Here is a 288,358-nt window from a genome sequence, read left to right as displayed (position 1 = left end):
ACTCTCGAGCTGCAGGTGTTTACACAGGTTCCTAACGCAGGAGGCTCCCGGGAAAGCCGAGACTGAAGGCCCTTAGAGAAGGAAGCCTGCCCCAAAATATTTACGCTAGATCACGCTATTAGGGATCAGCACTTGGGATTATTAAAGAATTGTCTGCCCTAGAGGAATTAAAATGAGAAGACTTTCAGGTGCTCAGTGATTCATTTAAATGGCCTTGATGACACTCATTTTGAGTAACAAATACAACGGCTGCTTCTGTCTACGGAAGACGTCCTCGGTGCTGAGCACGGCCGAGCTGTGCCATGGCCCATCTTATTCTCATTGGTCCCTCCTCTAGCTCACACGCGCACACCCCAAAGAGCTCGCGTTACCTGCCCAGGGGTGCAGACGGTTAGTGCTGAAGCCAAGAGAAGAGATGCCAGAACCCAGTTTCCTAAAGGCCACCCAGTTCTGCCTCCTGCTGGTGGCCCAAAGGGGCTGTGACACAAAGCTGGCCCTCAGGGAAGAGCAGAGGCCAGGGAAGGCAGCACCGCCAGCTGGGCAGCAGAGGGCCCAGGACAAAGCTCGTTTTATTTAGCAATATGGTTCAGAGCAGAGCAGCTTGGAGCCAGGCCGTCTAGGTTCAAATTCCAGCTGAAATCGTGGACTGCTCCAGCATGAAGTCCCACAGCATGGTAACCATTTGTAAAAATCTATATTACTAATCTGATCAGTGTTTGAAAGAGTCTCAACTAGAGACAAAAAGAGACAGAAAGACTGAGGACAAAGATGTGTATGTGTGATCCAGGCAACGAGGCAAAGTGCTTCCTCACACTGTTCCTCAGTTTCCTTATCTGTACAATGAAAATAATAATCCGCCCTGGCCGGTTTGGCTCAGTGGTAAGTGCTGACCTGAGGACCTAAGGGTCGCGGTTTTGATTCCCAGTCGGGGTCGCGCGGGAGGCAACCAATCAATGTGTCTCTCTCACATTGATGTTTCCCCCTGCCCCTCCTTCCACTCTACTTAAATAATAATAATAATAATAATAATAATGGAAAAAGATACTTGGGTGAGGATTAACAAAATAAAAATTTAAATTATAATAATCTTAATTAGATGAGCTAATACAGCCAAAAGATTTGGAAAAGTGCTTGACACATGGTAAACACTAAGCAAGTGTTAAGTATATTAGTATATTTTATTTTTATTATTTAACAATTCTGGCTCTAATACTCAATCTGAAAAAAATAAAAACAAGGATGTACAACAGACAGGAGTATGTATGTCTACCAGAAAATGTGTACGACTGTGCATAGCAGCCTAACGCGTAACAGACAAAACCTAGATAAACCGAACGTCCATGCCGAAGCGGGTAAGTGTCCTGTCGGTACAATGAAATGACGCACAGCAACGAAGAACTGCTGTGCCCAACAGCTGACACGGTGCTGACCCAGCCCACATGGGAAGCATGCAAACTGCACGTTTCCACTTACATGAAGGTGTAAAGGGAGAAACTCCAGCTCTGCTGCAGGAGCTGGATTCATGGTCATCTGAGGAAGGTGCTAAGATGAGGAGGGCGTCCAAGGGACCCACCTGGATGCTGGAAAGTCTGCAATCTGCACAGTGGTTTCATGCATGTGTACATATGTGCAAAGTGATTAAGCTCTAATGGTTAATTTGGGTACTGATAAGGTAGATCTCAAATTTTAAAAATTTACAAAAGGTATTGACTCAGTATGGTTCATTCTATGATTTTATGTACAAAGTTATTTTTTTAATTTAGTAATTAAGAGTTTTAAAGGTTAAGTACTGATGCATTTAGTCTATATTTTACTATTCAGAACATTACATTTACTATTTCAAACATATTGTTTAAGATGAGACTAGCCCGCCCTGGCCGGTTTGGCTCAGCGGTTAGAGCGTCGGCCTGCGGTCCTGAGAGACCCGGGTTCGGTTCCCGCTAAGGGCGCGTACTTCGGTTGCAGTTTGTCTCCGGCCCTGGTCAGTTGTGTGGGTGGCAGCCACTCGATGTGTCCCTTTCACATCGATGTTTCTCTCTCTCTATCTGTTCCTCTCTCTCCCTCCCACTCTACCTGAACAAAAAATGGAAAAATGTCCTCGGGTGAGGATAAAATAAATAAATAAAAAAAAGATGAGACTAGCCCTGGCCGATTTGGCTCAGAGGTTAGAGCGTCGGCCTGCTGTCCAGAGAAACCCGGGTTCGGTTCCCGCTAAGGGTACATACCTCAGTTACAGTTTGTCCCCGGTCCTGGTTGGTCGTGCGGGTGGCAGCCACTCAATGTGTCCCTTTCACGTCGATGTTTCTCTCTCTCTCTCTTCCTCTCTCCCTCCCACTCTACCTGAACAAAAAATGGAAAAATGTCCTCGGGTGAGGATAAAAAAAAGAAGAAAAAAAAAAGATGAGACTGAATATAGATTTCAATATAAATACACTTTCATATAAATATGTAGTAAATGGAAAACATAAAGGCAGTGAGTGTGGGGATGAGTGTGGGAATCACCAGCCTGTGGAGCAGCCTCTGCCTCAGCTGTGAGGGGCTCAACGGGCTTTATGTCAGTCCGTGGTGGATAAACCACACCCAGGGACCAAATCCAGCCACTGCCTGTTTTGGTACAACCTATAACCTAAGAATGGGTTTCACTTTTTAAACAGTTGGGGGAAATCAAGAGAATAATATTTCTTGATGCATGAAAATTATACGAAATTCAAATTTCAATGTTCACAAATCACACATCATTGGAACATAGCCCCGTTCAATCCTTTAAGCATCGTCTAGCTCTTTTCCCACGGCCAAGGCAGAGCTGTGTCACTCTACCTGAGAGCATGTAGCCCACAAAGCCTACAGTATTCACCACACAGCCATTTACAGGAAGAGGATAAATTATGTATTGTTATAAAATCACCTTACTCTTCTAATCCTTTCTCACTGAGAGGCTATTCTCAAATACCCACCATAACTAGCTCCTTGGCTGCAAATTCTGACTTTACAAAGTATATGTCCAAGCTCTGTGTCCTGACCCAGAGGAATGTGGCCTGACCAGAAGGTCTTGCCACAAAAGACAATACAATCAGGAAACATCATAAGCGAGCATCATGAGTTAGTTCCTTGTATCATATTGTGAAATTGTCCACTTTTTCCTGTAATGTTTATTCTGCCCTCAGGTTAGGTCTTGCTTAAAAGTCATCCAATTGTAGAATCCTCTTTCGTTTTCAAGCCACTGTTACCACAGACAGTCAGGGAGCTGCAGTGTCTCCCCCATTGGCCAAGATGGTGCCAGGGAGGTTCTTACACTGAGTGGCCAAAAGCTAAAAAGATGAATGGACAGGAACCCTACACGCCAAAAGCTAGCAAGACAATTGGATAGGGAAAAAAGCCCTTGTCCCCCTATGCCTATGAGAACTGCAGGCTTGAGTAGGAAGAGAGATGATCTTTGAGAGAGGAGTCCAACATTCTCCCAGGTCATGTGGCTTCTGAATGAACCTCTTTCCTTTTGCACCAGCACCTGCCTCACAAGTTTGGCTTTTATTGTAGCCAGCAATCCAACCTCCATTTTATTGTTGTTGTTTGATTACACCACTAGTGCGTCTTTAAAGTATAAACACTTAAGGCTATTGTTGGAAATGTACCAGTAGAAAATAATTGAGGTGCTAGTTGGCTGATAAGAAAGTTTAATTGTCAAGTGAGGATGAAAGATGAATTTCCCCACCTCTAAACTTTCAATAGGCTTATTTCTTCAACATGTAATATCTTTCCTCCTCTACCCATTGTAGCTGAATCTCCCTTAATAGACAGAACACTCACTGAATATGAAATCCATATTAGAATCAAGAATTGTACCCAGCCCAACACCTTATGCAAAATAGGGACTTGAGAAATATATGGAGGGAGGAAGAAACTTACAAGAGAAAGTTCTATCCTCATTCAATAAATATTATATTGACCAAGATATACTGAATTTATCTATTCATCTCCTTAGATTTTAAGTAACTATTTCTCTATCTTCAAAAGCAATAACTATTTTTGACAGACAAGTTCAAAACCTACCAGGGAAAATGTGTGCTTTTGGAAATAGGGTAATATGTTGCAATTGTAAGAAATTCTTTCTTGTGGAAGACTGCTTAAGAACAGCTGAGAGATTTTTATTGGCTCTGTCTAATGTTAATCGTTTATGAAATACTGTGGTTCAGAGCTCAGCAATTGGGGTCATTTCAGGCAGTAAATATACATTTCCTGTCAAAACATATCCAACAAATGAGACTTCAATTTATTTGAGAATAAGTTGTAACTAACTTCAATATTGGCAATTTAAAGAGTTCTCTGATGGCTTTTACTAACCTTGGCAATTTTCTTCACTTCTTGCCCCTGAACCAGAGTACCTCTGTTTGAGCCTCCCCAGGAATGGCTCTCAGTATCTATCTGTGCAATATTCAGACCCCCAATTCCAAATCTATTGTATCTATTGTGGAGTTTGCTTCCCATCGGTCAGATTTTCCAGAACTGAAGCTATGTCTACATATGACTCAAAACAGCATTCTGGATTGACAGACTATAAATCCCTCTACTGTGTTGTGAACTCATCGAGGATAGGGTCCTAACCTCATTTGTCACTGCATCCCACTTGTATCATTTATCTCACTGCATGTAACATGTAACAATGACCTACAAAATAAAGTGTCAGCACAAACTGACCTGCTCTTTTACAAAAATTAAGTCTAGTGGTGGGCGGGCCAAGGAAGGTACTTCACTCCACACAATCACCGGGTCCTCGGCTGCTTCCATCTTTCTGCTCTGCCTTCTTCCCATCCACCATTCATCCTCAGGGATACCTCACAATCCAATATGGCTGCTAAAGCACCAACTATTGCATCACATTCCAGGACTTGGGAGGTCCAGGAAGGGCTCCACCCTCAACTTTAGGGCACTCCTACAGACATCTCACATGGCCACCCTAGGGCCAGAGAGGCTGCAACACACAGTCGTAATTTTGTGCAGCACGTACTTGTCTGGAAATCAAGTTTCCATCACAAAGGAAGGGGTAAGAACAGAGAATGGAGGTAACTAGCATCTCTTCCACAACCCTGTACTGTATAGATCCATTTTGTACAGATGGACCATTAAAGATTAAATAAATGACAGAAACATAAGATTCTCTAACGTGATGCCTTCCATCACCCCAGGAAACCTCCCAGGAGATTCACTTAAGCATCCTGGAAGGTAACATTCACCACCAAACGTATGTCTTCCGATTGAACACTTGTTCTCCTCATCTCATGAACATAACAACAGATTCAGATGTAAACAATACCTCAACAGCACTCATTATGAGACGGAGGTGTTCTGGCATTTGAGTTTTTAGGTGTTTTCTGTGAAATTTAATTATAAAATAATGGGTGTTCCTATCATCCAAACCCACGAGCAGAGTCAGAGCTTTCCACCCGTGCGTCGGGAGGAGCCTGGAAGCTCAGGGAAACGACAGCACTTTCCCTGGGTCACACGATAAGGCAGAAAAGCCCAGACTCTGAGTCCCACACCTGTGTTTCACACCAACGCCCAGCCTCGAAGGTCACTACACACTGGCAGAAGGCGGCACAGCCCCGGCGAGACCGCAGGGAGGACAGTACACATGTACACACTGAGCTGCAGTCTCAAAGCATTTCCAGAGTCAGCAACTGGAAACTCCCACAGGTGCTCACAGGAGGCCAGACCTGCTGCCTGAGTACGTATGGAACATATATACTCAAAATAACGTTGGAGACTGTAGGATGAGGAGGAGGAAACCAAAAGAAAAAAACCTGAGGACCCATGCTCCAAGGAATGAACATCAAGTCCACAGCCACTGGCGAAGGGATGGGTTTGGTCCAGGAAACCAGAGGTGGCCGGGGGCGAGGCCTCGGACGACAGCAGGAGAAGGTCCAGCACCAGAAGCCCTGCTCTAACTCCCCTGCCGCTGCTCCTACCACCACTGCCTTTTCCGGGATTCTTGCCTGTTTTCTGCCTGCCTCCACGACCCGCACTCAAACCACTTCTAAAACTGCCTTTCAAGAAGAGAAAGAGAAGGTAATATTTTAATGGCAAGGTACATCATTTTAAAATATAAACAAAATTCCCGAATTATAAAACACTATTTTCTTTAAAAGCAGGTTTTCCACAAACTTCTTTTAATCGGCGCTTTCAAATTACAACTCCATTTGTGTATTCTTTAAAACAACGTGTACCTACAAGCACACAGGGTCCTGACTCAGGAGACCCTCAACTTCACTGGCTCCTTTGGCCTGTAACTTGGAAGGTCCACTGCTTCGACCAGTTAGAGGAAAAGAAAAAAGTATTTTAATATCTTGGCATCCATCAACCGCATTTTCAAGGGCAAAAGAATTGCAGCGCCCACGGAGCTGTCTGAGGTGCTGAGGTTAATGGCTGGATTTCCATGGCCATCAATTCCCTTTACAACGATGGGCCTGGGTACTGTGGGTCCCTTCAGGCAGCCCAGCCAGGGCAGAAACAGTCTCTGATCAATCTTTAAGCATGTTGTCTTGTTCTCTTTAGAGTCTTTCTCTATTTTCAGTTACAGACTCTTGGGTCTCTCACTGAACAAAACAGGTACACTGCCAACTTTCCATGCATCACTGTCTGGAACACTTTGGGACTAAAGTTAGACAGTAGCTGTGCGTCCTGTGATGTGTCTGCCTTCCTCTTGCACGGTGGGTCATGGCAGCACTACACACGTGGCTATCTACATGTAAGGCTAAATTAATTAAATGAAGTAACAGCCACACTTCAATTGCTCAACAGGCACAGGTGCAGTAGCCACCACAGTGGACAGTACACGTTCTAGAACATTCCCCATCACAGAAAGTTCTGTTGGGACTCGTGAGATGGTTTCTAATGCTCAGGCCTGACCTGTTCTGGAGTTTATACCTCCTAATTAGAAGAGAACAGGACGATGAGAGGCTTTCCACAGCCCCCCATTTTCTGGATGCAATGCCAAGTGACCTGACCCTCTAAGACACACCTCTGACCTGAAGACACTTCTCCAAAGAGGACGTACAGATGGCCAGCAGACGTGAGAAAAGATGCTCAATGTCACTAATTATCAGAGTTGCAAATTAAAACCACAATGAGATATCACCTCACAACTATCAAAATGGCTCTTATCAATAAATCAATACACAACAAGTGTTGGTGGGATGTGGGGAAAGGGGCCCTCGTGCACTGCGAGGGGGACTGCAGACTGGTGCAGCCCCCGTGGAAAGCAGCATAGAGTTTCCTCAAAAATTAAAAATGGAGCTGCCTCATGACCCAGCGATTCCACTTCTGGGCCTATATCTGAGGAATCCCAAAACACTAATTTGAAAAGACATATGCACTCCTATTTTCATTGCAGTGTTATTTACAGTAGCCAAGATTTGGAAGCAGCCCAAGTGTCCATTAGCAGATGAGTGAATTTAAAAAGTTGTGATACATTTACACAATGGAATACTAGTTGGCCACAAAAAAATAATAAAAGCTTGCCATCTGTGGCAGCATGGATGGACCTATGTATGAATTTGTTCAAGAATGTTCTTCTAATACTCCATAATAGGGAAAAATAGAAAAAAATCCTAATGTCCCTCTGTCGGGGATCAGCTAAATAGAATGTAGCAGGTTCATAATGCGCCAACTAGTGGCAGCTGAGGAAACGCACAGGCGCTGCGCATACCCTGACCTGACAGATCTGGAAGGCACGAGGAAGTGAACAATGCATTTTATAGAACCTGAGGTACAGCATGACACTATGTAAGTGAAAAAATTCACACACAATAATACACACTTATTAAACATATATAATTTAAATAACAAACAGAAAAGTTTAATATATTTTTATGTTTCTACCTTATACCTTTAAATAAAGGTAAACGCCACATAGGCGCCCGACTTCTGTTGATTGGTCAGCACTGACGGTCAACTTCAAGTGGCTCGAGAGCGTCCACCAGACACCAGCAGTCCATTCTTTCCTGCGTGAATTTCTTCGAGACATGTGTCTATTAACTATTTTAAATATGTGCAGAAGGATATTAGCCAAACTCTTAATAGTATCTGGGGAGGGAGGGTTAGAAATGGGTTGGAAGGATAATCAAAGGGGATCTTTTTTATAACTAGTTTTACTATTACTTTTTACACCTTGCACAGTACCAGCAGGGCTTCCACAAAACTGCGGTGATCCTGTCCTGCGACTGGTGGCACCTCCGTCCCTACGATACAGTGCTGGAGGCCATAATGACACTGACCAGCCATCCCCAGCTGAGAGAACACCATCCACACACACCAGGCTCCACTCCAAGTCAAATGTCATGTGGTTGTTTTTAACGTGAATATTTGGCCCTGGCCGGTTTGACTCAGCAGTTAGAGCATCGGCCCGAGGACCAGAGAGTCCCAGGTTCGGTTCCCCCTAAGGGCATGTACCTCGGTTGCAGTTTCTCCCCAGCCCCAGTTGGGGTTGTGTGGGTGGCAACCACTCAATGTATCTCTCTCACATCAATGTTTCTCTCTCTCTCTTCCTCTTTCTCTCCCTCCCAATCTATCTGAAGATAAATGCAAAACTGTCCTTGGGTGAGGATAAAAAAATAAAGTGAATATTTGCTCTTTAGAAAAAATTAGGGCAGCCCTGACCAGTGTAGCATTTTAAAGATTTTTAAAAATCAAGCTTTTTTAAAAATTTGTTTGTTACAAATGTTTCTCCTTTCCCCCCACTGATTATCCCCTCCCCCACCCTCCCCACCCTGTCCCCAGCCTCTGTAGTGGAGGGTCTCAGGTTCCATTCCTGGTCGGGGCACATAGTTGGGTTGCAGGTTCCATCCCCAGCTAGGTCAGGCTAATGCAGGAGACAACCAATAAATGTTTGCTTCTTTCTTTCTCTCTCTCTCTCCCTCCCTCCCTTCCACTCTTTAAAAATCAGTGGAGCCCTGGCTGGCCTGGTTCAGCAGTTAGAGCATCCACTGGCCGACTGAAGGGCACATACCTGGGTTGCGGGTTCAATCCTTGGCTCTGGTCAGGGCCATGTGGAAGGCAATCAATTGATGTTTCTCTCTCTTCCTCCCTCTCTTCCACTCTGTAAAAATCAATGGAAAAAATATCCTTGGGTGAGGATTAACAAAAAATAAATAATTTAGGGCAGTCTCACTGGTTAGATGCTTCTGTTTAGTCCTCCACATAGCTGTCATCCCACCCACCTGACACTTAGCGGAGGCCCCACCTTCTAACTGTCTGGAGTTGAGTGCTGGGGGGACAAAGGGCCAAATGGCAGACCACCAGAGGACAACTGCAGCGTCTCGATAGTTGGGCAGAGATAATCAAAGTGAGAACCTAACTAAAAGGACAGCAGAGACAGATACGTCCCAAGATGTTAGCCATGTAATTCACACACAGCCCTGGAGACAGCAGAGATTTGTGACCCCAACCGTCCATCGCTCTTCTGGGCAGCTGCCAATTGTAACCTTCCTGCCAACACCCACACATTTCTATAAGTCAGACCATCTCTAGAAAATCTTGCAAACCTCAATTTTTAAAAATGACTAAAGATTTTTAAAAATCAAGCTTTTTTAAAAATTTGTTTGTTACAAATGTTTCTCGTTTTCCCCCCACTGATTATCCCCTCCCCCACCCTCCCCGCCCTGTCCCCAGCTTTGTTGTCCATGCCCATTGTTCATGCATACATGCATATTTCTGGGGTTCATCTCTCCCCCACCAGGCCCTCTTCTGGGGATTGTCAGTCTGTACCCCACTTCCACATCTCTGGGACTACCCCATTCCTCAGACTGTTATGTTCATTATATTCCACAAATAAGTGAGGTCATGTGATATCTGTCTTTCTCTGCTTGGCTTGTTTCACTTAGGATAATACTCTCCAGGTCCCTCCAGGTCGTCTCAAAGGATAAGAGATCTTTCTTTCTTACAGCTGCATAGTACTCCATTGTGTATATGTACCACAGCTTTTTTAGCCATTCGCCTACTGATGGACATTTGGGCTGTTTCCAGATCTTAGCTATTGTAAATAGTGATGCTATGAACATGGGGGCACATATATTCTTTCTGATTGGTGTTTCATGCTTCTTAGGGTATATTCCTAGAAGTGGGATCACTGGGTCAAATGGAAGTTCAATTTTTAATTTTTTGAGGTATCACCATATTGTTTTCCATAGTAGCTGCACTAAAATCAAGCTCTTTACATTTGTTTTCATTCAGAAGAGATTTCAGTTTGCAAACTTTACATATTTTTTAATAGTGCAAGACAAACGAATATCCACCAAAAGCTTTTCATTTACGCAAACACAGAAGATAATTTATTCCTCCAACTGGCAGGAGAAGGCAACAAGCCAGGCATCTATGTAAAAACTTACCATACCCCCCTAGTCCTGTAATTCTATCTACAACTCCATCTTCTGGTCCTGACTAAATCTTCAGTTATTCCCAGAACGGATGAAACCTTAAATTCACATCAGCTTTTAACATCTGCTAAGTCTTAACTATACAGGAAAACAGAATTCCTATATGTCACCTGCCAATCGGATTCAAATTTACATCAGTCTCAAAAGTACGTGGACATAGAAGCTTCATTTTTTCCTCGTCAATACAGACATGCGGCAGGCGAGAGGCAGGCAGTGCTGGTTCTGCACTACATGCAGCAACACTGTCTCCACGTCCAACTCATCAGCTGTACGATTCTTATGTTAAATGTCCTCAACAACAGAAAAATGCACCTTCTGCTCTAAAAGAAACTCAGGGACATTTTCTTTCTTTCTTTTTTTTTTTTTTTTCCTTTATTGATTTTAGAGAGAGAGGAAGAGAGAGGGAGAGAGGAATATCGATGAGAGAGTACATCTATTGGCCGCCTCCTGCATTCCCCGCACTGAAGATCGAGTCCACAACCTGGGCATGTGCTCTGACCGGGAATCCAACCAGTGACCTCTTGGTGCATGGGTCGACGCTCAACCACTGAGCCACACTGTCTGGACAGAAACTTAGGGACATTTTCAAAATCAGTTTCTCATACATAACACTGAAGAAACCAATATCTAATTTGTATTTTTGGCTCAGTAATTGAAATTTATCTTCAGAACTTGCCCTGGCCAGTTTGGCTCAGCAGTTAGAGCATCAGCCCATGGACCAACGAGTCACAGGTACGATTCCAGTCAAGGGCACATACCTAGATTGCGGTTTGTCCCCAGCACTGGTCAGGTCGTGCAGGGGGCAACCAGTCGATGTGCTTCTATCACATCGATGTTTCTCTTGGTCTGTCTCTCTCTCTCTCTCTCTCTCTCTCTCTCTCCCCCTCCCACTCAATCTAATGATAATTAGAAAAATATCCTCAGTTGAGGAATAAAAAAATAATAATAAAATAAATTTATCTTCGGAATCGTAGCATTTAGACAAGCACTCAGTGTATTACAAAATGAGAAACTCACAAACTACTCAAAACAATATTGTTTTATGAAAATTTCCATATTAAATTTTTTCACTCTGAACGATGAACTACAGTTATACAAAGCGTGGTCCCAGGCCGGCAGCAGCGGCGCTGGGCAGAAACCGCAGGAAATGCCAATCCTCAGGCTCCGTCCCGGACCTCCGACTCAGGCGCTCCGGAGGGAGGCCTGCAGGTAATTCTTGTGACTGGTCTAAGTGACAATATGAAGAACTGCAATCACAGTGGAACTGGGGAACAAGCACACCAAACAAGACTGGTAATATGAAATAGATTTAAAGACCCAGAATATGCAGAGAAGAAAAAAAATTGCAATCAGTATAAACCCTGTATCCATCTAAGTAAATAAGGACTGTGAAATGTATATATGGATATAGTCAATGCTTGTAAGTTCATGTCTAGCTACACTATGGTTCAGAAATATTTGCACATCAAACTGGAATCTGAGTTTTCACTTGGGACCCTTCACATTTTGTAAATGTGAAGAGTAAATTCAGAATCAAATGTCTTGAAGAAGCAGAGTTTTCTAGGAATCTTGCCAGTCCTTTTTTTCAGGGTGACCTTAACTTTGACTTGAGGAATACTTTCCTTCCTGATTAATACTTCTGTAGGATGATTAATGTACTTTGTTCGTTTATAGATCAAGACAAGCCAACGTTTCCCTGCTATGAAGAACACCACTGGGAAAAAAAGAAAAAGAAAAGAAAAATATTAAAACACACACACGCAAAAGAAAAGAAAAAAGGAACACCATCATAAAAGGGTGACCGATATGCTAGGCTAGTATCAATGGTGAGCTTAACTACATTCTCTGCTCCCCCTTCTCACCCACAAGGAACATAGGCTGGTATGTTCCAAACATTGGCCATTTTCCTCTAAATAAAACAGAAGGCTTGCAAATGAACTGCACACATCCTACAGACAGGATTCCAGGCTTCTTTCTAGGCCTTTACAATCAAATTAGAATATCCCATCAGACACCTATTTGTGCGAACGTTAATATCTAGTGTGTTTAAGTGCCTTCACATCTTGCTTTTGCTCATCACATCCAGCAAAGCTTCTTCCACTGTGTAATCATAGTAATTAACAAACATAGGGTGATTATAAAGGACTCAGGCACCACATAAGTGATAAATTGTTAATTCTATCAAGTGACTAAACCTGTCATCCTCTGCAATAACTCCATCACCCGGAGTTTTTGGTGGGAAAGATGCCCACTGTTTCTGTAAAGTAAAAATGCAATCATCACCCTGACCAATTTGCTCAGTGGTTAGAGCGTCAGCCCACAGACCAAAGGGTCATGGGTTCGATTCCCAGTCAAGGGCATATACCTGGATTGCAGGTTCAATCCCTGGCCCCAGTAGGGGTCAAGCGGGAGGCAACCAATTTATGGGTCTCTCTCACATTGATGTTTCTCTATCTCCCTCACTCCCTTCCACTCTCTCAAAAAAAAAAAAAAAAATCAATGGAAAAATATCCTCAGGTGAGGATTAACAACAACAACAAAAAAACACAATCATGACTCAAATCCTACCTAAGGCTTATCTTGATCTCAAATCTCGATTATTTCCTTGAACTGTCTCAACCCCCTCAACTCCAATGAGAAGCAAAAATTAGCATGGCACTGTAAAAACCTTGGGCTAGAGTTATTAATTACAGAAGATTTGAAACAGAACTGATATCAGCAACCAAAATAACCAGAGTGTATATTTATTGGTGTCTTACTGTTTCGAGAAAATACCAATTTCACAATGAGTGTTTGACTCATGGGAACTCCAAGTCTCAATCAAATTCCTCAGTGTGCCAAGATGAGGACCTTCAGAGCTTCTCCTTGGGATAAACATGTTCCTTGTTTATTTCTTATCCCCCACTTACCGGGGCCACGTGTGTGAGGAGCTAAGTCATATTTTCTGAATTGCGAGAATGAATGATCTAGTATGAGCTCTGGCTCTGGACACACTGCCTGGGTTCAAATCGGGCTCTGCCACAGTTCCCTGTGCATCTTCATCCTGGTGTGCCTGACTGTCCTGTGCACAGGACAGCGTGACTGTGTCTACCCTGCAGGGTGGGGAGTGGGGGTACATTAGATAGTACAGAAAAATACTGAGTGCAGCCTGGCTGGTGTGGCTCAGTGGATTGAGCACTGTCCCAGGGACTGAGAGGTCCCGGTTCGATTCCTGGTCAGGGCACATGCCAGCTCGATCCCCAGTAGGGGGCATGCAGGAGGCAGCCAATCGATGTTTTGCTCTCCCATCGATGTTTCTATCTCTCTCTCCCTTGCTCTTTCTCTAAAAAAGTTAGTAAAAACATTTTAAAAAATACTTAGTGCAGTAAAATAATACAGTCACTACAGAAAGCAGCGTGGTGGTTCCTAAAAAAATTAATAATAGAATTACCATGTGATCCAGAAATTCCACTTATATACCCAAAAGAATTCAAAGCAGAGACTCAAACAGGTATCTGCACACCCATGTGCATAGCCACATTACTCACAATCACTGAGCAGTAAAAGCAACCCATGTGTCCATTGACGGGTGAATGAATAAACAAAGTGTGACAAATACACACATGGAATATGATCCAGCCTTAGAAAGGAAGGAAATTCTGACACCACTACCGCATGGATGAGTCCTGAAGACAATGTGCCCAGGGAAATAAGCCAGGCGTGAAAGGACAAATGCTGTGTGATTTCACCGACAGGAGGGACTTGGAGCAATTCAACTTGTCGAGACCGAAAGTAGAATGGTGGCTGCCAGGGGCTGGAGGGAGGGGGAGTGGGGGACTGCTGCCTAATGGGAACAGAATTTTGGTTTTGCAAGATGAAAAGAGTGTGTGGCGGGATGTGGTGATGGGTGCACAGCAATGTGAATGAATGTACAGAATGCCGCTGAGCTGTGCACTTGACCGTGGCTAAGTGGCTACATTTTATGTTACTTGTGTTTCACCACAGTTTCCTAAAAATGTTTATTAGTGCAGTACCCAACAATATCCTTATTCAACAGATGAGAGCTATTGGTGCTACTATAATTTTTTGCAAGGTCAACAAAGCAAATATTTAACGTATATTTCCTAATGTAAAAATAGCAAATACCCACAGGAAACTCTAGTGAAACAGACATTTGCTATAGAAGATGCAATTCCATTTCAGTGTCTCCTTGCCCACCCACCCCTTCCCCCAACCCTGCCCCACTGGTACTCCTTGGCCCCACTGGGGATATTAACCAACCTGTTTCCCAAACCTCAGCTGCATATCAGCCCTGGGCTCTGAGGTGGGTGGGGATTCGGCACACGAGGGCGACGCTGGTACAGGGCGCTGTCTCACAGCCACACCCAGCTTGTCAACGAGGAGCCATGCTCCTGGCAGACCCACGGGCACGAAGAGCAGGACAGCACTGAACAAAATTCCAGTTTGATCCAGGGAGCACTGGGCCATGATAGCCAGCTTCATGGCTCTCCTGGGCTGGGTGAGTAGGTGAGTGGGCGTGCGTGCGTGTGTGCGTGCGTGCGCGTGTGTGTGTGTGTGTGTGTGAGAGGAAGGAATTAATCCAAAATACAGATGAAGAAAGCTGTGTGTCTCAGATGTGACGCCGAGTCACATAATCAGTTCTGAAAGCAGAGGAGCGGTAACAGATGTTTACATTACACTCTGGCTGCTTCGGGAAGGGCTGCCAGGGGACTCCAGTCACAGGGGACTGCAGTGATTTGTTGCCCCAATACATGCAGAGAATGCACCTCAATAACATTTTCTTTGGATGGCCCTCATTCAATGTCCCACTGTACAAAATATCTATGACTTTCAAACTACTTAAAATTTAACTGCACACCAGTGAAAAGGAGGAACTGAAGGACTTGCTGCATGATGTACTGACATCGTGACACCTGCTGTCTTTGGTCAAGACTCAAGAGGAATGCATCAAAAAGGAACTCAAAACCCCCTTTACCTTTGGGGTGTTTTATGACTGATTTTAAGACAAGTCGTTAACTAGAATCACACACAGCCATGGACAAGCAGGGCATATAGCCCTTTTTACTAATTCATCATCCTTCCCAGAACGGCTCCAGGGCAGATCGAAGTCTCCTAAACGCATGGGAACGGTCACCACGCACAGGACGTCCTCACAATCAAGGGATCTCACCGGACCACACAATGGTGGCCTTCTTCCCCGCCATGGCTTCACCACCTGTGCCCGCCTGTCGGCCTTTACCAAGTAAACAGAGGGGACACAGACTGCATGAGGTATGACCCCAATTTCAGAAGCGATTAGGTCTACATGTCTGTATGCAGACAGCAGCAGGAGGAGGGAACTGAATACATACTTACCAAAATAAGAAAAGAAATTGTCCCAGTGACAGAATTGGGTTTGTTTTTACTTCCCTCTTCATACTCTTCCAGTGTTTGAATTTTCTACCCAAAGTGTATATTATCTTTATAAATTAAAAAAAGAAAGAAAGATATATTCAAAACAGAAGCCTTGCCTGATTAAAGAATCTGGGCTAATGCATTCAGAGGCCTGGATTCCGCGCCAGAAATAAAAAGCTGGAGACGCTGGAATAGCTACTTCACTCTGGGACTAAAATGTTGCACTGAGGAGTTTCTCCACCACAGCTCTCGTGACACTGTGGGTCAGAGAATCCTTGGTTGTGGGGGCTGCGCTGTGCATTCTAGGCTGTTCAGCAGCATCTCTGGCCTCCACCCACCAGAGACCCACCCAGTGTCTCCCAAAGCATCCTGTGGAGAGCAAACTGCCCCACTGAGAACCCTGCTGCAGATGGTTGGTAAGTCTCTTCCTTGCTGGAAACCCTCGGATTATTTTAGAAGCTGTATCTACGCCTCAGGTTTTAGACCCAAAGGTACCTGTGCATGCGAAGGACTCATCAATGTTTTCCTGATTCATTAAGCACAGAATGGTATGAAAATGAAGAAAATAAAAAAAAAAATGGAAGCATGAGTTTTCAGAGAAAACTTGAGGACATGTGGCACAGATGTGAAGTGAGCGAATTCAAGCACTCACAGTGGACATTAGAAACCAGCAATAATAATAATGCCAGCTTTTGACAGTTTCACTTTCCGTTAAGACAATGCAGATGCTGCAGAGATGTTCCAGTGCTTTCTAGTCTGGAATGAATCACAGCATCAACAGAGCCAACACATTGTTTTGTATGCAATGCCACCTTTCTACTGGGGGGAAAGGCCTGTTTTCTCTTTATAAGAAATACATGGCTATCTTAATAGCTGCTAAATGGGATACTTTATTCTTCTGCATTAATAATATTACAAACAATCTCATAAAAGGAGACACATTATCCACATCTTTACTATCTTTCTAAATACAGCATATTTTTATTTACCATTTTATTAACAAGAACTCCCTAATATCTGACTCTAGCATACTTCTGAATTAAAATTACTTATGCTCATGATTATGACTTGTTACTATAAGATCCTGACATCTTTTGAATTAAAAAGAGTGATTTAAAAGGATTCAATGTGGTTTTACCATTTTCTTTCTTTCTTTCTTTCTTTCTTTCTTTCTTTCTTTCTTTCTTTCTTTCTTTCTTTCTTTCTTTCTTTCTCCTCACCCAAGGACACTTTTGCATCTATTTTCAGATAGTGTGTGTTGGGGGTGGGGGGGGATAGAGAGAGAGAAACATCGATGTGAGAGAGACACATCGACTGCTTGCCACCTACACGACCCCAACCAGGGCCGAGGACAAACTGCAACCAAGGTACATGCCCTTAGCAGGAACCGAACCCAGGTCTCTCTGGTCCACGGGCCGATGCTCTAACCGCTGAGCCAAACCGGTCAGGGCAGGATTCAATGTCATTTTAGATTCATGGCTGAAAATCAGTATCTCATCCAGGTAGACAGAGCCATCCAGTAACAAGGACGTTTCATTAACACCGACACCCTACACCTGGCACACACGAAGTGTTAAATACAGAGTAGCATTACTATTTATTATTCACAGCCATGTAGCAAATAAGATTTTATTCCAAATTATTACTTTGTTTTAAAAGCAATGAGAAAGCACCAAGTATGAAAGAGGAGACTATCTATCACACAATAAGTTAATATTCTGAGTTCTCTTTCACAAGTCAAATCATTACCTAAAACTGCCTCCCCATTGTTTTAACAGCTGTGTCTTTCCATGTGTTCAAAAAGGTCAAACTGAGTCACTCCAGCCAATCCTCTTCCACAGCCACCTCCCCTCCAATGTCTCCTCTGTAACTGCCAAGGAGACGGCGACTGGGAAGTGGCTCAAGCTGCTGGTGCATACTGTTGTCAAGTTCCTGAGCTGGGCTCAGCCGAGCCTGGAGAGGGGAAGAAGATGTCCTGTCCTCTGCAGACACCTGAAATGAGGGTCCCGCCTATTGCAACAGTCATTCTCTACAGGTCTCTACGGGAAAGGGGGCTGGGCGAGAAGTCAGGACCCCAGGGTTCTAATCCCAGCGCATTTAAAACCAACTGGATTCAAGTCACACCTCCTACCCTGCACCTTCCAGAAAACTGAACTATAAGGTACTTTCCAGATTTAAAATTCTGAAAGTCTTTTTTTTTTATCCTTATCCGAGGACATTTTTCCATTTTTTTGTTCAGATAGAGTGGGGGAGAGAGAGAGAAACCTCGACAAAAAAGGGACATATCGAGTGGCTGCCACCTGCACAACCCAACCAGGGCCAGGGACAAACTGCAACCGAGGTATGTGCCCTTAGCGGGAACCGAACCCAGGCCTCTCTGGACCACAGGCCAACGCTCTAACCACTGAGCAACCGGACAGGGCTAAAATTCTGTGAGTCTTTGAGTCTTCCTTTGAAACCAGATTATGCAATCAAATTCATGTTTAAAAAAATAATAATAAAATAAAATAAAACACAAAAGAAGCCCTGGCCGGGTAGCTCAGTTGGTTAGAGCATCATCCCCATATAGTAAGGGAACCCTGCTCAGGGCACATACAAGAAATGACCAATTAATGCATAAATAAGTGGAACAACATCTCTCTCTCTCTCTCTCTCTCTCTCTCTGTTTGTCTAGCTCTCCCCTCTCTAAAATCAATCAATAAAAAAAATGTTTAAAGCTTTTTGAAAATTTTAATTAAAAAATACAAAAGGGGCCCTGGCCAGTTTGGCTCAGCGGTTAGAGCGTCAGCCTGCGGTCCGGAGAGACCCGGGTTCGGTTCCCGCTAAGGGCACGTACCTCGGTTGCAGTTTGTCCCCGGCTCTGGTTGGTCGTGCGGGTGGCAGCCACTCGATGTGTCCCTTCACGTTGATGTTTCTCTCTCTCTCTCTCCCTTCCTCTCTCTCCCTCCCACTCTATCTGTACAAAAAAATGAAAAAATATCCTCGGGTGAGGATTAAAAAAAATACAAAAGGGTCCTTTTAACTGACTTAAGGGAGGAAAATGAATTTAACTTGCAAGGCAACTGTAAAACAGGTAGAGTTACTTTTTTGTTGTTGTTACTGTGCCCCTAGCGGGAACCGAACCAGGGACTCTCTGGTCTGCAGGCCGACGCTCCAACCGCTGTGCCAAACTGGCCAGGGCAGGAAGAGTTACTTTTATTTTTTTCCACAAATATCACATAGATGGGAAGCCAAAGTTAATTATCTTGTGAGAGGTGGGTTGCTGCGTGTGAGGGAGCGTTACAAAGCACAGCTCCAGAGGGCAGCCAAGCCTACTGACTGACTGGGACAGATCTAGCTTCTTAATAACATTTTCAAAACAAAAAATTATAAATGAATTAATATGGCCAAGATCACTTCACCAATTCCTTTGTGGGCACCTTTTTCCTGTTGCCTGTCCTCCACCCTTCATCTTGAATCTTCTCAACATAAGATAAAGTACCCTGTATGACTGCCTAATCATTTTATGATTAGCTTCAGGAGTTGAAGTCATTTTGCCAGTCCTAGCGGATTTATATCCAGCACCTGATGAAACCGACACATGCTCACAAACAAATTAGTCCATCACCTCCTTGTTCCAGCTATTGTTCCATCTACTGAGGGAAAAAAAAAAAAATCAAAAGGCTAGTCTGTGTACTATGATAGCTCCCCGTATATGTAAGAAATAGAGCCAGAATGCAGTGTGAAGACTCTCGATGAGAAAGAAGGCACGAGAGGGAAAATGTGCTAATGTAAATTCTAAATAGATCTATTAAACCACAATCTGATAATTGTATTACTTAGCTAAGCTCTTGGTATAGAAATCCCAAAACTCTCCAACTGGACACCTAATTGAGAACTAGGAGGAGCCGAAAAGACTTTCCCCTCTTCTTTCCATTCATCACAGGCAATATAGAAACCCTTGCTCAATGTGACAATGTGACTTTTGTCAATTCACTTCAAATCAGACAGAGGATTGGCTGGTGATGATGTCATATCCCTGGGAAAATCCCCAGTGAATGTAGTTTTAATATCATATGCATCAACACATCATTTACATAACAAAGTATATTAAGTGTAAGTGAATGAGATGTGCAAATAAAAGCAGATATTAGAGACAGGCTATGTGGCCCTGGAAAGGTAGTAATGGGATAAAGCAAAGACTCTTTTGTGTGACTAAATATAACTAGGTCATCAAACAATACACATCTCTACAAAGAGCAAAAAATGAATACTGAAATTCAAGTGACCTAGAACATTCTAGTACTAGAAATATGGAGAGGTTACCTCCAATGAGAAATATGTAATAAAGTAAAAATGTTTGTAGGTTTTTTTATATGTTGAGGGAGACATTAAAAAATAAAGTGACAAAAGAAAAGGTGAATTGGCAGCCACTGCTTTTTTGGGAAGGGTAAACTTTCTTACCTTTAACATTAGATAAAACTAGCCAAGCTAAATCGTGACTTACAACCTCAATAAATTTTAAAGCGTCAAAGGGTAGTGAGGATGGTCTAGAGGGAAGACCAATGTCGGGCAATGCAGAACAATGAAACAGAACTGAGGACAGAAATGAAATACAACTTTCAACTACGAAAATACTGATCAAGAAATGTCCACACAAATGAAAAGACCTTTTTTTGCACAAATGAGCAATGCCAACTCACATGGTCAGTTTGGGAGGATATAAGTCATCAGTAGCCACAACCACTCTGAAAACAGCTCTCCTGCTGCCTTGTTAAGATCTGTATTTCCAACCCGAAGGAAGTGTTCGGCTTATACACTGATTTATGACCACAAACTTAGCAGAAATGCTTCTCACGGTAAAACCCACAGCGAGCTGTTGAAGAATTGTTCTAGTCACACATACACCTGTTCTCAGATGACCTAGTGAAAGTGCTAATTATAGTGTGACATGTGTGTTCCTAAATTGTTTCAGCGGTTTTTTTCTACTCTAGTCCCTGCCTGAACAGGGCTCAGACACAGAGACAAATTGCCCTCACCTTGTCACCACTCCGCAAGTGGTCTGGAGGGGGCCAGTGTGCTCAGAAAGTTAAGCCAGCAACGTATGCAAGTTTGGGTGTCTCAGTCTGCAGGTGTGGTCTTCCGGTTGTTGTGTACAATCCCTGTACCGAGGATATTAGACAAAGAACCAGACCAAGACTTTGAGCATGTCCATACCCACACTCCACGATCGCGTGTCACGTCACATCAACTTTGCTGGTCTTGGAGAGATAGCCGTTGAAAAGTTAAGGGGAAAAAGATTTCAGGAATACAGGCGCTTCACCGGTGGGAGCGGGGGTTCCTGAAATCCTGGTAAGGGGGTGTGCAGGCATATGGGTAGGTCTCAGCAAGAGTGAACCCGTGCTTGTACATCTTGCTGGGGCGTTGATTCACTGCTTGGCTAAGGTTCTCAGAGGGGTCCATGGTGCCCCCAAACGTTAAATGATACTGACTCAAGAGAATAACCCACCAGTAGCAACTTGTCTGGCTTGGGCTGCCTCCCTGGGGGCTGGTATGGGCTTTCCGCTTCCCATCCTGGTGAAAGATGCCCTCCCTTTCAGAAGCGGATAGACAGGGCAAATGAAGCAAGAATAGGTTTTAAAAAAAGGTAATAAATATAGACACGCCCATTTGGCGGGCAAATCCGGAAAGGTACCACTTTCCGACCCGCTCCAGCTCTCCACTCGCGCGGGAAGCACTGCGCTCCCAGCGGGGAGAGGCGTCCGCGGCGCACGCAGCGCCTTCCAGCCAGAGCTCGACAACCAGGGGTTCATCCGGAGGCTGACCTGCTGACCCCCGCAGGCCCCTGCACAGAGCTAAGGCTGAAGCCCCGAGGGAGTTCGCCCTCCCTCTCCTCTTACCAGTCCGTCAGGTGGCCTCTCCTGCACCCACCGAGCAACCCTGGGTCTCCGAAAGGCAGGCAGGACCCCGAAGTAGGAAGCGGCTGCTGCCCCTCCCCAGCCCCACCTCCTCACTTCCGAGCTCCGCTCCAACTTCGGGGCGCACGCCAACTACCGCACAGCTCACCGCAACCAGAGCACCGGGAGGACGGGGTCTGCCCTGAGCCGAGCCCCGTCGGTATCAGTCCGAAAGGCAGCTGCTGCCCGAGGGACAGAAATTGATCACAGGGTTCGAAGCCACCCCAACACCTTCCTCCCGCCCCCCTTCCCCTGCAAGCCTTCTTACTCGCTAGAGCAGGCCGCCAAGTGCGCACACCGGCGAGGCACCAGAGGACGCTCGGGGTGCCTACGCTCCAGGCGCCGCCTCCCCGCGGAGCACCCGGGGATGGCCCATCACCTCCGCAGGCTCGCTGTACGGAAAGTCCGCGTCTCTCCAAACCCAAGTCCGAAACTGCTGCGGGAGAAGCAGCGTCTCCGGAAGAGGCGGCTACCACTGCACGCCTGGAGTCCGCAGGCAGCCCGCGCGGCTCCGGGCGCCCCGTCCAGGGCGCCGTGCGTCGAGCTGTGCGCAGCGGAGCCCCGAGCGCGCTCGCCAGGAGGCCGTCTGCCGCCGCAGGCCACGCTGATTGGCCAGGCCGGCCGGCTGCCCCTGCCCACGCCCGGCCGGGTGGTCCACGGGGGCCGGCCCTCTCCCCGCCGCGTGCCCTAGCTCAGTCGCCGCCCTCCACCCCTTGGCTCCCGGCGCCTCTCCCGAGCGCCTCTCTGTGGCCACCACTCCGCAGGTGCTGGGGACATCATTTCTGAGCTGCCCTGAGCCCTCGGGAGGCGAGTTTAGGCTTCCACTGGCAATGGAAAGCAGTCCCGTGCATCTTGTCTCCAGCCGAGGACGCAAAGCGGTTTGCAAACAGGCTTCCTTACCCGCCCTGCGCATAGCACATGTATGACTAATCTGGCTTCTTATGTAATTTGTTTGCATGGGAGAGGAGGAAAATCCGCACACATGTCAATACTGAAGATTTTCATCTTTTAAAAATTGTAAAAATACAGATAAAACTTTTTTGACTTGCACCGTATACAAAACCCTAGTTCCTTCTCCCTTCCCCAAGTGAAGTAACGCTAATAATCAGTGACACTTAAATAATATTCACTTTGCAGAGAATACCTCATCTGATCTCCATTTCATAGATAAGAAAGGCGAGGAGCAGAGAGGTAACATAATTTACTGATGATCACAGTGAATTAGTGGTAACTGTGTTATTTGAACCCAGGAAGCATTCCTGGTAGAATCCCCTGAGAACCTATTAGGAATGCAGACTTTCAGACCTCACCTGGAATCAGAATCTTCACTGTAACAAGATCCCCCTGTGATTAGTAAACGCTTCAAAGTTTGAGAAATACTGCCCTATACCACCCTGCTGTGCACTGTCATTGGTTTGCCTTATAATCTTTTGCATTGACATAAAATTGGGCATCATCTGCCCCAGTTGCACTCCAAAGTCCACTTGCCTTTCTCTGAGCTTACTGCTTGAACTAACCTATGGAAGGCTTCCCATCTCTGTTCTGTTCTCCCTATGCGCGCAAGCACGCGCGCGCGCACACACACACACACACACACACACACTCCATATTGTTTTGTTTATCGTTTCACAGTTTCAATTCTTTCCTTATTTATTATCAAAATTAGAGCTCTGCAGCCAAACACAATCGTATTACCAAGCTGTCATCAATCTAAGAGGGAATTCAAACATCAGAGACAGGAACTTGATCTTTGAGACATCCCTCAGTGGATTCTATGAATAACGGGGCAGATCCAAGGCAGACATAACACTATATGCCAGGAGATGCCAGAGCTCTCCTGGACATCATTCATTCATTCACTCAGTGAGACCGAGGACCTGCTACTCTGTGGCAGGCACTGCAACAGATGCTGGTATATACAGAGGTAAACGAAACAGGAAAAAATTTCTGCTCCCATGTTGCTTACCTTCTAGCGGAGAAGTACACGATGGTCAGCATGTCACAGGGAGAAATAAAGTACAGAAAGCGAGGTGAGTGCAGGGAGGCTATGTTTTTAAACATGGTGTACAGGCTAGTTCTCACTGAGAAGGTAACGTGAACAAAGACTGGGAAGAGCTAAGGGAGCAAGTCATTCAGAAGAACTCCACTAAATACTCCAAGTATTTAGTGATCCAACCCTGTGACTCAGGCATGGTTCTGGCCTGGGTCTTTGTGTTTACTCGAGCCTGCTTAAGTTTTTTATCTCTAAGTTTTCCTGGACTGAAAGGTTCTTGTCCTGATTGGGGGGGGGGGGGGATGTATGTAATTTTGTGTGGCTCAACCTAATGTTATATTTTCCCATCCTGGATGTTTAGTATTGTTAGGAGTTTAGTATGTCCCCCAAAATCTATATTTGACATCCTAACACCCAGTATCTTAGAATATGATTTTTAAAATATGTTTTTTATTGATTTTTAGAGACAGAGGAGGGAGGGAGAGATAGAAACATCAATGTGAGAAACATCAATCAGCTGCCTCCTGCACGCCCCCCACTGGAGATCAAGCCCGCAACCCGGGCATGTGCCCTGACCGGGAATTGAACCCAGATCTCTCAGTCCATGGGACTCTGCTCATACTGGCTGGGCAGAACATGATTTTACTTGGAAAGGTGGTCTTTAAGGAGATAATTAAGTTACAATGAGCTCATTAGTGAGGGCCCTCATCCAATGTGACTAGTGTCCTCATAAAAAGGAGAAATTTGGAGCCGGGCACAGACACAGGGAGAACACCATGTGAAGGTTAAGGCAGAGATCAGGGAGATGCTTCTGCAGACCAGGACTGCCCAAGATTGTGGGCAAAGCACAAGAAGAGGAAAAAGGCATGAGGTAGATCTTCTCACTCAGCCCCCGGAAGGAACCAACACTGCCCACACTTTGATCTTGGACTTCTAGCCTCCAGAATTGTGAGACAATACATCTTGTGTTACCTAGTTACAGCAGCCCAAGCAGACTAACTCGAGCATGTTTCTCAGTGAGATGGTACAGGTAAGTGACTCATCTACAAATTTCCAATGATCTGATGAATTGAGATGTACTAACAAAATTCATAATAAAAAACAAAATTTTAAAAACCTAATGAGCCCCAGTTATTCAGTTATTCCTTTATCAACTGTTTATCAAAACCTGCTGTGTGCCAGACTCCAGGAAGTGATGACAGTCCAGGCAGGTGTGGTCCCTGCTTGCATGTGACATGACTGCATCAATATGAACAAGATGATTTCAGAGAGAATATGTGCTTGATAGAAAATAAAATAAGGCTGGAGGATTAAAAGGTTGGGAGGTGGGTTTAATTCAGATTGGCTGCCCAGGGAAGGTCTCATCAGATGGTGACATTTGAGCCAAGACAAAACGCTATCCAAGCAAAGATCTGGCAAAAAAAAAAAAAAATTGTTCCAGGCAGGATAACAATATCTTGTAAGATGATATTCCTGCCATTCATTCCATAACATCCTTTCTTTCTCTCTATGCCACCCATTTACATCCTTGGAGGTTGTGCAAAATCAATCAATGTCTTTTTCATAAAAATGGGGTCAAATTATTTATCTTCTGATGTAAGAACCTGTGAAGGTCGTGCCAACAGGATTTTTCATACACACATTCATAAAACACTCCTTGATGTGCCTCTGTACTTGTAGGTAGTGACACCACGTGACTTGGACATTGTGTTTGTTTTCCTTATTTGTGTAACATCCAGAACACCACTGGGCATGTCCTGGTGCTTAATCAATACACTAATGACTGACTGTGCCAGCCAAGGAGCATTCCAACTCTCCTAGGCCCATTTATGAAATAGCAAGGGAAGCTTCGGTTTTAAAATCTTGCAATGCTCATGTACTTACTTTGAGTGTAATTTTTACCTAAGAGACTATTAAGAATAATAGCTAACATTAGTTGGGAGCACTATACTAAGTGCTTCACATGGACTATTATCCTTATAACCACACAAAGTAAATTCTCTTATTACAATCTTCAGTTTACAGATGAAAAACCTGGATCTCAAAAGACTTTAAATAATATGCCCACGGCTAGAACCACAACCCAACGTTACGACTATGCCATGAGCCCATCTCTTTAACTCCAAGGCTTGGGGTAGGGTGGGCGGGCAGAAAGCAGAAAGCATTGGTCTATTCCTGTGCCTTTGTCTTTGAAATTTTCAAAGCACTGTTTGCTAACTTTTCTTTTACCCCAGCCCTCTAGCTTTCAAGTTCACTTTTCTACCCAGATATTCACTTGGTTTTCCCTTGCTTCAAACTGAGAACTGGGAGAAATTTGATACCCGAAACAACTGATATATTTTTTGTTTTTCAGTCTTTCTGTTTTATTAGCAGCCTCTGAGGCAACGTGAGCCCAGCTTCTCAGAGCTCAGGCGCTTTGACACGCATCCAGGACTCACACACTGACAGCGCCCCCAGCACAAGGGAGTCTCCCCTCCCTCGGACAGTAGGGAACACGCACCCCTGCCAGGCTAAGGGCTGTGGGCCAGCGCTGGCCCTGTTTGCACACATCCTCACGGAGCCTCCTGCCTGAGACTGAGCACGCAGACATGGCTTCAGCTCGTCTCTGTGAATCACTGTCCGTTCTGCTGGCTTCCCTACAGTGCTGGTCAGGGAGGTAGCCCGGGAGCTCCCGAGGGCGAAAAGACGGGAGGTCTCTCATGCGTCCTGGGTCCCCCCACCTGCTGAGGACGTGGGCAGCCATTTTAGCTACTAAGTGACTCCCTGCCTGGAATGGCTTGGTCAGGCTTGCTTTAAACTTCTAGAACTCAGACAAGGCATCTGGCAATTCTTGGAAGGCTCAGGTGGGTTCCACTATCCTTCCCTTTGCTGACCACAGCTGCCTCAGTAATGTGTGCCCTGGAAAAGAACAGCAAACCAGGCACATGAGCATAAGAAGGATGTGTGAAGCCCAGTGGGAGAGCAGTCTGAGATCTCACAGGGCTGGTCCGTGCTGCAGTACAAGGCAGCCTGGGGTCGGTCCATCAGAGACAGAACGCTCCTCTTCCCATCCCCTCCTTCCCATCCCTTCCGCCCCCATCTCCCAATACGGTCATATTCCCCAGCGACATAGAAGACTGCTTTGGTCATTTATTAATTCATTATGTTATTGATTATATTATTAACTCATTGAAAATTTTGTCAAACAGATATTTGTACATATATGCATAGCAGCATTACACACAAAAGGTGGAAGAAACTCGTATCCACTGAGCAATAAGTAGATAAACAAAATGTGGTGTGTGCATACAATGGAATAGTATTAGAACGGAAAGGAAGTCCTGTCATGTGCTACACTGTGGATGAACCTGGAAGACATTATGCTAAGTGAAATTAGCCAGTCACAAACACAAAAAATACTGTATAATTCTTCTTACATGAGATACTGAGAGGAGCCCAATTCCTAAAGAAATATATAGAATGGTGGTTGCCAAAGGATGTGGGAAGGGGTAGGGGAAGGATGGGTGGTTACTGTTTAATGGGGACAAAGTTTCAGTTTTTCCGGGTGAAGCAACTGGACGATGGCTGCACAATACTATGAGTTTATGCAAAGCCCCTGAACTGTGCAGTTAAAACAGCTAAGCCAGTAAATTCTCTGTGTATTTTACCACAATTTAAAATTGTCAAACAACAGAAGTTCCAAATCAATCTAAAATGGCAACATTTTAAAGCTTAAAATGTGAGCTGTGATTCAATTTGTACACAAATGACCAGACTTAGACTTCACATTTTTGTATAGATAATTTTTTTTACATTTTGTCTATGTGTGCTAAGCACTTGAGGTGCAGTTTTTAAAGACATTCATAATCCCTTATGATGACCTGGATGGGATCTTTATTCAGCTCATACTTTCTTTCTCCAATAAATACCTACTGAGTGTGTTCTATGTGCCAGGCTCTCTGAGACCTGCTAGAATTCACTGAACAAGATAGACACAGACCCAACCCTCACAGGGCTGCCAGTCTAGCAGGGGAGAAAGAAAACAAACAAGGAATTATTTTTTTCTTAACCCCTGTGAGCCATCAAAACTTCTTGGTTCTTACCTTCTGGACTCTGACACATGATGCTTTTGAAGTCTGCTAATAATACCCGGATATAAAGCTATCGTACTTGTAACACATTTGTGCAGCAACACAAGAAAGAATGTATTAACCCAATATTTTCCAAAATGTGCTTTGCATCCCACAAATTGTCTGCAAGATGATTTTAGCTGAAACACAGAAGAATTTTCTTAATAGCTATAATTTATTTTAATGTATACTGGGGGAAAAGTGAAAGAAGAACATCAAGCCAGTGATTTCATGGATTCCAATTAAAGAAAAGTATAATGGTAATCGTAATAATTTAGGTAATAATCAGGACGGTGAGGCACAACAAAGTCAAGTGAAAATAGAAGTGACTCTATTGGCAGAAGTTCTTGCCCAGCGCTAGGTTGATGAGAATGCTATTCTGAGAAACACAGGGTTTGCAGTCACTTTCATATCCCACAGTGGGCCTAGCCTTGCTACATTGTTAATGTTGTCTTCCCTTCTAACTCTGCACCTCTCAGGGGCGGTGCCTCACATCACACTGAGTGATGATGTACTGAGACTCTCTTCCTTCCCTATTCACCAACTCAGCTTCCCCTGAAAAAGACTCAACCTGGAGGAAGATGGTAGTGAAGAGAAGGAGATAGATAGTCAGCTACCTTTGGACTTGGGTTCTGAATATGCTAAGTTTGTATCATGCAGGTTGATATTGTGGCGAACTAATGATGGAGAAAGTAACCATGCTTTCTCCTGACCTGTCCCAGTTTCTCCCCTAGACCTCTAGTGCAGAATTCTAGACAACACAGAAAAATAGTATTGGTTTTATTCCAACATTTTTTCCATCTGTCCTATTTTAATATAGGCCACGAAAACCATATGCCATTTGACTTTTATTTTTGGACTTGAATTTTTTGCTTCTACCTTGGAACAACTTTATTTAGTAAAAGGTCATAAATGCTAAAGTAGGATTTAAGAGGCTTCACTTGGACATCTGATATTTGGAATACCCTTGATCAGAGACTTACCCACTTGGGAAGCCAAATCTATCAGCAGACCTCCAACCCCATGTATTTCACAAAAGGTACAGTACAAGACATTTGCCTCTCTGCAAACATCCCCTTTGAGAAAGTGTGCTAGCCGGAATCCTTGATTGCAAGTAATAGAGACTCTACACAAACTGACAGGCTATCTGTTCATATGACTGAGATGTTCCAGAGGTGTAACTGGGTACTGGTACTCAGGGGCGGGCATGAGTGTGTATGTATGCCTTCCCCATCTCTTAGCTTTTGTTTTTGTTTGTGTTTTTGTTTTTTGTGTGATTGGCCTCATTCCCTTTTACCAAGAGGAGTATTCTTCCATAAGGCAGGGAAAATGCCCTTCAAAATCTCTAAGCCATATCCTCTGGCCATGTGACACTAAATGCAACAAGAATTATCCTTTTGCTCCCAATTAAAGAAACCTGTCCCAGTTTCTTTCACAAGCCATCTGCATGCCCAGGTTAGGCAGAGGAAGGTGAACAGCGGTCCCACCACAAGCACGGGGCTATGAATTCCTATCGTACATGGCAGGAGTCTCCCCCTGTTGCCTGATGGGACAATCCACACGACAATGGCTACTTAGAGTCGTTTGGGCTCCTAAGCCAAGAATTGTCCATGTATACAATCCCTCTGACTACGGCCTGACTGGAAATATGGCCTGGGCCACTCAGACTTTCCCTATGGGAATGGAAAATGGGAGCCCCAGGGACTGAGCCATTCACTTGGGGCAGCTGAACTGTACGACATGACAGACAATTGTGGGCAATGTGCAGCTGACATGATGAAGAACCGACTACAGAAACTGGAGCTCGGAGCAGAAAGAAGCCCAGCTCTGAGATCGCGTCGCCTCTGACAGATGGGCTCAGTGAGCTGCTGCCCGCTCTCCTGGGAGTTCCAGGCCCAGAAGTGCTGCAGTGTCGCAGGGCATCCAGGTAAGAAAGGGCTCACGCATGCGTGCTTTTACCTACGTCATCTCATTTTCTCATTGTTGCTGAACTCTATTACTCTGTCTTCATTCGCTCCATTTTACAGATGAAAACCCGAGGTTCAGAGAACTTACCTGATCTTTCTCAATGTGATATTTCAAGCTAGAAAGCCTCTAAGTTGAGAACACATCATCTCCAACTCTAAGTTACCTCGAACTTTGAGTATCAGAGAAAGATCTATGCTGGAGACATGGATTTGAACATCTACTTACAGTCGGAGGAATATTCATTGAAGCAATGGCTGGGAATGAGACTGCCAAGTGAAGGGCTACAGCGCTGCACACTACGTGCTCCATCAACAGAAGAGAAACTGAGGTAGAATGTGTGCATATAACAGTGGTCATGCTTCTAGGTGCCATAAGATGAAAGCGATTTCAAATAGTTTGTTGTCTACGACTTGGTAATTTTCCTGCCATGTTTCCATTGCATAATCCTCACATTGGGTTCAGGCTGAAAAATAAAGATTAAAATAATAAACATAATCATAATAATTTCAAGAGTATCATTTTTTTATTTTGATTATTTGTTTTAATTTTAATTAATTAATTTATTTTGTTACAGACGTTTCTCCTTTTTCCCCCATTGATTCCTCCCTCCCCCTCATTCCCCACCCAGTCCCCAACTTTGTTGTCCATGTCCATTGTTCATGCACACATGCATATAAGTTCTGTGGTTTATCTCTCCCCCACCACCCGGTCCTTCTGGGGATTATCAGTCTGTACCCCACTTCCACATCTCTGGGACTACAACATTCCTCAGACTGTTATGTTCATTATATTCCACAAATAAGTGAGATCATGTGATACCTGTCTTTATCTGTTTGGCTTGTTTCGCTTAAGATAACGCTTTCCAGGTCCCTCCGTGTCGTCTCAAAGGATAAGAGATCTTTCTTTCTTATAGCTGCGTAGTACTCCATTGTGTATATGTACCACAGCTTTTTTAGCCATTCATCTACTGATGGACATTTGGGCTGTTTCCAGATCTTAGCTATTGTAAATAGGCCTGCTACAAACATGGGGGTACATATATTCTTTCTGATTGGTGTTTCAGGCTTCTTAGGGTATATTCCTAGAAGTGGGATCACTGGGTCAAATGGAAGTTCAATTTTTAATTTTTTGAGGTAACACCATATTGTTTTCCCTAGTGGCTGCACCAGTCTGCATTCCCACCAGCAGTGTATTAGAGTCCCCTTTTCTCCACACCCTGGCCAACACTTGTTGTTTGATGATTTGTTGATGGCGGCTATTCTGACAGGTGAGAGGTGATGCCTCAAAGAGAGGTTGCATCTCTTTGAGGATTAGTGATGATGAGCATTTCTTCATATGTCTCTTAGTCATTTGTATGTTCTGTTTGGAGAGGTGTCTATTTAGTTCCTCTGCCCATTTTTCAATTGGGTTCTTTGTCTTCCTTTTGTTGAGTTGTATGAGCACTCTATATATATTGGAAATAATCTCTTACCTGATATATTATTGGCTATTATGCTCTCCCCTACAATGGGTTTCCTTTCTATTTTAATGATTGTATCTTTTGCTGTGCAGGAGCTTTTGAGTTTGATGTACTCGCATGTGTTCATTTTCTTTTTGTTTCTGTTGTCTTAGGTGATGTATCAGTGAAAATTCTGCTGTGTATGACGTCTGAAATTTTGTTGCCTACATTTTCTTCTAGGATTTTTATGGATTCATGAGTCACATTTAAGTCTTTTATCCATTTTGAGTCTATTCTTGTGTATGATGTAAGTTGATGGTCTAGTTTCATTTTTTTTTTTTTTTTTTTTTTTTGCATGTAGCTGTCCAATTTTCCCAACACCATTTATTAAAGAGGCTGTCTTTACTCCATTGTATGCTCTTGCCTCCTTTGTCAAATATTAATTGAGCATCTTGCCTTGGGTCCATTTCTGGGTTCTCTGTTCTGTTGCACTGGTCCATATACCTGTTCTTGTGCAAGTACCAGGTTGTTTTGAGTACAGTGGCTTTGTAGTATAACCTGATATCTGGTAATGTGATCCCTCCTACTTTGTTCTTCTTTTTCAAGATTGCTGCAGCTATTCGGGGCCTTTTTTGATTCCATATAAACTTTTGAATTATTTGTTCTAGTTCTGTGAAGTATGTCGTTGGTATTTTGATGGGGATTGCATTGAATCTATAGATTGCTTTGAGTAGTATGGAAATTTTAATGATGTTAATTCTTCCAATCCATGAACAAGGTATGTGCTTCCACTTTTTAATATCTTTCTCTATTTTTTTTTTTTCAATGACCTGTAGTTTTATGCGAATAGGTTCTTTATTTCTTTGGTTAAGTTTATTCCTAGGTATCTTAATTTTTTTGCCGCGATGGTAAATAGGATTGTTTTTTTAGTTTCTCTTTCTTTGAGTTCATCATTGGTGTATAAGAATGCCATCAAGCCCTGACCGGTTTTGCTTAGTGGTTAGAGCATTGGCCTGTGGACCAGAAAGACCCAGGACCAGATCCTGCTAAGGGCACGTACCTCAGTTGCAGTTTGTCCCTGGCCCTGGCTGGGTAGTGTGGGTGGCAACCACTCGTTGTGTTTCTTTCATATTGATGGTTCTTTCTCTCCCTCCCACTTTATCTGAACAAAAAATGGAAAAATGTCCTCTAGTGAGAATATAAAAAAGAAAGAAAGAAAAAAATGTCATCGATTTCTTCACGTTAATTTTGTATCCTGCTACTTTGCCAAATTCATTTATTAAGTCTAGTAGATTTTTGATGGAGTCTTTAGGGTTTTCTATGTATAATATCATGTCATCTGCAAATAATGACAGTTTCACTTCCTCCTTTCCAATTTGGATCCATTTTATTTTTTCTTCATGTCTGATTGCTGTGGCTAAGACTTCCAGTACAATGTTAAATAAGAGTGGTGAAAGTGGACATCCCTGTCTTGTTCCTGTTCTTAATGGAAATGTTTTTAGTTTTTGCCCATTGAGTATGATGTTGGCTGTAGGTCTTTCATATATGGCCTTTATTATGTCGAGATATGATCCCTCTATTCCTACATTGCTGAGCGTTTTTATCAGAAATGGATGCTGGATTTTGTCGAATGCTTTTTCAGCATCTATTGATATGATCATGTGGTTTTTAGTCTTCATTTTGTTTATGTGGTGTATCACGTTTATTGATTTGCAAATATTGTACCAGCCTTGCATCCCTGGAATGAATCCCACTTGGTCATGGTGAGTAATTTTTTTGATGTATTGCTGGATCCGATTTGCTAATATTTTGTTCAGGATTTTGGCGTCTATGTTCATCAGGGATATTGGCCTGTAGTTTTCTTGCTTCGTAGTGTCTTTTTCTGGTTTTGGAATTAGAATTAAGCTGGCCTCATAGAACATGTTTGGAAGTCTTCCTTCTTCTTGAATTTTTTGAAATAGTTTGAGGAGAATGGGTGTTAGTTCTTTTTTGAATGTTCGGTAAAACTCCCCCGTGAAGCCATCCGGGCCTGGGCTTTTGTTTGCTGGGAGAGTCTTGATTACCTCTTCAATTTCCTTAGTTGTTATTGGTCTGTTCAAGTTTTCTATCTCTTCTGGGAATAGTTTTGGGAGACTGTGTGTTTTTAGAAATTTGTGCATTTCGCTTAGATTGTCGAATTTGTTGCCATATAGTTGTTCATAGTAGTTGTTCATGATCTTTTGTATTTCCGTGGTGTTGGTTGTTACTTCCCCTCTTCCATTTCTGATTTTGTGTATTTGGGTTCTCTATCTTTGTTTCTTGGTGAGTCTAGCTAAGGGTCCATCAATCTTGTTTATCTTTTTTTTTTTTTTTTTATCCTCACCAGAGGACATTTTTCCATTTTTTGTACAGACAGAGTGGGAGGGAGAGAGAGGAAGAGAGAGAGGGAAACATCGATGTGAAAGGGACACATCGAGTGGCTGCCACCCGCATGACCAACCAGGGTCGGGGACAAACTGCAACCGAGGTATATGCCCTTAGTGGGAACCGAACCCGGGTCTCTCCGGACTGCAGGTGGAAACTCCGCCCACTGAGCCAAACCGGCCAGGGCCAGTCTTATTTATCTTTTCGAAAAACCAGCTCTTTGTTTCATTGATCTTTTGAATTGTTTTGTTTTTTTGTCTCTATGTCATTTATTTCTGCTCTGATCTTTACTATTTCCTTCCTTCTACTTGCTCTGGGGTTTTCTTTTTGTTTGCTTTCTAATTCTTTAAGTTGTGAGGTTAAACAGTCAATTAGAAATTTTTCTTGTTTTTTGAGGTAGGCCTGTAGTGCTATGAACTTCCCTCTCAGAACTGCTTTCGCTGCATCCCATAGATTTTGTGTTGTTGTGTGTTCATTTTCATTGGTTTCCAGGAAGTTTTTAATTTCTTCCTTGATCTCCTCGGTGACCCATTCATTGTTTAATAACATGCTATTTAGCCTCCATGTGTTGTAATGTCTTTGCATGTTCTTGTTGCAATTGATTTCTAGTTTCAGGCCATTGTGATCTGAGAAGATGCTTGATATGATTTCAATCTTCTTGAACTTGTAGAGATTTAGTTTGTGTCCTATCATGTGGTCTATCTTTGAGAATGTCCCATGTGCACTTGAGAAGAATGTGTATTCTGTAGTTTTGGGGTGTAATTCTCTGTAGATATCTATTAAATCCATTTGGTCTAGTGCTTCATTTAGAGTCTCTGGTTCCTTGCTAATTTTTTGTCTAGAGGATCTATCCAGTGCTGTCAACGGGGTGTTGAAGTCCCCTGCTATGATTATATTGTTGTCGATTTCTCCTTGGAAGTCCTCCAGAAGATATTTAATATATTTTGGTGCTCCTATATTGGGTGCATATATGTTTATCAAGGTTATATCTTCCTGTTGGATAGATCCTTTCAATATTATGTAGTGGCCGTCTTTGTCTCTAGTTATGGTCTTCATTTTGAAATCTACTTTATCAGATATGAGAATTGCTACCCCAGCTTTTTTTTGCTTTCCATTTGCTTGGAAAATTTTTTTCCATCCCTTCACTTTCAACCTATGTGAGTCTCTTTTTGAGAGGTGGGTCTCTTGTAAACAACGTATAGATGAGTCATGCTTTCTTATCCAATCAGCTACTCTGTGTCTTTTTATGGGAGCATTCAATCCATTTACGTTTAAGGTGATTATTGATATGTACTTATTTATTGCCATTTTTGTTTAGTGTGGTTCTATTTTTCTTCCCATTTCTACTGCTAATTACAGCATTCCTTTTAACATTTCTTGCAGTGCTGGTTTGGTGCTAATGTATTCCCTTAGCCTTTTTTTTTTCTGGGAAGCTTTTTATTTGATCTTCTATTTTGAATGATAGCCTTGCTGGGTAGAGTAGTCTTGGATTCAGATTCTTGTTTTTCATGACTTTGATTACTTCATGCCATTCTCTTCTGGCCTGTAGTGTTTCTTGTGAGAAGTCAGCTGAGAGCCTTATGGGGTTCCCTTTGTAGGTAACCTGTTGCTTATCTCTTGCTGCTTTTAGGATTCTCTCTTTGTCTTTAATTACTCTTTGGCATTTTAATTACTATGTGTCTTGGTGTGGGCCTGTTTGGGTTCTTCTTACTTGGGACTCTCTGTGCTTCTTGAACTTGAATACCTTCTTCCTTCACCAAATTAGGGAAGTTTTCTCTCACTATTTTTTTGAATATATTCTCTATCCCTTGCTCATTTTCTTCTTCTTCGGGGACTCCTATGATGCGAATATTATTACGTTTTCAGTTGTCCCATAGTTCTCTTAAGCTGTCTTCCTGTTTTTTAATAATTTTTTCCTTTTGTTTTTCTGATTGGTTGATTTTTTCTACCCTGTCTTCTAATTCACTGATCCGGTCCTCAGCTTCCTCTACTCTGCTTTTTAAACCTTCCAATGTGTTTTTCATTTCTGATATATCATTTTTTATCTCTTCTTGTTGGTTTTTAATTTCCAATTGGCTTATTTTCAGTGTCTCTATGTCCTTACTCATGCTGTTCAGCTTCCTCAAGATCATGGCTCTGAATTCTAGCTCTGTTAACATGCCTAATTGCTCCACATTGATCTCATCTTCGGTGGAGGTCTCTTGCTCTTCCATTTGGCTTCTGTTTCTGTGTTTCACCATTTTGGCTATCACTGTGGGCTTTGGAGCCTGTCAAGTTTTCCCTGTGGGTGTTGGTGTTCTGTCGTTTGTGGCTCCCTCTCCTGTGTTTAGATGAGCAAGGGAGGACCCACGTTGAACACCACTGTCAAGTCTTACTTTCCTGGTTAAAGTTGCCAGCCCAGGAAAGGTACTGTTATCCTCTAGCTTTTTGCCTGGAGGCTAGCAGTCTAGGTTACTTGGTGAGTTTTGGGTTGTCAGTTGATTGAAAAGCTCCCTCAGGTGCTTAGCACAAGGGGATTTCCCGAGGGTGGGGCAGATGCTGGTTGTTAGTGAGCCTCAATTAGCACTTCAGTGGCCCACAGGGTGGGGTTGGATCTCCGAGGGAGGGGCTGCTGCCTCTCTCAGAGTCCTGGGAAGGAGCAATGTGGCCACCGTCCTGAGTGGCTGCACTCAGACAAAGCTCTGAGCGCCCTACAGATCCCAAGTGTCCCGACACAGCTCCAGTCCAGTCCGCCCTCCCTCTGCCGGAGCCCAAGGTGAGTGGCTGTGGCTGTTTCAGCCTCTGTCCCGGCTGCGCTGTGGAGCCGCCTGGGAGTGTGACCCGAGGGCGCTGCTCCCAGCTGAGGCCGCTGCCGAGCTGCCGACCGTGGGCCCCCAGCCCCGTCTCGCGCCTTCGCAAGCCTACCGGGATGGAGTCAGTGTCCCTTGTTATATGGTCCTCGCAGGCTGCTTTTCTGTTGGTTTTTCCCGTCGATTTGTCTGTGTTATTGTTGTAATTCCAGTTTGGTTCTGGGAGACGGTCTGTGTAGCTTCCGTTCACTCTGCCGCCATTTTTTCCTTGTGTGTCCCTGTTTTTTAATTGTTTATTCCTTTTGGTTTTCTGATTGGTTGATTTTTTTCTACCATATTTTCTAATTCACTGATCCGGTCCTCAGCCTTCTCTTCTCTGCCGTATAGTCCTTCCAATGTGTTCTTAATTTCTGCTATGTCATTCTTCATTTCCACTTGGTTGGTTTTCAGTGTTTCTATAACTTTACTCATGGTGCTGATGACCTTACTCACGCTGTTGAGCTTCCTCAAGATCACAGCTCTGAACTCTACCTCTGATAATTTGCTTAGCTGCATTTCATTTATCTCATCTTTATTAAAGTTCTCTTGTTCTTTCATTTGAGATTTGTTTCTGTTTTACAATTTTGGCTGTCTCAGTGGGTTTTGAAGCCTGCCAAATTTTTCTGGTAGGTGTTGGTGTTCTGCTCTTTGTGGCTCCCTCTGCTGGGTTCAGATGTGCCTGGGTGGGCTCACATTAAACACCACTGTCAAGAATTACTTTCCTGGATAGATATGCAAGCCCAGGGAAGGTTCAGTTATCCTCTAGCTTTTTTCCTAGAGGCTGTTAGTCTCAGTTTCTCAGTGCCTTGGGATGTAGCCCTGGTGTTCTTCATAAGAGGATTTCCAGAAGGTGGGATAGATGCTGGTTGTTAATGAGCCTCAATTTGCATTGCTTTGCCTCATGTAGGAAAGGCTGAATCTCTGGGGTGGAGAGGTTGGGGGGCTGCTGCTTTTCCCCACAGCTTAAAGAAGGAGCACACTGGCCACTGTCCTTTGTGGCCACAACTCAGCAAAAACTCTGAGTGCCCTCCAAATCCTAGGTGTCCCCACAGAATTCCAGCCCAGTCTGCCCTCCCTCTGCCATAGTCCCCAGGTGAGTGGCTGTGGCTATTTTAGCGCTCTGTCCCAGCTCTCTGTGCTGTGGAGCAGGCTTTGTCTTTATTCCCCAAGGGTGCTGCTCACAGCTAAGACTGCTGCTGTCCGTGGGCTCCTTGCCCGCCATCCTCTCCCACCTCCGCAGATCCTACGAGTGTCCCTGGTTGTATGGACCTGTCCTGCTGCTTTTCTGTTGCTTTTTTCTGGGGATTTATCTTTACTTTATTTGTAATTGCCGTTTGGTCCTGGGAGATTGTCTGTGTAGCTTCCATTCACTCCACCTCCATTTTCACATCCTCTATGCCTATCTTGTGCTTATGTGGGTCGCACATGCCTTTCTGGTGCGCCGGCACCCTGCTGGTCCCAATGGGTAACTGGATCACACAGTCCCTTTGGGGACCAGGCTCTATGCCTATGTTATGGGCTGCTGGGTCACACAGGCCTCTCTGGTGCTTCAGCATCCTGCAGGTCCCACGGGTAACTGGATGGCATAGGCCCTGCTGGGTCATGCAGGCCTCTCTGGTGCTTCAGCACACTGCAGGTCCCGTGGGTAACTAGATCGCACAGTCCCTGCTGGGTCACACAGGCCTTTCTGGTGCACCACACCCTGCAGTTCCTGTGGGCTGGCAGCTGGATAGCACCAGTCTCTAGGGCTCCGGCTTCCCACTGCACTTGTGGGTTACTGGACCACACAGGCCTCTGTGGAGCCCCAGGTCCCGCTGTTGGTGGCTGGGGAGTGCTGCTGCCCTATGGGGCTCAACTCCTGGTCAGCTTTTGCTATAGTTTTTGGGGATGGGTCTCAGCTGCTGGTCTGTGCTTCTGTTGCCTGGGGATGGATGTCTGCTCCCCAGCCTCTGTTGCTGGGGGTGTATCTCAGCTCTGATTAGGCTGCTACTATGGGGGTGATACTGGCCTCCGGGCGTCTGAGGCTTCTGCAACCAACCAGCACATCAGGAGCTTCACTACTGTACACTGGTCTGTGTTTACACAGAGTGTCAACTGGTTCGATGGTGCCAGGTGCACTGGTAGGCTCAGGTTGCTGGGCCCTAGCTGCTCCCACTGCCTCCTCCCAGGGAAGACCCTGGATCTTCCAAAATGGTGGGACCTCCCCGCGGTGCAGGGAGAAGTGCCCTGAATGGCTGCTTACCACGGTAGCTGGATGCTCCATCCACAACACAGGAACCTTCTGCTCTGCGTCTCTGCACTGCTCAGCTTTGGTTGTCCACCTTCACGTCCACTCACACACTTGTTCCCTCTCTCACACACTCACCCTCCCTTAGGTCCTGCAGCAGCCATCGTCAAGAGTATCATTCTTTTGCATATGAATTTCTAAACAAACCTTGCAAATTAGCACTGGCTTATAGGGCCAGGCTGAAGAGAAAGAGGTGGAGAATATCAAGGAGTGGGTGCCAGGCTGAAAGGGTGACTCCCAAGGCAACACTTCCAACCAGTCATGATAAATAAGATTCCATGTTGAGTTGATGTTGCCACTGGAGAATTAAGAATATTCTAACAAAAGCCCTGGCCGGTTTGGCTCAGCGGTTGGAGCGTCGGCCTGCGGTACAGAAAGAATATTCTAACATTTTATTAAGGCTTTTGAACAACAACAAGTAAAATGTAAAGTGAATTTATTGGACTGGAAGAATCAATGTTGTGAAAATGTCCATATTACTCAAAGCAATCTATAGATTCAATACAATCTCTATCAAAATTCCAATGGCATTTTTAAAAGAAATAGAATGAGTAATCTTAAAATGTGTATGAAAGAAAGCAGAACAACAACAAAAACTCAAATAGCCAAGGAAATCTTGAGAAAGAAAATGATAGCTGGAGGGTACCTGACTTCAAACTATACTACAAAGCTATAGTAATCAAAACAGCATGGCACTGGCATAAAAGCAGACACATAGATCAATGGAACAGAATAGAGAACTAGAAATAAGCCCATGCATATATGGTCAATTATTTTACAACAAAGTGACCAAGAACATAAAATGAGGAAAGGACAGTCTCTTCAATAAATGGTGTTGGGAAAGCTGGACAGACACATGCAAAAAAAGTAAAACTTGACCACTGTATTATACCATACACAAAAATTAACTCAAAATGGATTAATGATTTGAACATAAGATCTGAAACTATATAACTCCTAGAAGAAAACACAGGTGTAAGTTCCTTGATCAAGGTACTGGCAATGGTTGTTAAAATCTGACACCAAAAGCAAAAGCAACAAAAAGAAAAATAACTAGTGTGACTACACTAAACAATAAAGCTTCTGCACAGCAAAGGAAACCAACAAAATTTGTAGTAACGTTCTGAAGGGGAGAACATATTTGTTAATCATATATCTGATAAGGTACTAATATCCAAAAAAATATAAAGAATTTATAAACTCAATAGCAAAAACAAAACAAACAAATATTTTGATTGTTAAAATGGACAGAGGATCTAAATGGACATTTTTCCAAAGAAGACATACAGATGGCCAGAAGGTACATGAAAAGATGCTCCACATCATTAATCATCAGGGAAATACAAATCAAAACCATAATGAGATACCACCTCACACCTATTAGAAAGGCTTTATCAAAAAGATAAGAAATAACAAGTTGACAAGGATATAGAGAAAAGGGACCCCTATGACATAAATGTAAATTGGTATGGCCATTATGAAAAACTGTATAAAGATTCCTCAAAAAATTAAAAATAGAACACTCTATGATCCAGCAATTCTACTTCTGGGTATTTATCTAACAAAAGCAAAAATACTAACTGAAAAAGATATTTGCGCCCCTATGTTCATTGCAGCATTATTTACAATAGCCAAAATATGGAAACAACCTAAGTGTTCAATGAGGCATGAAGAATGAATGGATAATGGAAATGTGTTCTTTTTACAGTGGAATGTTATTCAGCAATAAAAAAGAATGCAATCTTGCTATTTGCAATAACATGGACGGACCTTGAGGCTATTATGCTAGTGGAATAAGTCAGGCAGAGACAGATAAATACCATATAATCTCTCTTATATGTGGAATCTAAAAAAAAAAAAAAAAAAAAAAAAGTTCATAAAGAAGGGGCTAAAAGGTAAAAAGAAACAAAGCAATGGATATTTTGATTTACCACTGTATTTTCAGAACTAAATCATGCTTTTCATATAGGTGAGCAATACAATATTTGCTGAATGAATTAGCTAGTCAACTCTTAGTTTTAAAAAACCCTCTAGCTCTGGCTGGTTTAGCTCAGCAGTTAGAGCATTGGCCTGTGAACCAAAGGGTCACCAGTTCAATTCCCAATCAAGGCATGTACCTGGGTTGCAGGTTCAATCGTTCCCTCACTCCAGTCGGGGTCATGCGGGAGGCAGCCAAAGGATGTGTCTCTCTCCCATTGATGTTTCCTCCTCTCTCCCTGCCACTCTAGCTTAAAAAAAAAATCAATGAAAAAATATCCTCAGTGAGGGTTAAAAAAAAAATAAGATGAAAATAAAAATTAATAAGCCCTCTATTATATACTTTATATTGACTATGGGAAGTAGGAATTGGATGCTGCTAATATAACTGATAAAACCTATTTGTTTCAAAACTAAACAAAATATATAATAAAAAAGTAAAGAATGATTCATTATTAGCATACACTGACATAAATTTTAAGGAACAAAAATATGTGTTGAGATGACTTTTTAAATAGCCCCTTGTATTTACTTTTCCTCCCTTATCCCTTTTTCTATTCTTGCTTTTAACAAATCCAAGCAGCTACACATTATGCTTACAACTCTAGGGGAAAATCTGCCAAAGCAAAACTCAGAAAACAGAGATAAAGCCCTGGCTTATGAGTTTAAAATTAGGCTGCTTAAACCCTAGTCAGACACAGTAGTTTTCAAAACTTTCTGAGCCCCACAAACCCCAATTTTTAATATCAAAAAGTCACAGCATACCTAAAACCACAGATTGGGTAAAAATAGTCTCCTCTCTAGCTTTTGGAGGAAGTACAGATTCCATAGGCTGGATGGGAGAGAAAGTCGTTTGGGGGAAAAGAAAAAATAAAAAGGCAAATTGGCGAATGTCATCGGGAGAGACCACTGTGGACAGCTTTATCCAAACTGTGCAAGACCAACAGCAGAAAGTCTGATCTAGTGTGGAAATACGCAGGACGTCTCAACCTTAGTGTTTTGGTCAGATAACTTTGTGTTGTGGGGGCTGCCCTGTGCACTGTAGGATGTTTAGTAGCATCCCTGGCCTCTACTCCCTATATTCCAGTAGCTCTGCCAAATTGTGACAGCCAAAAAAAAACACTGCATACATTGCCAAGTATCCACTGGGGTGCAGAGAAAGGGGGTGGAGAGAGGACAAAATTGTCACTAGTTGAAAGCCAATGAGATAGAACAATAGATAGAGATATAGGGAGAGAGAAAGATAGAGGGAAAGGAAAATGGAGAGGGGAGATATAGAGGTAGATGTAGAGGTAGAGGTAGAGAGGTAGAGGTACAGGTAGAGGTACAGGTAGAGGTTGAGGTAGAGGTAGATAAGAGACAGAATGAGAGAGAGTGAAATAGATTGAGATTAAACACATATCCTTCTAATAAAAGTTATATGATCTTTATGCAGAAAACTTTAGGAACATATAAATATTTTTCTAAGAAATCATCGAGCCCTGGCCGGTTTGGCTCAGCGGTTAGAGCATCCACCTGCGGTCCAGAGAGACCCGGGTTCGGTTCCCGCTAAGGGCATGTACCTCGGTTGCAGTTTGTCCCCGGCCCTGGTTGGTCGCGCGGGTGGCAGCCACTCGATGTGTCCCTTTCACGTCGATGTTTCCCTCTCTCTCTCTCTTCCTATCTGTCCCTCCCACTCTATCTGAACAAAAAAAAGAAAAAGAAAAAGAAAAACGTCCTCGGGTGAGGAAAAAAATAAAAATAAATAAATTAAAAAAAAAAAAAGAAATCATCGATACTCTACCTACTCTGATATAATCATTGTTAATGTTTTATCTACACACAATTTTTTCAGTGTGTGTATTTTATTTCTGGAATACCAAAAAGTAGGGCCATATAACCATATATTATACCATGTTTTTTCTTTACTATTTTTACATCACAACATGTCATAAATTTTGACAGAGGCATAGCATTCCTTAACATGGCCATACAGAATCTATTTAATCAATCCCCTATTGCTAAATGTTTAGGCTACTCTCAATATTTTACCATCATTGTTAAAGCTCTGTTGCACATTTTCATATACTCCCTGTTTTCTTAGGATAAATTCCTAAGGAATGTTCTCAACATAGAAAAATGATATTTGGAGAGTTCTATCTAAACTATTTACTATCTCACTGGTTTGAGTCATAGTTTGATGACTTTAAATATACCTTCTGGGCCCGGCTGGTGTGTCTCAGTAGTTGAGCATCAGTCCAAGCACCAAGAGGTCGCTGGTTTGATTCCTGGTCAGGGAACATGCCCAGGTTGTGGGCTAAATCCCCGGGGGGGGCGGGGCATGCAGGATGCAGCTACTTGATGTTCTTTCTCATCAATGTTTCTCTCTCTCTCTCTCCCTCTCCCTCTCCCTTCCTCTCTCTCTAGGATCAATAAAGAAAATAAATAAAAACCTTCTGGCCAATGTGGTTCAGTAGTTAGTGCATAGACCCATGCACCAAAGGATCATAGGTTTGATTCCCAATTAAGGGCACGTGCCTGGGTTGCAGATTTGATTCCTGGCCCCAGTCAGGGCACGTGTGGGAGGCAACCAATTGATGTGTCTTTCTCACACCGATGTTTCTCGCTCTCTCTCTCTCTCTCTGACTCTCCCTCCCTCCCTCCCTTCCACTTTCTCTAAAAATATAAGTGGAAAAAATATTGTTTGGTTAAGATTAATGAAAAAATAAATATTAATAATGATAATAATAAACTATTTCCTTAATGCTTTTACTTTTCCACAGTACTTCCCACATTGCCAAGAATGCAGAGCAACTTCCCATAGTCCCTCTTTACTGATGACAAAACTGGTGTTCGTGGAATTTCTATGACTTGCTGATGGAAACACAATTACTTAGCTATAGAGGATTAAAACCCACGTCCTCTAAGACCCAGGCTTTTTGCTATTAGTGCTCACACTGATAGCACACATACTGCCAAAATTAAAATAACTCAGAAAATTAGTATGTCTACTGCTCACGGGTCATGCGCAAGTCAGTGAGCACTAAGGCATTAGGGTGGTCCCTGATGGTGAGCTCTGTCTCTAAGAACAGCTTTGTGCACACCCCAGAGTTTCCAAAACATAGTCAAGGCTGAGACCTTGGTTTAGTGAATCTGCTGCTTCTTATGCAAAATTCCACAACCAATCTCTCTCCTAATGCTGACTTAGAGGGATAATATTTAAAGATGCTAATTCCAACATCTGCTTCGTTCTTATCCCCGAAGCCAAATTAAGTTGGTACAGTTTGTTTTTACTTCTGTTTATGCTCTAACAAATTTATTACCAATTAATTTCTTATCGAGGAAAAACACCCCCATCCTTAGTATTTTGGATAATGACATCTAAGTATTTTATATTGCTTTACGTCTGAACAGTTAGAATAGAGAGCGCAGTTAATGTGCATTACCTCTTAATGCTTGCATTCTTTTTTATGTTTTGATTCACACACATGCTTGGCCATTTTTTTAGGTTTAATGAGATTAAATAAATTCTAAGAGGGAAAAGAGTACAGCTTAATAATATTTTAAATAGTTTGTAGAAACATTTCTTCTACCATGGGCACAATTTTGAACCAAAGCCAACGTCTGCAGCGTTCCTGAAGGCTAATGAGGGCCTTACAGTATGCACAGGGAATCACCGAGGCCACGAGACACAGAACATCCCAGGCCTCTGAAATACAGTTAGGAAACAACTCAGCTGTCCTGAGACAGAACTCATTACAAAGAACTGTCTAATGTCCCAGGGATGCATTTTGTTACCCTTCTCGGCAGCATATGGCAGGTGATTGACACCCACTGATTGGCGGGCTAGACTTAAAGCTCCAGATCAACCTTGGAGCAGTTTCTCTTCGTTCTAATTACACCTAGAAACAGGCAGAGCTACAACAAGAGGCATGAAGCCCTGGTGTGTGCTACACATGAACCTTGAGAACACTGTTTTATTAAATGAAGTAAGCCCGTCACAAAAGACTATTTATGGTATAATTCCATTTATCTAAAATGTCTAGCATGGGCGAAGCCCCTGAGAACGCAGGCTAGTAGCGAAGGGCTGGGGAAGGGGAACGGGGTGGCTGCCCCACGGTCGGTGGGCGTGGGCTTTCTCTTGGGGTGACGAAAGTGTTCTGAAACCCAGCAGTGGGGACGCTGCACGACCTCAGCGCCCTGAGGCCAGGGAACGGCCCGTGCTGTGTGAGTTACAGCTCAGTGACGCTTTTCTCAGAACAAAACAAAACACAGGCAGAGACAGAAAGGACTCAGCAAGAACAAGCCAGGTGACTGAGGTGTACGAGCTCAGTCACTAAAAGGAGTCTCTTTCTTCTTGATCTGTTAACTGTTGAGGTTTCCAGGCAATTCTGATGTAACTAATTGGAAATTTTTAAAAATATGTTTTTATTGATTTTTTTTTTGAGAGACAGAGGAAGGGAGAAAGAGATAGAAGCATCAATGTGAGAGAGAAACATCAGTCGGCTGCCTCCTGCACGCCCCGCACTGGGGATCGAGCCTGCAACCCAGGCATGTGCCCTGAGCAGGAATCGAACAGGGAATCAGTCCATGGGATGTCAATTCACTGAGCCACATGGGCTGGGCTGGAAATTTTTTTAAAAAGCAAGATAAAATCAACACTGGATCTGTGCTCAGATCAGCCAGCTGGATTCAGCAGATATTGCCCGAGCACCTGCTGTGTGTGAGTCACCTAACTGTAAAGAGATGCTGCCCTTTTGGAGTTATGGGATTTTAATTAGAAAATAAAAATTTTTTTAAATAACCAGAGCACAAATATTAAGAATGATTCTCGCCCTGGCTGGGTGGCTCAGTTGGTTGAGACAGCGTCCTGTACACTGAAAGATTGTGGGCTCGGTTCCTGGTCAGGGCACATACCTAGGTTGTGGGTTTGACTCTCGGTTGGGGCACGTACAGGAGGCAACCCATTGATGTTTCTCTCTCATCCCCCCCCTTCCCTGCTCTCTAAAATCAATGTCCTTAGGTGAGGATTAAAAAAGAAAAGAATGATTATTTTACATTAGTGGAATTATGAGTATTTTCTTATTTCCAGGAGTCTAGAATAGAATGACAAATTATAAAGAGAGGGAAATAATTTTTTAAAGTATTAGAGAAAAATATGTGTTCTATTAAAGCTGTGGAAGCCCCGAGGAAATAGGAAGGAGCTGGGCCTGAGGAAGGTCAGAGAAAGTGTGACAGGCAATCGTTTGATAATGGCTCCAGGGGATGAAAGTCCTGGGCTGGGCAAGGTCTGAGGCTGTTCCTTCATTCTTCATTCCTGATTTCAGGGCATAAGAAAAGCTGAATCAAAGGCAGAATCGTTCAGTCTGGAGCTTGTAGAAGCAGCTTCTAGGCTCACCAGCCCCTCCTATCCCATGCCCGCCCTGGCAGAAGCCCTGGTAGGCGCTGGGCTCTGGACATCCATCTGCTCCCCCACCATCTGCCCACCTCCACCCACCACTAGGACCTGCCTTTGTTTCCATAAGGGCAGGAAGAGCTTTAACAGAGAAATCATTAGAAAGGGATTTGGTTCTGGATTTGGACCTTTGGGCCCCACTTGTACTGTTGCCAAAGCACATAACATGGTAAGACCATCACTGTCAGTTTCCACAGAAGTAAACATGAGCTTTGCTACTACCGTACACACAGTGTGTGGCAACAGGTAGAGAAAGGCCTCCATTGGTTCAGTTATTCTGCAGGAGAGATGGCTGCATAGAGTTTATTAATATTTGGGGCTATGTTCACTATCACAGTTCTGACCTCGTCATCTTTTGCATTCTAGCAGTTACCCCAGCCTTGTATGAAACAAGAGGATGGCAAAAACCATACTAGTTCAATTCCATGGTCCATGCACCCCTGCACTCTGAGTACGACAGACAGAGGAAGCCTCTTACTACGTGAAGAGAACATGGTCTTTGGGTTCGAATCCTAGCTCAATCAGCCGTCAGCTAACTGACTGTGGGGAAGTTACTCCAGCTCTCTGGTGCTCATCTCCTCCATAAAGTGGGCATCATATAATACTGCTCTCGCAGGGAGGCTGTGGCACTATTTGGAATGAGATACACACTGTCACTAGCACCACAGGTATTGAACATATTCAGGTCACTTTATTGGCTCCTAATGGAAGACCCTCTGAAGCAGCATCCCCACAAGTTTAGAGAAATTACCTATGCATTCTATCATTTTCCTTGATTTATTTAGCTAACGACTATATATAAATATATGTGATATACATACATGTTTCTACACATACATATCTATAGCATCACTTTGTTGGAACTCTCTTGGTTGCAAGTGGTGGAAATTCACTTTAACTGGTTAAGTAGCCCCCCAAAATTAGGAATATTCAGTGATCCACAGATGTGGAAAATCCAGTGGCAGTTTAGTGTCTTGCACAGCTGCATGCAGACATTCAAATAATCCCATCACAAGCTTGTCTTTCTTTGTGTTTTAATCTTTGCTTTTCTCTGTGTGGTTCAACGAGCCCACGTCCATGAAACACTTAGAACAGTGCTTAGCTCATAATAAGCACTGTGTGAATATTTTTTTATTTAATCTGTTATTTCATTTCATCCTCCCACCATCCTATGAACCATGTGCTACTATTGTCCTACTTTTACAGATAAAGGACCTGAGGCACAGGGAGGTCATGAAGCTATTCAATAACCAGTCTGACTCAAAGGCTTTTCTTGACCAATTCTCTAGCCTGGCCCCTCGTTGGACTAGACTGGGAGCTGAACCCTGATTGTGACAGGAGAGGAAACAGAAATCCTAATGACAGGTGCTTTCAGATAAAGCAAGAAAGGTTCAGTCACTTGCCACCTAATAAGCTCCTATCCTTTCACATCCGGTGTGGTGGTTTCTGGTTTTTCTTTTTCATTTTGAAACAGAAAATAAGTTCTTCCTTCTATAATTTATGTATATATGTGCATAACCAATGGACACAGACAATAGTGTGGGGAAGGCAAAAGAGGGGAGGAAGCAGGGAGGAGGGCGTCAATTGGGGCAAAAATGGGGGACATCTGTAATACATTTAACAATAAAGACGTTTAAAAAATAATTTATGCATAGATCCTTTAATCCTACACAAAGGCAGGAGTTACACGCCCTTGAAAATTCTAGAGGCAGAGAGTGGTTGGAATATGAATCCCAGTACTGGTTGCTCTTTGTTCATGACCCCATCGCCCAGCCCAATCTACTTTTTGCCCTTGTCTACCCTGCCCTGTGCCCCAGGAGTCTGGCCTGTATGGACTGAACCTCCGGGCTCCCTTCCACTCTGACTTCTGGTTGGGTTTGGCCAGCGGTCCCATCCCTTGTACATTCGGGCCCCAAAGTGATGACAGATCTCATGGTCACTGGGCCTTAGGTTCTCCACCACTTCCTAATGGTTTTCTTAACCCAACCACACTTTTGCAAAGAATCCCTTTGCTTCATTCTCTTCAGGTAAAATCTTTGAGTTGCCATCAGTTTCCAAGTTTGCATGATGAGTTTTGAGACTACTATTTTTACCTCTGTGAGTACCTTCCTGCACAAAAAATATTAAAAATTATACATAATGACTATACTGGTATAGAGATGAGTATAACCCAAGCCAGATTGTATACATGTTTTTCTTCTGATTTTAAAAAGAATTAAAACATTTTTGCCCTAGCCGGTGTGGCTCAGATGGCTGTGTGTCCTCCTGAGCACCGATAGGTCACTGGTTTGATTCCTGGTCAGGGCACATGCCCAACTGTGGGCTTGATCCCAAATAGGGACATGCAGGAAGCAGCTGATTAATCAATGTTTTTCTTTCCCTTTTCCTTCTGCTCTCTCTAAAATCAATAAAAACATATGAAGAAAAAAATTTAAACCTTTTCATGGGCCCCTAAATGCAGCATGGGCTCTAGGCACTGAGCCTGTGGCTGTGCATAATGGCATGGCTGGCCCTGGTTGTTTTCCGCCAGTATTCTGACAGAGGCCATCACCTGTTCTACCAGCATTTCTGACAAACAGAAAATGGACAGAGGTGGGCTACTATCAAGGTAAAATCATGATCTTTGGGTCAGATTTTCCAAAGAGTCTGTTTCCATTTCAGTGAGCACAGCATCCTTGTCCTTAAGCAGATCCTATTTCCAAGTCACAGCTAACAGGACTAGATAACAAAAGGGAAACATTAGAGTATCTAGTGTTAAATTAATGCCTGGTTTATTGACTGCTCACCACCTTCCAGTGGCTGAAGGCACAGCAGTCATACACTTCATCACTAACCCCTGCTTTCCTTCATGCAAATGTACCACTTGACAGCTGTGAAGGAGAAAACATGTTTTCTATGTTCTCACAAAGATCTCATCTTGATCCCAATACTGAAAAACAAGGTTGGGATTTGTTTTGTTTTTAAAGGAGAATTTTTAGTGATGAATTCTGCCTTTAATTGCCAATGTGTTAAGTATTGATGATATTCAAAGTTATATTTAGGATTTTATTTGCTCAGAGAGCTCTCGATCTGTGACTGTCCCCAGAAAGGGACCAAGACCAAGGCAGATCTGCCCTGACAAGATCCGGAATGTGTGAGTTCTGACCTAATGTAGGAAAGACTTCACACCTCGGGTCCAGATGATTCTGAGAGGACATTTATTAAAGCTGGGGACAGTGAAACAAAGGAAGGGCTTAAGATAGAAGAGGCAAGATCCCAGCAATAGGAGTGAGCATAGACTGGACTGCCTAGACTCAGGAAAGAAGTCATGCTAACAGAAGTGAGCCATGTTCTCTTTTTTTCCTAATCCCAGATGCTTTGGGAGCCACAGGCTTCAGTGCAGATATGGCTGAGTCCAAGAACCACACTACGCACAACCAGTCCCAAAAATGGCACAGAAATGGCATCAAGAAACCCCAATTGCAGAGATATGAATCTCTTAAGAGACTAGACCCCCAAGTTCCTGAGGAACATGCATTTTGCCAAGAAGCATAACAGGAAGGGCCTGAAGAAGATGCAGGTCGATGCCAAGGCCATGAGCGCCTGTGCTGAAGCTATCAAGGCCCTCATAAAGCCCAAGGAAGTCAAGCCCAAGATCCCAAAGGGCGTCAGCTGCAAGCTCTGTTGAATTGCCTACATCACTCACCCCAAGCTTTGGAAATGTGCTTGTGCCTGCATCAGCAAGGGTCTCAGGCTCTGCCAATCAAGTCCAAGGCCAATGGGCAAACCAAGCCCGAGGCTGCGGCTGTAGCTCCAGCTCAGACTCAGGCTCAGGCTCCAACTCAGGTTCCCAAAGGTGTCCAGGCCCTCATGAAGGCTCCACAGTAAAGGCCTCTGTCTGCCTTTGTGAGGTCGAAAGGATTGGTGTGATTCCTGGGCTGCTGTCTGCATGGAGCTGGTGTCCTCCTGTGCTATTTGTACAATAAACCTGAGGAAGTGAGCCACACTGGGTTGTGTGGATTCAGGAAAGGAAGTTACAGAGGCAAAAGAAGTGAGCCATACTGGGCTGCATGGACTCAGGAATCAAGTTACAGAGGCAAAAGGAGGGTCCTTGAATATGGGTTCAGGGGAATGACCTGCCACTGCCCACAGCTCCCCTGGGTTGGAAGTCTCGTGGGGACCCTTACAGCTTAGGAGAAAGAAAGCAAAAGTACATGTCTGAAGGAAGGAGGTGTCATGGATGTGCTCAAAAAGAGTGTGCACTGGTTGTTGTTTTTTATTGTCTCGAGGGTTCTTATCTATTTCCTAAAGATGGGAATTTTAGGGGAGGTCCCAGGTCAACAGAATACTCAACAGCTTTGCAGGTATGTCCTTTAATATGCTGATGCATCAAAATGAGCACATAGGAGTGTTTGGGATCCTTATCTGGTCAGCTTTACTGCTTGACTTTTATCTTGGATTTGCCTGGTTTTAGTTGTTGTTGTTATTTATTCCCCTGACTTCATATGTTCTAGGGTTTGGCTGGCACTAATGCACCAACTGGATCTCTGTTATCTATTTCCTTGACTAGAGTAATGTAAGCTACTCACTCTCTGGTTGGAAAAGAGAGGCGTAAACCATCTTCTCCTAAGTGTCCTTGGTTAGGGAAGATAAGATATTGCAATTTATTAGCAAGCTGTTAATTGCTTAGTTTTGTTTAACTGTTTTGTCTCAGTTTCCCTCATTTCACTTGCCAAGGAATTTTTCTAGCTTCTCATTATCCTGCCTTATGACCATCTCATAGATCAGGCAGAAAGAAATGGGCACTATAAATTATGCTGGGAAGAAGGCACAGCCAGACAGAAGTATCCTTAATCCTAAAACAAGCCGTTATCGATTTTCTGTTGGAGGTAGACACTTCATACCCTATGCAAATGTGAGACCAATGCCACTCAGATTTTTTTCCCTTTCTTTATTTTTTTTTAATTTCTTTATTAATATTAGAGAGAGAGAGGAAGGAAGAGAGAGATAGAAACATCAATGAGAGAGAACATCGATTGGTCGCCTCCTACATGATCGGGCCCACAACATGGGCACGTGTCCTGACCAGGAATCGAACTGGTGACCTCTTGGTGCATGGGTCAATGCTCAACCACTCAGCCACACCAGCCAGACCCCTTTCTCTAGACTTCAGTTCTAATTTCAGGTTAATGTCAAATTTAAATCTCTAAGCCTCTGGATCTCTCTGCAGTTGGTTGTTTGACAGACTGGAGGAGTGAGGAGGTCTCACAAATGACAGGGGAAGCTAAGAATTTGTCCGCAGCACCCTAAATATCAACCATAAAACTAATGAACTGTGACAACTGAATTGTCTGAGTACATTCCAAATTATGTCTTCATAAAATTCATCTTTGTTTTTAATTATCATCCTAAAATCATAAATGTCAAACATCAGGTACAGCCTCCCAGTTCTCTGAATCTTCTTTGCTTTCTTCTTACTGTTATATCTCTCAGAGGCAGTGGCCCACCTCACTGTCGTACCTCTCAGAGGCAGTGGCCCACCTCACTGTCATACCTCTCAGAGGCAGTGGCCCACCTCACTGTCATACCTCTCAGAGGCAGTGGCCCCTCCTGTCATACCTCTCAGAGGCAGTGGCCCACCTCACTGTCATACCTCTCAGAGGCAGTGGCCCACCTCACTGTCATACCTCTCAGAGGCAGTGGCCCACCTCACTGTCATACCTCTCAGAGGCAGTGGCCCACCTCACTGTCATACCTCTCAGAGGCAGTGGCCCACCTCACTGTCATACCTCTCAGAGGCAATGACCCACCTCACTGTCATACCTCTCAGAGGCAGTGGCCCACCTCACTGTCATACCTCTCAGAGGCAGTGGCCCACCTCACTGTCATACCTCTCAGAGGCAGTGGCCCACCTCACTGTCATACCTCTCAGAGGCATGGCCCACCTCACTGTCATACCTCTCAGAGGCAGTGGCCCACCTCACTGTCATACCTCTCAGAGGCAATGACCCACCTCACTGTCATACCTCTCAGAGGCAGTGGCCCACCTCACTGTCATACCTCTCAGAGGCAGTGGCCCACCTCACTGTCATACCTCTCAGAGGCAATGGCCCACCTCACTGTCATACCTCTCAGAGGCAGTGGCCCACCTCACTGTCATACCTCTCAGAGGCAGTGGCCCACCTCACTGTCATACCTCTCAGAGGCAGTGACCCACCTCACTGTCATACCTCTCAGAGGCAATGACCCACCTCACTGTCATACCTCTCAGATGCAATGGCCCACCTCACTGTCATACCTCTCAGAGGCAGTGGCCCACCTCACTGTCATACCTCTCAGATGCAATGGCCCACCTCACTGTCATACCTCTCAGAGGCAGTGGCCCACCTCACTGTCATACCTCTCAGATGCAATGGCCCACCTCACCAGGTACCTGGGGCAACAGATCTTCTCCTGGGGGGAAAAAATAAAAAATATTTTATTCTTTAAGGAAATAAATCTGAAAAGATTGCCATGATTCAATGGATCTAAATTCTGATGTGTTGTATTCTTAAGTACATTCCCCTTTAACTATTCATAACTCAGTTATAAAGCCATGTTTATTTTATATCTTTTTGTTTCCATCCTCTTATGACTATATAACATTTACCTGACAAGTTTATAAACAATATTGAGGTTGATACTTGCTGGTCTTAGAAGAAATTAATCAAAATCCATCTGTTCCCTTCTCAGCCTGGACAATTTCATTACAACTAAACCAGGGATTATAGGATTCTTACTTTTTTTTTTCCCAACACAGTTCAGTTGATTGAGAAACAATGATTAAAGCTGCTTTACTTTAAGGAGGATTGTTTCCAATCTCTCCTTCTTGCAAGGCAGAGGAAGATGAAAGCATCTTGATCCTGAAATATTTATATCTAAGGCTAGAAGTCTGTATCGTAGACATGATGAAGGATTGAACCAAAGAATTTTTATTTTAAAGTCATATTTTCCATCTTTACACTTACTTTTCCACAAGCTAGAGGAAATAAGCTTTAAATATCAGGTAGATGTTTCTACTTTTATTTAATTGCAAATTTAATTTAGCAAATAAAGAGACTCAAAGATGAAGATTGCCTTTCTGACACTGACTGTAAATATCAGTTATCCGTATGTGGCCTTAGAATGACTGCTTTCAAAGGGATGCAGAATACAAATTAGAGGGAATGAGTTCAAGCCTCCCGCAAGGAAATGCCTTGATCTGGGATTCAAGAGATCTAAAGAATTAGAGGTGATTATAGGGAGTAATTCCAGATTTAACCAGCCTCAGACAGGTGCTGTGATGAACCATTCTGACTTGTTAGAATCTAGTTTCCGTACATTTCCCCTCCAATGCTCAGATCTGAAGCATACAGCTGGACGAGCTTTCACAAACGTATACACTCATAGAATCATCACTCCCGCTAAGAGCTAGAACAGTTCATATGCTTAAGTTTTTCATGTAGCTGTTTAAAAAGAAAAAAATAATTATTACAGCCCTCTGCTACAAGGAATGAACTCCCCTCTAAATTCTAAAAGGAATAAAGTAAAATCTATGGGCTGGTTCCCTGTGGAGCCAAATGCCATTTGAAAACAGTTCACGTCCAAGGCTTTTAACAACATGACACAGAAGGAAACTGACCCTGATGGGCAGGCCGAGGGGCTGGCGTCACGGCCCAAACTCAGATCAGAAACACAGTGACTACCTGGGACCCCGTGCTGAGTCCTGGCTGACTGTGTGGCCTTCCATCTTCTGAGATGGAGAAACTGAATGAGGCGACGCCATTTCTGGGCCAGCCTATTGGATGAGATTGTTCTGTTTTTTATTTATTTATTTTTTAAATATGTTTTTATTTATTTTTTTAGAGAGAGAGGAAGGGAGAGTGAGAGGGACACATCGATGTGAGAGAGAAATATCAATTGACTGCCTCCTGCACGCCCCCTACTGGAGATCAAGCCTGAAACCTGGGCATGAGCCCTGTCTGGGAATCGAACCGGGACCTCTCAGTCCATGGGACGACGCTCAATCCACTGAGCCACACTGGCCGGGTATTGTTTTGGTCTTTTTAAAGGCCCTAACTTCTCCATAGACATTACAACTTCAGTTTCAGCAGACCCAGAAACTGCTCTGTCCTTGCCATTGCTCTCGCACCAGGGCCTGTGCAGCCGCAAGTCAGGCACTGGCCTTTGTTTCCAGCCCGCAGGCCGCGCGCCTCAGCGGGCTGCCAGTGTGGCAGCAGTCCTGCTGCAAGAGAGGAGAATTACACACTCACCTTGGAGATTTTGAAGGGAATATAGACAAAGCTAAAGGAGTGGAAAATTCTCCTCATTCAGTAATTGCTGCTCAGGGACCTAGGTACCAAAACTAAGTGAGGTATCTGAGCTGACTGTAAAGTATAATAAAAGGAGCTGGCCCTGGCAGGTTTGGCTCAGCGGTTAGAGCATCAGCCCATGGACCAAAGAGTCTCGGGTTCGATTCTGGTCAAGAGCATGTTCCTCAGTTGCGGTTCAGTCCACGGCCCTGGTCAGGGTCGTGTGGGAGGCAGTCAATCGATGGTCTCTCTCACGTTGATGGTTCTCTCTCTCTCTCTCTCTCTCTCTCTCTCTCTCTCTCTCTCTCTTCCCCTCCCTCACTCTGTCTGAAGATAAATGGAAAAATATCCTAGGGTGAGGATTAAAAAACAAAGGAGCTGAGCTGTGGCAGACTGGCTCTGTTGGTTGCAGCATCGTCCTGAAGGGTCATAGGTTCAGTTCCTGGTCAGAACACATATATGGGTTGTGGGTTCGATTCAAGTCAGGGAACATACCTAGATTGTGGGTTCAATCCCTGTGGGCTGGAGCACATATGGGAGGCAGCCGATAGATGTTTCTCTCTCACATGTCTCTCTCTCCCTTCTTCTCCCTCTAAAATCAATAAAAACATATCCTCAGGTGAGAATTTTTTAAAAGACATGAATTATGGAGGTTGTTTCTCCTGCTTTGTTTCCATAGCTGTGAGTTTGTACGAACAGATTTCACTGTCACCATGTTGTGGCACCACCGCACAGTCAAGACACCAAACCCAGCCTGAGTTCAAACCCCAGTTCTGCCACATGTCGATGGTGACTTTGAACAAGACTTGCTTCTCTCTACTTCTGATATTGTTGTAATTAGCCAGTTATTAATAATAGAAAAGGAGCAAAGGGAAGGTCAGACATTATAAGCATGTCACCTGGGCAGCTTCACCAGGAAGCTGCAATTCCACATCCCCAGGGAACCACCGGCCCGTTCCCTACATATTACTCGGGGAAGGGATCCAGCAAAGGGAAGATAGACACATGCCCAGTAAAGTTGGGGTGACACAGGGAAGGTACTGCCTGTCAGTCACACCTGGAAACCAAAATCATTGGCCAGAATACACATGGCCACCGCAGCCCACAAAAATGTGGGAATACATAGTCCCCTAAACCAAGAATTCTCACTTGCACTCCCCACTGTGTGCTCTTGTTGCACTTGACTCTTGGCTCGTGGGACCCTTTTGCTCCTGCTTCCTTGTGTTGGCCTTTATGGCCCACAGCCCTGCGGACCCCACACACGGACTGATGGACCGCAGCGGGACACACAAGCTAAGCCTGATGCTGGGCTGGACCCGGCTGCAACATGGAACGGAAACTGGACACTGGCTCGAATTTTAGCCCCAGCGACACTTCTATGACTGACTAAGGGGAACGGGACTTGGAAACCCAGGGTGTAATTCCACAGAAATAAAGCTTTCTACCATATCTCATCCCCCCCCCCCTGGGGGCTCTGGAAATGCTTATTCCAGCCGTACCCCAAGAACCCCACTTCCACGAGCAACCAGGGGAGATGAGGCCCTCTCCTATCCTATGACACTCCCAGCTGCCCCTCTTAGAGGGGAGCAGGAGCAGCTCAGGGGCCAGTGAACATCTTCCCGTAAGAGCCAGACACTACAGACTTGGGCTTCACGGCCACGCACTCTGTCACTGTGGTGTGGAAGCAGTCACAGACGGTGTGTAATGAGTGGGTGTGTCTGTGCCTCCATCAAACTTTATCCATGTACACTGAAATTTCAATCTCATATAATTTTTATAAGACTTTATATATTTAGAGCAGTTTGAGGTTAACAACAAAATAGAAAGTAAGGTAGAGAGATGCCCCATTTACCACCATCTCTCAACACACACAGCCTCCCCCATTGTCACCATCACTCCCCAGAATAGTACATTTTCTTACCAAGGATGGACCTTCATTGACATACCATATCATCCAGAGTCCATAGCTGACTTCAGTTTTCACTCTTGGTGCTGCACATTTTATGGGTTTAGAGAAATGTGTAACGACAAGTGTCACTCCCGAAGCCTCCGCTGTGCGGTTTATCCCGCCCCCATCCCCTGGGAGCCACTGAGCTTTCACTGTCTTCAGTCTCCCTTTTCCAGAGTGTCGTGTGGGTGGGATCATATGGTATGTAGCCTTTCACACTGGCGTCTTCTACCTGGTAACACATGCATTTAAAGTCCCTCCATGTCTTCTCATGGCTCGATAGTTCGCTTCTTGACGCTGAATAATATTCCATTTTCTGTATGTACCACGCTTTATTTAACTATTCACCTACTAAAGAACATCTTGGCTCCAAGTTGTGGCAATTCAGAATAAAGCAACTATAAACATCTTTGTGCAGATTTTTGGATAGACATAAGTTTTCAACTCCTTTGGGTAAATATTAAAAAGCACAGTTGCTGGATCATATGGTAAGAGTGTGTATAGTTTTTTCAGAAACACCCAAAATGTCTTTTAAAGTGGCCACACCATTTTGCATCCCCACAGTGATGTATGAGAGTTCCTGTTGCTCCTATCCTCACCAGCATTCGGTGTGGTCAATATTCCGAATTTTGGCATTTCATTGTTGTTTCAATTTGCATTTCCCTGATGATATAGGAGGTAAAACATCTTTTCTTTCTTTTTTTCTTTTTTGTTTTTTTTTTTTGGTATGTGCCCCTAGCAGGAGCTGAACCCAGGATTCTCTAGTCCACAGGCCGACGCTCCAACAACTGAGCCAAACCGACCAGGGCAGGAGCATCTTTTCATATGCTTATTTGCCTTGTGTATATTATCTTTGGTGAGGTGTTTGTTAAGACCTTTGACCCATTTTTTAATTGGGTTGTTTGTTTCTTATTGTTGAGTTTTAAGAGCTTTATATATTTTGGTTAACAGTCTTGTGTCAGATATGTTTGTTTGTTTGTTTGTTTGTTTTAATCTTCACTGGAGGATATTTTTTCCATTCATCTTCAGATGGAGTGGGAGGGAGGGATGGAGAGAGAGAGAGACATCAATGTAGAGAGACACCAATTGGTTGCCTCACACATGACCCCGACCAGGGCTGGGGACCAAACCACAACAGAGGTACATGCCCTTGACCAGAATTGAACCTGCAGCTTTTTGATCTGCAGGCCGATGCTCTAACCTCTGAGCCAAACCAGCCAAGGCTGTATCAGATATCTTTTGCTGAATCTCATATAATTTTCAGGTGTCAAAAAATATTCTTCTTTTGACTTTTTTTTCCAACCACTTAAAAACTATAAACAACCTTCTTAGCTCACAGGTTGCACACAAATAGGCAGTGGCCAAGTTTGGCCCACGAGCCATGGCTCGCCCACTCCGAGGCAGCTCCCAGGGCTGAGCACTAACGCGCACAGCTCTGAGGCCAGGGCCTGGCGCAGCACAAACACACTTCCCGTCACTATTCATTGTTATTGTCTAGGGGACGTGATGAACACTACACTCTTCAAGTTCTGGTATCAGCAATATTTCCAGAATGCTGGCCCTATGGGCTCTAGTTTTCAGAAAAAGAAAGGAGGTCCTAAGAGAGAAAGTGATCTTAGTGTCTTCCTCCAAAGACACAGTGAACACGGTCTCCAGATATGTTCCCAACATACAAAGTGTGACATTGTGGAGAACCATCATTTAAAACCATTGCTATCTATTTCGTATATTAAATCCCACAAAGAGATTTATTTACAACATTAAATCATTTCCTTGCTGCATGGCTATATTTTTAACTATTAAAATATTCATCACACACTCTAAGAACCTAACACCAAGTGTTTTATGACCTCTCAAAGAATGGCTTCTTTCAAAAAATCACTTTCAAATGGGATGTCCGTTTCCCAGTGGGCCCAATAAAGCGTGTTCCATTGTCAAATATCAAAGGCAGTAAGTAAGAGGTCGCTGCTCCGGAAAGACTGATTGAACACAAATGCACGTGATGAGCAAAACTGCGGGATGAGAAGTGCGGAGGAGTTCGAGGCGACATCCCTTTGTTTCCCTAGAATGAGAAACACGCTCTGTTGTCTAAGACAATGGTTCTCAGCAGCAGGCAATTTAGGGCCCCACTAGGTATGTGGTGATGTCTGCAAACATTGCTGGTTGTCACAACTGAGTTGTGGGGTGGGAGTTGCTATTGACGTCTAGTGGGTAGAGACCAGAGATGCTGCTAAATATCCTACAATGCAAAGCACAGCCCCCCACAACAAGACATTTTCTGAACCCACCTCACATCTGACTTGATTTTGCTTTTACTGTGCATTGGCTGTTACGAGCTTGTCAAACAAGTAAAGACAAATGCTGGGAAGCGTCCCCCACTGTTTCTGTTACCGATCACAATTCAATTTGAACTCTCCATCCACCTACTTTTTCAAAGGCATCATGATGGAAAAATTACAAGATGAGTGTTTGTTTAAATTACACAGATTAATTCAATTACCCTGAAGAAAACTGGTACCGGGTCACCAGACTGCTGAGCAACTGATGCTGATTTGTAATTTAATTTACTGAGAGGAAATGTGACAAATGTTTGAAAACGAGTCATCTAGCACCAAGCCGTCTGAGGAAGTCTGTGCCCCCAGAGCAGTCCGGATCCACCGAAATAGACCTGCTCGATCTCCTTAAGCACATAAGGCCGTTTTTAGACCAATACAAGGTGAAAAAGGAGGTGATAATTAAATTCGATCCGTTTACAAAGAATCAAGGTACTAAATAACCAGAACTGATCAAAAGCTTCCAAATTAGTTTATGGAGCATCAGAGTAATTCAAATGGTTCTTAATATAATTTAAATTGTAGGTATAATAATAACATTGTATATTTAACCCTTTTAAAAAATTGTAATATCAGTTTAAAACTTTTCTACAATAAAATTCTATTAACGCCGTATTTGTAGAATACCTTACAATTCTTTTTAAATTCATCTACATTTGTAGAGTGCTTTATAATTTACGAAGTGCATTCACATAGAATATCTCACTTGAGCCCTAAAATCATTCTGAGAAGAAGGGATGGCAGGTATTATCATCCTCGACTTAAACATGGAAACACAGGTTTAGTGCAGTGCACAAGGCCCTTTGGCTAGCAGAAGACACGGTGCTTCACAAAGTGGGATTAGGAGGGAGTGTGGCACAAACCCTGTTCCAATTCTCTACTGCTGAATAAACAACCCTAAAATGCAGTCACTTGAAACAACAAACATTCCATTATATCTCACAGGTTGCTGGGAGCTCAGCCGAGCTGTTCTGCTCCGTGTGGTGCTGGGTGGGACCACAGGGGTCACCCCACGGTGGTCAGCTGGTGGCTGGTTTGGAGGATGCAAGGCAGCTGCATTCACATGGCCTTGGTGGGACAGCTGGAACGTGGGACCCAGCCAGGTCTTTGTCCTGCTTCCTGCTGCCTCAGGGCCTCTTCCCAGGTCTGCCCAGCAAGGTAGTCAGACTTCTTCCATGGTGGCCCAGAGTGAGCCTCTGAACAGAAACCAGAGCTATCACTGTTTCCATGCCTGGATGTGGTCCCTTCCACCGTGTGGATTGGTCAGGCAGGCACAGAGCCCATCAAGATGTAGGAAGTGAGGGAGCCCAGCCGGTGTGGCTCCGTGGATAGAGCTAGTCCCATGGATTGAGGGGTCCCGGTTTGATTCCCCGTCAGGGACATGCCCAGGTTGTGGGCTCCATCCCCAGTAGGGGGCGTGCGGGAGGCAGCCAATCCACGTCTCTCTCTCATAATGATGTTTCTATCTCTCTCTCCCTTCTTCTCTGTCTGAAAAAAGAATCCACAAAAACATATTTAGACCAAAAACAGAAGTGAGGGGAAGAGAACCCACCCACCTCTGAGTGAGAGGAATCACGAAGACTGTATGGCCATCTTTCATCTGCCACAAATGCACTGAAATGTTGGAATATGGCCCGGTGACTGGCACCTTCCTTGCGGAGTGGTTCTCCTCCCAGACGCCACACAGGCTTACCAGGCAACCTGCACGCTCTACGGCGGGCTGCTGTCGGATCCTAGCAGTTCCCATGGCTTCAGCCACTTCTATGCCAGTGACATCTCTTCCCTCAAGCTCCAAGACTCCTGCACCCACCAGGGACCTTCAGAAGGATACCTCATGAGCACCTTAAACTCAATATATCCAAAACAGAACTCGCTGTCTTTCCTCCAAAACCTGCCTGTCTCCCTGCCTGCGGTACTGCAGGTGATAGGGTCAGCTACCCTGTTTCCAGACCTGCACCCTGAGGGCTATCCTTGACCTCTCCACCTCATCCACTGCATTAAACTGACATCATGGCCTGTAGATTCTAACTCCTAAATCTGCCCCCTCCCTCCATCCTCACTGCCCATCCAGCTCTGGACCCTACACCCCCTCCCACTGCTCCCGCCTCTTGCCTTGCTTCCATACGACCCAGAGTGACTTTTCTAATTCACATATGATTATCTCACTTCATATTTTAGCTGGAAGCACACTGCTGAGGATAAAATCCTAATGCCTTAATATAATTTCGTTCTTGTGTGATTTGATTTTAAGACACCAAATGCCCTCCTGCCCCGACATATCACCCTCACTGGCATTGCCAATAAAATGTCCATGATAGTCATGCCTTCCAGTCAAGGCATCTGTGGTCTCTGCTTTTGTTTTGTTCTTAAGATTTCTTTAAAAATGATTTTTATAGGCAGAGGAAGGAAGAGAGAGAGAGAGAGAGAAACATTGATGTGAGAGTGTAACATGGATCAGCTTCCTCCTGTATGCCCCTCAACAGATATTGAGCCCACAACCCAGGCAGGTGCCCTGACTGGGAATCAAGCCAGCAACCCCCCATCCCACCCTCGCAAGGGACAACACCCAACCAAGTGAGCCACACTGGCCAAGGCTGGAGTCTCTGTTAATTGTAGATGGTATCTAAAAGGATTAGCTCCAAGTAACACTTTATCAGCCATTAGCTCCTTTATTGGAGTTCATTCATCAAAGTATCTGCATGGCTATTTAATCCTTTGGGGAGGGGTCACAGGATAAATAAGTCATAAAAAAAAAAAAAAAAAAAAAAAAAAGCAAGGGTTATCTAAGTTAGTGCCAGGAGCCATCTCCAATGAATAAAAATTAAAATAATTGACTGATGTACATAAAATATTCAAGGAGCTGGAGAGATCCTGTATTGTGAAATTATCTTGTATGCCATTTTTGGATTAATTAGATATTGATTGACATTAGTAAAGAAAGAAAGAAGGTATCCAAAGAATAGAATCATGGATATAGCCACTTTAGATGCAAAATTTCAAAATCATCTGAGAATCATCTAACCATCATTTGATAAGATGAGCATAGCTAGAAAACTAATCAAGCTCCCCAAAATTAAATTTCAAGGAATGACTTACATGCATTGGTCACATAAATTTGCATTATTGATCCTTTCTGGAAATTAGAGAGCCATCAGGCAAGACTTAAAAATTCTTTCTATATATAGTTCAACTTCACTTATTACTATGACATATTTCTGCTGATATTCCTTCCTCCTGTATCTGCCGCTTCTCTCATGTTTTCTGACTTACCTGCCACAATTCCTACTCTTTCACAGCAGCCTCTTATGCCCCACACTTCATCACTCGACTTTCCAAAGCTCCCGTATGCTATTTGCCTATAAAATCTGAATGCCAGGGATGATAATGGAAATGATGATGGGTTAACATTTTCATCGCTTTGATGCTATGTTATCTTGAACTCTTTCTTATTATTGCCACAATACGCTGCAATTTATAATTACCACTAAAATCTCTTTTACACACAACAGTCTAAGGAACAGGGTAGACCCAGAGGCATAGAAGTGGGGTGCAGACTGACAGCACTCAGAAGTTCGGGGAGGGAAGAGATAAACCACAGAACTCATATGCATGTACGCATAACCGATGGACATGGACAACAAATCTGGGGACGGGGTTGGGGGGATGGGAAGGAGGGTGTCAATGGGAAAAAAAGGAAAAACATCTGTAACAAAATAAATTTAAAAAAATAATAATAATATGATCAGTGCTGTAAAGGAAGTATTAGCATAGCACTGAGTGGGAATTCTGAAGACAGTCTGTGACAATGGGTTGGGAGTGGGGTGACAGAGGACATCCACATGAAGAGGGCATTTAATAAAAATAATGACCACGTCTTAAAAAAAAATTTTATTTTACAGAGCAGGTAACTGAGACTCAGAGAGGTCAAATAATTTTGCTGAGGTTGTACAATTAATAAATATTTTACAAAGATATTCTAATAATGCTGAATCTGGAAATTAAATTGATTAGGACCAATCACTCAAAATCCTTTCTATACACTGAAGTAGTTCTGAGTGAAATTATACGATGTCAAAGATTTGCTTCTAAATAATCCAGTACAGGAAGGATGGGGAGTCGCGGGAACCAAGGCAGCGATGAATTGATGCTTGTTGCAAGTGGGTGATGAGGACGTGGATGCGCATTGTACAGCTTGCTCTAGTTTTGTGTATCCTTGAAACTTACCAAATAAAAATGTGGGGGATTTTCATGTAATTTTTTAATACAATTACAAACAACCTAAGCCTACTGATCAGGAGAGCAATTCAGAGTTTGTAGATAATGTCAAAATGTTCCATTAAGCATTCAGGCTTAAGAACACCTAACGACATGGGGAGAACACTCGAGCTTTAGATACAAATGTCTCATCTTTGCTACACAAGTTTGTTTTTTTCTAGACTTCCGGAATAGCATTGCATACTTGTCTAAGGGGAGGAAACCATCACCCAGGCACTGTGTCCAACCCCCACAATGTTCACCTTTTAATGAACCCATGCAGCCTTTTTTGCTTAACCTAGTGTGACAAGTGACAGCCACTTGAGCTGTCTAATTAATGTTTGCCAGTGTTCCTTTACTGGGTCTATTCAATCAAAACAATAGTTCCCAGGGCCTGGTCCAGCACAATCCTTGTCACAAATGTCAGCATCACAGCTGATGTCTTACTAACCACAGTGCAGAATGGATTCGGTGTGTGCAACACAGATCATTCAGTACGTCCTCTTCCTCAGGGTTCCTGTGCAAAAGCTCGACCTTAATGCCCCTCCGCCAACAACATGTCCAGTGTTGTGACCATGTGGGGAAGGTGGATGCTTGCGTGTCTGCAAAAGGCTTAGATGAAAAGGGCCACGTTTCTGGGCGAACATTCACCAGTGTGTCATCAAATCTCTTAAATGTGCACACCCAGGGCTCGGCAGTGCTGTAGCTGGGACACTCTCCTAAGGAAGGAATTGGGCAGGTGCACAAAGAAATATGTGCGAGGATTTTCAAGGCAGTGGGGCTATTTTGAATATAATATCAAGCAGTCAGAAAGAGTCTAACTGCACGACATTGTGAGATTAGCCCAATGAAATGATCTGGAAACACTAACAAGGTTGATGTCAATATCTGTATTTGTAATAGAGCGGTTCCATTAAATCCTGTCAGTAATCAGCAGGTTACTAGAAATACGGTAGTGTATGTAGATATATAGCCTAGCATTTAAAAAGTTCTGTACTGATAAATACTGTCGTTTTCAGGTGCCTTTCCCCCCTAGATGTATTTTCATGTTTTTCTACAATGAACATAAGAAAAAATTTTTAAATGTAACAAATAAAACTGAAGTGTGTTTCAAGTGTTCAGATAAAAGGAAAATGAAATGATCTGGACATGTGAAAGCCCTTTGGGGAGCACTGTTTCAGTAATGAAAAGTCCCTCCGGATTAATCATTGAGTAGAAGTGATGGGGGGGCCGAGAAGGGACAGCAGTGTCACTGCGATCCAACAGCACCCCACTCCAGGCTGGGGGCGCGGAGTGAGGGCTCCAACCAGGGGGACACCCTTGCAGGTGTCCCCTCCCTCTGGGCAGTGGCAGAGGTTTCCGGAACCTGTATGATGTGCCGGGCATTATCCTCCGACCCTTACAGCAATCCCCTGTGCTGTGGTAGGTCTTCCCAGACGCTGGTCCGGGGTTCCAACTCCCCGCCCAAGTGCACATATGGCCAGTGGACCAGAGCCGAGATCAGAACACAAGTGCCCTCCCCACTGTGCCGAAGGGCTCTCGTCACAGAGACGAGGGCGCCGTGGACGCTCAGAGGGAGGCGCCGTCACTGCTCTGCCCAGGACGGAGCCAGGACCGACCGTCTGGGGAGTAGTCCCTGGAGAACGGGTCACGCTGACTCGTGCTGGCAGCCATGAGAGGACTTCTTCAGGGACACAGATGAGCCCTTGTGGCTGTGAATTATTCAGGCTGGATGTTTCCAAGGAGTGGTTTAGCTTCTGGCCAATATTAACTTCCATTCCTGTTACTACCAGATTAATTGTATTTTTTTGCTTTTTCTAAATACACCGCAGATCAGGAAATCTGTAATTCAGCAGCAAGTCATTCAAGTAGCAGGGGTCTGCAACCATGTCATTCAAATCTCATCTAGAAAACAAAACAAAAAAAGCCAGAGTCTATTTTATTGTGTGTGTGATAAATAGAGCATTAATAATAAGTAATTAGGATATAGTTGGGTTTTTTTAATCCTCACCCGAGGACATTTTTACATTTATCTTCAGACAGAGTAGTAGACAGAGAAAGTGAGAGAGAAAGAGAAACATCGATGTGAGAGGAACATCAATTGGTTGCCACGCGCATGTGCCCAACCAGGGCTGGGGACGAACCACAACCAAGGTACATGCCCTTGGCCGAAATCAAACCTGGGACTCTTTGGTCTGCGGGCCGACACTCTAACTGCTGAGCTGCCAAACCATCCAGGGCTCATTTGTTTGTTTTTTAATCCTCACCCGAGGATATTTTTTCCATTTATCTTTATATAGAGTGGAAGGGGGAAAACAGAGAGAAACAGACATGTGAGAGAAACACATCGAGTGGCTGCCTCCCACACAAAACTGCAACCGAGGCATGTGCCCCTGGCCATAATCAAACCAGTGACTCTTTGATCCCCAGGCTGACGCTCTAACCACTGAACCAAACCGGCCAGGGCAGGATATAGTTTTGAAGTTGAAATGTCTAAATTGAAAAATCATTCAGATAACAAAAGAAATCAAGGCAGACAGACAAAAGAGGATTGAATGAACATGGGTAAGTTTGCATTTTACATAATGAATCTATAGAATATTTAGAAAAAAATGATTACAAAAACTGTCATTTCATGATTAAACAAACCATAAAACATATTGATATTGTGTATGCTGGTAAATTCATATACAAAAATAAGACAGACTTAAAGGGACTTAGTATTATCTGACAAATGTCAAATACTAAAGTACGAACAAGTCCTATTTTCTATGCACTTCAGACTACATGTCTATGCATTTGTGTGTTATATGATAGTCTTTCTTCTGCATCATTCCCGAGGGTCTCATGCCTCTACACTCAGCTAATGTCAAGGACTGTTCCACAGCAGATCAATAAAACATGGTTTAAATCAAATGACCAGCGAGTCAATTTTTTAAAATCCCAGCCTCTCTTGTGGATTGCTAACTTCAAAGACTTGCATTAAGATTATTAAGCAAGTAATGATTGATTTATTACATAGCATTAAGAAATGTTTTCTTTGAAGCACAAACTAAGAGGTGGTGGATGCCGACTGTCCTCGGGTTGATATTTGAAATGCAGAATAGATCACTTTGCTGGCCATGAAGGACACACCAAGGGGGCTTGAGGTGATGCTCCCTTCCGGCGATATTCCAATGAAATGCTTCATATTCCGCACTGGAGTAACAAGGTCTCCTCCACTGTCGAACGATGGGCAAACAAGTAAGACCAGTCCTGAGAACAAGCTGGTGTTGCTGTCGCGTGATGGCGTTGGAAGTGACCACTGCTGTGACAAGGGAGCATCGCTGACAGGACGGGAGACAAGCGCTTACAGCCGCAGCCCAGCACCGGCAGTTAAGGGACAATAAATGTATGTGGCAGCTGCTGTGCCAGAATAAGGCTCACATTGTAGGAAGAAACAATCAGACCCGAACAGCTGAAACCTAAACATGCTTCGTGTCATGTTCAGAGGTCACCGAGCACTGCCCATGGGACCAGCGTCCGTGGATGTGGGCAAACACACACACAGGTGAGCTCACGCCTCAGACAAAGGGGTCACGTGGCTCTGAGGGGAGGGGAGTTTGGGGGCTCAATCTAAAGTCTTTTTACAGAATGTCTGTGCTGTTGATCCTGAGGGTGAAGGGGGTCATTCGTTTGCTGAGTGCTTAGGGCTGGGCAGAGACTTACATTGTAAGCAGAAGGAGGAACAACCACATCTGATTTTTGTGAGAAAAGGAATGAATAAATTACTGTTGGGGGAGGGGAGGAGAGCTCTTGGGGCAGGTGTTGTTACTTGCGGTCCTCGCTGGGAGCCTCGTGGGACAGAGCCCACGGCCTGGACAGCAGAGGTTGGTCCAATGGCAGCCCCCGCCTGCCTTGGAAACACGGAAAAGAATGCCCTCGTGTAACTGGAAAGTTCCTCTGGCATTCGGGCCGCTGTGGACGGCGACCTTTGTCAGTAATCACATTTTGTCGATTCAACCCTTAATATTATCAAGGACTCCTGACAGGTTTGCTCTGTGGGTCTTCGGCCTTCAGAAAGCCTCTCCCTGGCCAGAACGGTTTGGATTTAGCCTGCCCGAGAGATACCGGGTTACATGATGCACCCCGGGGCAGAGTGTAGGTTGGGAATACGTCAATGACCTGAGCTAAGAACAGTGCCCCAGTGGCTTGGATCTGGGGATCTTCTTTTTTACATTTTTGATCTCCGAGTCAGAGGACTTGAGTTTCTGGTTGAATACAGTTGTAGCAAATAGCTTTCAAGCAAAAAATACAAAACTTTTCCCAGGCCTGAAAGAAGAATGCTTGCAAGATGGTGCTGTGCCGCAATCAGGTCAGAACGTGGACTCGCGATATTTTTAGTCTGATATGCACCACAATCATGGTTGATCTTCATCCTGCCCTGACCTTCCCCCTCTCCCTCCATGCCCTCCTCCAGCAAGTCCCTGGCCCTAACCTCACCCCCTGGGCTCCCACACTGTGGAAAGAGTAGCAGCGTAACTTCTCTCCCTGCACCGTGCTGCAGAGCCCAAGGGCCGTGTGCAGTGGTGATGTCAGTGCGAACAATTCATTATTCCATCAAGCACTTGGCATGTCAGTCAATGAAAAAATATGTGCTTCAGATTTGACAGCTCAAAATAGTCTTTTCAGGATTGGCATGCCACAATCTTGAGAGTATAATGAATTATTCTTTAAACCTATCATTTCATCACATCAATTTGGCCATGTAGACTTTTCTTATGGGGGGGAGGACCAGGACTGAAATACAGAAGTTACCTAAAATAGCAAAAGACCTCTGCGACCGGGGTGCAGACGGGGGCCGAGAGAAGTAGCAATGAGGGTGCTCCTCCGTGCAGACGTTGCGGTAAACACAATTACAGTTCACAAAATCACAGGAAGAGTTCCCTGGTTTTATACGACTCTGCCATGAAAACTAGTTTATTTTCATTGGTCACCTGTAGAATGACACCAAAATGTCATCCTGCTTTTCCACAACAATGCAGTGTGCAAAGGAGATTACCCAGTGTGTATCTGCAGGCCTGCTGAGCAGTCGAGTCCTGATCACCCGGACACGGGTGGAGGGCCGTCTTGGATTGGACTTTGTGTTTAGTCAGAAGATCAATTTTTCCCGGTTAACTCCCATATGTAAATTGCTTTCCTACACTTGATGTATGGTTTTCTTGTACTCATGGGGGAAATTAAGCCCATTCATTCTCAAGTCTGGCCTCTTCAAAGATTGACACCCACCTTTTCTCCCCTAAGCGTTCCGAAAGCTGGGTGAGAAGTTGCTCAGCTCTCTGGTCCCATGGCCAGTGCTCGGTGACCTCTGAACATGACACGGAGCATGTTTAGGTTTCAGCTGTTCAGGTCTGATTGTTTCTTCCCAAAATGTTAGCTTTATTCACAGACCTAATGACAAGACGGTTTAGTTATTGGTCTAAATTCCGCATCACCAGCCGAGAACACCGAGGCCAGGAGAGGGAGGCCTTTCTGTCGGCAAAATCCCAGCAAACACGAGCGGTGGGGAGCGAAGTTCAAGGCCCACAGCCTGGATGCTCCGCCAGTTCTGTCTGAGCCACCTGGTCTCCCGTGGGTGTCTACCCGAGATTGTCTCCCTCTTAGACGGCGGCCCGTCGCTGAGCGAGCACGCTGGAGTTACAGACCTGGGCAGCCCCGCAGTGGGGCGTGTCACGTTGCGGTTGTCACCTACACAGGCTTCCCCAGTGCCCACAGGCACAGGACCCTGGCGTTTTATGTGTCTGTGAACCCCCGTCCACTGGCTCCTCCCCCTGCTCATCCAGGCCTCGCTGTGTGTGGGTATTGAGTGTGACCTTACAGCTCACTGGGAGTCATCTTGCCCAAACCTTTGCCTAGTCTGGAGCGTTTCCCTTGGGGCAGCGTGGGGTTCTCTCCACAGGCAGCCACAGGACCACAGTCCTTCCAGAATGTTTGCACTGGCTTCCCACAGGGGTGACCTCTGGGACAGGATGAAGTTGACCAGGAACCAACTAGGAAAGACCTTTCTGCAGGCTTCCCACCCATGGGTGCCATGTTCTTCCATCACGAAAGCAGATTTTAAATGCCAATGTTGGAAAGTGGGGGTGGGGGAAGGAATTGTTGTTGCAGGAGGTAAAGGACAAAGAAAAGCAAAATAATCCCCTTTCCCAGTGACGGGCCCTTTCCACTAGTTTCAAAGTGAAGCCATAAGGAATGGGCGCCCCTTCCTGCGTGTCCCCTTTACTCCGCCCTCCAGTCCACAGCTGACGCCAGCAGCAGCCGCTCTACAGCTCTTCTCAACAGAGTGCTATTTGGGTCGCAAAAGCCACACTGTTCAAGAACATGTGACCTCGTAAAGGTGACCATGACAGCAGCACAGAGCAGCGTCGGACAGGCGGTGTGTCTGCAGAGACGCCGGACGGCAGAGCCAGCCCCCATCTCTGCTCCCGTGCGGTGTGGGGACAGCATCGTCCAGGGCCTGTCCTCACATTGTCCTGTTAATTGTGCGGAAGAGCAGATCAGTGACATCCTTCTCACCCGGAGGAGGGAAACTCCAGCCCTGTTTCCAAAAGATTAACCATAAATACTTCGAAACCAATGTGTGTAAATTCTTTTTTAAAAAAGGGGGTGGCCCTAGCCTGTTTGGCTCAGTGGTTAGAGCATCAGCCCCTGGACTGGAGAGACCTGGGTTCGGTTCCCGCTAAGGGCACATACCCTGGTTGCAGTTTGTTCCCGGCCCTGGTTGGTCATGTGGGTGGCAGCCAGTCGATGTGTCCCTTTCACATCGATGTTTCTCTCTCTCTCTTCCTCTCTCCCTCCTGCTCTATCTGAAGATAAATGCAAAAATGTTCTCGGGTGAGGATTTAAAAAAAGGGGGGACTTCCAGTCAAGATGGCGGGTAGGTAAACGGGGTCTCACCTCCTCCCACAACCACATCAAAATGACAACTACAGAACAACCATCATTCAAAGCCGCCTGACACTGAGCTGAATGGAAGTCCTACAACTAAGGAATTAAAGCAGCAGCCACATCCAGACAGGTAGGAGGGCAGAGGGGACGGGCTGGTCCCACACCCACGTGTGGCGGATAAAAATCAGGAGGACACCTCAGCTGGGAAGGTCCTCCCTGAGGACTGAGGGGTCCCTGTCCCACACCAGGCCCCCAGTTCAGGGTCCCAGTGCCAGGAAGAGAGTCCCCATCATTTCTGATTTAAAACCAGTGGGAACTGAGGCTGCGGGAGCCCCAGGCAGCTCCTCTTAAAGGGCCCGCACATAGACTTACTTGGACTCGCTCACTCTGAGCGCAGAGGGGAGGCAGCTTGAGGGGCACCAGAGACATACAGAAAAGAACTAAACTATTTAGCCTCAGGACGGGGGCTGGAGGGGCAGCTTTCTCCTGGACAGACGTACTGGCGGAGGCTGATGTTCCTTTGCTGAGCCCTTCCCTGGGGCCACCATATCTGGGACTCCAGCAACCAGGCTCACACTGTTTGCCCCACCCTGGTGATTCCCTGAGACCACATCTAACTTTCAGGCACACCCAAGCTGTTTCCAGTGGCTTTACCATAGGATTGGCCTGCTTTGATCCTGCTTCAGATTTTCCTAAAATCTCTCAAACAAGCAGCATCTGGTCTTAGTGAGCCCCATACTTCTCATTAAGTGGCCCCAGGCCTGGCACTAGAAGCAGCCAGAATTTGTTCACAACTTGGCTTTTCCTGGGCACCTCCAAGCCCAGCACAAGAAGCAGCCATCTGCAGATCACTTTGTAGCTTATGCCTGGTGGCCCCAGATAGAACATAGGCAGTAGCTGACCTTGCCCCAGAGCCAGCACACCCAGTGGACAGCTTCAGACCACACTGAAACACCACCACCCAACCACCTCCACAAGTGACACACTCAAAGAGTGGACTCAGTGGGTACCAGAGCTGTGTGGTGAGCCCCTACACAGCTGATCCTCCAAGGTAGTCAGAGGCCAGTGGTCAGTGGGCACAGCCAGTCCTTGTAGCTGATCAGCCTGAGTAAATCCCTCCCAATGATGTGCCAACAGCAATCAAGACTCAGTTACAGCATGCCCTGGACGGTTTTTCTCAGTGGTTAGAGCATCGGCCTGCCGTCCAGAGAGACCCAGGTTTGGTTCCCCCTAAGGGCACGTACCTCAGTTGCAATTTGTCCCTGGCCCTGGTTGGGTCGTGTGGGTGGCAACCACTCAATGTGTCCCTTTCACGTCGATGTTTCTCTCTCTCCTTCCCACTCTATCTGAACATAAAATGGAAAAATGTCCTCAGGTGAGAATTAAAAAAAAAAAAAAGACTCAGTTACAACAGAAGGGTGTACAGTCCACAGTAGGGGTGCATCTCAAGAGCCCAGCTGGGGTGATCAGGGAGGCTGTACCACTGGATCCTACAGGACACCTACAACAACAGGTCATCCTACAAAGCCTAGGAGACATAGAAACTCTACCTAATACATAGAAACAATCACAGAGAAGCAGCCAAAAAGAGGAGACAAAGAAACATGTCCCAAATGAAAGAAAAGAACAAAACTCCAGGAAAAGAATTAAACAAAATGGAGATTAGCAATCAATTAGATGCAGAGTTCAAAACACTGGTTATAAGGTTGCTCAAGGAACTTGGTAAGACATTCAAGAAACTTAAGGAGCCCTGGCCAGTTTGGCTCAGCGGTTAGAGCGTCCGCCTGCGGTCCGGAGAGACCCGGGTTCGGTTCCCGCTAAGGGCATGTACCTCGGTTGCAGTTTGTCCCCGGCCCTGGTTGGTTGTGCGGGTGGCGACCACTCGATGTGTCCCTTTCACATCGATGTTTCTCTCTCTCTCTCTTCCTCTCTCTCCCTCCCACTCTGTCTGTACAAAAAATGGAAAAATGTCCTCGGATGAGGATTAAAAAAAAAAAAAAAAAGAAACTTAAGGAGAGACCTCCATGGAACTTAGTGAGAACATCAACAACATAAAAAAGAACCAGTCAAAAATAAAGGATGCATTAACTGAAATAAAAAATAATTTACAGGGAATCAATAGTAGAGTTGGTGAAGCCAAGAAGCAAAAACACCCAATCAGAACAGCAAAAAGAAAAAAGAATAAAAAAACAATCAGGAAGTGGCTGCCACCCGCATGACCAACCAGGGCCGGGGACAAACTGCAACCGAGAATGGCGGCGAAGTGAATGGAGGGACCCAGACCGTCTCCCAAGACCAAACTGGATTTACAACGAAAACAAAGGCAAACCGTCAGGAAAGGGCAGCCGAAGGACACCTTGGAGGACCACATAACCAGAAACACCCACTCAGTCCTGGTAGGCTTGCGAGGACGGGAGAGGGGACCAAGAGCCCAGGGTCCGCAGTGGCCTGGGCAGGGGCCAGGGAACTAGAGGGGAAGTTAATTCCACCGTCTTTCTTCCCACCGTGCACGGCCCTTGAAACTCTGTAGCCGGCTAGACTCTCCACTGAAGCTGCACAGACTCCTGGCCCCCAGGGAACTGGGCGGGACCAGGGAACTCAGAGGGACCGGGGAACTAGGCGGAAAGTTAATTCTACTGCCTCCCCTCCCGCCGTGCAAGGCCCTGGAAACTCTGTAGCCGCTGAAGCCGCACAGACTCGCAGACCCCAGGCAACTCGGTGGGACTGGGGAACGCGGCTGAAAGTTAATTCTACCGCCTCCCTTCCTGCCGTGCATGGCCCTGGAAACTCTGTAGCCAGCTAAACTCTCCGCTGAAGCTGCACAGACTCCTGGCCCCCAGGGAACTCCGTGGGACCGGGGAACTCAGTGGGAAGCTAATCCTACTGTCTCCCTTACCACCCTGCATGGGCCCTGGAAACTCTGTAGCCAGCTAAACTCTCCACTGGAGCCGCACAGACTCGAGGGCCCCAGGGAACTCAGCTGGACGAGGGAACACAGTGGGACCAGGGAACTCCGCGGGACCAGGGAACTCAGCGGGAAATTATTCCCACCGCCTCCCTTGCCACCCTGCATGGGCCCTCGTAACGCTATTGCCTGCTAAACTCTCGGCTGGAGCCACACAGACTCCCGGAGAACAGGGGACTTGGCGGGATTAAAGTGGGTCCTCCCTGGAGCATCCAAACCCAGGAGAGGGAGCCACAAACAGCAAAACACCAACACCCACTGGGAAAACTTGGCAGACTCCAAAGCCCACTGTGATAACGAAAATGGTGAGAAACAGAAACAAAAGCCAAATGAAAGATCAAGAGACCTCTACAGAAGATGAAATAAATGAGGTGCAGTTAAGCAAGTTAACAGAACTAGAATTTAGAGCCATGATGTTGCGGAAGCTCAACAGCATGTGTAAGGACATGAGCAACATGAGTAAAGACATAGAAATGTTGAAAATAAACCATCTGGAAATGAAAAACCAACAGGAAGAAATGAAGAATGACATATCAGAAATGAAAAACACACTGGAAGGTCTAAAAAGCAGAGTAGGGGAAGCTGAGGACCGGATCAGTGAATTAGAAGACAGGCTAGAAGAAATCAACCAATCAGAAAACCAAAAGGAAAAAAAAGATTAAAAAACAAGAAGAGAGCTTAAGAGAATTGTGGGACAACTGGAAATGTAATAATATTCGTATCATAGGAGTCCCTGAAGAAAAAGAAAGTAAAGAAATAGTGACAGAAAACTTCCCTAATTTGGTGAAGGAAGAAGGCATTCAAGTTCAAGAAGCTCAAAGAGCCCCAAGTAAGAAGAACCCAAACATGCCCACACCAAGACACATAGTAATCAAACTGCCAAAAATTCAAGACAAAGAGAGAATCCTAAAAGCAGCAAGAGATAAGCAACAGGTTACCTACAAAGGAACCCCCATAAGGCTCTCAGCTGACTTCTCACAAGAAACATTACAGGCTCGAAGGGAATGGCATGAAGTAATCAAGGTCATGAAAAACAAGGATCTGAATCCAAGACTACTCTACCCAGCAAGGCTATCATTCAAAATAGAAGGTCAAATAAAGAGTTTCCCAGACAAAATAAGGCTAAGGGAGTACATTAGCACCAAACCAGCACTGCAAGAAATGTTAAAAGGACTGCTGTAATTACCAGGAGAAATGGGAAGAAAAATAGAACCACACTAAACAAAAATGGCAATAAATAAGTACATATCAATAACCACCTTAAATGTAAATGGACTGAATGCTCCCATAAAAAGACACAGAGTAGCTGATTGGATAAGAAAGCAAGACTCATCTATATGCTGCTTACAAGAAACCCACCTCACAACAAAAGACTCACATAGATTGAAAGTGAAGGGATGGAAAAAAATCTTTCAAGCAAATGGAAAAGAAAAAAAAGCTGGGGTAGCAATACTGATATCCGATAAAATAGACTTCAGATTGAAGGCCATAACTAGAGACAAAGAAGCCCACTACATAATATTGAAAGGATCTATCCAACAGGAAGATATAACCTTGATAAACATATATGCACCCAATATAGGAGCACCAAAATATATTAAAAATCTTCTGGAGGACTTCAAAGGAGAAATCGATAGCAATACAATCATAACAGGGGACTTCAACACCCCGCTCACATCACTGGATAGATCCTCTAGACAAAAAATTAGCAAGGAAACAGAGACTCTAAATGAAGCACTAGACCAAATGGATTTAATAGATATCTACAGAGAACTACACCCCAAAACTACAGAATTCACATTCTTCTCAAGTGGAACATTCTCAAAGACAGACCACATGTTAGGGCACAAACTAAGTCTCTACAAGTTCAAGAAGATTGAAATTATAACAAGCATCTTCTCAGACCACAATGGTATGAAACTAGAAATCAATTGCAAGAAGAACATACAAAGACATTTTAACACATGGAAGCTAAATAGAATGTTATTAAACGATGAATGGGTCACCGAGGAAATCAAGGAAGAAATCAAAAACTCCTGGAAACCAATGAAAATGAGGACACAACAATACAAAATCTATGGGATGCAGCAAAAGCAGTTCTGAGAGGGAAGTTTATAGCACTACAGGCCTACCTCAAAAAAGAAGAAAAATCTCTAATAGACTACCTAACCTCACAACTTAAAGAAAAAGAGAGTAACAAAAAGAAAACCCCAGAGCAAGTAGAAGAAAAGAAATAGTAAGGATCAGAGCAGAAATAAACGACATAGAGACCAAAAAAACAATCCAGAGGATCAATAAAACAAAGAGCTGGTTTTTCGAAAAGATAAACAAGATTGATGGACCCTTAGCTAGACTCACCAAGAAACAAAGAGAAAGAACCCAAATACATAAAATCAGAAATGAAACAGGAGAGATAACAACTGACCCTACAGAAATACAAAAGATCGTTAACAACTACTATGAAAAATTATACGGCAACAAATTCAAAAATCTAAGCGAAATGGACAAATTTTTAGAAACACATAGTCTCCCAAAATTGGATCAGATAGAGATTGAAAACTTGAACAGACCAATAACAACAGAAGAAATTGAAGATGTAATCAAGACTCTTCCAGCAAACAAAAGCCCAGGCCCGGATGGCTTCACAGGGGAGTTTTACCGAACATTCAAAGAAGAACTAATACCCATTCTCCTCAAACTATTTCAAAAAATTCAAGAAGAAGGAAGACTTCCAAACTCGTTTTATGAAGCCAGCATAACTCTAATTCCAAAACCAGAAAAAGACACAACAAAGAAAGAAAACTACAGGCCAATATCCCTGATGAACATAGATGCCAAAATCCTGAACAAAATACTAGCAAATCAAATCCAGCAATACACCAGAAAAATTATCCACCATGACCAGGTGGGATTCATCCCAGGGATGCAAGGCTGGTACAATATTCGCAAATCCATAAATGTGATACACCACATAAATAAATTGAAGAATAAAAACCACATGATCATATCAATGGATGCTAAAAAAGCCTTTGACAAAATCCAGCATCCATTTCTGATAAAAACACTCAGCAGTGTGGGAATTGAGGGATCATACCTAGACATAATAAAGGCCATATATGAAAGACCTACAGCCAACATCATACTCAATGGGCAAAAACTAAAAGCACTTCCCTTAAGAACAGGAACAAGGCAAGGATGCCCACTTTCGCCACTCCTATTTAACATAGTACTGGAAGTCTTAGCCACAGCAATCAGACAGGAAGAAAAAATAAAAGGGATCCAAATTGGAAAGGAGGAAGTGAAATTGTCATTATTTGCAGATGACATGATACTGTACATAGAAAACCCCAAAGACTCCACCAAAAGCTTACTAGACTTAATAAATGAATTTGGCAAAGTAGCAGGATACAAAATTAACGTCAAGAAATCGATGGCATTCTTATACACCAATGATGAACTCACAGAAAGAGAAACTAAGCAAACAATCCCATTTACCATTGCGGCAAAAAAATTAAGATACCTAGGAATAAACTTAACCAAAGAGATAAAGGACCTATTCGCAGAAAACTACAGGTCTTTGAAAAAAGAAATAGAGCAAGATGTAAAAAAGTGGAAGAACATACCCTGTTCATGGATTGGGAGAATTAACATCATTAAAATGTCCATATTACCCAAAGCAATCTATAGATTCAACGCAATCCCCATCAAAATACCAACGGCATACTTCAAAGAATTAGAACAACTACTTCAAAAGTTCATATGGAACCAAAAAAGGCCTCGAATAGCCACAGCAATCTTGAAAAGGACGAACAAATTTGGAGGGATCACAATACCAGATTTCAGGTTATACTACAAAGCCACCATAATCAAAACAGCCTGGTACTGGCACAAGAACAGGTATATAGACCAGTGGAACAGAATAGAGAACCCAGAAATGGACCCTAGGCAATATGCTCAATTAATATTTGACAAAGGTGGCAAGAGCATACAGTGGAGTAAGGACAGCCTCTTTAATAAATGGTGCTGGGAAAATTGGACAGCTACTTGCCGAAAAATGAAACTAGACCATCAACTTACACCCTACACCAAAATAAACTCAAAATGGATAAAAGACTTAAATGTAACTCATGAATCCATAAAAATCCTACAGGAGACTGTGGGCAACAAAATCTCAGACATCATACGCAGCAGAATTTTTACTGACACATCACCTAAGGCAATAGAAACAAAGGAGAAAATGAACACATGGGACTACATCAAACTCAAAAGCTTCTGCACAGCGAAAGATACAATCATCAAAACGGAAAGGCTACCCACTGTATGGGAGAGCATAATTGCCAATGATATATCAGATAAGGGGTTAATTTCCAATACATATAGAGTGCTCATACAACTCCACAAAAGGAAGACAAAGAATCCAATTAAAAAATGGGCAGAGGAACTAAATAGACACCTCTCCAAACAGGACATACAAATGGCTAAGAGACATATGAAGAAATGTTCATCATCACTAATCATCAGAGAGATGCAAATCAAAACAACAATGAGGTATCACCTCACACCTGTCAGAATGGCCGCCATCAACAAATCATCAAACAACAAGTGTTGGCGAGGGTGTGGAGAAAAGGGGACTCTAGTACACTGTTTGTGGGAATGCAGACTGGTGCAGCCACTATGGAAAACAATATGGTGTCACCTCAAAAAATTAAAAATTGATCTCCCATTTGACCCAGTGATCCCACTTCTAGGAATATACCCTACGAAGCATAAAACACCAATCAGAAAGAATATATGTACCCCCATCTTTGTAGCAGCACTATTTACAATCGCTAAGATCTGGAAACAGCCCAAGTGCCCATCAGTAGACGAATGGATTAAAAAGCTGTGGTACATATACACAATGGAGTACTACGCAGCGGTAAGAAAGAAAGATCTCTTATCCTTTGAGACTACATGGAGGGACCTGGAAAGTATCATCCTAAGTGAAACAAGCCAAACAGAGAAAGACAAATTTCATATGATCTCACTGATTTCTGGAATATAATGAACATAACAGTTTGAGGACAATCCCCTAAGGAGTGGGGAGGTGAGAGAGGGATGAACAACAGAATTTATATGCATGTATGCATGAACAGTGGACATGGACAACAATCGGGGGAAGGGGCAGGGAGGGAAGGGGGAGGGGGAATCAATGGGGGGAAAAAGGAGAATCATTTGTAACAAAAATTAATCAATAAAAAAAATAAATAAATAAATAAATAAAATAAAATAAATAAAATAAAATAAAAAACAGTCAGGACAGTGTAAGGAGCCTCTGGGACAACCTCAAGCATGCCAACATTTGCATCATAGCGGTGCCAGAAGGAGAAGAGAGAGAACAAGAAATTGAAAACCTATTTGAAATAATAATGACAGAAAACTTCCCTTAACTTGGTGAAGGAAACAGACATACAAGTCCAGGAAGCACAGAGAGTCCCAAAGAGGTCCACACCAAGACATATCATCATCAAAATGCCAAAGGTTAAATACAAAGAGAGAATCTTAAAAGTAGTTTGTTAACTACAAAGGAGCTCCCATAAGACTGTCAGCTGATTTCTCAAAAGAAATTTTGCAGGCCAGAAAGGAGTGGCAAGAGATATTCAAGGTAATGAAAAGCAACGACCTACAACCAAGATTACTCTATCTTGCAAAGCTATCATTTAGAATCAATGGACATATCAAGAGTTTCCCAGACAAGAAAAAGCTAAAGGAGTTCATCACCACCAAACCAGTATTATATGAAATGTTGAAGGGTCTTCTTGAAAGAGAAGAAAAAGAAAACTATGAACAATAAAATGGCCATTAATACATATCTATCAACAAGTGAATCTATAAACAAAATGAGCAAGCAGAACAGAAAAAAACTCATAGACACAGACAACTTTTTGTTGCTTGCCAATGGGTGAGGGCTGGGGGGATGGGTGAAAAAGATGAAGGAATTAAGAAGTACAAATTGATGAAGGGTCTTTTTGAAGAAAAAGATAAAATGTATGAACAAACAAAATGGCAATGAATACATATCTATCAACAATGGAATCTACAAACAAAATGAACAGGAAGAACAGGAACATTCTCATAGATACAGAGAACATTTTGTTGGTTGCCAGTTGGGAAGGGGGTTGGGGGAATAGGTGAAAAAGGTGAAGGGATTAAGAAGCACAAACTCATTGCTAGACTGACAAACCTCAAAGGGAAAGGGGTTGGGGGGGTGGGAAGAAATAAACCAAAGAACTTATATGCATAACCAATGGACACAGACAATAGTGTGGGAAAAGGTGGGAGGGGGGCGGGAGGGGGGAGGAGGGGGTCAATGGGGGAAAAATGTGGAACATCTGTAATACATTTTCTATCCAACAATAAAGATTAAAAAATATATAAAAAAATAAAATAAAAAAAAAAGAAGTACAAATTGGTTATTAGACTGATGAACTTCAAAGGCAAGGGGGAGGGAGGGCAGGATGAGATAAATCAAAGAACTTCTATGCATATGTGCATAACCAATGGACACCGATAATAGTGTGGGGAAGGCAGGGGCGGTGCGGGATTGGGGAGGAGGGGGTCAATGGGGAAGAAAAGGGGGACATCTGTAATACATTCAACAATAAAGATGAGTTACAAAATTGGGGGGAAATAAACAAAGTATCTGTAATCTGGAAAAAAAAATGATTTGTAGGCAAACACATTCCTCCTGAGAACTTACGTGTTTCTGTCGGGGTAGAATTGCAGGTGGTGAACCAGTGCCCTCTCTTTCCTCCCCTCCACCGCCTGCAGTGTGGAGGGTTCCGCAGCGCACACGTCTTTCCTCCCATCGGCCGGCCCCTCCCCTTCAGCTGGCCTCCCATGTCCATCCTGGTCTCCCCCTGCCTTGCTTGAGGTCTATGCAGCACGTGTCTGGGACTCCCCTAACTTTACTCCTGCATCGGCCTCATTCTCATGCCCATACCAAGGTCACTGTGGGTTCTCTTCAGGGACTGGCAAAGGGCCCTCCACCTCCGTCTCCTACTTGCTGATTCCTCATCAATTGCCTCATGCCACACTGGTCTGGTTTCTCCGGCGCCTTATTGAACACTGCACAGCTTAGATTTCCGCCTGAGGCAGTGGGCATTTCAACAGAATCGTGTCCTTGCCATTTATGTTCCAGATTTTTCTGGAAACTGCAATTACTTTTTACCTGCCTGCTGATTGGCTGGATGGCATTAAACCTGGGGTAAGGTGATCTGGAGAAAATGATGCCGGGATTGCGGTATGGCTGCCTCAGTTACGTTCTTCCAGGCTGCGAGGAAGAGAGAGGCCAGTCCGTGACCTGAATGTACACGTGTTCTCGTGGGCAACTGAAAAGTGGCTCAGAGGCCTCCTGCAGCAGCGCTGGGATGTGGCGCTCTCCCTGAGTCTCACATCCGTTGTCCCTGCGAGGGATTGGGAGGGGGGCTTTGTTTACCCTTTACCGTGTAGCCTTTTGATTGGATAGACTTTGGCTCAGCTACTGATCCCTGGTCCAATCAACTGTGACCACCTAGCACAGCTGCTCTAACTCACCCACAGCTGCAATGACCTGAGCATCTTCAGGGGAGGCACTGCCTGGTTCCCCTTGCCCCGGGGAGGGGCCGTGGCCCCAGCAATGCTTGTGGGAGCCACCCGGGAAGGTGCTTGCAACATCTCATGCTCCTTGAGAAAAAGGTCCAGTGGTGAAATGAGAGGAAAGGGCACGTAGGACCCCTTCTGTGCAGACTCACCGTGCACACGTGCAGAAGGTGGGAGAGCCTACAGCAAACCTCTGGTAACTTGCCTGAGGCAGCGTCACCAAAAAATGTCTTTCGTGTCACATCTGATTGGCACCCAGTGCAAGAGACTTAGATAGTGCTGACTCAAACCTAAACCAGTGTTCCCCGACTACCCTGTGTCAACCACAGGGGGCATTTAACTAAATAGAGTGGGTGGTCTGTACCCTTAGAGATTCTGATTTGCTGGGTCTGGGCAGAAGCCTAGAGTTCAGAATTTAAATGTTCTCTACATACTACAGTTTTAAATACTAATAGTTCTCTATGTCATAGTATATATGAAATAAAATCATTTCTTGAGTCTGGCCGGTGTGGCTCAGTGGTTGAGCATTGACCAAGAGGTCACCGGTTCGATTCCAATTCCTGGCCAGGTTGTGGGCCCAATCCCCAGTTGGGGGCATGCAGGAGGCAGCCAATCGATGGTCTCTCTCATCGATGTTTCTATCTCTCTCTCCCTCTCCCTTCCTCTGTCTCTAAAATCAATAAAGAAAAAAATTTTTTTAATCATTTCTTGAGAATATCCTAAGTGCTAGGCACTGAGCAAGTGCGACTTTATTTTTTATTTTATCCTTAAATCTATTCTTCCAAATAGACATTACCATCACCAGTTTACAAGTAGGAAAACCAAAGCTCCATGAGGAGCAAAGACAGGTGCGTATTCACATAGCCTGTGTGTTTTGAAGCTGACAGGCCAGGGACTTCTGACTCCTGCATCTGAATTGCTCAGTCCACATGTCTTGCCAGGAATCTTCACCCTTGCTCAAGAGGTGCCTGCTACTGGTGGGCAGTCAACAAACCCTGTGGGATGAACAGATACCACAAATACCTTCAGGTATGTTTCAGCAAAACATTTTAAAATTCTGTAACTTGAGGTTGTGAATACACAATACCACACACATTGAGAGTGGCATTCGGTCATAACCATGGCAAGATTGGCTGTTAGCCTTCCTTTGTTGATGGGGATAAGCACTCCTTGGCTGGTGCGGCACAGTTCTGGGGTGTCAGACCGCCAATGATCTCCTCTGCGTACAGCTGGGCTCTGCTCAAACTAAACGATAACAGTCATCGCATATGCAATAACCTACAAAGCCAATACAAGAAGGAAATTCTCTCCAGAACATAATTGAGGAGCTAATGTGCTGCTTATAGATCTCACAATAGAGCTCCCATCCCAAGAAAATGTCTTTGCACTCCAATGAAGATGCATTCCACTAAGCAGCTGCTGCCACTGAAAATCAACTTCTTTCCAGGGCTCAAACACTCTTTGTACAAGATGATCAGATCTTACACAGAATCCAGATATTGACTGTAGCTAGAAAATATCACACTTAAATGAGAAAATGCATTGTGGTAATTATTCTACTTTCCCTCAAATCAGGAATAAAAGCATCCATCACGTAGAGGAGCAAGGCCTTAATCCTGGTGTTCAGGTCCCTGGAATCTGCAATGGGGATTATTACACCAGGGTTCAGGCCACTACGGCCATTTGGGAGGGCTTGACTGCCATCTACTGGTCACAATATGTATTACCATCCAAAGCAAGGGCCCACACAACCTATGCACTGGAGGAGCCCTGGCTACAGCCCTGGCCTCCCGAACCCCCGACACAGCAGCAGACCAGCTCCGCCATGGACCTCCCTGACCACCATGCGCCCACCCTGACCACCATGCCGCCCATCCTCCCTGACCCTGCACGCCCTCTCTGATCCCACCAGGGGTGCCAACCAATCACACCAACAGATGACCTTGGAGATGTAACCCTGGAGGCTCCTGCCCCTCCTGTTAGTTCTAATTTCAGAACTTCCCGCCTTACCCGCCCTCACAACCAGACCAGCCTCCCCACCCTCTCCTAGACCACCCGGTACCCTTTGCCTTCTCCCAAAGCTCCCCGTACCCCGGTACTCTTTGCTACTCTGCCTTGGAGGGTAATCGCTCTCATGGGACTCAGCAGCCTCCTCTTCCTCCGCATCCACCCAGGGGGCAGGCTGCAGCTTGCTCCCCAGCCGGGCGCCAAGATCGGGCATCGCCTTGGCCCAGCCCCAGCAGGTGCTGGCCCTGGGTGTCCCCCAATCCTCAGGGCCGGTGCCCCGCAGGGCTCCCCCACCAGAAGTTGAAAGCACTCGCTGGAAGGAGGGGGACAGCTCCACCCCCTACCCTGGACAAAGCCCTACAGAACTGGCCCAGCACCAGGGGAGGCCTCCTGCTAGTGGGACACAGGCGTTCTCTCCACACCTGGTGCCCCCACAGGCTCTGCTGCTGGGCCGGCAGGACTGGAAAGGGGCCTGCAGAGGCGGGAGCGGCACCTTTCCCTGGTCAGTGATCTGTGTGCTGTGGCCAAAATCAAAGTGAACAACTTTAAGGTCAAAAACGAAATAAAAGTAACCGACATGTGGGCAGCAAGCTGTGTGGATGATGTGGAGAGGGCCGGACGGATGCGCTGGCCCACGGCGAACTTGGCCACTTTCAGCTCCCAGAACAGAAGGACAGATGGCTCTCTCTCCTCCAGAGGCACATCAGCCTAGACAAGGACAAGGACTGTCTGACGTGCATGCCCCTCGAAATCTTCACCGAGGACACCGGGAACTGTGCCTGGAAAACCGAGACCATAGGAATTCAGACACAGCGAAGGCAGTCATCACCGTGTCGCTGCCAATGCTGCGGGCGGCTGGCTCTGGGAGGCGACCAGCGACGGGTCAGTCCTGGCAAAGAAGAGGCACCATGCCCACTTGGGCATGAATACCCTACGGGATTCAAATGAGCCATCTTTGGTACACTGCCTCCTGACACAGGGACCAGAGGACTCCCCCAGCCCCTCCCTCCTCCCAGGGCCCTTTCTCATGGGGCAGCCGCGGTGCTAGCTCACCTGCAGCCCCGCCGTCTGCCTGCCACCCAGCAGCTCAGTGACGGGTCAGAAGACACCTAAAAGGAGAAGGTCTAGAAAGTGGTCCTTTTGGCAGGGTGCTAGCTCTCACCTGGGTCACTTGCTTATGTCACCAACCTCTTCTGTGTCAGGACAGCTCTTTGGAGTGTCTCTGCCCAGGGTCTGTCAGGGTGACTATCTGCCCAAACCTGTCTGGGACGCGCTTTTCTATCTCGGTGACAAAGGAGCCCTCACACAAGGCACCTCCGACAGTCACCAGCGTGACATCCTGCAGAGAGCTGAGAGAGTTGTGCACTAGACTGGGAGTCGTTTTGTGGTAGCATCAGTGTTAAAGGACTTTCTACGAAATATTCCGGGAAGCATTTTCTCAGCAGATCTCTGTCATCACCGGGCCTCAGTAATGGATCAAGGAGGTGACGCAGAGAAAATAAATACAATTCTAAGGCTGTTGGACCAGCTCCCCAGAGCCAGCGCTGTCCTCCGGAGGTGCCGGTCTAGGGCGTCCCACAACATCGAGCCCACTCGTGCAATCAGGTGACCGCGTGTGATTCAGCCTGTGTGTCGCTCCAAGCACCCTCTGGCTCCTACCTCTTCCAGCCCAGAACTAAAAAACAAATGTTTCAAAAGGCGACTCTGCTGATTCAGTTTCGGATATAGCCGCAAAGTGTTTGGGGAAGAAATCACTTCCCTCTTTGGGGAGGGTTCAGGGAGGAGAGACATCTCTGGCTTACCAGTGACCGGCTTCTGCAGGCCGCCGGGAACGAGCTGGATGTGGATGTGGGTGTCCGTGCAGGGACTTGGCAAAGAACTTGGTCTGGGAGCAGGAGCTGGACTGTCCTAAATCTTAGTGATGATGACCTCACCCCACCTGAGGTGGACGGTCTTTTAACCCGGAGCGATGTTGACTTTGACCACTCTAAATATGAGGACATCCAAATGCCACAGCCTCTGGACTCCAACCAGTGACCATTTCTGTGGCATCTTGCAGTCATGGGTCCACACATGATCACCCCAGGAAACAGCCCTTTGATGCAAATACAAAAAATGGCACCATAGAGTGTCACTCACCAACATCTCTGTGACTCTTCACCCCTGCACTTGGTTGGGAAATGGCTTGGCCAGTCTGCAAAACTGTCCCTCAAGAAGAAAGCGAGTGCATCCAGAGCAGAGAAACAGAAACCAGCTTCTCTGAAAGAACCCTCAGAGCCACCCCCACGATCCTGGTGTCCCAGAAACCAACTCACTGCAGAAGAAACAGAAAGACACCCACCTAAGGGCAACGGAAGGACTCGGGGCTGTGCGGGCAGCCCAGGTGCAGGCAGTGGAAGGACCGGGGGCTGTGCGGGCAGCCCAGGTGCAGGCAGTGGAAGGACCGGGGCTCTGCGGGCAGCCCAGGTGCAGGCAGTGGAAGGACCCGGGGCTGTGCGGGCAGCCCAGGTGCAGGCAGTGGAAGGACCCGGGGCTGTGCGGGCAGCCCAGGTGCAGGCAGTGGAAGGACCCGGGGCTGTGCGGGCAGCCCAGGTGCAGGCAGTGGAAGGACCCGGGGCTGTGCGGGCAGCCCAGGTGCAGGCAGTGGAAGGACAGGGACTGTGCGGGCAGCCCAGGTGCAGGCAGTGGAAGGACCCGGGGCTGTGCGGGCAGCCCAGGTGCAGGCAGTGGAAGGACCGGGGCTGTGCGGGCAGCCCAGGTGCAGGCAGTGGAAGGACCGGGGGCTGTGCGGGCAGCCCAGGTGCAGGCAGTGGAAGGACCGGGACTGTGCGGGCAGCCCAGGTGCAGGCAGTGGAAGGACCGGGGCTGTGCGGGCAGCCCAGGTGCAGGCAGTGGAAGGACCCGGGGCTGTGCGGGCAGCCCAGGTGCAGGCAGTGGAAGGACCGGGGGCTGTGCAGGCAGTGGAAGGACCGGGACTGTGCGGGCAGCCCAGGTGCAGGCAGTGGAAGGACCGGGGCTGTGCGGGCAGCCCAGGTGCAGGCAGTGGAAGGACCGGGGGCTGTGCGGGCAGCCCAGGTGCAGGCAGTGGAAGGACAGGGGCTGTGCGGGCAGCCCAGGTGCAGGCAGTGGAAGGACCGGGGCTGTGCGGGCAGCCCAGGTGCAGGCAGTGGAAGGACCCGGGGCTGTGCGGGCAGCCCAGGTGCAGGCAGTGGAAGGACCGGGGCCTGTGCGGGCAGCCCAGTGCAGGCAGTGGAAGGACCGGGGCTGGCGGGCAGCCCAGGTGCAGGCAGTGGAAGGAACGGGCTGTGCGGGCAGCCCAGGTGCAGGCAGTGGAAGGACCGGGGGCTGTGCGGGCAGCCCAGGTGCAGGCAGTGGAAGGACAGGGGCGGTGCGGGCAGCCCAGGTGCAGGCAGTGGAAGGACAGGGGCGGTGCGGGCAGCCCAGGTGCAGGCAGTGGAAGGACCCGGGGCGGTGCGGGCAGCCCAGGTGCAGGCAGTGGAAGGACCGGGGCTGTGCGGGCAGCCCACGTGCAGGCAGTGGAAGGACAGGGGCTGTGCGGGCAGCCCACGTCAGGCAGGGAAGGACAGGGGCGGTGAGGGCAGCCCAGGTGCAGGCAGTGGAAGGACCCGGGGCTGTGCGGGCAGCCCAGGTGCAGGCAGTGGAAGGACCGGGGCTGTGCGGGCAGCCCACGTGCAGGCAGTGGAAGGACAGGGGCTGTGCGGGCAGCCCACGTGCAGGCAGTGGAAGGACAGGGGCGGTGCGGGCAGCCCAGGTGCAGGCAGTGGAAGGACCGGGGCGGTGCGGGCAGCCCACGTGCAGGCAGTGGAAGGACAGGGACTGTGCGGGCAGCCCAGGTGCAGGCAGTGGAAGGACCGGGGCTGTGCGGGCAGTGGAAGGACCGGGACTGTGCGGGCAGCCCAGGTGCAGGCAGTGGAAGGACCGGGGCTGTGCGGGGCAGCCCAGGTGGGAAGTGGACAGGCACGGGACTGTTGCGGGCAGCCCAGGTGCAGGCAGTGGATAGAACCGGGGCTGTGCGGGCAGCCAGGTTGCAGGCAGTGGAAGGACCCGGGGGCTGGCTGCGCGGCCAGCCAGGTACAGGCTAGTTGGAAGGACCCGGGGCTGTGCGGGCAGCCCAGGTGCAGGCAGTGGAAGGACCGGGCTGTTGCGGGCAGCCCAGGCTGAAGGCAGTGGAAGGACAGGGTCTGTGGGGCACAGCCCAGGTTGCAGGCAGTGGAAGGACGGGGCTGTGCGGCAGCCCAGGTGCAGGCACAGTGGAGGACCGGGGCTGTGCGGACAGCCCAGGTGCAGGCAGTGGAAGGACCGGGGCTGTGCGGGACAGCCCAGGTGCAGGCAGTGGAAGGACCCGGGGCTGTGCGGGCAGCCCAGGTGCAGGCAGTGGAAGGACCCGGGGCGGTGCGGGCAGCCCAGGTGCAGGCAGTGGAAGGACCCGGGGCGGTGCGGGCAGCCCAGGTGCAGGCAGTGGAAGGACCCGGGGCGGTGCGGGCAGCCCAGGTGCAGGCAGTGGAAGGACCGGGGCTGTGCGGACAGCCCAGGTGCAGGCAGTGGAAGGACCGGGGCTGTGCGGACAGCCCAGGTGCAGGCAGTGGAAGGACCGGGGCTGTGCGGACAGCCCAGGTGCAGGCAGTGGAAGGACCGGGGCTGTGCGGACAGCCCAGGTGCAGGCAGTGGAAGGACCGGGGGCTGTGCAGGCAGTGGAAGGACCGGGGGCTGTGCGGGCAGCCCAGGTGCAGGCAGTGGAAGGACCGGGGGCTGTGCGGGCAGCCCAGGTGCAGGCAGTGGAAGGACCCGGGGCTGTGCGGGCAGCCCAGGTGCAGGCAGTGGAAGGACCCGGGGCTGTGCGGGCAGCCCAGGTGCAGGCAGTGGAAGGACCCGGGGCTGTGCGGGCAGCCCAGGTGCAGGCAGTGGAAGGACCGGGGGCTGTGCGGACAGCCCAGGTGCAGGCAGTGGAAGGACCCGGGGCTGTGCGGACAGCCCAGGTGCAGGCAGTGGAAGGACCGGGGCTGTGCGGGCAGCCCAGGTGCAGGCAGTGGAAGGACCGGGGCTGTGCGGGCAGCCCAGGTGCAGGCAGTGGAAGGACCCGGGGCTGTGCGGACAGCCCACGTGCAGGCAGTGGAAGGACAGGGGCTGTGCGGGCAGCCCAGGTGCAGGCAGTGGAAGGACAGGGGCGGTGCGGGCAGCCCAGGTGCAGGCAGTGGAAGGACCCGGGGCTGTGCGGGCAGCCCAGGTGCAGGCAGTGGAAGGACTCGGGGCTGTGCGGGCAGCCCAGGTGCAGGCAGTGGAAGGACCCGGGCGCAGTCCAGGTGCAGGCAGTGGAAGGACCCGGGGCTGTGCGGGCAGCTCAGGTGCAGGCAGTGGAAGGACCCGGGCGCAGCCCAGGTGCAGGCAGTGGAAGGACCCGGGGCTGTGCGGACAGCCCAGGTGCAGGCAGTGGAAGGACCGGGGCTGTGCGGGCAGCCCAGGTGCAGGCAGTGGAAGGACTGGGGCTGTGGGGGCAGCCCAGGTGCAGGAAGTGGAAGGACCCGGGACTGTGCGGGCAGCCCAGGTGCAGGCAGTGGAAGGACCGGGGGCTGTGCGGGCAGCCCAGGTGCAGGCAGTGGAAGGACCTAGGGTTGTGCGGGCAGCCCAGGTGCAGGCAGTGGAAGGACTCGGGGCTGTGGAGGCAGCTCCGATCCCAGCCCAGACTTAGAGGAACACGGCAGCTCTGCATTCAGGGTAGCAGAAGACACATCCGAGCTTTGTGTGAAGTCACAGGGGAAGGAGAGAGTAGTGGGCAGTGCCCCCCCGGAGCCCTGCCTGTTCCAGATCCTCACCCAGCTCTCTGACCGTGGATGACATGTCCAGCCCAGGCTCAGAGCCTACAGCAGTTACTGATGTTGGGGACAAACATTCCTAAAGACATTTAATAGCAAGAACCTGATTTCTACAAGAACAGAGACTGGGCTGATACTGACATCAAAACAATAATTGTTATGACTTTTTGGTATAAAATACCTGGGATAGGAGCGTAAGGAATCGTTTCAAACAGGACACAAAACAATTTTCTTTACCGAGACCAGGTGAGGAAACACTTAGACTGAGACGTGGCATCACCGAAGTGTTTGGGAGGCGTCTTCTTGGCAGAGTGTGGGGTTGGTGCTGCCCTGAGAGGGAGGGACCCTGGCAGAGAGACAGCATCGGGCTGCCTGGCTGCTCCCGGTCACGGGTGTGGATTTCCTCACCTCCAGAAGCTTTTACGTACGTTTGTTCCAAGTGACTCATGGTTACAGATAGTTTGTGCCCCCTAGTTTATTTCCTGTCCGTGGACATGTCTCCTCTCTCATCCTCAAGGTCGCACTGGTACATCCATCCGATTGTCGCCTTGCCCACTGGTAGGAAGGGGTAGAGTCAGGGATGGACATGCATCTTCATTTTAACTTAAAAGAAGATGCTTAGATCCCACTGGGTCTTTAGTCCACCACGTGGACCTTTCTCCCACACCAGCTGATTCTGAATTACTTTTCTGAGCCCCCAGCAAACTTTCATGTCAAAGGTTCTTTCCCTGTTGTGCTACATGTTACAGTTTTAGTGATAGGAAATCAGTAATGTGTTCTGCAAGATATGAGAAGTGTTTTCAGTACTAGTTATCGGTGCTACCTCCCTGTAGGGCACCTGGCCGTTTCTCCTAAGCATTATGATTAGCTTGTAGAACTCTGGACCCAAAGAACTCATGACACTGGCCATCTCAGCCACAGATGGGAAGGGACGTCAACTTGTAACCAACCACTGCTATAGTGTGGAGAGCAGAGTCAGCTTTACCAACTCCATCTTGAGTCTGAGCCGTATCGTCTGAACACATAGAAGTCTGGACCTACCACCAGGCTCTGGGCTGCAGCCAAGGGAGGAGCCACAGGTGCGAACAATCGGGATGACTAGACACCTCCACGGACGTTGCCAAATGTCCTGATTTGGGACTTTGAGGACTCATCTCAGAAACAAGCATATCTAACAAGTGCAGGTGGGGGAGACACGGGCACAAGAAGGATCAAAGTGAAACCAAGAACAGCCCTGGGCGGTTTTGCTCAGCGGTTAGAGCGTCGGCCCTCGAACCACCAAAGAATCCTGGGTTTGATCCAGTCAAGAGCATGTACTTTGGTTGCAGTTTATCCCCTGCCCTGATGGGGTCGTGTGGGAGGCAACCAATTGATGTGTCTCTCTCTCTCCCCCTCTTCCCTTCCTCCCGCTCTACCTGAAAATAAAAGGAAAAATATCTTCCGGTGAGGATTAAAAAAAAAAGTGAAACCAAAAACAGGGACACTTGCTATTCACCCTCCTGGGAATGAGCTGTGCCGACAGTTCGTGTGACTGGTTGGTGGCCGTTGATTATTCCTGGTCCTTGTTGTCTCGAGCTGGTCCAGAGGCCTTCCTAGCGAGATGTGGACCCCTGGATGCAGAGGCTTCAGTGACTGAGAGGAACCAGTGACCACTGCTCTGCAAATGGCTCCCGCCAGAGGACACTTGGGATGCCTGGACTTCGCTTCGTTGACCCCAATACCTGTGTGTGTGTGTGTGTGTGTGTGTGATTTGGATTAAACCTGCCGTAATAGGTATTGGCTGTGTATTGGCTCAAGGCTGTTACTTGGTGTCAGGGACCGAGAGGGCCCAGTGACCACCTAGGGTCCCGGCCTTGATCAGGCTGTCCTGATACTATCTGGGGGTCAGGACTTTGACTGCAGTCACAGCCTGAGTGCTTCAGATGGTTGGCATAGTCTGTGGTTGAAACTCTAAATTCTAAATGAACTTAACCTGACATTTTTAAGTGTAAAAGCCCAACACCAAGGAGCAAAAGGAGCCTGTCCGCCAACGTGCAGCTGCCTGGCAGAACAAATACATGATTTGGCCAAAAGGAAGGAGACAAGCTTGACTGATGGCATTAATGTCTCCTGCTGGTTAAGCGGGGACTTGAATTTACTATTGAGATTGCAACCAAGATAGCTCAAAATTGCTAGCGCCGGGAAAGGGACTTTGAAAAGCAGCCCTGAGAGTGTGTTAGCAGTGGGGACCCCTGGTATGAGACAGGTGCAGGTTCATCAGAAACTGCCGTACCAGCATGAGATGGTGTACAGATGGCCCGCACCTTACCCAGAAATGCAGAACCCTGGTGAGTAGGGCAGATAAACAGAAAGTGTGGGCACCACTGTTCACACCCTACACAGGGGGGTGCAGACGGGGAGGAAAACCTGGCCAGGAGGGTTACACAGAGAAGCAAGTCAGCTGGCATCAACTTCAGAGAAAGAGATGAAGGTATAATATCCAAACCCACACCCCGAGGATCCAGGGGACTGTGATCATCTATTTGATGACAGATAGCAATGCAGACCAGTAGTGACTAGGAAACCTATTCACTGAAACCATGGCCCTGGCCAGCCAGTGGAATCCCTAGAAGGCAGAGGACACAGGAGACAAGAGTTTCAGTGACAGCAGATTTGCAAGGAAATGAGATGCTGATTGCCTGCTGGCAGGAACAGGAATGAGGCGCGTTCAGGCCTGACTCAACGGCACTGGCAAGACCCAGACCTGCTGAGGCTTCCTGCTCAGTATCCAGAACAAGCCTCCCGGTGAAGGCACTGGAGAGCCGGAGCGCGGACGGCGCACCCCCGACAGGAGATGGGACAGCACATGGTCATCCCATAAGATGGACAGGTGAGTAGGCCATGCAGACAGAGGGGAACTGACCGCTTTGTCAGTTGTTCATGGCCGCTCAGGGCTAACCCACCACCCCTGCAGGTTCAGTTGTGCCAGGGTTTAAGAAAGCCCCTTAAGGGAAGAGAACATTGTACATGCATCCATTGCACAGGCATGAACAGGAGAAGACATACTAAATATCTTAAACCTAGAAAATGATCTGAATGGACAACCAAAAGTTACGTTTAATGCTACTTACAGAACAAACAACATCACATAGCAACAAAAAAATCCTTTCTTTAGCAAAGGATGTTCATCAAACCATCAGACACACTGGGTTTCAAACCACACAACCAAAACAAATGTTTTTGACCATTTAAAACAACTAAGCAGGAGGAAACACACTAGAATAGACAGGGTTAGATAATTAACTGAAAAATTTTTCAATACATCAAATAATGGGCATCCTGGAGGCAGAGAAGAAATCGGGGCATGAAAATACGCCATTTATCAAGCTAAAAATACAAGTAGGTAAGGGGATAAAATTACAGAATTTTTAATTGATACATGATCACAGATAACTCTTTTAAAACAAGATGTTAAAACACATAAAATAACATCCTAGTACAGGTAGATGGGCTAGGAGGAAAAGTAACCGGTTGTTGGCCCATAAAATTTCTTGTATATAATTATAACCTAAACCCATAGAATTACAGGGCCCCACATGGCCAGAGGTACAGAATACACCAGGAATGGTAACCTTGCAGAACTCCTAGGAGACTTTATTCCTTGGGGAAAATGAAAAGCATATCAAATAAAATTAGCTGAAGTAAAAAGTAAGCCTATAGAGTTACCTAGTAGTGGTGGGAATGTCCGGCCTCCATGACCAAATATGGCAGGTAATTTTGAAGTTGACAGTTTTGTATGGCCCACGAATGATGTTGCAAATATCCAAAGGGCCCTTGGCAGAAGGCTCCCGCCCTGATGCCGTTCGCTGCGGGTCTGTGAAGCAAGCTCACCTGGCCCTGGTGAGCCTTTATCTCAGGAGGCAGGCTGCGGGCGGAGACGCACACGCCAAAGGCCCTCCCTGCCCTGTGGGCACTGCAGTGGCCACCAGGATCCTCTGTCCCCGATGGCTGGGATGTGGCGCTGACGGCCCACAGCTGAGCTCCTCTGCAGCACTGGCCCTCAGGGGAGGGCTGTCTGCCCGAGGTTACAGCCCTCCCTGGGGATGGCTCTGTTCAAAGATGCATTGATACGGGTATCTCCTGCCTCATTTCGGGACCCTGTGAAGGACCACCCGCTCCACATCCCCCTGCGAGGCCTCCCTGCTACTGCACCGCAGCTCCATCCCTCCCGCGGCCAAAGCCAGGGCCCCGACGAACTCACAGGTGTTGACCATGGGCACCTCCTCCGATAAACCTGCATATAAAACTCCATCCCGGAGATGATTTTCCAGAAACATGACCAAAGACATCCTTCTACAGTTACTCCCAACATAACATCTGGAGTGCCCTGTTCAGAGTGAGTGAGGTTAGCACTCCTTTGTTCAGATGTCTCTAAGGATTCCCGGCTCACCAAAATCAAAACCTCGCCACGGGCACCCTAGACCCACGACCTTTTGGACCTCACCTCCTACTCCTCTGCCCATCCATCCCTCCAGCTGCACTGACTCCTTGCTATTCCTCAAACATGCCAGGCATGCTCCTGCCCCAGGGCCTTTGCTTGTACTCTTCCGTTTTCCTGGAATGCACTTTGCCCAGTTAGCTCCATTGCTTCCTCCCTCACCAGCTTCAAATCTTGTCTCAAATGTTCCCTCCATGAGGACTTACTTCCCTGATCCCCCACCTAAGCCCATCAAACTGCACCTACCCCGCAGCTCCACATCCCACGTTCCTGCTTGAGTTTTCTCCACAGCATGTCTCAGCCTTGCATAGTACATTTTATTTATTTAGGCTCCTTCAGAATGCAAGTTCCATGAGAGCAAGGGCTTCATTCCTGTTCTTTTCCCTGCTGCATCCCCCAAACCTAGACCCGTGACTGGTACACAGTAGCTGCTCAGTCTGTGCTGAGTGAGCACGTGAGTGAATGAAAGGAAACGGGTGGACCCAGACAACCCGTGAGCTTGAGGGAACTCCCTTAAACAGCACCTGCTTTTCTTCTAAAGGAACATGGGAATAATTCTTTTGTCATTTTTGTAAGAATTTGCAATACATTTGTGACAGCATCACCTAAAAAACTGCTAAATAAATGTAAAGTGTAATTTTCATTTAAAACAAATTCTTCATCAGTGAGCGACCTAATTTTTATAATCCAGAGCTGCCAGATTGCCAAAAAGTAATCATATAACAGTCAGACACAGAAAACCTTGAAAATGGTCTGGTGTTGAAATATAAAATAAGATTTATTTCAAAGCCATACCCCAAAAGTACAAACTATGAAAAGCATCTCTTCTAAAGACTTAATAACAAGAGCAGTCTTCGCATTGTAAGTTATAACATTTGAAGGCTTCTTTGCTACCAAAAAGTTTGAGAAAAGTTAATTCCATAACTGTTAAAGGTACTTTGTTATATAAAACATATTCTCTCTTTAAATGCAAAATATTCAAATATAATAGTTTTATCATAAAATTGTTCTCAATTTCTGAAATGCTCATTTGTCTATAACTAGCAAGTAAACAGAATCACATTTCCACACGCTTCTTAAAATGAGGTAAGAACATAATTTTCAGATGTTTGCATCTCTGACTAAAAGTGCACTTCGTGTGAGCTGCTTTCCGGGGGCCCGGGGTTCCGGCACACAACAGTAGCAATTACACTCAGTTAAAAATCCACATTTGTCATTCTTTCTACACAATTTCAAGATCCACATCAAAGCTATCGTACAGCCATTCACTATTTTTTTGCAGATATTTTAATAAATATTCCTAAACTCTAGCAGACTGTTCATAACCCTTTAAAGCCGGGGCAGCAAACTTGTTCTGTAAAGGTCCAGAGAATAAATATGTAAGGTTTCTCAGGTCACTTCTCTGATACACATTATTCTATTTTTTTAAATAGCTTTACAATGTACAAAAATTCTTAGCTCTGCTTAATCTGCTGATTTTTAAAAGTAGACTTTGACAAATAGAAGTCACCAGTCTCTAAATTAGATAAGTTAAGTGTTAATAAAATACAAACATCACATTTTTCAGTAAAATAAATCCATGATTTTTTACTGCAAAATAGAAAGTTGATAAACAGTAAGAAATGAATCTCATTCCAAGAGTGGGCTGCATTTCAGATACGCTTTCCAATCAATGGCACTTTCTTACAGCTTTTTCATTTTCAAATGGATAAAGCTCCCCTCTTTCTATAGGGAGAGACTTCCTGTGGCTACTCTGAGGTGGGCAGAGGCGGCCTGCCTCCTGAAGGGGGCGCACACAGCACTGAGCTGCAGGTGCACACTATGGAGACCAGGACTGACCGCAAGGCCCTCCCAGGTCAGGAGCCAGCGCAAGCCCGCGGGAAGCGACACACAGTACTAATGAAGGTTGTGTTTGTCTGTATCATATACAGTGCATTGTGGGGAAACATGCTTTACATATGAAATGTGTGAATATAAATGAACACAGCAGCATGATTCATTCAGGCTCTTGATGCCTGTGACCTGCAATCGACTGCAAAGATGCAGCAGAGAATTCAGTGCAGTTAGTTCGGACTCTGATAGAGGGAAACTGATCTGTTTATTATAACACTGATCTGTAAGTTGGGCCTAGAGCCTGGTACTGAGAATTGCACCTGTGTGTCTGTGTGTGTGTGTGGGGGGGGTAGATGGGTGTGTGTGTGGTGGGGATGGGTGTGAGTGTGTGTGCGCATATGAGTGTGTGTGTGAGTATGGAGGGGGTATAGGTGTGTAGGGGGTGGTGAGTGGATGAGTGTGTGTGTGTGTGTGTGTGTTTGTGTGTATGGTGCATGTTTTCTTTTCCTACCACAAACAGTGCTATGAATAAATTATGACAAATAAAAGCATTGTCAATTTACTCAATCATAACCAATTGGAAGCCTCTAGAATGAACAATCCCATTGTATTCTACAGAAACATTTACAAATTCTAAAGCTGAGAACGTTGAGTCCTTTGGTATCTCTAAGAAGAAATCTCAATCACTCAGCGAGCCTACGCCCAGTTTTTTAACTACAAAAAGTAAAGTTTTCAGTGCAAAAGGAGTAGCTTGATAAATAGCCATGATGCAAAAACCCGAAACGGTATAAAACCCAAAAGTAATATCCTGAAGACGTGTTTTGACAGAGAACAGATCACTGGGGGCTGAGAAACACCCGCTGTTTACTGACTGCACTGGGAGGGGGTGGTGGAGAGTTCAAACAGCCCCTTTCTGCAGACAGACTCAGCACAGTCACAGCTCATCATGCTGTTTCTTAAGAGGCCACTTTGGGTGTTGCGATACGTGGTCTGCAGCCTGCAGGACAAGGTACATAAATTCTTCCACATCAAAAGAATAGTTGGTGAACTTTGGATGTTCCCCCAGAGTTGGATGGTGGCCCTGCAAAAATAAACCCAAACACACCTCCGTAAGTCACTGAGGACATGATTTTCTAAACAGGAAAAAAATTTCCCTTTTTTTAATTGTTGAAAGTATTACAGATGTCCCCCCTTTTACCCCATTGACCCCCTCCCTCCTGCCCCCACCCCCCTCCTGCCTTCCTCAGCCTAATGTCCGTGTAGATTGGTTGTGCATATATACATATACGTTCTTCGGTTTATCTCCTCCCATCCCTTCCACCCCCATCCCTCTGAGGTTGTCAGCCTGCTCCCTACTTCCATGATTCTGGATCTCGTCTGGTCAACAGCTCATTTTGTTCATCATGTTCCACAAATTAGCGAGATTGTGTGGTACTTGTTTTTCTCTGACTGGCTTATTTCACTTAGCATAACACTCTCCATTCCCTCCATGTCGTCTCAAAGGATAAAAGATCTTTCTTTCTTACAGCTGCATAGTATTCCATTGGGTACATATATTCTTTCTGATTGGTGTTTCAGGCTTCTTAGGGTATATTCCTAGAAGTGGGATCACTGGGTCAAATGGCAGTCCCACTTTTAATTTTTTGAGGAAACACCATATTGTTTTCCATAATGGCTGCACCAGTCTGCATTCCCACCAGCAGTGCACTAGAGTCCCCTTTTCTCCACACCCTCGCCAACACTTGTTTGATGATTTGTTGATGGTGGCCATTCTGACAGGTGTGAGGTGATACCTCAGAGTCATTTTAATTTGCATCTCTCTGATGATTAGTGATGTTGAGCATTTCTTCATATGTCTCTTGGCCATCTGTATTTCCTGTTTGGACAGGTGTCTATTTAGTTCCTCTGCCCATTTTTTAATTGGGTTCATTGTCTTCCTTTCGTTGAGCTGTATGAGTACTCTCTATATTTTGGATATTAACCCCTTATCCGATGTATTGTTGGCAAATATTTTCTCCCAAAGAGTGGGTTCCCTTTTCATTTTGATGCCAGGCTCTTTGCTGTGCAGATGTAGTCTCACGTATTAATTTTTTCCTTTGTTTCTCTTACCCTAGGAGATGTATCAGTGAAAATTCTGCTATGTGTGATCTCTGAGGCTTTTCTGCCTACATTTCCTTCTAGAATTTTTATGGTTTCAGGGGTTACATTTAAGTCTTTTATCCATTTTGAGTTTATTCTTGTGTATGGTATAAGTTGATGGTCTAGTTTCATTTGTTTTGCATGTAGCTGTCCAATTTTCCCAACACCATTTATTAAAGAGGTTGTCTTTACTCCATTGTATGTTCTTGCCATTTTTGTCAAATATTAATTGAGTATAATGTCTTGGATCAATTTCTGGGTTCTCTGTTCTGTTCCACTGATCTATATGCCTGTTCTTGTGCCAGTACCAAGCTGTTTTCATAACAATGGCTTTGTAGTATAACCTGAAATCTGGTATTTGATCCCTTCCACTTTGTTCTTCTTTTTCAGTATTGCTGTGGTTATTTGGGGCCTTTTTTGGTTCCATATAAACTGTTGGGAGTATTTGTTCTAGTTCTGTGAAATATGTCATTGGTATTTTAATGGAGATTGCATTGAATATATAGATTGCTTTGGGTAGTATGGACATTTTAATGATGTTAATTCTTCCAATTCATGAACAAGGTATATGCTTCCACTTTTTTTTTTTATCCTCACTCGAGGACATTTTTCCATTTTTTGTTCAGATAGAGTGGGAGGGAGAGAGAGGAAGAGAGAGAGAGGGAAACATCGATGTGAAAGGGACACATCGAGTGGCTGCCACCCGCATGACCAACCAGGGCCGGGGACAAACTGCAACCGAGGTACATGCCCTTAGCGGGAACCGAACCCGGGTCTCTCTGTACCGCAGGCCGACGCTCTAACCGCTGAGCCAAACCGGCCAGGGCTGCTTCCACTTTTTTATATTTTCTTCTACAGTTCGTCCCTTGCCACTTCACGCTTTGACTTTCACAGCTTCACTCTATTGTGGGTTTTTTCAAATATATTCATTAAAAAGTTGATCGAGATAGTGAAAATGATACAGTGCGCGCTTGGTTGTCTGAGTCAATTATACACCCTGTATTACATTACAATTAAAATCACTGCACGTATGGACTGTAGGCCTCTGTATTCGAGCACCCCACAAATCCTTCAACGCCAGGTGCAACTGCTCGACCACTCCTTGTGTGTGGGCAATAACTTTTTTCCAAAATATCAGGTGTAGTGAAACCAAGCCAATATTCACTGATGGGCTATCCTATCCTCTTCCTATCCTGACCACTGATTGGCTCAGCCTCATGCAAGTTCGTTTCTCTCATATACACTTGTACATGGCTACGCATCAGAAGCATCTTTGCTCTTGTAAGTGTTTTCAATTTCTGAGAACTTTTATCTAAGCCCCACAATGGCTCCTAAACGTGCTGCTGCTTCTAAGCCTTCTGACGATGAAACTAAGCACCGGAGGAAGATGCTTGCCATCCAGGAGAAGGTGAAACTCTTGGATATGACCAAAGATGGCAAGAAAATCATGGAGGTTGCCCGCCATTACGACTTGAATGAGTCTACCGTTCACTCCATCCGTAAAGATGGAAAAAATCCGTGCAATGGCTACTGTCTTTTTCAACAAGGAAGCAAAGCACATAATGACAAGTTGTAATAAGTTCATAGTGAAAACGGAGTCTTCCCTAACCGTTTGGATCAGCGACAGCCACAAGAAAACCATTCCATGGATTCACTGGTCACCAGGAGAAGACGAGGCAGCTCTATCAACACTTTATGGCAGACGAACCTCAACCAGGACACTCTTCTGCAACGTTCATGGATTTCACAGTGAGCAAGGGTTGGTTCGAGAAGTTCCAGAAGAGGTATCATCTGAAGAGTGTTGTTCTCCATGGAGAAGCTGCCTGTGCTGACTATGTGAACAACACGTTCCAGAAGATCCTTGAGGAGGGCAAGTATCATCCAGAACAAATGTTCAATATGGACGAAACAGGGCTGTTCTGGAAAATAATGCCTTCCCAGACGTTCATTTTCAAGGATGAGGCCAAGGCCCATGGTTTTAAGGCATATTAGGATTGTGTGACTATCGTTATGTGTGGAAATGCTGAGGGATTTGTGCTCATGCCTGCCCTTATCTACAAGGCCAAGAACCCAATGGCCTGGAAGAATAAAAACAAGAACCTGCTGGCAGTGCACTGGATGCACAACGACAAGGGCTGGATCACAAAGGAGCTGTCATCGGACTGGGTCCATGAGTGCTTCATCCTCCAAGTCAGCTGTATCTCGCAGAGAAGGGACTCGAGTTTAATGTCCTTCTCCTCATGGACAATGCCAGAGGTCATGTGTGAGACCTATCCTACGACAGTGTGTGGATCAAGATCCTTCCTCCCAACACCACTTCGCTGACCCAGCCCACGGATCAAAGCGTTATTCGCGCGCTCAAGGCCCTCTACACGTGAAACACCCTGCAGCACCTCGTTGAAGGCACGGACCTTGAGGAGAACTTCTTGCTGAAGGAGTACTGGCAGCAGTATACCATTGCGACCTGTCTGAAGAATATCCAGGCTGCGTTGAAGGACGTAAATACAGAGACCATGAAGGCCAGCTGAAAGATGTTGTGGCCTTAAAGTGTCCATGACTACAGAGGATTCACCCCAGCGGATATAAGCAACTCGGCAGTGGATAAGGCAGTTAGGCTAGCCCGGATGCTGGGAGGAGGTTTCATGGATATGACCTGCAATGACATGGATGAGCTGCTGGAGACATATTCAGATCTCTTAACTGACAAGGATCTGGTGGAGATGACTAAGTCTGTGAGTGAGGAGGAGGAAAAGCAGCCAGAAGTTCCTGGGGGTCAGGAGGAGGACGTTGGCCTTACACCTGAGTGTCTCTCGCAAGTCATGAGAACTATTAAGGAAGTACAGGGCATGACTGGTGAATGGGACCCACAAATGATGCGTGCATTGCGGTTCCGGAATGCACTTGATGGAGCAATAGAACCCTACCAAAGCCTCCTCAGGCATATGAAAAGACAGCGCCAGCAACTGCCTATCACAATGTTCTTCAGCCGCGCACCCAGAAACCCACTGCCTACTCCTAGTGCTCCTTCAGCAGAATACGACGATGCACCTGCTGAGGATACTGCACCACCTGAAGACTCTCCTACTGAGGTCGTGCCTGCAGAGCAGCAGTAACTGTGCTCTTCTTTGCGGTGCAGTACATCTCTTCATCTTCATCGCTTCATCATCGAACAAGTTGCACTATTTTCATAGGTTAGTGGTTGTGTGCAAGAATTGTGTGTGTAATTAAATGTACAATAATAATGATATATTTGTAACATCTAATATGTCTTATTTTGTCTACTATATTGAGTAATATGAGGGTAAGGATGACTAAAGGGTGCTATTTCATGTCTAGAGGGCTTTAATAATGTTAGAAAATATATTCAGAATGTCATTAACAAGTTTTCTATGCTCTGTGAAAATTTTTGATTTATAAAGAATCCTACTTCGTGGAAATTCATTTATGGCGGTAGAGACCAGAACTGATTAACTGTGATAAACGAGGGCCTACTGTATTTCTTTTCTCAATGTACTGCAGTTTTCTGCAAATAAATCCTTTATTTCTTTGGTTAAGTTTATTCCTTGGTATCTACAGTTTTTGTTGCAATGATAAATGGGAATGGCTTTTTAGTTTCTCTTTCTGTGAATTCATTATTGGTGCATAAGAATGCTATCGATTTCTTTTTTGTTGTTACAGATGTTTCTTTTTCCCCCATTGACACTCACCTCCCCCTTCCTCCCTGCCCTGTCCCCAGCTTTGTTGTCCATGTCCATTGGTCATGCACACAAGCATATAAGTTCTGTGGTTTATCTCTCCTCCTCAGCCCCTCTTCTGGGGATTGTCAGTCTGTACCCTACTTCCATGTCTCTGGGACTACCCTGTTCTTCAGACTGTTATGTTCATTATATTCTACAAATAAGTGAGATCATATGATACCTGTCTTTCTCTGTTTGGCTTGTTTTGCTTAGGATAATACTTTCCAGGTCCCCCCATGTTGTCTCAAAGGATAAGAGCTCTTTCTTTCTTACAGCTGCATAGTACTCCATTGAGTATATATGTACCACCGCTTTTTTATCCATTCCTCTACTGATAGACATTTGGGCTGTTTCCAGATCTTAGCTATTGTAAATAGTGCTGCTACAAACAGGGGGGTACATATATTCTTCCTGATTGGTGTTTCAGGCTTCTTAGGGTATATTCCTAGAAGTGGGATCACTGGGTCAAATGGCAATTCAATTTTCAATTTTTTGAGGTAACACCATATTGTTTTCCATAGTGGCTGCACCAGTCTGCATTCCCACCAGCAGTGTACTAGAGTCCCCTTTTCTACACACTCTCGTCAACACTTGTAGTTTGATGATTTGTTGATGGAGGCCATTCTGACAGGTGTGAGGTGATACCTCATTGTTGTTTTAATTTGCATCTCTCTGATGATTAGTGATGTTGAGCATTTCTTCATGTCTCTTAACCATTTGTATGTCCTGTTTGGAGAGGTGTCTAGTTAGTTCCTCTGCCCATTTTTTAATTGGGTTCTTTGTCTTCCTTTTGTTGAGCTGTATGAGCACTCTATATATATTGGAAATTAACCCCTTATCTGATGTATCATTGGCAATTATGCTCTCCCATACAGTGGGTTGCCTTTACATTTTGGTGGTTGTTTCTTTTGGTGTGCAGAAGCTTTTGAGTTTGATGTAGTCCCATGTGTTCATTTTTTCCTTTGTTTCTGTTGCCTTAGGTGTTGTATCATGTGAAAATTCTGCTGCATACGATATCCAAAATTTTGTTGCCTACATTTTCTTCTAGGATTTTTGTGGATTCATGAATCACATGTAAGTCTTTTATCCATTTTGAGTTTATTCTTGTTTATGGTGTAAGTTGATGGTCTAGTTTCATTTTTTTATTTTTTTTTTGCATGGAGCTGTCCAGTGTTCCCAACACCATTTATTAAAGAGGCTGTCTTTACTTCATTGTATGTTCTTGCCAACTTTGTCAAATATTGAGTATAATGTTTTAGGTCAATTTCTGGGTTCTCTGTTCTATTCCATTGATCTATCTGCCTGTTCTTGTGCCATTCCCAGGCTGTTTTGATTACAGTAGCTTTGTAGTATAACCTGATATCCAGTATTGTGATCCCACCTACTCTTTCCTTCTTTTTCAAGATTGCTGTCATCATTCGGGTTCTTTTTTTGGTTCCATATGAATTTTTGAAGTATTTGTTCTAGTTCTGTGAAGTATGTCGTTGGTTTCTGATGAGGTATGCATTGAATCTATAGATTGCTTTGGATAGTATGGACATTTTAATGATGTTAATTCTTCCAACCCATGAACAAGGTATATGCTTGTACTTTTTTATATCTTCCTCTATTTCTTTTTTCAATGTCCTGTACTTTACTGTGAATAGGTCCTTTATTTCTTTGATGAAGTTTATTCCTAGGTATCTTAATTTTTTTTTTTTTTTTCTGTGATGGTAAATGGGATTGTTTTTTAGTTTCTCTTTCTGTGAGTTCATCATTGGTGTATAAGAATGCATCGATTTCTTGATGTTAATTTTGTATCCTGCTACCTTGCCTAATTCACTTATTAAGTCTAGTAGATTTTTGATGGACTCTTTGGGGTTTTCTACGTATAATATTATGTCATCTGCGAATAATGATGGTTTCACTTTCTCCTTTCCAATTTGGATCGCTTTTATTTTCTTCATGTCTGATTGCTGTGGCTAAGACTTCCAGTACTATGTTAAATAAGAGTGGCAAAAGTGGGCAACCCTGTCCTGTTCCTGTTCTTAATGGAAATGTTTTTAGTTTTTGTCCATTGAGTATGATGTTGGCTGTAGGTCTTACATATATGGCCTTTATTATGTTGAGATATGATCCCTGTATTCCCACATTGCTGACCGTTTTTATCAGAAACGGGTGCTGGATTTTGTCAAAAGCTTTTCCAGCATCTACTGACATGATCTTACGGTTTTATCTTTCATTGTGTTTATGTGGCGTATCACATTTATTGATTTGCAAATATTGTACCAGCCTTGCATCCCTGGGGTGAAGCCCACTTTGTCATGTTGAATAATTTTTTTAACGTATTGCTGGTCCAATTTGCTAATATTTTGTTTAGGATTTTGGTACCTATGTTCATCAGGTAGATTGGCCTGTAGATTACTTTCTTTGTAGTTTCTTTGTGGTTTAGGAATTAGGATTATGCTGGCCTCATAAAAAGAGCTCAGAAGTCTTCCTTCTTCTTGATTTTTTTTTTTTTTCTGTCCTCACCCAAGGACATTTTTTCATTTTTTGTTCAGGTAGAGTAGGAGGGAGAGAGAGAGAAACATCGACGGGAAAGGAACACATCAAGTGGTTGCCACCGCACGACCCAACCAGGGGCGGGGACAAACTGCAACTGTGGTACGTGGCCATAGTGGGAACTGAACCCGGATCTCTCTGGACCGCAGGCCGCTGCTCTAACCGCTGAGCCAAACAGGCCAGGGCTTGAATTTTTTAAGAATAATTTGAGGAAAATGGGTGTTCATTCTTCTTTGAATGTTTGGCAAAACTCCCCCCGTGAAGCCTTTGGGACCCCGGCTTTTGTTTGCTGGGAGTTCATTGATTACATCTCCAATTTCCTTAGTTGTTATTGGTCTGTTCAAGTTTTATCTCTTCATGGTTCAGTTTTGGAAGACTGTGATTTTAGAAAATTGTCCATTTTGCCTAGATTGTTCCATTTTGTTGGCATGTAATTTTTCATAGTATTTTTTAACAACCCTTTGTATTTCTGTGGTGTCAGTTGTTATTTCTCCTCTTTCAGTTCTGATTTTGTTTATTGGACCCTCTCTTCTTTCTTGTTGAGTGTGGCTAAGGGACCATCAATCTTGTTTATCTTTTCAAAGAACCAGATCTTTGTTTCCTTGATCTTTCTAGTTGTTTTTAAGTCTCTATGTCATTTATTTCTCCTCTGACCTTTTCTATTTCCTTTTGTCTACGTTCCAGTTCTTTAAGTTGTATGGTTAGACAGTCTATTAGAAGTTTTTCTTGTTTCTTGAATAGGCCTGTAGTGCTATGAACTTCCCCCTCAGGACTGCTTTCACCACAGCCCATGGATTTTGTATTGTTGTGTGTTTATTTTCATTGATTTCCAGGAATTATTTTATTTCTTCCTTCCTTGATCTCCTTGATAACCCATTCATTGTTTAATAACATGCTATTTAGCCGCCATGTGTTTGAATTTTTAGTGTTTTTACTATAATTAATTTCTAGTTTCATGCCATTGTGATCTGAGAAGATGCTTGGTATGATTTCAATGTTCTAGAACTTGTAGAGACTTAGTTTGTGTCTTATCATGTGGTCTATCTTTGAAAATGCCCTGTGTATACTTGAGAAGTATGTAAATTCTGTTGTTTGAGGATGTAATTCTCTGTAAATATCTATTAAATCCATTTGATCTAGTACATCATTTAGAGTCTCTGTTTCCTTGTTATTTTCTTGTCTAGAATATCTATCCAGTGATGGCAGTGGGGTGTTGAAGTCCCCTGCTATGACTGTATTGCAGTCAATTTCTCCATTGAAGTCCTCCAAAAGATTTAAATATATTTTGGTGCTCCTCTATTGGGTGCACATATGTTTATTAAGGTTATATTCTCCCTGTTGGATAGATCCTTTCAATATTATGTAGTGGCCTTCTTTTTCTCTAGTTATAGCCTTAATTTTGAAGTCTATTTTATCAGATATGACTATTACTACCCCAGCTTTTTTTCCTTGCCATTTGCTCGGAAAAATTTTTTTCCATCCCTTCGCTTTTAACTCATGTGAGTGTTTTGTTGTGAGGTGGGGCTCTTGTAAGCAACATATATATGAGTCATGCTTTCTTATCCATTCAGCTACTGTGTGTCTTTTGATTGGAGCATTTAATCCATTTACATTTAAGATTATTGATATGTACTTATTTACTGCCATTTTTATTTATTATGGTTATGTTCCTCTCACTATTTCTCCTGCAGTCCTTTTAATATTTGGTTTGGTGCTAATATATTCCCTTAGCCTGTTTTTGTTTTTGTTTTTTGGTCTGAGAAGCTTTTTATTTCACCTTCTATTTTGAATGGTAGCTTTGCTGGATAGAGTAGTCTTGGATTCAGATGCTTCTTTTTCATTATCTTTAATACTTCATGCCATTCCTTTCTGGTCTATAGTGTTTCGGTTGAGAAATCAGCTGATATCTTTATGGGGTCTCCTTTGTAGGTAACCTGTTGCTTTACTCTTGCTGCCTTTAAGATTCTCTCTTTGTCTTTAATTTTTGGTATTTTAATTATTTTGTGTCTTGGTGTGGACCTCTTTGGGTTCTTCTTACTTGGGACTCTGTGCTTCCTGAACTTATATGCCTTTTTCCTTCACCAAGTTAAGGGACTTTTCTGTCACTATTTCTTGAAATATATTCTATAACCCTTGTTCATTTTCTTCTTCAACTCCTATGATGTGGATGTTGTTTCATTTCATATTGTCCCACAGTTCACTTAAACTGTCCTCCTGTTTTTGAATTGTTTTATCTCTTTGGTTCTCTGATTGGGTAATATTTTTCTAATTCACTGCTCTGATCCTTGGCTTCCTCTAATACACTGGCTATTCTTTCCAATGTGTTCTTTATTTTTTTATTCTTTATTGATTTTGAGAGCAAAAAGAAGGTAGAGGGAGAAAGTGATAGAAACATCGATGAACGAGAACTCTCACTGGCTGCCTCCTGCATGCCCCTCACTGGGGATCAGGCCCACAACCTGGACATGTGCCCTGACTGGGAATTGAACTGGCGACCTCTTGGTGCATGGGTCAACGCTCAACCACTGAGCCACACCAGCTGGGCTTCCAATATGTTCTTTATTTCTGCTATGTCATTCTTCTTTTCCACTTGGTGGTTTTCATTTCCAATTGGTTGATTTTCATTGTTTCTATATCTTTACTAATGCTGTTGAGCTTCCTCATAATTATTACTCTGAATTCTACCTCTGATAACTTGCTTAATTCCATTTCATTTATCCCTTCTTCTGTAGAATTCTCTTGGTCTTTCATTTGGGATTTGTTTCTTTGTTTTATCATTTTGGCTATCTCAATGGATTTTGAAGCCTATCAAATTTTCCCTGTGCTATCAGTGTTCCTCTGATTGTGGCTCCCACTACTGGGTTTAGATGAGTGTGGAAGGGCCCGTGTTAAACATCAATGTCTAGTCTTACTTTCCTGGGGACAGTCCAGGCCAAGCAAAGATTCTGGTACCCTATAGTGTTTGCCTGCAGGTTATTTAGTCTCAGTTACTTAATGAGCCTCAGGATGTAGCCCTTAACTGAATGAAAAATCCCTCAGGTGGACAGGGTAAGATGATTAAAAGTGGGTGCGGCTACTGCTTTTCCCTAGGTTAAAGTTGCTTTGATAATAAAGTGGTTTCTGTAGTGTGGATTATTGGTTCAGTGCAGGGGTTCAAGCCTCTGCCTTCAAAGCTCAGTCTCCAGAGCCACAGGTTCATGGTTAATTTCTGAGGGAGGGGCAGTTGCTTCTCCCCCAGACTAAAACTGTTCTGATGAGGCTACTTGACAGAGATAGCTAATGAAGCAATGGGGAAGGGGTTCAGCATAGGAACTCAGGCCTCAGCTTTCACAGTTCAGTCCTCAGAGCCAAGACCACCAACACTGAGGCCAGGTCCAAATCTCAAATCTTTCAGAGGCGTTTTTTTCCCCTCTCCTTGCTTGCTGGTTGTCTCTAGCTATTAAGAAGCCTCGGGTTGCATTTCTGCAGTGAGTGGTGTTAAATTCCTGAGGGAGAGGCTATTGCTTCTCCCCAGGGCTCTTTGAGTAAGATGGCTACTGTCCTATGAGGGAGTGATTCAGCATAAAACTCCTAATGGCCTCCTTCCCAGTTCTCTCCCCAGTGCCCCCACTCTCTTCACACAGTTCCAGTCCAGTCCGCCTTCCCTCTGTCAGAGCCCAGGGTGAGTGGCTGTAGCTGATTTAGTGCACTGGCCCTTCAGGGAAGCGCTGGTGCTCCCTGTGCCTCTCCCTGACAGACGAAACCTCTGCTCTGGTGTTTTTCTCAGCCAGGTGTTACGTGGGCACCTTTCTCTGTTCTGCCACTCTGTGCTGGGGACCTGAATTGGGGTTTTAACTGCCAACATATCAGAGGTAACCCATCACAGCTAAGACAGCCCTCAGCTGCTGCCCATGGGCACCCAGTCAGCCCTCTCATGTCTCCACAGCTCCTACCTATCTTGATTTGGGGTCCTCTTTATGTCCCTGGTTGTAAGGGTTCTCTCCAGCTGCTCTTCAATTGGTTTTGCTGATGACTTGTCTTTATTTTAGTTGTAATTCCAGTTTGGTCCTGGGAGATGGTCTGTGTAGCTTCCATTTACTCTTATGCCATTTTCATTCTCCCCTCCATATTTATTTCCATCTTTCTGTTTCAATGCCAGATGTGGCCAGGGTCCCATCCAGGCAGTTAGCCGGGACTAGTTTTTCTTCTCTGTGCCTTGTCTGCATTATCTATTCTGCCTTCCTTTCTTCATGCCTCAGAGGAATCTACTTTGGCCAAAGCAACTGGTTTAATTCATGCTCTACCTCAGAGGTCAGCAAAATTTTTTTCAGTCAAGTCCATATAACACATATTTTCAGCTCTGTGAACCACACAGTCTTTTCACAATTCCTCAGCTCTGCCATGAAGGGCACAAGAAGCCACAGATAACACACAAACAGAGGGCACTGCTGTGTCACAATAAAACTTTATGTATAAAAACGATGGTGGACCAGATGTGGCCTGCTGGTCCATAGTTTGCTGATCCCTATTATATATAATTTAATGGACTTTTCTAGGCCCAAATCTCATAAAGTTTTCTTATTAGCATTAAAAATACAGAGTAAATAATGACCCTCTTTCTCCAATTTGCAAATACGATATATAACAACTCACTACTCCAGAGAACAATTTCTCTTTGAAGTTCAATGATAGTTTTTCATATTAATAGACACTTTAAAATAATTAAAAGGCAGAACAAGGTGAGTTTTGCCATTTCACTTTACCTTGTCTTGAGGAAAGACTTTGTTCTGTCTCTGCCAAGTGATGTAGTACACGCCTCTGAGCCTCGCCAGGTCCAGGTAACAGCGCTCGTCTCCACAGTTGTACCTAAGGGGCCAAAGGTCCACATAGGAGACTTTGTCTGCAGTTTTCCCAACCCCATTTCTCTGGGGAAAATGCACCTTCCAAATAGGTTCTTGCTAAAGATTGTATAAACAGTAAACAAAACTGAGGGTGGTTACAGGTGGGGCAAGAGCAGGTTCACAGTTGTGAATACATGAAACAAAGTTTATTCTTGTGTTATTATTGATTAATTATTGTATTATATCCCATGCAAGCAACTGTAAATCTACTTTTGCCCCACACCATATTTTTAAAATGTTCTCATAACTAGATACTTTAATTTTTAAAAAACAGAATAGAATGGAGACAGACCTTTATCAACAGGGCTGACTATGAATTTTATATTTTCTCATAATACCCGTCTTTGCACCTATGAAACACTTCCAAGGTCACGGAGCTAGTGAAGCAGAAACTAAACCCAGGCCTGTTGAACTCCAAGGCCTGAGCTTTCTCAATTACATTTCTGTACTTCCTCCTTCCTTGCTTCCCTCCCTCCCTCTCTAAGAGAAATGAAGGCTTGGAACTGAATCCACAATTATCTGCCTATTTCTGTAATGTATATTTGTTAAATGTCTTCCATGGTGTGGCAGTTCATGACAGTTTTCTAGGTAGACTTTCAGTTAAATACCAAGTCAAGTCATTTTTAAAGTGAAACCATAAAATTAAGATATTTGGAGGCAAAGGGAGGAATCCTGGTAATAAAGGCTGTGTCAGAACTTAAGGTGAGGCCTGGTGTGGAATTAGTATGGGAGAGAAGGCCATGTCTCCATAACCAGCCACGAGGTGGAGGAACACCAGGTCTAGCACAACTACACTGACCCCATTTCTGGGTGTGAACCAGGGAGTGAGGCAGATGGCTGGCTTGGGCTGGGGCTCTGTTCTTCATAAGATGCACAGGTTCTCCAATTCTCACCTTTCAAAAATTGTGGCAGAAAACACCACACATAAAGTGTATCATCTTAACCATTTTTGGTGTTCAGTTCAGCAGTGGTAAGTATAGTCACATTATTGTGTCACCAACCTCCAGAATGTCATCTTCAACACTATCACTCAGTTAACACTCACTCCTCTTTTGCCCTAGCCCCTGGCAGCCAGCATCCACTTCCTGTCTGTAGACATGACCCCCTGAGACCTCATGTAAGTGAAATCACACAGTGTTTGTCCTTTTATGACTGGCTTATTTCACTTCATATAACATCCCCAAGCTCCAGCCATGCTGCAGTATGTGACAAGATTTCCATCTTCTCAAAGCTGAATAATGTTCCATTGTGTGTATAAGCGACACCTTGTTCTCCATCCATCCCTATGGACGTTTGGGTGACTCCACATCTTGCCTGTTGTGAACAATGCGTCTGTGCACATGGGTGTGTGACACACAGCTCTCTCAACAGAGTGATTTCACTGAGTGCAGGAGGGGCTCAGTTTGAGAGGCACACAGGAGTGAACCCCAAGAAAGAAATCACAGATTCAATGGCAAATGGGGTTGTATAATTGGTTTCTTGAGTTCATTATTGCTGTATAAAAATGCCACCGATTTCTGGATATTAAATTTTTTTCCTGTTTCTTTGCCAAATTCATTTATGAGCTCTAGTAGTTGTTTGGGTGGAGTCTTTAGAATTCTCCCTATACAATATCTGTCATCTGCAAATAAGGACAGTTTTACTTCCTCCTTTCCAGTTTGGAGGCCTTTTATTTCTTCTTTTTGTCTGACTGCTGTGGCTGGAACTTCCTATACTATGTTGAATAAGAGTGGTGACAGCAGACATCCCTGTCTTGTTCCTGATCTTAAGAGAAACGCTTTTAGATTTTCCCATTGAGTATGATGTTGGCTGTAGTTTTTTCTTTACCAAGGAGGTAAAAGACCTATACTCGGGTAACTGGTCACTGAAAAAATAAATAGAGGATGATACTAACAAGTGGAAGCATATACCTAGTTCATGGATTGGAAGAATTAACATCATTAAAATGTCCATACTGCCCTGGCCAGTTTTGCTCCGTGGTAAGAGCATCGGCCCTTGGACCGGGGAGTCCCAGGTTCAGTTCCCGATAAGGGCACGTACCACAGTTGCAGTTTGTCTCTGGCCCTGGTTGGGGTCATGTGGGTGGCAACCACTCAATGTTTCTCACTCACATCGATGTTTTTCTCTCTCTCTTCCTCCCTTTCTCCCTCGGCTAAAAGAAAAAGAAAAAAAAGTCTGTACTGCCCAAAGCAATCTATAGAGTAAATACAATCCCTAATAAAATACCAACAGCATATTTCACAGATCTAGAACAAATACTCCAAAAATATATATGGAACCACACAAGACCCTGAATAGCCTCAGCAATCTTGAGAAAGTAGAACAAAGTTGGAGGGATCACAATACCGGATATCAAACTATGCTACAAAGCCACTGTAATGAAAACAGTCTGATATTGGCAGAAGAACAGGCATATAGATAAATGGAACAGAACAGAGAGCCCAGAAATTGACCCAAGACATCACACTCAATATTTTACCAAGGAGGCAAAAGCATACAGTGGAGTAAAGACAATCTCTTCAACAAATTGAACAGGCATGTTAAAAGAGATAACCACCAACTTACACCATATAAAAGAAGGAACTCAAAATGGATAAAATATTTAAATGTAAGTCATGAAACCATAAAAGTCCTAGAGGAAAACATAGGCAGTAAAATCTCAGACATCTCTCAGAGTATATTTTTGGAGAGATGTCTCCAAGAGAAAGGAAAATGGAGAAAAAAATAAACAAATGGGACTATATCAGACTAAAAAGAAATCATCGACAATACGAAAAGGGAAACCACCATATGAGAGAACATGTTTGCCAATGATTTATCAGATAAGGCGTTGATCTCCAAAATATATATAGAACTTATACAATTCAACGCCAGGAAGACAAAAAATCTTATTTAAAAAAAACTGAGCAGCCCTGGCCGGTTTGGCTCAGCGGTTAGAGCGTCCGCCTGCGGTCCGGAGAGACCCGGGTTCGGTTCCCGCTCAGGGCATGTACCTCGGTTGCAGTTTGTCCCCGGCCCTGGTTGGTCGTGCGGGTGGCAGCCACTCGATGTGTCCCTTTCACATCGATGTTTCCCTCTCTCTCTCTTCCTCTCTCTCCCTCCCACTCTGTCTGTACAAAAAATGCAAAAATGTCCTCGGATGAGGATAAAAAAAAAAAAAAAAAAAAAAACTGAGCAAAGGACCTGAATAGCCACTTCTCCAAAGAGGACATATACATGGCCAGCAGACACATAAAAAAGTATCAATGTCACTAATTATCAGAGAGATGCAAATTAAAACTACAATGTGGTCTCACTTCACACTGGTCAGAATGGCCACCATCAATAAATCAACAAACAAGTGCTGACGAGGGTGTGGAGAAAAGGGAACCTACTACACTGCTGGTGGGAATGCAGATGGGTGCAACTACTGTGGAAAATCGTATGGAATTTTCTCACAAAATTAAAAATGGAACTGCTTTTTGACCCAGTGGTTCTACTTCTGGGACTGTATCCTAAGAATCCTGAAACACCAATCAGGAAGAATATGTGCACCCCTATGATCATAGCAGCACTATTTACAATAGCTAAGATCTGGAAACAGCCCAAGTATCTATCAGTAGATGAGTGGATAAAAATACTGTGGTATATCTACACAACAGAATACTACACGGCTGTACAAAAGAAGGAACTCTCACCCTTTGTGACAGCATGGAGGGACCTAGAGATTATTATGCTGAGCAAAATAAACCAGTCAGAGAAAGACAAATATCACATGATCTCACTTATATGTGGAATCTAAAGAACAAAATAAACTGATGAACAAAATACAACCAGAAGCATGGATAAATAGAACAGACAGACAGATCTCAGAGGGAAGGAGGGAGGGAAGGATGGGAAGAGATCAACCAAAGAACGTACATGCACATGTGCATAGCCCAAGGACACAGACAGTAATGTGGTAAAGGCTTGGGGGGGGACAGTGCAGGGTGAGGGAGACAAAGGGGAGGACATGGGGGACATCTGTAATAGACTCAATAATACAAAAATAATAAAAAAGAAAAGAAAAAGAAACCACAGATTCCCATCTCCCACTGAGACGGGGAGGAGCAGGTGGTGCTTTCGCTACAGGCTCTCACTTAGCTTTAGGTCTTTCTCACTTTCCAGGTGCCTATGGGACAGGACTTCCGGGGATGAGCCTCCTGCTCTGAGTGGAAGTCTCGTCATAACGAGCACCATGCATGACCTGCCTTGACGTGAACTGCCCCAAACACTTACAGTTCAAATACAGCAGCCCAGTCCGGAAGGAAAAGTAAATGGGTGAGACCAGCGCCATGCATTCCAATAAATATATCCGTGTTGTGAGTGATCTTTAGCTGATCCAAAAACCCGAGTTCCCTGTGAACATACAGACAACAAGATGGGTGGTGAGAAGAGAGAAAATAGTAAGTTAGTTGAGCTCATGACTCATAGTAATATTTGTACAAGTGTCTTTCTCCATTTAAATCATATCCCACCATAATTTTTTTGCCAAATTCAAGTCTATTCCAGTATCTAATAACATAATGAGTCAATAATTTATCATTTACTAAGTAAACACTCATTTTTTTAAGACTTAAATGCATTTATCCTAGAAGGAAACTTTTATAGCTATCGTAAATGGAAAGCCAGTAACACATAAACAAAACTGTACAAATAGATATAATCAAACTAAAAAGTATTATTCAAATGTAGGTAGGTACCTTTGCAAGGCAAAGTTCTAGGCGTCATGCCTGCTTTCTCTCTTTGAAAAAGTGAAATTAGCAAGGGTTGAGATGTTATGGTACACAGGCACCAAATGGAAAACTATTTCCGTAAGGTGATGAAGTGATTTTAAAAGATAGGAATTTAATTCCTCCTGGTGTGAGCTGACTTAGTCAATGTCATCTGAATAACTAAAATGATCTCGATACCACCGAGCATTGTCTTGCCTTTCATACAGACTAGTCCACAACCTGAGGGCATTAGGAGTGAGAGTGTCCTTTGAATTCAAGACACTGAAAGACGTGGACTCTGAACTGAAATCAGTGCCAAAAAGGTGCATTGAAGAGAGTCCGGGAAGAAACGCAGGGTGAGGCTCCCAGCCTAGCAGTCCCACCAACCCAAAGTCGGACAAAGAAAGAAGCAAGATCATTTTGAATCTAAGGGAAAGCGAATTCCTCTTAATCAGCTTCCTCTCTTTAAAGAGCTTCCTCTCACACACAACACAAAGCCCGCACCCACACAAGGAAAGGGAGGACACAGCACCATGCATCTTCCGTGAGGTACACGTGCCTCAGTTTCCCTAGCAATGCCAAGTGATGCCAAGGGGAGGACGGGCAGTCGCCCAGCTGAATATGCCCTCGAATCGTTAGTTATGGAAAACGCCCAAGGCTCAGGCCTCAGCTTCCGTGTGACTACGTTACTAACACGACCCCCAGACTGGCAAGGTCTGAACTCACTGTCATCTTCCTTCCTCTGGGAAACCCAGTCAACAACAGAGCCTCAGAGGTGCCCCCACCCCACTCTCAGCCCGAGGCCCAAGCCCTTCCTGCCTGCCATGTTACCTCAGGCAGCAGTGAGGGTGTCACCAGGCAGTGAAATTCGAACAACGGGAATAGCTCTGCCCACTCACAGGACTGTTCAAAGACTGAGACGAGACAAGAGAAGCGCAATAGCACGTCTCAGTGGAGGGTCCCTGCTCTTACAACTGTCCACGTGTATGCGGTGTGTGTGGTCCTCAGGACAAGAGCCATCCCCAGGAGGCAGTCCTACTGTGAAGACTGTGACCGGCGCAGTAGGGACCCGACAAGCCTGCACGTGAAGCAGCGAGTATGCGAGTGGCGTCGGACACTGGTGAGTTTACACCGCCCATATTAGACGCCCTTTGGCTGGTAAATGTACACTTGTTCTTTTTTAACATAGAAACTGTTCGTGTGTTCAGTGTGGAAAACAAGACTGACCGTGGGTGGACGCGGGTGGGAGACAAAGCTTCCCCTTCTTTGGAACTTCTCTGTACAGCCTGACTCCCACCGGACACACCTGCACTGCACCACCTCACAGCTCAGGGTCGGCCGGGCAGTGACAGGCGCTTCTGTCTTTCGAAGCCTTTTATTGTGTCAGAATTTTTAAAGCAATGTAAATGTTTTACATGTAACATTTCTAAAACTTTCTTATTAGTCTTAGGATCCTCAGATTATTTACACATAACTAATTTTGGGTCAAAAGTTGAAAGTGGCAGCTAGCAGGGCAAACTAGGCCCACAACATTTTATTTTAATTTCCAATTTGTTGCTAACTTAAAAAAATTCAGAAATTTCAAAAGACAATCTAGACTCATCGCTTTCCTTGGAAAATTGGATGGTGAGCAATCTCAGGCCGGGGCAGCCGAAAAGCAGCCGCCCCGTGCCCGGGGCCCCACCTGCCCACCGCGCTCGCTGAGGGCATCTGCTCGCCCCTGCCAGGCCTGCAGTGCCAACAACTCCACCGGGCAGCCCTTCCACCCGCTCGTCCAGGCAGAGACGGCAGCCTGGCCCGGGGTGGTTACTTACCTGTACTTGTAATCCACAACCTGGACTTCAAACGTAGACACTGTTTTCAGTGCGTTTAGGAGCTGGGAAAATAACAGACATTTAAAATTGATTTTCCTTCTCTTTGGTTTTACTTTTATTTGAGTCCTCACATTTCCTATTTCCCGTATAAAATATTTTTCATCTATGAAATGTCCTCTAGGTCTATTGTCTAACCCTTAACTGAGTTCAAGTGTCAGCTCCGCCCGAGACATGTGACCCCCCTACAATCCTCCTGCTCTGGGTTGTCACGAGGCTGAGAGGACAAAGTTCAGGGGAGCAATGTCCTCGGGACAGAGGCTCCCCCGTGTTAGCTGTTGTTATTTCCACTTGCTAGTTATTCCCTCCAGTCTCAGCATGTATTTCCTGGGACTTACTGTGTTCCGGACATTATGTTAAGACTTTTCTTTCTATCCATCATCTCATCTCGGGGAAAAACCACTAGTGCTTTGGAGCTCATCCTCTGAAAATACTAAATTCTTGGCAGAAAAATATTTTCAATATTTCTATACAGAAAAACAATTATTCTGTTAGAAATCAGAAATTAAAAAGCAAATGAATCAAGTATTAATATCATAGCCATGGTCCTCAATGTCCCTTAACCCACACAGTGGCTCCCTGCTCTTCAGAAATGCCTGTGCCCTGTGGCCTCTACTGTGTCTTGGGCCATGTCCCTGTGTCCTGTGTCCTATGCCTCTGCTTGTGTCCAGTGCCTGTGTCCTGTGCCTGTGACCTGTACCTGAGTCCTATGTCTTGTGCTTGAGTCCTATGCCTGTGTCCTGTGCCCGAGTCCTGTGTCCTGTGCCCGAGTCCTGTGTCCTGTGCCTGTGCTTGAGTCCTATGTCCTGTGCCTGTGCCTGTGTCCTGTGCCCGAGTCCTGTGCCCGAGTCCTGTGTCCTGTGCCCGAGTCCTGTGTCCTGTGCCTAAGTCCTGTGTCCTGTGCCTGTGCCCGAGTCCTGTGTCCTGTGTCTGAGTCCTGTACCTGAGTCCTGTGTCCTGTGCCCGAGTCCTGTGTCCTGTGCCTGTGCCCGAGTCCTGTGTCCTGTGCCCGAGTCCTGTGTCCTGTGCCCAAGTCCTGTGTCCTGTGCCTGTGCCCGAGTCCTGTGTCCTGTGCCTGAGTCCTGTACCTGAGTCCTGTGTCCTGTGCCCGAGTCCTGTGTCCTGTGCCTGTGCCTGAGTCCTGTGTCCTGTGCCCGAGTCCTGTGTCCTGTGCCTGTGCCCGAGTCCTGTGTCCTGTGCCCGAGTCCTGTGTCCTGTGCCTGAGTCCTGTGTCCTGTGCCTGTGCCCGAGTCCTGTGTCCTGTGCCTGAGTCCTGTACCTGAGTCCTGTGTCCTGTGCCCGAGTCCTGTGTCCTGTGCCTGTGCCTGAGTCCTGTGTCCTGTGCCCGAGTCCTGTGTCCTGTGCCTGTGCCCGAGTCCTGTGTCCTGTGCCTGAGTCCTGTGCCTGTGTCCTGTTTCCTGTGTCCTGTGCCTGAGTCCTGTGCCCCGTGCCTGAGTCCTGTGCCTGTGTCCTGATCCTGAGTCCTGTGCCTGTGTCCTATGCTTGTGTCCTGTGCCTGTGCCTGAGGCCCTTTCTTGTACCCTGTGTCTGTGTCTGTGTCCTGTGTTGTGTGCCTGTGGCATACAGGGTACGCAACACCGATGGCTACGCAAGCACCCCTGACTGTGCACTCGGGCTGTGTGGCATTTCTCAGGGCTTTAGGTGTACGTCACTTCGTCCCAGCAGCATCACCATCAGCTGCACCCTGCGAGCGGCGCACAGAGGCAGGAGCCAGGCTGTAGCTCCACAGCCCACAGCTCCTTTCCTGTTCTAACAAGTCCCCGAACCAAAGTCTACACTTGGGATAAGCCCCTCGCCAGTACCACCCAGGAACTCTGAACTGCCCCTGCCCCCTGGACCATTTAAAAGACCCAGGTGACGCCCTGGCCAGTTTGGCTCAGCGGTTAGAGCGTCCGCCTGTGGTCCGGAGAGGCCCGGGTTCGGTTCCCGCTAAGGGCATGTGCCTCGGTTGCAGTTTGTCCCCGGCCCTGGTTGGTCGTGCGGGTGGCAGCCACTCGATGTGTCCCTTCACATCGATGTTTCCCTCTCTCTCTCTTCCTCTCTCCCCCTCCCACTCTGTCTGTGCAAAAAATGGAAAAATGTCCTCGGATAAGGATTAAAAAAAATAATAATAAAATAAAAAATAAATAAATAAAAGACCCAGGTGACTAGAACCTGAAGAGGGAAACCTTTCAGAATCAAAGGTCCACCTTCCGGGAAGATCACTGTTGAAACCCTTTAAAATCCCATTCAAACTGGATCAGGGAGACAGACTTGAGCCTTGCCTCCCCCCTCGCCTGCACACTGCAGATCCAGCTGACGTCCCAGCACTGGCCGCCCTGGGCCGGGCAGCAGCCCCTGCTCAGTGCCAGTCTGGCAGCAGAGAGAGACTGCAGCCTGTGACCACCGCCCAAGGCCCTGCAGCCCTGGCGGCTGTCTGCGGCCCACACTCCCCCTCCTCTGTGCTACTTTCTACTGTCACTTCAGGAAAAGAAACACGGTGGTCCCCTGGTTGCCCAGAGCCCTGCCTGGGGAGCCGCATTGGGCTGCTGGCCCAGGCTCTGTCTCCGTCTCTGTCTGGAAGAACTCTCAATCCCTGCCCTGTATGTGTGGTTCCGTTCCGAGTGTTCATGGAGACTTAAGGTTCTGCGGGTTGCCCTCTTCGGCTGACCCTGAGGGATGAGGGAGGGACCTGTGGCAGCTGTGATTCCCTGTCACCACCCTCAACGAGCACATGTGGCCTACCACGAGGTTAGCCTCCCAACTCGTGGGTGCTGGGTCCTGGGTGGGCAGCCATATGAGTGTATCTGTGTGTGTCTGTATCTGAGTGTATCTGTGTGTGTGTCTGTATCTGAGTGTATCTGTGTGTGTGTCTGTATCTGAGTGTATCTGAGAGTCTGTATCTGGGTGTATCTGTGTGTGTCTGTATCTGGGTGTATCTGTGTGTCTATCTGGGTGTATCTGTGTCTGTATCTGGGTGTATCTGTGTGTGTGTCTATATCTGGGTGTATCTGGGTGTGTCTGTATCTGGGTGTATCTGGGTGTGTCTGTATCTGAGTGTATCTGGGTGTGTGTCTGTATCTAGGTGTATCTGGGTGTGTGTGTCTGTATCTGGGTGTATCTGTGTGTGTCTGTATCTGGGTGTGTCTGTATCTGAGTGTATCTGGGTGTGTGTCTGTATCTGGGTGTATCTGTGTGTGTCTGGGTGTATTTGTGTGTCTGTATCTGAGAGTATCTGTGTGTGTGTCTGTATCTGTGTGTCTGTGTGTGTATGTCTTTATATGAGTGTAGCTGTGTGTGTGTCTGTATCTGTGTGTCTGTGTGTGTATGTCTTTATATGAGTGTAGCTATGTGTGTGTCTGTATCTGGGTGTATCTGTATCTGAGTGTATCTGTGTGTATGTCTGTGTCTACATCTGAGTGTATGTGTGTATGTCTGTATCTGTGTGTGTGTGTCTGTATCTGAGTGTCTGTGTGTGTATGTCTTTATATGAGTGTAGCTGTGTGTGTGTCTGGATCTGAGAGTATCTGTGTGTGTGTCTGAATCTGAGTGTATCTGTGTGCGTGTGTCTATATCTGAGTGTATCTGGGTGTATCTGTGTATGTCTTTATCAGTGTATCTGTGCGTGTGTCTATATCTGAGTGTATCTGTGTATGTCTTTATGAGTGTATCTGTGTGTGTGTCTATATCTGAGTGTATCTGAGTGTATCTGTGTGTGTGTCTGTATCTGAGTGTATATGTGTGTGTGTGTCTGTATCCGAGTGTATCTGGGTGTATGTTTGTATCTGAGTGTATCTGTGTGTGTGTGTCTGTATCTGAGTGTATCTGTGTGTATGTTTGTAGCCCCCATCCCCTGTTGAGGAGCATCTAACTCAGTCCAAGCTCTGCAGTCCTTCAGACACTGGAGTCCCACATTAATTATCTCGAAAGTAAGAAGTCATTAACCCCACCCAGCCAGTGTGTGGCTCAGTGGATTGAGCGTCGACCCATGCACCCAGAGGTCGCCAGTTCAATTTCTGGTCAGGGCACATGCCCAGGTTGTGGGCCCAACCCCCAGTGGGAGGCATGCAGGAGGCAGCCAACTGATGTACTCTCTCATAGATGTTTCTCTCTCTCTCTCTCTAAAAATCAATAAAGAAAAAAAAAAAAGCAGTCATTAACCCTTAACCTAGGCTACCTACGTTTGATATATTTTATTGTCACTTTGAGTAACTGAATAGTTTAATATTGTTTCACAGTGATATATGATCTTTTGGGGCAAGCCTGTTTGACAAAATTCCCAAGATCCAGGTTTTTTTTGTTTTTGTTTTTTTAATCCTCACCCAAGGACATTTTTCCATTTTTTGTTCAGGTAGAGTGGGAGGGAGAGAGAGGAACAGAGAGAGAGAGAAAAACATCAGTGCGAAAGGAACACATCGAGTGGCTGCCACCCGCACAACCGACCAGGGCCGGGGACAAACTGCAACCGAGGTACGCGCCCTTAGCGGGAACCGAACCCGGGTCTCTCAGGACCGCAGGCCGACGCTCTAACCGTTGAGCCAAACTGGCCAGGGCAAGATCCAGGTTTTAAGAGGAGAATTTTTCTTAACCTGAAGATGGCTTTGCGTTATTCCCCTGTAATGCCTCCAACATTTGTTCTCTCTCCCTATAAAAGAGAAATTTTAAACTAATTTGGCCTACTGAATATACTAAAATTATATGGGAAGATTTTTCAAATAAATAAATAATTCTAATTGCTATCATTTTTTTTAAAAATATGTTTTTATTTATTTTTTAGAGAGAGAGGAAGGGAGAGAGAGAAACATCAATGTGAGAGAGACACATTGATCAGCTGCCTCCTGTACACCCCATGCTGGAGATCGAGCCCACAACCAGGGCATGTGCCCTGACCAGGAATCAAACCAGGACCTCTCAGTTCATGGGACGACTCTCAATCCACTGAGCCACACCGGCTGGGCTTAAAAATGTTTTTAGCCCTGGCCGGTTTGGCTCAGCGGTCAGAGCGTTGGTCCTTGGATCCAAGGGTCATGGGTTCGATTTCCAGTCAAGGGCACGTACCTGAGTAGCAGGTTCAAATCTCTCTCACACTGATGTTTCTCTCTCTCTCTCCCTCCCGCCCTTCCTTCCACTCTATCTAAAACTCAATGGAAAAATATCCTCGAGTGAGGATTAACAACAAAATATTTTTATTGATTTCAGAGAAAGGAAGGAAGAGGGAGAGAGAAAAACATCCTTAAGAGAGAAACATTACTCAGCTGCCTCCTGCACGCCATCTATTGGGGATGGAGCAGGAATCGAACTGGATACCTCCTGGTGTGTGGGATGATGCTTAACCAACTAAGCCACACAGCCAGGATCCAGTTGCTATCTTAAAATGTTAACTATTATTGTAACATATGTTCAAATTTCATTGTCAATTTAATACTGAAGGCATGATTCAGAGGCAAACTAAGTGTCCACTTTGAAGATGCTATGGGAAGCCCACCAGGTAGAGACACAACAGGAAGCAGAGCGCCTGGCCAGCATCAGGCTGGACACCACCACCTCAGCCCCTGCCCTCGGCCCCTGCCATGGCTGTGCTGTTGCCAGGGCCAGCCCCAGGGCAAAGCCCAGGCCCGGGCACCCGAGCTCCATGCAGACTCGGAGGCGCGCGAAGGCCTGCAGCAGCCCCCGGACCTGCCCAAAGCACACCATCCCAGGCTCAGCAGAAGTGACTTAAAGGGGCCCAGACAAGGGCCCAAGGAGTACCAATCTCCCTTCCCTGACCAACATTCAATAAGGACCCAGTGAGGAGCTGGCAGGAGGAAACACACAACCGTGAGAAGGGCCCCTGGAGCCCCGACTGCAAGGGCTGTCCCCCTTTAGAGCCACAATAATGTTCATATGGGTCATTGGAGACAAGAATGCCCTAACCTTCTGGAAAGGATGGGGAAGGAACTTCCCACAGACAAACATACCAGATGCCACAACTGGTTGCTAAGGACCAGCAATGACAGGGACCTAGGGGCCTCGACACTCTATTAGCTCAGCATTTCCCACAAGGAACCCTGGGTGACAACTGCTGTGGGCAAGACACTCGTAGACATTCTAGTAGACACTGGAGCTGCACATTCTGACTTATATATACCAGACAAGGCCCCTCTCCCATAAACCACGGCTATCACTGTTGTGGGGGGACAGACCCTTCCTTCAGCCACGAGAATGTCACATGGAGAAACATTTAGAACACAGCTTTCTGTGTCTGCCTGAATGACCCATCCCCTGTTGGGATGAGATCCACTAAATAAGGTAAATGCCCAAGTGACTTTCTCACCAGAATGAGTTGACACCAACATACTCGCAGATCAAGCCTACACCCTCCAAGCTGCACTATTACAATCAGAAGACAGTATTCAACCAGAAATCTCTGAATAAATTCTACAAAAGGTAAGAGTGATGTCTGGGCTGACAGAAGCCAGGAAGAGCCAAAACGCTGAACAGCAAAACTTTGTCCAGGTACTGAAATGCCAAACTTGAAACAATACCCTTTGGAGAGGCCTGCAAAAGGAGGTATAAAGCCTCAGACAGCCATCTTTATTAAATGCCAATTAACCAAGCTTGTCAATCCCCAAACAACACTCTCAACCTCCAATGCAGACCCAGGACCAGAGAGACTCGTTCCGCACAGGATTTGAGAGCCTTTAACTGCACTGCAGAGGATATAGGTCCGGTGGCACCAAACCCTGTTACTGTATCTACAGCTTGGTCTGGAGACCTTTGCTGTTTACAGTTCTGGACTTAGAAGGTGACTTTTACCATACGCCCCTGTATCCTGAGTCCCAGGAACTGTTTGACTTTGGAAGGGACGTCTAGAGACCAGTGGGAACAACAGTACCGCGGGCAGTGCTCCTACAGGGTACAGCCAAGGAAGAGGAACAGATGTGAGGCCCTCAGGAAGGACACACTTCATGGACACTCCAGTCTACAGGGAAAACTCAGAAGATAAACATTTCAAGAAACCAACTTAACTCAGTATGAGCTCTTCTCAGTTGCCCTGCTTAGGGTAAGCGTAGCCCCTAGAAGCAAGCTCCCACTGAGCCTGTATGAAATGTTACATGGGACAGACTTCCTTAAGCATAGCATTAAAAAATTCAACACTATAGATTCCAAAATGGTGGCAGAGTGAATGGAAGCTACACAGACCATCTCCCAGGACCAAACTGGAATTACAACAAAAATAAAGACAAATCGTCAGGAAAAAGTAACAGAAAAGCAGCTTGTGAGGACCATATATCCAGGGACCTGACTGGATCCTGGTAGGTTTGTGGAGGCACGAGACGGGGGCTGGGAGCCCAGAGACAGCAGCAGCCTTAGCTGTGAGCAACACCCTCAGGGTTAAACACCCAGGCGGCTCCACAGCGCAGAGCCTGGACAGAGGCTAAATTCACAGCAGCCACTCACCTTGGGCTCCAGCAGAGGGAGGGCAGACTGGACTGAAACTGTGTGGGGACACTCAGGATTTGGAGGTGCTCAGAGCTTTTGCTGAGTTGCAGCCACGCAGAAAGGTGGTCATCTTACTCCTTCCCAGGGCTCTGGGGAGAGGTGGCGGCCCCTCCCTCGGAGATTCAACCCCACCCAGTGGCCATTGAAATGCAAATTGAGGCCCATTAACAACCAGAATCTGCCCCACCCTCAAGGGTAATCCCCCTTATGCTGAACACCTGAGGGAGTTTTTCACTCAACTGAGAAGCCAAGGCTCTTCAAGTAACTGCTACTGATAACCTCCAGGCAAAAAGCTAGAGGATAACTGTACCATTCCTGGGCTAGCAACTCAAACCAGGACAGTAAGACTTGACAGTGGTGTTTAACATGGGTCCTCCCTGCATCATCCAAACCCAGGAGAGGGAGCCACAAACAGCAGAACACCAATGCCCACAGGGAAAACTTGACAGGTTCCAAAGCCCACTGTGATAGCCAACATGGTGAAACAGAGAAACAAAGGCCAAATAGAAGAACAAGAGACCTCTACTGAAGATGAGATAAATGAGGTGCAGTGAAACAAGTTAACAGAACTAGAATTCAGAGCCATGATCTTGAGGAAGCTCAACAGCACGTGTAAAGACATACAAATGTTGAAAATCAACCACTTGGAAATTAAAAACCACCAAGAAGAAATGAAGAATGAGATATCAGAAATAAAGAACACATTGGAACGTCTAAACACAGCAGGATAGAGGAAGAGGAGGACCGGATCAGTGAATTAGAAGACAGGGTAGGAAAAAATCAACCAATGAGAAAACCAAAAGAAAAATAAGAATTAAAAAACAAGAAGATAGCTTAAGAGAACTGTGGGACAACTAGAAATGTAGTAATACTCGCAGTCCCATAGGAATCCCCAAAGAAGAAGAAAATGAGCAAGGATTAGAGAATATAAATGTAAGTGTATTGAATGCTCCAATAAAAAGTCACAAAGAAGCTGATTGGATAAGAAAACATGACTCATATACATGTTGTTTACAAGAGACCCACCTCACAACAAAAGACTCACATAGGTTGCCCTGGCCGGTTTGGCTCAGCGGTTAGAGCGTCGGCCTGCGGTCCAGAGAGACCCGGGTTCGGTTCCCGCTAAGGGCACGTACTTCGGTTGCAGTTTGTCCCCGGCCCTGGTTGGTTGTGCGGGTGGCAGCCACTCGATGTGTTCCTTTCACATCGATGTTTCTCTCTCTCTCTCTGTTCCTCTCTCTCCCTCCCACTCTGTCTGAACAAAAAAAATGGAAAAATGTCCTCGGGTGAGGATAAAAAAAAAAAAAAAGACTCACATAGGTTGAAAGTGAAGTGATGGAAAAAAAATCTTCCAAGCAAAAGGAAAGGGAAAAAAAGTTGGGGTAGCAATACTCATATCTGATAAAATAGATTTCAAAATGAAGGCCATAACTAGAGACAAAGAAGGCCACTACTTAATATTGAAAGGATCTATCCAACAGGATTATATAACCTTGATAAACATATATGCACCCAATATAGGAGCACCAAAATACATACAAAGTCTTCTGGAAGACTTCAAAGGAGAAATCAATAGCAATACAATCATAGCAGGGGACTTCAACACCCACCTGACATCACTAAATAGATCCTCTGGACAAAAAATTAGCAAGGAAACCGAGACTCTAAATGAAGCACTGGATCAAATGGATGTAATAGATATCTACAGAGAATTACACCCCAAAACTACAGAATTCACATTCTTCTCAAGTGCACATGGAACATTCTCATGTTAGGACACAAACTAAGTCTCAAAAAGTTCAAGAAGATTGAAATAATATCAAGCATCTTCTCAGATCACAATGGCATGAAACTAGAAATCAATTGCAACAAGAACATGCAAAGACATTTGAACACATGGAGGCTAAATAGCATGCTATTAAACAATGAATGGATCACCAAGGAGATCAAGAAAGATGTTAAAAACTTCCGGGAATCCAATGAAAATGAACACACAACACAAAACCTATGAGATACAGAGAAAGCAGTTCTGAGAGGGAAGTTCATAGCACTACAGGCCTACCTCAAGAAGCAAGAAAAATCTCTAATAGACTATCTAACCTCACAACCTAAAGAACTAGAAAGCAAACAAAAAGAAAACCCCAGAGCAAGTACAAGGAAGGAAATAGTAAAGATCAGAGCAGAAATAAATGGCATAGAGACCAAAAAAAACAATTCAAAGGATCAATGAAACAAAGAGCTGGTTTTTTAAAAAGATAAACAAGATTGATGGACCCTTAGCTAGACTCACCAAGAAACAAAGAGAGAGAATCCAAATACACAAATCAGAAATGAAAGAGGAAAAGTAACAACTGATACCACAGAAATACATTAGATCGTTAACAACTACCATGAACAATTATATGGCAACAAATTTGACAATATAGCGAAATGGGCAAATTTCTAGAAACACATAGTCTCCCAAAACTGGACAGGGAAGAGGTACTAAACTTGAACAGGCAATAACAACAGAAGAAATTGAAGAAGTAATCAAGACTCTCCCAGCAAACAAAAGCCCAGGCCCGGATGGCTTCACGGGGGAGTTTTACCGAACATTCAAAGAAGAACTAATACCCATTCTCCTCAAACTATTTCAAAAAATTCAAGAAGAAGGAAGCCTTCCAAACTCGTTTTATGAGGCCAGCATAATTCTAATTCAAAAACGAGAACAAGACATTACAAAAAGAAAACTACAGGCCAATATCCCTGATAAATATAGATGCCAAAATCCTGAACAAAATACTAGCAAATCGGATCCAGTAACACATCAAAAAATTACTCACCATGACCAAGTGGGATTCATCCCAGGGATGCAAGGCTGGTACAATATTCGCAAATCAATAAATGTGATATACCAAATAAACAAAATGAAGAATAAAAACCACATGATCATATCAATAAATGCTGAAAAAGCCTTCGACAAAATCCAGCATCCATTTCTGATAAAAACACTCAGCAATGTGGGAATAGAGAGATCATATCTCGACATAATAAAGGCCATATATGAAAGGCCTACGGCAAAAACTAAAAACATTTCCCTTAAGAACAGGAACAAGACAAGGATATCCACTTTCACCACTTTTTGTTTTAATCCTCACCCGAGGATATTTTTCAATTTTTTGTACAGATAGAGTGGGAGGGAGAGAGAGGAAGGGAGAGAGAGACAGAAACATCGACGTGAAGGGACACATCGAGTGGCTGCCACCCACACGACCAACCAGGGCCGGGGACAAACTGCAACCGAAGTACATGCCCTTAGCGGGAACCGAACCCGGGTCTCTCCAGACCGCAGGCCGACGCTCTAACCGCTGAGCCAAACCGGCCAGGGCACTTTCACCACTCTTATTTAACATAGTACTGGAAGTCTTAGCCACAGCAATCAGGCATGAAGAAAAAATAAAAGGGATCCAAATTGGAAAGGAAGTGAAACTGTCATTATTCACAGATGACATGATACTATACGTAGAAAACCCCAAAGATTCCATCAAAAATTTACTAGACTTAATAAATGAATTTGGCAAAGTAGCAGGATACAAAATTAATGTCAAAATATCGACAGCATTCTTATACACCAATGATGAACTCACAGAAAAAGAAACTAAGAAAATAATCCCATTTACCATTGCAGCAAAAAAATTAAGATACCACCCTGACTGGTTTTGCTCAGCAGTTAGAGCATCAGCCTACGGTCCAGAGAGACCCAGGTTTGGTTCCCGCTAAGGGCATGTACCTCAGTTGCATTTTGTCCTCGGCCCTGGTTGGGTGGTTCGGGTGGCAGCCACTAGATGTGTCCCTTTCACGTTGATGTTTCTCTCTCTCTCTCTCCCTCCCATGCTATCTGAACAAAAAACAAAAAAATTTCCTCAGGTGAAAATAAAAAAAATAAATAAATAGAAATAAAAAAATTAAGATACCTAGGAATCAACTTAACCAAAGAAATGAAGGACCTATTCGCAGAAAACTACAGGTCATTGAAAAAAGAAATAGAGGAAGATATTAAAAAGTGGAAGCACATACCTTGTTCATGGATTGGAAGAATTAACATCATTAAAATGTCAATACTACCCAAAGTAATCTATAGATTCAATGCAATTCCCATTAAAATACCAACAACATACTTCAAAGAACTAGAACAAATACTTCAAAAGTTCATATGGAACCAAAAAAAACCTCAAATAGCCACAGCAATCTTGAAAAAGAAGAACAAAGTAGGAGGGATCACATTACCAAATTTCCAGTCATACTACAAAGCCACTGTAATCAAAACAGCCTGGTACTGGCACAAGAACAGGCATATGGACCAGTGCAACAGAACAGAGAACCCAGAAGTGGACCCAAGACAATATGCTCAATTAATATTTGACAAAGTTAGCAAGAGCATACAGTGGAGTAAAGACAGCCTTTTTAATAAATGGTGTTGAGAAAATTGGATAGCTACATGCAAAAAAATGAAACTAGATCATCAACTTACACCATAAACAAGAATAAACTCAAAATGGATAAAAGACTTAAATGTGACTCATGAATCCATAAAAATCCTAGAAGAAACTGTAGGCAACAAAATTTCAGACATTACACGCAGTAGAATTTTCACTGATATATCACCTAAGGCAACAGAAACAAAGGAGAAAATGAACACATGGGACTACATCAAACTCAAAAGCTTCTGCACAGCAAAAGATACAATCATCAAAATGGAAAGGCAACCCACTGTATGGGAGAGCATAATTGCCAATGATATATCAGATAAGGGGTTAATTTCCAATATATAGAGAGTGCTCATACAACTCAACAAAAGGAAGACAAAGAACCCAATTAAAAAATGGGCAGAGGAACTAACTAGACACCTCTCCAAACAGGACATACAAATGGCTGACACATAAAGAAATGCTCAACATCACTAATCATCAGAGAGATGCACATTAAAACAACAATGAGGTATCACCTCACACCTCTCAGAATGGCCTCCATCAACAAATCATCCAACAACAAGTGTTGGCGAGGGTGTGGAGAAAAGGGGACTCTAGTACACTGCTGGTGGGAGTCCAGACTGGTGCAGCCACTATGGAAAACAATATGGTATTAACCCAAAAAATTGAAAATGAACTTCCATTTGACCCAGTGATCCCACTTCTAGGAATATACCCTAAGAGCCTGAAACACCAATCAGAAAGAATATATGTACCCTCATGTTTGTAGCGGCACTATTTACAATAGCTAAGATCTGGAAACAGCCCAAATGTCCATCAGTAGACGAATGGATAAAAAAGCGGTGGTACATATACACAATGGAGTACTATGCAGCTGTAAGAAAGAAAGAGCTCTTATCCTTTGAGACAACATGGAGGGACCTGGAATGTATCATCCTAAGCGAAACAAGCCAAACAGAGAAAGACAAGTATCAATGTGATCTCACTTATTTGTGGAATATAATTAACATAACAGTCTGAGGAATGGGGTAGTCCCAGAGACGTGGAAGTGTGGTACAGACTGACGATCCCCAGAAGAGGGAGTGGTGGGGAAGAGATAAACCACAGAACTTATATGCATGTGTGCATGACCAATGGACATGGACAACAAAGCTGGGGACAGGGCGGGGAGGGCAAGGGAGAGGGAATCAGTGGGGGAAAAAGGAGAAATATCTGTAACAGAAATAAATTAATTAATTAATAAAAAATTTTTTTAAAAAATTCAACACTATAAAATGAGTGCAGTCTCTAGGTGCTACTTTATCTTATCTTCAAGACTCAGAAAAATCAACACCGAGGTTCAGCTACAAGCTAAATGGAATGGACCCTGTGAAGTCCCTCTAATAAGTTACTTTTCAAAAGAAACAAGTGAGCCCTGCCTGGTTTTGCTCAGTGGTTAGAGCGTCGGCCTGAGGTCCAGAGAGACCCGGATTTGGTTCCCACTAAGGGCACGTACCTTGGTTACATTTTGTCCCCAGCCCTGGTTGGGCCGTGAGGGTGGCAACCACTCAATGTGTCCCTTTCACGTCGCTGTTTTTTTCTCTCTCTCTCCCTCCCACTCTATTTGAACAAAATATCAAAAAATGTCCTTGGGTGAGGATAAAAAAAGAAAAACAGGTGAACAGACCCCATGGGGCCAAGAAAAGAAGATACCCAAGTGTCCATACCAGGCTTACATAAACCTGAATTATTCTATCTTAACTTGCTATTGTTTGGGTTTAAACAATGTTTTCCTTTCCTGGTTGTTGTATTTGCTTGTACAATCCTAGACTTCTCAGCATGTTTCTTGTGCCTTCCTGCACCCTTGCTCATTGTCCCTGATGGGTAGGAAGTGGCTAGAGCCATCATCACCCCTGTTCCCAAGATTAAGGAAAGAACAACAGAAGGGGGAATTTGTAACCTGATCTTGTCCTGTTTCTGACCAGACCCAGAACCAGGGCCCAGCATATGGTGCTCAATACATTTTTGTGGGATACATGTTACTATTATGAGTACATCTTCATGCCATGTCGCTGTAAACATGGTTATCTTTGAGGTTAATATAATTTATGAAATGAGTTTGGGACTCTAACAAGTGGTTTAATGCCTTTCAGTAAAAATCTAATAAATGAACTGGGCGCAGCCATCAATCTTTCCTAAAGTAATTAAGTTCAAATCAAAACATTTAATGCAATGTAAAAAAATGAAACAATATGATAACATTAAAAATGCATACCAAAAACTGACCTCATTTTGGTTTAGTATTTTCCGGTACTCTGTGCTCCGTGCAAGAATCGTGACTCTCATTTTCCCATCCTGTAATCAAAAGGAAAAGGCAGAATAACGTTGCATATGCCTGGGCAGAAGAATGGACACCTAAGCCTAAAAGTGACTTTCACGAGGAGATGAAACTCAACGAGAATACATGTATGGAACTTATCTTAAAATGTAAGCCTAATTCCTTCACAGTTTTCTCAGGGAATTAAAAAAATGCAATTACTTTGGCCACAGAAGACAAAACCAATTCATTATACTTCTGTTTGGATGGCTGGGTAGATTTTTAGCAGAGGTTGTGTGGCTTGGGTGGGGATTTGGGGCTGAGTGAGGAAAATATGGCAAAAAAAAAAAAAAAAAAGAAAAGAAAGAAAGCACATTCTTTCACTATCCCTAGTTTACCTTTCATAAATTGTAGACATCTGATTTCAAATCACTCAGGTTCAGAAACTGTTAACACAGAAAACATTGTCTTCTGAGTATTTCTTTTTCTGCAAAGGTGGCATTGATTTTTTTATCAGGGTGAAGGTCAAGCCCACCTCAAAACCCATAATGCAGTAAGTTCTCGTTTAATATCTCATAGGTTCTGTGACTTTAAGCAAAATAACATATAATGAAACCAATGTTACCATAGGCTAACTGAGTTAAGTTCCTATGGCATCTCATCAACATTAAAATGAAAAGACATTGAGTGAAACAGTATTATTCGAGGACCTGCTGTGTATTCATTACCTTGGGTCCGTCTTGTGTGATGTTCAGTCTGTGCAGAACATGCTGGGAAAACGCCCGGAATAATCCGGTATTTTGACAGCCAGATATCTAAAACAGAAGCAATGGTTCATGTTACGAACATTTCTGTTACTGTTTCAGAGCTTCCCAAGTTATACATAAATGTTATCTTTAAAAATATCAAGAATAAATTTTATAAACATGAATGTTTACAACACATGACATTCTTACCAGAGGGGTATTATAGAACAGCCCATATCTCATCCGGGGGAGTAGTGAAAAAATCGCTTCTTTAAAACATACCTAACAATAAAGACATTTTACAAGGTAAGAAGAAACAATTTATACCCTTCACACCAAAACAGCACTTATAATTACAGGAAAGGAATTTTAATTAACCTCTATATCACCAAAATATTTAGAATAGCAAACTATTTCACTCAAGTAAAATGTGTGGTTTTGGAAAAGCGATGAAGAAATATTATGAAAAGTTACACGGTTAGTAACAATGAGGATTCCAGTTATCCAAAAAGAAACTAAGTCCGGCCAGTGTGGCTCAGTGGACTGAGCATCATCGCAGGGACTGAGAGGTCCCGGTTCAATTCCGGCTCAGGGCACATCACCCAGTAGCAGGCTCAACCACTGGGGGGGGCCTATGGGAGTCAGTTGATCTATGTGTCTCTCTCACATTGATGTTTCTATCTCTCTCTCTCTCCCTTCCTCTCTCTCTAAAAAAAATCAATAAAACATATTTAGCCCTGGTAGGTTTTGCTCAGCATTAGAGCATCGACCTGTGGACCAGAGTCATGGGTTCAATTCCAGGCAAGGGTGCACACATCAGTTGCGGTTCAATCCCCAGCCCTGGTTGGAGACGTGCAGGAGGCAACCAATCGATGTGTCTCTCTCATATCAATGTTTCTCTATTTCTCTCTCTCTCTCCCTCTCTCCTACTCTACCTGAAAATCAATGGAAAAATATCCTTGGGTGAGGATTTTAAAAAAAAATTGAGGAAAAGAATCTAAGAAGTAAGACATCAGTGGTAACAGTACTAGAAACTCATAGTAAGTAGTTATTTAATGAGTGAGTCAAGTCTCCAGTACCCTTTTGGAATCATAGGTTTTCAAAGGTATCACGTCATAGTCAGTAAATGCTTTCCAGGTGTCAGAGAACAGGTCGCCATATCCATAGGAGCTCTGAAAGTGGAAACAAAGCAAGTCAGGGCACAAATCATTCAATGTGGCTTGTCAAGAATTAACAGTGTACCTGAATGAGCTTTTTAATGTGAAAAACTAAAGATCCTAAACAAGCTCATAAAATCCATATAAGAACAATAAGTGTTGGCTGGGAGCATGGCTGTGGGCAACAGCAGAGAAAGGTAAGTGTGTGAGTGGGTGAGGTGTGGAGAGAGAGTGGGTGTGGGGGTGAGTGTGGGTGAGCATCTGCAGGCCATGTGGGAACTGAGGGCAGAGAATCTGGGGGCTATAGGCGGGGGGGCACTGACTACCCATGCGTGCTGCTGGGCCTGGTGCTTCCCCCACCTGGGGCTGGAGAATGCCAACCTTTTGGAAGATCCACCAGATCCTCCTTGGGAGGAGGCAGCAGGGAGCCACTACAGCCCAGTGCCTCAAGGCCATGGGTGGTCCTGCAGCCTCTGATGTGCCTCTGCCAGCCTGCGCTAGGCAGCCACGACCCCACGACATCTGTACATGGCAGCAGCAACAGGGCCACAGGAGCCAAGCCACCACCAGGGAACTCCATACCCTGCAGACCCGGGAAAATCCAGCCCCACCCCGACAAACCCATGCACTCCAGCCATCACCCGACCAGACCAGCACTCGCCAGCCTCGCCCCCTGAATCCATGCACCCCAGCCACACCCACACTGGACCTACACAACACAATAGCACCTCCGCCAGACCTTGCTATGTAGCAGTGTCCCCGCCAGACCCACCCACCTCAGTGGCACCATCGTCAACACGCGAATACGAGCTGTCAACCATCAGTTCTCCTGGACCAACAGCATAGGAGAGGCACCGGCCTGTACCAGCTCAGAGCCACTGACCACACAGGTCCTGTCGCAGACACAAACCACTGGCCCCCACTGTCATTGATGCTGAGAGCTGCACCACCACTGAGAGCCACCTGCGATGCTGCCACTACTGCCGAGAGCTGACATCACCACTGACAACCAGACTGGATCTGAGATCTGGCCCCAACAAGATCCAGCCCCAACAAGATCCTGGACACACCTCCCCTGGCCCTGAACTACCAGACTGCTAAAATGCAGAAACAAACAACTCCCAAATGAAAGAAAAGGAAGAATCACCAAAAAAGTACATGAGATGAAGGCAAACAGATTGTCAGATAAGAATTAAAAATACGGTTTTAAGGGTGCTCCAACAACTTAATGAGAATTACAGGCAACTTAATGAGAAGTATAAAAAACTCAGTGGGAAGTACATCTGCATGAAAAAAGAGGTAGAAGCTATGAATAAAATCAAGTGGAAATGAAGAATGACATAGGTGAAATAAAGACTACCCTGGAAGGATTCAATAGTACATTAGAATCAGCGGAAAACTGAATCAAAAAATTAGAAGACAAGGTAGAAAAAACACCCAATTAGAGCAGCAAATGAACAACAAATTTTTGAAAACAGGAGAGTTTAACAGAGTGTGGACAAAACATGAAACATAACAACATTCGCTTCATAGGGGTACCAGAAGGAAAAAAAATCAGAGAAAGGAATAAAGAAACTGTTTGAAATATAATGACAGAAAACTCTCCTAATCTGGTAAAGGAAAGAGTTACACAATTCCAGGAAACACAAAGAGTCCCAATAAAGATGAAGCAAAAAAGACCCACACTTAGAAACATCATAATAAAAATGGCTAATGTTAAAGACAAAGAAAGAATATTATGGAACTAAGACAGAAACAGAAAGTTACGTACAAGGGAGCTCCCATTACACTGTCAGCTAATTTCTCAATAGAAACATTTCAGGCCCGAAGGGAGGAACATGAAATACACAAAGCAATGAAAACTAAAGGCCTGAATCCAAGACCACTCTATTCAGCAAGGTTATCATTGAAAATTGAAGGTGAAATAAAGAAATTTACACACACAAAAGGCTAAAGGAGTTATTACCATCAAACCAACATTGCAAGAAATGCTAAATAAACTCTAGTAAAAAGAAGAAGAAACAGAGAAAGAGAGGAAAACAGGCATAAAGAATAAAAATGGCAACAAATAAGTACCTATCAATAAAAACCTTAAAGGTAAATGGTGTATGCTCCAATCAAGACGTAGGGTAGCTGATTAAATAGGAAAACATAACCTGAGATTTCCAAAATGGCAGCAGAGTGAATGGAAGCTACATAGACCATCTCCCAGGATCAAACTGGAATCACAACTAAAATAAAGACAAATCATCAGAAAAAGGCAACAGGAAAGTAGCTGCAGAGGACCATATAACCAGGGACAGGAAAAAAAAAATACAACTCTGAATCAAGCCTGGTAGGTCTGCAGAGGCACAAGAGGGAGGCTGGGAACCCATGGAAAGCAGCTATTATAGCTGTGAGCAACTCTCCCATGGTTAAAATCCCAACCAGATTCCACAGAGCAGAGTGCCAAGACAGAGCATTAAATTAGTTACAGCCACTCACCTTGGGCTCCAGCAGAGGGAGGGTGAACTGGATTGGAACTCTGTACGAACACCCAAGATTTGGAGGGTACTCAAAGTTTTTGCTGAGTCTCAGCCACACAAAACGGTGGCCATCTTGCTCCTTCCCAGGGCTCTGGGGAGAAACAGCGGGCCCTCCCTTGGACATTTAACCCCACCAAGCTGGGCCACAAAAATGCAAATTGAGGCTCATTAACAATCAGCATCTGCCCCACCCACTAATTCTCTTACGATGAACACCTGAGGGAGTTTTTCATTCAACTAAGGGCTACAACCCAAGGCTTATCAAGTAACTGAGACTAATAGCCTCCAGGCAAGAAGCTAGAGTATAACTGAACCTTTGGTGGGCTTGCAAATCTATCCAGAAAAGTAAGACGTAATAGTGGTATTGAACATGGGTCCTCCTACACTCATCCAAACCTAGTAGAGGGAGCCACAAAGAGCAGAACACCAACAACCACAGGGAAAATTTGGGAGGCTCCAAAACCCACTGAGATAGCCAAAATGAGGAAACAAAGAAAAAATTCCCAATTGAAAGAACAAGAGAACTCTATTGAAGATGAGATAAATGAAATGCAGTTAAGCAAGTTATTGGAGGTAGAGTTTAGAGCCATGATCTTGAGGAAGATCAACAGCATGAGTAGAGACATCAACACCATGAGTAAAGATAGAGAAATACTGAAAACCAACCAAGTGGAAATGAAGAATGGCATAGCAGAAATAAAGAACACACTGAAAGGACTAACAGCAGAGTAGAGGAAGCTGAGGACCAGATCAGTGAATTAGAAGACAGGGTAGAAAAAATCAACCAATCAAAAAACAAAAAAGAAAAAACAATTAAAAAACAGGAAGACAGCTTAAGAGAACTGTGGGACAACTGCAAACATAATAATATTCGCATCATAGGAGTCCCAGAAGAAAAAGAAAATGAGCAAGGAATAGAGAATATATTTGAAGAAATAGTGTCAGAAAACTTTCCTAATTTGGTGAAGGAAGAAGGCATTCAAGTTCAAGAAGCTCAGAGAGTCCCAAGTAAGAAGACCCCAAACAGGCCCACACCAAGACACATAGTAATTAAAATGCCAAAAAATAAAGACAATGAGAGAATCCTAAAGGCAGCAAGAGAAAAGCAACAGGTTACCTACAAAGGAACCCCCATTAGGCTATCAGCTGACTTCTCAACAGAAACACTACAGGTCAGAAGGGAATGGCAAGAAGTAATCAAGGTAATGAAAAACAAGGATCTGAATCCAAGACTACTCTATCCAGCAAGGCTATCATTCAAAATAGAAGGTCAAATAAAAAGTTTCCCAGACAAAAAAAAAAAGGCTAAGGGAATACATTAGCACCAAACCAGCACTGCAATAAATGTTAAAAGGACTGCTGTAATTAGTAGAAGAAATAGGAAGAAAAACAGAACCACACTAAACAAAAATGGCAATAAATAAGTACATATCAATTATCACCTTAAATGTGAATGGTTTGAATGCTCCAATAAAAAGACACAGAGTAGCTGACTGGATAACAAAGCATGACTCATATATACGTTATTTACAAGAGATCCACCTCACAACAAAAGACTCACATAGGCTGAAAATGAAGGGATGGAGAAAAATCTTCCAAGCAAATGGAAAGTAAAAAAAAAAGCTGGGGTGGTAATACTCATATCTGATAAAATAAGTTTCAAAATGAAGGCCATAACTAGAGACAAAAAGGTCACTACATAATATTGAACAGATCTATCCAACAGGAAGATATAACCTTGGTAAACATATATGCCCCCTACATAGGAGCACCAAAATATATTTAAAATCTTCTGGAGGACATCAAAGGAGAAATTGACAGTAATACAATCATAGCAGGGGAATTCAACACCCCGCTGACATCACTAGATAGATCATCTACACCAGTTGTTCTCAACCTTCCTAATGCCACAACCCTTTAATACAGTTCCTCATATTGTGGTGACCCCTCAACCATAAAGTTATTTTTGTTGCTACTTCATAACTGTAATTTTGCTACTGTTATTAATCGCCATCGGAAATATGTGTTTTCCGATGGTCATAAGCAACCCCTGTGAAAGGGTCATTCATCCCCAAAGGGGTTGCGACCCACAGGATGAGAACCGCTGCTGTAGACAAAAAAATAACAAAGAAACACAGACTCTAAATGAAGCACTAGATCAAATGGATGTAATAGATATCTACAGAGAATTACACCCCAAAACTACAGAATTCACATTCTTCTCAACTGTACATGGGACATTTTCAAAGACAGACCACATGTTAGGACACAAACTAAGTCTCTACGAGTTCAAGAAGATTGAAATCATATCAAGCATCTTCTCAGTTCACAATGGCATGAAACTAGAAATCAAATGCAGCAAGAACATGCAAAAACATCTGAACACATGGAGGCTAAATAGCATGTTATTAAACAATGAATGGGTTACCGAGGAGATCAAGGAAGAAATTAAAAACTTCCTGGAAACCAATGAAAACGAACACATAACAACACAAAATCTATGGGATGCAGTAAAAGCAGTTCTGAGAGGGAAGTTCATAGCACTACAAGCCCACCTCAAGAAACAAGAAAAATCTCTAATAGACTATGTAACCTCACAACTTAAAGAACTGGAAAGGAAACAGAAAGAAAACCCCAGATCAAATAGAAGGAAGGAAATAGTAAAGATCAGCACAGAAATAAATGACATAGAGACCAAAAAAAAAAAAAAAAACAATTCAAAGGATCAATGAAACAAAGAGCTAGTTTTTCAAAAAGATAAACAAGATTGATGGACCCTTAACTAGACTAACCAAGAGACAGAGAGAACCCAAATACACAAAATCAGAAATGAAAGAGGAAAAGTAACAACTGACACCACAGAAATAAAAAGGATTGTTAACAAATACTATGAAAATTATATGGCAACAAATTTGACAATCTAATGAAAATGAACAATATTCTAGAAACACACAGTCTCCCAAAACTGGACCAGGAAGAGATAGAAAAACTGAACAGACCTATAACAACTAAGGAAATTGAAGAGGTGATCAACAACCTCCCAGTTGCCCTGGCCGGTTTGGCTCAGCGGTTAGAGCGTCGGCCTGCGGTCGGGAGAGACCCGGGTTCGGTTCCCGCTAAGGGCATGTACCTCTGTTGCAGTTTGTCCCCAGCCCTGGTTGGTCGTGCGGGTGGCAGCCACTCGATGTATCCCTTTCACGTCGATGTTTCTCTCTCTCTCTCTCTCTCTCTCTCTCTTCCTCTCTCTCCCTCCCACTCTATCTGTAAAAAAAATGGAAAAATATCCTCGGGTGAGGATAAAAAAAAAAAAAAGAAGAAGAAGGAAAGAACCTCCCAGCAAACAAAAGCCAAGGCCTGGATGGCTTTAGAGGGGAGTTTTACCGAACATTCAAAGAACTAACACCCATTCTCCTCATACTATTTCAAAAAATTCAAGAAGAAGGAAGACTCCCAAACTCGTTTTATGAGGACAGCATAATTCTAATTCCAAAACCAGATAAAGACACTATAAAGAAAGAAAACTACAAGCCAATATCCCTGATAAACATAGATGCCAAAATCCTGAACAAAATGCTAGTAAATCACATCCAGCAACACATTAAAAAAATTATTCAACATGACCAAGTGGGATTCATCCCAGGGATGCAAGGCTGGTACAATATTCACAAATCAATAAATGCGATTCAACACATTAACAAAATGAAAGAGAAAAACCATATGATCATATCAATAGACACTGAAAAAGCATTCGACAAAATCCAGCACCCATTTCTGATAAAAATGCTCAGCAATGTGAAAATAGAGGGATCATATCTCAACATAATAAAGACCTATATGAAAGACCTACATCAAACTCAGTGGGCAAAAACTAAAAGCATTTCCCTTAAGAACAGGAACAGGACAGGGATGCTCCTTTTGCCACTCTTATTTAACATAGTACTGCAAGTCTTCGCCACAGCAATCAGACATGAAGAAAACATAAAAGGGATCCAAATTGGAAAAAAGGAAGTGAAACTGTCATTATTCGCAGATGACATGGTATTATACATAGAAAACCCTAAAGACTCCATCAAAAAATTGGTAGATTTAATCAACAAATTCAGCAAGGTTGTAGGATACAAAATTAACATCAACAAATTGCCGGCATTCTTATACACCAATAATGAACTCACAGAAAGAGAAACTAAAAAAACAATCCCATTTACCATTGCAGCAAAAAAATTAAGATACCGCCCCGCCCTGGCCGGTTTGGCTCAGCGGTTAGAGTGTCGGCCTGCAGTCCTGAGAGATCCGGGTTCGGTTCCCGCTAAGGGCGTGTACCTCGGCTGCAGTTTATCCCCGGCCCTGGTCGGTTGTGCAGGTGGCAGCCACTCGATGTGTTCCTTTCACATCGATGTTTCTCTCTCTCTCTCTGTTCCTCTCTCTCCCTCCCACTCTACTGAACAAAAAATGGAAAAATGTCCTCGGGTGAGGATAAAAAAAAAAAAAAAAAATTAAGATACCTTGGAATAAATTTCACCAAAGAAATAAAGGATCTATTTGCAGAAAACTACAGGACATCAATAAAAGAAATAGAGGAAGATATAAAAAAGTGGAAGCACATACCTTGTTCACGGATTGGAAGAATTAACATCATTAAAGTGTCCATACTACCCAAAGCAATCTATAGATTCAATGCAATCCCCATCAAAATACCAATGACATATTTCCCAGAACTAGAACAAATACTTCATAGTTCATATGGAAGAAAAAGACCTCAAATAGCTATGGCAATTAGCTATTTGAAAAAGAAGGACAAAGTAGGTGGGATCACAATACTGGATAACAGATTATACTGCAAAGCTACTGTAATCAAAACAGCCTGGTACTGGCATAAGAACACGCATATAAATCAATGGAATAGAACAGAGAACCCATAAATTGACCCAAAATATTATGCTCAATTAATATTTGACAAAGATGGCAAGAGCATACAATGAAGTAAAGACAACCTCTTTAATAAATTGTGTTGGGAAAATTGGACAACTACATGCAAAAATATGAAACTAGACCATCAACTTACACCATACACAAGAATAAACTTAAAATAGATAAAAAACTTAAATGTGACTCATGAGTCCATAAAATTCCTAGAAGAAAATGTAGGCAACAAAATTTCAGACATCATAAGCAGCAGTATTTTCACTGATACATTACCTAAGGCAACAGAAACAAAAGAAAAAATGAACACATGGGACGACATCAAACTCAAAAGCTTCTGCACAGCAAAAGAAGCAACCATCAAAATGAAAAGAGAACCCACTGTATGGGAGAGCATAATGATACATCAGATAAGGGGATAATTTCCAAAATATATAGAGTACTCGTACAACTCAACAAAAGGAAGACAAAGAACCCAATTAAAAAATGGGCAGAAGAGCTAAATAGACACCTCTCCAAACAGGACATACAAATGGCCAAGAGACATATGAAGAAATGCTCAACATCACTAATCATCAGAGAGATGCAAATTAAAACAATGATGAGGTATCACCTCACACCTGTCAGAATGGCCACCATCAACAAATCATCAAACAATAAGTGTTGGCGAGAGTGTGGAGAAAAGGGGACTCTAGTACACTGCTGGTGGGAATGCAGACTGGTGCAGCCACTAAGGAAATCAAAATGGTGTTTCCTCACAAAATTAAAAATAGAACGGCCATTTGACCCAGTGATCCCACTTGTAGAAATATACCCTAAGAAGCCTAATACACCAACCAGAAAGAATATATGTATCCCTATGTTCATAGCAGCACTATTTACAGTCACTAAGATCTGGAAACAGCCCAAATGTTCATCAGTAGATGAGTAGTTTAAAAAACTGTGGTACATATATACACAATGGAACACTATACTTATCCTATGAGAAGGCATTGAGGGACCTGGAGAGCATTATGCGAAGCAAAATATGCCAGTTAGAGAAAGACAAGTATCACATGATCTCACTTATTTGTGGAATATAATGAACAAAATAAGCTGATGAACAAAATATATAAAGCGACATGGAAGTAGGGAACAGACTGACAAACCTCAGAGAGAAGGGGAGGGGGGTAAGAGATAAACCAAAGAAGCTATATGCATATGCACAACCCATGGACACAGACAACAGGGTGGTGAAGGCAAGGGGAACGGGAGCAGGAGGAAGGGTGTCAATGTGGGGAAAAAGGAGGACATCTATAATACTGTCAACAATAAAGATTAATTTAAAAACATAAAAAGAAAAATGGATTTTCACCTTGGGCCTAATCTGATATAATATCATCACAAATAATCACCACAATTATAATCAGTCTGCTAAAAGTGGTTTGTTTGTCCATCCTAGCCCTTTGTATTTTCATGTCTGAAACTGCACTTGTTGGGGGCTTTTTCCCTGTGAGTTTTCTATCCAAGTTACACATACACACAACACAGGCACACACCACCATTTGTATGCACACCAATATACTTACTGAACAAAACCATTTGGGATTTTCTTGCTCTGAAAGAAATTTCAGAGCAAGAAAAATGCCTTGAACAGTTTTAACATCAAAAATACAACGTGTGGCCCTGGCTCAGCGGTTAGAGAATTGGCCTGTGGTCCAGAGAGACCTGGGTTTGGTTCCCGCTAAGGGCACGTACCTCGGTTGCAGTTTGTCCCCGGCCCTGGTTGGGTTGTGTGGGTGGCAGCCACTCAATGTGCCCCTTTCACGTCAATGTTTCTCTCCCTCTCTCTCTTCCTCTCTCCCTCCTACTCTTTACTCTTTCTGAACAAAAAATGAAAAAATGTTCTCGGGCGAGGATAAAAAAAATGTGTGTGTGTGTGTGTGTGTGTATATATATGTATAAAATGTATGTGCCTTGGCTACTTTCAGCAGTTAGAACACTGGCCCCTGGACCAAAGAGTCGTGGGTTCAATCTCAGTCAAGGGCACATATCTCTGTTGCGGTTAGGTCCCCGGTCAGGGGTCATGCTGGAGGCGACCAATGGATGTGTCTCTCTCACATCAATGTTCCTCTCTCTCTCTCTCTCTCTCTCTCTCTCTCTCTGTCTACCACTCCCTCCCACTCTATCTGAAGATAAATGGAAACATATCCTTGGGTGAGGATTTAAGAAAATAAAATAAAAAGCTATATATAATGTGTGTAACTCTGAAATGATCTACCTATTGACTGAGTAATGTGACAATTTCCCATTAACATTACTAATAAGAGAAATAATAATAATAATAGCATCTTGTATGTTCCGGAGTCCCAGGCACTGTTCTAAGCACTTGACATTAACACATTAAACCACCCCACAAATTAATGTGCTATTTTATATGATTACCCCCTTTTTACAGATGAGGAAACTGAGACACAAATCTAAGTAATCTGCCTAAACTGTGGAGCTGGTGTGTTTGCAGGGCCGGGATGAACCCAGCTGCTTGGCTCGAGACTCCATGTCATAACCTGTGCGGGGCGGCCGCCTCTCGGAGGGAACTAGTCCTTTCCAGTACATGTATCACAGCATCTGATTTCCCGGTTATTGTTCGTCTTCACCCAAGGATATTTTTTCATTAATTTTCCACTGTATCTAAAAAAAAAAAAAAAAAAATCTATAGAAAAATATTATCTGGTGAGAATTAACAAAAAAAAGAGTGACTAGAGCCCTGACCGTTGTGGCTCGGCAGGTAGAGTCGGCCAGCAGATGCGAGGGTCGTGGGTTCCATTCCCACCCAGAGGCATGGAACTGAGTTGCTGGTTTGATCCCCGGCCCTGGTCAAGGTCATGCAAGAGGAAACCAATCGATGTGTCTCTCTCATATCAATGTTTCTCTCTGTCCCTCCTTCCCTTCCACTCTATCTAAAATCAATAGAAAAATATCCTCAGGTTAGGATTACTAAAAAAAAAGGTGGGGGACTGAGCAGACAGTTTCTTGAGATGAAATACTTCAGATTAAATAAGATACTTTGAAAAGAAAATGTAATAATATACTATTCCTGAGAAATGTCCTTTTCAAGGAAATCGTGTAATACTCAGTAACGACCACCTGTAGAAGCTTCTTCTCCACATTCCTCAAATTCAAATGATCTGCCATGGCAACAGAGGGCCTTCCTCCGGCTCACAGTGAAGACTCTGTGGATATCCCTAAAAAGAGCGTGACGTGCCCTGCTGTGTCTCAGCCTCAAAAGTGCACATGACCGATGACAGAACCTCCTGCTAGGAGGCTGTCCTCCGGCATGCCGGGGTGCAGGGTACAGACAGGTACAGAAGATGAACGCTCACTCCAGCATTTCAGTAAATAGCAAAGAACTGGAAACAAAGGACAGGCGATCCAGGTGGGGACAGAGACCCACGCGTGCAGAGGCCCCACCCAACAGAACACCAATAAAAATGACAGCCTTCCATGTCCTGAGGGAAAGGTGTCCTCAACATGAAGTCAACAGTATCAGCGAGAGCATACTTCCATAAGGACACACTTACACTTATTCAAATACAAATCCTCACAAGGCTCTCGCACAGGTGAACTGCAGTTACCTAAGGGGAATGGAACTGGAGCAGAGGAAGCATTTATCGTAACTTTCTTCTGGGTGTCAGAACTCATCATAACCAGGTGTTACTTGCATAATTTAAAAAAATAATAAAGCAGTATTGCTTCTCAGCACAAGAAACTATTGAAAGCCTGCAGTAACGTCCCCTTTCTTCATTCTGTTCTTAAGGTCCGCCTGCTGTGCCCGGGATTCTTCTGCAGAAGGGACCCTCGGTGCATCTCGCAAAGCTGCCTCACCCACCCCACCTGGAAGCCACGTGCTGAAGGGACAGGCCATGCTGATAAATTCTGCAAGGACAACAGGGAAGGCCTCATAGGCTTTTTTGGGAAACAGTCTGTGAAGGTCAGTAAGCTCTGAACTGCAGCCCCCGCCAGGACCCTGCCCTGCCCCAGGGCACACAGCTCGTGCGAGGCCCTCAGGACTGGCTCAGAGGCAGCACTGCCCGTGGTCAGGCTTCGGGTCACAGGCAGCCTAGGGTCACAATGCTGCTTCGTTCGAGGCCTTACCAGCCAAAGAGCAGCGTCAGCAGCCACACATCACCTTAGCGCGGTGTCCACACCGCCTGCAGCACCCCGCGGGCCTCAGGGCCGGAGCAGCCCAGCACATCCTGTCCTGAGGCTGAATGAGCAGCTGGCAAAGGCCTCTCTGACCCACAACACAGGTTTAAAATGGACGCACAGACAGCAGCCAAGGAGGGAGGCAACACAGGGCTCCAACCTCCTGAACGAAATCGCACCTGCCTGCCCAGACCAGCCCGTCCACAGCCCAAGAACCTGAGGGACCCGGAGCTCTGGCGGCTGAGCAGCACACAGAGAAAGCGGTGGGAGGGGCCACCCCACTCCACTCAGCACGGAGGAGACATGGGCAAGCCCCCAGCAAGGCAGAGGGAGCTCTGGGAAGTGTGTGGAGAACGTCCCATCCGTGTCACAGGTTCTGCAGGGAACTCTAGGGCGAGGATAAAGCACTGTGGTTTTGGGTGCACATCCAGAGTCGGCCAGCCCCCCAGGAAAGCTGACTCCACCCCACTGACTGTGTTATCAGAGGACAGTCTCTGCTGCTCAGAGCCCGGACTTCCTCATCTGAGAAATTAGCTGCTGTGACCCTGTGCACAGAAGGTTGTGAGTATGAAATGAGAGAACATCGGGGGCATCTTTAAGAAGTACCACAACCGTGATTCATCGTCAGGGCAGCTGACGGCCAGTGACCGTGGCCTCTAAGCTGTCACAAAAGAGGTAAAGAAAGCAATTCGTTCCCTGTGCTCACAGAAACATTTTCAAGAAAGAAGTATGTGGTGACAGGAAAAGAGGAAGACAAGGATAATGTCAATCCACTCCAGAAAGAAAGCACACAGCACACAGCCGAGGCTGGGAGAAGCAGTCAGGACCCCCAGCCACAGCTGAGAGCCCACTTTCATCACCTTCTGGACACACAGCTGGTCTCAGAAGTGTGACAATAAAACATCCCCACATACTTGACTCTGATCTTCCTATAAGGGACAAAGTGTTAGCACAACGATTCCCTTCTGCCCAAGCAATGGACCTGCTGTCCACCGGCTGCTCTGCATTCTGGGAATGAAGACAGCGTGTGTCAGCTGTGCTCCAGGTGACATGGCTCATGACGTAAGATGCTTGCTCTTGGAACTGGTCGTCTCTCTTGTGGGCTCCTGGAGGCTTTGCAATGCAGCTGCCCCAGGACATCCTGTGGCGATGAGGCACCTGTCCGTGCCCCGCGGGCATCCCCTCTCCTGGCACCTGAGCTGTGCCGGCTGCCGGAAAGACCCCTCCCAGCAGCAGTGCCTGGCGCTGCCGGCCAGCTGCTGGGGATCCCCCACGAGCGCGCTGAAGACTCGGGCCGCAGGGGCCGAGGAGAGTTGGCATGTGTGGTTGAACCGCAGGTAATTTCTAGGTGGGTACTCCCATGTCCCAGGTAGGCAGCCTCTCGTGTGTGTGACACAAACCACAGGTTCCCACCATGAGTGTGTCACAGTCACAGTGAGAGCACACGAGCTGTGTGTCAGGCACTGTGACCATTCACACACTAACTATGTGGTTTATTCTCACAATGACACTCAGGTAGGGACTGGAACTGTCCACTTCACAGCTAGGACACTGGAACAACTCCTGAGAGCTCCCGTGGCGGGGGAGGGGCCAGTATGGAAAGACACAGGGAAGCCAGGGAAGAGGCAGGAAAAGAGGGAAGGACAGAGACAGCATTAAAAACAAGCAGCAAACAGCAGGTGTGGTGCCCACGCGCACATCGAGGACTCGCCCTGTGCGGTGAGCTCATCCACACAGCACGGCTGTCAGGGAGCAGGGGACACCAGGAGCTGCACATGAGCAAAGTGACGGCAATGACAAGGCCACGCTGTCAGCAGAGGCGAGCTCCCCCACGTGGTCACGCGCAGGACACAGTCAGGGATGAGTCTCCTCTGTGTGTCTCAGGGAACAGTAAGTACTGGTTTGTGGTCTTTGGAGCTCCAGCTGCGCAAAGGGGGAGAAAACCTTCCACTGACCCCCTCTCACGTTCCCACAGCTGAGGTATAAACCTACCTCTGGATCCGGCCACCTGTCTATGTACACAGCATTGCACACAGACACGCTCTCACTCATCTGAACGTGTGCGTGTGTGCATTTAAATGTGGGTGTTTAGAAAGTTCCCTTCACCACATGGGAGCCACAGGCTTGCGGAGCGAGGACAGAGCTGGAGAGAGCAGCCTACTCACCGTGTCCCACATCACGATGTACACGTCAGTGCTGAAGGAGTTGCTCACGTGCTGAGTGATGTAGAGGTTGAGGAAGTCACAGAAGTGGTGGTACATGTTGACACCTAGCATCAGAAAAAATAATCCAAGTTAATGAACTCGAGAACATGTGATCGGACGATTTTTATTCCACTCCATCTATTTTTAGCTGAAATACATGAGAAAAAAGAGTTTTTCCAGGCATGAAAGGATCTATACTCAAATAATCCTCAATTTACAGACTGACTGGGTTGAAATACTCACTTTAAAATCGGTTGTTTAGAAGTCAGGAGTACATTTTCCCAGGTACACTAAGGAACAAGTCATCATTAGGTTCCAGAGAAAAAGAACAGAAGTCTATTTCGCTCAGAATTGGGTAAAACTATAGGACCATAAAGAACAATTGTGATTTTTTTAGGATCATTTATTTTTTAAAAACAAATTGGGCAACAGCTGTTCATCACAGAAGGATCAAAAACACAGCACTGCGAACGTGTTGGCAGCTTTTCATTCCAGTCTCTCTTTTCCTGCTTGATCGCCACTGACAGCAGGCTTCTTGGGGAGCACCAGCCTACTGCTGTTCACAAGGCTGAACGTCTCGTGCCCCCTGAAGGAGCGTGACCCGTGGAATCAGAGAGGTGGGCTGAATCCTGCGCGGCCGTTCAGGAGCCGCAGTTTCAGAGACGTTCCTTCAGCCCCTGAGCTTCTCGACTAGAAACAGGAAACCATTCCACTGAGGTGCCAGTTGTTGGGACAAAGTCAGAGATGACCCAACACTTCCCAGCTAGGGCCTGGCACACAGGGAAACGAGAAGACCCGCTGGCCTGTGCTGGGGGACAGGCGGGGGAGGAACAAGAGCCCCAAGGCCATAGCTAACAAGAAACCAAGCACTCCCGCCACCAGCTCAGGGGTGCAGGACCTAGTATGCAACCTGCAAATGAGCAATCCACACAGGAGGGCGCTCCAGGAACTGACCTGTAAAACATGCACCTTAAAGCAGGAGAAAGGTTTATTACAAGAACAGTGACTCTCAAAAGCAGAAATCATGAACTAGTCCGACTTCATCCCACAGTGAATAACCACACTGTGCCAGAAAAGGAGTTAAAACCCAGTTCTTTTTAGACCAGAGATTTGGATGGACGTCGGGAGGGGCTCCTGTTCTCACCTGCAGAGTTCTGGGCCAATGTTATGTTTTCAAATGAACAAGAAAAAGAAGCTTCTTTCCCAGCAGACCCTTCCCCAGGCCCCGTGCACACACTGCTCTCTGGCGTTTGTCAGTTTGTCAGCAGGCGCAGAGCAGGGACGGTGCGCAGAGCAGGGTCAGTGCGCAGAGCAGGGACAGTGCGCGCAGCAGGGACAGTGCGCAGAGCAGGGACAGTAAGCGCAGCAGGGACAGTGCGCAGAGCAGGGACAGTAAGCGCAGCCGGCACCGAGCAGCCTGCTAGGAGGCCCCTAATGAGGGACAAAAGGGAGCTCTGTCCTCAAGAAATGTGCATCATGAGTCCGTTCTCCAGCACGCTCGTTCCTTCCAGGTAAGAGTTACCATGACAAGGAAACCTGGGAACACACAGTGCAATGCACCTGAACCCCGCAGAACGTTGATAACATGTCACCCCAATCAATTCAACAAAAATGGGGGAAAAGAAATGGATCAACAAATTAAAAAAATACACCCGGCCAATGTGGCTCAGTGGTTGAGCTTCGACCCTGCACCAAGAGGTCACTGGTTCGATTCCGGGTCAGGGCACATGCCCAGGTTGCGGGCTGATCCCCAGGGGGGGAATGCAGGAGGCAGCCGATCGATGTTCTCTCTCATCGATGTTCCCATTTCTCTCTCCCTCTCACTTCCTCTCTCTAAAATCAATAAAGAAAAAAAATTTTTTAAAAGAATGACTTCAAAAAAAACAACAAATAAAAAGTAAACTAACTTAAATGAAAAAATATATATATATATATATACATATATATATATATACATATATATATATATATATATAAAAACCTGGAAGACAGCATAAGTTAGGAGACAAGTGTAGAACTGTGAATACAGGAAAGAGCTGGCAAGTACCCTGGCCAGATACTCCCCTTGAGCTACATTACTGCACCCAGGAGATCATCCGTTTACCAGTTCACACATGTTCAACCCTTCCGCAGACAGATGGGTGTTTTCTCGGCCCCTTTTTAATTTTCATATTTTAAAAATGAGTCAGGACATCAAACAGCATTTTTACTTGCTCTTATTCCCAAAATTTAAACTTGTCTGATTTCTGAACTTAATACTTTGTAATACAAGAATTATGACTTCAAGAAGGTAGAGCACATTAAAAATATGATCAATAGACAATAAACAGTGTGGGGAAGGCGGGAGAGGCATGGGAGTGGGGAGGAGAGGGACAGTGGGGGGGGAAGGGGCAACATCTGTAATACTTTCAACAACAAAAGATCTTAAAAATTAATAAATAAAAATATGATGAATAAAATCATAGTAATTCTGAAAGATTTATGGCAGAGGGCTCCCAATGCCACGCTGAGCAGCCCCTGGTGAGCTTGGGCATGGTGGGCCCCGTACCTCACCTCTCACAGGGAGCGCGTGCGCCCCAGCCTGGCTCCGCAGGCCCAGTTCACAGTCTGAGCTGTGCTTGCAAGCTGAGCCCGAAGGGAGGAGCCGTATGAATGGGGAAATCACTAATTTCAGCTTCCCTCTAAGAATCTACTGCAAGCTAACTTCCAGAGGAACGTTAAGTTCACTTCAGCCTTGGAACTGACCTCAGGAAGTTAGCCACACGAGGTCACAGGCAGCTCCTTTCCTGCCCGCAGTGGGCACATGGCTTTCACTTTGCAGAAAGTTCTAATAAAACAAGTGATTAGGGAAAGGTGATGGGATAAATTTAGTTACAAAGGTAAACATACACCTTCTCTCTCTCACCTTTCATTCTGACTGAGTCATCTGATACAAACATGCAGATTTCTTCTAAAACACCAAAGGTATTAAATGAACGGAAATTCAAACAAGTTCACTTGTTCAGAGGAGAAATCAGAAAGCAAACCCACTGTTTCATGTCATACTACTTCTCAAAAAGTCATAGGAAGCCATACATAATACATCAAATCGGACACTGCCCTAGCAACAGCTCAGTTGGTTAGTGTCGTCACCACACGCCAAGGTCGCAGGTCTGCTCCCTGGTCCGACACATACAAGAATCACCAATAAATGCATGAATAAGTGGAACAATAAATCAATCAATCAATCAATCTCTCTCTCTCTCTCTCTCTCCCTCCCTCCCTCATTTCCTCTCTCCAAATATCAATAAACAAACATTTTAAAAAAGGAACAAGCCTCAGTAATAAACAAATTATAGAGAAATTAACTTCTCACCTGCATCCAATTTCATGAAGTAGGCTGGTTTTTCAATAACAATGTCACACTGAGCATCTTCTATAGGTCTGAAGCTGAGCTGAGTATAGCTCTGGAGTTCAGCAAACCTGGAATCATGAATTGGGAGGTACTTTCAAACTGATTCTCTTTAATCTCCTACTGCAACACTGCAATTAAGATCTGTTAATTAGGGTGATTTCATTTCCAGAACAGGCACTTAGGAAGACATGTGGAACTTCTCAAACTTGTGACCACTTACATCACTTGCTATCAATTTTAATGTTGAGACAAGGAACAAAAATGATTTTAAATTTCAGCACAAGATACACTGGTAACTTTCCAGAGAAAAAAGAAATTTATACACTGAGTCAACTAAACAATCTATCAGTAAAATGGAAAGATTCAAAACAGTCTCCTGTAGCGGGATGAGGCTCAGAGGTAACTGCCCCAGAGGCTCTCCTGTGACGGGCTTTTGGATTCCTAGAATTCCAAGAGTTATTGAGTGTCTCGGGGGACAGCAGACAGCTAAGCTTCTCAGAATAAAGAAAAGTCTTTTTCTTGGAAAACGTCTTAGAAGCCACTTGGCACAAATCCCCCCCATATAAAAGAAGACAATTACCAGCATTGGACGGGAGATATTTAAAGTTAGCCTAAAGATCGTTTGTAACACTTCCTCTTTGAAAACATATCTGATATAAAACAAATATCAAGTAGATCTTTTTAAAACACACACAATGGTGAAATACTATGGTTTCAAAAATATGTCCACAATTCTTTGATATTTTTCCCTTCAAAAGGTGGAAATTGATTCCCTCCCCTCGAGTGTGGGCTGGATTGAGTGATGCACTTCTACTGAACAAAGTGTGGCTGAAGTGAAGGGTGTCACTGCTGAGACTGGGGAGTGCTGTCCCTGCTTCTCCCTCTCCCTGCCTCTCCCCGGCCCCTCCTCTCCCTGGCCCCGCCTCTCTCTGTCTGACTCTCTTTCTCACTACATGCTCTCTGGGGGAACCTGTCTGCCATGCTGTGAGTAGCACTAGGAAGAAGCCCACGTGGCAAAAAATGATGCCTCCTACCAATAACCAGACAGAAACTGAAACTGTGTGAAGCTCAATTACACTGGAATTGGGGGGAGCCTGTAGTGGGAGCTCTCATGCCCCACCATTCAGGGTCAATCACCCCAACAGGAAGACATCTCCACAGGAAGATGTCTTTCTATGCTACTACTGCCTCAGTAAGGTGGAGGATCTTCTCTCAAACAATGAAAGATGGCTACAACTCAGCCAATGAAAAGCTGCTACACTTTGAACTCCCAGTTTCCTCCAATGGGCTCTCTGTTTACAACAACCAATCTAAAATCCCCCTTTTCTCTATAAAATGAAGTCCCTCGCTTTGTTCTCTAGACTTGGGCACAGTTCACCATTAGACTGCATGTCCTTAATTGCGATTCGTTATTATATCCAATAAACATATTTTGCTAGAGGAATAGCAAGTTGTCTATTTGTTTAAGGTCAACTTACCACAACATCAGTGAGCTTAGAGCAGATTCTCTATAGGCCCAGATAAATCTAGAGATCACTACAGCCCTGGTCAATAACTGAGCTGGGACCTGAGAGCGCCTGAGCCAGAAAAAGCCCAGATATGCTGCCTCCAAATACAGACCATCAGAACCTTCATGACATGATGAATGTTTGGTGTCTTAAGCTGCTCAATGTTGGAGTAATTTGCCACACAGCAATAGATAATGAATACAAATATACTCTACAGTATATTTTAGAATATTTTGTTGTATGGCAATAAATGATTAATACAAATATACCCTAGGAAACTACCATGTGAAATCAGATATCAAAATGCACTAGGACTAAAAATCCACCCAGGAACACAGAAACTCCTACTGAAAAACGCGGTTACGTGGGAGAAGATGCTGCATTGCACGCTGCACAATGCCACACAAATGTACATAGAGTATTATCCTGAAGGATTTGCTTAGAATGAATGTTTCACCTCCAAAATTAGCATAAGAGTACCCTATGTGACTTGTGATACTGTGATTTATAATAATATTACAACATTAGTTCTTCATCCCCATTTCTGGCCCAGAGCTCCTAAATTCCTTGGGATCTGAGGTCCTGAAAGTCATAAAGGTGTCTTTTGTTATGTAAATGAGGTAGCTTTTGGATTACCGTTAAAGTTGGGGGCTGGTTGCCAGTAGAACCAACCCTATGATTAGAGGTTTGAAATTTTCTGTCCCATGTCCTGACCTCTGGGGAGGGAATACAGGCTAGACTTTGAATCAATCAGTGGTCAGTGATTTCATCAGCAAAGCCAAAAAATGAAGTTCCATGAAAAAGGAAAAGGGGAGTTGCTGGGTTGGGAGCACTTAGAAACTTGGGGAGACTGGGGTGCCTGGAGGACACGGGAACTCTGCACTCCTTCCCCGCACCTTGGCCTGTGCTAACACCTGCTGTTCCCCAGCTACATGCTTTTACACGGAACAACGTCACAAGTAAACGTTCCTCGAAGTTCTGTGCTGCTCTAGCAAACTGAACCCAAGAAGGGGACCTTTAGAACCTCCAATCTATAGGTGGTTGGTCAGCAGCTCATGTCACAACGGGGCCTTGGGTTTGGGCCTAAAGAGGAGGCAGCCTTTTGGGACTGAGCCCTTCACCTGTGGGAAACAGTATCAGAACTGAGCTGTACTGAAGGACATACAGGTGTTTTCAGTGAGTTGCTTGGTGGTGTGTGGCAACCCCACACACATCAGAATTGTGTTCCCACAACCACTGACTATAAGGAGGGCGTTAGAGTTTCTCTGGGATGCTGGACAGTTCTGTGTCTTGACTGTTGTAGGTGTGATATAAATGTCATAGACCTATACCTCCAAAAACAATGAAAGTATGTCAAATCCAAATGTTTTCATTACTAATACTGCACCCATGTCAATTTCCTGGGTTTTTTTGTTTGTTTGTTTGTTTTTTTGTTTGTTTTATCCTCACCCGAGGACATTTTTCCATTTTTTGTTCAGATAGAGTGGGAGGAAGAGAGAGGAAGAGAGAGAGAGAGAGAGAAACATCGATGTGAAGGGACACATCGAGTGGCTGCCACCCGCACAACCAGCCAGGGCCGGGGACAAACTACAACCGAGGTACGTGCCCTTAGCGGAAACCGAACCCGGGTCTCTCCGGACCGCAGGCCGACGCTCTAACCGCTGAGCCAAACTGGCCAGGGCCAATTTCCTGGTTTTGATCACTGTGCTAGGCTATGGAAGAGGTCATGAACAGAGGAACCGGGAAAGCCTTGTGGGAACTCCTTGTGCTGTTTTTAAACTTCTATGAGTCTAAAAGTATTTCAAAATAAAAAATTTTTTAAATTACCCCAATTCCTTAATTTCTAGAGGCAGTAAATTTCTTGATAAATACAGAACTAGTTTAATTTAGAAAATGTTTTAAATGGACATGTATCCCCCAATTTACATAAAGTTCAAAAAGCTGACCAATGGTGTAGAAAGTCAGGGCAGTGTTTCCCTTCGGAGAGGAGGACAGGGTGTGCTTGGGAGACAGCCTGGGTGCTGCTGATGGTCTACACTGGACCTGGGTCAGAATTACACAGGGAGCTTCACTCGGTCATAATCCAAACTGGACACCTCTCTGTATGCTTGGTACATACTTCAATAAGTGTGTAGTTCTTTAAAAATGTATTGCCCAGCCCTGGCTGGTTTTGCTTAGCAGTTAGAGCATCAGCCTGTAGAACAAAGAGGTGCGGGTTCAAGGGCACATATCTCGATTGCGGTCTGTCCCCGGCCCTGGTCGGGTCATGCAGGAGGCAACCAGTCTATGTGTCTCTCTCATACTGATGTTTCTCTCTCCCTCTCTTTCCTTCTCTCTCCCTCCTTCCCACTCTATCTGAAGATAAATGAAAAAATATCCTGGGGTGAGGATTAAAAAAAAGATTCACTATCTTGGACTAACTTTTCCTTTCGTTAGCAAACAGTAAGCACTGTACCGGGCGTCCTATCTCTATGAACATGTGTCTGACTCAGGCATAGCTGGTGGCTGTGCTCTGTAGCCGTCACTCCCTGGAAGCTCACACCAAGTTATTCACAAATGCAGTGAAATTTTCCACTTAAAAGTCCCTAAAAATATGCAAGGGCCAGAAATAAAGGCAAATACTTCACAAACACAGTAAAAAAAATCTCACCAAGACTGCAGAGGGCTTTTGCGCTGACCTTCAGACATCAATGCACGGCTGTCCAGTTTACAGTGCCCTCCGATTTGACCAGTCTGGACAAAATCTTCCTTAAATCTGGTGAACAACAAAGCATTAAATTGAGTGGGAAAGTCTTTTCAAGACTTAAGTACTTGGGTTGTAACCAAAATGGACTACCAATTTCCAAACTCAGTTTTCCATCAGAATTTTACTCTTTATAATGGGATATCTCTAACGTATACAGCAGTGGCAGAATGGTATTGGGAGCTGATGCCCCCATAACCCTGCTTCACAATGGTCCTCCACCCTCCTCCTGTCCCCAGCCTGGCTGCCATGAACTCAGGAAGCAACCCCAAGGCATATCTCTGGGCTTGAAAACATCTCAGAATTTCCATTAGATTTCAACATCCACCACTTCAGTACCTGTCATGGTTTCTCCTGATGTTTCTTAAGTCAAGGTAGAGATTGGTTGCCCTGCAATGTTGAAGGTAGCGGGAACATACCAGACTCGAGTCGCTCTAAAATAAGATTGAGAAAAGAGAAAAAAAAAAAAAAAACCCTGAGTGTTAACATTTCCAGGACACCCCTGAACTTGCTAGACTTGCTGACAATGTGGACACTTTGAGGTTCAAACCACGCAGTGTGATGAGGCAAGCTTCCCAAAGCACAGAGAAGATAAATGAAACAGACACGCTGCCGCCGCGGCTGCCCACCGTTCGCTCGGGCTGGCAGAGGACTCGCAGCTCCCGCAGCCGAGCTCCAGCGTAGCCAAAGTCAGCTTGATTCCAAAAGATGTCCTGGGCTGACTCCAAGGTATCCGTCCTATTTGCAAACAAAGACATTGTGTCACTTTTTCTTCGTTTTACTTTTCCTGAAACTTGGATCTTCTTTCTAAAGGTTAAATTGCTAGAAGTTTTTCATTAATTTTTTTTTTAAGTAACGTACCATAATTTTTCTAAAACAATCCCTTGCTACATGCAGTTACCAAAGAAATTATTTACAGACACACTCCCTTATAATACAAATACACACATAAATGCATAAAGTCAGGGTCATCTGGAACTAAAGAGAATGGATTATTCACTAATGTATTTTCCTTACTCCATGAACCATGCATGTATATATATATTTTTTTTTTCATCACCATTTATCCCCTCTATGCCCTATTCCCCTCCACCCACCCCAAGACTAACTGTAACCTTGCATGTTTTAAAAATGGTAATTATGAGGGAGAAGTCAAGTTAAAAATTTTTAGCTTTAACTATAGAGTTAAGAGGCTTGGTAATTAATGCATGTAGAAAGCTACTGTTTCAGGGACTGGAATGTATGAGTGGACCTGCCCTGATTCAGGGGACCCACAAGCAATTCAACCTTGTGCCCCAGGAGGACTGCAAGGGACCAAGATGGCATCTGAGACCAGGGAGAGAACGTCTGCCCAGGACGCAGACAAAGTGTCACCGGTCAGCAGGTGAAGGGACGCTCAGAACACCAGCGCACTGCAGCTTCTATCCGATTAGCTACTTTCTCCTGAATTCCAAACCCTCCACCTACACTTTCCTTCTCCTTATAAAAAGGGTCGGCTTGAGATGTGATGTAAGACAGTCTTTAGGGTACACAACCCGCTGTCTTCTCAGATAGCTGGCCATCTGAATAAAGTGCCCATAAAGATGCAACCCTGTCTCTTCTCTGCTTATTGGTTCTGGAAGTGACAGGCAGCATGAACACCGACTTTTCCCGTTTCCATTTCTCTTAACCCTCCCCTCCAGAGCCAGGAGGGAAACATCCATTTATCTTCTTTCTGTTTGCTGGGGAAAATATTTTCTAGGATCTATACTATTCTCCCTCTGACAGAGGAAATGGCAGATATTCTGTGGTGGGGAGGTGGGATAGTCACATTGAATCCATGACGGTGTAAAGAAATTGATCTCTAGCCCTGGCCAGTTGGGCTCAGCTGTTAGAACAAAAGATCAAGGGTGCAACTCCCTGTCGAGGGCATGCATCTGGGTTGCAGGTTAGCTCCCTGCCCCAGTCAGGGTTGTGGGTGAGACAACCAATCAATGTCTCTCTCTCACATGGATGTTTCTTCTCTCTCTGTCTCCTTCCCTCCCTTCCACTCTCTCTAAAATAATCAATGGAAAAATATCCTCGGGTGAGGATTAACAAAAAAGTAAATTTAAAAAAGAAACTGATATCTAAAGGAATTACTCTCTAAAACCAAAGAGCCTCGCAGGGAACCGGGGCGTCGCGGGCCCTGCAGTAAGAGATGGCTGCGTGGGAGGAGTCACCGCATCTGGAAACTTACCATCGCATGTCCACGGAGGTGCAAACAGGGTAACTGAACCTGAACTCAGGTCTGCAGGAGTCCTCATAGCCCCAGCAGGACTTCAGGTTCTCTAAGTGTTTCTAGAACAGAAAACATGCGTGTTTTGACTGGGCTCCCTTTTAGAGAGGACTTAGATTTCTCCATGAAGAAACAAAGCTTTAGAGAACTTTCACTTTTATATTTTATGATACATACTCATGCAATAAAACTAACAAGTAAATTCTAAGAATAGTAGTCTTAAGGTTCTTAACAACAATTATCTTTAAACACCAACCCCTCCCCATGTCAGTCCCCTAAACAAAAGTTCAGGCTTTAACTAGACTACAAAAGATCACCTCAATTGAAATTTCTGGAAGCAGCTTCATGAAATGGCCTTCTCAGTGAACAAAGTAATTCTAAAATCAGTCCTTTTTTTTAATGATATTTTATTTTATTATTATTATTTTTTTAATCCTCACCCCAAGGACATTTTTGCATTTATCATCAAATAGAGCGGGAGGGAGAGAGGGGAGAAGAGAGAGAGAGAAATATCGATGTGAGAGAGACACAACGACTGGATGCCACCCACACAACCCCAACTGGGGCCGCGGACAAACTGCAACCTTGGTACATGCCCTTAGCGGGAATCAAACCCAGGACTGTCTGGTCCACCGGCCGATGCTCTAACCACTGAGCAAAACCGACCAGGGCTAAAATCAGTCCTTAAGGAGTCATCCAAAATGAAATTTCTGTCACCAAAAGAATCAGAGCTAAATTAAATGGATCAGCAACTTTATTCATCCATCAAGATCAACAGAGAACCCAAGGCATGGAGAGCTCTGCAGCTCATGGGGGACCCAGCAGCTGCTATTGGCCAGACAGCCTAGCAGGCTGTTGCATGGGGCCCAGGAGCACAGTGGTCCAACTCCCAGGCCTGCTTCTCAGCAGACTTCCAGGGCCAGCACGGTGGGAAGGATGTGTTTCACATTATCTCTAGGGCCTCATGCGCTGTCCTAATGGGCTCCAACTGGAGGCCTTTCCAACAGAAGGAAAGCCAAAGTAGCAATCTTTTTTTTTTTTTTTTTATCCTCACCCGAGGATATTTTTCCATTTTTTGTACAGATAGAGTGGGAGGGAGAGAGAGGAAGGGAGAGAGAGTGAGAAACATCGACGTGAAGGGACACATCGAGTGGCTGCCACCCGCACGACCAACCAGGGCCGGGGACAAACTGCAACCGAAGTACGTGCCCTTAGCGGGAACCGAACCCGGGTCTCTCCGGACCGCAGGCCGACACTCTAACCACTGAGCCAAACTGGCCAGGGCCAAAGTAGCAATCTTAATGGTGTGGAAACAGGGGTAGAAATGTTAACAAAATTAAGCTCGAAGAGACCTTCTTTAAGTGCAGCTGAAGAAAGAAGAGGTGTGAAATTCTTTAATTACTTTTAACTAGATATTTTATTGTATATAAAATCTAATTTAACTCATTTATAGAGTATATAAATAGTATGGGTTGCCTATTTGCTAGTTAGTGATTTTGATTTAAATCTCGCCTCTGTGAATGGGACATAATTTTAAACAAATTTTGGTCACTTGGAAGCATTATATGAAATACAATGATCAACTCAGTGACAACCAAAGGATAAAATTCTACCTTCAAGTTCAAGTTATAAAACAGATCTCATAAGCTAGTCTAAACTGCATACTTTTAATAAATGAGAGGAGAAGAAATAATACTTACCTTATAAGGACAGTGTGAGTCTTTCTTACAGGCCGTGGCGATATGCCCATTATTGTGCAGAAAGAAGGGAATATGCTCCTCTGGCAAGCGGATGCTGGTGTAGTTAAACAGAGGTTCACCTGGAATGCCATGGGCCTCTGGGGGAGCCTCCTCGTGGCTACTCAGTGAGATGTCGTGAAGCAATATCCCAAAGACAAGCAGCATTAACATTGCAACCTCCAAACCTAGAGATCAAATTGCAAACATGTTCGTTAAAATATATCCTTCAAAAATCAAAGGGGTCAAGCGTGACTACAACAAACTTTCCTATATCACTTATTAATGTTTCTTTATTCAATAAATGTTCATTGTGCGCCTGTTACATGCCAGGCACTGTGTTAGGAGCTATTATACTAAAACGTTTTAACTTCCATGGCTGCAAGTCTTTTAATAGGTAAGGTACTGAGCCAAGGACGGCAGGCAAGGTGAAGTCGGGTCCTGCAGCATGGAGTCCAGACCCCAGCAGCTGGGCTAGGTAGAAAAGAGCATGTCTGTCATCCCAGACCTCTGCAAGCATTTTTTGTTTAAATACATCGGTAGGGGCAGGGGAGGAGGAGGTGGTCTGGAAAACTTACATGAGCTACAGGCAAAGGGGTGGGGGAGGCGAGGCCCCCAGCTCTGGGACAGCAGAGTCCACAGGAAGAATCCTCTGCTCCTGGGGCCTGACTGGGATAGGTCTGGAAAGCCCACCTGTAAACAAGAGGGGGCTCCTGGGGTTAGATGCTGTCTGGCTAAAATAATCTGCAGAATAACCACCTGAAGTTAATCAGAAATCCCAACAAGCAAAACAGAAACGTGAACAGTTTTTTGTTAGCTGTCCCCCAGCCATTCACACACTAACAGCTCCGTCTCTTCCTCTCATTCTCGGGCCACTGTAATTTAATTGAGAACATCTCAGAAATTTTTTCCCTGCTCTCATGCAGCTTGTAACCTAGTACAAGAGACATAAAGTAAACAATCAAACACACAGCTTCAGATGATAAGATGCCGTGAATCAATTAATTGAGAGGCTGGTGACCTTCTTCTGGAAAGGGCCAAGGAGAAAATACTTTTCACTTTGCAGGCTGTACAGTCTCTGTAACAACTACTCCACAGGATCGTTGTCAGGAAAGCAGCCAAGCCCTCTGCTAAAGGAGGGGGTATGGTTGTGTTCTAATAAAACTTTATTTACAAAACTAGGAGGAAGGGCTTGATAGGACCCAGTATGCTGATGCCTGAAATAAAAGTAATATGATAAGACAACATAGCATGATGCTGAAGAACGTGGACTTTAAAACTGGACCAACTAGGTTTGAATCCAGCTGCAGCTTCCTCAGCTGTAAGACCTTGGGCAGGTGCCTCAGCTTTTCCATCTGTAAAATAGAAATTACAATAAGCCTTCCTCATGGGGCTGTTCTAAGTTAAATATTGGAGAAGTGTTGAGATGCACCTGTAGTGCTGAATTAATGTACGTGTTGATTAAATACAGGTCAAAGCCATGCTGGGTGGGGTGCAGGGTGCTCAGTAACATCTGAGCTGAGACCTGAATGACAAGAGCAGAGAAAACATGCCAGCGAGACAGAAGAAAAGGAAGTGCTCTGGCTCTGAGCAAGTGGGTATCTGCTGATAAACACTACTCATCACCACCAGCCTGTGAGGACATACCATGTGCCAGTTCCCTAATCACCAAGGATGCGGCAGTGAACATGCCGTCAGGAAGGGAGCTCCTTGCCCTTGTGAAGCCTGCATTCTGGTGGGCACAATAACAGTCTATGACAGTAGTGACAGCTGACTCGGAAAACTCCAGGAGTGAAATCCAGGCAGTCTGCCTCACACACGACCCTTACACTCTCCCTGTCCTGCTGCAGAATTGTGAAAAGAGATAACGGTTACAGACCTCAGTGCACTTCTAACACCCCATAAGGATTAAATCTCTTGGACCAGATTTCCCCCATATCGTAGGCAATATGTCATAGATAATTCTCATTCTTGGTTCCCTTTATTTTTTTAAAAAGTGATCTTTCTTTCCACAGATGACAGAGCTGTATTACACCTTAGATCATTCTCCCCAGTAATAAAGTCACTGTGGTGACCAAGTCCTCCTGCCCTTTGGTTATCCAAGTATCTTGTCCTGGACTGCACTCCAGCTATAAGTAAACCCACGGATCCACGGAGGAATAGCGCTGAAGTCACGGGAAAATGGAAAGACAGATCAGAAACCTGGTTTTGCAGAGGGCATGTACCCACTGGCATAGGCTAGAAAGAGGTGGCCGCTGGTGGCAGCAAGCCCTGGGGCCTGACGAGGCCGTGCTGGTGTCCGGTCCTCCTGCAGTGCCCCCGGGAGGGACAGAGGCCCTTCTTTAGCAGATGGAAGCTTTAGCAACTCAGCTGCTTTTTCCTGCAGCAGAAAGCAGCCGGCTCCCTCCACTCCTGCATCCCCTGACTGGATTTCCAAGGCCTGGAAGGGGGAGACAAAGGGGGAAAGCCTGAAAGATGTGAAACGCCGCGGCAGAGGGGACCACGGTGAGAGCTGGGGCAAGGCTCCGTGACGGACGTGGGTAAAGTAAGCTTAAGGAAGGCGGTGGACAGAAGAAAAGCTAAACGAATCTGAAACAACGACCCCAAAGGGCTCGCCCCGCGGTGCCAGAAGCCTCAGAGGAGGGGCAGGGCCAGAGGCGAGGGCCTGGCTGCCCGAGCTGCCCAGGGGCAGGTCCCCCGGGGGGCCAGCACGTCGGTCGGGAACCTGCGGGGCGGCGTGAGCGGAGAGCACCCGTCGGGAGGCTGCAGCCGCCGGGAGCCGCGCCGGGAGCGGGCAGGGGCGCCCTCCGCCCACCCAGAGGACGAGCGGCGCGGTCTGGACGCCGCGGAAGGGGATGGCGCCGCGGACCGGGGAGTCCCACCTGGAGCCGGGGAGTCGGGGGGAGCGGGAGCAGACGGCGGCTTCTCGGGAGGAGGGAGTCGTCACAACCGGTCCTGCGGCTCACCGGAAACCTGCGCCCGAGCCCGACCAGGGGGCGCCAGGGGGCGCCAGGGAGCCGCGGGCCCTCCGCCAGCCGTCGCGGAAGGCGGGAGCCAGCGCGCGGAGCCGCCGGGTATGCGGGAGGCGCCGGGCCTGCGGGAGGGGCGGGCCTGCGGGAGGGGCGGGCCTGTCGGAGGGGCCGGGCCTGCGGGAGGGGCGGGCCTGCGTGGGGGGGCGGGCCTATCGGAGGGGGCGGGCCTGCGGGAGGGGCGGGCCTGTCGGAGGGGGCGGGCCTGTCGGAGGGGGCGGGCCTGCGGGAGGGCCGGGCCTGCGTGGGGGAGCGGGCCTGTCGGAGGGGGCGGGCCGGGCCTGCGGGAGGGGCGGGCCTGTCGGAGGGCGCGGGCCTGCGGGAGGGCCGGGCCTGCGTGGGGGAGCGGGCCTGTCGGAGGGGGCGGGCCGGGCCTGCGGGAGGGGCGGGCCTGCGGGAGGGGCGGGCCTGTCGGAGGGCGCGGGCCTGCGGGAGGGGCGGGCCTGCGTGGGGGGGCGGGCCTGTCGGAGGGGGCGGGCCGGGCCTGCGGGAGGGCTGGTCCCGCCGTCGCTCCCCGTGCTCTGGGCCCGGTCTGGGTGCGAGCCTCCGCAGAGCTGGGAAGAGCAGCGGGACTGTCCTCTCGGGCGCTGGTACAGGTCACTAGGAGAGGGTGGTGGGAAACCCTGCTGTCCTTCATTCTGATTGCGTTGCAGGGAGGAGGATTTTCAGTTTTCTTAATTGGGGCTGAAGCTGCCCCAGCTTTCCTATACCGGGAGCTAGCTCGCGGTGAGATCTCTCTGGGATCCACGCACATTATATAGTAGTGTGCTTGCCTCTCTGTACTATCCAACAATCACCAAGTTCAAACGCGACTCTGTGTTTTATGTTCATCATTTTGTTATTTTATAATTATTTTAATTCTAATTGTTTACTTTTATCATTATTTGAACCCCCATCTTCCACGCTGTCTGGATAGAGCATAGCAGGCTTGATCATTACTCACTCATCCTGACCAGATTACATGAAAGTTTACGCAGTCAAAATAAACTTACACTCAGACACATAAAGTCACCAGTGTTAACTAATGAATATGTTCATAGAGAAGCACAGCAGTTTATTTCCAAAGGCTTACACACTTTTAAAATAAGTTTTTAGATACCATTATGAGAATTGCTACAAGTTCCACTAGTAACCTGGTAAATTAGGAATGTTATCTGAAATTTTTTTCAAATACGCAAAAACATGTATTTGACATGTTCTAGTCATTGTTCTGAATCACTTTATGGTATTAACTCATTTACCCTTTATGTAAAAAACTTGGCTTATTTCATACTTTGTCCACCCCATACTAAAACTGGACTACAAATGGTCCCTGGCTGCCTGTCACTCCTTGAGCCAATTAAGCAGAGACAGGGTTGAATCATATATGAGAGAGTATTCCAGTATTTCAGGCAGTGTAGGAGAGCAGCCAGGTCATCCTGCAAAAATCTGCTCTCCACTCCCTCGGTTGTTTATAGTGAGTATTACATGGGTAAGCGGACAAAGGGAATATCAGTGAGTAAAATGGTTGGGGGAGTAGGCAAAAGGAATGACAATGGGTAAAACAGTTACAGATTACAATCATGGGGAAGTAATGGGGGCTGTCTCTAGTGCACCACCTCCAAACTCCAAGGTTGTTAGTCTTTCCATGATGCGGGGTGCGAGGGGAGCTCTCAGGTAAAGAGAACTGACAGCATTCCCAGGGTAAACTCCCAGGGTGTACAGCTCCCAGCCAGGACAGGATGGGCTTTCTTTAATCAGAACAAACAATCACAACTAAAAGAGCAAGGATGTTCAGCATTTCTTATAACTATGGCTAGCACCCCACTATGATCACTTCTCCATTTTTCTATTATTCTTTCCCACCCATTTCAATACCAATAAGGACAGTAATGTTTAAAAATGCTTTTCCGGGCCTACTTGCCACCATCCTATTTTGTCAGGTGCAGGAAATATAACTTTCCTGTTGGATGGCTCAAAATGAATTGTAGCCATTTAAACTAAAGTCATAACAGGCTGGTTTGCAACTGAGTGATGTTCAATAAAGATATGTATGTGTGTGTATGTGCATATATATATATATACATATATATATATGGAGAGAGAGGGGAAGGAGAGAGATTTGTAATATATAGTTTTAAAAATACATGAGAAAGGCTTATAAAATTAGGTTGCTCTCCTTGTAAGGATATACAAGTCAATTAAAATGATCTGACATGCATATGGCAGTGTTTTAAAAGTTACATATTAAGTTGGGGTCATTCAGACTCTGAGGAAACATGATGGGGCTTTAAGCATATGAAATTGGCCCTGGCCAGTTTGGCTCAGTGGTTAGATGTGTCTCCCTCACACGGACGTTTCTCATCGAAGATTAACGGCCTCTGCACACATCAAAATACCAGCTTTGCCATTTATTTGCCAAGTTAACCTTTCTTCATTTTAAAAATAGAGATAATGCCATAAACTTCAAAAGGTTGATTTAAAGATTAATTGCAGGCATACAATCCCTTTTCAAACTCCTTGGGATCATGTGTTCCTGAAATTTTTTATAGAGTAGGGTATGCATACCATTTACTGCCTAACACCATCGATGCGCCCTGGGTCAGCACTCCACAACCTCACACTCTGTTTCTGCAGCAAAATGGATAAGTACTCACACCGAGATAAAGCCTATAAATAACCCTACTCAGTGCAGGTGAGGCTTTCCCTCCAAAGCAGCTTGGATAGCTAACTTAAACAATTAGTTTTCAGTTTCCTAGTGTTCAGAACACTGAGGGCTTTAAGTGCTGCTCCTGTGGACTTCCGGTCAGGATGGCGGGTAGGTAAATGCGGTATTGCGTCCTCCCACAACCACATCAAAATTGCAACTAAACTACAGAACAATCATCATTCAAAACGACCTGAAATCAAGCTGAATGGAAGTCCTACAACTGCGGAATTAAAGAAGCGGCCACATCCAGACTGGGAGGAGGGGCTGGTCCCACACCCACGTGTGGCGGATAAAAATCAGGAGGCTACCTCGGCTGGGAAGATCCTTCCTGAGGACTGAGGGGTCCCCGTCCCACACCAGGTGCCCCGCTCAGGGTTCCAGTGCCAGGAAGAGAATCCCCATCACTTCTGGCTGGAAAAACCAGCGGGAACTGAGGCTCAGGGAGGCTGAGGCGGCTGGAGCCCCAGGCAGCTCCTTAAAGGGCCCGCGCACGGACTTATCAGACTCTCTCCCTCTAAGCTCGGAGGGGAGGCAGCTCAAGGGGCACCAGAGTCATACAGGGAAGAACTGAGCTGTTTGGCACTGGAGCAAGGGCTGGAGAGGGGGCTTTCTCCAGGACAAACGTGCTGTCAGAGGCCTTTGTTCCTTTGGTGAGCCCGTCCCTGGGGTGGCAGACCATCACCATATCTGGGACTCCAGCAACCTGGCTCACACTGGTAACCCCGCCCTGGTGATTCCCTGAGGCCCCGCCCCACCCAACTTTCAGGCCCACCCAAGCTGTTGCCAGTTGCTTAACCATAGGATTGGCCTGTCTTGGATCCTGCTTCGGGTTCTCCTAAATTCCTTCAAACAAGCAGCATCTGGTCTCAGACAGCCCCATACCTCTCGTTAAGTAATACACAGAAACAAACACAGGGAGGCAGCCAAAATGAGGAGACAAAGAAACAGGTCCCAAATTAAAGAACAGAACAAAACTCCAGGAAAAGAACTAAGCGAAATGGAGATAAGCAACCTACCAGATGCTGAGTTCAAAATACTGGTTATGAGGATGCTCGATGAACTTAGTGAGGGCCTCAAGAGCATTAAAAAGAACCAGTCAGAAATGAAGGATGCACAGTCAGAAATGAAGGAGGCACTAACAGAAATAAAAAATAATTTACACAGATCCAATAGTAGAGTAGGTAACGCCAAGAAAAATATCGATTTGGAACCAAGGAAGCAAAAAACACCCAATTAGAACAGAAAAAATAATTTAAAAAATGAGAATAGTGTAAGGAGCCTCTGGGACAACTTTAAGCATGCCAACATTTGCATCTTGGGGGTGCCAGAAGAAGAGAGAGAACAAGAAGTCGAAAACCTATTTGAAACAATAATGACAGAAAACTTCCCTAACTTGGTGAAGGAAACAGACAAACAAGTCCAGGAAGCACAGAGTCCCAAACAAGATGAACCCCAAGAGGCCCACACCAAGACACATCATCATCAAAATGCAAAAGGTTCAAGACAAAGAGAGAATCTTAAAAGCAGCAAGAGAAAGGCAGCTAGTTACCTACAAGGGAGTTTCCATTAGTCTGTCAGCTGATTTCTCAAAAGAAACTTTGCAGGCCAGAAGGGAGTGGCAAGAAATATTCAGAGTGATGGAAAGCAAGAACCTACAACCAAGATTACTCTATCCTGCAAAGCTGTCATTTAGAATCGATGGTCATATAAAGACTTTCCCAGACAAGAAAAAGTTAAAGGAGTTCATCACCACCAAACCGTTACTATATGAAATGTTGAAGGGTCTTTTTGAAGAAAAAGATAAAATATATGAACCAACAAAATGGCAATGAATACATATCTATCGACAATGGAATCTACAAACAAAATGAACAGGCAGAACAAAAACATTCTCGTAGATATACAGAGAACATTTTGTTGGTTGCCATATGGGAGGGGGGTTGGGGGAATGGGTGAAAAAGGTGAAGGGATTAAGAAGAACAAATGGTTGCTAGACTGACAAACCTCAAAGAGAAGGGAGTCGGGGGGTCGGAAGAAATAAAACCAAAGAACTTATATGCATAACCAATGGACACGGACAACAGTGTGGGAAAAGGCGGGAGGGGGAGTAGGAGTGGGGAGGATGGGGTCAATGGGGGGAAAATGAGGAACATATGTAATACATTCAACAATAAAGATAAAAAATTAAATTAATTTTTTTTTAAAAAGTGCTGCTCCTGTGAGGTGGTTACAGCTCCAAGAGGTCTGGAAAAGGTTATCCTGGCATTTCAAAGGCACTTTTACTTAGATGCATAAGAACAATGGACACATAGCACGGTATTCTCCAGATCCATCCATGCTGTTGCAAATGGCAATATTTTATCACTTTTATGGCTGAGTAGCACTTCCTTACATGTACCACATCTTCTTTCATCACTAGTCTAAGGATACTTAGGGTGTTTCCATGTCTTGGCTATTGTGAATGCTACAATGACCACAAGGGTACATATATCTTTACAAATACGTTTTCAGAATTTTCAGGTAGATACCCAGAAGACAGGTTACTGCATGGTGGTAGCTCTATTGTTAATTTTTTGAGGAATCTCCATACTGTCTTCCATTGCGGCTGCACCAATTTACATTCCCACCAGCAGGGTGTGAGGGTTCCCCTTTCTCCACAACCCCTCCACTTGTTTCTTGTCTTACTGATGATGGTCACTCTAACAGGTGTGAGGTGCTATCTCCTTGTGGTTTTGATTTTCATTTCACTTAGAGCTGGTTAACTGATTTCATTCATATGTAGTATATAGAACAGAAAGCAACAAATGAACAAACAAAACACACTCATAGACACAGACAACAGTATGGTAGTTACCAGAGGGAAGTAGGGTGAGAGGAGGATGAAGTGCGTAAATGGGGTGAAATCTTTTGTGCTGGAGGGAGACTAAACTTTGGGTTTGGGTGGTGAGCACACAATAAACAGATGATGTATTATAAATTTGCACACCTGAAACATGTATGTTAAGTTATTCCAATTGATTTAATTAAACAACAACAACAACAACAATGGACCTGGCTGGTTTGCTAAGCTGTTAAGAGTGTTGGCCCATGAACCGAAGGGTCCTGAGTTCAATTCCTAGTCAAGAGCATGTACCTGGGTTGCAGGTTCCATCCCAGACCCTAGTCCGGGTCATCTGAAAGGCAACAAATCGATGTATCTAACATCCACTATGTTTCTTTCTCTCTCTCATTCTCCCTCCCTTCCACTCTATCTAAAAATCAATGAAAAAATATACTTGTGTGAGTATTAATTGGGGAAAAAGAAAAAAAAAGAACAATGTACAGGGCATACTTAAGGCAAAGATAAACCTTTTACTAAGGAAGCTAGAGGTAAGACTACCCAATATGACCTACCCAGCTAAGAATGTACGATCACATCACCCTTTGGGGTTGTCTCGGTGACAGGGCTTACCAGGCCTGCTAAGTAGCCCCTGGGCTTCTCCGTTTGCTATGTAGCCCCTTTTTCATTCACACCTCTTATTTACTTAGTAGTATTACCTGAGAATTCTAAAATTAATGTATATCTCTAGGGAGTGGGGCACTTTGGTGAACAAGTGCTGGACAGCACTAAGAGTAAATTCTCTGCATCGCAATTGTGGATGCGGAAGCTTTTGGGGTTTTGTGTGTGTTTTGTTTGTAAGCATTTAAGTATTAAGAAGAAAGATACTTTCAATTTCCAGTCTATCTTGTTAAAGGATCTTGATCTGGTAGACAACATGGATGTGTATAAAAGAAATAGCTTAAAAGTACGTGAAGGGATCAAGTTGCACAGTTCAGTAGTACAAGTATAGGAACTCAGAATTAGAGGATGATGTATCTGTTGTTATTTCAACACAGAAATATCATAAGACTTTTAGAAGAATATTTTGATACTGGATTTTTAAAAGACACAAAAAACATCCTTACAGTAATTACCAGTTAGTTACAATCAGTAAGTCTTAAAATTGTTTTCCAAAAATACATCATAGAAAAACTATGCTTAATTCTTTGAATAGTCTTAATAACACATAAAAAAATGAAGACTTATCCTCTTTTCCTTAAAATATGAATTCCAATGTTATACAAGTTATATTATCTTCATAAAACAATACCACCTCCACTCATTGGTATTGACCATTTTAAATTATGTTAAAAATAACATACATTCTGCTACTTTAAAATATTTATTCAAATTAGATACATGATTATTTACATCACTTCCTTTAGAATTAAAATGATTATAATATCAATTTTTAGTTTAAATTATACTGTCAGCCCTTTAAAAATACAGTCATAGTTTAAAACTGAATAGAGAAAATTCATTTTAAATGAAAATGAACAATTATGGTACACTAGTACAAATGTATACATACTGAACAAACAGTAGTAAAACAAGATGAAATATCAAGTCATTTTCTCTTTTTTTCTTGGGGCTACTTTCTAAATATTGTAAGTCCTATACTTTTAATATTGAATAAAACTTTCAATTAATAAATCAAATGCCAATTGAGGGATCATGAAAAGAAATTTTTCCTGAACATTCTTTTTCACTTAACTACAAAAACTAATGTTTCCTTAGGTCAGATATTATCCATATTTGGGATATCTTAAATCGCAATATAGATACATTTGATACATTTCCTTGAGCTAAACCCTGTAACACTGGAAGTTCTCAGAAAAGAGGCAAAGGAAAGGAGAGGAATGGTGTTCTCAATCTAGTCTCCCAAGAGTTGAAAGGATGTCCTACGTCTGTGCTTAGACGTCTATGCATTAACAACAATGTCATACTCCTGATTCTTCTTTTATATTCTTGGAATTAAGATTTGCAGTATCTTTCTGTTTTCTTTCCCGAGAATGGAAACGTCTAACTAAAAACTATATTCTTATCCATTAAAATATAAATATTATTTCATTAAAATATGGATAGAGAAGTCTTAATGACAAAGCAATATATGCAACTAATGTTTTTGCAATCAATATTATGCAATTGATAGGTATTGTTACTTAGTGGAGTTTTTCAACAAATTGATTCAGTATACGTCTCAACTTATAAATATATTGAGATGTCTAAGTTTACAGTAAAATAAGATCAGTATGAATTGTCAATTGTTCATCTGTAAAGAAAAACATATGTTAATATACAGTCACAGATTAATTAGCTGCTTTGCATTTTTAAATTAAGTAAATTGAAAACACTTTTAGATTAAGTTGAACTGGTTTTATTAATGTTAAGGATTAAGAAAAGATAATATTTAATATTATAAAATGGAAGATTTAGGAGTTTTATTTCAATCTTTTTTCCACAAATAAAGGGTATTTTTTCTCTCACTAATGAATATTTTAAAATAACAATTTCATAATTCCTAAACTTCTAATTTCAAATACTTGACAGAACTGTGCAACTTAAAGTTGCCTGTATCTTTTAATTCTGTATATTTCTTATTGCCATCAGTCTTGTCATTCCCTGTCAGTCCCTGAATTTAAAAAAAAAAAAAAAAATCAAGGTGACAAAAACCTATTACACGATTTTACCACTAAAACATGAAAACAAAAACATGTTACTTGAATTGCCCTGAAAAGCATTCATATTCTTCAACATGGCTTACTTATAGTTATACTGTGAAGTTCTAATGTTTAAAATTTAACTAAAAATTAAATGAGTTTTTATTTGCTAGTAAAGGCAGCTAAATGGATTCAACTTTCATCAGTAATAGGTATTAAAATATTTCACAAGTATAAAACACAGTCTGGTTAGCTTCTGAACAAAATAGCATTTGGAAGAAGGCATTGCTATTTTTTAAAGCTATTCTGCACTATTTTTTGTGTTTCAAAGTTCAAGAAAAGAAAATAAACTATACAGAACTAAAAATGCCAAATTTGAATTAACTCCTATAATTTCTCTATTTGGTTATGGTTGTGTAATATTAAACATTCATTTTTAATGCGCTCTATATAAGCCTTTACAAAATTAAAAAAATTAATTTTAAAGAGAAAATCATGTTAATGTTATTACTTTGATTCATTTTATAAGGTAGTAAAAAACAAAAACCTCTTCAAAAACACTTAAATGTTACTGATACCATTACAAATCATTATAAGCACATTTTCCCCATTATCCAACCATGCCTAGGTAACTTGGAATAGCTACAGCTTTGTCCAGATAGGTAACAAAATTTGTACAGACTTTCTTATGGAATCTGGGTAAAATAAATGTTCAGACCAGAAAAATTTTTTTTAATTTAAATTATTCACCCTTTCAACATCTGTGCAGTGTAACTTCTATTTTAAAAGAAAAATAAATCAGTTCAAAATTTAGTAACAGGAAGTTTAATAATTTTTTAACTTGGACACTTAACGTCCATTTTCATGAGCAGTAATTAGAAATGTTGAAGATTTAAGTGTGAAAGATTGCAAAGTTTCAATATGTTAATATCATTCATTAAATGTTCAATATGTACAAATACATAAATTATAGAAACAATTAGTTATTTATCTATAATACAATGTATGAACACCATTCTCCTTCCCTAACCATATAAGGATAAAGTAATAAATCTCTGTGCTATTCAAGGCAAAAAACAAACAAACAAAAAGATGCTTTAAAAAATAAATCTTTAAAGATAGTTTCAAAAATAAAGTTCAAATATTGCACAAAATAATTTAACTGCAAATATTACTAGATACTATAAAATTTTTGTTTCCTTTTTTGAACAATAAATTCCATGTCTGATTCTATAAGAGAATTTATTGAAAGTCTGCATTTAGTCATTAAATGTTCACATTCAGTTTGATGGGAATGTAATTTTCAGAAGTTAACTGAGCCTCTGTCTTAAAAGTTCATCTATTTGAGTTTTATACATATTTTTAACATCTTCCAGATCTAATCGAAGTTCTTCTGCCTCTTCTGCTTTTTCTCCATACATCTGCAGAATAGTGTTGTATCTCTGATCCAAGTCCTACAAAATGTATTTGTTTACAATTTGTAACATAACTGTACAGAGCATCTTGATTATATTTATAGTATCATAAACAAGTCACCAATAAATACATCACAATCTAAATAAAAGTATACAGTCAGCTCTTTAAAAAGTTAAACTCATACTCCAGTCTGTTGGAAACTGCAAGTAAAGGAATTTCAAAACAACCCTAAACCAAATGACTATCAATGTTATCATATCTCTACACTAAACCTACAATTTCCCCCATATATATAGCTCACTCAGTGTTTCCTCCATTAATTCAAGCACACTTGGTGAAATTTTAGTCTCTTGGTTCATTGTGGTTTAAGTATTACCTGGCAGGTACCCCATAGAAAAAAGTTTTTTAAAAAATTCATATTTGGCTTAACAGTGACTACTAATACCAAATATGTGAATTGTGATATATAGAACATCATAAAGAAATAGTACTAAAATAATACAAAAGTGTATTATAAATAAGCCGTGGCCAAATAAAATCTAGTTATTTTCCTATATGGAATTAAACATGACAGTGAAAAATACTTTGTATTATGTGACAAGCAAGATAAAAGTTTCACCTTTAAAGATCTTTACTAAATACTAATACTCTAATGTTCAAGGAAATTATTAACATATATATGCATTTTGCATAAACTAAAAACATAAGATTTAATGTAACTGGATAAAATATCTTAGATTCGTCCTCAAGTGAACACTACTTACTCTTAGCTGACTTCGAAGTCTGGGTATCTCCTTCACTTTCTCTTCAAGCTCATCATTTTGACTTGTTAATTTAACTAGCTCTTCAGCCATTATCGAGCGTGTTTTCTCTAGATTGCCAATTTCTAGCTGAGAAACATTACCAGAAGTAATTTAAATAAAAATATATCTTATTTAATGTCCCCACTACTATAAACATATTTAATGTGTTATCTCTAAAGAAATAGATATATCAACAAATAACCATGAGGTAGCTCTTTCTTAAGTAAAAGGAAATAGTGGTAAAAACAGGTCAACTTTCTCCGGAGGTGCACCATTCACAGGTCGCTATGAAAGACAAAACTAAAGGGAACTCAGCCATCTGTTTCAACTATGCAACCCTGTATATTTTTCTCTAATCTAAGGAAATAGCATGTATTTCTGTTATTCTAAATTACTATAAAACCCCAGAGAAATAAAACCATATTTTAACATATCTCCAGCTGTGTAGATCACATTGTCAGACTACCAAAATGTTCATTTGGGCCCTCAGTATAGCATTCCGGGCTACATAAAGTAAGTATTAAGATTATTCTAATCTATTTTTCCCAATTCAAGAACATCTTCTTTAACAGAGAGATATTTTCAACTTACAAAAGTCATATAACCAGAATAAAAGAGGAAAGTTTTACTTCTGAGTGTATCAAGTTTAACAAAAAATAGGTTAAAGGTTTTAACATTTCTCACTACGTTGTTTTTTAAAAAGCAAGATATGATGAGTGGCCGCTCCCTTCCCACTTATGATGTTCCATTTCCTGTGCACAGTGTTACAGTTCTCACCTCTCTCATCATCTTTACTCATTCCTCACAGGGGGACTTAGAGCAAATAACCTAAGTGGTAAATCCCGGAAGAATAAAATGGGTATGCTCAGCTCAGCAACAACTCCTTTTTAACGCTGGGAAAAGCTGCATGAAAGGAGCTCTCTCCTCCCAGCTGCCTAAGTCTTACCTGGGCAGGTACAACACCTGGGGAGCCCTACACCAGCCCAGCACTTCCTGGGACAAATTAAATAAGTCTCCTCAGTTCTGGCAATCAGCAGGCTCATCTGGCTCTTATCCTTGGTTAACTTCTCCCATGAGCCCTTGTCATTAATATATGATACATTTTGGGCTTCACATGCCACTATTTCATTTTATTTCTCAATTTGCTCAGAATTCAGGTGGATATAAAGAGTGCTATTTATTGGCCCTCAAAATTTCATTTACTTCTACAGCATGTTTAATTTTTCCAATACCTGTAAATGAGTAATTTCGCCTTCCCTTAGCTTTAGCTGAGACTGCAGATTTTCAATAACGCTGGATCCTGCACCCATCCTTACAGCTTCATAAAGATTGCTTCCATTTGCTGATACGGACATAGGTCCAAGTGAGTGATCATGAGACTCATCCTATGTTAATGAAGAAAGCACATAGTTATTCAGATATTACAGACTGTGTTACATTATAAGGTTCAAACAAATGACTGTCAATTCTTGCTTTAAAATGTCTATGACTGCCCTGGCCAATTTGGTTAGAGCATCGGCCTGCAGTCCAGAGAGATCCGGGTTCGGTTCCTGCTAAGGGCATGTACTTCAGTTGCAGTTTGTCCCCGGCTCTGGTTGGGTCATGCGGGTGGCAGCCACTCAATGTATACCTTTCACATCAATGTTTCTCTCTCTCTCTCTTCCTCTCTCTCCCTCCTGCTCTATCTGAATAAAAAAAAAGAATGGAAAAATGTCCCTGGGTGAGGATAAAAAAATAAAATAAAAAATAAAATGTCTATGACTTTCTCAAAGGCCAAAAATCCTCTATACTTCCTCAGTTTCAAAAATATACAGATGAACTGCCTATACAATGGCAAGACCATGGTGACAGGCTGACTGCTACCTGCATTTTCCCTTTATCATTATTCAGACTTGGAACTAAGCACATGCACGAAATCACACACCACCTGAGACAGGAGAGCTGTCTGTAGTCCTGCCATCTCCACTCCACTTATTGAACTTGATCGTGACATCGTGGGAGTGCTAGACAGTGAAAATAGTTTCTGTTCCTTAAAGAGTAAGAAAAAAAATCAGTTCAGATTAAAGAGCAAAGTGATAAATAAAAAGACAAGGAACTTTTCTAGGATTAATGACAATAAAGACTCATTCTAACTACCTCATAAAATGTTACAGATATAATTTCTGAAGTCTTATCCTTGTAAGGCACCATATTTGGTCATTTGAAAATATGGATAGACTTGACGTGGTCAATCATCTCAGGACCCATGTATGTTTTGACAACATACTAGTGCTTATTTTATTTTATTTTATTTTATTTTATTTTATTTTTTTGGTACGTGCCCCTAGCAGGAACCGAACCCAGGACTCTCTGGTCTGCAGGCCGACGCTCCAACCACTGAGCCAAACCGGCCAGGACACTGGTGTTTATTTTTAATGGAATGAGAATGTTCTCGTTGAAACAATTATATGAACTAAATGCTTCATATAATATAATGTAATATCAATTAAACCTATTTTCTTTAGAGTAAGATTACCAATGAGTTTTATAAACCATAAAAAGTTTCTGGCTTAGCCATTTTATTTTTAGTGTATTTTTTTTCAATTCCACATAAACTGAAAAGGTAATTTCAATGTATGATTAGGTCGTTTTTATGTATTATTCTAACTATCAAGTACATGCAAATACTTTAAATATAGGAAACTCATTTTAGAAAAATTACCGTCATTAACCAGAAAAAAAGTGAACCAGTTTTATTCCCAAAGTGCCCACAGGCCAAATAAGGTGCATTCATTTCAGTGAAAGATAAAAAAATTCATTTAAAAAGAGCTTCTATAATTCAAATCCGAGAAATCACAGATCTATTTGAATAAACTCAAATTGCTTTGGATCTACTCTGAGCAGGAATGACTACATTACTAGAGTTCATCACCCTACTGATTTTAGACATGAGAAATTAAGTATAAGTATAAAGTGTAACTAAAGTTACAAAACAAGCGCTGGCCGGTTTGGCTCAGTGGTTGGAGCATTGGCCTGTGGACCAGAGAGTCCCGGGGTCGGTTCCCACTAGAGGCACGTACCAAAAAAATAAATAAGTAAATAAATAAAAATAAAATTACAAAACAATTTATGATTAATCACAACAGCTACTAACTGGCTACAACGAACACAAAACACGACAAAATTCAATACCTTGTCTTTTATTGTTTCTTGAGTAAAAACTGCTTTCTTCCTTTCTTGTTCAACTTTCATTTTCTCCATTTCTAACTGACTCTTCAACAGTGTCTAACAGAAAGAAATATAGTCAGATAATTCCCGTGATACTAAATCATCACCATAAGTCATCTCAGAGTTGGGAGCATTACGTAGATGCTCCTACTTGTCTTACTACTGACGGGCAGGGTCCAAAGGCAGTTCACTCCCTCGCCACCCTGTCCTCTCATTAGTTTGCTTCCATTCCCAGGCCCTACAAGGTGAGCGAACACAGACAGAAATACCTTTTCTTTCCTTGTCTCTTCAAGTGTTCTTACATAGTCATCTTTTAGGTTTTCTAATTCAACCTGGTACCTATAAAGCCAGACGGAATGAAAGAAAAAAAACAAATAAGATAATAGTACAGACCATTAAAAACACTCCCTTTATTACCTCCAGTTACATACTGAATAGTCATTTTTATCACCAGATTGATTTTCAAAAAGTTTTTTTTCAGATGACTTGAGTTTTACTCAGAAGCCAAACTACTCCTTTTGAGTATTTTATGTATTGGTGCTTTGGGTTACGATTTCATTTAAAACAGACTTTTGAAAAAATTAAAACAAACAAACAAAAAAATTAAAAACAGACTTTTGAATATAACCACTCTATAATTTGTTCAGATTCTGCAAAACCTTATTAAGGGGGTTCAATGAAAATGTTTGCAAAAGTACAGATCTTTACTTTATAAATCATTTTTACTTGACTACTTTCTAAAAAGTAAAATTTCGAAGAAAGAACTGTGGGTAATAATACACTAATCGTAGCTTTATATTAACTTCAGACAGATGTATTTTATAGCTGTGGTTTCCAAAGAACCAGGACATTTATTTAGGAAGATTAAACTACTGCTAAAACCCTTGTGATATAAAAATAACTCCAGTGAATGGTCTCCAAACTATTTTCTGGTATAGACTCCTTTAACAAATCTGGTTCAAGTTATGAATCCTTTCCCTAGAAAATGTGAATACATACACAACATGCCACACAATGTCAAGAATACGTGTGAGATTCAATGAATCCCAATACTATATTTTGCTATAATATCTGACTACTAATGACCCTGACTTTAGACACTGAAAGTATGTATTTTTAGTCTCAGGGCTATGAAGCTAAAGCCTACAGTATATGTGTTTAAGTGCTTTATAAAGATACCAAAAACGACACTCAAGAAATATGCTCACCTATTTTTTTCATCTTCCAGTTTTCGTAGCCTATTTTTCTCTGATTCTAGCTGGGCCTGAAATCTACTGTTTTCTTGTCTTAAGAGAGAATTCTGTGACTCCATGGAAGACAGCTGAATTTTGTTGGCAAGGAGTTCTTCTGTAGCTGCACGTTCCCTTTCGACCGCTGCTGCCAACAAGGTCTGAGATTCACCTGAACAAAGGATAAAAAAAGAAAAATCACATACACATATTCCCAAGAGGCCAAGACACCACGTCAATTCTGACTTGTAATGATGCTAGTAGCCACACTTAAACTTTAACTGCTCATTGCTAAGGCAGGACTGCCTACAAACACAAAGGAACCCATCTGAATCTCCTCCTGCTTTATCATTTTCCCCCAAACGGTTTTAATTTGAAAGTGGAGTTATGTATTAAAAGAGCAATGGATCCACAAATGATGTTGGAGCAATTGGACCTTCATAGCCCCCCGCAAAAAACCCTCAAACTAAACTTTACAATGTATATAAAAATTAAATAGACCATAAAGTATAAAATAAAACTATAAAACTTTTATGCAAAAAGTAAATATATGCAGTATTTAGGGATAAGCAAAGAATACTTAGGTTTGACACTAAAAACATGAGCCATAAAAAGCAATATTGATATTCCCAGACAAGAAAATAACTAAAGAAATTTATCACAACCAAACCAGTATTACAAGAAATGTTAAAGTGACCTCTTAAAAAGAAGGAAAAAAATTAAAAGTATGAATGGGAAAATATTGCAATAAAAAATTCTCAAAGGTAAACACATAATAAAAGCAGTGCATCAACCAAAACTAAAGCTACTACAAAGGTTTCAAGGCATAAGTAAAAAAGATTATGTGTAAATACAATAGTAAATTAAAGGATACACACAAAAGAGGAAAAAAATGACAAAAACATAAACATAAGGGAGGTCAACACAGTAGTGATTTTAGAATGTTTGAATTCAAACGACTATCAACTTATAAAAGACACTATAAACATAGCTTGGTATAAATGAAGCACATGGTAACCACCAAAAAATCTACAGGAGATATACAAGAAATAAAGAGAAATGAATCCAAATACAGTGCTACAGAAAGTCATCAACATATGAGAGAAGAGAGCAAGAAAATAAGAAAGGAACAAAGAAGGACTATAAAAATAATCAGAAAACAATAAAATGGCAATAACTACATACCCATCAATAATTACTTTAAATGAATAAAGAAGAGATGGTACATATACACAATGGAATATTACTCGGCCAAAAGAAATTAAATTTTACCATTTGCAATGACATGAATGGTTCTAGAGGGTACTTTGTTAAGTGAAATAATTCGAGCAGAGAAAGAATAATATGATTTCACTTATATGTGGAATCTAAAAAACAAAATAAAACAGAAACAGACTCACAGATACAGAGAACACACTGATGTTTGCTAGATGGGAGGGGAATTGGGATCTGAATGAAAAAGATGATGGGATTAGAAGTGCAAGCTAGCAGTTACAAGGTTGTGGAGATATCAAGTACAGCATAGGGAATATGGTCAATAATATTGTAATAATTATGTATGGTGCCGGGTGGGTGCAAGAGTTCTTGGGGAATTACTCTGTAAGGTATATAAATATCTAACCATTATGCAGAGCACATGAAAGCAATATAACACTGAATGTTAACTATAATTGAAAAATAAAAATTTTTAAAGAAAAATGAATGAAATGTTCTTCCAAAGTTTAAACTTTTGCTCTATGTGAAGAGGATGAAAAGACAAGCTACAGACTTGGAGAAAATAAATGCAAACTAGCCCGGCTGGTGTGGCTCAGTGGTTGAGCAACCCATGCACCAAAAGGTCACCAGTTCGATTCCTGGTCAGGGTACACGCCCAGGTTGTGAGCCAAAACCCCAGTGGGGGGCATGTAGGAGGCGCTGATCGATGTTCTCTCTCATTGATGTCTCCCTCTCCTTTTCTCTCTCTCTAAAATCAATAAAAAAAAATTAAAATTAAAAATAAATGCAAACTATATTATCTAAGACTAGTATCTAAAATATATAAAGAACTCTCAAAACTCAACAGTAAAAATACAAACTGATTAGAAAATGGGCAAAAGACTTGAATAGACATTTCACTGAAGAGAATCTACAAATAGAAAATAAGCACTATCAACAATAAAAATAATTTTTAAAATAATAAGCACATGAAATGATATTCAATACCATTAGTTAGTTTTTAGAGAAATGCACATTAAAATCATAACAATATCAGTATACACCTGTGGGAATGTCTAAAATAAACAAAGGGCCCTGGCTGCTGTGGCTCAGTTGGCTGAGCAACAACCGATGCAACAGTCTTAGGCTCGATTCCATGTCAGGGCACATGCCCAGGGTGCAGTCTCCATCCCAGTAGGAGGTGAGCAGGAGGAGGATGTTTTTCTCTCTCTCTAAAATCAACACAAACATTACAAAAATCACAGGGACAATACAAAACCCTGGCAAGGATATGGAGAAACTGGATTACTCTCATAAATATAGCCATTTTGGAAAACAGTTTGGCATTTTCTTCAAAAATTAAACATGCAACTATGCGTATAACCCAGCAACTATACACTTGGTCATGTATCCAGAGAAATAAAAACTTATGTTCACACTAAAACTTGTACATGAATGTTCATCATAGCAGCTTATCTGTACAGACAAAATCTAGAATCAGTCCATACAGCCTTCATCAGGTAAACAAAATGGTGTTCATACATATAAAAAATCACTAAGTAATAAATAATCTAAAAATTGACTCACACGATAACTTGGATGAATCTCCAAAAAATCATGCTGAGAAAAAAGCCAATCCCAAAATGTCATATATTATACAATTCTATTCATATAGCATGTGAAATTGCCAGTTTTCTAACTACAGGACAGACTGGCGGTTGCCCAGGATTTGGGAGGGAGGAAAGGCCGAGAAGGTCGTGAGTGCAGTTATAAAGGAACATAAGGGATCGGTGTGGTGTTGGATCTATTCGATACCTTGATTGCAGTGATCAATACATGAACCCACATAAGTGGTAAAATTGTGTAGAACTTAATACACACCGACACACAGAAATGAGTACTAGCAAAACTGGGGAAATCTGAATAACATCAGTAAATTGTTCAATGTCAGTACCTTGGCTGTAATATTATAATTTTGCAAAATGTTAACATTTGGAGGTACTGGGGAAAGTGAGAATTATTTCTTATAACTGCATGTATATCTACAATTACCTCAATAAAATGTTTCAGTTATACTGCATCTATGGCCCTACTAATAGCACTAAATGACATATGTGTCCTGTGGCTTCCCCTGTATTCCACCACAATCCCACACATCCCGGAGACTATGAAGACTCCTTTAAAAACTACAACGTGGCAGCTTCCAGCCTTCACTTATTGCTAATTAGACATTCATTTCAGAAGGTGTTATTTTCAGATATCTCACATTTCACAACAAACTGGTTTCAAAAATTGTCAGAGATAAATGACAGACCTAAAATGTACACATATAAATTAAACAATACATCAAGGTTCATCTAGTCCAGTGATTTTCTTTTTAAGCAGATAAATCTTTTTTCATACAAAATCCTACATCAAGAAAGGAGAGACAAAGGATGACTACTTCCATTAAGCATCTGGGGGGCCCAGCACACTATGCGTGCAGTGTCCCCACACCATGACAGCCAGCCTTAAGACACGTCTATGGAGTCTTCTGAAGACTGTCTGAAAGCCACCAACCTCGTTCACTGCTCAGGATTCCCAGTGAGTAGCCCAGAAAAATGAAGTGACTGGCTCCAGACTATCTAGCTGATTAGAAACAAAACAAAACAAAACAAAGCCCTGAGTCTCCCGACACCCATTCAGGTCTGCCCACATCACTTATACCATGATGTCTCTTAAATTACATGGGTTCTCGTGAATTTGCTAATTTCTGGGATATCTAGTATGTATGTATGTATATATATATATACACACACACAACCTATCTGTGCTTGAATAAATATCTTGGAAAATAATTTTCATTTTATTAATAGCACAGAAGGGCAAACTGAGGCATTTCTGGAAAGAAGCAGAATATGAAGTCTTAAGACTGCATAGTATCTGAATTCTAGATTTAACCATGATCCTCCTTAGATCTAGCTCTGCTCTTGGAGTTCTTCCACTGACTAGAATCATATCTGGTTTCTACCTTCCACACTACTGAAGACAAACTAGAAAAAGGTCAGATTTAGTAATGAACAAGAGAAAAACTGAGTGTAGTAGTCTGTAAAAAATGAATGAAAAATCTGACATGGAAGTATTTTAGACAGTATCTGATACATTATGTTAGGGAAAACAAGTGGTTTGAGATATTAGATATTCTCAAGATATTAGAAATAAATGTAAAACAAGAGAAACGGAAAAAGTCTACAAGTCAGACATAAAATGTAACTATCGGATCAAGTGAATTTCAATTTCAGACCATTACCCTAATTCCATAAACAAGATCAAAAGGCTTCTGCATTGAGCTTAAGAACTAAAGCAGTTACCCAGCCTATCAGAGAGATTCTTCTCTAACTTCTCCCACGATGATGTCTGGGACCCTAGTGTTGCCTGCAAATTTTCTATCTGTCGAAGCAATGGTCTTGTCGTTGACGAAACACTTTGACTCAGTTCCTGGTTTCGATTCTCTGCTTCCTGGAGTCTCTGAATCACGAAATTCTTAAGTCATTACCACTGACAGCAATAAAAACAGTAAAAACACCAGCAAACAAACTTTATGAGAGATTTCTGGAAAAAATTTTCTCTAAGATAGAATTACTTTTCAAATTAAACTATCTTCTGATTATTCAATCCTTAAGTTCATGTTGCATAATTATCTAAATAAATTCTTCTTTACAAAGCATCTTCAAAGATAAAGATAACCTTTGCCCATCTTAAGGTAAATATGCGTATCATCCAAACCTCCCTGTAGTTGCCTTCTCATCCAATATTTCTAAGTATTTATAAAAACAGGAAGGTCAATCTGAGTTGTATTTTCTCTCCCTTTTCCTATGAAGGTTCGTTCTCTCACTGAAAATTAGTAGAGTAGTAACATAAAAACTGGGCACTGATTGTCTGCCTCACAGTAATCAGACTGATAATAATTAATAAACCAACTATTACAAATGGAAGAAATAATACTGAATAAATCTGTCATTAAATTATTTTCTATATAACTGAGTTAGGGCTTTTCTTATATATTTTAAGGTTCCAACTCTGATTTTGTTCACGCAAACCACAAAAAAATCTAGCAAATGATATGCATGGCAGTAATCCTCTCAATTCCATGAACATCACCCAGAGTCATTTTGTTTCTAGGAAAACTGTGACAGCACCTGCTGGAGCTCGCTGATTTCATGGCGGAAACAGTCCTCTTTTCTGGCAGCTGTTTGCTCTGCACGCTGCAGGGCCAGCCTCAGGTCCCCCACCTGCGGGAGGAGACCAACACTGTCTCAGTCTCAGGCATTGTCCATGATTTCCTGCTAAGTACATATTGTGTGTTGTGTTGACTTACTGTTCATGTATAATGCTCTATTATCCAATGAGCTTTTACATATGATTGTCCCATTCATCACACAATTCCAAAACTGTATGTATGCTCACTACGTACTATAGAAAGTACTCTGTTCAGCAAAAAAAAGGATGTGAGTATGTACAAGGCACAGCCACTGCCCCACAAGATGAGAAATATCTGCAATGCAGGCAGCACGTGGCAGCTCCATGAGCTATGAGAACTGGTCCTGAGAAATAAACACAGAGATGTTCCCTACACTGTCACTACATCAGCAATAACACACAAAACATGACATATTCTAAATATCCATCAGCAGTAACCTACTTTTGCAATTCTGATACAACATGAATATACCCATTAACAATTACAATAAATGTAAAAGACATGTAAAAATGTATGATTTAATCTTAAATGAAAACACTATAAAATAATACATATAGTATCAAGTATAAAATATATATACATGGAAATAAGAACAAGATTATACACGAAATTGACAGTACATATAAAGGTGATGATTTTATGAATGATAGTGTCCTATACTCTCTACCTCCTATTCTTCCTATTTTTCTTTATTTTATTGTTCTAGTGTATTTTTAATTTAAAACATTAATAAGTTCTCTACCCTAGTGATAGAGAAGCAGAAACACAAGGGATATATGGACCATGGCATGATTTATAATACCAAGATATTGTTATACAACTCAAATTTCCATTAATAAGAACTGGCTGAATAGAATGAAGCATTATAACTCTAAAAACATTTTATTTTAAAAGTTCTAGGTTTTAAAAAAAGTTCCATTTTGTACTATGGAGTAATCATCAAGATACTTATTTTGTAAATAAAGTAAGCTGTAAAACAGGATAACTAGTAAACCATATCTATTTTTTCTTTTTATCTTCCTTGCCTCCTATCGTTTTGCAGGTGTCTTCTCAGCCTAGGATACCCCTCCCCAATCTTTGCAAGATGGTGGGGGGTACTTTTTGTTGTTATGCTTTAGGTATCAGTTTCCGTGCTGCCTTACATACATAAATGTCAGCCCTTTGAAATTTGTTGGAACTTGCTTTACAGTACAATATGGACAGTTTTTTAAAAGTGTCAAATGTGCTTGAAAATCATTTGTAGTTTGCAATTTGCTGGTATAGTGGAGTATTTATGCATGCTGAACCCAATTTGCTGCTTATGTTATTTTTTATATCTTTACTGACTTTTGGTGTGGGGTCTATTGGTTCAGAAAGAAGTATGCTCTATCCCTGAATGAGAGAGGGTTGTTAAATCTCCTATTGTTGTTACTGAAAAGGAACTGGGCCAGGAGCAGATCTGCCTTGGGCTGGCTAGTAGTATGTGTGTTCTTGACTTCATGCAAGAAATATTTTACAACACAAGTCCAGGTGATTCTGAGAGTATGTTTATTAAAGCTGGGGACAGTGAAACAAGGAAGGGCTTAGGCCAGAAGAAGCCACAGGACGGGGACTAGGCAGGGCTGCTGTGGCTCACTGAGAAATAAAAGTCACAGTGAAAGAAGTGAGCCAAGGCAGGGCTGTTGTCAGCTCACTGGAAAGTCAGAGAAAACAGGGCCTCAGAGAAGGGTTCAGGGGGGTCACCCCAGGACAAGCTACCACAGTCCATCGCTCCCCTCGTTGCAAGTCTCATGGGACCCTTCGAGTTTAGGAGAGGCATGCTTGAGAAGGAAGAAGAGAGGGGAGAGAAAGGTGTGGAAATGCTCCGGGGAGGGAAAGTTCCAATAGCAAACTATATTTTATGTAAGAAGGGTGTGAGAGATACAAATAAATATGTATATAAGTGTATGTGTGTTAAACCAAATATCCATAAAATGGTTACTTATAGACAAATAAAAGGTATAGGGAGGGGCTAAGTTGGAAACAAATGTTGTCTCAATATATTTTGTCACATAGCTCTCACTTTGGACTCATGTAAATGCTTTATGCATTCATGTAAAATTAAATCAAAAGTGCACTGGAGTTGCTCAGCCAGTGTGGCTCAGTGGTTGAGTGTCGACCCATGGACCAACAAGTCACCAGTTTAATTCCCAGTCAGGGCACATGCCCAGGTTGTGGGCCAAATCCCCAGTGGGGGGCATGCAGGAGGCAGCCAATCGATGTTCTCTCTCATCGATGTTTCTATGTCTCTCTCTCCCTTCCTCTTTCTCTAAAATCAATAAAGAAAAAAAAGTGCACTGGGGTTAATGAGGAAAGAATAGTGTTTTCAACCAACGGTGTTGGGAAACTGGATATCCACATGCAAAAGAACTAAATATGAGAGTTAAGTCTATATAACTTTTAGAAGGAAATGGAAATCTGCATAGCCTTAAATTAAGCAATGGTTTCTTAAATACGACACCCAAAGCACACGCAACAACAACAACAAGAAAAAGGCAAGTTGGACTTCATCAAAATTAAAAAACTTTTGTGCATTAAAGGACACTATCAAGAAAGTGAGACAATCTATATAGAGTGGGAGAAAATATTTGCAAATCCTATATCTGATAAGGGTCTAGTATATAGGTTATATAAAGAATAAAAAGAAACCCAATTAAAAAATGAGCAAAAGATTTAAATATTTGGAAAAAATCTCTCCAAAGAGGATATATAATGGCCAATAAGCATATAAAATGATTCTCAAAATCATTAGCTATCGACACCACAATCAGATACTACTTCACACCCACTAAAAGGGTTACATTGAAAAAAATAGACAATAATACATACTGGGAAGGATGTAGAGAAATTAAAGGCCTCATATACTTCTGGTGGGAATGGAAAATGATGCAGCTGCTGCATAAAAGCTTGGCAGTTCCTCAAAAGAGTTAAATATAGGGTTACCATATGACCTGAGGATATGTATCTAAGAGAATTTAATGTATGTTCACACAAAAAATTGTAAATGAAGATTTAAAACAGCATTGTTCATATTAACAAAAAGTGCAAAAAACCCAAGTATCCATCAACTGATGATTCTATAAGACAAACTGACAAATTTTGGGATTCCTCCTTTATCTGAGGTCCATGGAGTTACAATCTCCTTAAATTATATGCAATGTTTAGTATTTATCTGCATATGTGCATTTCTCTGGTAAGAGGGTCCTTAGCTTTCATAATGTTCTCTAGTAAGTCTGAAATTAACAAAAAACTAGGCAATATTTATATAATTTAAGCATCACTTTAACAACAGTTTAACAAAACCATACAAGTTAGTTTGCCCAACAGAATAATAAAGAAAATATAACACGTCTACCACCAAATAAGGTTTTTTAATTTGCAGAATCACAAAGATTTAAAAGACAAATGTAATTCAACACCCACTGCTTACTTGAATGGCTAATGCTTCTTGTTGCTGACGGGCTTCTTCTTGGACTTTCTCTAGAGCCGCAGACAGTTCTTCTTTAGCTTTTATTTCATGACTCAGAGCAGCTTCCTGTGCCTCACTATCCTTTGCAGCATTGGCTTTGTGGAGATCAGTAAGTTCTCTTAAAAAAATTAGATTGTTAAGTTTCATTTAAAGTAATGTGCAGTAAACTATATGGCCAAAATTATGAGGCTTCCCTGAAGATGTCCATTTGATCACAGGATGAGGGCAAGTTCACCACATAATGAACAGTGACTGCAGGAAGTACTCTCTCTGCTGTACTAGCTTTGAACAGTTACAAGTTCATTTATACCTAACTTATATGTTAGTGATCAGCTAATAGAAAAAGGATTTCTTCGCCCTGGCCAGTTTGGCTCAGCGGTTAGAGCGTCGGCCTGCGGTCCGGAGAGACCCGGGTTCGGTTCCCTCTAAGGGCACGTACGTCGGTTGCAGTTTGTCCCCGGCCCTGGTTGGTCGTGCGGGTGGCAGCCACTCGATGTGTCCCTTCACGTCGATGTTTCTCTCTCTCTCCCTTCCTCTCTCTCCTTACCACTCTATCTGTACAAAAAATGGAAAAATATCCTCGGGTGAGGATAAAAAAATAAATAAATAAATAAAAAGAAAAAGGATTTCTTCAACATCCTACATTTAATTGATTTTAAATGAGTTACATATTTATTCATTTTCTTACTTGTATGCACTGTCAAGAGCAGCCTGAATACTCCGGTTCCTTTCTTCAAGTTCATTCATGTTCATTTGAAGTCGGCCAAGATCCTTCTCTTGACGTTCAACCACAGAATTTAGTTTTTTAATATTTTCTCTATGTTGTTTCTCAACTTCTTCTTTACCATCAAGGACCTGTATTATAAAAACAGGCAAAAGTATTCTTCAAAAAATAACACCATGGTAAATAACTATATTCCAGGAATCTCAAGTATTATAATAACAAAGAATAATCTTAGCATTCGTCTACTAAATTACTGAAAAATTCTTCCCATGTGATATATCCTAAAATAAATCATTCCAAATGTTTTATAAACTATAGTGAACTGTTCATAAAGTAAATAATAACAATTTATATGTAGAGAATAATTAACATTCACCTGTTTTAAATGTTGCGCCTCCTCTTCCAGCTCTTTAACTTTTTTCTTCAGTTTTGCAATAATATTTTCATTTTCTTTGTCTTTAGCTCTTAATTTCTTAATGATGTTAGAACTATGGAGCTGCTGCTTGGAAAGTTTTTCTCCTGGAATGGCAAAAAAGTATAAATTCAAATAACAATGATTCCCTAAATCTAAATAGAATTTTTCTCTAAACAGTGATATACAATGATAGAATATTTTAAAAGTCACAATACTATAGACTTCCGGTCAAGATGGCGGCGTAGGTAAACGCAGTATCTCATCCTCCCACAACCACATCCATGTTACAACAAAACTACAGAACAACCATCATTCAAAACCGCCTGAAATCAAGCTGAATGGAAGTCCTACAACTACGGAATTAAAGAAGCTGCATCCAGACTGGTAGGAGGGGCGGCGGCGCGACGGGCTGGTCCCACACCCACGTGTGGGGATAAAAATCAGGAGGACACATCGGCTGGGAAGGTCCTTACTGAGGACTGAGGGGTCCCCACACCAGGTGCCCCGCTCAGGGTTCCAGTGCCAGGAGGAGAATCCCCATAAATTCTGGCTGGAAAAACCAGCAGGAACTGAGGCTCAGGGAAGCTGACCTGGCTGGAGCCCCAGGCAGCTCCTTAAAGGGCCTGCGAGGACTTATCAGACTCTCTCCCTCTAAGCTTAGAGGGGAGCAGCTCGAGGGGAACCAGAGACATACAGGAAAGAGCTGTTTGGCACTGGAGCAAGGGCTGGAGAGGGGGCTTTCTCTGGGACAAAGGGTCTGTCAGAGGCCTTTGTTCCTTTGGTGAGCCCTTCCCTGGGGCAGCAGACAGTCGCCATATTTGGGACTCCAGCAACCCGGCTCACACTGGTAGCCCCGCCCTGCTGACTCCTTGAGGCCCCGCACCACCCAACTTTCAGGCCCACCCAAGCTGTTGGCACTTGCTTAACCATAGGATTGGCCTGACTTGGATCCTGCTTCGGGTTTTCCTAAATTTTTTCAAACGAGCAGCATCTGGTCTCAGCTAGCCCCATACCTCTCGTTAAGTAATACACAGAAACAAACACAGGGAGGCAGCCAAAATGAGGAGACAAAGAAACAGGTCCCAAATGAAAGAACAGAACAAAACCCCAAGAAAAGAACTAAGCGAAATGGAGATAAGCAACCTAACAGATGCTGAGTTCAAAATACTGGTTATGAGGATGCTCGATGAACTCAGTGAGGGCCTCAAGAGCATAAAAAAGGACCAGTCAGAAATGATCGATGCACAGTTAGATACGAAGGAGGCTTTAACTGAAATAAAGAATAATTTACACAGCTTCAATAATCGAGTACGTAAATCCAAGGAGCAAACCATCGATAAGGAAGCAAAAAACGCCCAATCAGAACAGCAAAAAGAAAAAAGAATCCAAAAAAATGAGGATAGTGTAAGGAGCCTCTGGGACAACCTCAAGCGTGCCAACATTCGCATATTGGGGGTGCCAGAAGGAGAAGAGAGAGAACAAGAAATCAAAAACCTGTTTGAAACAATAATGACAGAAAAATTTCCTAACTTGGTGAAGGAAACAGACATACAAGTCCAGGAAGCACAGAGAGTCCCAAACAAGATGAACCCCAAGAGGCCTACACCAAGACACATCATCATCAAAATGCAAAAGGTTCAAGACAAAGAGAGAATCTTAAAAGCAGCAAGAGAAAGGCAGCTAGTTACCTACAAGCGAGTTCCCATAAGGCTGTCAGCTGATTTCTCAAAAGAAACTTTGCAGGCCAGAAGGGAGTGGCAAGAAATATTCAGAGTGATGGAAAGCAAGAACCTACAACCAAGATTGCTCTATCCTGCAAAGCTGTCATTTAGAATCGATGGACATATAAAGACTTTCCCAGACAAGAAAAAGTTAAAGGAGTTCATCACCACCAAACCATTATTATATGAAATGATGAATGGTCTTTTTGAAGAAAAAGATAAAATATATGAACCAACAAAATGGCAATGAATACATATCTATCAACAATGGAATCTACAAACAAAATGAAGAGATACAACAGAAACATTCTCATAGATACAGAGAACATTTTGTTGGTTGCCAGATGGGAGGGGGTTTGGGGAAATGGGTGAAAAAGGTGAAGGGATTAAGAAGTACAAATTGGTTGCTAAACTGACAAACCTCAAAGGGAAAGGGGCTGGGGGGGGGTCGGAAGAAATAAACCAAAGAACTTATATGCATAACCAATGGACACGGACAACAGTGTGGGAAAAGGCGGGAGGGGGGTAGCAGTGGGGAGGAGGGGGTCAATGGGGGAAAAATGAGGAACATCTGTAATACATTCTACATGCAACAATAAAGATTTTAAAAAAATAAAAATAAAAATAAATAAATAAGTAAATAATAATTACACACACCCCCAAAAAAAAGTCATAATACTATAGACTTCCGGTCAAGATGGTGGATAAAGGCAGTATGGGGGACTCCCACAACCACATCAAAGTTACAACGGAATTAAAGCAGCAGCCACATCCAGACTGGTAGGAGGGGCGGAGGCAGACGGGCTGGTCCCACACCCACGTGTGGCGGATAAAAATCAGGAGGCTCCCGAAGCAGGGAAGGTCCTTCCTGAGGACTGAGGGGTCCCCGTCCCACACCAGGTGCCCCGCTCAGGGTTCCAGTGCCAGGAAGAGAATCCCCATCACTTCTGGCTGGAAAAACCAGCGGGAACTGAGGCTCAGGGAGGCTGAGGCGGCTGGAGCCCCAGGCAGCTCCTTAAAGGGCCGGTGCACGGACTTATCGGACTCTCTCCCTCTAAGCTCGGAGGGGAGGCAGCTCAAGGGGCACCAGAGTCATACAGGGAAGAACTGAGCTGTTTGGCACTGGAGCAAGGGCTGGAGAGGGGGCTTTCTCCGGGACAAACGTGCTGTCAGAGGCCTTTGTTCCTTTGGTGAGCCCTTCCCTGGGGTGGCAGACCGTCGCCATATCTGGGACTCCAGCAACCTGGCTCCCACCGGTAGCCCCGCCCTGGTGACTCCCTGAGGCCTCACCCCACCCAGCTCTCAGGCCCACCGAAGCTGTTGGCACTTGCTTAACCATAGGATTGGCCTGTCTTGGATCCTGCTTCGGGTTCTCCTAAATTCCTTCAAACAAGCATCTGGTCTCAGACAGCCCCATACCTCTCATTAAGTAATACACAGAAACAAACACAGGGAGGCAGCCAAAATGAGGAGACAAAGAAACAGGTCCCAAATTAAAGAACAGAACAAAACTCCAGGAAAAGAACTAAGCGAAATGGATATAAGCAACCTAACAGGTGCTGAGTTCAAAATACTGGTTATGAGGATGCTCGATGAACTTAGTGAGGGCCTCAAGAGCATTAAAAAGAACCAGTCAGAAATGAAGGATGTACAGTCAGAAATGAAGAAGGCACTAGCTGAAATAAAGAATAATTTATACAGATTCAACAGTACAGTAGGTAAAGCCAAGAAGCAAAATATCGATTTGAAATCCAAGGACGCAAAAAACACCCAATCAGAACAGCAAAAAGAAAAAAAAATTTAAAAAAAAATGAAGATAGTGTAAGGAGCCTCTGGGACAACTTTGAGCGTGCCAACATTCGCATCTTGGGGGTGCCAGAAGTAGAAGAGAGAGAACAAGAAGTCGAAAACCTATTTGAAACAATAATGACAGAAAACTTCCCTAACTTGGTGAAGGAAACAGACAAACAAGTCCAGGAAGCACAGAGTCCCAAACAAGATGAACCCCAAGAGGCCCACACCAAGACACATCATCAAAATGCAAAAGGTTCAAGACAAAGAGAGAATCTTAAAAGCAGCAAGGGAAAAACAGATAGTTACCTACAAGGGAGTTTCCATTAGACTGTCAGCTGGTTTCTCAAAAGAAACTTTGCAGGCCAGAAGGGAGTGGCAAGAAATATTCAGAGTGATGGAAAGCAAGAACCTACAACCAAGATTACTCTATCCTGCAAAGCTATCATTTAGAATCGATGGTCATATAAAGACTTTCCCAGACAAGAAAAAGTTAAAGGAGTTCATCACCACCAAATCGTTACTATATGAAATGTTGAAGGGTCTTTCTGAAGAAAAAGATAAAATATATGAACCAACAAAATGGCAATGAATACATATCTATCGACAATGGAATCTACAAACAAAATGAACAGGCAGAACAAAAACATTCTCGTAGATACAGAGAACATTTTGTTGGTTGCCATATGGGAGGGGGGTTGGGGGAATGGGTGAAAAAGGTGAAGGGATTAAGAAGAACAAATTGGTTGCTAGACTGACAAACCTCAAAGAGAAGGGAGTTGGGGGTCGGAAGAAATAAAACCAAAGAACTTATATGCATAACCAATAGACACGGACAACAGTGTGGGAAAAGGCGGGAGGGGGTCAATGGGGGAAAAATGAGGAACATCTGTAATACATTCAACAATAAAGATTAAAAATAATAATAATAAAATTTTTTTAAAAATAAAATTAAGCTCCCGCACCTCCCGCAAGCTAAGAAATAAATAAATAAATAAATAAATAAATAAATAAATAAAATTAAAAATCACAATACTATAACCACCAATGTTAAACAGATTTGGACAAGAATCATCAAAGAATGCTAAAGTTAACTAGGTGGAAGGATGGTGGGAAACAGGATAGATACAATCTTAAAGAAACACTCCCACATATTACTTGTGAGTTACAAAAGGAAAGATGTACTTCTACAATGGAAAAATCTGGCAGTCACTACTTTAACCTAACATCCAGTTTTGGCATGAACTATAGTACAGCTTAACATTATGTGTCTACTGATGTGATAAAGTGCAGATGAACAATATCACTTATAATATTTCTTATTGAAATTTGATCTGAATCTAATCATAAAGAAAGTGACAAATTTCTGAACATGGGGCAGTCTGTAAGACAACTGGCATGGACTTTACAAAGTCCTCAATGTCATAAAGAAGAGAGAGCTATCCTAGACTAGTAGAAGACCAGTAATAATAATAATAATGGCCAAATGCAATGTACAAACTTTGACTGGATCTTGGGTCTGGACAAATGACCAGCTACAAAGATCATTTTTAAAGACAATTGGGATAAATGCTGGAACGCACTTCTGAATTTCTTATGTGCAATTAGAATGTGCTTGTGACGAAAAACTATTTGCCCTTGGGAGATGAAGACTGAATAATTTAGGAGTGGACTATAGATTCAGTGCAGTCCTATCAAAATTCCAAGGGCATTCTTCACAATAACTTTTTTTAATCCTAAAATTCATATGAAACCACAAAAGACCTCAAATAGTAAAAGCAATCCTGAGCAAGTACAAAGAGGTATCACATTTCCTAATTTCAAAACATATTACAAAGCTGTAATAATCAAAATAATATGGACCCTGGCCAGCGTGGTTCAGTGGTTAGAGCATCAGTCCTTGCACCAAAGGGTCACAACCTGGGTTGCAGGTTCTATCCCCATCCATGGTCAGGGTGTGTGTGGGAGGCAACCAAGCGGTGTGTCTCTTTCATATCTCTCTACCACCACCCTCTTCCAGTCTCTCTAAAAATCAGTGGAAAAATATCTTTGTGTGAGGGTTAGCCAAATATACACACACACACGGTATGAGCATAAAAACAGATATAAAGACAAATTAAACAGAATAGAGAGAGTAGAAATAAATCCACACAGCCAGGCCGGTGTGGCTCAGTGGTTGAGCATCAACTCATGCACCAGGAGGTCACCAGTTTGATTCCCAGTCAGGGCACATGCTCAGGTTGTGGGCCCAAACCCCAGTGGGGAGCATACAGGAGGCAGCCAATCCATGTTCTCTCTCATCGATGTTTCCATCTCTCTCTCCGTCTCTTCCTCTCTCTCTAAAATCAATACAGAAAAACATAAAGTAGAAATAAATCCACACATGTACAGCCAACTGATCCTCAACAAGGATGCCAAGAACATACTATAGGGAAAGGATAGTCATTAATAAATGGAACTGAATTTCCATATGCAAAAGAATAAATTTGGATAACATACCAAATATAAAAATCAACTGAAAACAGATTAAAGACTTAAATGATAAGACCTGAAACTATAAAACTACTAGAAGAAAATACAGGAAAAAAGCCTTTTGACCTTGGTCTTGGCAATGACTTTTTGAATATGATACCAGAAGCATAGACTACAAAAGCAATAGACAAGCATGACTACATCAAACTAAAAGCTACTGCCCAGCATAAAAAACAATCAACAGAGTAAAGAGGCAATCTACATATTGAAGTATGTCTCCTTTTGTGTCTGGTTTCTTTCACTTCGCATGTTTTCAAGATTCATCCATGTTGTAGACTGTACCAAAATGCCATTCTTTTTATGGCTCAGTAATACTCCACTGTATGGATATACACCTGTGGTTTATCTATTCATCTGTTGATCAACAGTAGAGGTTGTTCCCACCTGCTGGCTATTATGAGTAATGTATTTGTGAACACTGGTGTAAAAGTATCTGACTAGGAACAATTCCTTTGGTATATACTTAGAAGCAAAATTGCTGAATCATGTGGTAATTGTATTTTTAGCTTTTTAGGAATCTCCAAACCTTTCCATAGTGGCTGCACCATTTTATATATTCACACCAGCAATGTTATGAGGATTCAAATTTTTCCATATCCTCAACAATACTTGTTATTTTATGTTTAGGTTTTTTTTATTGAATGTACTGGGGAGACACTGGTTAGTAAAATTGTATAGGTTTCAGGTGTACAATTCTGTATGTTCACCATCTCAAGTCTCTTTCCATCACCATTTATCTCCCCTTTACCATCTTTTACCTGCCCCCCAGACCCTCCCTTTACATCTGGTAATCATCATACTGTTGGCTGTGTCTATGAGGTTTTTTATTTTTGCTTAATCCCGTCATCTTCTTCAGCCAGCCCCCCAAACCTCCTCCCCTCTGACAGCTAGCTGACTGTCAGTCTGTTCTCTGTATCTATGAGTCTGTTGCTATTTTGTTAGTTTATTTTTTCATTAGATTCCACATATAAGTGAAATCAATATTTCAATCTCTAGAAATAGGCAAATTTTTAGACACAGAAAATAGATTAGAGGTTACCAAAGGCTAGAAGGAAGGAAAAATGGGATGTATTACTTAACGCTTATAGTTTCTATTTGAGGTGATAAAAAGTTTCGGGAATAAATAATAGTAATGGTTGCACAATGTGGTGAATATAAGAAATGACACTGAACTGTACCCTTAAAAATAATAAAAAGGGCCCTGGCCAGTTTGGCTCAGCGGTTAGAGCGTCGGCCTGCGGTCCTGAGAGACCCGGGTTCGGTTCCCGCTAAGGGCGCGTACCTCGGTTGCAGTTTGTCCCCGGCCCTGGTCGGTTGTGCGGGTGGCAGCCACTCGATGTGTTCCTTTCACATCGATGTTTCTCTCTCTCTCTCTCTGTTCCTCTCTCTCCCTCCCACTCTACCTGAACAAAGAATGGAAAAATGTCCTCGGGTGAGGATAAAAAAAAAATAATAATAATAATAATAAAAATGGCCCAACCAATGTGACTCAGTGGTTGAGCATCAAGAGGTCACCACTTCTATTCCCAGTCAGGAGACATGCCCAGGTTGTGGGCCTGATCCCCAGTTGGGGGCACGCAGGAGGCGATCAATCGATGTTCTCTCTCATCGATGTTTCTATCTCTCTCTCCCTCTCACTTCCTCTCTAAAATCAATAAAGGGAAAATAAAAATAATAATAATGGCAAATTTTGTTATATTTCATCACAATTAAAAATAATATAACATACCAAAAAACTTTGAATTGCACTTTATTTTTTTCCATCACCATTTATCCCTTCCATACTCTTTGCCAAATCCCCACCTCCTCCATGTCCCCTGCCCATTTAAAGTAAAATGTACACTCTAAATGGGCAAACTATATATTATAGTTATTATGGATGGTGTCAAGTGGGTATTAGACATATTGAAGAAAATCACTTCATAAATTATATAAATGTCTAACCAATATACTCTTCACCTAAAGCTAATATAATATTGAGTGATAACTTTAAGTGAAAAATAAAAACATTTTAAGTGCAAAAACAAAAGGCAATCTACAGAATGGAAGAAACTATTTGCAAGACATACATCTGATAATAAATTAGTATCCAAAATATATAAAGAAATCATACAACTCAACAGTAAAAAACAAAAAACAATTGAAAAGCCAATTTACAAATAGGCAAAAGATATGAATAGATATTTTTCTAAAGAAGACAAAAAATGGCCAACATGTATATGAAAAAGTAATCAATATCACTAATCATTAAGGGAATGTAAATCCAAACTACAATGAAATAATACCTAATACTTGTTAGAACAGCTATTATCAAAAAGAGACCGCAAGGGAAGTGGAAACCCAGACTCCAGGGAGAAAGAAAAAGGCCAGACTCTTGTTTGTATTTTTATTTTGTTTTTCGGAACATTTTCTTCAAGGCTCTGTGCAATGCAATGCCATCCCCCAGGTGTTGGCCCCAAAGGCATGCCTCAATTAACATCCTGATTATCTCAAAATCTGCTTCCCAGAATCCCTCCTGTGACTAAAATGAGTTGCAGCAGAGGGATCAAAAAAAACGTATTTTTAAAAAGGATTATATTCGAGATTCCAAAATGCTGACAAATTAAATGGAAATTACACTGACCATCTCCCAGGACCAAACTGGAATTACAACTAAAATAAAGACAAATCGTCAGGAAAAAGCAACAGAAAAGCAGCTTGCAAGGACCATATATCCAGGGACACTGAATCGATTCTGGTAGGACTGCAGAGGCGCAAGAGAGGAGCTGGGAGCCCACGAACAGCAGTGGTCTTAACTGTGAGAAGCGCCCTCAGGTGCTTCACAGCAAAGAGGGTCGGGACAGAGTGCTAAAATAGTCACTGGCACTCAGCTTGGGCTGCGGCAGAGGGAGGACGAACTGGACTGGAACTGTATAGGAACACTCGAGATTTGGAGAGCACTCAGAGTTTTTGCTGAGTTGCAGCCATACAGGACGGTGGCCATCTTATGGCCTCCAGGCAAAAAGCTAGAGGATAAGTGAACCATTCCTGGGCCTGCAAATCTACCCAGAAAAGTAAGACTTAATATGGGTCCTCCCACGCTCATCCAAACCCAGTAGAGGGAGCCACAAAGAGCAGAACACCAACACCATCAGGAAAAATTTGGCAGGCTCCAAAACCCATTGAGATAGCCAAAGTGGTGAAACAAAGAAACAAATCCCAAATGAAAGAACAAGAGACCTCTATAGAAGATGAGATAAAGGAATGCAGTTAAGCAAGTTATGAGAGGTAGAATTCAGAGCCATGATCTTGAGGAAGCTTAACAGCATGCGTAAGAACATTAAAACCATGAGTAAAGACACAGAAACATTGAAAATCAACCAATTAGAAATGAAAAACCACCAAGAAGAAATGAAGAATGACATAGCAGAAATAAAGAACACATTGGAAGGACTAAACAGCAGACTAGAGGAAGCAGAGGACCAGATCAGTGAATTAGAAGACAGAGTAGAAAAAATCAACCAATCAGAAAACCAAAAGCAAAAAACAATAAAGAAACAGGAAGACAGCTTAAGACAACTGTGGGACAACTGGAAACATAATAATATCCGTATCATAGGAGTCCCAGAACAAAAAGAAAATGACCAAGGGTTAGAGAATATATTTGAAGAAATAGTGACAGAAAACTTCCCTAATTTGGTCAAGAAAGAAGGCATTCAAATTCAAGAAGCACAGAACCCCTAGTAAGAAGAACCCAAATAGGCCCACACAAACACACATAGTAATTAAAATGCCAAAAATTAAAAACAAAGAGAGAATCCTAAAGGCAGCAAGAGATAAGCAGCAGGTTACCTACAAAGGAAACCCCATAAGGCTCTCAGCTGACTTCCTAACAGAAACACTACAGGCCAGAAGGGAATGGCATGAAGTAATCAAGGTCATGAAAAACAAGGATCTGAATCCAAGACTACTCTATCCAGCAAGGCTATCATTCAAAATAGAAGGACAAATAAAAAGCTTCCCAGAAAAAAAAGGCTAAGGGAATACATTAACACCAAACCAGCACTGCAAGAAATGTTAAAAGGACTACTGTGCCCTGGCCGGTTTGGCTCAGCGGTTAGAGCGTCGGCCTGCGGTCCGGAGAGACCCGGGTTCGGTTCCAGCCCTGGTTGGGTCATGTGGGTGGCAACCACTCGATGTGTCGCTTTCACGTCGATGTTTCTCTCTCTCTCTCCCTCTCACTCTATCTGAACAAAATATCGAAAAATGTCCTCGGGTAAGGATAAAAAAAAAAAAAAGGACTGCTGTAATTAGAAGAAGAACTAGGAAGAAAAATAGAACCACACTAAACAAAAATGGCAATAAATAAGTACATATCAATAATCATCTTAAATATAAATGGATTGAATGCTCCAATAAAAAGACACAGAGTAGCTGATTGGATAAGAAAGAACGATTTATATATATGTTGTTTACAAGAAATCTACCTCACAAGAAGAGACTCACATAGGCTGAAAGTGAAGGGATGGAAAAAAATCTTCCAAGCAAATGGAAAGAAAAAAAACAGCTGGGGTAGCAATACTCATATCTGATGAAATAGATTTCAAAATGAAGGCCATAACTAGAGACAAAAAAGGTCACTACATAATATTGAACAGATCTATCCAACAGGAAGATATAACCTTAGTAAACACATATGCGCCCAATATAGGAGCACCGACATATATTAAAAATCTTTTGGAGGACTTCAAAGGAGAAATTGACAGCAATACAATCATAGCAGGGGACTTCAACACCCCGCTAACATCACTGGATAGATCCTCTAGACAAAAAATTAACAAGGAAACAGAGACTCTAAATGAAGCACTAGATCAAATGGATTTAGTAGCTATCTACAGAGAATTACACCCCAAAACTGCAGAATTCACATTCTTCTAAACTGCACATGGGACATTCTCAAAGACAGACCATGTGTTAGGACACAAACTAAGTCTCTACAAGTTCAAGAAGACTGAAATCATATCAAGCATCTTCTCAGATCACAATGGCATGAAACTAGAAATCAATTGCAACAAGAACATGCAAAGATACTATAACACACAGAGGCTAAAGACCATGTTATTAAACAACAAATGGGTTACCGAGGAGATCAAGGAAGAAATTTAAAAACTTCCTGGAAACCAATGAAAATGAACACACAACCACACAAAATCTATGGGATGCAGCAAAAGCAGTTCTGAGAGAGAAGTTCATAGCATTACAAGCCTACCTCAAGAAACAAGAAAAATTTCTAATAGACTATCTAACCTCTCAACTTAAAGAACTAGAAAGCAAACAAAAAGAAAACCCCAGAGCAAGGTGAAAGAAGGAAATAGTAAAGATCTAAAGATCCGAGCAGAAATCAATGACATAAAGACCAAAAAAAACAATTCAAAGGATCAATGAAACAAAGAGCTGGTTTTTTTAAAAGATAAACAAGATTGATGGACCCTTAGCCAGATTCACCAAGAAACAAACAGAGAGAACCCAAATACACAAAATCAGAAATGAAAGAGAAGTAACAACTGACACCACAAAGGATCATTAACTATGAACAATTATATGGCCTACAAATTCGACTATCTAAGCAAAATATACAAATTTCTAGAAACACACAGTCTCCCAAAACTGGACCGGGAAAAGAGAGAAAACTTGAACAGACCAATAATAACTAAGGAAATTGAAGAGGTAATCAAGACTCTCCCAGCAAACAAAAGCCCAGGCCCAGATGGCTTCAGGGGGTACTTCTGCCGAAATTCAAAGAAGAACTAATACCCAGTCTCCTATCTATCTTGAGGTAGAGCAGTAGGGAGAGAGGGTGGAAGAGAGAAACATCGATGTGAGAGAGACACAACGAGTGGTTTCCACCCACACGACCCCAACTGGGGCTAGGGACGAACCACAACCGAGGTGAAGGCACTGTGAGAAGGCTGCAAAACAGAAAGAAGGCCATCACCAGAAACGAACCCTGGTGGCTGGCTGACCTTGGACTTCCTGCATCCTGAACTGAGAAAATAAATGCATGCATCTCCTAAACTCTAAGGGATCCCACAAAATTTGCAACCACAAGAACAATGGGCAGTGGCAGCTCGTCCCAAGCTAAGCATCTGAACCTATCCCCAAGGCCTCCTGTTCTCGGATTTACCAGTAAGCTGACAGCAGCCCCGCCTTGGCTCACTCCTTTCTCATGTTTCTGGTGAGCCAAAGCAGCCGGGCCTCGTCCCTCTCCTATTGCTTCTTCTCTCCTAGGCCCTTCCATGTTTCACTGTCCCAGCTTCAATAAACATACTCTCTAATAAAAAATAAAAATAAAAAACACAAAAAACCCGTTCTCCTAAAACTACTTCCAAAAACTCAAGAAGGACGACTTCTAAACTCGTTTTATGAGGCCAGCATAATTCTAATTCCAAAACCAGAAAACAACACCACAAAGAAAGAAAACTACAGATCAATATTCCTGATGAACATAGATGACAAAACACTGAACAAAATACGAGCAAATCGAATCCAGCAATACATAAAAAAATTATTCACCGCCCTGGCCGGTTTGGCTCAGCGGTTGGAGCGTCGGCCTGTGGTACAGAGAGACCCGGGTTCGGTTACCGCTAAGGGCACGTACCTCGGTTGCAGTTTGTCCCCAGCCCTGGTTGGTCGTGTGGGTGGCAGCCACTCAATGTGTCCCTTCATATCGATGTTTCTCTCTCTCTCTCTTCCTCTCTCTCCCTCCCGCTCTATCTGAACAAAAAATTGAAAAATGTCCTTGGTTGAGGATTAAAAAAAAAAAAAAAAATATTCACCATGACCAAGTGTGATTCATTCCAGGGATGCAAGGCTGGTACAATATTCACAAATCAATAAATGTGATACATCACATAAACAAAATGAAAGATAAAAATCATATGATCGTATCAATAGATGCTGAAAAAGCATTCAACAAAATCCAGCACCCATTTCTGATAAAAATGCTCAGCAAGTCCTGGCCAGTTTGGCTCAGCGGTTAGAACGTCAGCCTGCGGTCCAGAGAGACCCGGGTTCGGTTCCTGCTAAGGGCACGTACCTTGGTTGCAGTTTGTCCCTGACCCTGGTTGGTCGTGCGGGTGGCAGCCACTCGATGTGTCCCTTTCGCATCGATGTTTCTCTCTCTCTCTCTTCCTCTCTCTCCCTCCCACTCTATCTGAACAAAAAAATGGAAAAATGTCCTCGGGTGAGGATGAAAAAAAAAAAAAAAATGCTCAGCAATGTGGAAATAGAGGGATCATATCTTGACATATTAAAGGCCATATATGAAAGACCTACAGTCAACATCATACTCAATGGGCAAAAACTAAAACAATTTTCCTTAAGAACAGGAACAAGACAGGGATGTCCGCTTTCACGACTCTTATTTAACATTGTCCTGGAAGTCGTAGCCATAGCAATCAGACATGAAGAAAAAATAAAAGGGATCCAAATTGGAAAGGAGGAAGTGAAACTGTCATTATTCGCAGATGACATGATATTATAGATAGAAAACCCTGAAGAGCCCTGGCCGGTTTGGCTCAGCGGTTAGAGCGTCGGCCTGCGGTACAGAGAGACCTGGGTTCGGTTCCCGCCAAGGGCATGTAGCTCGGTTGCAGTTTGTCCCCGGCCCTGGTTGGTCGTGCGGGTGGCAGCCACTCGATGTGTCCCTTCACGTCGATGTTTCTCTCTCTCTCTCCCTTCCTCTCTCTCCCTCCCACTCTATCTGTACAAAAAATGGAAAAATATCATCGGGTGAGGATAAAAAAAAAAGAAAACCCTGAAGACTCCATCAAAAATCCACTAGATTTAATAAACAAATTTGGCAAAGTAGCAGGATACAAAATTAATGTCAAGAAATCGATGGCATTCTTTTTTTTTAATCCTCACCCGAGGACAATTTTTGTTCAGATAGAGCGGGAGGGAGAGAGAGGAAGAGAGAGAGAGAGAGAAACATCGATGTGAAGGGACACATCGAGTGGCTGCCACCCGCACGACCAACCAGGGCCGGGGACAAACTGCAACCGAGGTACATGCCCTTAGCGGGAACCGAACCCGGGTCTCTCTGTACCGCAGGCCGACGCTCCAACCGCTGAGCCAAACCGGCCAGGGCTCGATGGCATTCTTTTTTATCCTCACCCGAGGACATTTTTCGATATTTTGTTCAGATAGAGTGAGTGGGAGAGAGAGAGAGAGAAACATTGACGTGAAAGCGACACATCGAGTGGTTGCCACCCACACGACCCAACCAGGGCCGGGGACAAACTGCAACCAAGGTACGTGCCCTTAGCGGGAACCGAACCCGGGTCTCTCCGGACCGCAGGCCGACGCTCTAACCGCTGAGCCAAACCAGCCAGGGCTCGATGGCATTCTTATACACCAAGAATGAACTCACAGAAAGAGGAACTAAAAACACAATCCCATTAACATCGCGGCAAAAAAATTAACATATCAAGGAATAAACTTAACCAAAAAAGTAAAGAACGTATTTGCAGAAAACTACAGGACACTGAAAAAAAAAAAAAAAAAAGAGGAAGATATATAAAAGTGAAAGCACATACCTTGTTCATTAATTGAAAGAATTAACATAATTAAAATGTCCATATTACCCAAAGCAATCTATAGATTCAATGCAATCCCCATCAAAATACCAATGACATATTTCCCAGAATTAGAACAAATACTTCAAAAGTTCATATGGAACTGAAAAAGACCCCGAATATCCACAGCAATCTTGAAAAAGAATGATAAAGTAGGTGGGATCACAATACCGAATATCAGGTTATATTACAAAGCTACTGTAATCAAAAGAGCCTGGTACTGGCACAAGAACAGGCGTATAGATCAATGGAACAGAACAGAGAACCCAGAAGTAGACCCAAGGCAATATGCTCAATTAATATTTGACAAAGGTGGCAAGAGCATACAATTGAGCAAAGACAGCCTCTTTAATAAATGATGTCAGGAAAATTGGACAACTCCATGCAAAAAAATGAAACTAGACCATGAACTTACATCATACACAAGAATAAACTCAAAATGGATAAAAGACTTAAATGTGACTCGTGAATCCATAAAGATTCTAGAAGAAAGTGTAGGAAACAAAATTTCGGACATCATACACGGCAGAATTTTCACTGATATATCACCTAAGGCAATGGAAACAAAGGAGAAAATGAACACATGGGACGACATCAAACTCAAAAACTTCTGCACAGCAAAAGAAACAACCATCAAAATGGAAAAGGAACCCACTGTATGGGAGAGCGTAACTGCCAATGATACATCAGATAAGGGGATAATTTCCAAAATATATAGAGTACTCATAAAATTCAACAAAAGGAAGACAAAGAACCCAATTAAAAAATGGGCAGAGAAACTAAATAGACATCTCTCCAAACAGGACATACAAATGGCCAAGAGATACATGAAGTCACACCTGTCAGAATGGCCGCCTTCAACAAATCATCAAACAAATGCTGGCGAGGGCGTGGAGAAAAGGGGACTCTAGTACACTGCTGGTGGGAATGGAGGCTGGTGCAGCCATTAAGGAAAACACTATGGTGTTACCGTAAAAAAGTAAAAATTGAATTGCAATTTGACCCAGTGATCCCACTTCTAGGAATATACCCTAAGAAGCTTGAAACACCAATCATAAAGAATATGTGTATCCCCGTGTTCATAGCAGCACTATTTACAATCGCTAAGATCTGGAAACAGCCCAAGTGTCCATCAGTAGACGAATGGATAAAAGAGCTGTGGTACATATACACAATGGAGTACTATGCAGCTGTAAGAAAGAAAGATCTCTTATCCTTTGAGACGACATGGAGGGGCCTGGAGAGTATTATCCTAAGCGAAACAAGCCAAGCAGAGAAAGACAAGTATCACATGATCTCACTTATTTGTGGAATATAATGAACATAACAGTCCGAGAAACAGGGTAAACCCAGACACGTGGAAGTAGGGTACAGAGTGACAACCCTCAGAAGAGGGGGTGAGAGGAGAGGGAAGACATAAACCACAGAACTTATATGCATGTACCCATAACTGATGGACATGGAAAACAAAGCTGGGGACGGGGTAGAGGGGATTGGGAGAAGGGAGTCAATGGGGAAAAAATGCGAAACATCTGTAACAAAAATAAATTAATAAAATAAATAAATAAATAAAAAGATATGTATTGGCAAGAATGTGAAGAAAAGGGAACCCTTGTACACTATTAGTGGAAATGTAAATTGGTGAAGCTACTATTTGAAACAATATGGAGATTCCTCAAAATATTAAAAATAAAACAACCTTATGATCTAGCAATCCCACTTCTAAGTATATAACCAAAGAAAATGAAATCAGTATCTCAAAGAGAGATCTGCATTCACATGCTCACTGTAGGTTCTTCATTACAACCAAGATATGGAAACAACCAAAACGTCTGTCTGTTAATGGATGAACAAATGTGGTGTACAAGGGAAATGTGGTGTGACCCTGGCTGGTGTAGCTCAGTTGGCTGGAGCATCATACACCAAAAGGTTGTGGGTTCGATCCCCTGTCAGGGCACATACCTTGTGTGCCAGTTCAATCCCTGGTCAGAGCCCATGGTGAGGACACGTACGGGAGGCAACTAGTCAATGTTTCTCTCACATTGATGTTTTTTTCTCTCTCTCTCTAAAATCGGTAAGCATGTCCTCAGGTAAGGATTAAAAAAGGAAATGTGGTATGTGTATGTAAATGCAATATTGTTTAGCCTTAAATAATAAGGAAATCCTGCCATTTGCTACAACATGGATAATCACAGAGTATGAAGTAAGCTAGGCACAGATACTGCAATATTTCACTTACATGTAGAATTTTAAAAGTTGAACTCTCTACAGAAGCAGAGAGTAAACAGAATCGTGTTTAGCAGGAGGTAGGAGGCAGGGAATGGGGAGATGGTCATCAAAGGGTAGAAAGATTCAGTTATACAGAATGAGTACGTTCTGGACATCTAACATACAGCATGATGACTGAAGTTTTTTAAAAATACTGTATTGCACACTTAAAATTTGCTAAAAGAATAGACCTTAACCACACACACACACACACATACACACACAAAGTAACCACATAAGGTAAATGGTATGTTAATTTGCTTGATTGTGTAATCATTTCACAATGTAGACATACATCAAAAAATCATGCCGCATACCTTAAATACAATACAATTTTAATTTGTCAACTATACCTCAATAAAGCTGGGGGAAAAAGAATTTAGGAGTGGAATATATCTAGGAGGAGAAAGATATGGAGATGTGGCTAGATGTTAATAGTTGATGGATCGAGGTGATGAAGCAACCAGTCATTCACTGTCGTACGCTTTCAGCTTTGATTCTTTCAGCCTTTCAACTGTGAGTATAAAAATATTCTAGGGGATACAGCAGCAGTAAAGTATGGCAACACTCTCATGTAAAAATCATCCTATTTTCACCCTGGCCACTGTGGCATTTGGTTGGAGTGTCAGCCGGTACACCAAAAGGTCGAGGGCACACACCCAGGTTTTTGGGTTCAATCCCCAGTCAGGATGCGTTCAGGAGGCAACTGATGGATGTTTCTCTCTCACATCAATGTTTCTCTCTTTTTCTTTCCCTCTCTCCCTTTCTCTTTCTCTAAAATCAGTAAAAAGTATATATATATATATATATATGGTTATAAAATTGTTCTATATTCTCTATAAAAAAGTTTATTAAGCAAAAGAAAACATCAGCCCAGCCCGAAATTACTAAATTCTAAAATAAAGTACTGATGTTTGATATTAATATTTTAAATAATTTTTTAAAATAATAAACCCATGCATTTAGCCTTTCCCTCAGTCTCTAATGTTGTAACACAAGACAGTCAGGTGCTTTATCAAACTCTTCCTTCAGTCTTATATTTTAGTGCTTAAAATGTTTTGTTTTGATTTTTTTATCCTTACCCGAGGACATTTTTTCGTTTTTTATTTAGAGTGGGAGGGAGGGAAGGAGAGAGGGAGGGAGGGGGAGAGAGAGAGAAAGAGAAACGTTGACGTGAAAGGGACAGACACATCGAGTGGCTGCCTCCCGCACGACCCAACCAGGGCTGGGGACAAACTGCAACGGAGATACGTGCCCTTAGCGGGAACCGAACCCAGGTCTCTCTGGACCACAGGCCAATGCTCCAACCGCTGAGCCAAACTGGCCAGGGCTAAACATGTTTTATAATTACCTTTGTACCTATATTTCCCTCTCCTAAAGGACAGGGAGTGTGTTGAATTTATTATTGTATCAAACACAACATCTGATATGCTGTTAAATATTAGCTTATTAATAAAAAATCAAAATTGGGTAAAGCTAATATTTTTAAATGAAGCGATTATTTCCAATTGTTCTCAAACAATTACTCTGGAAATTCACTTAAGTTCAATGACTTAAGCACAGAAACATTCACCCCACCATTATTTATATTATCATTTTAGAAAGACATGTACAATATTAGGAAAACACTAAGACAAATTATGGTTTATCCATATAATGGACTATAATATAGCCATTAATAATGGTATCAAGCCCTGGCCAGTTTGGCTCAGCGGTTAGAGCGTCGGCTTGCGGTCTGGAGAGACCCGGGTTTGGTTCCTGCTAAGGGCATGTACCTATGTACCTCGGTTGCAGTTTGTCCCCGGCCCTGGTTGGTCGTGCGGGTGGCAGCCACTCGATGTGTCCCTTTCACATCGATGTTTCTCTCTCTCTCTCTCTCCCTCCTGCTCTATCTGAACAAAGAATGGAAAAGTGTCCTAGGGTGAGGAGAAAAACAAATAAATAAATAATGGTATCAATATATTTAATGGCACAGAAAAATGTAAAAGAAGGAAGACTGCAAATTAGATATATGATTTTAATTATGTTTTAAAATGTATTAAAATGTGTGAAAGGTGACTAGAATTAATAGTTCCTTATAAATTGGATTATGGCCTATTTTTTCTTTCTTCATACACTTCCTATAACTTCAGAATTTTCTGCAAGTAACAAGTATTATTCTTTTAACTAGAAAAATTGTAATTAAGAAAAGAAAAAGAAAAATTCACTAAATATCTTTTCCAAAAATACCTTCTTTCATATATTACATAAAGAAATTAATTCAGTGACCATTTATGATTTATCTCATGGAAGGATCTCTAATTTCTATAATCCTGCTAATTATAAATCTTTTCATAGACAGAGTGTTTAATAACTGAAAAATTAAAACATGAATATAATGAAAAATTCCCCAGTAAATATCAGAACAATACAATAATACCATATAGTCCCAAGCTAGAGGTTCAGATAGTATATGAACTCCAGAATTAAAACCTTCAAATACCTTGGTATAAATGACAAACTATAAAACCTGTTACAAGCTTGCTTCAGAAAATACAAACTTCTATCTATTTTTTAGGGACTTATTTTTTTCCCTCCCTAGAAACACAAAGCTACATATGTATATCTCTGCCTCTATACATCTTGCTCCCCATTCTCCCATAAATTATCACCTACCATTTCCGAGATTTAAGTTCAACCTTCTGTGCCTCCAATACTTTTTATCAGGATGCAGCAGCTAGTTACGTGACAAGCAGTTTTCCCATCTTTACAATATTTTTCATAATCAACTAAATACGCACCTTCTTCCATTAGCCCTCGGATCTGCTCTTCTTTCTCTTTCAAAAGGTCTGAAGTTTCACTACTATTTAATCTAGTCGCAAGTTCTTCTTTTATACTTTTGATTTCCTAATTTAAAAAAAAAAGAATGTAAATAACATAAAGAATTACTTTCATTCTAGGCATATTTTTCATTTTTTTCCCATATTAAAAATGTAATCAATAATCACGGTCTTGGTAAGAATCCATAAATTTTGTTCTGTTAACCTGAACTTATCTTGGTTAATTAAAACTAAGAAAACAGCTTTGAAAATGATATAGAAAACCTTAATTCAGATATAAACAGGTTTTAATATGGAAATGGAAATGAGAATAAGTTAAATTTCAATACTCTTCTTGAGTATCTCTACCTACGTTTTCCACAAGCATTATACCTGGAATAACATTTCAAACAGTACATCTCCATTTCTCACTGTATTTCTTTTCTTTGTTAAAACTCACACTTACTAGAGTGCTATGAAATGAAAGGAAAAACATGATTATATAAAGTTTGATCTACTTGTCCTGGTTGGTTTGGCTCTGTAGTTAGAGCGTCAGCCCACGGACCAACGAGTCCCAGGTTTGATTCCCGCCAAGGGCACGTATCTCAATTGAGGTTGGTCCCCAGCCCTGGTTGGGGTCGTGCCGGTGGCAACCAATCAATGTGTATCTCTCACATCAATGTTTCTCTCTCTTTCCCTCCCTCCCTCCTGCTCTGAAAATAAATAGAAAAACATCCTCGGGTGAGGATTAAAAAGAAAATAAAATAAAGTTTGATCTACTTTAATAAAGCAGAGATTCAGCAGAAACATGTCAAGATAGTTTATCTTTTAAAGTTACAATGGAGAAATACAGTTTGGCTCATCGGTTAGAATGTTGGCCTGCGGTCCAGAGAGACCCAGGTTCGGTTCCCGCTAAGGGCACGTACCTTGGTTGTAGTTTGTCCCTGGCCCTGGCTGGGTCGTGCGGGAGGCAGCCACTCGATGTGTCCCTTTCACATCGATGTTTCTCTCTCTCTCTTCCTCTCTCTCCCCCCGACTCTATCTAAACAAAAAATGGAAAAATATCCTCGAGTGAGGATAAAAAAAAAAAAAAAAAACTGGTTTTAAGAGATGCTCTGAAATTAAACAATAGGTAAAAACAGCTCATTTATTAGGTATTTAAAGCATACTTTGTATCCATTATCATTTAATCCTCACAACAATCCTATGAGGGAAGCTCCTGTATTATTCAACTACACAAATAAGAAAATTAAGATTCAGAAAGACTGAGTAAACTTTAAAGGTCAAAGAGCTATCCAAGTAGTAGAGTTATGACTTAAATCCAGGTCTCTGGAACCCCAAAGCCCATGCTCTGAACCACCCACAACATTGTTATCCATTTCCAATTGTCAAAATTTGATTCATATTTCAAGATCCAGTAAGAATGTCATGTCTTCCGTGAAACCTTCCTCAACTAGCCTAGCCAGAATTCATCCTCAGTGATACCATTCCAAAATGCCTATTCATCTCTACAACTTATTTCATTCTGCCTAGTACTTTATAGTTGTTGACACTGTCTTCCATCACTAGAAAAGTAAATTTGTCACTTAAGGTAATTCAATTTACTTTTGAATTTCCTATGCCTCCTAAAGCAGGGTGTTCATACATAGCAACACACACAAACTGTATTAAAATTGGATCTATTCAAGATCTACAATTCAAAGTGCACCACAGAAAACACTTATACATAAACAGAAAACAAACATAACTTAAAATTTAATTTCTTGATTAAACTGGTCCCGATGAAGCACAGAAGGGACAAGAAGAGGTAGTTGGTCAGGCAGTTTGTCAGAAATGAGCTAGCTCGTTAAAACCACCAAGCAAAGGGAAGCGTATGATTTATTTCTTTTCTATAATAATATATACAGAAAAATTATAAATATTAAAATTACCATTGGTCAAGAAGGGGGAATGTAACCTAACTAAGAATGGCAAATTCTGAGAAATGTTATTACTCACAGTTGGGATACAGGCAATAATTACTAACCTTAGTTGGTTACCAATTTCTGAAATAGACAACTGTTCCAAATTATAAGACTCACAATGATCCCCAACTAGAAGTGATTTTGCTCCAAACAGAATATTTGGCAATGTCTGAACATTTTCAATTAGTGCAACTGAGGGGAAGGGAGGGAATGCGGTAGGGAAGGGTGATACTGCCATCTTGTAGGTAGGAGCCTAGGATGCTGGTGAACACCCTACAATGCACAGGACAGTCCCATTCAACATAAAATTATGCAGCCAAAAATGTCAATAGTGCTGAGGTTGAGAAATCCTATATTAGAATAAATAAGTGTTATGCCTCCCAAGAGTCACAAACCATTAGAAATTTTCATTTTAAAATTACTCTGACTTGAAATATAGAGAGTAATATGTTTGATGTGGTAGAAAAAAAACAAAAAACAAATGAGAGTAATGATTAATTTTATTTAGAGAGTGCCATTTAGACTTGGGTTATTTTGATGAATTTTCGATTTATAAAAATTATTCTAGTGATCCTTGCTATATATCTTTCAAAGACTTACACATAAATTATACAGACAAGCATTTGCTTAGAATATTTTTTTTTTTTTTTTTTTTGCAGTTATCATCAGATAGAGTGGGAGGAAGAGAGAAAGAAACATCAATGTGAGACAGACACATCGAGTAGTCGCCACTCACACGACCCCAACCGGGGCCAGGGACAAACTGCAACTAAGGTACATGCCCTTAGCAGGAACCAAACCCAGGACTCTCTGGTCCGCAGACCAACACTCTAACTGCTGAGCCAAACCAGCCAGGGCAGAATTTTTTTAAGTATCAAAGTCTCTAATTCTAAAGTATTGAAAAATTTACAATTTAAGTGTTAATATTCTACAGTACCCTTTTACTCTTACCTCTCTTTTTTCCAATATCGAAATACTGTGAAGGTACTCCTCAAAAAATCTATGTCTCTATAGAGTTTAATTAATAGTATTTTAAACTGCCATTACCTTTTTAGCAGCATCTCTCTCTTTGCAGGCTAGCTGAACTTTCTTTTCTGCTTCTGCAATTCTTTGAGTAAACTCATCTTTCAAGGAAGAAATGCTGCTGCTTTCTTCTTTCACTCTGAACATTTCACTAAATTTAAAACAATACCGAGACTCAGGATACTTGTTTAAACATTCCAAAAGTAACAAGATGAGTTGTTTGCAAAAGGAAAATAACATTGTCTTTAACACATACCTTATAAAATAGATTCATTTTAGGCCTACTAACTTTTCATAGAAAACTTACCTGCTTAATTTATTTTAAAACATCTGAAAAAAATCCATTAATAATTAAAAATGTCGCCCTGGCCAGTTTGGCTCAGCGGTTAGAGCGTCGGCCTGCGGTCCGGAGAGACCCGGGTTCGGTTCCCGCTAAGGGCATGTACCTCGGTTGCAGTTTGTCCCTGGCCCTGGTTGGTCATGCGGGTGGCAGCCACTCGATGTGTCCCTTTCACATCGATGTTTCTCTCTCTCTCTCTCCCTCCTGCTCTATCTGAACAAAGAATGAAAAAGTGTCCTCGGGTGAGGATAAAAAAATAAAATAAAATAAAAAAATAATTAAAAATGTCACCAATGTTTAATATGTAAAAATAAATGAAATTTTTCATTTTGAATCATCACATTTTACCAATCACTTCCATGAAGTAAATCAATAGTCAGTGTTTTTTAAAAACTATAATACTTCTGTTTTCATGAAAGACATGTTTTAAATCTTTAATACTAGAACATTATTAATAAGTGGAAAGAGTTTTTTTGTTATTTTGCAAAATACCTCTTCAATACCAAAAATAATATGGTAAAGATGATGTGAGGAGAAAAGGAATCTCTAAAGTTAGAATTGAAATGCTATTCAAATTTCAGTAATTATAAAGAAGTTAAATTATAAACCATTTTAATTTAAAAAAACATTCTTAAATAATAACCAAGGTTATGGGCCTCTACAAAATATGTAAAATTATTGACATTTGTAAAATACTTACTCTTTCAGATTATCATAAGCTTCTTCCAGAAGTGCTTTTTCTTTACTAAGAGATAATAATTGAGCCTCCCTTTTGTCCAGTTTCTCATTCAGAAATTCAACTCTCTACATAAGGAGAATACACAAGTCAAACATTTAGGATGCAGTGATGAGTTGAAAAGTTAACTAACCAATATAATCAATAGAACAGCATTACCTCAAAAAGAGAATTAAAAACAATATTGAGAACAAAATGAATACAGTACAATAAGAACTCATATACAGCTGATAGGAGAGTATAAATTAGTACAAGCATGTAGCAAGTGGGAGTATAAATTAGTAAACCACTTTGAAAAATAATCGGGCAATATCTAGTTGAAGATCTACATACCCTTTGATGTAGAAAATTCTACTTTTAGGTCTACCTTAGAGTAGACACCTGTTGTATGTGTTATATAAGAACACTTACAGCAGTTTGAAATAGCAAAAACTTGGGAAGAATGTATATATCCCACCAAAAGAAAAAGAGGACTAGATGTAATAAAAAAATCAATAAATAAAAAGAGAGGCTTCAAAGCCTCTAGTAATGTTCTATATTTTAACTGGGTAGTGGATATACAAGTGCATTTTTTCCATATTATTCTTTAATCCAAACATATAATATGTAACATTTTTTGTATGATACAGTGTATTTAAAAAGTTAACTTTAGAAAATCCAGAAGCATGTAATTTTAAAATCACCAGAATATACTGGAATAAAGTTAAACAAAAGGAAATGGTTAGAATATCTTATTCCTCGCCCTGGCCAGTTTGGCTCAGCGGTTAGAGCGTCGGCTTACGGTCCGGAGAGACCCGGATTCGGTTCCAGCTAAGGGCATGTACCTCGGTTGCAGTTTGTCCCCGGCCCTGGTTGGGTCGTGTGGGTGGTAACCACTCAATGTGTCCCCTTCACGTCGATGTTTCTCTCTCTCTCTCTCCTTCCCACTCTATCTGAACAAAATATCAAAAAATGTCCTCGGGTGAGGACTTAAAAAAAAAAAAAAATAGAATATCTTATTCCTTAGCAGTGATAAACTTGTATATGAAGGGGGAAGGATGGTGCCTTTTGTACTAAAAAAATTAATAATAATTTTTACTTGATAGGCCTAGATTAATTAGGAAATCACTTACTTTCTGAAAATAGTTCAAAAATATCTTATTGATACTAAACAGTATTGGTTCCTAGGAATTCACACTGCCAGTAAGGCTTCAGCATGGCATTTTGTATGTGAATTATATTAAACCCAGGTAAAAGAATCTGGCACTTTTTTTTACATTAAATAATTCAGTACATGACATTTACAGGACATTTCTTCAAGACATTCTATATCTCAGAGTAGTCTATTAAAGAAGCCAGATCCAATTCAATTTCTATACCTAAAAATCATAGGAAAAACCGAAACTGTGACTTAATGTTAAAGAATTTACAGCACTTTCCTTTTATCTGCATTAGGTAGAAGCAATTTGACATTCCTAAGCAATGCCTCTGTTCTTTGGACATGCACCCTTCTGATTCATGTATGATAGCTATTCGTAGGGAATATCAAAAATAACATAAAAGAAAATTAATAACAACAGAATACATCAATTAATCTAAAAAATAACTTTTCATTTAAAATTTGCTACAAATAATGTGAATATACAAAAAATGTTTTGATATAAGAAAACCCATATATTTAGATTTGTTTTAACACTTCTATCGGCAAAGGAGTTAAAGATAACATATAAAGACAGTCCTTTGCAGAGTGACAAATGAATGAGCATAGTATAAGAGAATTCTAAGGTGATAAGGACTCAACAGCAAAGGCATAAGATGAAAACATTTTTATGCTTAGTTATATTGAAACTTATGCTACTACCATAGTTGACTTGGAGAAATTTCAAATAAATTATTATGAATAATTCTTCAATTTTAAGGTACTTAATTCTACCTTTAAAAGGCAAAATACCTGGTTTTTTTCATCAGTACAAACATTATGCATCACTGAATATTAAAAATAAACACGATTTAATTTCTAAAAAGTATATTTAAAAATCCTCTTCCACTTTCTACAGTTACCTTGCAAATATCTTCCTTCTCAGAAAGTGCTTCTGGCTGACTCTCTGCAGCTTCACACTGCTCAGCCACCTTATCTAAGACAGTATGTCCTTCATTAATTGGTGTAGAAGAAACCAAGATATCGGGCTGTTCACAATTAACAGGAGTTGCACTTCGTCCACTTTCTTCCATTTCTGTTTCCTCAGTGGGTATAATTAATGTTTCATTTACTTCTTCCTCAGATTTTCCTTCAACAGGTTCAACTACTTTAGTCTTTGGAGTTGAAGGATTAACGAGAATAGGTACTAAAGCATAACCCCTTCCTGACAATTCATCATCTGAATTGATTTCACTTACACTTCGGCTATCTAATGACTGTACACTAAACGAGTCTATTCTTTCAAAAGCATCAGATGAACAGCAACTCTCAGTGAGTTTTGGGAAATCATCTAAACGATTATACTCTGGACAAGCAGATGCTGAGAGAAGCTGGAAAGATGTCTGCATCAAGTGAAGACTTGATTTTGAATCTGTAGTCTCTTGTCTCGAACTTGCTGAGCTCTCACTTATTACACTTTCGTGATCTAAAACTTCAATATCACTGGTGGTAGAAGTACCTGATGAGAAGGTACTAACAGGAGGAGAAGGTGTATTGCTCTGTCTGTCTTCGTGTTTTTGTTCCTTTGCTTCGGAAGCCATGTCCTTTGTTTCTGCTGTGAGAGACTGTGCAGACATATTAGATACACTTTCCCTAGTTGTTTTCACATTAGTTACACTCTCAGATGCTTTCAAACTTATGGTTGACACCTTCATATCAGATTCTTTATTAATGGTTTCTCCATGCTTGCCTTCAGTTTTAGGTGACAGAGTATCTACTACCAGAGTTTCCCCTGAGGATACACAGGGAGAAGAGTCTTTCACTTTTATCTCAGTCGATTCAGGTGTTCTTGACTGTCCAGTGTGTACAGTTTCCTGTAAGGTGCTTTTCACCTCTTCTTCTGGTCTCTGTGATTTAGCTGGTGGTTTGGATACCACTGGACTCTTCTGAATGGTCTGGACATCAGTTGGAGAGAGAAAGGCACTGAAGAAATTTTCAGATTCATCTACCACCGTTCTCCGAACTGGCTTTGTAATTGCTTTAGGAGAGGCTACTGGTTGACTCTGAGGTTCAGCATTTGATTTTATCCCCCAGGTTGAAGTATCCCATCCTCCACTGACAGGGGGACTTATTCCTTTGACAAAAAATACATATACATATTTAAATATAAAAATTATATATATATTACACTAATATTACAATCATTATAATAAGTCAATATAAATATATTTTAAAAAAAGAAAATCTATGGAATACAACCCAAAATTTGCCTGTTAAACTCCTTGCTTACAAAAAACTAATTAGTTCATGGGTTAACTTTTGGCCTTAAAGGGGAAACATGGTGTGCATCTGTCCAAGAGGAACTAGGAACAAAGATAAAAAACTGGTCTGGGCCTGGACTACCAGAAGCAAGTATGTGGTTCCCTCCCACAACAAATTAAGAAAGTAATGGTATGTTCTAAAACCCATGCTAAGTCCAAGATACACATGATGAGTTTCATCATAATAAACAGTATCTTCACTTATAGGTCATGTGCAATCATGGCAAAGTGACCTTACCTTCTATTCAGCTAGTTTCATATTAATCTTATTCTTGTAATATCAAGAATAAAACATAGTTATGAGCTAGACAAGAGGGCAACACTAAAAAACTGAACCAAAATACTGGTGACAAATGTCCCTGTCCAAAGATCAAAGTAAACTAATGGGAACAGTAACCTCTAGAAGATGAATACATTTTCATTCACTTAATAACAAGCTCACTCTCCAAGTCCTACTTTCCAAACCCATTCCATAAGAAAGTTTTGTTTTCTTTCTAAACTCTAAATTATGTTAGCAATTAGTAGGTCATATGTATTTCAGAAATGTGCATTTTTATTAAAATTATTGCTTTCTGATATAAATGGTAACTTACACTAGGATTTAAAAAAAACACACAACTGTATTGGTCAGACATATGTATCTTACTAAAAAAACCCAATGATAAAAAATGGCATATTCCCTAAAATAAAGCATTTATTTTAAAGACAATTCTACCTTTTCTTTATTGATTTTAGAGAGAGGGGAAGGGAGAGGAAGAGACATTGATGAGAGAGAATATCGACTGGCTGTCCCCTGCATGACCCCAGTGGGGATTTGGCCCACAACCTAGGCATGCGCCCTGACTGTGAATCGAACCAGTGACTTCTTGGTGCATGGGTCGACAGTCAACCACTGAGCCTCACTGGCAGGGCAATTCTGCCTTATTTAAATTCAAACATAGCTGAGGAGAATTATCACAAATTATGTAATATTAGAAGTTGGTGGCCAGAACACAAATACCTAAAAACTGCTAGAAACTACCAAGCCCTATATTAAAATCTATCCTTTAATATGACTTTGGAAGTATGTAGGAAACTTCAGTTTAAGGACATAGTTTTATATCCATTTGTTCAGTATATGAAAACCATGTAAAAAGGTGAAACCCAAAATTTAAGATGCAAATGAACAAGCAAGACTGCTAATTAATTTTATTTATTACATCATCTTAATAAATTACAGAAGTCAAATTTGCCTCTTGGAAAACGTTTTATATAAAGTCCAGGTTTATCTGATATCCACTTAAAGTATTCCTTTCTGAAGATTGGTCATGTTGGAATGACAGCAATGTAAAATGAAACAGAGGTGCTCAATAAACATTTTTGGCATTTCACTAAAATCTGAGTCTATTCTGGACAACCTATTTTTAAAAATAAATCATACAGCTCTGGCCCGCATGGCTGTTGGTTGGGCCTGGTGCTGTGCACTGGGAGTTCGCTGGTTCCCCGGGATTGGGTGGGGTGGGCTGGAGGTGTCAAGGCACAAGCCGGGATTGTGGGCTCCATCCCCACGGGGGTCCTGCAGGAGGCAGCCGGTTCACTCTCACACTGATGTTTGTTTATGCTTCTCTCTCTCTCTCCCGTCCTCTCTCTGTAAAAATCAATAAAAATGAATTATATAGCACAATTCAAGCCCAGGGTTTCATAAAACGAGCATCCTTGCATTTAAAGTTCATTATTCAAAATGGGAGGAAGCCCATGAACAAGAAAGTTGAGCTACTCCAACAAGGTCTACCTGCTTGTAAAAAGTAATAGGGTCATGACATAGACAAGGGCTCCCAAAATCTTAAAATATGGTGCCTCAAATTTTGGTCCTGACTTTTAAACGATGTAAAATCAAGAGCAAAACCCAGAAAGGAGAAGTAAAGAATTTCTTTTCCACAGAGCTCACCCCCCCTCCCCCCCGCCAACCCTGCAAATCTTTACCCCACACAACAATGCAATGCTGACGGGTTCCTCAGTCTTAGAGCCAAAAGCAGCTGAAGACCCCTGCCCAGTCCAGTCCCTGTCTGGACTCAAGCCCAACTGTGGGCCCAGCCCCGGGGGCGCAGCTGCAGCACAGCCCGCCCGCCGCCGAGTGGCCCTGGAGCCACCGGCCTTTCTGAGCCTCGTTCCCCTTGGGGTGAGACACTGGCCACAGCGACCCGCACTCACGAGCGGGGCTGAGCTCGAGAAGCCCCAAAGCGCAGGTTGCGGCCCGAGCAGAAGCTCCGGACAGTGTGGGAGGCGCGGCAGCTCGTCTCCGGGTTGTGCTCGGAGTCCCGGTCGCTGGAGGCCAGCAGGACCCGCCCCCAAGGCCACCGGCGAGGAGCACCGGGGTCGGATCGTCCCTCGGAAAGGGCAGAGGCCGCCCCGCCCCGCTCCGCCGAGCCCGGCCGCCCCGTACCCGGCTCTCCGTACGGAATGGTCTCGGCCCAGGCGCCCGGCTCCTCTTCCTGGATGTCCAGGACCCTGTCGATGGACTTCTGGGCCTGGGACAGGGCCTGCTTGGCGAAGCTGGAGAGCTGGGACGCGTTGAACCAGCTCATCCTCGCTCCTGGCGGCAGCACCTGGCGGGAAGTCCGGGGAGGCTGCGCCGGCTCGGCTTAGCCCGCTCCTCCGCTCGCGGGGCTGTCAGCGGGCGCCCATGACCCCAAGTCTCCCCAGCGCGGGAGGTTACCCTCAGCCCTCCCACCGCAGACGACAGGGCGGGACTGCGCATGCGCCGGCTCCTTCCACGTACACAACAACCCGACTCAGGCGCCCCGAGTTCCGTGGGTGGACGAAACAGGAGGAACGTCGACGTCACATCCCGGAGCCCAGGGTTGCCATTAGTTACCGAGGAATGCGGAACGGCTTACATCGACCATGATTCCACCGGTAGAGCAGGAATTCTCAGCCGAGTTTTCAGGTGCGTTCCTTCTTAGAAAATAGCTCGCCCTACTAAGAGTAGCGCCTTGCCAGCAATAATGGCAAGCGAAGGGAAGTTTGGGAGGCCCACTTCTTTTTAGCGCTTTGTTCCAAATACTTAATTCTTTCGGTGTGCCTAGAAATACTCCGCATTGTGTAAGCAAACCTAACCCAGCCCACCTGATAGAAGTTAAAAGCCATCTTCCATAATGAGTTACAGCCTAGAGCAAGGGTACAGAAGGCACACTCTCTGCCTTACAATACAGATCCACTCTCCACCCCAGTCAATACAAACATGGGAAGCACTAAGCCTATTACTCTATTAATGTGTATTGTGCATATTATTTAAAATACAACTTCTGCATGCACTCTTCAAGCTGACCTGGGACCCAAGGCTAAGGTGACTAGATTCCATTCTTATGTAGGCCTCTTGGCTAAGGTGACTAAATGACTCCATTTTTATCATCAATGGACCTTCCTCAATATTTTTCCAATAATAGGTTAATTACTCCTAGAAGTAAAGGAATTTTGCCTAAGATTATAGTTGCCCCATGTTTTAGGAGGCATTTGCAGTTTCTGAGTATCAGTAATTGCAGGAATCTGCAGGTACTCCTGAGCCCAGTCAACAATGCTAATTTTGACTTATGTAATCTCTGTCACACCAGTCCTATTGTACCGGTCCTGGGGGTGGGGGTGGGGCAAAAGGAGGATGGGGCTTCTGGCTTTAAAATCGGAGGAGCAAGAAGAATCAGGACTGCTGATCTGAGGGAGACTATGCACCCCACAGCCCGCCGACATCTCTGGTTATCTTGCTGATACATTAAACATTTAAAGGCCCCAGCAAGATTCCTGGTGTTTTGTGACACCAAGAAATAGATGCCTAGGACAGGCAGCCTCTCCTGATCCGGCCTCCAGACCCCTACAGATCTGAGGGGAGGCGCCCCCTGAGTTCCAGGACCCCAAAGATCCTACATGGGTTTCCAACGAGCAGCCAGGAGATGCCAAGATGTCCCCAAAGAGATTGAAGGAGACCTGGTAGAAGCCTCCGGAGGTGAGTTCTGGGTGACCGGTCTATCTGGATGAGAATGAGAGGGCTAGACACGGTGCAGCCTCTCCTCTCCTGGGACTCCCCCTAAGACAATAGGTAGGGGTTCAAATCTGGCAAATGCTGTTCATTCAGACCCACCACTGGGGCGGAAAGGGAGACTGATCACCTCCCAAACAGCACAGGTGCCGCTCAGGATAGGGAATTTCTGGAAGGAAAATTAAAATGGTGTGTGAGTGTGACTGTGTGAATGTAACTGTGTGTGTCTGCCAGTGAACCTGATCTGAGTTGGGAGCTTATTCCTACCTACCACAAGCCAAGAGGCATCTGAAATCTCCGCGAGAGGAGCAGCCAGATAGGTGAAGCAAAAGTTTCTGTTTTGTGTGTCTTCCCTTGTTTTTGTCCTTATTTGCCTCCCTACTGTGTCTCCCTCAACTTTGTTATGGTTAGTCTAATCAGGGATAGCAGCCCTAGTGCTGAGAAGACCTCATTGGGTTGCATAGTAAACATTCTTGGAGAAAGATTTGAGGAAGTTTCTGATTAGGGCACAAATGCTAGTAGTGGGCCCCAAACTGGGCCCCAAGAAAAACCTGAGCAAAGGTAGAGAAGTGCCTACAAGGCAGAGATACAGCAAAAGGCCCGGCTGGTGTGGCTCAATGGTTGAGCGTCGACCCACGCACCAAGAGGTCGCTGGTTCAATTCCCAGTCAGGGCACATGCCCAGGTTGTGGGCCAAATCCCCAATGGGGGGCATTCAGGGAGCTAATAAGGTGGGGAGGCAGGTTGTAGTGAAATACTCAAGGAAAGCCAAGAAAGGCTGAGTCCTTAAAGACTCCACCACCATCTTCTGCTACAGTTGTGATTAATATTTGTGCTTTGAAGTCCTGGAAAGAGTTCTCAACAAAAGGGAACTCTTTCGCTAGATCTTACATCCATCAGACAAGGACCTGAAGAGCCATATCGAGATTTTGTAGCTCAGTTGCTACAGGCAGTTAACAGAGTAATAAATGATTCAGGGGCCACCCCTGTCAGTGGGCCGCCCTGTGCGTCCCGCATGGCGCCTCGCATCAGGACTGGGCTCCAATGTGGAAAGACCCTCATCCTGGGAAATGGGGGTGGGGGGCAGGCACACAGGCACTCACCCAGAGGCCACAGGGTTCCCCAGGGAGGGCGGTCAGGCCAGGGAAGGGGCATGTTCCTTTGGTGCCAGCCCAGGCAGCTCATCTGTCTGCCCCTCCCGGATTGGCAGCAGCAAGTTTCCAACAAGCTTGTCTGAACTTTGGTGAATTGAAAATAGGGAACCCAGGCACAAATGCGAAGTGCTCTTGGAGAGTTGAAAAACACTGCCCCACTAAACACACATGCTACTATGCCGCTTCCCTTCCCTGAGTCTTTTTGAAAACCTGGCATCAGAGGAAATTTTCCCATCCCTCTGCCCACGGTGGGACCCAAATACTGCAGGGGGGAGGGCTTCCTTGGACACTTTTCACCATGTTCTCCTGCTAGGCCTAAAGAAATTGGTTGAAATAGCAAAGGTGGTAGTAGCAGCCTTAAGGGAAACAGAACCCACGGGGATGGATCACCCTAGGAAGGGTCAGGATGGCAGGCCTAGGTCCCAATTAGGGATAGAAAAGACAAGGGCAAAGTCAGGTGTAGGGGAACAAAGTAAAATCTTTAACTTAAAAAAATGACAGGGCCAGGGCTCCTTCCAACTGAGCCCTTGGGAGCCAAAAATAAAAAGACAATAGGGGACAAACTAGTTAGTTTCCTGGTAGATACTAGTGCAGCAGACTCAGTCCTGATCAAGCCAGTGGGCCCCTAACCTACCCCTGGACTTCAAAGAGGACTATAGACCCTGGGAAAAATACTGTGACTCATTTGTTTCTGGTCATGCTGGAGTGCCCATACCCCCTATTCAGACGTGATCTTCTCCAGTGACTTTTCAGTTGCTGGCCACTGCCACTTCAGGCCATTGGCCATCAATCCTGCCAGCCTGCTCCTGACAATGACCCGGAGGAACCTCTACACGACTGCCTGGAGGCAATGGACATATTGCAGACGGCCCGCCCAGACCTCAGGATGTCCCACTGCCATCATCAGAGTAGGTATTGTTCACGGATGGGAGCAGCTACGTCCAGGAAGAAATCAGGTATGCTGGGGCAGCAGTAGTAACTCTGGACTGTGTCATCTGGTCACAGTCCTTGAATAGGAGAACTTCAGCCAAACAGGCTGAACTCATAGCCCTAATCCAGGCTCTCCAATGGAGCAAGGGGAAGTCAGTAACCATCTACACTGACAGCAGATATGCCTTTACCACAGCGCACGTGCATAGCGCCATCTACGGGGAATGAGGGTTATTAACCTCAGCCGGGAAGGACATCAAAGAGGGAACTTCACAGAGGCACAGGGAAATCTGCTGCACCAGGAAGCTCAAGAGGCAGCCCTAAAACCAGTGGGGCCTCTCCAGATACACTAGGTCAGAAAATGACCTAACCAAGCAGAAACAAGCCATAAAGGAAATCAGTGGATGGTCGCACTGCCTGATGGGAGGCTGTTGGTCTCAGAGGCTCTAGGTTGGACTTTAGTAACCAGCGCACAAGACTACCCACTTAGGTTACACCAAGCTTACTGAACTCCTGAGAGGCAGGTAATGTCCAATAAGGTCACAGGGAAAGGGAGAAGGCAGAGGGGAGCAGGACTGTGTAGATCTGAGTAGGGAGGAAGGAGAAAAGAAAAACGGGAATGTGCAGACTGCAGATAGATTGAGCAAGCTGTCAGGTTAATGTCAGGGGAAGGACTAGGAAAGTGGCAGAGGGTCTATGCAAGAAATAAAAAAAAGGATTATGCAGAGGAAATAAAAAATAAAGGCACATATATATTACAGGAAGTCGGGACACTGGAAATACTCAAGAAGGGAAGGAAATAGGACACAGAGAGGGAGAGCTTGCCCCTGGTGATGGGATAACAGTCTGGGAGGTAGTAAAGGGAGGACCAGGTTTAGGCTACTCCTGATTCTTGGATCAGACAGTGGCCCTGCCTTTATAGCCAAGAGATCACAGGACATCTCTAAAGGGTTAGATATAAATTAGAAGCTCAGTTGTGCTTACCGCCCACAGATTTCCAGGCAGATACGAGCACATAAACAAGACCTTAAAGGAAACCTTAACCAAATTTACTTTAGAAACTGGTAAAAACTGGACAACTCTGCTCCCCTTGCCCTCTTACAGTTCTTGCAGGCCCTGCAGTTCGCCCAGAAAGCTGTCCATAAACACGTCTGCGATGGCCTGCCTATGCCCACCTCGGACCCTTTGCATCTTTTCCCTCCCAGGGACTCAATATGGGTAAAGAAGTTCACCACCCAGGGACTAACTCTGGCCTGGAAGGGACTAAACACTCATCCTGCCTTCTCCAACGGCATCCCGATCTGGCAGCACCATTCCCAGGTGAGGGGGGAAAGCAAAGTGGACGGTTCAGGCCTCTCCAGATAAGATTCTTGCATTTATCAGGACTTTGATTTTTCTGGTTATAACTGTTTAGGGGAATCTTTATAGACCTGGGCCCCAATGGAACTGGGAACTTAGAAATGGTCCTACAGAACAGGCGAGGATTAGACCTCTTATTTCTTAAGGAAGGAGGATTATGTATTGCACTGGGAGGAAAATGCTGTTTTTATGTGAATAATTTAGGGATTATTCAAGAAAGTTTATCATTAGGAAAAATAGCAAGGAACAAGAAAGAAAAAGGCGACAATCTGAAAATCGGTTTACAGCTCTATTATCCGCCATTGCCAGCCCTCTCACTACACTATGTTTACTCCTAGCCTTTGGGCCATGTCTAATAAACGGCCTCATAAAAACTAAATCTAATCAACAATTTGACTTGTCAGGAAAAGCAGTGGGGAATGACCTGGGCCCCGAAGCCAAGGCGACTACATTCCATTCTTATGTAGGCCTCTTGGCTAAGGCGACTAAATAACTCCATTTTTATCATCAATGGACCTTCCTCGCTATTTTTCCAATAATAGGTTAATTACTCCTAGAAGTAAAGGAATTTTGCCTAAGATTATAGTTGCCCCACGTTTTGGGAGGCATTTGCAATTTAATCGCAGGCATTTGCAGTAAGCCCAGTGAATAATGCTAATTTTGACTTCTGTAATTGCTGTTACACCCACTATTGTACCAGTCCTTTGGTGGGGGGGGGATGCAAAAGGAGGATGGGGCTTCTGGCTTTAAAATCGGAGGAGCAAGAAGAATCAGGACTGCTGATCTGAGGGGAGATTATGACCCCCGCAGCCCGCCGGCAAGAATTAAGCGCTCCTTTATAATTTGGCTGTGCATCTCTGGTTATCTCACTGACACATTATAACAAAACATTTGGCTATATGAAGAAATCTAATTGGTCAGATTACTAATCTTGTCAGAGGCTGTTTGGTTTGGCTCCTATAGTGTTAAACATAAAATTCTACCAACATTTAAAAGCCAGATTTCATACAAACATTCAAATTTCCAGTTGATTTTGAAAAATAAGGATACCAACATTGAAGACTCAGCTGGAGTGCTTACCCCCCCCCTTTTTTTTTTTTAAATCCTCATCTGAGGACATTTTTCCATTTTTTATTCAGATAGAGTGGGAGGGAGAGAGAGAGAGAGAAACATCAATGTGAAAGGGACACATCGAGTGGCTGCTACCCGCACGACCCAAGCAGAGCTGCGGACAAACTGCAACCCAAGTACATGCCCTTAGCGGGAACCGAACCCGGGTCTCTTGGGACCACAGACCGATGCTCTAACCACTGAGCAAAACTGGCCAGGGCGTGCTTACCCCTTTTGACAAATACTTTTCATTCCAGGATGGAAGGAGGTAGGAGAGGGTAAAGAGCAGGTAAATGGTGATAGAAGGAAACTTGACTTGGCATGGTGAACACATAATATACAAATGATGTATTATAGAACTGTACCCCTGAAACCTACATAATTTCATTAACCAATGTCACCCCAAGAAATTCAACTAAAAAATACTCTTCACTCCAGTTAGCCAGACCCCACTAAATAATCTCATTATATTCTCTTATTACACCCTCCTTTGTTGTGGTTATTTACCTTATTCCTCTCTTCCCTGTATTTGAAGATTTTACCCCACTATAAGGAACAAGGCCTTAAGGAACTATTGTTCTCTAAAAATCCCTCTTCCAAGACTTCAAATTGTACAGTTTTAGATAAATGAACTAAACTCTCTAAAACTATTTATTCAGCTCTCAGATGGAGATATTATTACCGTCTCACAAGTCTAGTTTGAGAATTATTATTGCACCTATATAAAAGTGGTAAATGTTAGTTCCTTCACTTTCAAAAATTTATACTGACTGTAACTTTTTAAGTAGAGAAATTTATCCAATATGACTTTATAATGAAACATATTATTTGTGAATATGGAGTTATAAAATATTGTAAGTGAAAATTTAGCCCATGATATTTGGTCACAAAGCTAGAAGACTGCCAAGACAGAGAGCGAGAACACAGTCCGCATGTTCCCACACAGAGACACTAAAACTCATTTTCTACTACTTATGACTGATTTTGTTTTATGCCTTAGTCTTTTTTTTGGTGGGCAGCAGGAGTGGCATTTTAAGAGACCTTAATATAAAAAATATAATTATTCCATTTAATTACAGTATTATGTTAGAACAAATTAAATTCAAACAGTACATATTTCCTATGGCAAAAGTATTAATTCAGATGCCATAAAAATTCTGTATTAGTAATTCTGCCACACATTTAAAAATTATTCCTGCCCAGCTGGTGTGGCTTGGTGGTTGGGTATCAACCCATGCACCAGGGGGTCACCGGTTCGATTCTTGGTCAGGGCACGTGCCCAGGTTGTGGGCCCGATCCCCGGTGGGGGGCATGGAGGCAACCAGTCGATGTTCTCTCTCATCGATGTTTCTGTCTCTCTCTCCCTTTCCCCTCCTCTCTCTCTGGAATCAATAAAGAAAAAATAAATAAAATAAATAAAAATTATTCCTATAATACTACAGAACTACTTAGTATCCTTAATATATTTTTTAAAATTTCAGTAAGAAAAGTAGACAATATATTTTATTAATAAATACTGTGAAAGCATCAGTGATAACTGCTTAAACATTAAATTCTTTTAAACAACCATGTCTCAGCTTTAATGTTGTGCATATTGGCCTCTATGGCACTGTAAGTAAACACATGAAAAGATTTACTATTTCCATGCACGGGTATTCAGCTTTAACACCATTTACAAATTATAATGGACAAGGTAACCTTTGCAAAAAGTAATATTCACTTGAACAGCCACGATTAAATGAATATTAAATAAACAAGATGCAGGCTATGTTCAATATGCTCCAGATGTCAAGTTATAACATTTAATGTTACTTAAAACTTAATTTTCTTCTTATTTTTTTTCTTAATCCTCACCCAAGGACATTTTTCTTGCCTTTATCTTCAGATAGAGCAGGAGGGAGAGGGGGGAAGAGAGAGAGAGAAACATTGATGTGAGAGACACATCGACTGGTTGCCACCCACATGACCCCAACTGTGGGCCAGGGACAAACTGCAACCCAGATACATGCCCTTAGGAGGAACCGAATCCGGGACTCTCTGGTCCATGGGCTGATGCTCTAACCACTGAGCCAAACTGGCCAGGGCCTTACTTTCTTTAAAGGGACATCTTTTATACTATGTGGGTGCTCAAATGAAAACTGAGGAATGCACTCTTTGACCATAGTAACAAAATTCACACACAAGAAGGTGTTTGCCTCCTCTAAAAGAAGCTACACATTTGCTCCTAATATCTCTCTCTAGGCATCATTTTCCATATTATTAATGAAAATACTTACAAGCACCAACCCCAAATTCTGTCTTCAAGGGAAAGTTATAAAGTTAAAAAAGAGTGACTCATTATATTTTTCATAAGTCAAATTCTAGCAATACTAATGCTAAAAATGAATCAGTTCAATTTCTTAGCATCCACAAAGTATAATATTTCTATAAATTTTCTATTATGTGCAGATTTATTTTCCTTATGAAGTAAAATGAAGTTTGAATAGTACTGTCTGTGGTGTCGTGACATCAGCAACTGCCAGCTCTTGTCCATCAACAAGTCCCAATTCTAAAACAGAAAAAGAATAATTAACCCAAGGGGAAAAAAAATCTCACCAAAAATGTAATAACACATAGATATACAGATACACAAACTATGGATTATGGTTGAGATAAACATCAACATCTAATTCTCTTTAATCAAGGCAATATTTGTAATACTTAGGAACTATTATTTAGTATTCTACTAAAAGAGCAACTAATTCTATTATTATTTCTAAAAATATAAGTAATTATTATATCATCATTTGAAAGAAGTAAGAGCAAATCTAAAAGGATTGCTACTTTCACCAAAAATAAAAAGAAAGTTGATTAGTAAATATACTTATTTAAAATACCTTTCAGTGTCTTGGAGAGATTTGGCCTTGTTCGTTCTTCAATAGAGGTTACTGACTAGAAAACAAAATTATTTTAATATAAAGCACTAAATGAAATTAAACTTTTAATACAACAGTGAAAGAAATAAAACCTGAACGCGTATCACCTGTAAGTAAAGTGTTCTATTTTTTCCCTCTAATGTGGCTGTGATGGCTGGAGATTTCATCTGCCTAAATATAAGTATGAGGGAAAAAAAATTAAGTATCACTTTGTAAAAAATAATTCTAGTTTTAAAAGTTTTAAAATCTCAAAAAGTATTTCTACAACATAAGAGAAGTACAGAACACTTACAGAGAAGCACTATTGATTAGATAATCCAAAACTTCCTGTAGTTTTGCTGATGGAGAAAACTGAATATTTTGTGGAAGCTGACTACACGCAGGGCAGTTTTCCTACACACATAAAACACAATAAATCACAGCGGTACACGCACCAATAACGATCTCTTTATAATAATGAAATAAAAATGAAGTTGGTTTTTATAATCATGTATATTTCCTATGAACAAATGTTTATGCTTTAAAAATCTATGCTTCTCACAATAGGCCATTTTCCCTAAATTATTTTCCTACATAGTATTTATTTTAGGCTACACTACAAAAGATATATAGTGACTAAGGTTCTGGAAGTTAGAAAATACTCAGGGTATGGGCAATTCATTTACATTTCTAACCAGTAATTAATATTTAAAAATCAAAGTATGCATGAATCATAAAAGTTTTCATTAGCATACTACTACTAACCTTTCTCTCTGCTTCAAATGTGTATGTGTACAGTCCATCTACATCATTGAACACCAAGTAATTGTTAAGGGGAATATATGCACTGTAATGAAAAAATGTCCATATTTATATAATTTAGCCAGATCAAAACAGAAATTTACATCCATATTAAAAATAAAACCCACGAGGAACTCGGCGAAGTGAATGGAGCGACACAGACCATCTCCCAAGACCAAACTGGATTTACAACGAAAATAAAGGCAAATCATCAGGAAAGGGCAGCCAAAAGACACCTTGGAGGAACACATAACCAGAAACACCCACTCAATCCTGGTAGGCTTGCGAGGACGCGAGAGGGGGCCAGGAGCCCACGGTCCACAGCGGCCTGGGCAGGGACCAGGGAACTCAGCGGGAAGTTACTGCTACCGCCTCCCTTGTGACCCTGCATGGGTCCTGGGAACTCTGTTGCCTGCTAAGCTCTCGGCTGGAGCCGCAGACTTGCGGGCACCAGGGGACTCGGCGGGACGCTGCTACCAAGGCTGAGTCCCGCGAACTCTGCATGCTAAGCCCTCGGCGGGTACCACGCACACTTGCGGGGACCAGGGAACTGTGCTGGACACTACTGCCACCTCTGCAGTGTCCCGCTACCGCGGCTCAGTCCTGGGGCTTCTGCTGAGTGCAACCCCCTCAGCTCGTGCCACAGCCGCAGCTGCCCTTGGCTGGAAGCAGCGCCCTCGGGTTAAAAGTCCTAGGAGGCTCCACGACACAGAGTCCGGACAGAGGCTAAATTGGCAGCAGCCACTCACCTTGGGCTCCAGCAGAGGGGAGGCAGACTGGACTGGAACTGTGTGGGGACACTCAGGTTTTGGAGGGTGCTAAGAGCTTTTGCTGAGTGCAGTCACGCAGGACTGTGGTCATTTTACTTCTTCTCAGGGCCCTGGGGAGAGGTGGCGGCCCCTCCCTCAGAGATTCAACCCCACCTGGTGGCCATTGAAATGCTAATTGAGGCCCATTAACAACGGAACACCTGCCTCACTCTCAGGAAATCCTCTTACACTGAGCACCTGAGGGAGTTTTTCAGGCAACTCAGAAACCAAGGGTCTGCAGGTGACCTCTACTAATAGCCTCCAGGCAAAAAAAAGGTAGAGGATAACTACCATTCCCTGGGCGTGCAACACTAACCAGAAAAGCTAAGACTTGACGGTGGTGTTTAAAGTGGGTCCTCCCTGGCGCATCCAAACCCAGGAGAGGGAGCCACAAACAGCAGAACACCAACACCCACTGGGAAAATTTGGCAGACTCCAAAGCCCACTGTGACAGCCAAAATGGTGAGAAACAGAAACAAAAGCCAAATGAAAGAACAAGAGACCTCTACGGAAGATGAAATAAATGAGGTGCACTTAAGCAAGTTAACAGAACTAGAATTTAGAGCCATGATGTTGCGGAAGCTCAACAGCATGTGTAAGGACATGAGCACCATGAGTAAAGACATAGAAATGTTGAAAATAAACCAGTTGGAAATGAAAAACCAACAGAAAGAAATGAAGAATGGCATATCAGAAATGAAAAACACATTGGAAGGTCTAAAAAGCAGAGTAGGGGAAGCTGAGGACCGGATCAGTAAATTAGAAGACAGGCTAGAAGAAATCAACCAATCAGAAAACAAAAATGAAAAAACGATTAAAAAACAGGAAGACAACTTAAGAGAACTGTGGGACAACTGGAAACAAAATAATATTCACATCAAAGGAGTCCCTGAAGAAGAAGAAAATAAGCGAGGGCTAGAGAATATATTCAAAGAAATAGTGACAGAAAACTTTCCTAATTTGGTGAAGGAAGAAGGCATTCAAATTCAAGAAGCTCAGAGAGCCCCAAGTAAGAAGAACCCAAACAGGCCCACACCAAGACACACAGTAATAAAACTGCCAAAAATAAAAGACAAAGAGAGAATCCTGAAAGCAGCAGGAGATAAACAACAGGTTACCTACAAAGGAAACCCCATAAGGCTCTCAGCTGACTTTTCACAAGAAACACTACAGGCTAGAAGGGAATGGCATGAAGTAATCAAGATCATGAAAAACAAGGATCTGAATCCAAGACTACTCTACCCAGCAAGGCTATCATTCAAAATAGAAGGTCAAATAAAGAGCTTTTCAGACAAAAAAAGGCTAAGGGAATACATTAGCACCAAACCAGCACTGCAAGAAATGTTAAAAGGACTGCTGTAATTACCAGAAATGGGAAGGAAAATAGAACCACACTAAACAAAAATGGCAATAAATAAGTACATATCAATAATCACCTTAAATGTAAATGGATTGAATGCTCCCATAAAAAGACACAGAGTAGCTGATTCGATAAGAAAGCATGATTCATCTATATGTTGTTTATAAGAGACCCACCTCACAACAAAAGACTCACATAGATTGAAAGTGAAAGGATGGAAAAAAATCTTTCAAGCAAACGGAAAAGAAAAAAAAGCTGGAGTAGCAATACTCATATCTGATAAAATAGATTTCAAAGTGAAGGCCATAACTAGAGACAAAGAAGGCCACTACGTAATATTGAAAGGATCTATCCAATAGGAAGATATAACCTTGATAAACATATATGCACCCAATATAGGAGCACCAAAATATATTAAAAAACTTTTGGAGGACTTCAAAGGAGAAATCGATAGCAATACAATCATAGCAGGGGACTTCAACACCCCACTCACATCACTGGATAGATCCTCTAGACAAAAAATTAGCAAGGAAACGGAGACTCTAAATGAAGCCCTAGACCAAATGGATTTAATAGATATCTACAGAGAACTACACCCCAAAACTACAGAATTCACATTCTTCTCAAGTGCACAAGGAACATTCTCAAAGATAGACCACATGTTAGGGCACAAACTATGTCTCTACAAGTTCAAGAAGATTGAAATTATATCAAGCATCTTCTCAGACCACAATGGAAGACAAAGAACCCAATTAAAAAATGGGCAGAGGAACTAAATAGACACCTCTCCAAACAGGACATACAAATGGCTAAGAAACATATGAAAAAATGTTCAGCGTCACTAATCATCAGAGAGATGCAAATTAAAACAACAATGTGGTATCACTTCACACCTGTCAGAATGGCCGCCATCAACAAATCATCAAACAACAAGTGTTGGCGAGGGTGTGGAGAAAAGGGGACTCTAGTGCACTGCTGGTGGGAATGCAGACTGGTGCAGCCACTATGGAAAACAATATGGTGTCACCTCAAAAAATTAAAAATTGATCTTCCATTTGACCCAGTGATCCCATTTCTAGGAATATACCCTAAGAAGCATAAAACACCAATCAGAAAGAATATATGTACCCCCATGTTTGTAGCAGCACTATTTACAATCGCTAAGATCTGGAAACAGCCCAAGTGTCCATCAGTAGACGAATGGATAAAAAAGCTGTGGTACACATACACAATGGAGTACTACGCAGCGGTAAGAAAGAAAGATCTCTTATCCTTTGAGACTACATGGAGGGACCTTGAAAGTATCATCCTAAGTGAAACAAGCCAAACAGAGAAAGACAAGTTTCATATGATCTCACTTATTTGTGGAATATAATGAACATAACAGTTTGAGGAATGGGGTAGTCCCAGAGACACAGAAGTGGGGTACAGACTGACAATCCCCTAAAGTGGGGGGAGGTGGGGGAGGGATGAACCACAGAACTTATATGCATGTATAGTGGACATGGACAACAATCTGGGGAAAGGGTAGGGAGGGACGGGGAGGGGGGAATCAGTGGGGGAAAAAGAGAAACATCTGTAACAAAAATTAATCAATAAAAAATAAAAATAAAAAGACAAAAATAAAACCCATTACCTTGTGGCTATTTTAAAAACCTCAGTGGCACACACAGCTGAAAGGGAAGAAAATAAAGGTGCTTTAACACAATGAAAATTAGACATTTAAAATTAGAAGTTTTTTAGAAAGTCAGTTTTAAATCAGAACAGATCAATTTACAAGGCTACTGATTAAAAATAGATTAAAAAATATATATATTCATTTTTAAAACACTGAAAAAATAACAAATTTTATATTTGTTTTGTAACTTATAGAGTACCATTACATGGTTTCATTCCTCTTCTTCAGATTAATGAACAGCCTGTTACAGTGATTAAAAAGAAATGGTATGAAAATGTCTGCTTACTGCAGAGCACTTTATAACATAATGTAAGAAAAATTATATACAAGGTCCAATCACTTATTCTTTTTTGGACAGCTTAATTATACCATCCACCCTAGAAGATATCAAATTCCTAATACACCAGTTTTCTGAGATCAAGAAGCTGCAGAAATGTCAATTTAGATATTGAATCAAAAAAGAAAGGAAAGGAAACATGAAGTAATGGCATTTCCCTCACCTGCAATGACTGCATTTGTTGAAGCTACTGCAGGAATGATTCGTTTTACTACCCCTGAAAAAAATATACTGATTAAAACATGATCTTTTCTTTCAAAAAGTTGATATCTTAAGTTAGACAATATGATTTATTAAATATCATTTTCCACAACTTGATTTGTCAGGCTTTCAAGTCACAAAATAGCCTTAAATTGAACCATGAGGAATTCTTACACATTCCTATTACATAAAACAGTAAATAGTTCTCTATTCTACCCTATGTTTTTATATCAGTACTCAGAAATGAATAAAGCTCTACCTTAAACAATGTTTTAAGTATAAAATATTCTACTTCATAACTATATTTAAATTGTTCATTTTAGGAAATAAAAACTTCAAAGGCAAGTAGCCATATTAATTATCTTGGGGTGTGAGAGAGCACTGAAAGACGGGACTTCAGTGTAGGCATGTTTCAAAACCTTCAGAAAAAAGGCAAATATCTAAGACATGAAAGGAAGTTAGTTAAGTCTGGAAAGCTGTTTTCAGAATGTTAATTTTAACTATATAATTGATTACGTAACATTTCAGATCAAGAAAACAGGGAGGAGCTAATCTGATGATGGTTAAACTGGATGTTCTCCAGTGAGCCACATAGAGCAGGACATTCTGAAAGGAGAAGCAGGTAGTCATAAACAGTGAGGAGTAGAAGAGACATTCCCCAGTAAGAGCACTGCCAAAATGATAAAGACTCCCCGCACCCCACCCCTCAAAAAAGCTGGATGTCACTGCTCGTTTTGCTTCTGTACTCCTTGTCAAGGCTCTCAATTGTCAGGCTGCAGAGTATACACCCTGCTCAAAGGTACAGAAGGATGAATGAGAGTACATATGGAAGCGTTTCCAGTTCCTGATCAAGACAAACTGAATTCATTTGTTAATTCAGACCATTACCAAATGTGTACTATAGACCAGACACTGTTCTAGGTTTTATGCAAAAAAAAAAAAAAAAAAAAACAAATATCACCTGCTCTCATAGAGCTTTCATACTGGTGTGGGCGATAACACTCAAGTAAGTACATTAGAAAATTTCAGATACTGAGAGTTCTATAAAGAAAGTAAAACAAGGTATGTGTTAGAGTTGACAATGCTTGAATGGTCAGGAAAGACCTCTTTGAGGAGGTGGTAATTTGAGCTGAAACCTAAGCCGTGAGAAAGACCCAGCCATGCAACAACCTAGGGAAAGAGCATTTCTGCAGTAAACAGCAAGGGCAAAGGCCCCAGATCAGGGATGTATGGGAGTGTAAGTATGAAATATTCCTTGCACAGAAAAATGACACTACCATCAGCTCTGAGCAATTATAAAAAGGTAAAATAGCGAATGGCTAAGAAGTCCTTTTCAGTCTAATGATCAGGAGAACTAATAAGTTGACATCTGAGGGATAAACAGCCAGCCTTGAGGGGATCCGAGGAAGAGTATCAGAGCTCTAAGGTGGAAATGAGCTTGGTGTGTTCGAGGACCACAAAGCAGGTCAGAATAGGGGGAGCACAGGAAGCAACAAAGGAGTGTGTAAGAATGTAATTTTCCAATGACATTATTAGAACATCAGTATTTTTATGGAAATAATCACAGAAGAGAAATATCAGATTTTCAAAAAGAAGACAAAGTTCTTTCTGGGAACCTGGCGATGATCTTGGACAAAATTTTATCAAGGATGAACTGTAAGTATCTAGAATAGGAAGCACTGATCACTAAGACTGAGCATTATGACTGTTCATTGAGACAAGTCGTGATGGACTAGTCTCATTTAGTTACTATGACTAGCTTGGCAACCCAGGAAAATGTGGAAGATAGTATAGTATATCCAGGCTTCACTAGAACATCTGGAAAGGTCTTTCATGACATCCTTGTGAATAAGACAAAGAAGCATTCAAGAAGGTCTTATCAACAGAATGAGATAAAACCTACAATTTAGGGCCAGCTCAGAAGTATGATTCAGATGTCAATTCTTTGCCAATTCAGTCTTACTAAGTTTTTAAATTATGTAGAAAAGAGATAAAGAATATGATTATCAAAATAACAGGTAAAATGAAGCTGAAATAATAGACAGGATGGCAGGCATAAAAGAATATATGAGAGAGATAACAGCAGGTCAAATTAAGAATAAATTTGTAAGGAACTGTACTTGAGTACAAAAATAAAACTACCACCCCCCAAAACTACCATTTCTGCAACAGGCAGATGTGGCTTAGCAACTGCATATATAGAGATTGCAATTACTAGATTTTAGTGGACAATTACCTCAAAAAGTCAAAACTGTAGGACCAATGTAAACAACAAACAAACAACAAAATACCCTTCTCTCCTCTAAGACTACATCAATTATCAGAGTTATTGGAAGGCTATTATCTAAAATAGGAATATTTAGATAGTCTATGCTACATTCTAACCTAGTTAAGAGAAGTATGGATAACTGAAATATGGTTAGAGAAAAACATGATGGGGACTTAACGTCATATAACATGTCAAAGGCTTAAAGGAAGTAGAGAGGTTCATAGCAGGGATCAAGATTTCGAGGGAATGCAATCCCTATTCTCAGTATGTTAAGTGCTATTACTTAATGGAACTGAATTTATATGTACATGGTATACCCTAGACAATACTCAGACCAAACTAAAGATGAAGATTTCTGCTCAATATACGGAATAATTGTCTAACAGTCTTGTCCAAATGTGGACCAGACTGCCCCAGGAGGTGATAAATTGCTCCTCAGTGGAAGATACAGTGAATGAGTTAGGGTTTCTTCCAACACTAAGTAAATAAGATTCCATGATTTTATTAAAGCCCTCCTACCTAAGTAGCGGTATGGATTCTGCTGAACTCATTTCCCTCATATCAACTTTGGGGCACCTGGAAACTATTATTTCCATGGTACCTTTACTGAACTTCAAACGGACAGTTCTGTCTAAAATCACTTATTAATTATTTCTTCCCCAGCCAGTAAAAAAAGGATCATCGCAAGATCATTATTCATGACAATTCACTAACTTACCTTGAGTGAGTCTATATGTAACACCCCTAATATTATATTGTGATGCTCTCTCTAGGGATTTTTGGAAAATCCATTGAATGTGATCAGGATCATCTCCATCTAACGGAACCCCTTCTGTTAGGGGGAAAAAAAGAGAGAAAGACAGAAATATGTAAACATGAATCAATTTGTTTTTAATATAATTATCCAAATGAATAATAAAGACAAATATTTTATATAATTCTGGATTATGAATTTAGGTTTATTACCTCCAAAAGGTTGCTCCTTCGGCCACTGCAACATCCTTACATACTCAATACAGTGTTCTGGTAGCCTGGGCATAGATGCAATGGTGCACATGGGAAAATTAACCTAAAACCACAGTTTGCCCTTTTTAGTAGAATTAAAACAATGAATTACTTTTAAAATGTAACTCCTGATTATGATTTATTTTGTAACAGTTTGCTATAATTCACCTTAGCCTTCCACCTATAGAAACAAAACTTTATGCCATTAAGATTTCCAAAAACATCTAAGTCACTTCACTTAGGTTGATCTATCTATAAATTAGGTTTTCCCTATATCAATTTAACTTTTAGAAAGTGTAAAATATGTGCTGAATAAATTCTCAAAAATGAGCACTGTTATGGCTAGCTGATTTAAATCTGAAGGTATAAAATTTTAAAAAAGCAAATTCACAGAGTTAAATTAATTCCAAGTGAATACTCATAAATAAATCAAAATCCCAACTGTTCTTTAAAGTGGGTATGTAGACTAAAGAGCTCTATCTTTGGAAAGATCATTCTCATCACTGGTATCTTTATTTCCCTGTAACAATCACAGGCAGAGACCAAAGAGAAGAGATTATAGCTCTACCCAACATACAGTTTTCAAATTGATCCCTTAATCACTACTCTCCAAATAAAAAATACAAATAAATTATGAAAACAATAGTATCAAAACTATGATATCTAGTCCCTCTTTCCATAAACAGAGCAGCATTTCATATTTTATCATCCTTCTTCTTAGCATGATTAAAAGTCCTAATTAAAAAACCTAAATACTGAATAGACTTAATATATCAACCATAATTCCATCCCAAGATACTGTAAAACAAATGCAGGTGCTTTTGGGGGTACCTGTGGTGGATACAGTTCCAGTGTGCATTCAATACAAGCAGTCATTCCAGGCAGAATCACCCGGGCATTTCCTTTAAAACCTTCTGTCCCCCCATCTATCAGAGGGACAATGGAGCTTGGATCTAATACACCATCTTCATAATTTAGAAGAGATATCTAGGAAAATTATTTGAAGAATTTAAAAGGAGAAGGGGATAAGAATTCAAAAGAAAAAGCATGCTGTCAAGTAACTCCACAAATCAACAGCATGACTAGTATTAATATCACATCAAGGAATGATGATGTTTGCAATTTTAGTCCTCACCTGAAAATTAATGACTAGCAATAAACAATGAAGTACATGAACTTAACTGAAATTAAATAAACTCTGATTTTTCAAAAATATGATATGCAGTTCTAATTTTCAGTGTGTTCAGAGCAACAGCAAGAACTTCAGAGAACTGTAACACAAAGTCTTTACCAGCATGCCATTTATCCATCTTCTGGCTATGATCGAGTCCAGTCCACATACAATTATATGAAATTCTACAAGGAAAAAAATGCAAATGTACAACATAAAAATGCCATGGCTCAACATAATTCATACCTTCTAAGAAATCACACCAAAAAAAAACAGCCAATTTTTATTAAAACACACACACCTCCTAATCCTTGAATAATCCTTACTTAAGTCAGCATAAAAAAATGCAGTTAAGCCCATGGCCAGTTTGGACCAGAGAGGCCTGGGTCCCGTTCCCACTAAGGGCCTGTACCTCGGTTGCAGTTTGTCCCCAGCCCTGGTTGGGGTCGTGTGGGTGGCAACCACTCGATGTGTCTCTCTCTCTTCCTCCCTCTCTCCCTCTGGCTCTATCTCAAGATAAATGCAAAAATGTCCGCAGCTGAGGATTAAAAAAAAAAAAAAATGCAGTTAATAGTATCAAGTAAGAATGAAAACAATGGCACTCTTTTCTTTTTTTATCCTCACCCGAGGACATTTTTCGATATTTTGTTCAGATAGAGTGGGAGGGAGAGAGAGAGAGAAACATCGATGCGAAAGGGACGCATCGAGTGGTTGCCACCCACACGGCCCAACCAGGGCAGGGGACAAACTACAACTGAGGTACATGCCCTTAGCGGGAACTGAACCCGGTTCTCTCCAGACTGCAAGCCAACGCTCTAAACGCTGAGCCAAACCAGCCAGGGCAATGGCACTCTTTTCAATCCATCAACAACCTTACTGAAAAGCAACACCAGGACATGCAAACGACTAAAGAGACTCCAAATAGCTATCTTCAATAGCTAGCAACTAAAAAATAGTCAGAATTTATTGAGTTTAATTTCAAGTGAACAACTTACGTCGATAGAAAGTGTCATTAAAATCCTGGATCTTGTTGAAATGTCTGAACATAAGTAAAGGAACTTGAGCTACTAAGTCTGTAATTTGTAAAGTGAATTATGACAATGCCATAAGGAAAAATGTATAAATGTATATTTAAAACAATAGATCATAAATGTTCAAAGTAGTGGAATTAAAGGAATCTGACAAAATGAACACAAACCTTGCCCTGGCTGGTGTGGCTTTTTAAAAGGAAAACAGAAAAAAGAAAAATAATATATGGTTGCCTTAGATTTTTTATTTTGGCCTACAAATAAAGCTAGGAAAAAATAAATTCAATACAACCCCTCACCCATTGGGATCACCCATTCTTTTGAAGCTAGGCAAGCAGGGGGCATTAAGTGGCAACTAGAACAGAAAGGTTTAGGGAACCTGAACATACACTGGAAAAACAGCAATAAGGGAAGGACCAAAGAGCCAGACCAAGAAATCTCATCTCCTCGATTTCTAGAAAATACCCAATGCCAGTGTGGCTTAGTTGGTATAAGCATTGTCCCGTAAACTGAAAGGGTCATGGGTTCAATTTCCAGTCAGGGAACATACCCAGGTTGAGGGTTTGATCCCAGGTCGGCACATGTGGGAGGCAACCAGTTGATGTTTCTCTCTCTCTCTCTAAAATCAATAAAAAGCATGTCCTCGGGTGAAGATTAACAAAAGGAAAATAAAACAAAACTACCCAAATTTTCCCAGATCTAAATAATGGGGATAGAAAAAATTGGCTTTTTTCTTTCTTTCTCCCTTTCTGCCCAGGGGCCTGTATTTGCATCTTTATACTTTTTATTTTCAAATAAGATTCCCAGGTAGTTGCAAAGATAGTACAAAGAGGCCGTGTCTTTCACCAGGTTTCACCCAACAGTTATACCTTACATTAGTAAAGTATCAAAACCACAAATGTGACACTGGTACAAGTGTGTACCATTCTGTCGTGTCGATTTGTTTAACCACCAGTCTAGACACCCCACAATCAATCAACACAAAGATCTTCCTCCTGCCCTGGCCAGTTTGGCTCAGCAGTTACAGTGTCAGCCTGCAGTCCAGAGAGACCCGGGTTCGTTCCCGCTAAGGGCATGTACCTTGGTTGCAGTTTGTCCCCGGCCCTGGCTGGTCGTTCGGGTGGCAGCCACTCTATGTGTCCCTTTCAGGTCGATGTTTCTCTCTCTCTCTCTCTTCCTCTCTCTCCCTCCCACACTATCTGAACAAAAAGTGGAAAAATGTCCTCAGGTGAGGATAAAAAAAAGAAAAAAACATACAAAGATCTCCCTCCTGCTACCCCTTTTGAGTCACACGGTCCCTTCCCCCACCATGCTTAATTCCTGGTAATCACTGATTTATTCTCCATCTCTATAATTTTGTCATTTGAAAAACGTTATATAATAGACTCATACAATATATGACCTTTAGAGACTGGCATTTTTCATACAGCATAATGCCCTTGATATCCATCCAAGCTGAGATGTTTCATTGGTTGGTATATTTTTATTGTCCAGTATTATTCCACAGTATGCTGTATCATGTTAAACAAGTCACCTATTCACAGATGTTTTGGTTTACATTTAGTTTGTTTACATTTTCAGGCTACTACAAATAAAGCTGTTATGAACAATCGAGAGCAAGTTTTTATGCAGACTTAAGTATTCTTTTCTCTGGGATAAATGCCCAGGAACAAAACTGCTCAGTGATATGGAAAGTGTGTATGTAGATTTTTAAGAAACTACTTTCCAGATAGCTATAGTACAGTTTATATTTTCCACGAGGAATGAAAAATCCAGTTTTTCTGTACCCTTGCCAGCATTTGCTATTCTTATCATTTATTTTAGCTTGTGTATTAGGTGAGTGGTAGTATCTCGATGTAGCTTTGATCTGGGCCTCTCTCATAGCTAGTAGTACTGAACATCTCGGCATGTCCTCGTCCTCTTTAGTGAGATATTTCTTCTTCTTTTTGTCCATTTTCTAATTGCATTATTTTACTGTTGAATTTTGAAAGTTCTTTATATATTCTACATACAAATCCTTTATCAGATGTTTCGTATTTTCCAATCTGAAACTTGTCATTTCATCCCCTTAACAGGATCCTTCACAAAGCAAAAGTTTTTAATTTTGATAAAGTTCAACTTATCAATTTTTTTCTTTTATGTATCATGCTTTTACTGTGGTCAAAGGACACTTCACCAAATTGTATATCCCAAAGATTTTCTCCTATGTTATCTAACAAAGTTTTCCATTTGACACTTAAACCTATGATTCATTTTGAGTTACTTTTTGTAATTTTGAGGTTTAGGTCAAGATTCTTTTTTAAATCCTCACCCGAGGTCATTCTTGCATTTATTTTGAGATAGAGCAGGAGGGAAAGAGGGAAGGAGAGAGAGAGAGAGAGAGAAACATCGATGCAAGAAACACAGAATGGCCATCACCCACACAACCCCAACCAGGGCTGGGAACAAAATGCAACTGAGGTACATGCCCTTAGCGGGAACCGGCCCAGGCCTCTTTGGTCGACAGGCCAACATTCTAACCACTGAGCAAAACCGGCCAGGGCAAGACTCATTTTTTTTTTAAGTATGTTTTTATTGATTTTTTGAAAGAGAGAGGGAGAGATAGAAACATCTATGTGAGAGAGAAACCTCCATCAGCTGCCTCCTGCACGCCCCCTACTGGAGATTAAGCCCAAAGCACAGGCATGAGCCCTGACTGGGAATCAAACCTGTGACCTCTCAGTGCCTGTGATGACGCTCAATCCACCAAGCCACACCAGCCAGGCAAGATTTGTTTTTTTAAACTATGAATATACAAGGGCTCCACCACAATTTGTTGGAGATTATCCTTCCTCCACTAAATTGTTTTTTGTACCTTTGTCAAATATCAATTGGTTATTTCGGTCTTCTCTGTTCTACTGATCTGTGCCTCTGGCAACACTACACAAAAGATATTCTTTTGTCTTTATCAATTTTAGAATAATCTTGTCTGTATTGACAAATTTCCAGGGATTTTAGCAGAGATTGTGTTCAACTTTGATACAAATTTGGGGATAAGTGACATCTTTACTATGTTGAACTGTCCAATTCTTGAACATGAACTATCTCTCCATTTATTTAGATCTTTGATTTCTTTCATCAGCATTTTGCAGTTCTCAGCATATAAATCCCATACTTAATTTTATTCACATCTAAGTTTTTTTTTGAGTGGTTATAAATGGCATTGTATTTTAAATTTCAATTTCTATATGTGTGTTCACCGCTAGTATATAAAAAATACAATTGCTTTCTGTATGTTGACTTTGTATCCTGTTGGATTTTCTACACAGCAAATCCCATATCCTGAATTTCTATAAAATACTACAAATTCCCCCGACCTAAAGGTGTGAAAACCAAGAGTGTGAATACTCCTTTTTAAAAACATACTTCTTATAAAAATAAATAGACTGACACACCTTCCATTTGCTTAATAATAATGTCGCCTTTCTATTCTGTCTGCTACTTTAGGAGACACAAAGATTAACTGGACCCAGCCTAGGACCTTACTGTCTAGTAGAGGAGATATGCACCTGATACTGAACTTAAAGGCAATAATGCGGAATAAATGATTGCACTACCTACAGAAGCTTAATTTACAAATTAGGGCCAAAAATTTTATATAACCTTTAAGAAAAAACTGGAAGATAGGACAAAATATTATCAGCAGATATCTCAGTAATAACTTACTGCTGCTGACCTTTTTATTTTTGCTTATCTATTCTCTACGTTAAACATGTATTTCATAGTAAAGAAAAAATCAAAAGCTTCAAAAAATTAAGTAATATTTTTTGTCAAAAGGATACGGAACCACAGTGCAATTAGGAACTCTGTCATTTAGAAATTCTGCAGCAACTTCAGCTTTAGGTCTTCCAACATCTTTAGGCCTACAGGAAAAATATTTAAATTATCATTCATGATATAAACCTAGATAAACTACATAATTTAAAAAATAAAAATATCCATGTTGAGTTTAATTAGAGGATATTTAGAAGAAATATTTTTATCTAAGTTTTTGTAATGAATAATCAGTCATTCAACACTAAATGTTAACGCTTGTTGATGTTCCAAATTAAGTAGTTATGAGTACTAACACATCTAAGTATTTAGGTGAAAATATGAAGTTTTATTCCCCCAGGTAAAGCATAATAATGGCATGTTTCCTGGCCATTTCTCACTGTAGCATTTCTCAATGTAAAAAAAAGTATCCCAGACCTAGAGCCTTCCAAGTATCTACCCTGAAACCCAGAACTTCAAGGTGTTACTATGCAGGTCTTGGCTGAAATATACACAATGAGATTCATTCTAGGGATGCAGGAACCTTCATTTATCTCCTGAGTAAGTAGTAAATCTAGTGTCCCATAAGAAGCCGTAACCCCATTTTTAAGGAAGAAATAATTCCAAAGACATCTAAAATTGCAAATGCCACCAATATTTCCAAGACAGTAAAAATAGGCCTCAAAAGATCACTTCTAGATAATAACCACAATTATAAAAGAAATGACATGAATTTTCTCCTCTAACCTCAGTGCAAATGATACTTTCATTCTTTCCTAATATTTCCTCATTCTCCTCATAGGAATCATTCCTTCATATATATACACATATATATGTATATATATGTGTGTGTATGTGTGTGTGTGTGTATGTATGTATATATATATGTATATATATATAAAGTGCTTCATTACTACTTTTTCACAACATAGTTTTGTTATATACACAGTTCTGTAATACCCACTAAAGCACCTGAAGAAAATCACCATATTCCTATCTCCTTGTATTCCTTCATATCTAAGCACAGTGTAAACACGTTAGTGAAAATTTTTAAAAAATCAATGTGCTTATTAGAAATATTTTATCTAAAATTGGAATATTAAAGAAAAATACTTTAACATGTCAATGTTCTTCTCTCCAATAAAGCAGTGTTCTTTTCTCATTCAAAACATATAAGAGTTTTATTCTAACTTTGTCTTAACTTGCAATAGAAAAGACTCTAGCATAAATCAAGGACTTAATTTCAGTACCGCATCGAACTACTCTGGACACAGAGCTCCTCAGCTATGTAGATGGGATAAAGTAGACTCTCAATAGTCTTTTAAGGTGCTGATTTTATGTGCTTTCACAGTAGATCCAAAACAAAATAACTCCTGGATAGCTTCTGTGGACATTTTGATAATTTACCATTCCAGGATTAGGGAATCAGATTGTTCCACCTAAAAGCTGCACCCTGAATAAAAACACTTGGCCTAATTACTTAACCTTGAAAACAACCATGAAGGTTTGCTCTGACAGTAAATGAGTAAAGAGCTTGCTTAGAAAGTACTTTATACATCCTAAGCACTCAATATGTGTTAACTATCATTAAGATCTTCATTCATTATTTTAGCCACAAATTAAAGGACATGGCCATTATTATCATAACAAATTAATTCAGCAGTATATTTATACACCAAAATCTGTTAGCTGGGCAAGGGCACCAAAACCTTTCTATAGAGAAGGGAAATTTCAAGGGTTAAAAAATAAAAAGTTAAATGGAGAGTTCACACTGCAACAACATTTCATTAACTTATTTTAATCCATCCTTCAATCTCTTTTAATAACTTCCACAAAGATAAAGTAGAAGTTTTATGCCCAACCTAAAACTTATTTTCTTTTCTGCTAACCTAACTTCACTCTGCATACCCAGGACTAATTGACTGCTTTCTGTCAGTAACCTAATCACTAGGGATAGAAAAGAAGTTCATTATCTCTCCACAACAGTAATTCTTTAAATAACAGACATTTTTATCTAGCCACTCAAACCCCTAAATGTTATATACTAAAATTCACTAATGAACTTTTCCTCATATCTGCATGTGTGCCACTTTCAAAGGTATAGCTAAAAACCATTCCCAGACGATTTTGTATTTCACGTATGTCTAAGGTAATTATCCCTATGATTCATTTCCGTTGTTCCTGGTTTTCTCTGCTTAACTCTTTATCTCCTTTCCCCTTCTGTAAAAAGCTCAAACTCCACTTCAGTGTCCCAGAGTCACCACTCAGATGTGGCTCACATATCCCCACCAATATATCTCACTAGGGCCTAATTCCAGCTACTGTTCTCTAATGAAATCACCAGGAGGAGAAGGCTGAACTCTGTGTCTTCAGAGCACAATCACCCCAAAATTCACATAAACTTTTTGGAAATTTCCATTAGACATTAAAACTTACCTAAACAAAAACTGCCTATTTAGATTGGAAACATCTATAGTGTCCATGTCTATAACATGAATCTGTCTAAAACCAGACAAAGCCTGTGGAAATAAAAAAAATTTTAAAAATCAAATTAAGCAGAAACGTTCTCATATAGGAAAATTTGAGATTTATTTTCAATGTAGTCCTAAATCTACAAATTCTCAATAATAAATTCTGCATAATCGTATTCAATTGTTAAAAAGACTTAACAAAGTACGTATATAAAATTTATGTTCTTGGAAAGGTCAAAATGTGTAACTGCTCAGTTTTAAATAGTCTATAACCAAAAAAGAACAATCAAAATTTCTACAGTTGTTTTATAATTTCATAAACACATCTGTAAAGTTTGTTGCTTTGCTGCTGCTACTTTAATTTTACTAGTCTTACTAATTAACTATATTACTAGTCTTTTTTCAGAATAAGGTTAAAAGCAATTCATACAACAAACTTTATCTTAGTTTATATAACATTAAGCATGCCACGATTCAGAAATAACTATTATAATGTACATATCATAAACGCACACACATATAGGTCCACTGCACATCTAAAAGAGATATCTTGAAAGTACTGAGTAGAGAACAAGCAATCAAAACAGCTGTGGGGGGGAGGGGGATGTGTTTTAATGATAATGCCATGCATTCTAACAGTACAAGCACTGCTCAAATTTACCAGCAGAAGCAAAAAGATTGAAAAACACTAAGTTTTATTAAATAATTATGCTTTTCTAGGCTTGGTCAGTTTAAGTGCTTGAAGTAAATTACTTGTTAATAATTTCCCCATTTTCCTGCCCCTAAGATAAGAGATCCTCAAAACAGTTGTCCATACATGCTTTCTGAAACTCCCTCTTGTGCTTAGACTCTAAACACATGTTCCTTCACAGCACTCCACTGAAACCAGCACCTGTCTAGGTCACCAGGGAGCTCCATGTTGCCACCTCCAGTGACCTTATCCATCTGAACCATTTGGCACTGTGTGAATCATTTCCTTAAAATGTTTTTCACTTGGTCACTATGCTCATGAGAATTTGAACTTTTACCACATTCAGTGTTCCTCTCACTTTACTGGCTAGAATCTACAATGCCCTTGTGCTTAGTTCTGATGCTCTCAGGCAATCTTACAGGCATCATCCAACAGACATCTCAATTCGACAGTTTCTAATACCAAACTCAACCATCCTTGTTCACCAACCCCACCAAATCTGTCCTCCTCCCAGTCTCCTCGTGTTAGTGAATGCTAACCATTTTTCCAGTTGCTCAGGGCAAAAACCTTGTTGTGTCATCCTTGACTCCTCTCTCTCATGTCCCACAACCAGTCCATTAGCAAAGACTCCATCTAAAAAATATATCTATCATCTGACTGCCTCTCACTACCTCCAACACTACCACCCTGTTCCAGGTTACTGTCATCTCTGGCCTAGATGACTGCAACAACCTTCTACCTAGCTTCTCACCTTCCCCCACTATTCTTCCTTTAGGCTTTTGCAGTACATCAGCCACAGTGATCCAGGTTAAAAGTCAGATCAAGTCAACTCATCTGCTTAAATCTCTCCAATGACTTTCTGACTCAGAGTAAAAGGCTAAATTCTTACAGTAATCAAAGCCTTTTGTTATATTCATTTCAAGTGCCTCCATTTCCCATTACCTCTCTGATAACCTCTCCAAAAATACTTCCCCTTACCCACTTCTGCTTCTGCTATAAGGACCTCCATGCTGTCCTGGAACATAACAGTCATGCTCCCACTTCACAGCTTTTCCACTTGCTGTTCCCTCTGTCTAGAATGTTCTTGCTCACCTCTTTGCTCCATTTATAAACCCTTTCCACCAGGCTACCTATGTTCCATTTATTACCACCTGGCACACTATGTATTTTGTCTTTTTCCTTCCACTAAAATGTAAGCCCCACAAACACTGTATGTTGTTCACTGCTGTATCTTTAGCATCTAAAATAGTGCCTGGCACCCGGGGTAGGAGGCCCAATAAATATCTGCTCAATCAATATAACATTAACGTCACCCTGGCCAGTGTGACTCAGTTGGTTGGGCATCACCCCCGTGCACCTGGAGGTGGGGGGTAGGAAGGAGATGCTGGTTGCCAATTTGATTCCCAGCAGGGTGCATGCTCAGGTTGCGGGCTCAATCCCCAATAGGGGATGTGCAGGAAGCAGCCAAATAATGCTATGCTCCCACATTGATGTTTCTCTCTCCCCCACTTCCTCTCTCTCTAAAAATCAATTTTTTTTTTTTTTTAATCCTCACCTGAGGATATTTTTGCATCCATCTTCAGACAGAGCAGGAGGGAGCGAGGGAGGAAGAGATAGAGAGAAACATCGACGTGAGAGACACATCGAGTGGTCGTCACCCACACGACCCCAACCAGGGCCGGGGATAAACTGCAACCGAGGTACGTGCCCCTAGTGGAAACTGAACCCGGGTCTCTCTGGACCGCAGGCCAACACTCTAACCGCTGAGCCAAACCAGCCAGGGCTCTAAAAATCAATTTAAAAAATAATATTAATGTCACATTCTTTTTTTTTTTTTTTTCCAGAATGAGCCTTGGGGGTTTACAATCAATTTTTTAAAAGATGTGTATCTCTTATGTACTTATGTCTGAAATAAGCAAAGTAACAAGTGGTAAAATTAAAAATCTTTAGTTTTCTTTTGTGTAAGAGTGCATTACAATGCAATAAATAACATAGCCATTCCTAAAGTTGCTTGATGACTACTCTTCCAATCTAATCTCCAATTACTTTACATTTAAAATTAGTATGTATCTCATTTGCAAATAACAGCTTCAAAATAGAAAAAGTTAAACATTAGGTAATTTGTACATACAATGTTATCAAATACACTACCCACCCCTTCCCTTCCAGAACTCTGGTTCTCATACTGCTAGAGTATTTACATGTGATAAGGTACTGTCATTTTTGGTGCCCCCACAGAGTACATCATATATATTGCTATTGATTTTGTGTGAGAGTTCTCTCCCCAGTGAAACTTCAAATTCATTAAGGACAGAGACCATGATGATCTACAGTCCCCACAGAACCCAGCACAGCACTAAGTACCATGAAGTGTATTAAGTTTTTGCAGTTTCACTAGGAGTAATGTTAGTACTTCCTAGCAAAATTAATATGGCTGCTTATATTTAAACTTTAGCCCCATGGCCAACTTTTTGGATTATTTATCTGATTCTTTTACTCACTTCATTTTATAAGGAGTCTACTCTAGCATTTCCAATTTTCTACACATCAGTGGAAACCTGGCATATATCAGCTCTCAATCAATTCTCTTCCTATCCATCTTTGTTAAGTAAACAGATACTTATTTAAAAATTTTTAAAAAGCTATTTTGTGCTTATCAGAAGTCAATGAAACCAATTAACTAGATAACAAATTCTGGATTTCCAACCAGTATATGGAATAGTTTCACTAAATATGAATACCTCTCTTAAAATGGTATTCATTAAAAACAAATTAATCTATGGTTCAGTGAAAAGAAGACTTGACTAAGAATTGATGACCTGGATTGGATTCCAGGCCCATCACTATAATCCAAAAAAGTTAGCTAAATCATTCACTCTCTCTGAACCATGTTTTCCTCTATATAAAATGAGCCAATGCCCTATATAAGTGGATTACCTTAAGGAACAAAAGAAATAATAAATTCTTTCAAACTGTATGTTAAAATACGAACTACCAATTTTGTTATTTGAAATTAATGAGCGCTTTGCAAGAGGAACCTCGCACAAAGATTTCTTTAATAAAGAGCAGAGAAGAAAAGAGAAGTAAGAATTTCTATCAATGACTTTATAGCTGAGAACTTTAGAATTTAAGACTGTTTGGAATCTGACCTGCTAAACTTATCTAACAAAGGCTCAAGACAGAAGGTTAATAAGCATAATAAAGAAATTTCCTAGTATAATGGAAAAGGAATATTACCACAAAGGAGAAAAAATATACATACTGCATATATATATATTACCAGATTTTTCAGGAGCTCACATCCTAAGCCGCCAGCTCCAATGACTAGAACTTTACATGTATCTAACAAAAACTGGAGAGACTGTAAAGAATAAAAAGGCATATTAAAACCTAGTTATAAAAAAACTAAGTACCACCAATACAACAACAAGCCATATTTTCTGATATTTCAATGAAAAATGCAAATGAAGATCAAGAACAAACTTTCTATTTAATAACTCTTAAATTCATGAACAAGGTAGAACCAGAAATTCTAATACCGTAATGATTTCCGAGCATTTCAAGTTCAATGTTTAAGTTGACACTTATTATATGAAATTAAAAGGCTATTTCTAAAACCAGAAACTACGCCTAGTTAAAGGTTATCTTTTTTTTTAACCTTGAAAGGGGATGAAAAGCATCAAATTCATTATTTAACTGACTTCCTAAAAAAGAGAAAAGTGTAAAAATCTTAAGAGCTGAGAAACACTGCATGAGGTGTATAAAGGTCTTCAGGAAGAAAAAAAAAAACACAGATAAAATTCTTAGAAAATTACATATCAACAGAAATACAATTTGAAATAATCATTTAAAAGAAATATCGTAAATAATCAGGCAAAAAAATTCAGAACCACAGGAAAATAAGGTGAATCCAAAGAAAGGCAGAACATTGTCAATTCTGTCCAAAGACTAAAGGAGAGAAAAGTTATTCAGATGAGACACTGGTCAAGACCTAAGAATTTATACCTTAGTTCTAGGAGTAGCACAATATTTCTATTTCAAAACAGAATCTTTTTATAATCACAAAATGACATAAAAATTTACTATGAAGAATACTTTTCCAACCTTGTAATTTAAAAAAAAGTTATATGTAATTGAACATTTGCTTTAAGTAAGACACTATCTGTCCAAAATTCTATTCCTGTTTTACAGCAGTCACATAATTTTTAACATGCAATCAGTTATAGTCAATCCTAAGATGCTCGCTTGAACTAAATTCCAAAATTTAAACAAGCATACCTATCTTCCTATCAAAATTAATTTCTCATAGCAAAACTAAAAACGGGAGTGTGTCTCAGAAATAATTTTAAACTGAAATTTAAAGTGAAGTATAAATTATCATTTTAAATGAGATTATAAAGTTATTTTACTCAAAAGATTTCAACATATTACATGAGAAATGTGAAAATGACTCAATAAAACCAGTTGAAAATATTCAATTTAGTATTTCAAGATAACTTATACAATTGTTATTAGTATTTTTATCATAAGAGCAAGTGAAAAAGAAAGCATTTTATTTTTGAAACAAACTATTAGAGGAGTTATTTAAAAATAAATGTTTCTCACTTCAGTGCTTGGTTCGAAATCAGGGTGTGTGAAGGGTCCAGATCGCTCGAGGAACTTCTTTACATGGTTCCAGCGACCTTCCCAGTCTCCAGTGTCCCCACACCCACCATCAACAGCCATTCTGCACAGAACACAGTAAATTCAGCTGCAAAGGTCAGTATGAAAAAAAACACACCTACAACTATTAGGGTTTCCCCAAATGAAAAGGTAACCACACCAGATCTGCTCAAATAAAAAGGGAATTATTGAATGTGGTTATACTTGGCTATTATAGTTTATTTAAAATTAAGAACTGCATGTGTTTGATTAACTATGTCAGTCTATGTATTTCTGGTTTCCTAAAGCCAAAATCAAACTTGGGATATTGTTTCATCAGTGAGAAATGGGCTTTTCTATATTTCGAATTTATAAGATTATTGCAAACCTCTCCGATCTGTTCTTTCAACGTAGTTGGATCAGAAAATGTTATGAGAAAAATAAATATGTAACTCCACTTTCAGAATTGTGATGTTTCAATTCTAATATAACTCATATGTCCTTTTCACGTTTGAAAAATGTGATTTAAAGACCATTTTTGATGAAAAATAATTTTCACACATTTTTATCTGAAACATAGGTCCCAATTTTCAAACAAGAATCTCTCTATGAGGTGGCCCGGCTGGTGGCGTCGACCCATGCACTGGGAGGTCGCCAGTTGATTCCTGATCAGGACACATGCCCAGGTTGTGAGTCAAATCCCCAGTGGGGGGCATGCAGGAGGCGGCCAATCAATGCTCTTTCTCATTGATGTTTCTGTCTCCCTCCTTCTCCCTTCCTCTCTCTAAAATCAATAAAGAAAAAAGATTTTTTAATAATAATAAGTAAATATATACTAGGAGGTGGATTTTGTTGCCACTGAACAAAAAGTCTTAGGTTACAATTATGCCACAAACAGGCATTTAAAATCTTTTAGAGCACACACCTGAGTGAGTTCTAAGACTGGACTCTTCTAACATAATTCATGTATTTTCTACTCAGTGTATAGTTCAGGTTTGGTTGTAATTATTTTTAGTTTTCAAATTTCCTGTAACTCCACAACTTCTATGTTCAAATATATTATTAACATCCAATGTTTACAAAAGGGACCAATACGTGTTGCCTAGCAACAAAGACCTGAGGTTTTGCTATTATAGCTGGGTTTGGTTCCACAATTAACAGCACTGTGACCTTGAGCAGAGCAGATTACTTAACAGCCAGAAACCTCGTCTATAGATTTTTATAGCGACTTAGGGTCAGAATGAGACTAGAGCTAATCCACAGAGAGGCCTTAGTACAATACCTGGCATATAGTAAGGAGTCAAACTTTAACTGTCATTTTAAGCGCAAGTGAAAAGGAAAGGCGGGAAGGACTGTGAAATTAAACTGGTCAAGCCAGTCCTCCCGCAGTTCAGATTCAACTTTCCGAGGGCGACCCTGGACTACAGCACCACCGGCTCCCGCCACACCCACGGGCCGTCCTTCTCCCGCCGAGCAGGCCGAGCAAAGCCAGGCGGCGCGGCCGGTTTGGAGACAGAGTTCACCTGGGTCTCGCCGCACACCGAGCCTCTGGTGAGAAACGGGGTGCAACAAACGGGCAAAATAAGCTCTTTGGCGTCAACATTCTCTCTTAAGAGCCAATTATTCTGCAAAAATGATTGAAGTGCTTAGCCCGACGCCACAGAAAGTTCTCATAAAAGTCTGCAATTAAGACTGTTAGCTCGGCGTTTACGAAAGGCCAAAACCCGCCAGCATTCGCGCCGTGGGCCAGTAAGGCTCCTCTCAAAGGCCACGTCTCCGCCCACTCGGCTGTGGGAAGGGGGCGCAGGTCGTCCCTGACCTGCGGGTCGGGCGCCGGCGGGCCGTGCGGGCCCTGCTGCGGGGACCGAGACCGCGCGGCCTGCGCGCCGGGTGCCCCCCTCCCAGCCCCCCGGGCCCGCTGCGGCTGCTCCCCTAGGCCTGGGGAGAAGGGAGGCGGGGGTCCCCGGAGAGGGCCCCGGCCTCCCGGCAGCACTAACTTCTCAGCCAGCAGCTCCTCTATTCTCCTTCTTTTCTTCTCCCTAAAAGAAAGAGAGAATAAAAGAAGGGTCAGCATCACGCTACACGCTGGGCGCCGCGAGAGGATGGGGGGCGAGGAGACGGGGCGGGAGGTGGGAGAAACCTGGGTGGCGGCAGCTACCGCCCACCGCCGCGCTCTGTCACAAGCCGGCCCGGCCGGGCGCGCCTGAGGAGCCCGGGTACTTACGGCTCCTCGCCATCCGCCATATTGGTCCCCGCCTCTTCCCAGGTGGCCTCACGGCGGGCGGGGCCAGGCGCGGGGCGGGGCCAGGCGTGGGGCCTGCGGGGCAGAGGCGGGCCAGGCGTGGGGCGGGGCGATAAGGCGGGGTTGGGGGCCAGTGGGTGGGGCCGACTTAGTTGATGCTCCCTTGGGCCTCTCATTGTAATTACGATCTTGATAAACTCTCCTTAATTACACAAATCTTATCCAGTGTATAATATGCTGCTTTAAAGTATAGATGTAGCCGTCCTGGGTGTGGCTCAGTGGACTGAGCACTGGACCATGGACTGAGAGCTCCCGGTTAGGTTAGGTTAGGTTCCGGTGAGGGCACAGGCACCGGTGGGGGCTGAATCCCCAATAGGGGGCCTGCAGGAGGCAGCCCATAGAAGTTCCTCACATTGATGTGTCTAGTTCTCTCCCTTCCTCTCTCTCTAAAAAAATCAATAAAATATTTAAAAATAAAATAAAATATAGACCTAATGCATTATAAGTTTATACAACTTATATGTTAAATAATTATACTAAATTATATATTCTAAGAAAAAACTCTGGGAAGAGCCATCCTAATATGCCAGAGCTTCCATCTGAGGCAAAGCATCAGGGGAATTTTCGCTTACTGATTTTCAGGATGGTACCAACATCTTTGCATAAAGCTACTCACTGTAAGAGTAAAAAAGAGTAAAATTTCACTAAATCAGTTTATAGGGTTGGATGAAGATATTTTTTCTTTGTTAACATCAATATATTTTACTAATTGATTTTAGAAAGAGAAAGGAAGAGAGAAACATTAATTTGTTGTTCCACTTATTTATACATTCATTGGTTGCTTCTTGTATGTGTCCTACCAGGGCTCCAACCTGCAACCTTGGTGTTAATATCAATGTTAACACAGTATCACATCATTCTGACAGATAAGAAATTCAGTGGCAAGGAACAATTAAAGAAACATTTTTCTCTGACAAAAATATAATATTTAAATAGATAAAAGAAAAGTATGGCCCTGGACGGGTTGGCTCAGCCTGCAGGTTCTGGTGAAGGGCATGTACTTGGGTAACAGGTTTGATCCCCACTGGGGCCATGTGGAAGACAACCAATCAATGTCTCACATCTATGTTTCTCTCTCTCTCTCTTTCCCCCTCACTCCCTTCCTTCCACTCTCTCTAAAAATCAATGAAAAAATATCCTCAGGTAAGGATTAATAAAAAATCAAGAAAACAAAGAAAAAAGAAAAGTATGAAATAAAAGCACAAAAATTAAAGAATAATTTATAACACCCATTATTTCATTGCCTAAAGATAAATGATGATAAAATTTTGGACTAGGTATTTTCTTCAAGAGTCAGAAAATGATAGATAAATAAATAGATAGGTAGATGTATGTATAAATGGATACAGAAAAATAATCATATTAAATTAGATATAGATACAGATACATACATACAGTATGGCCTTCCTTGGAGTGGACAAGAATGAGATTTAGAGTCAGAAAAGAACTTAAAAATTTTAATTCTCCACTTATTATCTATGAGATCTTGGGCCCATCTATGTCTTCATTTGTAAAGTGTAGATAAAAATATTCACCTTGTGAGACTCTTTGAGAATTAAATGAAATCAACACTGGTTCTCAAAATACAACTCCTGATCATTCACATCAGCACCATTTGGGAGCTTGTTAAAAATGCAAATTTTGGCCCAGCCAGTGTGGCTCAGTGGTTGAGCATTGACCCATGCACTGAAATGTCACAGGTTTGATTCCTGGTCAGGGCACATGCTCAGGTTGTGGGCCCAATCCCCAGTGGGGGGTATGTAGGGGGCGGCTAATCTATGTTCTCTCTCATTGATGTTTCTGTCTCTCTCCCTCTCACTTCCTCTCTTTCTCTCTCTAAAATCAATAAAGAAAAAAAAATTTTTTTAATGCAAATTTTGCCCTGGCCAGTTTGGTTCAGTGGCTACAGTGCCAGCCCTTGGACCAAAGAGTCTCAGGTTCATTTTGGTCAAGGACACGTACGTCGAGTGTGTCTCTCACATCAATGTTTCTCTTTCTCTCTCTCTTTCTCCCACTCCCATTCTATCTGAAGATAAATGGGAAAATATTTTCAGGTGAGTATTTAAACAAAAAAGCAAATTTCCGGCCCTCCTTCCCCCAACCTTCTGCAAAGGCCTGGATGTTTCTGTGTGAATTAAATTAATGCTTGAGAACTACTGAAATGAAGAACTGTATAGAGCCTGACAGGTACTCAGCAAATGTAGCTACTGTTATAAATTATTACATTTAATCTCCTTTTTGTCCTTTATCATCCCCCAATCAGGTTCAATTCAATAGCATTCATTGAGTCAAAAGTTAGTGCCAGGCTGTAAGTGGGGAATAGAGTCCACAGGAAACCCAGCCGCTGAGCCAAACCTGCCACGGCGATAACTGTACTTTATTTTTATTTATTTATTTATTTAATCCTCACCTGAGGACATTTTTTTGCATTTAACTTCAGATAGAGCAGAAGGGAGAGAGGGAGGAAGAGAGAGAGAAACATTGATGTGATACCAAATCTAGTGGCTGCCACCCACATGACCTCAGGGACAGACTGCAACAAAGGTATGTGTCTTTAGCAGGAACCGAACCCAGGACTCTGGTGTGCGGACCTATGCTCTAACCGCTGAGCCAAACCGGCCAGGGCAATAACTGTACTTTAACATGAACTAGTGTGATAGACGGGGGAATCCAGAAGGCCTGTTTGATCAAAGTCTTCTCTGTGTCCTATTTTTACAGATGGCCCAGCACACTGTTTATCAAACATTTGCTTTTCCATCTCCATGTGAATTGCCTTTCTCCCCATTGAAGTTCCAAACAACTACCACCCATTTCTCCTTAGCTCAAGATGACCAAAAAGCCTCAAATGAACCAGTGTTCTAATGAAACCTCTGTACATAAATAAGTAACTAAATGTGGTTATCTTTCTTCTGTTAATCCGCTTCATGTCAATTTGATTATTAGACCAGCCAGACTAACTAAGAGAATGGGAAGGGGGAGCAGGAAAACAACAAAGGCAGAAATGTGCAGCGAAAAATAAAGAGCCACATAATCCAATTGAAGAGAGGAGCATCACATTTAACAGTTTGGGAAAGGGAGAGGGTTTCATGCTCTCTACCGCAATACCTGGCTTTTTAACAATTTCTCTTGTTATTTTTAAACCTTTTTGAAGGTTTAAATAAAATTACACTGAACAGATGTTTACTAGGTATCAATTAGTTATGATCAATGAGTAATGACATTATTACTAACACACATTTGATGGCTTATGGTCATAAAGTACTGAGCAATTGAAACGTAAACGTTCTTGATCACAGATCCTAAAGCTCACTGATCTCTCCAAGTGTGGGTCCTCTGGGGCTCCTATGCTGGTCTTGACCAAAATCATTTTTCAGCTTGCCCACAGTACTGCATCTTGAAATCCGTAAACCCCAGGGAATTCTTCCACACCCTCTGACTTCCTATAACTCAGCACCAAGACCTGGCCCATCTCTAGATAGGACTCCTCTCAGTGCATGGTATTTAAGTTAGTATTTCCACTGCATTGCATGATCCTTGAAGGCAGGGCAAGGCTGCATCTTCTCAACTTTTTTTGTCTCTCACAATACTTTCGTAAGCCTTGAAGGGACTCAAAATAGCCTTTGAGCCCTGGCCAGTTTGGCTCAGCAGTTGGCATTGGCCTGCGAACCAGAGAGTCCCAGGTTTGGTTCCCGCTAGGGGCACATATCAAAAAAAAGATATCTTTTGACATCACACTGAAATTTTTCCATCTTTTTTTCCCTATCAAGTCTACCCAGATACAACTACAACAAAAAAATTGCAACAAGATAGAGAAAAGTCAGTGGATGTTCATTGTGAAAGCATGGAAAACAAATCAGGTTAAAGCACTATTAATACCATGATACCAAATGAATCATGGGCTGTGCTATTATTAATAGCAATAAGAGTAGTATCTAACTGTGAGCAATTTCTGTACACTAAGCAATTCCCATTCACTCTTATTGTGTAATTAAAGGCAGATGTTCTTCTTACCCACTTTACACTGAAGAAACTGAGGCTGGAGGAGATTAAGTAATTTCTCAGAGTCACTAGCAAGAAATGGAGGAACTTGGATTCTAATTTTGCTCTCTCTGACCTTTTATCTTCCCATTGTTCTAGAAACAAGAAAAATGTAAGAACTCAGGAATATTTTCACATTTTAAAATTTATTCAACACCAATGATAGGAGTATTTTCTTAGACTCAGTGTAGGTTCCTTAACTGCCTTCTAAATCTTCAAGGATAATCAAATGATGTCTTCTAGACTTTGCATTAGGTATATTTTATTGTTTTCTAACTTTTTTGAAACTTGGTGGCCTGAGGAGAGTAAATTCAGTTTTTAAAAACAGCACTATTACATGTTTAGAGACTCTGTTATCCTTGCACACTAGAATCTTAGAATTTTCTGTACCACACTATAAAGTTAACTAAAATATTTGTCTCATGCATTTGAGGTAAAAGGAGGTTTACTAGGTTTATTGTATCAACCAGCCCCTTAACTGGTGTAGGGGTGGGGTCCTTTGGAAGCCTTAGAAATGAATTTACAGCTAAATTGTAAATTGTTTGGGTTGGGATACAAAACTATCATACTATCCATTAAAGTACTGTGCTCCCTTAGTGAAAGTTGTCCCCAAATATTAGGATAAAACTAAGAAAAGTCTTTTTGAGTGGAATCCACGTTTCTATCCAGAAAACACTGGGTGCAGAACAATTAGTTCACTGCAGACCATTGTTTGCTTTCAAATGTATCCCAGATCAGGGCTGGAGTGGCCACTTTATCAGAATGGCACAGTCATTGAATAATTTTACCCATAGAAAATACACATAGAGAACAAAGAAAAGAAGTGAATGAACAGCCCTGGCCAGTTTGGCTCAGCGGTTAAAGCGTCAGCCTGCGGTCCGGAGAGACCCAGGTTCGGTTCCCGCTGAGGGCACATACTTCGGTTGCAGTTTGTCCCCGGCCCTGGTTGGTTGTGCGGGTGGCAGCCTCTCGATGTGTCCCTTCACGTCGATGTTTCTCTCTCTCTCTCCCTTCCTCTCTCTCCCTCCCACTCTATCTGTACAAAAAAATGGAAAAATATCCTCGGGTGAGGATAAAAAAAAGAAGTGAATGAACAAACCAACCCTTCTATTCTCCAAGTGCCTCCTTCCGATCTTGCCAATCTGAGTTCACTCATAGTGATTCATGGTGAAACAGACAACAAGAGAATTTGATTCAAATGTGCAGAGCTTACTAAGGACTTTAGTTTCCAAAATCAGCTCCTCTTCCACTAGCACTACAGTTGCCTTCCATTCCATTTCACTTAGGTTGGCATCTGAACAGCTGCAAAAATTTTCCCCAAAGTCCAGAACGCATTCCTAAATTGAACACTCAACCAGGGATGTTTTAAAGGAGACTGTGTTTGGACTTCAAGGGAACGCATTGCCACCTCGCCTGAGATGGGGATTTCCGCTGGTCCCTTTCAGTCATTTCGTCTATTTTGCACTCTGCCCCTAGCTCTGTCCCGGGGTTTTCGTTTTCCTGTAACCAGGCACTAAGAGCCAACCAGAAAGTAAAGAAGAGAAAAACGCCCTCCCGCTTCCAATTCTCTCCATTCCGCTGCTGCCAACCGCAGAGCCTGCCGCGCCAGAGCCGCTGTCACCACCGTAACTCAGCTGGTCGGTTGCCGCCGCCGCCGCCCCCAGATTCCAGAGGCGAAGAACCGGAGGCCGAGACCAGACATGGACGTGAACATCGCCCCGCTCCGAGCCTGGGACGATTTCTTCCCGGGCTCGGACCGCTTCGCCCGGCCGGACTTCAGGGACATTTCCAAATGGAACAACCGCGTGGTGAGCAACCTGCTCTACTATCAGACCAACTACCTGGTGGTGGCTGCCATGATGATTTCCGTGGTGGGGTAAGTGGGGTCCCCTCCGGGCTCTGAAGGGGGCCGCCCTGCGCGGCCGGGCCGGGAGCGTGTGCCCTGCGGGCGCGGCCGCTGCCACCCGCGTGCCCTCGCCCTGCGGCCGCGGGCGGAGACGGGGGAGTAATGCAGTCTGGCCGGCCGCGGGCACCCAGGAGGACTTTTTCTCCCGTGCTCCGATTAGGGTCTTGCTGGGGTAATATTGTAGTGCCCCAGTCTTTTAAAATTAAGTGAGGAAAGGGTGTAACCCTATCCTGGGGCGGGATGGGCACTCTGCCCGCGCGGGTGGCAGGGGTAGGAAGGGCGTGAAGGCGGCGACGCGCTCCGTGGGCGGCTATGCCGTGCGGGCCGCTCTACACGAAAGCTGAACGCGGGGGCACGCCGGGGTGCCCCCTGGGGACGCTTGGCCCAGCGTGGGGCGAACGCTGCCCTCCCTGCCTCAAGGAACCGGGTCCTTTCGTTTTTTCTTCCAGGAGTTGGCAGGCGTGGTCACTTGAACTTCACTTCCTAGCCTGTGGTCTGTGTATCGGAGGCCTTTTCTGTACCCGAGCTTCACGGGAAAAGTGCCTTGTGTTATATGCAGTTTCACACGTGCACACACGCCCGCTGTGCTGGGAGCCGCCTTTTGGTTTAGATTCGCTCACCTTTGCAGGCTGGGGCGGTGATATTCCAGATCTTGCTGCTCCTACGCATCTTCCTCAGACTTTATAAGGAACCCACTCGCAAGGAAAGACCTGTCTGACTTTTCCGTGTCAGAGTAAACACAAGCTGGCCTGGAGAAAGGAGAAATCCAAAGTTGGAGGGTGTGGGAAAGGGCGAGTAGGGTAGTTTCTTAAGTTGGTTTGCTGTTCTTTGTTTTATTTATTGAGTCACTGCTCTGTGTCAAGCTGGGGGCACAGTGGGATCAGAGAGGAATTCTGGCCTAAGGGCATGGCTGGTTGTGGAGAAGCAATAGGACCAAACACAGCAAGAGGAGAGGGAGTCTACAATTTCTGGGTGTGGTTCAGAGTAGTCACCCCAATGCAGACGTGGACGCTCATTTTGTGGGGGTTCCTGGACAGTTAGTTACCCAGGTGCTCATTGTGTGTTGCTTAAGGAACTGCACTCTGGGAATGGCTTGGTGTGTGGAGGGCAGGGCTTTGAGCCAAGGCTGAAGTCCAGTGCCAGCCAAGTTAAAATTAGTTGGGGCAGAACAGGCCTGAGGCAGCTGCCTTCTGAACCTTCCCCTGTCTTTACACTTGAGGCTTATTTCCTAGAACATTAAAAAAAACATTTAAAACAAAATGAATAGTAAATAGGATTGTATCTGTTGCTTTGATTTCTTTTTCTTTTCTTTCTTTTTGTAAAGAAGTGAGCAAGGCATTTAGTTATGGGTTGTTCTTTTATTTTGTTGCTGTTTTTTAGATAACCTCACAAACTTAGATATTGGACAAGGTTGGACACAGACCAAGCAAATGTACCAAAAAAACACTCCCCCAAACTCATTGCTTTTCTAAAAGGTGTACTGCAGAAATTAGACACAGCTCAGGCAGCCTTGCTGGAACACATTTTTCACCGGGATGACCAGGGTCCTCCCTGACTAAATTTAGCTCCCTCATTATGATGTCTCACTCAGTCCACGGTTTGGTGGTGTCTCCCCTTCTCATTCCCCTTTTCAAATTGGAGGTGTTGGTTGGCAGTGAAATTTTTGAAGGTAAAAGTGAAAAATAGCCATGTTTATTTTTTATTATTCTTTTTTTTTTTTTCCATCCTCACCTGAGGACATTTTTTGTTCAGATAGAGTGGGAGGGAGAGAGAGAGAGAAATATCAACATGAAAGGGACACATCAAGTGGCTGCCACCCGCACAACCCAACCAGGGCCGGGGACAAACTGCAATCAAGGTACGCGCCCTTAGCGGGAACCGAACCTGGGTCTCTCTGAACCGCAGGCAGACGCTCCAACCGCTGAGCTAAACTGGCCAGGGCTATTATTCTTATTTTTAAAAGCTTAGAAAAGATACAGGCCGTTAGTAAGTTCTTTTGAAAACTGTGTACAAAATGTGAGATTTCCTTTGTAGCCCAGTAAAAACTTAATGTTTGACTTTCAACTGTGTTCTATGTGTCTGCGAACACACAACAGCCTGTAGTTTTCCCCACAAGTTGCCCTTTTCTTTCTGGATAATCAAACAATTAAGTAATTTACCTGCATTCCTTCATACAACCCAATGAAATGAGATATTATTGTTACTGTACTATGAAACTTGAGGCTCAGAGAGGTTAAATGACTGGCTCAAAGTCACAGACCCAAGCTGGAAGAAACCTGATATCTTCAGGGTCAGGGAGCTCAGCTGATTCTGGAACGGTTTTCCTTCCACAGAGAACTCTCCTCTTGGTGAAGTCAGTAGATGGGTGGGGTCAGAGCAGAGCTGGAGGCTATTGGTCTGGATCTTCTACTGGCTTCTGATGGTTCTCTTGATATCTTGATCGAGTTGTATGAAAATGCAGCCGTTTACTAAGGAAAGGACTCTGTCCAAGGGTGTTCTTCAAGGCTTCCATCCCCTGCTGGTGAGGAGGGGCCTCCAGGGCATTGTGGGAGGGTGCTAGTCTCAGCTCTTACTCTTGTGTTGAAACCCCCTTTACTGAGGACAGAGAGGACCTACCATTCAATTTTGCAGGAAGGGAGAGGGAAGACCAAGAAGATAGAAGGGGCTGCCTATACTGAGATGGAGATTAAGAGGAATTAGGGCCTGATTAGGCAGGGCCTTTCGCTCAGTAGGTCTCCTATGCTCCTTAGGTTAATTCTGAATAAGTCTCTTAGCTATACCTTCTGAGTCTTCAAGAAGTATAAAATAGTGGTTAAGGGTTTAGGCACCAGAGCCAGATTAAATAAATTTTGAATCCCAACTGCCAGTCAGTAGCCATGTGACCCTGGGCAGGTCAGATGAACTACCCCGTGCCTCAGCATCCTCATCTGTGAAATGAGACTAATTGTAGGCCTGCCTCACAAGGCTTCTATGAGGATTAGCTGAGTCAATATAGGCAAGTCTAGAACAGTGTCCAGCTTCAAGGTTTTGCTCCACAAATGTTACTTCTCAATTTTTATCATTATTGGTGTTATCATAGAGATTACTGAGAAATGTAGCCAGCATCTTTCTCCCAGCAGCTCTGTCCACCCAAACTCTAGGGCCCGCCTTACTCACCTCCTTCTGCTTCTTCCTTAAGACTTAACTGTGGGCCCTGGCCAGTTTGGCTCAGCGGTTAGAGCGTCGGCCTGCGGTCCGGAGAGACCCGGGTTCGGTTCCCGCTAAGGGCACGTACTTCGGTTGGATGGTCGTGCGGGTGGCAGCCACTTGATGTGTCCCTTCACATCGATGTTTCTCTCTCTCTCCCTTCCTCTCTCTCCCTCCCACTCTATCTGTACAAAAAATGGAAAAATATCCTCGGGTGAGGATAAAAAACAAAAGACTTAACTATGGGACGACTGTGTGAGGAAACATTCTCCCTTGTCCCTCACTCCCTTGTGTGAGTTGGGTCCCTCACCTGTGCCTGTATCTTTCCTGGTACTTATCCCACAGGCTTATAAGTTGCCTCCATTCGTGGACTGTAGACTTCTTGAGGCCAGAGACTGTGGGTTTTGTTTATGATTATTTCTTTTCTTGTTGTTGTAGTTATCTTTCCTTTTATTCTCTGTATCCCTGAGATCTACTATGTAGCAGATGGTTAGTTTGGTGAGTGCACATAGTAAATGAATGAAAGTAAGGCCTCAACCTGATCACAGGGTCACTTTTACCTGCTCAATGGAACAATTTATTTTAAAGCACATGGCAGCATACCAGTACATAACAACAACATGCCTAAAGGCAAGTAGCTTTATAACAAGTTACAAAAACAGTTCTTGGCAACTGCATAGAAAAGCAGATTGACTTGAGCTCCTGACTCTTCAAACATAAGAGTGGATCTGAAGCATTACGTATCTTTGATCATGTTCCTTAATTTACTAAATTTGTATGCTATCATTCTTATATTAGTCTGCCTAGAAGACTCTCCTGGTTCCACAGACTTTTTATTTTATTTTTTGGCAGAATTCTGGCATTTTCTTTTATTAGCTTACTGTTTAAAAGTTCATTTGCTCTTGAGTTCTATTGTTATAAAATAGGACTTATGTGTTATTTCTTATGTGCTATACAATCAGTTGAAGATTAATTAGCAGTATAACCAAATAGTCATGATGCCAGTCTCCTTTAAACAATTTTATAAAATGTGTTCAGATGAATCAGGTAGCAGGTTTTCATCTGTAAATATGTAACCAGTTAGAGTGTTTTTTGTTTATGAAACTATGAAAGGATGATGTTTTTTAAAAATGGTATGAGTCTACGGTTTAAAGCATAGGATTTGGAGTTGAGAATCTTGTAATTGGAATGCCGACCCCAGCAATGAAATGTTATAGCTGTTCTTGAGCTTCAACTTCTTTTCTGTGAAAAATGGGCATAATTTCTACTTCCCATGGTTGTATGAGACTGCATGTAAAAAATGCTGAATAAATGATAGCTGTTATTAGTAACCTTGTGCTTAAAAAATAAAATAAAATAGGACTTAAATGACTTAATTAAAATAAAGCTCATCAAGGCCTCTCAGATGACAACACTGAAATGTTATTATAGTTAATCCAAGTTACAGGCATATTTAAAATTCTCACAACTTGTTTATTCTCTTAGAAGTGTTAGATGATTGATACACTTCAGTGGTTTTGTCATAATTGCAACTTGTGTTTCTTATAAAACTTTGCATCTCTTGAAGACCAGTTTCCTTTTGAGATTCAGACATCACTTCAGAAGAGATTGAATGATTTGAAAGGAATAATATGAATCACAAGCTGGGGAATGTGTGTTTTACTGAAAATGGCTTTTCGTCCTCTTAAGTCCAGAAAGGAAAGGTGTCTGAGATAAAAGAGGACATGACTTACCTTCTCCATCCTTGTCAGGAGACCTCTCGGCACTAGATATTCTTCTTACCTCACACGCAGCCACAGTCTGTGCCGCGATTTTTAACGTGAAAAGTAAAGGCAACATCTAAGAGCACTTGCAATTGGAGTACTAAGCATACGATACATTCTAGCTGGGGCAGGAATTTCTGTGTGCTTACTAGAATGCCACAAGCTTTGAGCAGGAGAAATCAACCAGGGAACAGCATCTTTCCCCCGGGGAGCTTGTTAGAAACGCAGAATCTCAGGCCCCGGACCTTCTGGGTCAGTATCTGCCTTCTGACAAGACTCCCAGGTGACTCAGAGGCTCATGGCAATTTAAGAAGTATAAATGTGGTCTGGTTCAAATAAACACTGAGAAAATTTAAATAAATATACTTTCATGCCTAGGTGTCACCTTCAGATATTCTAAATATATAGTTCTTGGCTGGGTCTAGGCATCCATAGTTTTATCTTAATTTCCCAAGTTATTCTGAGGTACACCACTAAGTTGAAGTTGAGAGAAGTTGATCCTATCCCACTCCCCAACTTTCACAAATATAAACGCTTGCGATCACTTGGTTAATTGGAACCAAAGCTGCTAATAGCAGCTTCTTTTTTTATTTTTTTGTTAATCCTCACCAGAGGATATCTTTCCATTGAATTTTAGATAGAGTGGAAGGGAGGGAGGAAGAGAGAGAGGGAGAGAGAGAGAGAAACATCAATGTAAGAGACACATCAATAGGTTGCCTCCCGAATGACCCAGACCAGGGGCGGGGATCGAACCTGCAACCCAGGTATGTGCCCTTGAACGGGAATCAAATCTGCGACCCTTTGGTCTGTGGGCCCATGATGCTCTAACTGCTGAACCAAACCAGCCAAGTCTAATAGCAGCTTTTTTTGATGACATAAAGCGAATACTTTTCCCATTTAATCATTTTGCAAATATTTAACGCTCCTAATTAACCAGTTTCTCCTAAATAGATTCTTACAACATCTGTATTATTTGCAAGTCGTTTTTATAATATATGTTTTCATCAATTTTTTAGAGAGAGAGGAAGGGAGAGGGAGAAAGAAACATCTATTAGAGAGAGAAACATCCATCAGCTGCCTCCTGCATACCCCCCTACTGGGGATCAAGCCTGCAACCTGGGCATGTGCCCTGACTGGGAATCAAACCTGGACCTCTCAGTACATGGGATGACGCTCAACCAACTGAGCCACACTGGCCGGGCTATTTGCAAGTCTTACTCTCACAGATTCCTCCCTGCTAGCAGAACCATATTTTCTGGCATGGCATCAGAAGCACCAACTGCACAGAATTTTCAAACACATAAATGCCTGCACTACATCTCCATTTAGCAAGGCACCTTTATGCTCAATTGTGTACATTCATGCCTTCCCTTTAAGAAAGCACAAAGTAGCTGCTAAGTGAAAAGCCCATTACTTTCCTAGAAAGTATCTCATTACTTTGTGGCCTGTTACTAGAGGGTGGAAACTAGAGTTGCTCCTCTATGCTTTTAGTAGCTTGAGATGCAAAAGACTTTCTGGAAGGCTGGTAATTCTATTTCAAAAGAGCATTGCTGTAGTCTTTTTAAAACGAGTGTGGTCCCATAAAATGTTCTAGGACTTTGGCTGCCAGCATCTGGTAGTAAGAAATGGTTTGGTTATTTGTATCTTTTAATGCCACAAGCATGGAAAACCAAGTTTCAAGTTGGTAGAGGAAGAAAACAATAAGAGAACTCTGGGATGCTCTGGGTGGGAATTTATTCAGACATCTCCATATGAAATTAATTGCAGCCTGTTCACGCTAAAACCTAGTGGAAATGTTTTTGAGATTAATCAACTTCAACACCAATTCTATTATATCACTCTTTTTTTTTTTAATCCTCACCCGAGGACTTTTTTTATTTTTTGCATTTATCTTGAGATAGAGCAGGAAGGAGAGAGAGAGGAAGGGAGAGAGAAACATCGACGTGAGAGAGACATATCATCTGGTTGCCACCCACACGACCCCAACCAGGGCCAGGGACAAACTTTAACCGAGGTACATGCCCTTAGCAGTAACCGAACCCAGGACTCTGGTCCGCAGGCCGACGCTCTAACTGCTGAGCCAAACCGGCCAGGGTGATGTCACTCTTTTTTTTTTTTTTTTTTAATCCTCACCTGAGAATATTTTTCCATTTATCTCAGGTAGAGTGGGAGGGAGGGAGAGAGAGAAAGAGAGAGAGAAACACCGATGTGAGAGATACATCGACTGGGTGCCATCCACATGACCCTAGCAGGGCCGGGGACAAACTGCAACCGAGGTACATGCCCTTGACTGGAATTGAACCCCCGACTCTTTGGTTCGTGGGCTTATGCTCCAACCGCTGAGCCAAACTGGCCAGGGCATGATATCACTCTTATGTCTCCACATTCTTTCACTCCACAAAGTGGATGAAGCACTTACCAACTGCTTAGACACTATGCTAGGAGGCACAGTGGAAAAGGAGACAGCTGTGATTCCTGCCTTTGCTGTATTTAGAGTCTAGAGGGGCAGCTAGATTACACTGAATACATAGAAATTAATCCCTATACAAGTACAAGCAAAGCAAGCATTCAGAAATACACACCTGTTTTATTCATCCTTACCCTTCTACCCAGTTCAAGAAATATCTGCTGAGCACTTATTTTGTGCCAGACACTCTGTAAACCCTGAGGATACAGGCAGGAACGCAAGTCCACCCAGCCTTCCGAAATCCTCTCCAAATTCGTCTCTTCCTGCCCTCCCAGACCTTGCCTTTGCTCCTGCAGCGGAGCCCGTGGGGTGCTGGCATTTCCTTGCTGGCGGATGATGTGTTTCTTCTGATCACAGAATTTAAAGAGGTGTGTACACACTCAATACAATTCAAACCTCAAATAATTCCCAAAATTTGTCATCTAATAAGGATTGTCTTTCGTTAAGTCATCTTCTGGCACTATTTTTGTAACCTTCTTCTTCTAGACTTCTGTCCACATTTTTTTTATGTTCTCTGCCACTGTCAGCAGGGGTTGGTAGATTCTATCACCTTTTCTTCCGTAAAGAATTACAGTGATTCAGGGTAAGTGTGCAAAATAAGTGAACCTATGTTGGATTCCTGGCCCCTTTCTTAGAGGGCAAAAGCTCTCAACTTATTAGAGGCCAAGAGCTCTGTACAAGAAATCCAGTTCTAATGAACTCGACCTCTCCACCTAACACCAAATTGAGCAGCACTGGAAATTTCTTACTATTTTCCTTTTGGACAAATGAAGTCTACCCTTTATCACTCAGCTTCAGATTAACTCCCCATAACATCATCCCCTGTCTCTTGCAATGAGTGTGGCTTCCTGTTTCGGGGAACACTTTTATGCCCATGATCTTAAAAACAAACAAACAAAAAACCTGCAGGTACTTCTCCATTCCGCAGGTATTCACCATAAATGTATAAGATTTCCTGGCCCTCCATCCATGGAGTATATGCCATGGACCCACCTGGAAGGCAGAAAGCCCATCTGACGTGGAAAACTGGGGCTCTGGTTGTCCCCCTAATCCTACTACTGATCTGCTTTGTATCCTCAGCGTGGCTTCCCCTTGTCTCAGAGTAACGAAAGGGAAAGCAGAAATTGGGTGTTAGTGAGTGGTAAAGAGACAGGAAACTGCTTGTACAGAGGGAATTTATGTGTCACTAGGCTCTTTAGCATTTGGCCAACCCCTGTCTTCTGTGCACTGCTCTGTAAGAACTTGCCATATGACTTTACTACTAAAAGCATTCGGAAAGAACAGTTCGTAAATGAATGTCTTTCCTCTTCAGTTCTAAAGCATTATTTGTTGTGAGAGTAAACATGGGTTTCTAATTGTTGAAGGCAAATGAGGGTTCATTAAACCATTCTCTCAACCTTTGGGTATGTTAAAAATTTGCCATTATAAAAAGTTTAAAAAGAATTTGTTGCAGTCAAATCAGAGCCTTGTAACTGACTGTTAGTTGAAGTTCTGTTGCTATGGGGAGGAGGAGGTATATGACTTCTAACCCAGATCCAGCCTGTTGTTTGTTAAAAAATAAAACAAGCAATTAGCTTGATAAATGCAAAAGAAAACAGGGAGGTCAGTAAGGTTTTTGTACTTCTAACACACCAGAGGCTGCCAACGCAGTGGAACGTTTGGATACAACTGTTTAGTTAGCTGATCACAGAGGGTGCGGTCAGTTTCAGTACACAGCAAGCGTGCACTAGATACCGTGCACTTCCCAATCCACTGGGTAGGAAAATCTCAAGGTTAGGTGACTGCGACCTTTCTGTGACGAAAGAGGCAGGCCCCTGTCTCGTCTTTTTTTTTTTTTCATCCTCACCCGAGGACATTTTTCCATTTTTTGTTCAGATAGAGCGGGAGGGAGCGAGAGGAAGAGAGAGAGAGAAACATCAATGTGAGGGGACACATTGAGTGGCTGCCACCCGCATGACAAACCAGGGCTGGGGACAAACTGCAACCGAGGTACGCGCCCTTAGCGGGAACCGAACCCGGGTCTCTCTGTACCGCAGGCCGACGCTCCAACCACTGAGCCAAATCGGCCAGGGCCCCTGTCTCGTCTTAACTGCTCCTGACCATTAGGTCCAGGAAACACTGCTCACATTTCCTCGTACTGGCTTGTGCTTTTACAATTGTACTTTACCTGAGAAATCGTTCTCGCCAGGGTGGAAGCCCGTGTTAAGAAACCAACATAGCCCTGGCTGGTGTGGCTCAGTTGGTTTGGAGCAACGTCCGATACACGGAAAGGTTTCGGGTTTTATCCCCTGTTAGGGAGCAGGTGAGAAGAGGCAGCAGATGAATGTTTCCCCCTCTTCCTTCCCCTCTCTCTAAAAAAATCAATAAGCATATCCTCGGGTCAGGATGGGAAAAAAGTATACTCTGCCTGGGCTACTTCTTTAAAAAAAAAAAGAGAGAGAAAGAAACTAACATAACCACAGAGAGCTGTTGGGGTAATCTGAGGTGTCAGCCCCAGCCTGCACTAGTGACAAACCTTTATAAATGTCACTGATCATACCATAGTAATTATTGCTCTCATTTGCGCAGAACTTCAGATTATTTTTCCTACTTTAGCTTTTTGGTTTCTTTCATCACAGCTCTGTGAAGGTGCAAAGACCGGGACTATTTCTCTAGTAATATTTAATGTCCAATGAGAATAATATTAATTTCTCCAAGATAATCTCACTTCAATTAATTTGTGGCCATAGAAAGTTGCTGAGCTTATTTAAATAACATGAAAATATGCTAGATTCTTACTTGGTTTTTTTCTTTTTTCAACAAATATTTATTGAATACTTGTTCTGTGTAAGGTGCTGGGGTGAAAATGTCACGGTCCCTGCCCTCACGGAGCTTAATCTGTCGTGGGAGACAAAGATATTCACCCGATACTCATCCAAACAAATGTCAGGCTGCCCAGTATCGGTGCTGTGAAGACGCGCCTCCGGTTCTGGCCGTCAGAGGGACTGAATTGCAGGGGCCGGAGGAACTGGGTAGAGAGCAGCTTGTGCACCGGCCTGGGCCGGCCAGGGCAGGGTGATTCTAGAGATGGTCAGGAGCCCCAGCGGATGGAGTGCAGAAGCAGGGGAAAGCGGGTGGCCAGAGCCGCTGCTGGCTCCCTCGTACTGTATGAAGAGCACCCTTAGCCTACTGCTGGCAGATGCAGCCTAAGCCAAACTGGGCTTGGCCAATAAAGTGTGGCCGGGATTTCAGGCCCCTCTTCCTCCCCCAGACAAGGTCTCCTTTCAGGGGTACAAACTACACAATGGTGTCAGCGGCCTTGGCCGTGGTGACGGAGGCAGGAGGGGCCTGGTAGATGTGTGAAGAGTTCTGTCTTTATTCTGAGAGCCATAAGAAGCAAGAAAATGAAGGGGTGGATTCATATTTGCCATGATCCCTCTGGCTGGTGAGGGACTGAAAAAACATTAGCCATTTAGAGAAGTTCACTGTGAGTAAATTGTTCCCCCTTTCTTGGTGAGTCAGGCTTCCTCAGCAACCAAACTGTAAAAATAGCTTTTTGGGTTAGCACATTATAATTCAGTGTAGAAGCTGCTTCTACTGCTCAGGAAAGATTTCTCTGCCTCTTTGGCTCTTGACATTGAGGCCTGACAGAAGTTACCAAATATGCCCTTGGATTGGGCTGAGGACCTCCGTTTTGGTAAACCTCTGTTGCCAAGTCTGCAACTGGTGACCTTGGCACAAATGTATCCATTTGTCTGTTCCTTAGCTTGCTTTTATGTAGAATGAGGTGAGTTTTCAAGGTCCCTCCAGCTCTCAAATTCTTCAGTTGGCCGAGAGCTTCTTCCCTTCAGCAGCTGTGCTGGGACTGTGCTATAATTAGCGGAACCACACTGCGTGTGCAAGGTGTGTCCACGCCTGCTGTAGCCGCCTTCCTTCGGAGAGAAACGAAACTGCTGAGGGACTCCCAGAATGATCCTGAGTTGCTTATCCCAACGAGAAGGATGGGTTTCTTTTTTTTTTTTTATCCTCACCTGCGGACATTTTTCCATTTTTTGTTCAGATAGAGCGGGAGGGAAGGAGGGAGAGAGAGAGAGAAAGAGAGAAACATCAACATGAAAGGTACACATCGAGTGGCTGCCACCCGCATGACCCATCCAGGGCTGGGGACAAACCGCAACCAAGGTACGCGCCCTTAGCGGGAAGTGTACGCGGGTGTCTCTGGACCACAGGCCGACGCTCTAACTGCTGAGCCAAACCGGCCAGGGCAGGATGGGGTTTCTTAGAATGGTGGGGATGGGGGAGAGATTTCTGAAGCTGATTAACAACACAGAATGGCTTAGATTGTGAGTTGCTGTCACGTTATATCAGCTGGCACCTTTTTTCTCCCCTGGATCCCTTTGAATGCGTTTGTTCACTTCTCTGGGCCTCAACTTGTTCAGCTGTATGATGGGACTAAACTGATTCCTCTTTGAAGACATTTTCTTATCTCATAATAGAAAACATACTTAATGTTTTTAATGTATTTTTATATTTCAGTACAGTTAGTATACAATTATATTAGTTTCAGGTGTACAATATAGTGATTTGACATTTTTATACCGTACAGTGTGATCACTCCGCTAATTCTAGTAATTACCTACCACCGTGTAAGAGTGTAACAATATTATTGACTATATTCCCTTTCCCTTTGCACCCACCCCCTCTCTTCTGGTAACCATCCCTGTGGTCTCTGTTTCTATGAGTCTGTTTCTGTTTTTGATTTGTAAAACTAGGTCCTGTTTCCACCAAGGACAGAAAATCTCTCTCTCTCTCTCTCTCTCTCTCTCTCTCTCTCTCTCTCTCTCTCTCTCCTGCTCTCCCTCTCTCCCTCCCTCTTCCTCCCTCTCACTGGTGTGTGCATTGATTTGCTGCAAGTTCAGGTAGGTGGAGTGTGTGCGTCTTACCATTTCTTAGAATGGAATTGCCTGAAATCAGAATAAAGAAGAAAATCATTTCTGCTCTGAGTAACTTTGTTCATTTTTTCCAGGTTAGAAACTTGGTTACTTTCTAATTATAGATTGTGGCTGGGCGTGTTGTAAACTCAAACCAGTTCTATCTCTTTGTTCTGTTCTTTTCCCTTGAACATGAGCAACAGGAACAGGTGAAGAGCAAATCTGGAATTGCTTGAGTCAGGCCTGGATTTCTCATTGTTCTCTGTCCTTGGCTTTATTTAGACATTCAACTCAGATATCTACTTTACTTGACCAGAGGAAAATAGAAAAAGCTTGGCATGCATTTCATTACCTACTCACTTCATGAATTATTATTTTGATAAGTATTCTAGAAATACTGAGTAGGAGGCCTTTGACACTTTGCTGCCCACCAGTCAGCTCTGATCTACATTAATGCGAAGGAACTCCTGAAACTTGAACCCTCCACTCTAGTTCTTTGCTTTTCTTTTCAGCTCAGAAATACTTAGGTCAATATCAAAGCTATGTAAAAGGGTTTGTTTCTTTCTGATACCTTTTCTCACTTTCATTTTTAAATATTAATTTTGTAATATTCAAGTAATACTTGGCTATTGAGAAAAACATGAACATAGAAATAAGCAAATGGAAATAAACTGCCCATGATCCTACTACCCAGTATAACTACTGTAGTCTTTGCTGTTATCTGTCAGATTCCTTTTGGTGTTAGGAATGAGATTCATTCACTGTGTGAGTCTCTCCACTGAGTCTCCTCACCACCTGCTAGTGAGAATTTTGGTTTTGCCCTGTCCACTCGTTCCCGTCCTGGGGCCTATAATGACATTTTTATCTTTCTCAGACCAATTATGGGGTTAAGTCAGGAGGTAGGGTATAACCCACATAAATTTAACAATGAAAAAAGTACAGAGAAACTAGTTGGACCCAGATAAGAAAGAACTGGAGAGGAGAGGACACAGCGGGATGCCGGCAAGCCTGCGGGTGGGAATCGAGAGGAACTGCCTCACCAAGGGGAGGAATGGAAATCGTGTGATGTTAGTTACCGAAGGGAAGCGAAGCAAGGATGACTGTTGCCGTTGACTGTGCCATGCCTGGTGCAGGGCTGGAAACAGCTGCTTATATATTTTTATATTTTCTTTTTTCATATGTTCATATTATTTCTGATTACAAAATAACATATTTTTTTTTTTATCCTCCCCCGAGGATATTTTTCCATTTTTTGTACAGATAGAGTGGGAGGGAGAGAGAGGAAGGGAGAGAGAGAGAGAAACATCGACGTGAAGGGACACATCAAGTGGCTGCCACCCGCACAACCAACCAGGGCTGGGGACAAACTGCAACCGAAGTACGTGCCCTTAGCGGGAACCGAACCCGGGTCTCTCCGGACCGCAGGCCGACGCTCTAACCGCTGAGCCAAACTGGCCAGGGCCAAAATAACATATTAATTGTAAAAATTTCTAATTCTGAGCTGTATAACATCTATGATAAATCTACCTAACAGAGAATGTGTTCCAGTTGATTTTACCCACACAATGTATTGTTAATGTCTTCCATATTATTAATTATACTTTGACTTTAAAAAAGAATTGCTGTATATACCACCATCTAGTAAATTCTTAGCCCTATAGATTATTTCCTAAAAGTTTTTCATCATAAATACCACTAAGAAGAATACCATTACAACTTAATCTTTGTATTTTTATTTATTTCCTTAGACTCTATTCTAGGGAAGGGATTTATTGCTTTGAAGGGTATAAGTATTTGCTACAGTTTTGAATGAAATAAGCAATTTATTATCATAGGGTTTAATCTTTAATTATGTACTACTACTCTTACCACTGTTTAATTCCATGCCTTTTAATAGAAATATTTATTTATTTATTTATTTATTTAAGAAGTGAGAGGGAGAGAGAGATAGAAACATCCACGAGAGAGAAACATCCATCGGCTGCCTCTCCTGCATGCCCATTACCAGAGATCTAGCCACAACCCTGCCATGTGCCCTGATCAGGAATTGATCTGGTGACCTCTTGGTGCTTGGGTTGACCGATGCTCACCACTGAGCCACACCAGCTGGCCTGAATAGAAAATTTTAAGTTCTTGAAAGCATTTTGACATTGATTTTATCCCTGATTTTACCCGTAAGGTATGCAATACTTTCACTCCTATTTGAAAGTATTTAAAATAGCTTTTGGGTTTTAAGAGGTGGAATAGGAATAAATTTATTTTTCCTTTATTGATTTTTTTAGAGAGAGGAAGGGAGAGGGAGAGAGAGATAGAAACATTGATGAGAGAGAACATTACTTTGCTGCCTCCTGCATGCCCCCCACTGGGGATCCGGCCCACAACCTGGGCATGTGTTCTGACCGGAAATCAAACCAGCAACCTCTTTTTTTTTTAATTTTTTTTTTAAATTATTATTATTTTAATCCTCACCTGAGGACATTCCTCCATTTTGTTGTTCAGATATTGTGGAAGGGAGAGAGAGAGAGAGAGAGAGAAACATTGACATGAAAGGGACACATCGAGTGGCTGCCACCCTGCACAACCCAACCAGGGCCAGGGACAAACTGCAACCGAGGTACATGCCCTTAGTGGGAACCGAACCTGGGTCTCTCGGGACCACAGGCCAACGCTCTAACCGCTGAGCCAAACTGGCCAGGGCCAAACCAGCAACCTCTTGGTGCATGGGTCAACACTCAACCACTGAGCCACACTGGCTAAGCCGGAGCTAAAATTTAAAGGTATTTTTTAAAAAGGTTCTTATTATCCTACATATGAATCCCAGCACAAGTATGAATCCTTTCTCTGTTCTGTTTCAGAGATAGTAAGCTCTTGGCCTCTCCTTTCATTATCTGTCTTCTCCGGTGCCTCACTTCCAAATCCATCATGGTGACATTCAGAGTGTGCTAAAAACACACTGACCCTCCCTGTTCTTCCCAAGTAAAATGCTTGTTAGCTTCTCATGAAGGTAAAATGTTAGTATTTTGTGTACGTGCAGACCACAACGGTCTTGTTTTGTATACACAGAGGGTTGGGGTGGAGGTGGGGGCTACAGTGTCCAGTCATTTTTGCTTATGAAATACTTGGTCTGAATTTCCTCTTCACAATGTGTTCCCCCATTATCAACAATAATGTGACCTTTGATTCACATACCAGCGAATCTCCCAAGTCTGTATTTGGAAATCCCAGTTGATAACCCACCTCCTACTGATGCTCTGGGCCTTTTGAAGAATTGTAACAGACTCTCTGTGCCAGGAATCGTAAACTCAACTGCCTCCATGACTGGACTGGTTTTGTAAGAGATAGGTGGAGGCCAGTTGTTGGAAACACAGTGACTAATGTCAGCTCACAGGGCCTCTGGCAGAGATGCCCTCGGCAGAGGTGAAGATGGGAACATAGTGGAGATTATTTGTTCTGTCTGAACAGGAAGGCAACTCCAGCCCTTGTTGACATATGGGAAGGTGACCTAGTGTTGTTAGATTTTCTTCTTTCTAGGACAAGCAAGAAATTCCAAGTTTTATGCATTTTTTAAATGCATTGGGATTTGAGTAAGTTTTTTAAAACACTATGTTTCAAACACAATTTTGACTGTAGACTAGATCTAACCCATGCAGGCCATTGCGTAATCTCTATGCTACTTTCACCTGTCGTGGCCATTTCTCTGAGGATTAAGTAAACCCTGAGAGCTCAGAAAATGTAACTTAATGTGTACTAGAGCCCAGGATGAAAGCTAAACACAGCCCCTCCAAATGATGAGGTCTCCTAAGATTTATAAGCCTTTTAAAATCGTGGGCCTCCAGAGAGATGAACTGATGAGTCTGGTGGGAGTCAGACTGCCGAGGTGTGGATCTTAGCTCCATTTTCTGTCCTCTGCACCTACATTTCTTCTCCTGAGAAATGAATGAGTGGTCTCTGTCTCATCAGGTTCTGAGGATTAAATGAGGCAGTTTAGGTAAAATGTTTAGTAAATACTACACTCTTGTTTTTATTCCTCCTCTCCTTCCTCATCTTCCTCTTCCTGCTGATACTACTATTGACCCAGCCTCTCTTTTTCTCCTGTTCCAGGTTCCTGAGCCCCTTCAACATGATCCTTGGAGGAATTGTGGTGGTGCTGGTGTTCACCGGGTTTGTGTGGGCAGCCCACAATAAAGACATCCTCCGCCGGATGAAGAAGCAGTACCCCACGGCCTTCGTCATGGTGGTCATGGTGGCTAGCTACTTCCTCATATCCATGTTTGGGGGGGTCATGGTCTTCGTGTTTGGCATCACTTTTCCTTTGTTGCGTAAGTGAACCTGAGTTGACTTTTCTTACATCATAAAAAATGGAGAGATTATTCTGTGGGAATTACATAACCTGTTTCTTATGTGCGTTGGCATGTCTGCAAAAGTATCAGAATTTTCTGAAATAGCAGATCAAGGCCCAGTAGTACATTAATTCTACAGATATGTATTGGGTACCTGCTCAGTGCCAGACACTCTTCTGGAGACACAACAGTAAACAAAAGAAACAAGTTCCCAGTGTCAGGGCAGGAAAGGGGCCTGGCCTGCACAGGGCTTCAGGTTTGCGTGATGGTGGCGTCTGCTCTCAGGCTTCGGGCCCTTCCCGCGGTCCTGGCTCAGGAGTTAAGTGTGTTTCATCTGGAAGTAGACTGCTTGCTCTCTACTGCTCAGAAGATCATTCTTGGTGTCAAAGGTTTTACAAGCCTATAGAAATAACTGGCCCAGAATACAGATAACCAAGTCTGCTTATTCTGTTGAGAAGTAGATATTTTGTAAGTTTTGTGTGTGTGTGTGTGTGTATAAATATATGTATAACATGTATACACACATACATATATGTATACATACATATATGTATAAATATATGCATATATGTATACATTTATATACATATATGTATAAATATACATATATATAATAGATACATATATATGTATAAATATATTTACTGCTATTCCAAACACAGGAAGCCTGAAATAGAGAACAGATAAAATTTAGCCTCATCAGCAGAAATCTGATTAAAATTCTAGTGTATTAAGTGACAGGAACATCCCTTTAAATTGTAATAGCATTTCACATGTGCATTATTCCATTAAATAAAATCAATTGGTGTTGTGTTAGATTAAGCCCAGAATAGTTATAGATGAATCCCACACAGTATTGGACAAACTATTTGAATCAGCGAATTCAGACTTTCTGAAACATTTTTCACATTTCCTTTATGTGCTAGAGGCTTTGTGTTCCACTGATTCTGCTCAGACATACAGCTTGGTCACTTTAGTAGCTTTTCACCCCAGAGTCTGGGAGAGGCCAGTATAATGAACTTGTATCATAGGTAGGGAGTCAAGGGTCTTCACTTCTATTCCTAGACCTGTTGGAAACCAGCCCTGGGATTTGGACCAGGTATACTATATGGGTTGTAGTTCACACATCTATAAAATAAGGAAAATTAGACAAGATCAGTGGTTCCCAAATTTGATGATTATGATAATCACCCAGGACACTTTTAAAAAATATAAATTTCCCAACTATATTTCTTTGAGATCTTGAGCCTGGGTTGACAGTGGTGCCCACAGAACCTGGATTTTTAGAAATGACCTCGTATGTTTCTGATGGCCAATCTAGGTTAGGAACCTCCAGGTAGAATGCACATTAGTGTCTCAGACTGAGGGTTCAAGGTCACCTGTGTCAGAACCATCCAGAGAGAATGTGGAACTTTACATTCTGGAGCCCCACCTCAGTCTTACCAGTCTGAATTGTGGGGGGTGGAGACTGGGAAGGTGCCTGTTTCACAGGCTTCCCAGGTGATTTGCATGGATACCAAAGTTTGAGCATCATTGGTGTGGGTCACCTGGGTGCCTGTTTAAAATAGATTCCCAGGCCCATTCCCTTATGGTCAGGAGACCAGACCATAAAGACTTGGGTAGTAAAAGTCTTAATAAAAAGACTTGGATAATTCTCAATGAGGAAGCAAATTGGGAGAACATGAGGGTACAATAAATCTATAAAACTGTTAGTTTTTATCTATAAATTTATATCCAACACTTTGGAAAGCTGCCTATTAGGTGGACTTTGCCACATGTTTCCTTTTATCCCAAAACTGAGCTTGAGTTCCTTTCTGGAAACTCTGTAAAGTGGGTGTTTCTGTGAGTTGGAACACACTGACTCCAGCATTTCAATAGCAGCCGGAAGGGGGCGGTATCCATGCGGATGGGAAGAGCGTGGCTGCCAGGTCAGCATCCCTCCTGCTGAAGACAGTCCTTTTCTTTTTTTTCTTTTTTTATTAATTAATTTATTTTTGTTACAGATGTTTCTCCTTTTCCCCCCACTGATTCCCCCCTCCCCCCCTCCCCGCCCTGTCCCCAGCTTTGTTGTCCATGTCCATTGTTCATGCACACATGCATATAAGTTCTGTGGTTTATCTCTCCCCCACCACCCCCTCTTCTGGGGATTGTCAGTCTGTACTCCACTTCCACGTCTCTGGGGATAGTCCTTTTCTTCACAGGAAAAGGAAACTTCACACGTAACTTTTTATCCTCACCCGAGGACATTTTTCCATTTTTTGTTCAGACAGAGTGGGAGGGAGAGAGAGGAAGAGAGAGAGAGAGAGACATCGACGTGAAAGGGACACATCGAGTGGCCGCCTCCCACATGACCAACCAGGGCTGGGGACAAACCGCAACCGAGATACATGCCCTTAGCGGGAACCGAACCCGGGTCTCTCTGGACTGCAGGCCGACACTCTAACCGCTGAGCCAAACCGGCCAGGGTGACAAAGAGCTTTAATAGAGCTCACATGCAGTCGGAACAAACATCTAAGGGTTTGGACAGGCTAGGGAACCAGGCTGGACTCCAGCTAGCTGCGGCCGGGACTGGGAGTGGGAGGAGAGGGTGTTCTGTGGTCGTGGAGAAAGGTCGCTAACCTTGGCTCACCTCTCTGCAGTGATGTTTATCCATGCGTCGCTCAGACTTCGGAACCTCAAGAACAAGCTGGAGAATAAAATGGAGGGGATCGGGCTGAAGAGGACGCCCATGGGCATCGTCCTGGACGCCCTGGAGCAGCAGGAAGAGAACATCGGCAAGCTCACTGACTACATCAGCAAGGTGAAGGAGTAGACCCCGCTGACCTGAGAGGCCGCAGGAGAAAGCAAGCTGCAGTTTGCCTCGTCCAGACCCACTTTCTGCTTGTATTTTTGAAATCGGAGGGACATATCACCCAACAACTGACGGCCGCATACATGTGTAGGCCAGACTGTTAACGTCTCTTATGTTACAGACAGAAGGCCCCAGAAACCAAAAGAAACCACCCTCCTAGTCTGTCTGAACTTTCAACTATGTTTATGAAAACTGATAGGAAATGGAGCACACTTATGTCTGTAGGGGAATAAAAGGAAATATAAGGATTGTGGGTGGTACAGCAAGAATACTGTTACCTTCTGTGGAAAAAGTAATTGTAAAGTGTCGAGGCCATGTGAGTAAACGGACAGACTGTCCAACTAGGTGATGGCGTGCATTCACCTGCTTGGTCCCCCCCCCCCCCCCCGCAGCCTCCTCCAACATACTCCCCAGGATCATATGTAGGCTATAAATTAGTGCAGTTTTTATTCTTTTAAAATCAGAGATGATCTCTATCACTTTGCCTCCTGTTTGACATGCAGAGGAAACTGGATAAACCAATTGTCTATATTTTGTTTACAAATATAAAGATAGCTGCTTAGGAGAATATTTTGTCAAATTTTTGTAAATTTTTGCAATGCTAGTAATGTATTTTACTCGCTGGTATTTGTTGCAAACTGAATGTCATCTTCCTTAAGGAGCTTACAGCTATGTAACCTGTATTATTTAGAGTCTTCTTTAAAAAGTAATAAAACAAGTTATGTTTATATTGCACATTTTTTGTTGTTATAATAACAAAAAGGTGTCTAAGATAATGTTTCTTCTATGTTTTTCATTTTTAGTTTTTAACTGGAACATTTAGAAAGAAGAAAATGAATGTGCATTTTAATTTCTCAGGGGCACAAAGAGGACCCCAGTAGCTGACTCTGGAATCTGAAAAGCATCTTCAGATGGCCAAGAACATAGGCCTTTTCTTTTAATCCTCACCTGAGGATATCTTTCCATTGATTCTTTCACATAGGGTGGGAGGGAGGAAGGGAGGGAGGGAGGGAGGGAGAGAGAAACATCGATGTGGGAGAGACACATCGATTGGTTGCCTCTTGCATGACTCTGATGGGGTTGGGGATTGAACCCCAAACCGAGGTACGTCCCCTTGACAGGGAATGGAACTCGTGACTGTTTGGTGCACAGATCGATGCTCTAGCCACTGAGCAAACTGGCCAGGGTATAGACTTATGAAAATGGGACTGATCACTGCTTTTGGCAGTTTATAACAATTTTAAGTAGCAATTGTTACAACCATGTGTTTTTAAAAATAGACATTAGAATTAAGATAGCATGTGTCTATATATTGTTACTTTCTTCCTCTTAACTTCCCAAGTATTTAGAAATAGATTGTACAAAGTGATTTCATAGATGAATAGAAAACATCTCAGTTTCATCCCGCTGAGTCTCGAAGATAATTGGCGCAGGAAGCTCTGTGTGTGGAGAATCAGGGCCACGGCACATGCTGTTTCTCATTTTTCCTGCATTTTAATTTCCCAGCCAACCTGCAGCCTTCGTCTCTGGCACCGTGATGACATCATGACTTCACAGACATAGTGTAGATTGTACCCTGACCCAAATATGAAGAATAAAATGTATCAAAGGTTTTTTTGTGAGACTTTATTTAACACACATCTGTGTTAAATATTGGAGAAACTTGGTGGCAATCCTATAAGTGACATGCTACACAGCAAACACTCGGCTTGTGTTGCAAATACTGTTTGATCAAACCTTAATATTTTATTAACTTCCAGCCAGAATAAAATTGAATTCCAGTGGGATCTTTTTTAAAAATTGTAAATCATTTTTTAATTTTTCATTTAAAGTTGACATACATTATATTAGTTTCAGGTATATACCCCAGTGATTAGACACGATATAACTTACTAAGTGATCATCCTGATATATCTTGTATCCGTCTGACACCATACCTAGTTATTACAATATTAGCGACTATATTCCCCATACTGTACTTCCTATGACTGTTCTTAATCCCTTCACCTTCTTTACCCACCCTACCCCCCAATCTGGCAACTGTCAAAATGTTCTCTGTATGAGTCTCTTTCTGTTCTGCTTGCTTATTTATTTTGTTTTTTACATTCAATTGCTGATAGATATGTATATATTGCCATTTTATTGTTTATATTTTTAAAAAATATTTTTTATTAATTTTTAGAGAAAGAGTAGGGAAGAGGGATATAGAGAGAGAAACATCAATGTGAGAGCAACACATTGACTGGCTGCCTCCTGCACGCCCCACACGAGGGATCGAGCCTGAAACCCAGGCATGTGCCCTGACCAGGAATGGAGCTGACACCCTTTCCTTTTTTTTCTTTATTGATTTGAGAGAGGAAGGGAGAGGGAGGGAGATAGAAACATCAGTGAGAGAGACTAACGATTGGCTGTCTCCTGCATGCCCCCCCTTACTGGGGATCGGGCCCACAACCTGGGCATGTGTCCTGACAGGAATCGAACCAGTGACCTCCTGGTGCAGGGTCGACGCTCAACCACTGCGCCACACCGGCCGGGTCAGCTGGCAACATTTTCATGCATGGCATGATGCCCAACCAACTGAACCACATCAGCCACGGTTATTGTTCATATTTTTTAAAATCTTTTTTCCCCTTCTTCTTAAAGAAGACCATTTAACATTTTATGTAATACTGGTTTGGTGGTGGTGAACTCCTTGAACTTTTTCTTGTATATATCCTTTGATTCTAAATGATAACTTTGCTGGGTAGAGTTATCTTATTTGTAGGTCCTTGCTTTTCGTCACATCGAATATTTTTTTGCCACTCCCTTCTGGCCTGCAAAGTTTCTGTTGAGAAATCAGTCTTCTGGGAACTCCCTTGTGAGTAACTAACTCTTTTCTCTTGCTGCTTTTATTATTCTTTCTTTGTCTTTAACTTTTGCCATTTTAATTATGATGTGTGTTGGTGTGGACGTCTTTGGGTTCATCTTGTTTAGGGTGCTGCACTTCCTGAACTTGTATATCTATTTCTTTCACCAGGTGAGAGAAGTTTTCTGTCATTATGTTTTCAAATTATTTTCCAATTTCTTGCTCTCTCCTGGCATCCACATGATGTGAATGTTGGTACATTTGAAGTTGTCCCAGAGGCTCCTTAGGCTATCCTCATTTTTTTGGATTCTTTTTTCTTTTTGCTCTTCTGATCGGATGTTTTTTGCTTCCTTGTACTCCAAATCACTGATTTGATTCTTGGCTTCATCAGCTCTGCTCTTGGATTCCCTGTAAATTATTCATTTTAGTTAGTGCATACTTCATTTCTGACTCATTTTTTTTTATGGTTTCCATGTCCTTTTTTATGCTGTTGTTCTCACTAACTTTATTGAGCATCTTTATAACCAGTGTTTTGAACTCTGCATCTAGTAGATTGCTTGTCTCTATTTTGTTTAGTTATTTTTCTGGAATTTTGTTCTGTTCTTTCAGCTGGGACATGTTTCTTTGTCTCCTCATTTTGGCAGCCTCCCTGTGTTTGTTTCTAAGTATTAGGTAGAGCTGCTATGTCTCCTGGGCTTAGTAGAGTGGCCTAATGTAGTAGGTGTCCTATAGGAACCCATGGCACAGCCTCCTCTTCACCTGAGCTGGGCCCTCCAGATGTGTCCCCCAACCTCCAAATGGGTACATTCTCTTGTTGTAGTTAAGCCTTGATTGCTGTTGGCGTGTCAATAGGAGGGATTTATCCCCAGGCTGATCAGATACAAGGACTCGCTATGAGCACCGTGGAGAATCATCTGTGCAGGGGCCTACCCCAAGGAGCAGGATTTATTTCAGCGTGGCTCTGGTGCCTGCGGAGTCTGCCCGAATATGTCACTCGTGGAGGTGGTTGGGTGGTGCTTCAACATGGTCTGAAGCTGTCCACCAGGTGCTCTGGCTCTGGGGCCTCCCAGGAGGTACAGGCCAAGGCCAGGTGCCGCCTGTGTTCTTCCTGGGACTTCCCAGCATGACCTACAAAACAGTCTGCAGATGGCAGCTGCTTGTGTTGGGCTTGGAGGTGCCCAGGAGAGGCCACGTTGTTAACCAAGGCCAGCTGCTGCCATGACCAGGCCTGGGTCCAGGCCTTAGTGAGAGGTGTGGGGTATGCCAATGCCAGATGCTTTTTCTTTGAGAGATTTGAGGAAAGTCTGAGGCATGAGCCAAGACTGGCCATTCGTATGGAAAAGCCCCTGGAAACAGCTTGGGTGGGGCGGGACCTCGGAATCACCAGGGCAGGGCAAACAGTGTGAGCCAGGTTGATGAAGTCTCAGATATGGTGCCCGCCTGCCAGCTCCATGGGAGGAGGGCTCATCAAAGGAACAAAAGTCTCTGCCAGCACTTCTGTCTGGAAGAAAGCTGCCCCTCCAGCCCTGGCCCTAATGCCAAAGGACTTTGAGCTACTTCCCCAGCGTTGGAGCTCAGTCAGTGAGTCCAAATAAGTTTGTGCACGGGCCCTTTAAAAGGAACACCTGGGACTCCAGAAGCTCTCCATCTCACTCATTCTCAATCCTCATTGTTTTTACAGCCGGAAGTTGTGGGGACTTCTCTTCCTGGCACTGGAACCCTGGGCTGGGGTCCTGGTGTGGGGCTGGAACCCCTCGCTCCTCATGGCAGACCTCCCCAACTGATACATCCCTCCCGATATTTATCTGCCATGGGTGGGTGTGGGCGCAGCCTGTTCCGCGTCTCTGCGCCTCCTACCAGTCTTGATGCGGCTTCTACACATCCTTAGCTGTAGGACTTGCATTCAGCTAGATTGCAGGTGGCTCTGAATAATGGTTGTTGTATAGTTTAGTTGTCATTTTGATGTCCAAATGACATCCTTTTTAAAACCTGACATGGGCCCTGGCTGGTTTGGTTCAGCGCTTAGAGCGCCGGCCTGCGGTCCTGAGAGACCCGGGTTCGGTTCCCGCTAGGGGCATGTACCTCGGTTGCAGTTTGTCCCCGGCCCTGGTTGGTCGTGCGGGTGGCAGCCACTCGATGTGTCCCTTCACGTCGATGTTTCTCTCTCTCTCTCTTCCTCTCTCTCCCTCCCGCTCTGTCTGAACAAAAAAATGGAAAAATGTCCTCAGGTGAGGATAAAAAAATAAATAAATAAATAAATAAATAAAACCTGACATGGGTTTATACACATTTTAGCCCCTTCCATTCTTTACTTGGTGATTTCTGCTTACTAAACACAATAAATTTGGAGAAAATGACAACTTGTGTTTTGAGAATGTACCCATTATAATTAGTAATAGTGTCAATTCTGGAAAAGTAGCTATAAACTATTACATTAAAAAATGTTTTATAACATTTTCTATAACTCATACAAAGTTGCTAGAGAGCATACAATTTCCAAAAATGTCCTGAGTTTTTGTCACATTCTGTTTTCTAAGGATGCACTCAGATCAGTGGTAAAATGCAGACGTGATTTTTCATCATCTTTGGAAAAACTATTCTCATTATTCTGTCTCTTCATGGTAGTAACTTGGCTACCACTCTGTGCTGGGTCTGTTGTCCCTAAACTTTTAGGAAAACATTGAGGCTGGATCTATGTGTGACAAGTATTTCCAAACGGCAGCTATGAGCCCTGGAGCCCCACATCATCTATCAACAGGCAGAGTGAGAATTCAGTGACCTCCATTCGGGGTCTCGACATCTCCTCTCAATCAGGCAAGAAGCAAACATTTGGGTAGAAATTATTACATTTTAAAAACAAATTAAAATATTCAATTTAGAGATTTTTAACGAGAGAATGGGTGGATAGAAAAAGCATAATGTAAACAATTTCACCTGTCTCGTCAAAACCTGTGTATTGAGATGATCAGCTCTGAATCTGGGTTGTCTTTTCTGTTTGCACACCTAAGGTTTAAGTCCTCCTTCGGGGCCATTTGTACCTTTTGAGGGTCCCAACTGCATTCAGACTGTGGCTGTGGAAACGAATGGGTGAGGGCTTTCCAGAACTTCAACCATAACATGCACCAGGTCCTTGAAACAGGACGAGAGCACTTTGTCCTGTCAGAGTTTAGTCTTTCCCGTGTAGAACGGGCTAGACACTTGGAAAGCTTATTTATCGTAGCCCTTTCTTAACTATCCTGCTTTACGTGCAAGGATGTTTTGTAGAAATAATGAAGCAGGGTAAAACAAAGCTATCAGCTGTTGGCTATTCTCAAATTAGTTGATTGATAACCGTAACTATTTAAATTTGAATACTTTTGTACACACTAAATTAGCTTTAGAAAATAGAAACACCATATTTCTTAACAATGGCTTGTCCTTCCAAATAACATATTGTTTTAAGTGTGTCCCCGTTACCTCCATTCTTCTAACCTGTTCGGTTGGCTGTGTACCACCTCTGGTTACATGAAAGGAGAAAGAAGGTAGGTGCCAATTATTTACTCAGGTGAGAAATCAAGTAAAGGCATCAACTTGTGGTTTTCTAATTCCTCCGGTTCATGTCACTTCTATACAGAATGTCCACTTCTGTGCACCTTGTGACTAAACAGGTAACTGAGCAGGCTCCGGGGACTTGGGAGGAGGAGAGAACACTGAGGGGTTGTCTGGAAGACGTTTGTGGAGGATTGGGATCTGGCCCGGCTTTGAAGGTGGGGGAGTGGGAGGGGAGTCGGGGGTCCCAAGGAGGGGTGGATGGCAGCAAGGCCGGCAGCGCAGGCGGTGTTTCATCGGGAGTGTGGAGGGTTGTGCAGGTACCCTGGCTCAGCACACCGGGCGGCCGTGGAGGGCCTGTGTGACCGCGTGAGGACTCGCAGTTTAATCCCACGCACAGCAAGTTTCATCTAGAAAACTGAGGAGAGCGACAAGGTCAAATAAGAGTCACAGGCTAAAATTAAAAACAACGAACAAAATATAGTTAGCTAAAACCAAAAGCTTCTCAATAACTGTATTATTTATATTAAATGAAGTTTTCTACAAAAGTAGCGTCCTGTCTCCCGATGTATGGAGCTAGGGAGGGCTCTGTGCACGTGCAGAGTTTTTCTCCTCCCTGTGTGTTTTCTGGAAACACCTGGTTCTCTCCACATCCTGTGGCTTGAACGTGCTGTCCCCACAGACCTCCATCAGAAGTACCTCCCAAATCACAGGAAGGGCCAGGGGAGACAGCAGTCGGCTGGACTGGAAGCTCGGCTGGTGCTGAGACAAGAGCCCGTGAACAACGCTTTCGTTTCGAAGCATCGGAAGGGCCTGGAGCTCAGGTCACCCGTCACATGTCCCGAGATGAAACACGACTTGTTCCTTTAAGAGACTGTGTGGTGAAATTCAGCAGAGGAGATGGAAGGAGAAAAAAATGGAACCACAATAGCTAACACGTAGTATTTATTGTTATTTAGCAGCGGAAAACAATAGTAAAGCGGATGTTTACCAAAAAAAAAAGGGTTTTTAACTTCTGTGCTGGGAGCATGACTAAATTTCACCAAAGTTACTCAAACTGATTTGAAGTAGAAAACGTTGCCCCTCAATATTCATGTGTGATTTCCTCCCCCTTCCCTTTCAGCCACCACTTGCCACAGGCCAAGCTCTGTGCCTTGGCGACATTCCCATCGACGCCCCCTCCCCTGTCCCGCCTGGGCCAGGCCCTGCTGCTGACGCGGCCTCGGAGCTCAAGTCCCAGAGTCGCTATCCCAGGTCTCGTTCTTCTACATCATCCTGTTGCCTCTTATTCCAATTCTTTTGGCAGTTGCACCTACAAGTTAAGCATTCGAAGGAAAGGGGAAGAATTAATCTTGGAAATTCAAGAGCTTTACCACAAAAATGGCATTTATACGTCTCAGGATGTATAATGGATTAGAAATTCTGTCCAGAGAGCCCCTGAAATCATGATAAAACAACAACCACGGCCACCATTCATTGGGCATCTACTGGTGCCAGGAGTGACCCAAGGGCTTAAAGCACAGGGGAACGTAGCGGAGGAACGAGGGCACGTGCCCGAGCCAGCTGGTTTCGCGCACTTAGTTGTGTGGTGTTGGGCGTCAGTTTCCTCAGGTGCCAAATGACAAGAGTAACATCTAACACACAAGGCTATTTTAGGGATTGAATAATATAAGTTAGTAATTAATGTTAACACATTTTTTCTTTCTCTTCCTCTTTTAAATTGCAGTTTACATTCAATATTATTCTGTAATAGTTTTAGGTATACCGCAGAGTGGTTAAAAAATCATGTGCTTTACAGAGTGGTTCCCCCGTGATATTTCAAGCACCCACCTGGCCCCACACATAGTTATTAAGATATTATTGACTATATTTCCTAAGCTGTACTTTACATCCCTGTGACTATTCTGTAACTACGAATGTGTACTCCTTAATCCCTTCACCATTTTTACCCAGCCCCTCAACCCTCCTCCCCTCTGTCCACCGTCAGTCTGTTCTCTGTGTCTGAGTCTGTTTTTATTTTTGTTTCTTTTGTAACACTTATTTTTAAAACATTTTCTCATTTCATCCTACAACAGCCTTGTAAGAGGGGACAGGCTTAGACAGGTTCCATAATTTGCTTAAGGTCCCACAGCTAGGAAGTAGCCGATCAGAATTTGACCCCAGGTCAGTCTGACCGCAGTGCTCCTGTCTTAGCCACCAGAAGGCACCGGTGCGTGAATACACTCTTCTACCACCCGTCTCTCCTGTTCGAGCAGGTTCCTACTTTGATGCTCACTAAAATTTAAAAACAAAATGTTATTTACAAAAGAGGAGCGCAAGTCTGACTGCAAATGCTTTGTTTCATAGGGTGTTATGTCTTCGGAGGCTGACATCCAGCATGTACATACCACCTTCCAGAGGACGCTGAAGACATCCTGAGGGCACACAGAGTTCGAACAGCAATGACTAGGGCTGCTTCTCCTTCTGTGTTGCCCATGCCCACCTGCCACTGTGATGAGCCATCTTGGCCATCTGCTATGGCCCTTCTGCAGCCGGTTCTCTGCCCATGACCTTTGACTAGAAAGGTTTACCAACACCCAGGCCCTCTGATGTGCGGCTACTGCCTGCGTAGCCTCCAGAGCTCTGGCCTCTCCCTCCGGGCCGGCCTTGCAGGAGGGGCCATGTGACTGCTCCCTGCTGGGCTCACCCAGGGAGAGCGCTAACAGTGAAGAACCCCGATGAGCCCCGAAAATAGCTGCAACGCTGCAATAAATCAGTAAAACAGCATGCTCTTTGTATTGTTGAGTGGAAAAAAGATGTTATACAGCACTGTTCCCAATATATGTTTATATGCATGCAAAGGCTCCAAATTAATAAAAATGTTTTTAAAAGCAAAATGTGGCACTGACCCAATATAGTAAACCAGAGACAGGTGGACATAAAATATGACTGTGTTGGCAGTTCAGATCACTGAGAAAAATGGAAACGAGACACTAAGTAGTCATTGGTTAGCTATCTGGAAAAGAAATAACAGAGCAGACTTCTACTTTCTACTTCTAAAATTTTACCCTTTAATTCACCTATGATATGGGATATTTAAAAAAAGATAAAAGCAGCAAGAAAATATATGCAAATATTTGAATAAACTTCGAAAGAAGCCATTTCTAAGCAGAACACAAAAAGAAACCATAAAGAAGAAGATGGCTAGATGTGATGTAAAAATATAAAACTTACAAACAGGTGAGAATCTACTTGCAGTATTGTTGGGGGCCCTGTTCTCCCTTCACTTGTTGGTTAAAATTAGTTTTTAAAACGCAGTGTGTGTAGCATGCACACACGTGTGTGTAGCATGACCAGTGCGTGCACACACACTCACAGAGAACCTGCTGGGGCCGGGGGCAGGATCCATTTCAGCAGAGGCTGTTTGATTCCTCACGCCTGGGTCAATACCTCCGTGGGCATCCGGGACAGAGGAGAGGAAGACCTGCCCTAAGGAACTCAGAATCCATGAGGAGACCTACAGTGTGTCCACGCAGCTCTCAACTGGAAGCAGAATGTGGGAGATACTGGGAGAGAGGGACGCAGATGGCAGGCCATGGACATGTGAAGGAGGAAGGCTCGCTCTCGATGTCCTATGTGCTTTCTTTTGTGTACGAAGTCACATCTGAGCCAGGCCTATTGGGTAGATTTCAACAGATAGAGATAGAATGAAAGGCAATTTGAGCAGACGGTGGTATGAGGTAGAAAGAAGGCCCGTCAGGGAAAATCTCAGGAATGTGGGTTGCCATGGATGTCACAGAACCCTGCTGGTCGAAGTATAGTCACCAAATAAGCAGCAGCACCAAGAGACTTATCAGAAATGCAGCTTCTCAGGCTCCATCCAAGACCTATCGAATCAGACACTCTAGGGTGGGCTCAGACATCTGTACTTAGCGTTCCAGGTGGTTCTGACGCATGCTGCAATTTGAGAATCACTCCCATAGAGGTTAGAAAAGCAATATACAGGGCGGGGCAAGCGTAGGTTTACAGTTGTGAGTATGCAAAACAGAGTTTATTCTTGTATTATTATTTATTAATTATTGTATTATTTTCCATATGAACAACTGTAAACCTACTTTTGCCCCACACTGTATGAAAAACTCTTTTTCCCTCTAGATATTAGGAAAAGGCAGTTTATGGTCTATATAATTCCTGGTGAGTATACGATCTTTTGAGATGAGTTTGAAACATTACATTGTTTTCTCCTATGGAGATTCCCTTTATTTTCCAATTTTTTTTTTAATCCTCACCAAAGGATATTTTTCCATTTATCTTCAGGTAGAGTGGGGGTGGGGGAGAAACATCGATGTGAGAGAGACACATCGACTGGTTGCCTCCCGCATGACCCCTACCAGGGCCTGGGACAAACCGCCACCAAGGTACATGCCCTTGACCAGAGTCAAACCCAGGACTCATTGGTCTGTGGGCTGATGCTCTAACCACTGAGAAAACCGGCCAGGGCCATGGAGATTCCCTTTATAAGAAGCATGACATTTCCAAAGCAATGATCCAGTGTAGGCTTTGGGGCTTATAGAGTCTCCTGGTTTCTTTTTTGGAGGCAAGGAAAAGGAGCAGGAAAAAAAGGAGTTAAAGACAACTCTGGGGCTTTAGACCTGAATGTGTGCAAGAATGGAGATGCCAGGGGAAAAGGGAACCAGAAACAGCGACCTGGCCCAACAAGGAAGAGCTTGATTTGGGGACAGATTGAACGAAGGGTCAAGAAAGCCCTGTGATCTAAGGGGAAAGTGAGGTCTGGGGATTGTTCCAGATTATGTGTTAACTGAAACAAGGGGACAAGGTAAGATGAGGACAAAACCGTAGATGGAGAGGATCCAGAGAACCTAGTTAAAGAGAAAGAAGAGCTTATAAACGAGGCATGGAAGAAGTAGCCAGAGTGGACGTGAAGGCTTGAGAGTCTAGAATCTTACATTTTGTGATCATAATGACTGTTCAAGTCTTGTGGGTTCCTCTGGCCGAGGACGGCCGTTCACCCTGTTACACTGAAGTCTTTCCGTAGGAGAATTTGGCACTGGCTGGGAGCAGTGTGACGTGCACATAGGTGAGCCCAAAGTAGAAGCGACAATGTTAAAAGGTTCCTTGTTTGGCACAGAAGCTTGCATATGACATGCGTGCAGTCGGCCTCAGTGAGAAGTATAAATACTCATCTCAGATGGTGGGCAGTGAACAGACCACAGAATTTTCAAATGAAAGGAAATCATGTATTTGCCTTGAGGGATAAGCCCATACAAGCCTAATGTCTTTGTTTTGGGCTATCATCATATTGATTATAAGTTATTAACGCATAGTCATTATCTAATAAATTCAGTTTGTTAGACAAAACAAAAACCAAAAACAACAAGAGCAACAAAAACTGGAAAATTCTACAGGAGCTAAATAAGTGATGGAAATGAGTGAAGTAGGCCAGGTGTTAGGCAGCAGGGCACGGTGGGGACTGAGGGACCCCGAGGCCATGCAGAGCCAGGCAAGCCCAAAGGGACAGGTCTGATGCCGCAAGTGGTGCCAGGTAACTGGATATTTTAATGTGATTTTTTTTATTGTATATGATAATATTGAAGCCAAATAAAACAGACTTTCAGATCTGGACTGTAGTCCAGGAGTTTTCAATACCTAGCCTACAGAACACATCTTCTTTAAACTGGATTAGATGGGCCCAGTCAGTGTGGCTCTGTGGTTGAGTGTCGACTATTGCACCAAGAATTCCCGTTCGATTCCCGGTCAGGGCACAAGCCCAGGTTGCGGGCCTGATCCCCAGTGGGGGGCATGCAGGAGGCGGCCAGTCGATGTTCTCTGTCATTGATGCTTCTTTCTTTCCCTCTCCCTTCCTCTCTCTCTCTGAAATCAATAAGGAAAAAATAAAATAAAATAAAATATAGATAAACTGGATTAGTGGGGCAGCTCCTCGGAGGAGGAAACGTTTGAGCTGAGCAAACAGCGGATTTTCCTTCACTCTCTGCTGGCAACACCCTTTCAGGGGTCCGGGCCAGAGCATGGAGTAGAGAGGGAAGAAACGTTAAAGTGAAAAATATAATCTTAAATATAAATGGACTACTTACGATACACTCTAGAAGATACAAAAATAATATTTCTAAGTCCATGAGAGGAAAACAGTCTTTTCCAAGTTTTCTAGGAAAACTTTCTAAGTACATTTTTGGCATTCAGAAGTCTAGTTAGGAACATCAGTAAAAAGAAAAATCACAAAGTTTCAAAATTGTATTTTAATTTTAACTCATCCTTGAAAACCCAGGGGTTTGGAGGGCATCTCTGTCCTGCAAAGCTAGAGGAGGAAACCCCCAAAACCTTCAGTCTCACCTCTCCAAGGGAGCGGAGTTGCATCTCATCTGACTGGCCAGACATCCCTTTGAGCTGGGATTTGTGACAGCACCACTGATGGCATTTACAGTGCTTCGTGGTGGAAGATGCACAGTTTGTGACGTTTGAACCACCCTGAATACAGTCAGCGTGTTTACGATAGCTGGCTGCGTGTGCAGACACGTCCGAGCCTTTCTTACTGACGGCGCCCGAGCTGTGTGCCCGTCAGCGCGCTCGAGCGCAGGTGCGCAGCCATTTACAACACCTTTTAAAGAATGTCAAGGCAAAGGTGGCGAACTGCGATGGGTATGTAAGGATTCTTTGTACTATTTTTAACTTCTGTAAGTCTAAAATGATTTCAAAATAGAAAGGCATAAAAAGTCTTTTAAAAATTACACTATGGCTCGATGTTAAAGAGGAAATTTATTGTGTTAGAATGGAGCAGTGGGGAGCAGGTTGACATTAGTGATGTGAATTTTCATCAGTGGAGCGATGCATTTTCATTTTCCTCAAAGAGCGTTTTACTGGACCAGGTAGGTGAAACAGTGGGATGTTCTGCATCTGGGGTGCACACGCGCAGGGGGGCATGCGCAGGGAGGTGCATGCAGTGGTGCCCACGCAGGGAGGTGCGCGCAGGGAGGTACATGCTGTGGCACCCACACAGGCCAGCAGGCATGAGGGCCGTTGGCCTTTCAAAGTAGAAATCAGTTCAGCATGTTTTTCTTTCGTGGTGGACATTAAAAAACACAACTTAAAACAAATAACATTTCAGAATTGATTGAAAATGTAAAATGTAGTATTTAGTAGGGTGGTACATTTTGCAATTATCATCATGAATTTATTTCAGTGTCTTTTGCTTTAGGATCTGGACTTAGGATAAGTGTTCTCAGTTGAGTAAAAGGCAGAGTGTTCAGACTATGAAGATTATAAAACCCATACTGTGTGCTGCATCCCTGGCCCCTCTGAGGGTGCCCGACACGTGGCAGCACCCTGTAGACATTTGTTGATTAATGAGTCAGCGAATGGTTGGAGTGGAACAGACTCCAGGAGGTGGGTTTGCCTAGTAGAACATTCCCGCAGCGGGCAGGGAGTTGGGTCGGATCACCGTTTGACCTTCATTCTCTCTTCTACTCTGAATCCACATTCCACTTTTAATGTAGATTTTAAAAAGAATTCTCTTCATTCTTTTCAGACTAATGTTATTTTCAGACTGTGTAGCCATCAAGGCAGCTTGGATATGCTTTACTGACGACTGGTTACAAAAATGATAGTTTCTCTCAAAACAACCCCCTCAGCCACCCCCTACTGAAGTCTGGCTGCCAGAAGAGCAGGTGCAGAAAGTCTTGATGATGGGCCCAAGGACACGCAAAGAACTCTCACCTGACCTCATGTGACCCCAGTGTTCCATTCTGGCTTCCCCCCAGCAAGAGTCAGAGCCCCCTGAATGAAAGACAGTTTTCACTTAGAGTAACGTAATGTAGTCAGTGCTGCATGACTGGGAGATGACAATGAGGGACCTCCATGTGGGTGTGTATTTATATGAGTAAGTAGCAACTATCTTATTTTACAATATATAGTTCTTTGAAGCAGAAAAAGAACCTGCTTACATGAAATTTCTTCAAAACATCTTGAAAAAACTGACTCTCTGATCAAATAATATATTAACTATTTTGTCAATGTCATCTCTTGGCTAAATTACACACTAGATTTCAAAATTATAGTTAATTATCGGCCACCTGTGACCCTTGGACACACACCTTTCAGCCTCCATAAATGCTATCTTAGTAATGACAAAAGAAATTTCTCCTGCAACTGAACCTGCAAGGGACAGAACATTTTTGTACATCAGCAGCAGTAACAGTGAATCATAGTGAATATTAAAACTGAAATAATAGTAAAATATTTAAAACTCCATTACTTTGTGGCAACACTAACCTGGAGTTTCCCATTTGTCTGCCTAAACATGGAAGAGTACAAAAGCAATGGCCAGTCATCTCTCTTCATCTGCTAAAAGTGAAGAATTGGGGTGGAAGCACTCAGGTGCTTACAAATGACTGGCCTCATTAGGTGTCATTCCTATTCCTACAGCAGGCTCTTCAAGACCTCGATTGTCAGCTCTGTCGCTGGTATGAATAAAGGCTTGACCCTGGACTTAGAACTGAATTTCAGTGTCAACTGTAGTGCTTCCTACCTATATCTCCTAGATAAGTGATTTAACTTCCCTAAGCCTCAGTTTCCTTTCAATGAAATGGGGTGAATACTAATACCTACCTTATGGGGCTGTTAAAATGAGTTAATTCACATAATGAATCTGGCCTATAGGAAGTGCTTAGTGATTATTAGATGTTAATGTTGTTACAGAAGTTATACAGGTGTACGTCCTTGGGGATAACAAGTAATTTAGACCTCCAATTAGTCACGTTTAGTGAGACGGTCCTGGTGCTAAAACGAACAGGAGTAGAGCTGAGATACATTTAGTGTGGTGCTGTTCACCGCTTCTCCCTCCTTCTACTTACAGGTTTAAGAAAGGCGACGTTGCTGTGACGAATGTCATTCAAGAGCTGATCTCTGGGCGTGATTTCCACCAACGGGGGCGGCCTGTTTCTGGGCACTGGTTTCAGCGTTTTGATCACATCTTTGAGGTTGGTTTTCTCAGGGTTGTCTCTGGCTTCTGGCATCCGAGATTTGCGCTGGGTCCTCTTGAGCTTCACGCCCCGGAAGGAGTCAGGGTCCGTCCTGTATGGAGGGGACTGTGATGGCTTTTTCAT

At 42.9% G+C, this 288,358-nt stretch overlaps 5 protein-coding genes and 2 pseudogenes across 12 annotated transcripts in view; 3 read left to right on the top strand and 4 right to left on the bottom strand.

Moving 5' to 3' along the window:
* Positions 1 to 49,575: 49,575 nt before the first annotated feature.
* On the top strand, positions 49,576 to 50,058 carry LOC118633510 (annotated as a pseudogene).
* A 31,418-nt stretch (positions 50,059 to 81,476) lies between these two features.
* On the top strand, positions 81,477 to 84,265 carry LOC118633509 (annotated as a pseudogene).
* Positions 84,266 to 95,192: 10,927 nt separating this feature from the next.
* On the bottom strand, positions 95,193 to 159,196 carry EOGT (EGF domain specific O-linked N-acetylglucosamine transferase). Of its 3 annotated transcripts, none has more exons than XM_036267416.1 (18): positions 159,101 to 159,196; positions 157,866 to 158,658; positions 156,797 to 156,911; positions 156,183 to 156,406; positions 154,444 to 154,544; positions 152,855 to 152,963; positions 152,565 to 152,659; positions 152,133 to 152,237; positions 147,936 to 148,042; positions 144,542 to 144,645; positions 130,669 to 130,761; positions 129,800 to 129,871; positions 129,572 to 129,658; positions 128,813 to 128,881; positions 114,540 to 114,601; positions 112,250 to 112,369; positions 107,855 to 107,957; positions 95,193 to 95,776 (listed from the first exon to the last, which is right to left on the bottom strand). In XM_036267416.1, exons 2-18 carry the CDS (start codon positions 157,866 to 157,868, stop codon positions 95,630 to 95,632), a joined length of 1,716 nt encoding a protein of 571 aa, XP_036123309.1. In that variant the 5' UTR covers positions 157,869 to 158,658; positions 159,101 to 159,196; the 3' UTR covers positions 95,193 to 95,629. The 3 variants fall into 3 exon arrangements, with proteins under 3 accessions (XP_036123309.1, XP_036123306.1, XP_036123308.1); XM_036267413.1 differs by having other exon boundaries at positions 158,421 to 158,658; XM_036267415.1 differs by having other exon boundaries at positions 158,448 to 158,658.
* An 8,077-nt stretch (positions 159,197 to 167,273) lies between these two features.
* Positions 167,274 to 214,283, bottom strand: TMF1 (TATA element modulatory factor 1). 2 transcript variants are annotated; one of them, XM_036267359.1, is made up of 17 exons: positions 213,820 to 214,280; positions 210,000 to 211,210; positions 207,924 to 208,027; positions 206,908 to 207,034; positions 203,879 to 203,984; positions 184,133 to 184,275; positions 183,721 to 183,887; positions 182,994 to 183,150; positions 179,484 to 179,576; positions 178,656 to 178,812; positions 174,091 to 174,283; positions 173,152 to 173,221; positions 172,847 to 172,939; positions 171,603 to 171,704; positions 170,908 to 171,060; positions 169,637 to 169,762; positions 167,274 to 168,910 (listed from the first exon to the last, which is right to left on the bottom strand). In XM_036267359.1, exons 1-17 carry the CDS (start codon positions 213,959 to 213,961, stop codon positions 168,767 to 168,769), a joined length of 3,288 nt encoding a protein of 1,095 aa, XP_036123252.1. In that variant the 5' UTR covers positions 213,962 to 214,280; the 3' UTR covers positions 167,274 to 168,766. The 2 variants fall into 2 exon arrangements, with proteins under 2 accessions (XP_036123252.1, XP_036123251.1); XM_036267358.1 differs by having other exon boundaries at positions 168,538 to 168,910; positions 171,600 to 171,704; positions 213,820 to 214,283.
* Positions 214,284 to 221,448: 7,165 nt separating this feature from the next.
* On the bottom strand, positions 221,449 to 247,392 carry UBA3 (ubiquitin like modifier activating enzyme 3). Of its 4 annotated transcripts, XM_036267360.1 has the most exons (19): positions 247,331 to 247,392; positions 247,104 to 247,145; positions 245,071 to 245,191; positions 243,746 to 243,826; positions 239,740 to 239,822; positions 237,333 to 237,413; positions 233,479 to 233,522; positions 232,604 to 232,668; positions 232,144 to 232,299; positions 231,274 to 231,376; positions 231,026 to 231,139; positions 228,001 to 228,054; positions 227,459 to 227,495; positions 223,618 to 223,699; positions 223,166 to 223,266; positions 222,981 to 223,044; positions 222,835 to 222,889; positions 222,448 to 222,506; positions 221,449 to 221,837 (listed from the first exon to the last, which is right to left on the bottom strand). In XM_036267360.1, exons 1-19 carry the CDS (start codon positions 247,348 to 247,350, stop codon positions 221,802 to 221,804), a joined length of 1,398 nt encoding a protein of 465 aa, XP_036123253.1. In that variant the 5' UTR covers positions 247,351 to 247,392; the 3' UTR covers positions 221,449 to 221,801. The 4 variants fall into 4 exon arrangements, with proteins under 4 accessions (XP_036123253.1, XP_036123255.1, XP_036123254.1 ...); XM_036267362.1 differs by lacking the exon at positions 247,104 to 247,145 and having other exon boundaries at positions 247,331 to 247,387; XM_036267361.1 differs by lacking the exon at positions 221,449 to 221,837 and having other exon boundaries at positions 221,990 to 222,506.
* A 5,663-nt stretch (positions 247,393 to 253,055) lies between these two features.
* ARL6IP5 (ADP ribosylation factor like GTPase 6 interacting protein 5) lies at positions 253,056 to 273,241 on the top strand. The gene is made up of 3 exons (XM_036267365.1): positions 253,056 to 253,322; positions 269,780 to 269,997; positions 272,658 to 273,241. Exons 1-3 carry the CDS (start codon positions 253,147 to 253,149, stop codon positions 272,828 to 272,830), a joined length of 567 nt encoding a protein of 188 aa, XP_036123258.1. The 5' UTR covers positions 253,056 to 253,146; the 3' UTR covers positions 272,831 to 273,241.
* A 6,953-nt stretch (positions 273,242 to 280,194) lies between these two features.
* LMOD3 (leiomodin 3) overlaps positions 280,195 to 288,358 on the bottom strand; it is a 12,257-nt gene continuing 4,093 nt past the window's right edge. For both annotated transcript variants that reach the window (XM_036267046.1, XM_036267045.1), the window contains 2 exons: positions 288,107 to 288,358; positions 280,195 to 280,554 (listed from right to left, as the gene is read on the bottom strand). The exon at positions 288,107 to 288,358 is cut by the window's right edge and continues 1,128 nt beyond it. In XM_036267046.1, the coding sequence (XP_036122939.1) occupies positions 280,528 to 280,554; positions 288,107 to 288,358 (279 nt within the window). In that variant the 3' untranslated portion in view covers positions 280,195 to 280,527. The remainder of the gene's footprint in view (positions 280,555 to 288,106) is intronic.

This window comes from Molossus molossus, unplaced genomic scaffold (assembly GCF_014108415.1).
Source record: "Molossus molossus isolate mMolMol1 unplaced genomic scaffold, mMolMol1.p scaffold_m16_p_18, whole genome shotgun sequence".
In the NCBI taxonomy this organism is placed as follows: domain Eukaryota; kingdom Metazoa; phylum Chordata; class Mammalia; order Chiroptera; family Molossidae; genus Molossus; species Molossus molossus.
This window is presented reverse-complemented; position numbering and strand designations above follow the sequence as displayed.

What these genes read in the sequence shown, in the direction of transcription:
- UBA3 (XM_036267360.1), bottom strand. Translation starts at nt 247,350, where the DNA reads ATGGCGGATGGCGAGGAGCC. An exon ending in GAGGAGCTGCTGGCTGAGAA is followed by an intron (nt 245,192 to 247,103) that starts GTTAGTGCTGCC and finishes TGTTCTGTGCAG; the next exon opens with AATGGCTGTTGATGGTGGGT. An exon ending in TACATATAGACTCACTCAAG is followed by an intron (nt 228,055 to 231,025) that starts GTAAGTTAGTGA and finishes TATTTTTTTCAG; the next exon opens with GGGTAGTAAAACGAATCATT.
- ARL6IP5 (XM_036267365.1), top strand. Translation starts at nt 253,147, where the DNA reads ATGGACGTGAACATCGCCCCGCTCCGAGCCTGGGACGATTTCTTCCCG. An exon ending in ATGATGATTTCCGTGGTGGG is followed by an intron (nt 253,323 to 269,779) that starts GTAAGTGGGGTC and finishes CTCCTGTTCCAG; the next exon opens with GTTCCTGAGCCCCTTCAACA. An exon ending in CATCACTTTTCCTTTGTTGC is followed by an intron (nt 269,998 to 272,657) that starts GTAAGTGAACCT and finishes ACCTCTCTGCAG; the next exon opens with TGATGTTTATCCATGCGTCG.
- TMF1 (XM_036267358.1), bottom strand. Translation starts at nt 213,961, where the DNA reads ATGAGCTGGTTCAACGCGTCCCAGCTCTCCAGCTTCGCCAAGCAGGCC. An exon ending in AGGCGCAACATTTAAAACAG is followed by an intron (nt 183,888 to 184,132) that starts GTGAATGTTAAT and finishes TTTATAATACAG; the next exon opens with GTCCTTGATGGTAAAGAAGA. An exon ending in CAGCTCTCCTGTCTCAGGTG is followed by an intron (nt 171,061 to 171,599) that starts GTGTGTGATTTC and finishes TCATTAACATAG; the next exon opens with GATGAGTCTCATGATCACTC.
- EOGT (XM_036267413.1), bottom strand. Translation starts at nt 158,453, where the DNA reads ATGCCAGTGGGTACATGCCCTCTGCAAAACCAG. An exon ending in ACATCGTGATGTGGGACACG is followed by an intron (nt 130,762 to 144,541) that starts GTGAGTAGGCTG and finishes TTCCACTTTCAG; the next exon opens with AGCTCCTATGGATATGGCGA. An exon ending in AAATACTAAACCAAAATGAG is followed by an intron (nt 114,602 to 128,812) that starts GTCAGTTTTTGG and finishes TTATTTTCCCAG; the next exon opens with CTCCTAAACGCACTGAAAAC.